This window comes from Cuculus canorus, chromosome 1 (assembly GCF_017976375.1).
Source record: "Cuculus canorus isolate bCucCan1 chromosome 1, bCucCan1.pri, whole genome shotgun sequence".
NCBI classification, from domain to species: Eukaryota; Metazoa; Chordata; class Aves; order Cuculiformes; family Cuculidae; genus Cuculus; species Cuculus canorus.
In genome coordinates, this window is record NC_071401.1 from 128,089,603 (window position 1) to 128,319,845 (window position 230,243).

General features: G+C 38.5%; 2 long non-coding RNA genes across 3 annotated transcripts; one reads left to right on the forward strand and one right to left on the reverse strand.

Annotated features, from left to right (window-relative positions):
• The first annotated feature begins 71,239 nt into the window (after positions 1-71,239).
• LOC128853907 (uncharacterized) lies at positions 71,240-198,016 on the forward strand. The gene is made up of 9 exons (XR_008452727.1): positions 71,240-71,383; positions 75,101-75,248; positions 96,109-96,198; positions 96,296-96,354; positions 116,464-116,649; positions 140,133-140,225; positions 154,728-154,832; positions 177,976-178,050; positions 195,303-198,016. It is a non-coding gene; the product is annotated as an uncharacterized LOC128853907 (long non-coding RNA).
• LOC128853909 (uncharacterized) lies at positions 78,505-93,316 on the reverse strand. Of its 2 annotated transcripts, none has more exons than XR_008452729.1 (4): positions 93,226-93,316; positions 92,773-93,133; positions 81,408-82,066; positions 78,505-80,185 (listed from the first exon to the last, which is right to left on the reverse strand). It is a non-coding gene; the product is annotated as an uncharacterized LOC128853909 (long non-coding RNA). The 2 variants fall into 2 exon arrangements; XR_008452728.1 differs by having other exon boundaries at positions 78,510-80,185; positions 81,972-82,066; positions 93,226-93,311.
• Positions 198,017-230,243: the final 32,227 nt, after the last annotated feature.

A 230,243-nucleotide genomic window follows, 5' to 3' on the forward strand; every position in this document is an offset into this window, starting at 1 on the left:
AAATCTTGTTTCTGATGTACCCCGTCTTTAAAAAAGTCAATGAGAGCTGAATGTCTTGGTGAAAATGCTTTATATGTAAGTTATTGTCCATTAGAATTCATATGTCTCAGATGAATTATATTGATTGGAATTGCATGAGAAATGGGACATAAGTACTCCTCTAACCTACCTTAACTGGGCTTGGGCACTTCACTCAGCAAAGAGTGGAAATTCTTTTTGTTGCTACATGATTCAGAGCTCTTCTGGTGATGTGAATGTCTCTTGCCATTGCATACCTCTGCCAAATTAAGCAGTGAGAGAGATGTGGATGTAGAGATTCTTCTACACAGAAATGTGTTTTGTGTTGTTGGGGTTTTTTTCTTCTTCTTGTGAGAGATCTATTCCATATCTATGCACAGATGTGAAGAAGACTAGTAACATAAACAAAGTTTGCAAAATACAGTATCTATATAGCTCACACATGTAAATATTATAGTATTTTATAGATGCAGTCTGTATTCCAAGTTTAATTTTGCAAAGGTCAAAATGAGGCATGGAATTGGAACAACTAAAGCAAGGTCATTTAGCAAGACAGCAGCATATAAGAACAGAATCAAAGTTATCCTGTCCAATGCTCTGTCTGCTAAGATTACCAACTTCTTCATCTTTAAGTTATGTTACAGGGATTTAGTCATGAAACAAATTTCCTAATGGTTCCATAACTGATACAGGTAAAGTATTTATCTTTTAGTTTTCTTCAGGATCAGAGCCTTGTCTAGCAGAAGTCTTTCCCTTCTTGTAACAAAACACCATTTCACTATGTGAATTTTACATTTCCCTCTATTTAGCATAAGAAGAGGTCTAAATATGCAGTATATGCTGCTTTTTTTTTTCTGTTCAAACTCTAACTGCATTCATGTAGTGCAGATAATAAATATTTTTCTTACAGTACGGTAATATGGAAAAAACAGAAAATATACATAGGGGAAAATCCACCACCAAGGAGAGCTTACTAAGTGTTCTAAAAATATGGGAAATGCTTATAAGTAAAAATACAGTTTCAAGCTGCAACCGTGATTATATATATTAGGTACGTGGTAATAATTAATACATTTTGACAAACAGATTTAAACATACAGATTTCTGCAGAAGTAAAAAAAAATGACAGACAGAATCTGCTAGGAAAAAAAACATGTTAATACTTTTATTTGTGTATTTGAGTTCTGGATTGCAAGGACCTTTGCATGCCTGAGTTTTCAGTTCATTTCCCAGGCAAAATTCTTGTTTGTTCAACACTGACTTTATAAGAGATTTACACATTGATAATACAGGTATATACTGATAGAGCCAGTGTCTAGATTTATGTGATGAATACATAATTCTCTGTTTTAATTAGAAATACCTGCATATTATGTTTCTTTGTTTAAAAAAGAGCTTGAAATCATAAACCAGATAAAAATAATTTTTAAAAATGCAGTAGTACATCCCCCATATCCACTGGCATCCCTGAAACAGAAATTCTAAGAGTCATAAACTTAAAGATGCATCAAAATGAAGTTTAAAACCACATGGCAAAGTGTCTTAGCCCATCTAGCCATGCTGTGAGGGACAAAGAAACCCAAAGATCTCTCTTAATTTTCCCTTTCAGGGATTGGGAAAAAGTAAGGAAAGTGGGGAATTTCTGGCCTCAGCCTTGAGGAGGTACAAGAGAGTACTTGGTTGAAGGAGGTTGAAGGAGAAAGAAAAGCTTGTGTTTCTGGTGTTCCAAGTGGATTTGTAGAGATGTGGAAATTTGTTATACCAAATACATAATGTGCTGAAGATTTGAGACTCCTTAATCATTTCTATCCTGTCTTGAATTAGGTTCCTGAAAGTGAGATTGCATGTGGCTTTGCTGTTCCAAGGTAGTGGTGCTGTGCAGTGTTTCATATGGCACTAGACTACAGAGGAGGCTTCTGTCCAAAATAAGCTTCAAGTTTTGGCATTTGGATTGTCTGAATATCTGTGTGTAAGAAGGAATTTATGAAAATTTCCTACAGGAAGAGAAAAGAAAGTAGCATCTACACATAAAGAGCTTGTTGGCCAATGCTCTTTATTGGCCAATACATTCACACAGGTATTCGGCCAGCTTGAAGTCTTTCTGAAGAACTGGACAGAATGAGAACTTTCACCTGGGTCTTTTACTTTCTACAAGTACTTTTTTTTTACAAGTGCTTAAATCATCAGAATGTGAAAATGCAGGCCAATGAACGTGTAATTAAGTATGCAAGCTGTAACATAAATAGAAAAGAACATCAGGCACAACACAGAGCATTTTGAAGCTGCGTCTCCCACAGTGCAGATGAGTGCCCTAACGACTGAGCGATTGTCTGGTGTTGGGAATTCTCTTCAGCTAGAATTTTCACCTGGTACATGAAAACCCTTCAGAGTGACCTGTATTTCCAAATGAAACAATGTCACTAGAAAATTCCCAGTCTTGCAGATTTTTTAATTACATGGATGCAAATACCCTGAGACCCTTCGTAATAGATGCATTATAAGATACTATAATCTGTTATTATATTAGGTCTAATCCTTGAAGTCCTTGTTTTTGCTGAGTTCTCTTTAAGTCACTTCAACTTTACCTTAGAAATTACAAAACTTAAGAAGAGTACAGACTTCAAGGTAAGACCCATTATATAGTTTGATTATATTTTTATGTGAAATAATTTTATTTGAAATACTGTACACCCACTAGGACTTAGTTATTTCGTTTAGTACAACTTCACATTTTCTTTGTATGTAGAAAGGGAAACAATGACAAAACAGTGGAACACTTTGAGTTCCTCAGCAAGTCTGCTGGCTTGTGCACTGAGAGAAAGAACAGGAAAAAAGTTTTATTTACTCCAATGGGTACTGTCACTTGTCTTTTGTGATCAGGAACAGGGGAAAGAGAGGCGAGGCCTTTTCTGTGTAGGAGATTCTGTCTAAAGATTCTTGAATGAGTTCAGCAATAGATTGTTGATCATTTCAAATAATGCATCATAGTAAAAAGTTTGACAGTAATTTCCATATCTGCTTGTTTTCTTGCATTCAGGAGTCATGGTTTCCTGGTTAAGAAATAGTCTCTCTCCTTCTCACTCTCCTTCCCCTTCTTTCTTTCCTCTCTCCTCCTCCATTCAAAACTTTCTGATTTTTTCATCATGTAGTTTGAAGTAACTTCTTTTACAACAGTCAGATGATTTTACATGAAAACTTTTAATGTTAGACTATAAGAATGCATGGTCTGCAAGACTGGCCCTTTGAAGGGAGGAAGCATTTAGTAAAATCACTGATGAGATCTTTGATGAAGAAAATGCACTAGCAACGAAGTGTTCAGTAAGGTCACTCATCTCTTAATCAATCCAAATTGAGTAATTGAAATCAGGGTTATGTTGTCAATGATGTGTCTTCCTGACTCTGAGTATACATGAGCCTTGAAGGACTGTTTGAAATTAAGGTGGACTGGACTTAATTCAAGATGCAAAAAAATGTATTTTTCATCTCTGCTTTCCTGGCTATTGATGTAGTGCTATACTGTGTCAATGTGTTTTCCATGAACAAAAAAGATTCTCTTATGGAAGTAATCTTTCCACATGAGGAAAAGCCAATTAAAAATACTACTTTGTATGTAATTCATGTAAAATGACATCAGTTTTTCAGAGGCAGGGAAGATAGTTGTTTAGAAGCTTGATATGATAAAGATTGGCCCACCAGCTTTAGATTTATGGAATGCTTTAGGAAGAGGTTTGAAATGAACAATGAGTCATTAGGTTAGCTTGCAGGTGAAACGACATTCAACTTTTATCTTCTTCCTTAGTTTTCTTAAAAGGAATCTAAGGTGTCAGGGACTTGCACCTGTCAGACTGAGAAAGAGCTTGATGTCACTGTACTACGTGGAAGTCACAATCACTTGTTCAGCCTCCTACGCATATAAGCATGTTTATTTTGAACTGTTACCAGAAATAATTAGAAATACACTAAAAAAGGATCAAGTAGAAGTGACCTAGCAAGTCCTTCTAATTGGATGAAATTATTTTCAACTTCATGTTCTAGATTTGTTCTTGGAAGAGTTTTGGTGTTTCTAATGTATTGGAGAGAAGGAATCCATATCTAGATAAAGACTTTCATCATCCCAGTAGAGCAAGGCAAAAGTTTTCCAAGTTATTACAGGGAAGGAATTTGCAAAGTCACCATTCTTCATTTGTCAGAGTACAAAAATTGCTTGGCATTCTTGGTGATGTGAAAATGTGAAACTTAGTCTCTATCTATTTATGGCAGCGGGTCTGCAAGGAACACTATGGATGTGAATGGAGAGATTTGTTGGATACTTTGAGTATGTAGGTTTTGTGCAAACTCACGTAACATTTTGCACAGTTTTGTGTGGAGCTAGGCTTACACTTTTCATTTAGTATGTATGAGGTCACCTAACTTCTTGGCTAACTAGACTGAGCTAGAACAGAAAGAACAATATTGACTTGAAGTCAGACTCTGAATGAATCGTTCCCATTAGTTCTGGAGTACTCTAGCTGATGAGCTGAAGTTACAAAATGCAGGGAAAGCTGAAAGAAACTGGTAGCATCTCAGTGGCAGCTCTCCACATTTTGTACTGTTTTCCATATAAAGAAATTGTATGCTTTGTGTTGTAAAACAGTTGGCTATGTACTCCAAAAATGCATATCTCCAATAGTACTTATGGGATCTCACAGAAAACAGGTAAAGTATCTCCCCATAGAAAGCTTTGTTCCTCATCAATGTTTGACATTTCAGGGCAGCAACAAAGGTAGGAGCAGTCAGGAGTTCAGACATGAATGTCAGGTCAGATTTGCTACATAATCATGGCCCTGGACTCAAATTGGAAGTGTCTCAGATACCTAGGAACAAACCAAACAAACTAATGAAATAACCCCCCCACCCCCCCGCCCCCAAAACACCAAATGCCTTCCTGATTGTAACAAATTAACTAGGGAACAAAAAGGATAAAGAATATATATATACATGTTATATCATATATGGTTGATAACAGCTACTACTAGAAGTTCAGGTTGGAGAGAATCACAAAGGCTGAGAAATGTTAGTATGTGGCTGCTATAAAAATATTCAGTTTCTTGAACTTGATTCTTCAGTCAGATATTATTCTTCTTGTATCTAACACGTTTCCTTGTATGAACACATACTGCCACTCTCAGTGTTGAAATATAAAAGACAATTTTGAAGCGGGACTTCAGTCAGACAACATTAAAATCTCTAATAAAGCTGAAGCCTGTTAGTTGAACCGTGAAATGATTAGTAAGTAATGGTAACAGGAGAGTGGAAATAAGGAAGAAGAAAGACGGTTGGTGAATGGTCATGTGTTCATGGATTCTCTTGGTAAAATAGATTCACTTTTTAAAGCAAACTTCTGCTTTTAATGGATGATATTTCTGGATTTCCAACTAGCTTTTATTTTGTAACTGTACTTTTACTATTTACAACTGTAAACTATAAGATTAAAAATGAGTCTTAGGCTGCTGGTTGATACACTGTGCCACAACTGTTTATGACAGGTTCATTTCATTAGGTGCATGTTTCCTTTTCTTCACCTTTGCATGCATCCAGAATGTTACGCTTGGGCTTTAAGTGCCAGATGCACTTCTCTGATGAAATATATCATGTGTTTTATATCTTTTCATCCCAGCAGCTGCTGATATCCCTTTAACCCTGCTTGTTGCAGCCAGAGAGAGAGTGATAGTACTTACCTAATCTTTCAGGGTATGAGCCAAAGCTGAAATATCTACCAACCAATCAACTCTCTTCTTTCTTCTTCCTGCCCAAGAAGACAAGGAAACTGAAAATGGAAAGGAAAACCAGAAAGTTGGAAATAGCCTTTAGTAGCTTGCAAGGACTGGCTTTACTCTTAGAACTGCATGTGAGTGAAGAACAGAAGCTGTACTTTTTAAATGATATTGGCGTTAGCACATGGGAATGGACAAAGAGAAGGACAAAGAATTATGAGAATGAAGGCTGGAGCAGTGCATGATAATAGTGTGTAAAATGGCTGTCCATGGAGATTGTCAGATTCATGTCTTGAAAATCCTGGTGCACTTTCCCCTGGTTTAAGTAAGAGACATTATAAATCTGAATGTGTATTGTCTGATTAAACATTCATCAAGGGTTTTAACAGAATTGATTTACTTTTGTGCTACCCCCAAGTAACAGGTAATTCCCAGTCTTTTATAATTGGAATCCTTAAAAATACTCCAAACATAATTATTTTCATTATTAAAAAAAATCTAACAAATACATACATCACTAGGGTCATTTTATGACAGCTTATCTCATGCAAAAACAAAAGCTGTTATTGCTATGAGGTCATTGTGAAAGAGAGGTTAGTGTGTTAAACTAGACATCAGCATCACATGGTATATCTAATGCTACCTGGTAGACAGAAGGCCTATTTATATGACAAGCAAAGGATGGGAGAAAATGAAGGCATTCAGTGATTCTAATGGCAAAATGCATCACCAGACCACTAAATAGCTAAAGTGCCTCACTCCTAAACAATTATAGTAATTCAGTAAGTTTATGAATTTTTGCATTTGCTCTGTAGAAAGCAGAAGTCAAGAGAGGATAAACAGATTTGTTTGTCTGACCCAAAAGGAAGAACTTGAGTATCTGCCCGAGAATTCTTTATTCATGTTCCTGAAGGTACCTTGGGGGTTTTCTTTACTGATAAGTAATAACAAAATGGTCTGCTTACAAATCTATAAATAAGTATACAAGCTTTAGAGGAGAAATAGCAATAGATCTATGTGTGCCTTAATCCAGTGCCTGTTATTTTAGATTTTTTATTTGGGTTTAAAATTCCAATTCAGTGGACTAGCCCCTTGTACTGTTACAAGGGAGTAAGGGTTAGCAGGAAGCTGAATAATATTTGAGTGGATGCCAACAGTCTGAGAAAAAAATTTCGAAGCATTTAGGCCATTAAATCATGATTTTAGCTTACTTCATGTGACAGCTTTTCAGAATTATTGATCTTGGTTTTCAAAAGTGCAGAGTGAAGTCCTGGGCCTTGATTAAATATGTATGTGTACGTACAAGGATAGTAAAAGCCACAAAACAATAAAGCATTTCTACACAGAAATGATTATTTTTTTCCCCTCATTTTGAATATTAAACTTGAGGAGTCAGATAAGCTTTGTAAACAAGTTATTGACTTACGTTCCTTTTGCACCTTGGCTTTTCTGTCGGAGGCACCACTGCAGTGAAACATATGTTTAAATATACTGGCTGGGTAGTCACATGTCTAAGTTTACTTACAGAGTAGCAGCATTTCTTTTGAAATGTAATTGTGCTCTTATACTACACTCCATTCCCTATGAAGAATTTTTCCTTCCCAGGAAACTGAAAAGATTTCAAGGTACTTTCTTACATTTCCATTCTTCTTCTTCAGCAGGAATTTGTGGGATTATCAAATCCTCTGTCCTAGAAATAATAAAGCACTGAGCTAGTGTTACCTAATAATTGTTGTGGTCTTGAATTTCAAACAGCTTCTAATTTGTTGAGTCATTATAGCTTTATAACATGGCTCTTTTGCAGTAAATGTGTTGCTGACATAATTGTATTGGTTTGGTCAAACTTCATATAGTGTTTGGTGAGCACTGCTCTTCCAATGTCAGACTAAATCCTTTTGGTTTGGTCTAAATATGGTTCTAAGGTCTTGTCCACAAAAGGGTATCTGCCAGTATTGCTATACCAGTATAATTAAACTATTTGGTTTGTATTGTCAAATAGTGCTCTGTGTGTTCATTCTTAAATTAATGAGGACTTCGCTTTAGTACAGCTTAATCCACTTACTTGATATAATCTAAACATAATAAACATAATTTTAACTAAATCAAGACTATTTGGACAGACATTTGTAGGACTTGTGCTCACATTGTTCTAATCGCACCTTAAATAATTGGTAGAAGGGGAGCATGGACAAGCCAGCTCGCTTTTAGTCCGCAAGAAGGAAAAGGCAAATCATCCACTAATTTTGATGGGACCTAGATTGGGTTTTACAATGTGTTTACTGATGGTAAGCTAGCATCCCTTTTTGGTTAAGATTCTGTCATTTATTTTTACCATTGAAGTACGTGGATTTAAAAAGTACATCATAGCTTATTGTTTCAACCTCTCTGATCTTTATGCTAATACTGATTTTCTCTGAATTTACTAAATTTGGATTGTAATGCTACAGTGAAGTATATACATTCACAAAGAAGGTTTATGTTGAGAGACACAGTCACCTAGATTTAAGAGTTAGATCTCATATCTCTGTTACATTCTATCTGGTTTGTTGTGCTTTTATTTACTGTACTTACAACCTTGAACTGCAGTGAAGGCTGTGTTTAATGTTGAAGAAATGAGTCCCTTTTTAGCAGAACCACCTGCATCTTGCATCACTTTCCTTAACAAGACACAGGAACCTCTTGGAGATCGTGAAAATTACAACAGTGCTTGCATCATATAATGTAGTTGAATAATTTTATGACAACTTATCATTGAATAGTTTCATTATAGATCAACTGATAGTCATCTCTGGTAAGCCATCAAAAAGACAAAAAAAGAGAAGTGGGTAAGGAGAGCTGTCAGCATTCTTTAAAGTGTTTAGCTAAGTGAATGGGCAAACTGGAAAAGAGAGAGTTTAATTTTTATTTTTCTGTTGGCTTGATTGTAATATTTTTGTACATTCTTTTTATTTATGCTTCTTTTTTTATCTCATGCAGTGATGCTTTTATAATTCAGTACCAATAAATGAAAGGAATTCGTTGTTTACGTAGGAGAGGAAATGGTAACAAATTGGCGTATCTGTTAGAGACACCAACTATTGGATAAAAAGGAAAGGCTGGCACAGTTTGCAGGAGCCAGTAGTATGACTACAGGTTTTCATTTTAGAAATTACTACTACTAATTTTCTGTCATGCTTTTAATAGCTTTTGGGGCAGTCAGAATGACAATTGTTTTATTTAAGTGTTTAGAGTATGGATTTTATACATCCTGTTTCTTCTGCACAAGCATCTGTATTGCAAAAATCCCCACACAAATCAGTATGACTAGATCCATTTGTTGGCAACCTAACAGCAGCTGAGCAGATATGGAGATTATATAAGCTTTATACATTATATATATAGAGAGAGACCAACTTCCAGTATTCAGCAATGATTTCCATACTTCTGGATGGGTTGAGTTGCTTCCCACAGGTCAGGTTTAATAGATTGAAAGAAAAATACATTAATAGAATGGTGGTTCTAGTATTGCTCACATTTTAAATCGTTTGAGACTAGAACTAAAGTTTCAGTTCTGCTCACTAAATACAGTACTAAATGCTTTTGGGTTTCTTTTTTTTTGTTTATTTGGCTTTTCCCTTTTTGAAAGAGAGGAAGAGAGAACTCTACTTGTTTATATCTCTTTGAAAAGGACCAAATGGGAAAAAAATTTCTCAACTATTATGGATACTTCTATTTTCGATAGAGAAAATTTCTTTATATTCAGAAGAGAGCAGTAAAAATCATGGTAAAGTCTCTCTTCACTAAGAGTCTAGTGACTCTCTAGCTGCTGAAGACTGTAGTAGCCTGGGATTGCAAGTACTGTCTATTATACCCAAAGCTGCGTGGCTCTGATCCCTAGTTTTGGCAGCTAAGTTCTACTCCCAAATAAATTGTAAAACACAGCTTTCCCCCACAGTCTAGTATTGATATTTTTGTTCGTTTGTTTTCCTGGGTAAAATTTCCAGTCACATTATTCCTCAGCTTTAGGAGTTCCCATTTTAAGTTCAATATGGATATGTATCATTTTACTTTAAACTTAAGTCTTATGGGTAACTTCTGTACCTCTTGGTAAATTTAAAAATCTGAAGTAAGTTTCAGCAATGCAGTAGTTCGGTTGGTTTTACAGTGCAGTTCCTGTAATACTTCACATTTAGTCTCAGTAATTATTTTGTGCATTTAGTAAAGCATGAGCTCAATAGTTGAGAGGTATTCCTTTTTCTGTGAGACTCTGGTGAGTTGTTGTCCTGCAGAAAGGCAGTTACTACAAGGCTATTTCTCTACCATGCATGAGAGTACTAATTTTTTCCAAAGTGTGTTAATAGTTGGAAGAATGAGTAAAAACGACATCCTGGGGATTTTGTGTTTAATTCATTCCTTTCCTTGCATCTATCTTTGTTCCTTTCTCTCAATGACTTACAGATTCACTTTCTCACAGGTCAGAGAAGAGTTCAATTTGAAAACCACTCTGTGTGCTCTCAGTGCTGCTTTAAGATTCCCGTGTTGGAATTTAGCTGACTCCTTGTTGCTAATGCACACAGCAGAATGCGATTCAAGTGCTTTCACAGTCTTACTGTTGATACTGTGGTAACTAATGAAACTTCAGGGTTTTTCTTTTTAGTTATAAAATAAGCAGCTGTGACACAGACTTAGTATCCTAAGTGCTGAATACCAGTATTTATATACTCAGTCATCGCATCTGAACAGACACAGGAAGACATTTTAGGAAAACAGATAGGAGGCTCTTTACTTCTCAGCTAACCAGGAATATCTTGGAGATGATAAAAGTCCTAAGTTCTCATCAAGCACCCATTCAATTAATCTTTGTTATATAGACAGGAGAACAGAAGTTTACAATATTAGGTGGCATTGGGCTGTCTCAGTTTTCAGGAGGTTGCAGCGGTGACTTCTCCAAAGTTCTGGTTTTGTCTCAGTAACCTGCCTTACTTACCTTCCTTTTACCTTCATTGCTCTGAAGAGAGATTATATTTGTACCGTGCAAGGTACTTCTACATCCCCTCTAAGCCCTTCACTTTCTGTACAAGAAAAACAAGCTCTGTTTTCACATGAGAAAACCCATGGGGTGCCTTGTGTATCTCAAACCATATAACTCTGGCAAAGAACAGGGTAGCAGTCATACCCAAGAAGTCATTTTCTCTTGAAACTAGGTGAACAGACATACACCATCCCTTGAATTGCCTTTGGATTCCCTAAAGAAATAATTTTCTTTTCCCTCTTTTTCTCTGAGATTTCTTGGACCCTGTGACCTGCAGCAGACCTTAGTACAAATGACTGTGTACAATTTTCTGAGGTGCCTGTTAGCATTCTGCTGCACTGCTGATACTCGACCCCCTGCTGAGACTCCAGCACCAACTTCTTCTACTGCGCTGAGGAGCCAGGCACCAACATCCAAATGCATCTTGAAAACAACAAATCTATCCTAGCAAACTAAGTGGGGCTGAAATATGGGTGATTAGACACTAGATAATCATCTCATGTTTTTAAATTGTAAGTGTGCTCCCTGGCACAGTTCTAGTTCATGCAATCTCTCTCCTAAACAGTGCTTGAGAATAGTTATCCTTCCAGATCTGTGGGCTTTAAAATCAACTGGCCTGCCTGTAGGGAGCCTACTGGAGCTCTTCTGCCGACTGTTTTACAGACTTCAGATCTTAAGAGTAACCTCATTTCCTTCATCCAACTGCCCCTGTTGGCACTGTTGAGAGTCTACTTTTCTTTTAATTATAAAGTCAGTGGAAGGTGGTGTTGGGGAAGGGCTGTTCCTCCCACCACTGGTACATCATGCCACTCTAATTGCTGTCTAATTTACAAATTGCAAAATTTACATTTAAGAAAAATTATCAATACTACTTAAGTATTTTGCATATAGTGCTATACTTATCTTTTTAGTAATAAAAGGAGAGAATTGCTGCCCACTGGCTTTTCATTCATCTCTGCTTGCCCAGTATGAATTACCAGTTTTAACTTTGTTGGTTTTGCTGTTGTTGACTTTCTTTTAAGACCTTGGAAAGAATTTGGAGTATACTAAAATTGTCAGGTAAATGCTGCATTTGCCCTGAAGACCTAGCCCCCAAGAACCAACTTTATGCCCTACTGCTATTTCTGAGTTTAGAAAATGCAGCATCTTTGGTACATGCTTGGCAAGTCTCCCAGCAGAGATAGTTCAGTCGGCAGTGACACCTAAGGAGGTCATAATGTCTAAGGAAGAGTCTGAGGAATATCTGCTACCTGAAAAAAATGAGGGAATTTGCTGCTCTCTGCCTCTTTTATTTTTAAAGTACTATAAAGTTTATAGGGAAGAAAATGAATGTTGCTTACTTTTATCCTGCTGGACTGTAGCTTTACTAAATTTGGTGGGGTTTCTCGCTGTCCCTATAAGCTAAAATATATAGGTTTGCTCAAATCACTTATGGTGCATCGGCTTAGCCCGTAAAATAAGAACGCAAATGGTAAGCTCTTGTACTTCCATTATTGTAGCTGAGATAACTCAGTGTGAATTTATTGAATTAACATTTTTTTTCACATTTCTTACAGTTTTATTATTTCAGACCATATCAGAATAGCATGGCTGCATGTATGGTTAGACGATTTGGCTAATGCTTTTACAAGAAGGTCCTAGTGAGAAAAAGTACTGTTAAGCTGTCCAGCTAAGGACTTGGATTAGTCATTGAACCTTACATTGCCTTTGGACTACATTCATACTGGCTTCTTTTGAGCCAAACTGATTCCTTAGGCATGATTTTAGTCGTAGGTCTTTGGGGAGAAGAAAAAGGTTGCAGGAGTGTTAATTATATCTCTATTTCTGAGCCATCTGTTGTGCTGTTGATGTTTGTCTCTCCTAAAATTTAGAAATTTGTTCTTTGTAGGGGGCTTGTAAGTTTTCCTGTGCATTTTCCTTTGTTTACATTTAGTCTAGGTTACTTTAGGAAAGAAAAGCACTTTCTGCATTTGTAGAAACTTCGGAAGAAATTACCATTTTTGGTGAGGCAGTGCACAGTTTTTCTACCACTGCCTTCACAACTTTGCAGTCAGACTTTAATGGTTTCTGTGACATAAGCTGTCTAATGCCAAAGCAAAAGTTATATTCTACTTTAGAAGTTAACAGCATAAATTGTGAGTCCAGAGATGCCAAACTCGCACCTACTTATAACACAAATGATGTTAAGAAAGATATAAATACTCACACAGCTGATAAGACTGTATAAGCATGTCTTAAATATATCTGCGCTAACTTATGAAAATTACCAATTGCTACTTCAGGTCTTGTTTATAAATTTTTCTTCAATTTGTTAGCAGTTTTCAATAGTACATGCAGATGTTTGAGAGAAACAAATTTGTAATGAGGAGTCCATGATAAATGCTTCTTTGGTAAAGCTAAAACTGCTTGCTCATATTTTTAAAACCTATCAAATCAGACCAAATTGTCTGTTTGAGCTCTGCTACACGTGAAGATGTCTAGAGACAGAAGACCTCCATGACTGCTTTCCCATAAAGGCTCTATAGGTGATTCCTTCTGTCTATGTTTACAAGATTTCTGAAGGTTTAAATTCTTGGCTAATGTTGGTAATGACTGCAGTGCCAATTGAGAGAGGGAAGAGTGCTGGAGAAGTGGAAAAACAATGATGCTCTGGGGTTGTAGAAAGATGAGATCATTCGTGGATATGTTGAATGCTAATATTATGTGACTGCTGATGACCACACCTTCCCAGGGGCAGAATCACTCACTCAGTTTTCAGTGGCTAAAGGGAAGAGTTTCTGGATACAACTTCTAAAGTTGCAAGAATAATTTGTCCAGGGACAGGTTCATTCTTGTTTGACAGATTTTTTTCCAGTGCTCGGCTTGAAGAGCAAGAGAGTGTAGGAGGTTCAGTATTTAGTAAAACAAATGAATAAAAGTACATAAAAATGAAAATTAAAAAAAAACAACAAAAGCATAAAACTACAAAAGAATGAAAACAAAACAGAACAAAAGAAGCTTGAGAAAAAGGTGCTCCTCTTACCCCTTCCTTTTGTTACAAGTTACTTGCCTGTGCAGCATTTCTTTTGTCTTCCTCCAAAACTGTAAGTTTATATACTGCCGTGTGACCTAGAGACTATTTGGGATTTGCTTTTCTTGAATCATTGCAGGTGATATTGTACAGAAGTGGAGACAATAGAACTTCTGTAGAACACTTCCCCAGTGATCAGTGGTAAAACATCTGAGCAAAAGGTGTCAGCTTGCATGAGCGCTCCTCAAATCTCTTTTCTGTCATTTGCACATGTGCTTTCTTCCTTGAGGATCTTCACTGTGCACAGAGAGCTACAGAATCGTTCAGTTTAAGTCTTCCTGGAGAGCATTTTCCTGTTTTGTTTCCAGTTCTGACTGTATAAATAGTAGCTAAGGACTTTGGACGGCTTAAAAGACTAACAGAATTGTTAGTCTACAGTTTTCTTTTGTGGATGACTTCTTAAGTAGTCTCTCTTTTCTCCTAGACACAATACTATTGATTTGGTTGAAATCGATGCTTAAATGCTAATAGATTATAATGGACAACTACTTCTTAGTCTGGGCAGAGATTATACAATATTCGCTTTTATTTGTTTTTAGACGTATATTGCTTTCTAGATAAACCTTAATAGTCTTGTAGTGGGGCAAATAACAATGTGTTTGTTAGAGCTGCAAGTAGAAATGCCAATAAGAAAAAATATTACATATGAATGTAGTAACAGGAACATTTGCAGAAAAAGATATACATGGTTTTGGTTTTCATTTTAGATGGATATCATAATAAAACACAAGCAAAAAAGGTAGTTTTAAGAATTAAGACTTTGATTAAAGAGATGCCCTTTATTTTACCCTATGGTGAATTTATACAGTGGCTTGAACTCAAGACCAAATGTACATTGGGCCAGAAGATTGCATAGAAGGGACTGAAATCTGAGTTGAGGGAGGGAAAGGAAAAAACCTTTTTGCTGCTGTGTTCAAAGGGACTGCAGTGTAGGAGTTTAGACACTATGTCATGGTTTCCTAAAGAGCAATTTGATAAAACACAAGCACATAATTTAGCTTGTAAAACATAAATGTAAAACTAGAAATACATTGAAAAGCCAAAAAAGAAGCTAAATTACTGACATCCATTAAATGCAGGGAGAGCATGAAGAAGAATCAAATGTGAAATGGCAGTTTGGTGGCATGACTGGGAAAGAATATTGATGCAGGTGAACTCCCCACATTGAGTTGTCCTTTACCATGTAGAAGTTACATGAGCATCCAGGATGATGAGATGGAAAGGTAACATAGAACTGAATGAAGACTGTAGGGGAAAGGTAGGGAAAGCTACAGTTTGTGAACCAGTAATATGTAGATTAACAGAAATTGAGGCAGTAGGTATGAATGCTGACGTATAGAGAAGGAAGAATAAAGCCAAAGATGTTGCTCAGTGACACCATTATCAGAAGAGAGGATGATCATTAAGGTCCCTTCCAACCCTAACTATTCTGTGATTCTATGAGAGAGTTTGGTGCAGAAATACAGGAAGAACAATCTTTTTAGGCATACAAATGAAAAAATTCTCAGATACCAAGTAAGCAGTTTTTAAGAGATAGGAACAGATTTTTATTGGCTTTACCCTATTTAAAACCAATTTGCAATAGCAGTTACATAAAACAGTGTAGGATCTATTTCATATAGATAGTAGTTCATCAAATTACCCTTACCTTTCAGGTGAAGTACAGCAACTCTGTTCCGACTAGTTTAGTTTTAAAAGTCTTTTCTGAGGCATAAGCAGTAAAGGTTTCTCCCAAATGAATACATTCCTCCTTTTAACCAGTTCTTTAATATGTATTTAAAGAGCTGTAGGCAGTACTTTTCTTGCATTAAATAGATTTTATTTACTAGCTTGAAGAAAAGTACATCTTGGTCCCATGAAAATCATTATTTCCCTGTTTCTGTCTCATTAAATACTCTGGTTCATTTCGTGGTAGCTTTTAGCTGCTGAACTTTTGATAGATAACATGAAACATAACAGGAAGCAAGAGTTTGCCTTTTCTTTCCTCTTTGACTTTTCTTTTTTTACCTCAGAAGTGGAGTTTATACTTTACTGCTCTAGTAAAGCCGTGTTTGTTTGGGGAAATTTACAGTTTAACCAACATAAAAGTCTACCCCGCTCCTTGTCCACATGCAGTCCGTGGGACTTGAATAATTACTCAGTTATATACCATATTTAAGGACAAGACAAAAATGAGCTGTAATTTTGCAATGCCTCAGCAAGTGGACTATCCTTTTGAAAATAAAATGCCTTTCTTTTATTCCATGATTTTTTTTTTCAACATATGATGGGTTTAGTTCAGGAAATTAGGAGTTAATATTACCGTTCATGTTTGTCAAAGAGTTTTAGGACTCATTCATATTCTGCGCATCTACAATCCCCAAACTATTTCCTAGTTCATTTTCATTTTCTCTAGTAAGTCTTTGCATGATAGAAATAAATGCCTACGTACGTAGAGAGGACTTAAGGTAAGGCATGGGGACAGGAACTGCCAGAAGAATTTCTTCTTGGAGAGTTTCTTCTTCTTACGGGGCAGCAATCTCATGTTTTCGTAGTAATCTCGGTATGCCCTCCTCCATGGCTCTCACATCTTTTTCTGAAGAGCAGAGTGACTTCCAACAACTTTGCTGGTATCCTGGCATCCTCTGGATTAAAGCTGCTGTACTGGTGGGTACAATGTAGCCCTGTTCAAGCTGAGGAGAGAACAGAACCTGCTTTCCCACTTTGGGTGTACATAGTGAGGTGCTAACGTATTATGTAAAGATATGTGGCACGACAGATCATGTTTATTAGTGAATAATAAGTGAGGCTGTTGTGCTTCATGCTGAACTTAATGTGGGCAAGGAACACTGCTGCATGAACTGGCTACCTCTACGTTAAACATGAGATAAGAGCTAAGATGCTCTCCTTAGCTGAAGTGGTGGTGATTCTGGGAAGAACAAAAAATCCAGAAAAATTAATAAGTAAATGAGCAGAAAAGAAGGTGCTTATTGGACTATTGATATTAAGATGTATGCACAATACCAAAATAGGTAAATAATACCAAAAAGGAACTTTACATGCTGAGTGCTCTTTCTGGGATCAATTTTAGTTATTCCTAAAGATGTGAGGAAAACATCATACTAAGGGTATGATAATAAAGGGTGAAAGAAAAAATTGTTCAATTTTACTCTATACTTGCAGTTATATCCAAGTCTGTAACACTTACATAAAATTTCTGAGACAGAAAATGGCTTCCAATATGGGATAGCATTCAAAACACTTACTGTAACTGAGGTTTTTAGATCTAATATTTACAGCTGCACTTTCTTATTGGCTGCCTGACAATGTCTGAGTAAATACAGCAATGTAATATGAAATCAGTCACCTCTGAAAAGATAACCTCTTCCTCTTTCACCTCTTCCTCTTTCAAACAATCCCTTGTGTTATTGAGCAAGTGATGCTAAGAGTAACTAAGCACACAGGTGTAGAGTTAAAGATACTGTTAATTTCAGCTGAATGCATACTTTGGTGAAATGCATCCACCCTTCCTCCTAGATCATTGCATTCTGGCAGAATACACCACCATATCTTTTGGAAGTACAAAAGTTGCTAGGTACATACTGCCAAAACTTGCTGGTGAAGAGTTTCTGCAAAGGGCAGTTAGAGTTTCTCTGTTCACTTGGGACAAATCTATGTGGTGAACATTTCTAGTTTTAAAAGATACAGAAGACAGCTGACTGTGGGAGATAAGTGTTTAAGTATCTATTTATGTGGCATACATGGCATGTTGGAAACCAGCAATGGAAATTTTAAGTTAAACTGAGAGCTATGATATATCTGACTATTCTGTACTTTAAAAAGCCGCAGCTGTAAAGATGTGTATTAGAATGTTCTGCAGTTTCATATACAGATTTATGTTGTATGTTACTAGTTGATGCAATTTTACATTGAGAGCAGGCCTGAATTCTGATCACTGAGAAATTAGTGATTAACCTGCAATCAGTCTCTCTTCTATGTATTTACACACTTTTTCTTGCAAATTAAAAAGTTTACCGTTCCAGTTTTCAAAAATACCCTATCAGTTCTTTCTGGTGGCCATTTTCAGGTTAGGGGCACTAAGTGAAGCCAATGTTAGAGCTGTCTCAGAAGGGGAGAGGATTTTTTAATAACTAGTTTATACCCATTTGAACGTTGTGGCAAGAAGTTCTGAGGCACTTTAAGATGAAGTTGCAGTATTACATGACACTGCTATGAGCGACTCACCATATCTTGTTTGAATTCCCCGTGAACAAATAGGACTTTTACTAGACCTGCACTCTTTTGACATTAACTGTAGTAAGAGTTTCTAGGTATATGCAAGCAGTTATCAGGATTTTCAAATGAATTTTCCTCCTGTTCGTAAACTGTTTAATCTTCTATGTAATTTTAATCTGAAATCTGCGTTCGCATCTTTTGTGCTGAAGCATGTATTAGCACTCAAGGGAAAATTATGACAGTCATTGTTATGCTAGAAAATAAACCATATGAATTCCCTTTAGGATGCTATATAGTTGGAAGTGTAGGAGACATGCTGTGAGGTGTTAAAATGACATTTTTATGCAACACTAGTAAACTAATAAAGATATGAAGCAAATAACTGATTGTGAAGAAACATGAAAGGATGCAGCATCTGGAATTGTGAGAATACTGCCTGCATTCAGTTGAAGTGAACATACCCTGCATGGTCCTCCTCTTACTGTAGATGACTAAGAAGAATAGGCCTTCTAATTGAGAGTGACAATTACGTTTATTTCAGATTTTATGTTTTTTTTTTACTGTTAAATGTGGTATCTAAAGGCCATGTATAAATTGTGATTTGTTAGCTGCATTAATCTCTTGTGAGACTAAAGCCAATTCTTAATCCAGAATTACAGCCAATCTGAAACCAGAATACATTTAATAGCCTCATACTCTTTTCTGGAAAAAAAAAAATAAATAATAATAAAAAAAAATGTGGTGTGGTCTGGTCAGCACAAGCAGAGGCTTCTGCAGTGTCCCAGGAGTTAAACGGTTTCTTGGCTTTCCCATTTGTGAAAGATTCCATGTAGCCATGGGTAAAAGCTTTGGAAACTCACTTAATTGTGTTTCCTTCTCAATGGTCCAGTTATGAATCTAGTCCGTAAGTAAGTAGAGTCACTGAAATGGAGTTGATGATGTCTCACAGGGAAAGGGTGTAGAGTACCTTTAAGTGAAGAATGCTATTGTGTTTCAGTAAATAGAAACAAAGATCAGTACATCAGAAGGAGAAATTATGGTCCTGAGAGACTGACAACATATTTCTTAATCTTATAGTATGTACCTGTAGTTAATTAATGGATAGAGGATTGATGCTGTTGTAGCTACCTATAGTATAGTTTCCAGTCTTTTTTCTGTTCTTCTTGCACACTGCTCTTCTGCATCAGTGCTCTTTTATTGCTAATCCTTCCTTCCACCTCTTTTTGTGCTATTGGAATGAAGTTTGTATTGTGCCCTTCATTTACCTCTTTTGCAGACTCCCCTCTTCTGACCAGACTACTTTTGACTTTAGAAAAGAGTAAAAATACTAGTTACTCGAAAAAAAGTGCTGCAAGTAGGAGGTGTGCCTACAAACAGAGGTTTATTTTTTAAGAGATGTTTGACTTCAGAAAGAATTATTTTATGTAATAAGCCCTTGTCTGTACATTGTTCTTTAAAAATTAAGAACTATGAGATATTAAACTAACTGTAGTGTAATAGATTGCTTCGGTAAATGGTCTTCTACAGTCCACTTTAGATCTTCTCCTTTATTCTCAGCAAAGGTTGGGAGGTGTTACAGCAGGTTTCTGTGAAATGTTGATCAGAAAGGCTATCCATGGAGATATTTTAGCAATTTAGGATCTCAGACACTTCCTCCAAATTGGAATGGATGGGGGGGTTGAGTGTTTACAAACCTAACAATAAATACTGGCTGTTGAAATTGTACTATTTCATGAAAACAGAAGGGTCCCTGTTAAACTGATTTTGTTCTTGTGTCATTTGAACTGTACTTTAACAAAACCCTAAACCACACCATTCTTTATTCATCATTTGCTTTTATTTCCTGTTTTCCTTTCCCATTTTGAAGTTTCTCAAACATTAAATAAATGTTTTAAAAGCTTACAAATTCAAATAATTTGTCATTTTTTAAATAAACTTTTTACTGAGGTCTGTTAACAATCAGACTTCTGAAAGGCATTCTTGTCAAACTGCAGTATAAAAGATTTTTCTTAAAGTTATAGATAAAATACTTCCTTGTGTAGTTATTTTCCAGATCTTCCTATTGCAAATTTCTGTGAAGTTGATGTAAACATACCTGCAGTACACAACAGAGGAGGGCTTCTGATAATACAGTATGTTTAAATAGTACATGATTTTCTAAATATAACTTTGTCTGAAGTTGAGTTCTGAGTGATGTAAGTGGAATTTAATAACATGTTTTTTAAAAAAACTTCTGGAAAAACTAAGCAAACAACAGTTTATTCTGCTGTATCTTGTTCAGATTCTATATTAACTGTTTCAATTACTTCATGAAGACTTTATGTTATATATCAGTAGAGGACACTGTGTGTTTAGCGAGGCCAGCTTTTCCTTGCTTTAATATTACATTTCTCATAGTACAGTCAGTTTATCACTTCTGGCAGCAGTTCTTATCCCAGTCAGATGTGGTATAGGGTCATATAGAGCTGTATGCTGCTGCCTAAGGTTTCCATTATGCTTATGCTGCTTCTAGATAGTTTACTGCACATCTAAGCATAGTTTTCAAATACCGCGTTTACGCTCTGACATACAGGTGCTGAGAATTTATTTCCATTCATGTGGACAAAGAAGTCTTGGAAAATACTTATCAGATGACCTGTATTACAAATTTATATAACACCTACCAGCAGAAACAAAAATGTAGTCTCAAGAGCATGCAGGTATGAGACTTACTAAAAAAGGTTGAATGTGTTATTTTTCATTTCAGGCAATACTCCTCTGTGGAAAAGGGCTGTAGAAATTCAATTGGATTAAATAAATATCTGCTTTTCTATTGAAACTATGCTAAAAGCATATATGCTTCATTACTATGCTTTTTATTTTTGAGAGATTTAATTGATTCTCAGTAATTCTGTGCAGAACCACCACATTTAACAGTTGGATGTTAAATGCCAGGGAATATTTTCATAAGTAGTATGTACCTGCTAGACTCAGTTATTAATTTATTTTTTTTAAGCAATAAAAAATAGTTTGTCTTTTTCTAGTTAGAATTCACAGTGTGATAGTATTTGTAAAATACCTCAGCTAGTCAGAATTGACCAGCAATCTAAAAGGCACGTGACTGAATAATGAATTTTGACAACTCTTTAAGAAGAAAACTGAGGATTAAAAATGACTGAATGGTTTATCCATATACATACATCTATAAATACATTCATATGTGTATATTAGTATATATGCATGTACGCATACACGCTCTTCTTTATGACTGAAGTTGAATGCTGTAGCAAACACTGTGCAGTGAAGCTCTATATGGTACAAAGGAAGAGGGTTTGTACAGAGTGTGTAAGGAGAGATAATATTTCTCAAAGTAACCTCTGTGCTGCTAGTTTCAGTGACAAAGCCTGTGGATTGGTATCTTCTACACATATATATTGCCTACAGATAGCACTTTGGGGCACTGCATAAATAGTAAACATAAATACATCATTCTGAGGGAGAAGGTGGTGACTGTAAACAATCAGCATGAATTTACCAAGGTTATTCTTACTGCCTTCTCTGGTAAAACAGCTGGATGAGGCTGTGGATGAGGGAGAGCAGTAGATGTCATTTATCTTAACTTCAGCAAGACTTTTTGGACAATGCCTCCAAATATTCTCATGTCCAATTTAGAATGTTGTGATCTGGATGAGTGGACAAATAAATGCATAAAAAATGGTTGGATGATCAGGCTTAAGAGGGTAGTGATTAATGGGTCGTACTCTAGCAGGAGGTCAGTGACAAAGGGAGCAACACAGGGGTTGCTTACGGGACTTGTTCTGTTTAACACTTTCAGCAATGACGTGGAGAAGGCGATGGACTGCATGATTATGAAGTTTGCAGATGACACCAAATTGTAGGGACAGTCCTGAGAGCAGAAATATCATCCAGAATGACCTAGACAGGCTGGAGGAGTTGACCAACGGGAACCCAACAAAATTCAACAGGAGCAAATGAAAAGTCCTGTATTTGGGAGGGAAGGATCCTCTTGCAGTGATACAGGTTGGGGGAGCAGCTCTACAGGAATGGTCCTGGGGGTTTTGGCAGACAGCAGGCTGAGCATGGGCCAGTCCAGAGCTCTGGCAGTGGTGATGACTAACAGCGTCCTTGGTGTGTTAAGAAGAGCACAGTCAGCAGGTTAAGAAAAGCAATTACCCTGCTTACATACTATTCTGTAGACCTCATCTAGTAAACTCCATCCAGTTTAGGGCCCTTCTGTATGAGAAAGGCATTGGTAAACTGTAGAGAGTACAGCAAAGTGTCACCACAATGATCAGGGGACTATAGCTTTTGTACTAGAAGGGGAAGCTGAGGAAACTGGATCTGTTAACCCTAAATAAGAGGTCAGTCAAATAATAGAACAGGTTTCCCAGACTGGTTGGGGAGTCCCCACATTCGCAAGATTTCACAACCCAGTTGGATGAAGCCCTGTCGTGGTTTAGCCCTGAGCCACCTAATTTCAGCAGTTAAAACCACACAGTTGAATTGCCAAATCCGTCCCCCACCTAGGGAAAGGGGAGAGGAAAATGAGAGGAAAAAGAATTGTGGGTTGGAAACTAAAACTACAGCTTTAATGAAATGATATTAATAATAAAAATAATGATGAAAATAATTAGTAATAAAATATATGCAAATATATGAGATTGCACCCTTAGCCCATCCCTTGATGACTATACGGCACCACAAATCCTGTAGAGCATACACAAAGGAATGGCTCCACAGCTAGGAGGGAGTTCAGCTCAAGAGCTGGATTCACAGATCTGGGATCAGGAGCAACAGACGAAGTCCTCACAGGATATCGGCCATCACAGAAGAGGGCCAAGACCCTCATGGTCTCTCATTTCATACCAAGTGTGACGTATATGGACTGGAGTACTCTGTTGGTCAGTTTATGGTCACCTGTCCTGTCTGCCCCTCCCTGCAGGTGTGCCCTTTTTCCACCCAAAGATGGTCTCGGTTACTATAGGGATAAGTATAAGCATTGGACTTTTTACATACCAATGCCCTGTGTTATCACTTCTAGCAAGGAACACTGCAGTTAGCTTTTAGAAAATGAAGTTACTTAGAGAGACTGAGTCAGAGACTGAAAACTTACTGTAATTTAGCTCAAACCGCAACAAGCCTCTAAGCAACCTGGTCTAACCTAATAGCTGTTCCTACACAGAGCAAGAGGTGGGACATGACACCTCCCAAGTTCTCTTCCAAACTCAATTATTCTTTGATTATGTAATAACTGGCTAAAATATGCACAGCTGCACACAGCTGGAGAGGAATTCTACTGTATCATTCTTTCTCTGTACTGGGGAGATGTTGCTTCTGAAGCCATCTGAGTTGTTGCTTAACATATGAGCTTACTAACAGTGCTTTAACAAAGAGGTTAAATACAGTAGAGAGTTAAAACCTGGAGCCTAGTTCTGCAGCAAGTTCAGTACAAATCCATGCCTTGGGCACAAGCTTCAGCACCTTTCTCATGGGGGAGAACAATTAAGTCCATCTTACCATGAGGCCAAAGAGCATCCTTCCTTCCGGTAAAGCTGCAGGGGCTGGGACCTAGTCTGTCCTCAGCTATTCCATCTGTCTTCAGGACACTGTAAAATGCCTGAAATTGTGCCAAAGAGATAGGCTTTTTGAAAAAGAGTCCCAAATTCATGTGCATGAAGTGCAGCTGATGCTGAAAGGAGCCCAGCTAAGGCTGCACTTTCATCTCTAGGTATATGCTGCAAAGTTGTGACACAGTCTTAGGGAGCTCAGTGTAAGGGCATGTCAGCTTTTAAGCAGTTTCCTGTCTCTGTTTCGATACCTGAATTGCTCTCCCAATTTGTATACTTTGACTTGTGCTTCTTTATCAAAATATGCCTCTTTCATAATTTTAAATCTTTCTAAATTTAGAAATTCATATATAGAGATTGATGGCTATAAAAGTTAAAAAAAAATGCCCTTTTGCCAGTACAGAATGGAACATGTACAGCATGTTTGGCATATGAAATTACTGTGCTAATTCTAAAATCTAGTAATGCATATAGAATTTGTTTTAGTTCAGATGTTCCTTAATTTTAGGTGTATTTTTTATTTCAGTATCTGCTTAAAATGAAAGTTACACAGATCTTCTGGGCTTCAGCTTCCATCTTTTTATTTGTTCAAGTGCGTTGTTAAGTGACTTTCTGTAGCTAAAAGTTGTCACTGTGTTATTTAGCTCACAGCTTGTCTTTTTCATACGAGAAATACCACCTTATATTTTTCTGGTTTCATATGCGACTTTGGAAGGCCTCTAGCACCTGATCCAAGGCTCACTGAAACCTTTGCAAGTTATTTTTTATCGTTAGCTTCAGTGAATGCAAGCTAAGCAATCCAGAATGAAACACCTTCAATTTTTCTTCTGTGGGAAGAAACACAAAATAATTTTTGGACATAAATCAGGATAGTCTTCACTTTTTCTACCCAAAAAATGAAAGTAGCAGAAAGCAACCTGATCAGGTTACTCAGACCAGTGTTGCCAAATTCTTGTCAGACTTATGCTAGAAGATGGGAGTGGAAATGTGTCCAGATAACTCATCACAGACATCACAAACTCTGTAGGTGGTTGTCCAAGAAAGCATCTGATGGACTCTTTGGCAACACCAAGAGACTGCTAAGCCCCACTTAGCATTCCTCCATTTGTCTGTAATGCAGTTAGAAAAAGCAGTGATCCCTCCACAGTATCTGTGTCATCTTTTCAGCTGTGCGAGTCAACCATTTAGAGGAGAATGGAAAGTTTATTAAAATTTATGGCAGTAAAAAAGGAGTTCTTTATTTTTTCCACATGTACAGGAATAGAGTACCTAAACATATGAGTACCTAAACATATGGGTATGGGGTCAGGAGAGTATATGTGATATATTTTAACTTCCTAGATAGTAGATTTGAATCTGTTAATATTATGATTTGCGTGATGGATTTTTTTTTTCATTGCTTTTACTGAATTTACAGTAAAGCTTACGTTATGGCAAGTACTTGTAGTTTGGTTTTGGTATGATTTCCTATGCTTAAGAGCTTTTGTGAACAAGTCTGAACAATAGCACATGTATGAAGTTGTAAGGAAGGGGCAATTTTCATCTTTTTATTGAACCTCCTTTTTCTGCGTTGAACAGCAACAGTGATTTTCTGTCATAGTATTACTGGTTCTGTGCAAGCTTCTAGGTGACAGTGTTTACCTAATTGAAAACATCAAATTGCATGTTCTTGCCTACGACCTGTTTAATTCTTTGATCCAAGAATATTGATTGTGAGTGTCCAACATCTTAACTAATTGTATTAAAACTTTGCCTTTAGCAGTAGAAAGAGTATCATTCTTATAATTTCTCTTAATGCCATGCCTGTGGGCCATGTCAGCAGAAATGCACCAAATCATACCTGATGACTGGAGCGTGCATTTTGAAGGAGTTACACACATTTAGATACGGCCTAACACTGGTCTTTGGGAGACTGTGATGGCTGGAGGACCTGAATTTAAAACAGTAAGAGAAAATAATTCCATTCCCAGCTTTGTCACAGACCTCTGTGTGCCTAACACTGATGAAATTACTTCTTTGTAGATCACTTTTGGAATCTGTAAAACACATATGAAGCCCTTTGTAAGACAATAAGTATTCTGGGACAGAAATAAAGCCTGTTCTGGAGTCCACCTAGGGAAAGCCCTGTGAACTGCTGTAGGCTGATCAGGAGGACTCTCCATCAATACTTTCCTAGTGTGGTTTATGCGGCCCCATGCATGTTCTGTCCTGCTCAGTGTGGGGATACATCTGCTTTCGATAGAAAGACACAGAATATTATTTGCTTCTGTAAAGAATTGCTGCAGAGGAACACTGGAGAACAGGCAAGACTTTGATGTTAACCAGCAAGGATGATTTAAGAGTAGACAGGTGTACTCCCTATGCTACTACAAGTGCCAGTCTGCTCTTTATCAGTATTTCCATAATGGTGGTTTCCATGCTGCTGAAGAAAAGTTTTAAAATGAGATTTCTAAGTCTTTGATAAATAAAAGGCTTCTTAGACAACCTGTCAAGTACTCTATCAGGCAGAAGTAATTGTTTTTGTTCTTGGACTTTGCATCTTAAACTAGGAAGTGATATCTGACTGGGCATGGTAAAGTAAAATCAGTTGTCAGAAGATATTGGTGGAGTTCTTTGATTTCAGGGCAGTACCTAGTTGTAAAAAGAAAAATATAGTCATGTTTAAAAGTGACCTTATGGTATTTTGGTTTGCAACCAGTATATGATGTATCCTTTCTACTAATTTGAGGTAGAAATTAATGTAGTGTGATTATTTAACACATTAAACATTGAAAAAAAATGCATCCAAGTTGGAATTCCTTTCAATACTTCAAGACAATGACAACAACAAACACATTCCTTTAGAAATGGATTAGGATTGTGAGGTTTCAGCAGGGAAAAGTCAAAACACCTATCTCAGCAGAGTGGTCTGGATGTTTCATGAGTGGGTGATGTGAGGTGTGAGTAAGAAGGAAGCAGAAAGGAATTCTTCATTTTTGGTAGCCATCCTCCTTCCCTTGACTCTCCCAGCAGTCCAGCTCTCTGAGTCTGCGATGGAGAAAAGCTGAGGTCTGTGGAACAATGTCCAGCTTCTGCAGGCACTCAACCAGCTTGTTACTATTTTGCTATTTCACCTGGCCCCAAGAAAGCCTGGAAGCGCAGACTTCCATGTAACAAGAGGTGGAACAGAAAACTGCATCAGTCCCTGAAAAACACTTGCTTTAAATGTAGGATCACCATATGCAGGGATTTCAAATCAGGAAGTTAGCATCCTGTATTAGTGTAAGGTAGCGAGTTGCCAAGAAAAGCTCTTAAAATGCCCTAGATGTTTTTGACTGCCTGTGTGACTTGGTTTGGGAGCATTTCTATGCAGTAGATGGAACTGAAGGACTCTAAAATGAGTGAGTCACCCTTGTGCAAGCCTTCAAGTATTTCATATGACCAATTGCACTGGAGAGATTTAAGAGGGACTGCTATAGGTTTTTTTTCTTTCCACCCTTCTGTATGGAAAAAGTTTCAGCGAAATCAGAACAAGAGAATAAAATGCCAAAAATTCTGAATTTTGGAAATAAGAATTTAGTAATTCGCTTTCTGAAGTTTTTATTAGTAAAAGCAAACAGAGATCTGATTTTCAAGATCCACAAATCAATTTTAACTTCTGCTGGCTGGGCTAGCTATATAACTTTGAAAATCAGCCCAAGAATCCTCTTCTACACAGGATGCTCTGTACTTAACCTGAAATGACAAATAATACATATGTGGTGTATGCGAAGGCTGGCTTAGGGGGTGCTGAAGAAATAGGGTATCTCAGAAGCCCGGAAAGCTCACACTGAAGTCAGCAGGGTCTCTGCATCTTTGGCCTTTTTTACTTTAACGAAAATACTTTCTTTGTAGTTCTATGAATTTAGGAATTTATGCTTTTAATCTGGTCCACTTCTACGTTATGGGCAGTTTGTGCTGTAGTTGCAAAATTAAATAGATGAAGTCACAAAGCTGAATCTTCGAAGAAGCAGAGCTTTGGAGTTTGATTCAGTTTCTTGCAAGGAAAATGTGCTTGTTGTAAGTCTTAGGCTAAGTTTAAAATGTATGTTGCAACATGGACCTTTCGCAAAAAGCTTTTTCACAGAAGGGGATTTCAAGTGTGCTTCTTCCTTTTTAATGCTTACTTTCGGAAGGATAATGGGAAGAGAATCCTATGTAAACCTTTCCATTAGACCTGCTTATTGTAAAACACAGGTTTAGCTCAAAATTTAAATTTGGATCAGATTTGTCTGTATTTTATCCATTTTAAAGCATTTGTAATGATTTATTCTGTGCTGCAATTTCCATCTGCTTTCATACGGAAAAGAAGAAACTTACTGTGGCATCTGGAGTTCCATTGGAAAAAAGAATGTCCCTACCAGTCTAACTGCTGGTGTAGTATCTGGAACTAATTCATCTTCTTGAGTCCCAACACTAGTAAAGCCTTTGTCAGCTGAAGAGTTCTCGGTTACTCAAGCAGTAGATATTGTAGATTTGGGCTCTACTGATGACAGCAGTCCCGACACCTGTCTCATACCATATTATTTCACATTAACTTTCAACTTGCTGTTATAGGACTTGCAGGGAGTTCCAGTATGGAACATTGGTGCAGGGTGAAATGGGAGCTCTGGTAAATCATCTTTTTTCTTTCAAGGTTAGTCAGCCCTTTCAGTGCTTACGTTGACACCATTTGATTATAAAAGTGTCCAACTAGAAAATTTTGTATTTTAGCCTAAAAAAGTGAATTTCATTTTAAGGGTAATTGAAGCCTGTTTATGGATTGCTAAGGAAGGGATTTAATGTATTGTTACATAAAACTATGTTCCAGTTTGTGTTTTGTCTGAGGACCATGTACCAGGTTTCTCACATTAATTAAGCTATATTACACTCTCATAAGATACATTTTTAATACAAAGAAATTAATACAATGAAGGCTATTAAATATTGTAAAAACTCCAGTATGTGCACTAATGTTATAGACAACTTATAAACATTTTATTTTTAAAGAGTCTAGCCTAATGTACTTGTGCTTTCTTGAAAAAATTTTCATCTTGCTCTCATCTGTTTTAAAAGGCCACCTTTTGTCTGTGTAGTAGTTAATAGAGTTAATGCCAATTTTTATAATGTCTGATTTCATCACTCCTAACATTAAAGATTATATCACTGAAGTTTTTTTGTTTCAGTAGTAAAATGCTTTTGATTAATAAGAACACTGTGGTCCAAAAATTTTTTTGGAAATGTGGATATATGATGTTGGTTCTCTTATGCCTCAAAATGAAACAAAAAATATCTACTAAGTACCTAGGATTTTGCCCTGTCTCAGTAGTAAACTTACTATTTCATTTTACTAACATAGCATTCTCCAACTGTTTTATTTTATGGCTGAGAATTTTCTAAAGGTTTTCAAGATTTTAAGAGGTTATTTTTACACCATCTGGCTTTCCAGAAGTCATAATTTTAGTCTTTAAACACTGGAAGCTGTGCCTGCCCCCTCCTAGTCACCTTCCCAATGCACCTTTTAATACTCTAATCTATGGTAAATTTGTTGGAGAGGAGACTAGGGGGCCTGTTTTGTGGAATTTGAAATGCTGACAAGTCTGTCGACACTACATGTGCAATTGTCCCTTGGAGCTTACATCCAAGTTTGTTGTACCGAGCAGAGAATAGAATGTGGGAGAAGTTATTCTGAGTGTGTGTGCATGTGATTGCAGTTTCCAAGGAGACCACCTTCTTTGTCTGAACATGTCCAAAATGATTGCCTAATTGATCTCATCATGTGGGACACTCTGTCTGTCCTCCTGTCTGCTGCTCTTGTGTGTTCTTTCCTCCACATTGTTAATCAGAAAGTAAAAAAATGAAGAGTTACATTCTTGAAAAGAGCCAAACAAAGCCATTAGCCTGACCAAACAACGAGTTTGGACCATCCTTTAGTCAAAACCAATTGCTAGTGTGTCAGCAGTAGGGATGTGAAAAATGTTACTAGTATTTCTTCCCAATCTGTGCTATAACTCGTGCATAGATGATACTAAGCATTTCTTTGAAAGAGAAAGCTGTTAATACTACTACTGAATTTCCACTAATTATAAAATGAAAGCACGGGCTCTCTTTTCCTTCTCCAAGCTCAGTATTCTGGTTTCACTGATTAAAAAAAACCCAACAAAATATCCCCAAAACACAAAAAGCTGGGGGAAGGAGAGGATGTTATTTAGCTACAGTGTTGAAAAGCATGCCAATGTGCTTTTTTTGTTGCTTGTGGTTTTGTTGGTACTGATGATTTGCTAATGAAAGCCAAAGCTCTTTCAAATTTAGTCCCTTGACACTGAAACTGGAAATGAAGAGCTCAAGTTTAAAAACGTTCTTGCTAAAGGAAGGAGAAAATTGCTGAAGGCAGTAAGAATAAGGTGCTGGGGCAAAACTGGAGGTCACTGAATACTGCTATTCATATCACTTGGGACACAGGGGACTTAGGCCAATTGTCATTTCCTTGCTAAGGAAATACACCTGTTTACCTCAGGAGAAATTTAACCTCAACTATGGGAAGAGACTATTACTGAGATGGAAACTGAAATAACATCACAATTCAGTATGTAAAAAAAACATATTAAAAACTTATTATTGAATGAATTAGTAACTACTGAAAGAAATACATTTTAAAAATCCTCTCTATTTTAAAAGATATTTCTTTTCCCTGCAACTGCAGCCCTAAAAAGAAAATATGAACATCAGTTGTATAGCATGGTTTTGTTTGTTTATTTGTAAGAAGTGTCTGTAATCTGTGTAAAACTGGGGAGAGGGCATAGTCTGTGTCAGTTTATCTACAATGTGTCACACTGGGGGTAAATACCAGATGGTACATGAAAAAGGTCCAGGCAAATCTAAGCCAAGGGAAGTAAGCATGGACAGCTTGAGGAGCGGAGTCTGAGAAAATGAGTGGAGTTTGCAGCAGCCACAGCTCTCAACTTTCCTGGTGGCATTTGTTGGTTAGAACATGATTAATCTGTCTCTTCAAGAAAAGATTTCAGTGATTGTTAGCAGCCAGTCCCTCCCTGTCTTTACTATAAACTAGAAAGAAGAGAATAGCATCATGGGTCTTTCATATTGCCAACTCTTACTCCTGCCTCACTTTGCTCGTATGAGCAGTCCTGGTGAGCTGCTGGGTACAATTAAACATGTAGGAGCATCATCAGAGCCTTTGCAATTATACATGACCTTAGCATATGAGGATTTCAAAGTAGTAATTTGCACAGTTTACAAGTCTTTTTGTCAGGGAATATTTTCTCTGTGTTTCATAAAGATGAATATTTAGGCCATAAGCAGCTTCAGGACAACTTAAAGCACTGAGAATTCCAGGCCAGAGCATATATCATTTTGTGGACTGAGAACATTAGGTGGGACAGAGCAGGATGCTGTAAACATGGGTGAAGCAACAGTTGAGGCTAGCTCTTAACTTAATTTAGAATGGTCTGTTCACAGTATGGTGTGTGTACACAAAGATACAGTACTGTGGCTTTGAGTCCTGAATGTCTTTCACAAGTTCTGTGCTTCTCCCTCTACAACTCTGGGGAAATTCCTAAGCTGTATTTAATTAAAGCGTGATAAATGGTACATTTGAAAAACTAAGTCTCTTTCCCCCTTTCTGCCTTCCCCTTCAAGTTCTGGTCAAATCCTGAGGCCATTTAATATCTCTTTTGTTCTGCAAGAGTGATATGGAGAAGAGCTAGGAGAACTCATGACCTTTTAATTTTAATGACTTCTGTTTTAGCAAAATGGAAATCAAATTTGTAGCCACACTGTTTTGGGATTTTTTTTTTTTTGGTTTTAAATAATTCCTATTTGAACCTACTTGGTTTCCGTGCAAACATGATACTATTGAACATAGTTCATCTTAGAAAGGCTGAGCTGTGAGGCAGCACTTTACAAAGTTTTCTAGAAAGTCCCATTTCCTGTGGGAATCTGACCCCACGCATCATAGTGATGATAAGGACAGTTCTTACAGAGGAGCAGAGGTGCTCCTCCCTCCCGAGAGTGAAGCTAAGAAGTAGCTCTCACATCCAGCGCATGCACCTGCACCTACCTGACCTGACCTCAATGAACAAGCCTCCCAAATGATGTGGGCCTATACTTTGAATACTGCATGTTTGGAATGCTGCACAAACAGAACTGCCTTTATTTGACATGAATGCTTTTAAACATTAAAAGTAGACTTTTCTGACTTGCTTGATAAAATATGTCTTTCTGAGCAAAAGGTTGAGACCTGACAATTGCCTTTTAGAGTACATTTGAATAAATCTGATTTCTCTATTTAATCTGTATGCGATTCAGCTGGTTCTGAAACATGAAGACGATGTGTCAGTGTATTGTACAGACCACTAAGTCAGAAGTCACAGCAGTGCATTGGCACAACTTCCCTGTCACTTGTCCACAAAACACCTGAGCTTTCCAAACATACCTGCTTGACTTTTGCCCTTGTTCAGTAGCTGCCAGAATAGACAGGCTTAAACTTTTCTTATCTCCTGTGCCCTCACCTCCCAATCAGTATCCTCCCTTCTCTTAGCTCCTCCTGCAGCAAACTACCAAAAGATGTTGAACAAGGTCAAGCTCTCCAAGGATGCTTCTGACACACAAAATTTGTATTTATTCAACCAGAGTACCAAATGAAAAATCTTTAGTTAATCTACCTCCTGGTGTGTCTATGCTTTCCGTCTTTTAGATTCTTTAGTACAATATTCTGTGATGAACTTAGGCAAACCCAGTCCAGCAAAGCCTTTCTTGTGTGAGTGGTTATTAAACTGAAGATATTGACAATAATAATATAAGTAAGAACTTCAGCCTAAGGAAAAATATTTTTATTGCTGTTTTTTAAGTTATAGGACTTTGGAAAACAAAATGCTTTTCAGGAACCTATTTAAACTAAAGAAAAGATTACAACAGCACCTCTTTTTTCAATTTACATGTAGCTAATAAATGTATTTTGCATTTGGCACATACCCTTTCCAGAACATGATTTCCATTGTGATGATAATCAAAAAGAGTAAACATTTTTTGTTCGGTATTAGGAAATACTTTTTAGGACAGAACAATTTACCACAATATCAGGCAAGTTAGGAAATCCAAGTATTGATATTTTACACGGTCTGATGTCTTCCATAAGAAAAGCAAGGTATGTGCATACATATAACAAACACAAAGCAAGAAGGCACCAATGGGATTTTCATTCTTCCTCATACACTGGAAGTAAGGAAGTTTTTGAAGATGGTAATGTTTTTTCAATGTTAAATTTGAATTAGGTAACTCATGCTTTTTGTATGTGTGCATTTCCACTTCTGTGTATATAGTTCTTCCTGTAACTGACTTAATAGGTCTTTTCCTTTCTTCTATAACAGCATAGGATATTCAGTTTAAATATGTGGTCTGTACGGGTATATAGAGCTGAAAGAACATAGCAAATGCTATGTTCCTTAGTCATTTTACTCAATTTGAGTATTTGTCAGCTTTTTCTCTCATTCACTGTCTTTTGTAGAACATTTTCTTACATTTGAATGTCAAAGGACTGCACTTTCTGACTCAGGCAAAATCAGAGATGCACATTCAAACCTTTTTGGCCTCTCTTAAAGCTATTTTCCACTCTCCTGAGAGTGTAAGTGCTAGGGGCAGGAGAGCAGATCAACCACACTACTCATGACACAGACAAGAATCCGTCCATTAATGTAGTTTTTTTCTCACTCTCTGTTCTTAGTATGTAAACTTTTCCAATCTCAGAATGGAGTTGAAGGGTATAACTTTTGCAAAATCAGAGTTGTGTAAACTTTTCATAACCAGAGAAGAATTTGGTTAGCCTTGCAGAGTATTAGGGGCCAGAGATGTGTTTTCTGAGACCTATTTACAGTGGTATTAGTACTGTATGATCTGTTCATCTAACAGAGAACTACTACCCCTGACGTTGTTGATGACAATTAATTTAATTACATCACCTATGGCATCACTTGTTAGATTGCCTTTGCAAATCAGGTATGAAAGTAATACTACTTTGTAGACATTTAGAAAGTTAAAACTTTTATTCTCAAACTTATTCCTTCTCTGTTTCTCTTATGTTTTTGCAATTTAAACATTTCTAAAGAAATATAGGGAAAAAAAGCATTCATAATACATAACATATATGTACAAAGAGAAAAAATGATGATCACTACTTTAAAGCTTTTACATCTTCCTTCCTTCTGGTACTTGTCTAAGTTTTGTGGTTGATATGATCATTAGGGCAAATTCACATGGTATGTCCTCATGATCATGATTTTGACTGAATCTTCCTCTTATGTATCCTCTAGCTCACACGATCCTTTGTGGAAGTAGATAGTATGGGCATAATGATGATAGCAATTAATTAAGAAATATAAGTTAGAGATGTCTATCTCCACTGCAACCAAGTCTGTTGTCAGCTGTTGCCAACAGATCTGTGCAGGTGATCTCTATAAAGGCAGATGTCCTTTGCTTTGTATTCCAGAATCTTGGTCCTATATCTTGCAAGCTTGCTACTTGTAATGACCATAATCCTGGCAGGCCCTACTTCCCTCTGATGAAAACCCTGAGCATGCAAGTGGAGAGGGAGCTGCAGAGCACATCAGTGATGTTCCTCGGACTTGGAAGATCAGGAAACTAGGACTGTCCCTCAATATGGATGGGGTGTGTGAGACTGGCCAACTACACCAAGGAATGTTGCCTATGTTTTTCAGTCTAAGCACTGCTGCTTTTTGGCATCTAAGGCTCTGGAGGATAACTTTTTCGCTGTGTAGCATCAGGCTTGCTTTATCCCAAAGTTAGGGCTTTCACTGTCAGGAGAAGGAAACACTACTTTGCTGAGCCATAGTAATGGGATAATCTATTTTTCTCAGTAGCTCTGGAATGACAGTTTATTCTCATGTGTGAGTATGCAATATTCTCATGTACATATGTACACACCTTTGGACAACATCCATAAATAAACCATTATGGGTCACAGACCTTTGACTGTGTAGCTGGTTCATCAATACATGATCTCTGGAAGAACTTTCATAATCTCTCCTAGTAACTTAAAGCTAAGTTACAAGAAATGCATGCATATGCACACATCTCTCTCTGACAGGGAGCTATTTCATTTTCCCCCTGCTTGCATATGTGGAATTTCTCCCCAAAATTATTTTGGCCCAATGCCCAGGAGTCCACAACAATCAATGGTTCAGTGGCATGTTTAAGATCTGCATGAGACAAGTCTTTATGCTGTTGGAAAGGAGAAAGTCACAGTTCTGGGGACACGTGGCACTTGTTAGTAGTACTCTCTAGGGAAACAATTTTAAAATAATGAGTTTTGCACATTAAAAAAGCTATAATTGGTTATAGTTAGTGATTTTTTTAATATGTTATTTTTATTTTTCCTTTCATCTCTGAGGGTTTTAGATACAGACATACCATACTGTAGGAAAATGGAGAGAAAAATAACAACGCTCATGATATTTTCATTGTATACTCAGAAGATGTAATGATGTCATGTGTGGTGTTACTGTTTTATCGACATTCATTTCTGCTGATCTGTATTGCTCTTGGCTTTCCAGTTTAGGAGTCTTGTGGTTAGCAGGATAATAGAGATAAAGCTGCTATACCACAGCATTTCCATGCTGTGTAACTTCTACAGAATACTTGGAGTGTGTGTATAGAATGTACTGTATAAATTACATCTCTTCCATCTTAAGCAAAAAGAGCAATGAAACAGATTTATTTATAAACTGGATTATAAATATGCACATTTTTCACGAAGGCAGCTTTTCTATCCACTTAAGTGGAAGCAAAGGGATAAAAATTAATAACTGAAATATGGATGACAATCCAATGCAGATGGTGATTGTTTTCCTAAATGCCTTAACTAAGAAGTCAATTGTATGTGGAGTTTTATACTAAAAAGGCAGGAATGAGATAACTTTTCTTGTAAGTGTCTGTGTCTTGTATCAGTTTTTCTTCCTCACTACACAGCAGGGAATTTTGGCCTATGTAACTCCTTGTAGAAATGCACTGCAAGCTATCCCTAAGTTTCAATGGCCAGAAAACAACTCTGAAGTCTCTACCTTGAAATGACAATCATAGGGCACAAGGGAACTGCCACTAGAGAAGTAACAACCTTATCATTTTGTTATATTTAGTGAACTCTGCCTGTAGTGAAATAATCCTGTATTAAACTAGGAGGACCATGAAACTAACTTTTCATTACAGATAATGTGAAACAATGGTCTCCCCCATCCTCAGATGTCTGCATTTTAAAACTGAGGAGGAAAACCCAAGAAATTTATGTAAGGTAAAGGGACACTTATGTGGTGAATGCTCCAGTCAATTATCAGAATACAAATATTGTGCTATAAATACTAAAGTGTTTGTATACATATATACTGTGCCTGATGAAGTTTAATATTTTTTTTCTGTATAGGAATTATTTTATAAGAGGCAATTTCAGAGGAATAAGTATAAGAATTTGTTTCTTTGTCATAAGAGTACATCTCATTTTTCCAAGACCTCACAAGTACTTGTATTAACTAAATTTTCTTGCACTATCTTACTGTGGCCTGAAATTCCATGTAAGTACTGAATAACCCACCATCTATCAAATATTTTTGGCATTTGATAGTGTCTTTTACAAAACATTATAAAAATCAGAAGTGTTCCAGTTGTGATCTTTCTTCTCCAAGTCAAAACAAATTTCAGTAAGATCCAATGACAGGCTGTTAAATACATTAATGAGTGTAACTTAAATGTAGTGAAGGTATTTGTTGTGGCTCCTTATGAAAACTGGAACAGAAGTCACAGATTAATACAGATCCTTGAAATCTGCTTTATGACTTATTTTTTCTCATATGACAGTAATAAATACAAAGAAATGTGTGGCTAAGAAGGCTGTTGTTATATTTAATGCAGTATTCCCCTTTGCATCACGCAATGCAGTTGTCCTTGGAGAATTTTGCAAAACTTGTAAATAATTTGTGCCACTACAAAAATAAGTTTGTGTAGCATGTAGATGTATGCTGATCTGATAGTGATGGCTATACCCTTGACAGTCTAGCTCACCAAGGGGCCAGTTCCTCATTTTTTTCCCACTGTTGTGTTTAGTCCCAGTTGATCCGTCCTCATCTACATTGCAAACTTCTGAAGTTTGATGGTATGCTAAAGCAAAAAAACTGCAGCTAATATCTGCAGTATTCAAAATCTAGAGCAGAAGCAGGATTTGCAAAGCAGATCAACACTTAGAAGTTCAGTACTTTTAAAAATTTGGCCACTCTGTTTCATGTGTGTGAGCGCTGGGTACTTCTGCAAAGCAGGCCTTGACTAAGAAGGATTTTCTCCTTGAAAAAATGTGACCCTAAAGGGCTTGGCAATATCTATTCCACTTGTAACATAGAACTCCAAATTCTTGAGTTGTCTGTTCTTGTGTTGGAAACAGCCCGTCCTACCCAAGGGAGTGTGGTCTGACAAAAAAAGCATTGAGATAATAAAAATAAAGTGCATTCCATGATCCAAAAATGAGTAGATAGAAATATTTGTAGGATAAATTAGTGCTGGGGGTTTTTTTGTTAGAAATTATGCTGTGGGAGTATATTAGATATTTACCTTGTTTGTGTGCTTTTTCTAATCTGTTTTAGACCAAAGAAAGAAGTTTATAGTTATCATGATATATATGTATATATATGGAACCTAGGGCTACTGTAATGCCTTCTGACTGAACCTGTAATTCATTAATAGAATCATATTTGTCCTGTGACACACTTACTGTAATACTGTTATGAGGTAAAGTTAACCATCCTTCTTTCTCTCAAATCAATACCATAAGCATTCCAACAATGAGGGTAGAATACTGTGGTAGTTTATCATAAACTCTTACTTTCACAGTAAACAGAAGTATTTTTTTTTTCTGTAGGCTTTCACTATTAAACTATTTTTATCAAGGTGTCTGATATGCAGTCTAGATAAATGAGACATATGGAAAACTCTTACCAGCATGCATGGACCTGACATCCATATGCAGCGATTTCAGATATATAAACAAAGAGTCTGATCCAAAGGCCATTTTGATGTTCCTGAAGCACAACTTTGAATTGTCTCATATATCCATGTGTTTTTTATATTTGTGCTAGAAATGAAAACATGACAAAGCATAAACGTAGTAGGATGAAATCAACCCACAAAAAGCAGAATGGATAGTTAAATAATCAGGCCTGAGAGAGAAGGCAATGCTGTGTTGCTATTCAGTTACATTAAAAACAAAACACAAAAAAAACAAATAAAGGAAGAATAAACTTTCCAGAACAGAATGTTGTTGAAGAGGTTATGTTTACACCAATGTACAATGATTTTTGAGACTGCTGCATTTTTTGACAGTACTGACATATTTATCCTAGAAAATCTCTGATCATTCCTGTAGTTTACAGTTTAGGTCATGCCTCTTAAAATGGTCTTAGCGTAGTATACAGGAATATTAATTTAAAAGACAGGTAGAAGAAGTCAGCAGTTAAAACCATCCAGAAGACTGTCTACAGCAAGAAAGCATGCCATTGGTTCAGTTTCCCAAATAAATGAAATATGCAGGTAGTTTCATTTTTTGAATAAATGAGGGTATGAATGTTTGCAAGTCTGCATGTAAAACAATCAAGACGATCATCTGAAGCATGGGCATATTATTGTGCTATCTTTTCCTGGTGATGGCAATAACTAAATAAATTTGTTCTTGAATGCAGCAAGGGTGTAACTCTGTTTATTTACTCTGGGATTCAATTTGAGACAATATGTGATATTTTTTTTTGTTTGCTTTTCTCCTGATTCAGTTGCTTCTAGTGTGGTTTACCACAGTCTCAGAGAAAGTAACTTAATTTTATTCTACATTATCATCTGTGAGTGAACAGCCTAAAAATGAAAATGCTTCTCTTCAATGTGAGATTAATTTACAGTATTTTGTTAATGGCCATCTCTGTCAGGGAAATGAGGCATATCAAATGCATGCTCCCTCCTCCTTCTCCCATCATGGCATCTACAGTACACTGTGACAAACTGTAAGCTCACAATGTTGTGGAACAGCCTAGGTGATTTACCGCAGCCTAAAGCAGGCGTGGGAAATGCCTTCCACTTCACAGGCATGCAACAAACTGCCTCGCTGCAGAACAATTGATGTAATTGTATTGCTTGGCTGTTCAAGACAGCATTTGGAGACTTCCTAATGATCCATTCCAAATGTTTTGGCCAGACACCTCTTTTGTAGAACGAGGTATATAACCCTGTGTTGCTTCCCATTTTGTGGTATTAGAGATAGTATTCATTATGTGTGTTTTGACTGTATTTCTAAAAATAAGAAAGAGCTGTCTTTTACCTCAATCATGGACTTACTTAAGGGAATATCAGAGAAACTATCCAAGTAGAAGAAAGCATCTTAAATTAATGGAATGAATAATCAGAAAGACTTGGCTCCCTAGTCACATATGTGTGAGTCTCATGCTAATTGTGCAACTCTCTTAACATTTATCCATAAGTTCCTAAAACTCTGATCTATAATTCATGGCAACAACCTGATTTACAGCAAAGACCAGAAATTAAGAGGATGGATCCTTCTTTCATCAGCAGCAAAAGCAGAACTTGAACTGACTTCACTGTAGTAGGACAACATGCTATTCCTCAAGATCCATCAGTACTTTCAGCATAAACCATTTTTCATATCTTTTCTTCCAACGTAATGTGATTCAAGTAGTGAACTGTAGCAGTAGTGGCATCAGTGTACTTTTAATAGTTACATGCATTTTGGTAAGTTATTGTAATAGGTCTGGGGCCTGCATAGATCCTAGGTCCAGCACACACACGTCTACACTGCATTACCATTCCCAAAATTGACCTTTGGGTTGACTAACTAAGGATGCTTAGATTGTATTTGGACCGGAAGAACATACAGTCAAGAGGAATATCCTTTATATCTTTTGTGATTTGACTGAAGTGGCATAGGATTTTTGTGCTGCTGCCCATGCCACTGTGTTGAAAATAAGAAAATGAGCTGTAAAATTGTTTTGGGGAGATGTTACAATTCATTTTTCTGACGAATTATATTGTCCCTTTTGCCTTACAAAATAAGGACAGACAGCCCAAGGGAAATCCTGTGTATAATTTTATGGAGAATAAACATATTCTTAGAAAAATATTAGCAAAAGTAACTGGGAAAAGCATTTCCTGGAAATTAATACACTCAAACTAGACATTGACCAATTTAATTTTTCTTGAAAGAAAATACTGACTGTAGCAAAAGCCATTGCATCAAATGCAAACCAAAAAGGAGTCCAAACCAGACTTTTTACTAAAACATGTTAGAGCTATTAAAGGTTTAAATTTTGATGATCTGATCAGGACTGTTAACATTAATTTTTTGCCCCTTAAGTTTTATTGTTTAAGTTCATGGGAAATTATTGCTTTTAAGTCAGCTGCATCTGACTTAAAAGTAGCCTGAGAGAGTTGGGCTTGTTTAGACAGAGAAGCAAATGCTCTGCAGAGAACTCATAGTGGCTTCCCAGTATTTAGTGGGGTGCTAGGAAAGGTGGGGAGAGGCTTTTTATCAGGGTGTGCAGTGACAGGATGAGGGCGAGCAGTTTTAAACTGAAAGAAGGGAGATTTAGATTAGATATTAGGAAGAAATTTTTTTCTGTGAGGGTGGTGAGGCACTGGAACAAGCTGTCCAGAGAAGTCACAGGTGCCCCATCCCTGGAGGTGTTCAAGGCCAGGCTGGATGAGGCTTTGAACAACCTTATCTAGTGGAAGATGTTCCTGCCCATGGCAGGGGGGTTGGAAATGGATGATCTTTAAGGTCCCTTCCAACCCAGACCATTCTATGATTCTATGAACATGTGTTTTTTTCTGTCTAGAGCTATGTGCAGAACACCTGCACATCCCAAATCTTGTAGCAAAAGCCTTCTATGGCACTCATCCTGAAAGAATGCTTCTCTCACTATCCTTCTAAAACCTTTTTTATGGGGAGGTGACCACTCTCCAGGTATTCATACAAATAGCCTACGGTTTCTAGATTGAGAAATGAAACCGAACCTTGTTATTGCTAACAACCCAATCAAAAGCATTGTCTCCAAGTCTAGGTGATTTCTGGGGCTGAGTTTATACAAAATCTTGTCTATGGTCCTGATTTGTTTATTTTGGTTTTTAAACCTTGTTTCAGCAAGCCCGTCTGCACAGATTTAGATGCAGAATTCAAATCTTCTCTGTTGTAAATTGAAATATCAGAATATTAGTTCCTCGTTTCAGAGATGTACTATTTGAATTTTTTATCCTGGAACAAAATATTATGTTGAAACCAAGATTTGCTTTTTCTGTCCTAATGTGGGGTAATGCTCTTCTGTTCAAATAATGATGAGTTAAAATAAAACTAAACAGTGCATGGTAAAATTTGCCAGCTCACTGCAACACAAGAACAGGGATATTTTCTCACATTATCTAATCAGATGTACTTGAATTGTCTAGCAGTGATAACTGTCTTTGTAAAAAAGGATACTTTCATAACCGCAGCTCAGAAAATTTTAAAAGGAAATATCAGTGCATACCTACTATGTATTATGTACCACTTTAATGGTATAAGGAATGCAAGATAGTAAAATACAAAGACATAGGTGAGGAGGTATTCTCTCCTCATTCTGATTATACTAAGGTACAAAGAAAAAAAAAACACCTTAGTGATCAGAAATTACATAATAAGGGCAAAGCTGTGTTTGGCTATTTTATGGAAAACGTAGAGAAGCTTATTACCATTTCCGTGAAATCTGCCTTGGCAGTAGAGATCACACCTTACTGATACAGAATGCTATTGCCTTAAAGAGGTTAAAGACTACCGAGCTTGGGTTGGAAGGGACCTTAAAAGATTATCTAGTCCAGCTCCCCTGCCATGGGCAGGGTCATTTTCCATGAGACCAGGTTGCTTAAAGCCCCATCCAACCTGACATTGGACACTTCCAGGGATGAGGCAACTTCTCTGGGCACTCTGTTCCACTGTCTCACCACCCTCACTGTAGAAAATGTCTTCCTTTTGTTCCATCTAAACCTACCTTCTTTTGGTTTAAAGTTATTGCCTCTTGTCCTGTCACTGCAGATCCTGGTAAAAAGTCTCTCTCTCTCTGTCTTTCTTATAAGCCCCCTTTACATATTGGCACGGAGCCATAACATCTCCTTGGAGCTCTCTCTCCTCCAGGCTGAACAACCCCAATTCTCAGCCTTTCTTCTGAGAAATGTTCCAGTCTTCTAACTGTTTTCACGTGCCTCCTTGGACTTGCTCAAGCAGATCCATATCTTTCTCATATCGCAGACCCCAGAACAGGACATATTCCTTCAGAGAAGTACAGACACATCAGGGCTGACGGCTGTGCCCGTGCTCCTCTTGCTTCAGACAATCTGAAGCTCTCCCATTTGTCAATACAGTGTGTTGGTCAATGCCTCCTGGTCCGTATTTTGCACCTCTGACAAGTGGGGGTTTAACTGGTGTATCTACTTACATGGGAACATCATTTCATCCTTAAGTATGTAACAGCAGAGCCGACTGGATCCATTTTGGGTGGTATTATGGGCTGGGGTCAATGTCAATGAACGGACTTGGAAAATGGAAGCATGGAAGTAGCAGCGTTCCCATCTTATATCTTGGGAACAGTTATCTCAGTTTTCAAGGATCATGCACTTGATCTGAAGCAAGGCTGGGAACTGAATTAAAGTCTTGGTGCCTGTTCAGTTGTCTTTAACCAAGAAATGGTAGTATTGTTGTAGCTGTGAAGCCAGGAAAAGAGCTTACACGTCAAAATGCAAGTGCTCTATTTTTGCTTTGGTCTCATCTGCAGTTTTCTTAGCTTGCTGAGGTTTTAATACCATTCAAAGCATTCTGATTAATACTTTATTATTTTATATCTAATCTCTGGTGCTGATGATTTCCCCATCTGATATGAAGCGATTTATTTAAAGAATTCTTTGGCTGAAAAGGCCATTTAGTGTAGATTCAAGGTTAGACTGACTGAAACACCTTCTCAAGTATTCTTCCTGCAGAATGGCAAATGGCATCACTAAAAAAATCTACTGTTTACAGAAGTGCTATGAAACTTTCTTCACTATCTTGAGCTTTGTGTAAGACACGATGCATGTGAAGCGTCATGTAAATTACACTCCTCTGGATGTGTGTTGTTAGCAATGACTGTGGGTGCACAAGTCTATCTTACCACCATCCACTAAAGCCTAAATGGATGTGTCGTATTTTTCTTTGCCAGCAGTAAGAGTTTTTGGTGCTTTTTAAAAAGAACAGGGACAGGAAAAATAGAATGGAGAGATTTGTGGTTTTGACAACTACCAAATTAGCAGTTTTACTGATAATTAGCTGGCTGGCTGAACCGTTGAATGTACTTTAAAACACAGCTGATCCTTTAGGTTCTTGAAATTTATCGGGAAATTTTTTTTAAAGAAAGCCCACTGTTGTTTTTCACATTGAAACCGGTCCATGAAATTTGTCTCTGCATTTTAATGTAAACTTCTTTTAATCCATAGAATCAATCTGCTGCATTATATTAAATCTAAAAAAGACCTTTTACACACCTTTATAATTCTGCATAACTATCTGCTAGTTGTTTCTAAGGAAGAATATTGATAATTTGGATTCATTCTTCATCCTTGATTTCATCACATTGAAGATATTGCTGACCTTCTGCAACACTAACACTTTTAGGAAACATTGGCCTAGAAAGCCAAAGGAAGCTAGTTGATGTCTTTCCTATTCTCATCTTTGCCTTTCTATACATTTTAGCCATGCAATGACTATGACACTGCAAATCCTGACAAATTAGAATCAATACTAATGCCACTGAAAAAGTACTTAAAAACAAAATAAAGTTACAAAATGTAAAACTTATGCAGTAGTGCAATGAATATGCGAGCTTCAGTAAGTTTTAATGAACTACCTACTTTTGTTTAACCATTTATAATTTCAGCATAACAGAATTTAATTTTGGGATGCTTTGTTCCTTTATAACAGAAGGCTAAGGTTAGAAAACATAGCCCGTACATGTTAAATATCTTGTCTCTAGAGGTCATCAAGGTTGCTCTTTAATAACTGTGGAGGTAGAGAATGCCTCCTGTCACATCAGAAGACAACAACTAGCGCTTTGCCTTGTTCTGCTGGTTCTACAGGCAGCCCAAAAAGCAAGTCACGCTTGGTACCTAACATAGGCAGCTGCAACTTATGGGATGAATTCCAGCCTGAATACCCTGTAGGCTGCCACAGGCCAAAATTTTCCAAATGTCCAAGAGAGCTGAGGGATACGTATCTCCTTTCTTAAAGAACATGGCACAGTGACAGATTTTCAGTTCATCACTGGGAATTCCTCACAGATATGTTACTTTTGCATCTGTCACTGCATATAAATCAGTTATTCTGAAGTGATTCCACATGTAGATGAACTCCATTTTAGATTTCCTAGTGTGTGTTTACAGAGCAGTTTTGTCCAGAAGGGACCTGCCCCTTCCTGTTCAAATTCAGTAGCCTCTTACAAGGATTATGCCTTACCTTTAGCTGTTAGGTGTTAGAAATGCAAACTTCTTTTGTGCTCTCTCTTAAGCTGTTCTGGGAGATGCCTCTGCATTTTTTTGTGAACACGGGAATGTTTATGAAATGGCTGTATATCATATACGCTTTAATGGAAACTTGAGACAAATATCTCAGCTTTCCTTAACACTGTGTCCTTAAAGGCCAGATGTTGAAAAGGTTTCAAAAATGGGTCTGCCATGCTCAGAATCTAAGAACTTAAACACAATCAATTTTATACACACGTATAGTTTGCTGAATGCAAAAAAACTAATGGCATCTGCTTGTAGGACTAGTGCTGTGGCCTGGATTCTTTCTGCTTTAGGAAGATTAGATTTGGGAACTAAATTAAAGTACCAGATTAGGAGTTTGCTCAGACTAGGTTTCCAGCAGAGTCAGTCGGTGATCTGAGTGCTCATCAGGAGCATTGCCCCTTTTTCTCCATTGCTTACATATGCATCTTCAGAAAATCAGATGTCTGCATACCTGAATTTAGGTGGGATAAATTAGGTACCTGAATTTATCTGATAGTTTTAAGATGAAAATTATATGGCTTACCTAATGAGTGTTCAAGCAGTGCCAGCACAGGATGAAGTCTAGGGTCAGACTTAATCACTAATGACTCTACCTAACAAACGGCAGGAGCACTGAGATAGCACCACATTTTCCCCTATGTTACTTTGCTCTTGCTCATCCCTTTCTTTCTGCACAGGGAGTGAGGCTGCTTTAATTGGCCTTTGATGGAAGCAGACCAAGGGATGGCAACTTGGGTCCATTCAGTCACAAGCCTATGCAGAGTCAAATAAAAGGATAGCAAGGGCATGCAGATACTCAAGAAAAGAGCCATCCACTTTCCTATTTTATCACCCTGACAAAAAGATATTATTTGTTTCACTGAATAAATGGGCTACATTGGTGCCTTATTTTCTTTCTGTGATGGAAAAGGATTTTGCTGAATTACTATTTGAGTTTGATCTTCCTCATCTGTAGCTATTTTGGGGGCCATATGAAAGCTGGAAAGGTCAATACCTTCAAATATCTCCCTTCCCTAAGTAAAAATGCAAGAATAATGATCGTTCAAAGAGAATGTAATGCAGGGATTTTGAGCAGACCTTTTACTTTGGATATGCTTTTTCCCAAAGTGTAATTTAGTTCAGTGCTAGTACGTAATTTGTTAGCACACAACCATTTTTCAGACTTAATTATTGACCACAGGTTTGTTTTTAAGGCATGAAATTTGATGGCTAAAGCCTGATCTGACTTCAGATGACACAGTCCCTGTTTTTTTCAGTTGCTAATTTCCAGCCTGTTTTTTTTAAACTGTGCACTCTTCATTTTACAACTTAGATAATTTTAATCCAAATTATTTTTTATTGTGCCTTTTTAGGTAAAGAAGTATGAAGAAGGATGGCTTTTTTTCTGGCGTGGTCTGCATTTTATGTCTCCGTCAAGTGCTTTTCTAAAGCTGTTTTTCCCAGACTGTGTGTTTTGCATGGGTGGGACAGTGGGTTATTGTTAGCCTGTTAGACACAACTCGGTTTGAATACCCCTCAGTAGTTTGTGAGGCAAGTCAGCTCTATTTGCATTTGTTCCAGTCACAAAGGTTTATAGGTCAGCAAAGGCTGGCTGGAAAAATTCAACATGCCAATGCACTATTCTTCTATGGTTGTCAGGAATTCAAACGTGCTGGTTTTTATATTTCTTCTTGGTCATGAATATATGATAGCACAGTCTGAAGTCGCTTTGTCTCTTTGGAGCTTGGTACCAGCTGGGACTAAGATGGAGGACGTGACTTGATGCCAGCTTTTTTCTCCCCCCCTCTTCTCTTGCCCATACTAATCAGCAGCAAATCAAATGTCAGTACATCTGGAGGCAGTGAGAGGGCAGTGCTCACCAGTGCACTGTATTGCTGCTATTTTTTTCCTCTTCTATGAAAAAGAGACCAGCTGAATAAAAGATGACATTTGTCCTTTCATAGAAAACATTGCATTAGCTTAATCTCTCTTCTGGTTTGGGTTTTGGTTTTCTTTTTTTCCCTCTTTTTATGTACATACATTTGGGTTACATCCTGAAATGTTTCCTGCTTAGCTGCATGCAAAGACTATGTGGAGATCTTCATTTATGCATGGGCTGACAAAGAATAGGCATCTTTTAGAATTCAAGACTTTGAAAGACATTCATATAGCTTTAATGGTCCCATGTAAAGATATCTAACGAAAATAATCTTGGGATATTGCTGATAACCTGGTCTTTATATATATATATATATAATATATAAAGAAGCTTAAAAAATATATATAAAAAGAACATCTTTCCCAAAGAAAACATTTCCTTAGCTTTGTTTTTCATCGTCCAGCTTTAGAAGAGGTTTGGCCTTTTGCAGTTCTTAAAATGAAATATAGATTTATCCACTGTAATTTGATTCCTTCAAACTGCATTTTGAATTTTAAATGGTGTGTCTGAATACATTGTGAGGGATACTATTGCAGGTTTGTTAGGAGCTGACATCTCATTTCTAGGCTAGCTTACTCTAGCCCCATTACTCTGAAACCAGTCAGCCCTTCTTGAATTTGATTTATTTAAAACTCAGTTACAAAAATTGTTTGCCTTTATAGTTGTACCTTGAGTTCTGAGATTTTTCTTACAGAAGCAATAAAATATGCCAGATCTCCTTTTCATATGCTTATTGAAATGCAAACTGTGACCTTTCTTGGTCTGTTTTAAAGAGACTTTCTGTAAATATGGACTGTTTTGAGAAAAAGGCGACATAGGCAAGGAAGGTTGCATCTGTAAACTTGAGAGGCAGCAGCTAAACCTCATATTGATGCCTCCATTTGAAGCAGCCAGGGAGACCCGTTTACTTTTGAATGCGTGACTCGCTGCCAAGTTGGCACCATCTTTCATGTTTATAGATTTAAATTCAGCACATGGTTTTAACTCTTCAGCTGCACTAGCTGCAAACAATTACCCCAAAACAAATGCTTAGGTATAATCAGTTCATTGTCTTACCCACGCCAAGTTGCGTCTGACCCTTTAGAAATACAGTTGAGAGCGTTATTTTAAAATGCCTTATTGGGTAAGACACATGCAAATAGGAAAAGCATCTTTCAAATGGAAATGTTTACAAATATTAAACCTTACATTGAAAAAGCAGCCCATAAAATAAACATTTTAAAAAATCATGTAATCTATTAAAGGGAAGATACAGGGTTTAGCAGATGAATCCTTGAAAAAGACATGATAGAATAATACTAATAAGCACAAAAAATGTTGTTTCTGAACGTCCTTTCTTAACCTATGCAACTACTAATCTGCTGTGAACAGCATAAAATTGTCAGTAGTTGGAAATTCATCTGGGAAGAACATTTCATATTTAGTTGGGGTATTTTTTTATTTTTAACTTAAAAAATCGGTTCTGTCACAAGATTGCATCAATAAATAAGTATTTCAGGCAGTTTTTACTATTTTAATAGGCAAAATATTTTACTGTACATAGAAATCAATTTTAAAAACACAACCATGATTGATTTGCTAAGAATGTTTTCAGCAATTATTGCTTCATGGATTTAATATTTAGTAAAGGAGCAGTAATAAGCTATCTGCAAATGTAGTCATGCTCTGAAGTAAAACTTAAATCTTAGCTTCAAAATGGACAAATACACATTTATTACAGTCATATGAGTGACTGCCATCCACACAATGAAAGTGTAGGCTGAATCCCATCAACTCCAGTCACTGCTAAGTTTTGTGTATGGGTCCTTTCCAACCTGGTGATTCTGTGATTCTGTGAAAAGGAACAAGCAAATGCAATTCTGAACTTTTTATCTGCAGCCATTTTATCCTGATCAAACAATTTTTCTAACTTGCATGTAGGCTTCATACTTAAAAGCATCTCAGTTATGGCTCTATCGGATACATAGATAATATGTTTGCTAGTAGCTGTATTAAATCACATTGTAATTACAACAGTATGGTTTTTTTGTTACTACCCTTACCTATTTTTTCCCAAAAATTTGCAAGGCATAAAGCACTTTGCATGTGACAAAACAGTTCTTTCATTCACTAATTATTTCATTTAGGATTAACGTCTGGATGCATGCAAGTAGTGACCTATCTGTAAAGCATTCAGTGTAATCAAAAGTTAATTTGATAAGTCAGAAAGCATGTCTGCACAGTCATATATCCTTTCTGTGGTTTTACGTATTTTCATAATCAGGGATGCAATTGAGCACTGAGAAGTTCCTTGTAGCCAGTTCTGAAAACAGAGACAAACATATAAATATATTCTGGTTTTAGATGAAGAAAAGATCCTCATATTTTTTCTCAAATCCTGTTGAGTGTACTGGAACAGTATACAATTTCAGAGTAGATTTCTTTTTCTCGGCAGTTATTTTGCTCTTAAAACTCAGTAATTCTTTCCTAGTGTGTCAGATTTACCAAATTATTAATTTCTTTGCATTATTCTTTGAATTCACACATGCGTGTGTATACATACATATATGCTCTTTCATTGTTTCTGGAATTTTAGGGAGGTGGGAAGCACACAGACTGAATAGCTTTATATTCTGTAATGGTTCACTCACTGTGAAATAGAGATTTATTTTATAAAAATACACGCTGCTTTCTGGCCTAGTGTGAAAAGCATGTTCTTTCTACAAACACTAATGTAGGAAAAGCAGCTGTTACGCTAGTTCCTGCTTTTATTCAGGTGTATTCCTTCACTTCCTAAACCCCTTGGATTACTAGTAAATGAAAGCAAAAGTTGCAGGCACAGTTTGGATGTTGTTTGGCATCCTGGACCACAGCGGACTCTGCGAGGGTTGCAGCCCTGACCAGTAGAGGGATTTGGTTGGTTTGTTGGTTGGTTGGTTTATGGAACTGGTTATGAATAAAGGGGGAAGGAGACAGAAATTGCTTATTGACATTTCTGTGCCACAGAAAATGGGCAAGAAGCCTACTGACGTATCCCAGTAATTTTGGATGAAGACAAATCCTTTAATTAGGTGTGTGCAGTGTGAGGACATTTGGAGAGATCCCATAGATAAGGTTCTTGTGAGCTTTCTGTTTTCCAGAGAGAAAAACATTAAAATCTTACTAAATCAACTTTTGAGAGTTGCTTTATTTTATGATGGGAAAAGAAGAGGAGATGGGATTTTCTTATCTGTTTCTTTGGTTTTCCTCTACTTGTTCTCTCTTTTTTTTTTTTTTTGGTCACTGGTTTTGTCTCTAAGAATCTTTCAGCTTGTGTTTCTTCTCTCCTGTTAGCTCTGCAAAGGGACTGATGGCTGTGTTCTGACTCCACAAATCTGCATACCCTTGCTTTGAAGAGGTAGGATGCTTTTGATATTTTACCATTAGAATAAATGGCTATTTTCCTCATTATGTCATTATTCAATCTATAGACATTAAGAAAAGCCTGTGAACATGACGAGTATTTACATGCCCTGATACTGCCAAGAGCCTACTGAGCTTCAGTTTCTTCAGGCATGTTACCCCTGTCTCAGGAGAGGCTTTTATCCCCACCACAGCTTGTCCTTCTTCCGCAGCTGTGTACGCGACCCCTCCCCAGATCCCCTGTAGAGAGCTCTGACCGCCCGTCATTGTCTGCCTCTCTGGATATTACGGTGGCAATTTGCTCACATGGATGCTAACTGATCCCAAGATCTCTTTTTTCACTCTGTTTCCTTTGCATCCATCCTAGACTCAAGTCCAAACCCAAACAGTACAGATCATGACCAGGCACTACAATATGCAAGGGCTGGTCATTGCTAGAATTTTTCTGTGGTGGGTTGTAGAGGAGCTAATGACAGATTTTAGTTGTCAGTTCTTAGACAGAAGAAATGTCAGGAAATCTCATCTTCTCCATTCACCTCTTGCTATCACTAAGGCACAATGGGAAACTTAAAGGACAAATTCAGCTGAAAACCAGAACTTGGATCCCTGCAAAGGAAACATATTCTCTTGTCAAATCTTTGAAAGATCAGAAAAACCTCTTGGTTTTGATTAACTTTAGTGTACCCTCTTACATACCCTGATTCGGGACAGACTCAATGTAATCCTCTTCACTCAGACTGGGAAATAGGTCGAATAAGCGAGTAACATGCCTGAAGTTAGTGAAGATTCTAGATTTAATGGTGACCACTTCCCATTATGAAAAGTTTTTGTGATGCTTTCTATGCACATGAGCCTCAGCACAAAAATGTACTGTACAGCTAAGCACAGTTTTACTCCTGATCTTACCTCCACACTATTATTTTATCTCAGTATTTTTTCATTAATCTATTAGAATAGGAAATACTCATGAACACTTGCTCTCATGGAATTCAGATACTGAAGAAAGCGGATACTGATTTTAGGTTTTTTGCAATTAAAGTTTTTAAGAACATAATCAATTAAACTAGAAATTAAATTATTTTTAGAAAGCGTTAATCTCAAATTTTTGCACTCTAAAACCTAAACTGTTCTATAATTTTTCATAGTACATTAAGAAAAGCCTGTGAACATGACAAGTATTTACATGCCCTGATACTGCCAAGAGCCTATTGAGCTGATGAGGTACACTGAAAAGGAGTACACTGATGAGGGAAAGGCTGTAGATGTCGTTTTCTTGGACTTCAGTAAAGCCTTTGACACAGTTTCTCACAGCATTCTGCTTCAGAAACTGTCAGCCTCTGGCCTGGACAGGCGCACACTCTCCTGGGTTGAAAACTGGTTGGATGGCCGGGCCCAGAGAGTGGTGGTAAATGGAGTTAACTCCAGCTGGAGGCCAGTTACAAGTGGGGTTCCTCAGGGCTCAGTACTGGGTCCAGCCCTGTTCAATGTCTTTATCAATGATCTGGATGAAGGCATTGAGTGCACCCTTAGCAAGTTTGCAGATGACACTAAGCTGGGTGGAAGCGTGGATCTGATGGAGGGTAGGGAGGCTCTTCAAAGGGATCTGAACAGACTGGACTGCTGGGCCGAGACCAATGGCAAGAGGTTTAACAAGGCCAAATGTCGAGTCCTGCACTTGGGGCACAACAACCTTATGCAGTGCTACAGACTAGGGGAAGTCTGGCTAGAAAGCTGTCTAGAGGAGAAGGACCTGGGGGTGTTGGTTGAAAACTGACTGAACATGAGCCAGCACTGTATCAGAAATGGTGTGACCAGCAGATCCAGGGAGGTTATTGTCCGCCTGTACTCGGCACTGGTGAGACCGCACCTCGAATACTGTGTTCAGTTCTGGGCCCCTCACCACAAGAAGGACTCTGGAGCGTGTCCAGAGAAAAGCAACGAAGCTGGTGAGGGGGCTGCAGAACAAGTCTTAGGAGGAGCGGCTGAGAGAGCTGGGGTTGTTTAGCCTGGAGAAGAGGAGGCTGAGGGGAGACCTTATTTCTCTCTACAACTACCTGAAAGGAGGTTGTGGAGAGGAGGGAGCTGGCCTCTTCTCCCAACTGACAGGGGACAGGACAAGGGGGAATGGCCTCCAGCTCCGCCAGGGGAGGTTCAGGCTTGACATCAGGAAAACAATCTTCATGGAAAGGGTCATTAGGCACTGGAATAGGCTGCCCAGGGAGGTGGTTGAGTCACCTTCCCTGGAGGTGTTTAAGGAACAGGTGGATGAGGTGCTGAGGGACACAGTTTAGGGAGTGTTAGAAATGGTTGGACTCAATGACCCATTGGGTCCCTTCCAACCTAGTCATTCTGTGATTCTATGATAGTACTTTACCCTTTGATGCATGTCTATGTGGCACACTTGCATTAAATGCAACATCTAAGTAGACGGGTACTCTACAAAACTGAACACTACTGTAAATATATTTAATTATATTAAAGTAATAATTGTGGTACAGTTTGATTATACATTTTTATTTCTGCTATGTACAGTAGACGTTTAAGAGTATTTCTTGTGCAGACACAAATAATTAAACGCAAGGGTTCTTTGAGGAATTGGTGGGGAGAACAGACTCCTTTTGGTTGCCCATATGTGAGACCTCCATTTGTTTGTCCATTTTGATGACTTTCATGTCTAAAGTGTATACAGTAACAGTGAAGTCTGACAAAGGACATCTTGAATTACCTGGCCATGACAGAGGTAATGAAAAGGAGCGCAGGAGCCGTGACCCTGTCCCATATAAGAAATTCCTCCCTTGCTAATATTGTGAAATATGCTGTGCAGTATTTCACACTGAATTTCCTTCGGTAATAAGGAAACATATACACTTAACAACAATAAAAAATTAAGTATAATGCATTTTAATTGTGAAGATAGTCCTTCTGTCCCAGAAAACTATTTTGTGATACTTAGAACTGAATGGGGGCAGGATTGTGTGCAAGAGCTGGAAGCCACTGGGGAGTGGATAGGATGGCTCACTGGAGGCTTAGTCAATGGTAAGGCCAGGAGGAGAACTCAGGGTAGAAAACTAGTGAGACAGAGGATGAAAAATGTTGCTTTCCTTCTATCAAGGTCTGTGTTAGCCAGATCCCTTGTTTTCCTTCCCGCTGCCACCACATTAATACCAGCTTCACTACTTTTAACTAGCCTGTTTGAAGGTGCAAACACAGACTGAGAATGAATAAATAAAAATGTGGTGTGGAGGTAGCTGAAAGTCAGTGATGGCATCACGAGCCATATAAATTTCATTTCTTTTTTCTTACAAAAAGAGGGATTTGCACTTGTTGCATTTAGCAAATTTGTATTTGCCAGACATGAAACTGAGTTAGGTATTGTATATAGTACCTCTGGGATTTTGTTTAACATAACCAAAGGATTTTCACTTTACAGGGAATGTTGGCCTGGAATGTGGCCAGTTCTGACTGCTTTGTGTAAATTCTGGGTGTCCGTGAAAGGGAAGATGCAATACTTGGTTGGGGCTCCTTCTGGCATGCCTCGCAAGGAGTGCTTTTCTTCCCTCCGTGGGGTTTGAGTGCTGTTGCTGGAGGGAAAGCTCTAGCTATCTGATTCTTATAATTTGGAGGGGCTATTAGAAGAATAATTACCATTAAATATTAAAACCGCAATTTAATTACTTTAATAATGGTGCGTCTAATTCTGCAGCCATTTTCTTTCATTGTGAGTATGCATGCATTGCTATAAAATTTTAAATTGCACGAGAGATAGAGGTGAACTAAACATTTTACTCTCAAAGGCATTTTATAATGCTTCACTTAAAAAAGTGTACTTCTAAACAAAGTGAAAATGAACAAAAGAAACCCCACCAGAACCAATTTAGTTAGCTCTTTTCTGCTGAACATGATTTTTTTTTATGTGTAAATGATATAACCTTCCAGGTATACATATAGGTGTTATATGCATGCCATGGATTTATTGTGTACCGCCCTGTCTAGCAGTATGGTGATACCAACCGGATAAAGTGCTTTTTGTGCATTTTTATCATTAATCCAGCTCTTTCATGCCTTTCTCTAACATCAAAAATTTTCTGTTACCCCAGAAAGGCAGAAATCTAACAGAAAAATCACCATCTACCACAAATATGATTTATTACCTAAATAAAGAATTACAGTAGTTGCAATATTTAAGCTCAGGTCAGTGGCACAGTTTTAGAGTCTGGTAATTAGGTGGAATAGAAATATTGGGTTTTATTCCTCAAATGGCACTCACTTTAGAGCAAATTACAACTTGAGATATCAGACTTTGGAAAATCATAGCATTCCATTGCATAAGAAGCATCTAAAATATTTTTAGGGAGTTTAACGCTTGCTAGCACTCTGATCTTAGCATAGCAAAACTTTTGGTAACTGGTTATAAAATGCAGAGATTAAAGTATTGCCCAGGAAAAATGCAGAATGCCCTAATGGATTCTTAAAACAGGTTTCTTTTTCCACATTAGGAAGATATGGCTTTATGTTAGTTTGTATCAGCGTTTCTGTCAGCATTGTATGACTCACTTAAGGAGACTCATATCCATAAATCTGGTAGTGCCACAAATGTCTTGTTAAATATACTCTGGTTTTAAGTATCTGAAAGATTATTTCACAGGTCTAACTCCCACTGTTAGTGAGGGCTAGTTGCCTGGTGCCTCTGAGTTACACACCTGAAATTCCTCTGTTTAATATGCATACCTGGTGTTGGTAGAGAAAAACTGTAAGGACTCTGTGATTCTGTTTCTGCAAGGAAGTTCTTTACCTGCCTCTATAACACAGCATTTTAACCTGATGCAGTTCCTGATTGCGGGGAAATGCTGTATAATTTTACAGCATTGGCTGATGGTAGATGTTATCACACTTCACTGTAGCATGTCAGATGTCCAAACATTTGTCTGAGTAAAATTGTTAAAGATTCTATTGCTACCGTAGTTTATTCATTTCTTGAAAGTGTTTTAAAACCAAAAAATTAATTCACTTACTAACTGCTAACACATTCTCTGAGCACTTCTGAATAGCTGCTGGCTACTGTCTTTGCATGGTTTCCATCGAGCACCAACTTCACCTTTGGGAAGAGGCAGAAATCACAGGGAGCCAAGGTCTGATGAATATAGGTGGGTGCTCAAGCACAACTGAATCACAGACAAAGTGTTGCGGGCTGGCGGACACCGACATTTTCTATATGAGAGTAAGAAAATGTCTATATTTGAACACATGTCCACTTGTACTGAGTGAAGCAATCAAGTTGAGCTTTGTCTCACTGTGACAGGTTAGAACATGTTCTATAACCATCTCTTTGCCTCTCCCCTCCCACTCTCGTTTCCCGAGCTATAGGGTTAGTCTTGGGGGGGGAGGTTGTGTCAGACCTCATATAATAATTTTGTATCAGAAATTTTGTATCAGAAATATAATCAGAAAATAATTTTGTATCAGAAATGGGGTCACCAGCAGGTCCAGGGAGGTTAGTCTCCCTCTGTACTCGGCACTGGTGAGACCGCACCTCGAATACTGTGTTCAGTTCTGGACCCCTCACCACAAGAAGGATGTTGAGACTCTGGAGCGTGTCCAGAGAAGAGTAACTAAGCTGGTGAGGGGGCTGGAGAACAAGTCTTATGAGGAGTGGCTGAGAGAGCTGGGGTTGTTTAGCCTGGAGAAGAGGAGGCTGAGGGGAGACCTTATTACTCTCTACAACTACCTGAAAGGAGGTTGTGGAGAGGCGGGAGCTGGCCTCTTCTCCCAACTGACAGGGGACAGGACAAGAGGGAATGGCCTGAAGCTCTGCCAGGGGAGGTTCAGGTTGGATATCAGAAAAAAATTCTTCACAGAAAGAGTCATTAGGCACTGGAACAGGCTGCCCAGGGAGGTGGTTGAGTCACCTTCCCTGGAGGTGTTTAAGGAACAGGTGGATGAAGTGCTTGGGGACATGGTTTAGGGAGTGTTAGGAATGGTTGGACTTGATGATCCAGTGGGTCCTTTCCAACCTGGTGATTCTGTGAGTCTGTAATAATATATTGGAGTTCAGGGAAAATCACCAATGACTGTATTGGAAATGATTGTACTATAAATTTTAATGGATTTATACAGGTAATCTTTATATAAGTAGGCTGGACTCTGTTGATGGTGTGTCCTGGGCTTTGCAGCCTTCTAAAGGCAGAAGATGCTCTAGTATGTCATTTTATAGATGACGTACACAATAAAGCATCCTTTGGGACTTCAAAATTGGTAAGCAGACCCCCTGGATGAAAAGTTATAAATACAACTGTATGCTTTTAGCCCTCTGATGTGCCTTAAAACTTCTACATCTTAGCTAATTTCTACCTTCCAACTAGTAGTTGGCAGGAAGGACACAGGGCCTCTAAACCTTTTCAGCGAAAAGGCTTGATGGGTATTTCACTACTAGGCTGCTCTGCAAAAGCTCCGCATGAGTTGGGCATGCAGGATGCCATTTTTCAGCATGTTTGAATTCTGCTTAGAAAAGGACAGGTGGAAAATGAGGAGAAAATGACTCAAATATAAAGGCATCACCCCTGGTTCATCCTCTAAATAAGTTAAAGAAACCTGAGACATGCAGGTCTCTGCTTTGTGGAGTTTAGGGCCATCTCAGGAGAGACACTTCTGCTGTAAAGTTATGCAAGTAGACACTGTAAATAAGTTGTAAACTAGACAAGAATTAACACATGTTAAGGTAATGAGTAACAGTATTTGAACACAAGGGCCAGCATAGAAATTTATGTCAGTTCCATGGTTTGGAGGGGCTGCAGAGAGCAAAGAGAGTGTATCTCAATTGACCAAAAAGTGAGATGGGAGGAAAGCTTAATTAGTACCCAAGTGGTCTAGGAGAAAAGCAGACCTTTCCAGAGCAGACATCATACAACATTATTATCTGGGTAAAGCATTTTATACTGACAGTCGAGTTCTTCTGGTTGAAGATACTCTTAGCAAGGCCTTCTGAGCTATAACGGTCCTGAGGAGGTGAGGAAAGCTGGTGATTAAGGATAGGGCTTCTATATAGCATATTTACAGGCAGAAGACTGAGGTGTTTGCAGGTTTAACATCAAAACTTCCCCATGTTAAATAGTGTTATTTATTTACATTTGATGGCATAATGCCTTTTTTCAGACACATTCTGTAACTTGGAAAATAATGTAGTATTTTTTGAAAGCTATTTTTGACCATTTATAAATGGTTGTATTTAGCCCTTAAAGAGAAGGAAATAGTCTCATATATGAAAGAAAATACTGTACTGCATTTTCCTTTCTAAATAATAGATGAACATTTATAGATCAGTGGCCCTCCCATTAGTTAAATAATAAATAAAGAGATGCATGAGTTTTCTTTCAAATGAATCCTTCTTAGTTGCTCCTGATAATCCCAAGCAAATTCAGTTGTTGTGGTGATGGTTGCAAATCTCAACATTGATATCACTTGACCTCACAATCAACACACAAGGGTGTTATTTGCCCAGCTGTGCTGAAAGTGCCATATGTCATGGTCTCATGACTAGTTTTGACTTACATTTTAGAATGAAAAGGCTCCATATATTGGGGGAGCACTCTTTGATTAGCTGCATAATTTTTAACTCCTCTGTCCCCCTCCCCCATTTTTATTTGTATTTACCAATACTGGGATACCTTAAGCTTGAAATAACAACAGATGACACTAAATCATAACATACAGCTCTGGAATTAAAGGGAGCCCTGCTGCTACTTGATTTCCATATTATGTTGCTGGATTACTGATCTTATTCTAAAGACAGCATTTTCATTTGTTTACCTCTTTGTCTTTCTTTCTTCCCCATTTCGCTCATGCAAAATCACTGAATCTGTACGATCACACAGCCCTTAGTCACATCCTTAATTCAATCTTGTCATCATTAATCAGGCTGTTGTCCCTGGTGTTTACTAGTGTGAGCATGGCAAAATGTAAAATAATTGCAATAACACAGACAAATAAATTCCATCTGTGTATAAACACAAGCCCACCTGAACAGGGATTTCTCCATCAGAGCAATGTCTAACCCTCTGCCCTATTATGTACATCGGGACTAAATATGTTCAGAGAAAACAAGAGGGAAGATGACTAGCTGCCTGCAAAGTTGTGTGTACTGCAAAGCCAAGTATGCAGGTAGGTAGCACTGGATGACCATGTTCTTGATCTCACAGACATAATTACTGATAAAATATGAGCAAGTTGATTTGCCCTAGGCCTATGCACTTAAATCCTGGACCTAGAACTAAAGGTCTCTCACCTTCTCATCAGCTCCTACACGGAGGAGATAAAACCACAGCAAATTAGGACTGTGCTTTTTAGTGTCTATGTGAACAGCTTTTAAATGAGTTCTACCTTGTGGATGAATGGATTATTTTCTTTTACCTGATCCACAACGATAATCCAGTTTTTCTTTTCACTCCTGCCCCTCTGTGCTCCCTAGGGACACGGTTCTAGTCCCATGTGCAGCAGTTAGCACATCCTGGAACTCAGCATGAACTGCAACACATCCCCAAAACACTGTTCTTGCTCCCAGCGTTTCCCTGTGTTGTATTCCTCCGCATTAGTATCTGTATTCCTGTAAGTTTTCCAAAGCACACTCTACCATGTCAATGCCCTAAAATTAAGAATGGCACTGAAGTACTTGTGTAGAGCTAGTTAGTATCAATACTACAGAAGGTGACAAATAATTAGTGCCAACAAAACCCATTTATTTCAAAGGTCACCAGAAGTCGAAAAAACGCTGTAAAGTACTGCACTTTGCAGTCCTGTCTGCCATAGCACTTTTTTTTGCCCTTTTTTTTTTTTTTAATAAATAGTGTGAAAATGTTTAACCCACAATTGATACACATAGTCATTTTTTCATTGAACAGTTCCCTTCCTTTTCCACAAACTCTGTGTAAGTGTTCAAAGATTCAGTCATGGAGCCTGAATCTAGGCATTAGCCAGAGATGACTTAGAAACAAGTATGAGCTTGCATTCCTGAACCACATGCTGTGCTCCTCTACACCAGAGCAATGAGCTGAATAACATCTTGAGCTCAGACGCTTCCTCCATCGTCATAACCAAAGTGCATCAAACCTGCCCTCACAGTGATATTTTACTGCAGCCTAGTCCATGCACAGCCCAGGTCGTAGGCTGGTGTGAGGCCACCTTACTCTAGTTGAGTTACAGGTGTTCACACCAGCAAAGCAAGTGATCCCCTCTGAAGTCTGGAGAGAGAGGAGTAAGGAAGCTCCTTTCTATAGTTTGCTTCACACAGACACAGTTTCTGCTTTGTCAGTTTAGTAGCCTTTCCCTTTGCAATTGAACAAGTGTTTCATTGTGCGAAATCCCGACTCCTTTCAAGTCCTAAGGAGTTAGACCATTGAACAGAGTGGAGAATGGGACCTGTAGTCCTGTGGCAGTTACATACTGGCAAACATTTGCTTTGCATCCTGCTTGCAACCTTCAATGTTCTTCTGAGCCTCAGCAGCTAAATGGTCTGTGCATTGTCCTCTAAGGCTAGCTGCTTCTGGCTGAGTGTTTGGGCTGTTTTGGCAGGAGGCCTCCTCACGGAGAGCTCGGAGAGCTCGGTGCCAGCAGCTCTCTCTCCTCTCTGCTAGGAAGCCTGAGCTTTCACACCCCCGCTCCCTGGCGCTGGAGTGGTGTGGCGAAGGGAAAGAAGTGATTTCTCAAGTGCTGCTTAAGCCATTTAGCTCGCTTCAGGTGAAAGAAAACATCTTTAACAACATCCATACACCACGCGGTAGCTAGTACCAGTGAGAGAAAATCCCAGTGAGGCTTACGGTAGAAGAGGAATCTGTATGAAACTCCCATGTGAGTCATGCACACACCATTTACATGAGTTTTTTTAATGCATTTTACTGGGGGAGAGCGGAAAATGTTTTAGACTCCTTTTTAATTTTAGATTTCTCTATGCCTGTTTTTTTCACCATGTGTAACTTTCCACCTTTTTGTAATAAAGCATACATGAAGAGCAGATCAGATGAAAAAGTGATTACACCGTGCTGTAATGTTGAAAATATGCTTATTCAGCTAAATATGTTTTGAAATACTGGCAAAAAAAGGAGCCTGCTAAGTTCAGGCTGGAAGCAGTTTACATAGTTTCTGAGACTATTTCCTCTGCTGTTCAATGTATCAAGAACTCATAGTGCTGCAGCAACTAATATTTTTCTGCCTTTAAAATATATCTGAAGAACAAAAGTTGTTTCAAAGTAATATGAACTACATTATTTTTTGTAAACAAACCTCACACGTGGAATTTTTTTAATCTTAAGTTTTTGTATTTAAAAAATGCTGAACTAAGTACGGTGAGAGTGCGAGTACAAAATAAAAGCACCAACTAAAGTATCTTGTTCTTTTATTTTTTTGCAGTTACCACGGTACGATATCATACTTCTAGGTAATTTTATCCTTTAAACACTTTTATTGCAAAAAAGGCATATGAGGTTTTCCATTAAAAAATAATCATGCACTAACTCAGAATTTGAGAAGGAGGGGGATTTCAGAATAACGTATTTTGTATTTTGAAAAAAGAAAATGTTTAGTTTAGTCAATAAAGTGCTGAAGTTCAGAGTGGATTTTTAATTAATACTTCATTGTTTGTAGCTGCTGTTAACATCTCTGAACTGGAGAGGAATACCCTTAAAATGTAACTTCTTCAAATAAATAGTGAGATGGTAGATTACAAATATGTAAGATCGCTTTTTTATTTATTTTGTAAGATGGCCCATTGCCCTAAAGGCTTAAGAATCAAAGCCTTTGTCTTTGCTCAGCACTCAACACAGTCAGGCCCATAGTCACTGTCCTTGTATGCTACTGCAATAGAAATATTCAGTAATTCTGGTAACTTCAAACTCCAGTTTCCTTTAAACGACATAAGAAAAATTTTCTTTTGAGTTTTAAATGGTGAGTGGTGTTGTATCTTAAGTGAACAGAAAGTACTAGATATAAAAGCTTCAACTTACTTTTTAAAATAATTGCCCTGATCTTTTCCAAATAATTGCAATTTTCCGTTCATTTTCTGCTAATTGCATGTGCAGACAGATTCAGGCAAAACATCTGTGGTGGCTCTACATAGGATACTTTCCTACATAGCAGTCAAGTTCCAGATGAGTTTTGTCCTGTTTTAAGCTCTGAGATTTTAATCCCTGTTAGCTTCTTTCTACAGAAACTGCATACCATTTAATAGGTTCTTCCCATAATGCAAATAATACATGAATATATGAAAGCTGTACAACTTTCTGCTATGAAGTACAAGCAGAACAAAAATCAACTTATCTTCCATTATTTTTGCTCAGTGAAGAAAAAAATCCCTCAGATTTTGTAGCTTTAAATCTTGATATTAAAAAAATTAAAGGTGGGCAAGCCATTTCTGGGCTATGCCGTGCTTTAGTTTGTATGTTCCCTCAGACTGCACTGGGAAAGATCCATAATTCTCACTAATCTTCACTCAATGAGATTTCATCATAGAACATTCTAAGTAGGTTTAGGTAGGATGGCAGTTTTTGGATTAAAGATAATACATCTTAAAATAGTGAGGTGGAAATATAAAAGCAAATCTAGAAAAGCCAATAAGGCATGAATCATTCAATAAAATAAGATCTAAAGGTAGAATTGTATTATGGTAGAGTTGAAGTAATCTCTGATGTAATTTTTTTTCATTGCCTGTTAAGTTTTGTATATAAATTTGATAAGTTACAGCTCCTGGAAACAGATTTTGATTTGCTAGATTTATATATGCATGTGAGAGCTTTAGTCACAAGTATATTTAGATTGGGAGCAGAGCACTACAGATTTATTTTACAACACATACAATACCAGGAGTCCCATACAAGCTTGTGCATGAATTTCTGACAGATGTATCTATATAAAAGCAAGCAGGCAGAATGTGCTTGGCCACTTTTTCGAATGTCAGAATCACCTTCAAAACACAGTTAACACTAAGTTAACTCCACCCTATTTTTAATCATCTATTTTATTTTAAAATAATTCAATAATTAATCTATTTAGACTAAAAAAAATGTGGAAGGTATCTTTTAGTGTCAGGACGCATGGTTATGTGGAAGAAACTAATGAGGTGACAAAACGCATAAACATTGTTTATAAAGCAGTCCTATGCTACACGTTAATTCATGAACAAAAAAAACCATGTTTCAATAACAATGAATGTTGTGGGAAAAAAAAGAAACAAAAGCTAGGAAAGAATTTAACACTTAACTAGATCAGTCTAAATTTCTGGTTGGTTGATTTTGACTTTTTTTTAATTCATTCAACAGTGGACTGTTCGGGGCGTGGTGGTGGTGTTCCAGTTCTTCCACTGTTTTTCTATTTAGGCATCAGCCTTACTTCGCAGGAGCGTATGTCTTGAACCAGAATGAATACTGCTCTTAGATGGTTTAGATAAGAATATTATGACTTTTATCCAGCGTATAAACCACATCTGAGTGGCTGGGAACCACATTAAGAAGCAAGCTCCAGTATTTTCTCATCTCATACACACTTTTTTTTTCACTTGCCTTTTCACCCTTCAGAATTAACAGTGTGGATTCTAAACACAGCAACTTTAACTCTTAGTTTTCCTACTTTTCCTTTATTAGATGGCTTACCAAAATATTTTTCCCTAATTATGGAGTGCAGAGAGGTGAGTCTTTACCAAAGAAACAGATTTTTTAAAACCAAAAAGTTTTATCAGAAGTAAATTAATATCCTGTGAGAAAATGAAAGAGTTGCTTTCACATTGAGGTTGTTTGGGTTTTTTCATTGAAAATGTTCACATGCTAGTCAACAATTCAGGTTGTTTTGGGACATTTCTTCCATGTAAGTCATGTATTCTTCAGACCTATGACTGCTAGGACTCTAGAAAGTGAACTTAACTTAGTTTTTTATCAGTGCATTTCTTGAAAACTTTTATAGGAGTCCTGAGATGAGGAAAGAATGAGAAAAGTATTTTGTAGGGAAGAACTTGAATTTTCATTTCTCCAGATCAGAAGAGTGCCCTCAAAATTATACCTGAATCCTTTACAAATTATGTTTGGACTATCTGGACTGCTTTTCTCCTGGAATAATTTTTTCAGCCTTGGTCAAGCTTGCTCTGAGCAAGGTGGTTTCAGATTTTAACACTGTATGAAGAGCATTTCACCCCAAACAGTCATCACTATTCCACTGAGAAGATGCTGGTCCTTGTATTGGGAACCACGTTATCAACATTTTGCCAATTATTATCATAGTTTGAGAGTAATTTGCATCTAGTGTATCTTCAGGCAACTGTTTGGTGCTTCACTAAAGCATACTGCATCTGCTGTTGGAAACTGCCATCTGACCATGCTTTAGTTCAAGATCTTTGCTGTTTGCATCATTACGCTATGATGTAGAAGCTTATTCTTCCATCAGTGGCATCCTGCCTTTTGGTTTGCTTACCTCAAGGTTTGCTGTTGCAATGAAAAAGGTTCTTACAGTTACATCTCTTTGCAGTGAGTTCTTACAAAATTATTCATATTGAAAAACAATTTTCTTTTCAAATACCCTCACATTTAACTTCACAAATCATATTTGCCGCGATTTTTGGATTTATCCCACTTAAGAGTTTTGCTTCCGTAGCTAGGCGAAAGCAGTACTGCAGTTGGAGTGTCTCAAAGATGCCTGTAAAAATAATGTTAACATTCATGTTAATACAGGTTTCTTTGAGTAATGATTTTCAGCTCTAGGCGCTCTTCAAAACTCTTAAAATATTTAAGAAACAAGGATGAAAGTTCAGAAGATGCAGAACAAATTGCTACTAGAATTGCTACTAGAACAGTCATCTGAAATAACAAGAAATCATGGTATCTATAGACTTTTCCAGGAAGACCACTATGGCCTCCCCCCTGCTGCCCTGACGTGTATCCTCCCACCTCTGGCAGTGTAAAAGAAACGTGCATTCTCTATGGTCTTTCAGTGTTCCTTTGGGAAAAAATTACTAAGGAAGCTGATGATGCTTTGGCCTGGAAAGTGTTTATGATGGTCATTTGGTAGGGTGAGCGCTTGCCCTCAGTTCAGAACACTTGAGTGGGTCCTTGTGGACCACTGAGCAGTCATCAGTTACAGCAGCTGTGAATAATAACCCATGTGTACTGTATTCCAGTTGAAGACAAAAAAAAGGGAAGGCTCAGAAGCCCGTTACACCTCTCCCTAAGGCATTACTGCTATTGCCAGCTCCACAGTTCAAAACTTATGAGTCAAACCTCTCCCAAATCTTAAGATTTGCTTAAAAAAATATATTAAAGAATAGAAAATAGTTTTTTAAGCTGAGTTTATTTTGTGCCATGTTCTGACACTACAATGCCATAAAACCAAGATTTATTAAACCGGGATAATGGGGATCGTTACATAACCCCCTAGTGCATGGCATTACTTACTTTAAAACTCTGCCTTGTAAAGAAAGAGGTGTGTGTATTTAGCTGGAATACATTAGGTCAGCTATTTTACTTTTATTAACACACTCAGATTATAAATCTGTTAATTCTGATTCCTCATATTCCCGTTTGGTTGTGATGGCATCTGCCACTGCCAGTGAAATCTAGGGGAAAGGTGCTTTCAATGTACGTTGCCAATATATGCAGCACTGTAAAGCTGAGTAACTGGAAAAGCCAGGTTCTTCATCTCTCAGTTTGGGCACCCAGTATGGATGGGATATTTGTGCCAAATTCTTAAGTCTTTAAAACGTGGGTAGTATCACTCCTTCAGCTCACAGTATTTCTGTGAAGATAAATTAGTGGCTGTCTGAGAAGCATTCAAGGACCACAATGGTAAGAAGTGCCACGGGAAAATCTTGTAATTCAGGCTCTAGTGGGCAGTTTGAAAAGCATCCATTAAATAAGACATGGAGCTGCATCTTGCTCAGCGAGGAGACTACAAAATAGAGTAACTGCTAATAATGGCATTGTTTTGCTCTATCCATTTAATGAAGGTGGGACCCTGCAGAAAAGATGGAAAACAGGCCTTTGAGTGCAAATTGTATCATACAAGTGCTGTATCTAAGAAATGCTGCTGCACAGTAGATTTTATTCTTATTTTTTCTGTTTGATTCTATACCCTTTAATCATGTTTGAACAAGATTAACCCTTGTTTTAACACAGCTTTAACACGTGTATGTGTGTGTGTGTGTGTGTGTGTGTGTGTGTGAATGCATGTACTTGTGCACATCATTTTTGGAAGTTGGGAGGGAAGTTAAAAGCAAATTGCATAAACAGAGATTTGATCTTGCAGCAGCCTACTAACATCCAAGTGAGTCATCAGAAGGAGTGGAATATTCTGAGCCATCCCACAGTGTCCTGCTACTTAAGCCAACTGATGGCAATAAGAAGATAATTATTTAAAACACCTCCATAGAGAAACAGTGTAGAGTTGCTGGTGATTCCCTCCTTCCCCTTGCCAATGTCCTGGCTTCTCATCACTGTCTCTTTTCTACCTGCTACTGTTAGCTCCCCTAGACAGGAAGTCCAGTTTCTTTTTGCAAATACTCTACACATTTTTTGAACACCTCCAGGGATGGTGACTCCACCACTTCCCTGGACAGCTTGTTCCAATGCTTGACCACTCTTTCAGTAAAGAATTTTTTTCTAATTTCCAATCTAAACCTCCACTGGTGCAACTTGAGGCCATTTCCTCTCATCCTATCACTTGTTACTTGGGAGAAGAGACCAATACCGATGTCCCTACAACCCCTTTTCAGGTAGTTGTAGAGAGCAGTAAGATCTCCTTTCAGCCTTCTCCAGGCTAAACAATCCTGGTTCTCTCAACCAAATTTTTCCTATTAAACTTCAGCAAGTCCCTAGCAAGCGTACATGAACTGAAGTTTTCAAACGCTTACATCCTGGCTAGAATGAAGTTGCAAAGCCCACTTCCCAAAGAAGCTACCTCCCGTTCTAGTTCCTGCTCCAAATGTGGAGGTGCAGGAGCTTCTCAGAGAAAAAGTTTCTGCAATCTGGCAGCATGCACCAAACAACTGATGCTTTGATAGGCTCGTACTCGGAAAGGTCTAAGCCATTTGGCTGCAGATTTTCAAATAAGTTATCCCTGAGGCACACACCTGGTGACAGAAATTTTCAGCCAAACAGTTTAAGTTTGGCAAAGTTTTTAAGCAACTGAAAATGCAGTCTTATAATAGGAGATATCTGGCATCTATAACTGTTGGCAGTTGTGCTAGCCCCACCTATAATATTTTTGGATCATTTAATAATGTAGTGAAGATTGTGAAGGGAGTATTTTTTCCATCAGAATTCAGTAAGGTACAACTGTGTAGCTTTTTCACACTCCTTCGAGCTACAAAGCACTGAGAGATCATTTGAAGTAGTCGAGTTTGGAAACAATAGCCAGTTCCCATAAACTTCCTGTTACTGGGAGGCCTTAATTGTAAGAAATGAGAAAAAATATACTAAATTGCTACTGACTTTTCCAGGTTTAACACCCTTAAATATTTTAAAAACATATTTTCACATGTTGCAGAAATTAATTAAAGTCTTATTGATATGTTTCATCCATGTGTATCTGACTGGTCAGTCTTAGCTCCAAAAATGTCAGGCTACTAACAAGAGAAAAACGGCAAATATACAAGAATGCTGCTGATGAACATTTTGACATATGCAAATTTCACTCGTTTTAACAAAATATTTGGTATTTGTTCTTGTGACTACACTTAGCAAACTTTATAAGAGAGAAAAGCAAGCTTTTCATTCATTGTAAACCAAGTATTTATTAACATTTTTATAGCTAAAAAAATATTTCCTCTGAAGAATTCTTTAGACTCTAAAACCAAATACAATGTCTAAATAGTTCATGCCCACCTTTGTAACTCTTCACGGGCTAGGATTTGCTCAGTTTTCATTTGTTTGCTTTTGGATGCCAACTCAAATGCAAATCACTTGGCTATAACAACTTGCTCCTCATACTGCATGGCAGAATATACTTTATGCTGATCTGTCAAGGAGATGAAGATTTTCTTGGTGATGGTAATTGTCGAATGATTTTGGTAAACTGCCCAGGGTGACTTCACCTATTACAAGGCTAACCAGATTACACCCAGTAAAAACTATTATAGAATGTTGATAGCAGTAAGAAAAACACAAGAATTTGTAACCTCTGATCAGACAACTGGTGTTTCATCTCTCTCTGGAATCTGTCACTAGAGCAGTTACCAAATGCTTAGGAGGAAACTGAGGGACTCCATTGGAAAAGGCTGCCCAGGGAAGTGGTGAAGTCACCACCCTTGCAGGTGTTCAAAAAGCATGTAGACATGGCACTGTGGGACATGGCTTAGCAGGCACGGTGATGTTGGGCTGATGGTTGGATTTGATGATCCTAAATGATTCTCTGTTTGTAGGCATATATTAATGCATAGGAGGGGGAAATGGTTTTCTAATACCAAGCATCTAGTAGATGGCATTAGGGTCCTAAAATGGGGGTCTTGTACATGTATTTGTTTCATTTTGCAGACTTTCCTTTTTGTCCTTGCTCAGAACATTAACATGCTGAATAATACCAATGTGATTACAGCTCGTCAGGGGAAACTTAGTACCAGGATGCAAATTGACCATACTAAGGAGATAAAGCATTACCAGCCTAATTCATACCTGAATAAACTCAAGCTTGTTGGAGCTGCATGGCAAGTAATATCCAAAATTCATATTCTGCAAAAAAAGGCTTTTTGTAAGTCAATTACAAATGTCCTTGGCTTAACAAGAAAAAAAGATAGCTTTAGTTATCCATCTATCCATTTTGCATATCTCCCAGACAAATAAAGCGCTCATCTGCAGAAAAAAAAAATTGCCAGTGTTTGCTTCTGCTGTGTAATACCACATAATAACCAAGAGGGTTGGAACTGGGTGATCTTCAAGGTCCCTTCCAACCCAAACCATTCTATGATTCTATGAAACTGAAGATGAAAAGAGGATAAAAAAAACCCCAAACAGATACAGCTCTCATCAGACCCCACCTGGAGTATTGTGTCCAGTTCTGGAATCCCCAATATAAGAATGATATGGAGCTGTTGGAATGGGTCCAGAGAAGGGCTACAAAGATGATCAGAGGGCTGGAGCACCTTCCATACAAGGACAGGCTGAGAGAGTTGGGGTTGTTCAGCCTGGAGAAGAGAAGGCTCCAGGGAGACCTTATAGCAACCTTCCAGTACCTGAAGGGGCTACAGGAAAGCTGGGGAGGGACTTTTACAAGGGCCATGGAGTGATAGGATGAGGGCGGGTGGCTTTAAATTGGAGAGGGGCAGATTTAGATTGGACATTAGGAAGAAATCCTTCACGATGAGGACGGTGAGGCACTGGCACAGGTTGCCCAGGGAAGCTCCATCCCTGGAGGTGTTCAAGGCCAGGTTGGACGGCGCTTGGAGCAGCTTAGTCTGGTGGGACGTGCCCTTGTGCACAGGGGGGTTGGAACTGGATGGGCTTTAATGTTCCTTCAACCCAAACTATTCTGTGACGCTATGATTCTATGAAATTCTGGAATAACTGGACGCAAAAATAAGGGAAGGACGGCAAAACTGAAAGGGTTAAACCGGGAGCCGGGGGCAGGGCAGGACCATCTCCCGAGCAGAGGCGACGAGACCCAGCGACGCTCGGAGACTGCTGAATCACGCCGGTCACGTGACCGCGCGCCGGACCCGTCCGTGCCCGCGCCTGCGCGCCCCCGCCCCCCCCCCGCTGCCAGGCGGGGCCGAGGGGCGCGTGCACGAGTGACCCCTTCGCGCTCATGGGAGCGCGTAACCCGCGGCGGTCACGTGACCTCGCGGCCGGGTATAGGGATGGGGGTTTGGGGTACTCAGACGGTGCATCCTACAGGGCATTCCAGAGGCTGGGAGGCAGTCAGAAATCCAGCCTCTTTCCCTTTGAGACACAGAGTAAAAGCCGGCATCTGTTAACAGTTCGGCCTGCAAACTCAGTACTCGGGGCGGGGGGGGGGGGGGTGGGTGTAGAGGGAACAACAATAATCTGAAGTTTAGGATCTCTGATAAATTATTGTTAAATATTTTGATTGCTGTATACAGTGCGTTTATTACTCGTCTTCATTTATGTCTGAAGATCCGAGACGCCGTGTGCGAGTTAATCACAGCGTGGCAACGCGAAATATTTTCATAGTTTGGAGCACTCGGATGAGTTAAAATTACACATTTTACTGGATTTTAATTGCAATATTTATTTATATAAATAACTTTGTAAATATTCTTTTAACCTCGCTGCATGAAAATACATTAATTTACAATCACGCTAAAATTTATAAGCAATTTTTTTTTTCCAAATGAAAAGCTAATGATGAGTGGATTGCAGCGAATTCTCTTCATTACTTTGTGGCTATTCAGAGCCTTGCAAAGGGGCTCACGTGGTTGCCAAACTACACAGAAATAGTAGAATTAATATTCACTCCAAGTTCCCAGGCATCAGCCGGGGTGGGGAGGCACTCCCGGCATGGAACATGGCACCCTGCAAAGCCCGAGGGGAAGGGGACCCTGCAAGCCTGGGGAGAGCATCCTGTGAGCCCCAGGAGAAGCACCCTGAGACACCAGGGAAGGGCATCCGGCAACCCCAAGGATGGGCACCCTGTGAGCCCCAGGGGAAAAGGACATTGCAACCCCTGGGAAAGGCATACTGCGACCCTAAGGAAGGGCACCCTGTGACCTCCAGGGGGAGAGCATGCTGCAAACCCAGGGAAGGGCACCCTGAGACCCCCGGGAAGGGCATCCCACAGGGGAAGGCATCTTGTGATCCCAGGGAAGGGCAAGCCCCAGGGGAAGAACATGCTGTGACCCCAGGGAAAGGCACCCTGCAACCCCAGGAAAGGGCATCCTGCCACCCCAGGGAAGGGCACCCTGTGAGCGCCCCGGGGAAGCATCCTGCCACCCCAGGGAAGGGCACCCTGTGACCCGAGGGCAGGGCACCATGCGAGCCCCATTCCTGGCGGGTGGGAAAGGAGGAGTTAAAGCAAACAGCCCTTCTGGCGCAGTCAGCTTGGGCAGCCAGGGAAGGCCTTTTCCTCTTTCGCCTCTTTCTTCTTAATTAATCATACGCTGCTTCGCAATTTAAATATGGAAATGGTGAGCCGTTCGCAATTATTAATGAGCCTCCAGGCTGTCCTGTGGCGCTTCAAGACAAGCGGTGTCAGCCCGCGGGAAGCAGCATGGCATCTCCTTGCTTGATGTGTGTGAAATTTATGTGCACAAAGGCTCCTCCTTTATCTATGCACAAGCTAAATAAATAAATAAAGGCTTTTGTTTGCCAGGCTACTTGCACATGACTGTTTTGACTAAACCACTCCGCGTTATTTGTACTGTACAGTGCCTAGAGAGGGAAAAAAAAGGGTGGATGAGGGAGGAAGGAGGAGGCGGCGGGGGGTGAAGTCCCTGGGGCTGCGCTACCTGCTGCACCACGATGCTGATGGGGATGAGGAAGAATAGGGAAGAATGGGGATCAGTGGGAAAGGATTGGGAAGGATGGGGATGGGGGCCGAAGTCCCCAGGGCTGTGCTACCTGCTGGACCAAAATCCTCGTGGGGATGGGGATGGATGGGGAATGATGGGGATGGATGTCTAAGTCCCTGGGCCTGTGCTACCTGCTGGACCGTGGTGCTTATGGGGATGGGGAAGGATGTGGAACGATGGGGAAGGATGGAGATGGATGGGGATAGCAGGCAAAGTCCTTGGGGCTGTGCTACCTGCTGGACTGTGATGCTCATGGGGATAGGGAAGGATAGGGGTGGATGGGGATGTATGAGGAAGGATGGGGATGGATGGAGAAGGGTGGGGATAGGGGGCAAAGTCCCCGGGGCTGTGCTACCTGCTGCACCGTGATGCTCATGGGGATGGATAGGGATGGATTGGGGGGGGGGGGGGGGCGTCTCTTTAACAAAAATAAAACCACACGCACACGCAGATCTCGCCCCTAGGAGATACAAATATAACATCGCCGAACAATAAACTTTGCCCTCGCCTGACCCCCAAAGCCTTGCGGCAGGCGGCGCGGCAGGCTGCCAGCGCCTTCCCCCGATAAAACGGGGCGGCGAGGACAACATGGCCGGTGTGCTTTAAGTCTCAGCGCCCCCGGCCCGTGGCGGGACAGAGCAGCTCGGCTCGGCTCTCCCGCACCCCCTAACTTCCCCAGACCGGCACACAAGCCCCGGGGGTGGGTGGCTCGGAGGCTGGGCCAGGAGTATTCGGCGGCGGTATCCCTCTCTATTTGTGTATTTTTAAATACACACATCCTCCCCCCCCTCCCCCCCCCCAATAATCTCCTTTTTCTGCCGGTGTGTCAGCAATCCATTCAATGCAGTGCACGACTAGGTAACAAGCAGTAACCGGCAACTAGTTTAATTAGTCTGGGTCGCGTTGGTTTTTTTCCTGTAGAGCCTTTACAAATGAGGAGCAGTCCAAGGTGGGAGGAGGAAGCGAGGAGCGGAAGGGACAGGGACAGGGAATGAATGAATGAATGGTGGGGGGATAACAAAGAGTCAGGTGCAGTGCTGCATGTGCCTTGCTGACAGATGGGTTCGGGTTTTTTGTTGGTTTTTTTTTTGTTGGTTTTTTTTTTTTTTTTTTTTTAAACGCTCCTGTAGCCATTACATAAGCAAATGGAAAAGCTGTGGAAGCAAAAGGCAGGTTTCTAGCGGCAGCTGTGGAAGAGGCGTGTGCGTTGCATCGGGAAGAGCCCGTGCCTGTAGTGATGGAGAAGGTGGTACCAGGCAGTTCTGCGGGGCAGCAGATACCTCCTCTGACTTTGCTTTTTTTCCCCGCTGCAAAACAGCCTGCTGCTTCCCTGGGTGAAGGTAACATCCCTCTTAACGCGTTTTTGGTTGCTTGGTTTTTTTCTTTGGTTTGTTTTTTTTTTTTTTTTTTTTGCTAGTTTGCCATGTTAGATAAGACCGTGACTTTGATGTCTTCTTGGTGCAGTTGCAAAGCGAAACAAACCAGGGCAAAGACAGGGATTTCATCTACAGCCGGGATGATGGGGGGGGGGGGGGAAGATCAGGATATGATCAACACCACTGAAAAATGGCAGGAGAATAATGTTTACTTTTGAATATATGGCCTGCTGCCAGGTTGGCGCTGGTTTTTAGGTTAGCAGAGGTTGGAGGAAGGGCCAGACTGAGGCGTGGCTAGCTGCTGTCAAGGAAAAAAAAAAAGAAAAAAGGGCTGCAAATTGCTGTTCTCAGCTATTTTTTCCTCTCCTCTCTTCCCCCCCTCCTCCCACCCTCCCCCGGAAAAAAAAAAAGGCAGTGCTGTCTCTTAAGGCTATTAAAAATGATGCAGAATTTTAACCATCTGCTGTACCGGGTACTCTTTGCTGGTGCTGCAAAGCTCTGTTTTCATAAAAGGAAGAAATTGCAAAGCTTTCCCAATTAAAAAAACCTGCTTTTTAAGCATGTCAATATTTAAAAAAATCGTGTCTTTAAAGAAAGATTCTTTTAGATTGCAAATCGACAAATGTGTATTGCCAGAACCGAAATATTTTTAGCCCGTAGTGAAGGGGTTTTTCACCCAAAGGGACTCAGGTGTGCGGCTACAGCACCTACCGCTGCTTGGGAGATGTGTGAGCAATGCAAGAATCAGGACGGGGACAGTGATATAAGCAGATGTATTTATAGACTTGTGATATTTTTGTTTTCAAGGCTTGCTGTGGAAGCGTGTGAGGTGTAGCCGAATGCAGCAAAGTCATGGCTTGCACTTGATCGGCTGCATATACACAGACAGGAATGAAATTATTTAATGAGTAGCACAGAGACCGGCAAAGGAATCGTACCACTGATACGGCCTCCTGAATTATATGTCCAGTGCACAAAGGAAGAGAAGTTTTAAATAGTAATAGATGGGGAAAAATGCTTTTGAAGTGATGAAGCTTAAAGAAGAAAATGGCAGGAATCTTTAATGTGGTATTCTTAATGTCTCATAAATTAGATTAACTATTTAAGTGCCACGAACAGCAAATTAAATATTTCAAATAATCATAAATCGGAATATAATGTTTGTCTGGAGGAAGAGCTGAGAAAATTGGAGGTTATTGCCTCAGAATTAATCTATGAATTTAAGATCAGTTAGCAAGTTATTGGAAAAAGAGATTGTAGCGAAATATTTGAGACATGCATTTCCCTTGAAAATGTAGTTTGCGTTTTCTCTTTTAAGATCTGTCAATACTAGATTGTTATCTAAAGCCACTGATTATTTGTAACTGGGAGGTCTGTATATTCTTTAAACAAAACATCTGCAATCTCTAAATGCATGTTAAGAAAGGCATTTACTTTCTGAAGCCAATATAGAGGCCCAGTTAAACCTCTTCATTCAATTTTAATTGAAAAAAATAATAATAAGACTATGTTATTTTTAAGGCTGAAGGTCAGGGGCTGAATTTTGTCACCTGTTGCCTACCACAGAAAGAAAAAGGGGAGGGGGGAACAGTTACTGATCATACGAGTTGCTGTTTGTCATTTCATTACTGCTCAGCAGATAAAAGAGCCTCTTTTTTCTCCTCCACTTGTAGGTGCCACATAAAATTGTACACACTGTGTTTGCTTCAAATAGTGCCAGAGAAGCATTATGAGGTGTTTAGTCACAGTTTGGATGTGGTATTGGGAGAAAACAGTGCGGGAACCGTGGGCTAGATTTTCAGCGTAATAGACCTTGTAATCCAAGGCTGCCTAAATCCCAAACTGGTATCCAGGCAATGCTGAGACACTAAATTCTCTGTTCACTTTTTGTTCCAGTGTTATCTACTGAACATTTTCCTTTCTTGCAAGGTCTTCAGTATGCCTGGGGATTTTGGTGTTGTGGTTTGTTGTTTTGGTGTTTCTTCCGTTAACTCTTGTATTTCTGTTTGCTCCTCTTCGTGCAGAGCACAAATGCAAACAGTCTGGCATAAATGTGCTTTTCTGACATGGAATATGTGGATGGGAGGGCTTTGCAGGGGATTGTTGTAGACCAGTAAAATAATAATGTGCTAAGATTTTCTTCTACTATGTATTTGGATTTAAAAGTCAGTGTTGTGTATCAGAGCACTTCAGTATGGTCAAAGGTACACATATCACCCAGTATTCTGCAATTAAGGAAAAAAAAAGATTTCTGAATTCAAATGAACATGTCTACAAATACTATGCTATTGTCATTATTCCGCAAGTGAATTGTATTTTGCTGTATGTGCAAAATACAGCACGTTTACTTTATCTAACCCTGCATTATACAGGCTTTGGGATTTCAAAATTGTATATTGGAAATCTATTTGGATATAAGATTAGAGGAAACTGTGAACACCCCTACTAATAATGAACGTGGATCACATGTTTATAAGAGCAATTTTCTGTGGGTGTGGAATCAGACATGAATAAATATGTAGTAGTTGCTGGGATACCGTTATTTTGTATATGGCATTATTTAATACAATACCTGTAATATACATTGTCATCCCCTAATACCCATCTCAATATAACCTTAACATTTTTATTTTAATATCAGTTTGCTCATTCAGCAAACATAGTAGCATGAAGCTGTGGATTCAGGTTACATATTTAGTTCCAAATTTAAATAAACAAGCAGCGTATTTCAATATTAATTCCACACTGCTAATGATAGCTGAACAATAATACCTTTGTGCACTTGTTTGCAAAAAATTGAGCTTAAGTTGCTGAACTCTAAATACTGTGGTTTTACTTTGTTGTTGAATGATAGAGCTGATTATTTGAAAAGAAGCGAGTATTTTTTTAGATACTGGGAAAAGTTGATATTATCACTCTGTTCAGATTCAATATTCTCTGGTGAAATGGAATATGAAATGTATTGTAATTACAGTGTCATTTAAATAACGAATTAAAGCCAGCAGATGCTATGATATGCAAAACAGTTTATAGGAATAATCAATTTCCATATAGTTTCATGTACTGCCCAATTATTGATAAAATAAAATTTATGAAATATAAGAATAAGGACGTGGGATAATATTCATTATACAGTATCATTAACTTTGCTGAAGATACTGTGATCCAAATAATTTGATAGTCTGGGTGAGGTTATGAGGGATACATAAGCCAAGAAAGTTTTACTCGAGGGATTTTTTTTTAATTTTTTTTTTTAAAAAGTAAGGTCAGAGTTAACCAGAACTGCCTGAGTTTCAAATCCACTGAAGAGAGAACGTTTTTCTAAACTTGTCTTACGTTGTAATACTATTAGAAAAATACATAGGCTTGTCCAAAGGTGCTCTGAAAAGCCTCCAGTTTGTGAATTTTTTTCAATACCGGTGCAAAATGTGTTGTTAAATTTTAGAAGGAGATAGAGGGCTTGATTCTGCTGTCAATATACAACACTTCTAATGATGTTTCCTGTGATTTGAATAGAGAGCCAAATCAGGCCTACCAAATCTGCTTGACATGTAACAGAAAATACAGATATATGTGTGCAAATATATTTATTTGTTTCTAATCTGCCTAATTAAATCGGCAATGCAGTATCTGGTGTCCTTTAAAAATGTAGTGTGTTTGTTGCTTTTTTTTTTTTCCCAGGATCTGGCATAGAAAGGATTTTGTGGTCAGTGGAAAAAAATGAGGAAGAGGAGGGTGTGGCTGCCACTCACAGGACCTGGCCCTGCTGAGGGGCACTGGCTTGTGGAGATGCGGTCCTTCATCGTGACAAAATGAAGACTTCTTTTAGGTAAAACAAAAATACTTTATTTTTTTTTTTTAATAAGAAATCAAGTAAGCATGTAACCCTCTTATTTCTTAATGCATATTTCTGAAGGATGGTCAGTTGTCCTCACTTGAGTTCAGTGGCTTTATTTGCATCTTGTTTTGCCGTAGATTTCTCAGCAATTTCACTAATCATGACAAAACCCACAAAAGCTATTTCCGACTTTACAGAGTAATAAGTTAAGTGGTTTGATGTTTTGTTTATTCTGAAAATCCAACAAGGGACTGGTCCTGTAGGCTCTAGAATGTAGCTGTACGCACTTCTGAATTTTTATTTCCGTGCAGTATGCTGCAGCATGAGCCCCTGTACTGGCACATATATATATGCCCAGAGAGATTTTCATCTGTCATTCTTTATATTATGACAACAATTATAGGATCACAAAAGGCTGGAATGAGGCTTTGAGAATATTTTTACATAACAGTTCTTGAGGGATAAGATTTTGACTATTTCCAGTAAAACTATATGCAATTTTTTAAGATGTAGTCCACACTTGTTGTAAGAGCTTTTTGTTAATCGTGCTTATTTACAATCTTGACTCTGTATAGTTTATGTTAAAGCTGTTTTTTTTTTTCTTCTGCTGCTGCCACAAATATATTTGGAAAAAGTGTGACTTATACTGTGAGTGAAGATGGAGCTGACGAAACTTCTTCAGCTGTATAACCACTTAGAGGTGTGGTTACAGAATCTGCTCCTTCATCTCCTGTCTTATATTTGAGCTCATCATCTCTTAATTAAGTCTCCTTGTTTTCCTTTGAAGAGCAGCGGTGTGTGGGTTGTGGTGAGGTATTATCACAGTTTGGTTGAATTGTTAGCCGCAAGACTGAAGGCCAAGTGTAGCAAACCACCGTGCGAGTGGCAATAGCCCAGCATCTGACACACATCTTGGAGTCTCTTATTATTAAACGGGTTTTGTGAACAATGATGTATGGATGGGGGGAAAAAAGATAATAAATTAAACAAGGAAAGGGGGAAAAAGTAAAATAAACGAGGAAACATATTTGTATCACAAAACAATATTTTATAAAATAGGTTTTTGCTAATTATTTGTGGGGAGAGGAAGAGCAGGTGGCAAAGTAAACATACACTTTTATTTTTGTAAAAATTGAGTGAAGCATTGATAGTATTGTATCAAACACAGGGGCTAGCTTAGAGGAGGAACCATTTCACTTTCATTAAAGTGAGCTTTTCTATTTCTTATTTGTTGCTTTTGACCAACAGGAAACATTTAAAAGTAGAAATTACTGCATTGTATCAAATCCACCATCTAATTAATGCTAAGTCTACCCTGACAGTTCTTACAAAGGGTTTATTGGTAAGAGGATGGAGGGAGAAGATGACCAACATTTGATACTTCTGAAATACCCTGTCCTCATCAGAAAGTGGGCCAGCTAGATCCCTTGGCCATTCCTTTATCATGGCTTTGTGCAAAGGTCTTTACAATCTTTCCAGCAAACAGTATTTTTGTAGGCTATGAATAGAACTGTATTCTTTCAGAATCTCACTGATGTCCCTTAATGTTGGATGTGGCACTGATTTTCACATGCTCAGGCTGCACTTTGTAAATTAACATATTCCCATACTTTGAATTTACCTTATTTAATTTAACTGAATAATCTCCCATTCAAGAATGGAAGTAGGTGAGAAAGTCAAACTGATTCCTGACTTTCAAAGTACGTATCTCTGTTGTGTTCCCTGTTGCTCGTGTGCTTGCTAGCATAAATAGTTAAATCACTTTATGTCTTCGTATATCGCAGGTTTTTTGTAAGCCAAATCATTTGGGTCACCTGCCCTAGCACTCCAGTTACTTCTGTAGTTATAATGAGGTAAGGTAAAAAGAACGGTAGATAGCATATACCTGCCAGGGAAATACCTTCATGGAGAATATTACAAGGGTAATGTTTTTAATACAGTATTCCGTGGGGTTTTTTTGCATGCATCGTAAAACTTGGCTTATTCAGCATTGCTGCATATACATGAAAGCTTGTTATGACGGCGCCCAGGTCTTTTCCCTTTGCAGAGAATGTTGCAATATGATTTCCTTAGCAATTACCAAAAAAATTATTTATCATGTTTCACATTCACTAAATTTTGTTAAACTCTTCAGTAACACAAATACATTCCCCTCACTTGTCAGTTTTGTCACTCTGTTTTACAGCTGATCTTCCCAGACCATTAACTAAAATTCAAAGCTGATAACAGCATAATATCTGCATGCAACAACTATTGACCTTTTTCTTCTTAAAATGTCTTCTTAGTCCTACATTTTGCTTTTGGCTGCTTAGCTCATTTCTAATCACGTCTCCAACTTTCAGTTACTCTTACTCTGTTTTCTTTATGGTCTTTATGAGTCACAGTATCAAAGCCCTTTTGAAAGGCCAAATAAATAATAATTTCTTCTGTGGATGCACTCGAAATTAAAAAAGACATATTTTTCACTGTGTTAGCAGTGTTATTTTTTCTCTCCATCATGTAATCTCTGCTTAGGCATTAAAGTAATAATCTTTTAAAGTAGCCTTTCAGATGGTTTACTGAATGCAAGATTTCATTGGCATGTAATGCCAATAGCATGTGCCTGTTTTTAAGGAGTCCTACCCTTTCATTCCTTATAGGAGAGTGTGTATTTTTGTTGGAAAACCCTGCATCCAACCTTGAGCTGCTGCAGAAATCCTGCCTGTGTATGTAGTCCTCACAATGGCGAGCCTTTTTAATTTATTCAGCACTTTCTGGTTTTGTATCTGCTGTTCTTTTGCTATACTTGCAAAAGAATTGATTAATGGGATTTGCTGTCTAGATGGACTAGGCAATTTGATCGCCCCAGTATCATAGATTTTTCTACCTGTGTTAAGCCAGATAATTTTTTTTTAAGCTAAAATGTACCTTTGGGGCTATTTGGATTTGTGAGCATTAGAAAAGAATAAGGTGTTATCTAAGGGACAATATTGCTCCACCCCAAGAACCACACAGACTATGCAAGAATTTTGTGTCACAAGGTCATGTTTCCTCTGTGTTAGTGTTCGAGAGAAGGGACACGTTATTCCATAACTTATTCCATAACTCTTAGGAGTGTGTTTTTTACTTCCCGTCTTGGGGGGAGAGTACTGTTGTCTGGTATGAAGGTGAAAGAGAACTGGTAAATGAAAGACTAGGAGGTATAATCTCGAATTTCTGTGAGAAGAAGTAGTGGGTATACAGCTTTATTTTTCCTTTCATACACCAGATCAGGAACGCAGCTAACATGAAACACTAATATGGTTATACAGGGTGAGAAAGGGTGAGTTTACTCTTTTGCATGACTAAATATCTTAAGGTCCTAATCAGCAGTTATCTTTTCTGCAGTGTTTTTCCTCTTCTTTATTCAATCCCTTTGTTTCCCAGTACTATTTCAGACTTGTCAGACAATTGCTGTTCAGTCTTCCTGCTTCTAACGTATGTCAATAAATTGTCCTTATGGCTTTGGTTCAGCCCTTATGCTCCCAATCTCCACTTTAAGTATTAATTTGTAAGTATATTCTTTTTTCTAGTTGCTTGAGTTCAGAGCTTTTGTTTGTACCTTCTTGCCTCAACCTATTACAAAGCTTTTATCAGTACTCAGACTGCCCTTGTCCACCTACTTCTGTGTTTAGAGATTTTGTTACTTTTTTTTTTCCTGATGGATGCGCTATGCCTGCGTAATCTTCCATGCACAAAAGCGGAGTGTTCCCTTTGAAGTCAGTGGGAGGATTCGATAAACATACAACATGACAGTATGGTACTCTGTTTCCAGGTAGCTTATTTTAAATACCTGCTGTACATCTTTTGGTTTTCCCGGAGTGATTGTATTGCTCTGGACACAGGCTTTTCTAAACTTGTCTGTGAAGGTTTTCTGACTCCACTGTTCTTTATTTGACCCTTGGTATATAATAAAAAGCCTACTATTTCTATGTTAGATTTTGAGGAACAGCAGACACTAGAAAGTCTTGTTAGATTCGGTGGTTTCAGGCACAAAAGTGGACAGGTAAGAAAATGTATACGGCCATTATACTGAGTGCCAGCTTTTCACCCACCTGCAGTGGGAGCACCACCCATCATGGTGCAAACACATGGTTTGGAACTTTCTTCATGCTTGGCCCTGTTGGAATCTGTTGTGAGCCATCTGGGCTAAACCCCGTGCTCCCCAGTGGGACATGTATGCTAAGAAGGCTTTCTCCTTTTGGTTTTCCCGATGACAGTAAGTTTCCCTCTCTTTCTACTGGAGTGAGGAAACATCAGAAACCGTAGGAGTAAGGAACAGTCATGGTGGGTGAAGAAGGAAGTTATTCTGTTATTTTTATTGAATTTTTTATTTCATTTATGCGTTCACATCTTTTTAAAAACATTTGAAATGCATGTGTTCCTGCTATGAAGAAGCCTACAAACAGGGAAAGTGACTTCTTGAATGTCCTGAACAGGAGTGCAAAGAATCTTCCTTCCTTTTCCTCTCTGATGCTGGAGGATGCAGGGCTAGCAGAAGAGATGGAAAGGGCATACCAGCGTGTGTGCAGGCTGGCTATAAAGAGACCCCAGCTTGCCACATTTTATGCATTAATTATATGTTGCTAGAGACTAGAAAGCTAAGATACTTAGCAAGAATTGATACTTGGCTCCTTTCACACACCCAACCACCCCCCCCAACAAACTCCTGTGCTTCTCTAGGACTTTGTTTTATGGAGTCTGGCACTTCTGGTCCTCCTTTCAAAGTTGCTGGCATGATGGGTGAGCTGGTGCTAATTTCAACGCGTTTAGCCCCTGTGGGGTTTGTTTGTGGTGCCGAGTGCCCTGTGCCAAAACTTTGATCAGCTTGGAACCCCTGCTTGGCCTTATTCCTGTTATTTTCTTCTGGAACCTTTAGCAATGTTCAGCTTCATCAGAAGTGCTTCTGCCTGAGGGTAGAGAAGAGAAAATGTTTTAGTCTAGACCACTCCCTCCCACGTGCTCTTTTTCTCCCATCCTGGTTGAATAACTGATGGTAACATCTGCATCCCAGTGAGCCATGTCATCACAGATGAGGAAACCAAGGCACAAAGCAAAAACTGGGATCAACCAGCAGGCCAGTGGCTTAGAGGCAAGAATGGCAGGGAGACAATCCAGTATACTGTCTCATTGGCCACGCTGCCTCGTGTATGTTACCAATGCAGCTTTAGATGTTTCAAGAAATGCTTCTGTTAATATATTTCACATTAATAATGATGTTGTATTATAAAAGAGCTGGTAACAGAAAGCTTAAACACAAAAAGAAGTGCTTATTTAGCGTGATTAAGCCTAGCTATTAGCATACATGAATTCTCGTAGGTACCATATTTTTAGTTAGTTTTTCCTTGGTTTCTTCTTTGCAAGTGAACCATTCTGGAGGTAGCAATTGTCTGCAGCGATAGGCAAGTTCTCTGCTTATCCACATACTACAGGATACTTTAAGATTCACATTTATAATCACTACAAAGGATTTTACTTTATAATAACCATTTCAATACTCAAACAATTTTATAGATCAACTCAGAACTTTTCAAAAGGAGATAAAAAAGAAAAAAATTATAGTGAGGTGATAGTTTTCGCTTAAAATGTTTGTATAACTTTAAAAACAACTCCAAAACATCTGGCTAGCTGTGCAGAAATTATCCTGGTATCAGAAGGAAGGCCACGTGAAGCTCACACATACTTTTGCTCAGGAATTAATGTGCCATTGAACCTTGGCAGCTTAAGGTGTCTCTGTTTTGAAGAGGGGGTAGGGAGGGAAGTCAAATGATTTAGTGACTGAAGAGAGTTGCCACTTGCGTGAGCTCCATCCCTAGGGATATGACCTTTTTAATCCTCTTTAGTTAATGTATTGGTGATCTTTACTTAGGCAGAGTAAACAGTGCTGTTCTGAACAAAGGGGAGGTCATGCTTCCTGCATTACACTCTGACCCAGGGGTCGCGGCCTTTGTTCACTTCTCAATGGGAATTGCTCTCAGAGGGCCACCACAAAATGGAGAACTAATTTAGGCACGTGCTGGCAGAGAATGGCAGAGTATCAGGTTTGCCTGCCCCAACCTCCAAGCAAGCAGCAGTCACGGCGAGAGTAAAAGTCAAACTGCTTCAAAGAGGATGTGTTAGCTCTTTACTTACCCATGGCTGTAGCACTTAATCCCTTGTTGGACTAAATATATTGCTCGGGTCTTCCCCCTGTGCTGCCTGTAATCCATTTTCTCTGTTTGCAGCCTTGAAACATTGGGTTTTTTTTTTCCCCTCGCTGTACTCTACCAAATGAAGAAGCTTAGACTAGTGAAAATCAGAGAATTTTTCTCTTCAAAGAAAAAGAGAAACCTCCTGAAAATTGCAGCATTAAGCTTGGGCCTCTGAGGTCTCAAAATAAGCATTGTTTCTCAGCCTGTAAGGAAACATGATGCTGTGTCCCAGCAGATTGTATTCATCGCGTTTTTCATAACATTTTCTTTGTATTGCACCAAGTAAATATACACACATGCACACAGAGTCCTGTGAAGCCGAGCATGGTAAGCGTGGGATACTAATCCAAAGTGAACTAGGATGTCCTCATATCACTAATTTTATGCAAAAATGCTGGGGTTTTTTTTGGCTTAAGAAGTAACTGGTGGTAGAATGTGATGCATCTCATTTTTTAGTTGTTGTGACCAAAGAACGTATATAAACATGGTAACCGAGATAAATTACCTGGAAAGCTCGTGTATAGAAAATCGTCACCTTTCACTGAAAGGTGTTTATTGTGGTTTTTCATCTATGTGCTGTTCTTTGCTCGGCTGTAAAATCTGTGAAATACAAGAACAGATCATAAAATAAACTGTAAACACCTCTTCAGTCAAAATACTGCTTCTCCACATTTCTTCCTTCTATCAAAAAAAAAAAAAAGCCCTTAATTGCTGATGACAGCCAAGTTGTGTAAAACAGCAGGGTTAAAACAGCACAAGGGATGTGTGTGTATTGGGGGGAACTTAAAGTGTTGGCATCACAAACAAAAAGTAATGCTATGATAGTAATCTTTGAGGCTTCTGTGGCTGTCGACATGAGTAGGATCAAAGTAAAAAAATGTGTATGACAGTAAATTTCAGCTCTCAGACTTGGGTATTTCTGGGCTTACTGGTTCCTTTTTTCATGTTTTATACCACTATTACTGCCTGGAAGACTCTACCATATTGGCATAATGGAGCATAGAGTAGGTTCCCTTCATGTTACTGCTGATTCAGGGAACAATCCTGCAAATGCTAGTTTCTGTGCTGTTTGCAGTTGTGTTTCTCTTAACTCCTTTTAGACTGCTCCTGTAAGCCATCTGATAGATGCTTCTCAGCCTGTCTCCTCCGTACAACTGTGGGCACCTCTTGTGTCCAGTCCACCTGTGTAGGGTGGGAGGCTTAACTAATGTTGGAAGTGGCTCAGTTGTGCCTGGGGATCGGGAGGATTGTGTGGGCAGGAGATCCCCACCGCCTCCACCTTGCTGGGAGCATCCTTCTCTGGAGGCTTTGCCAAGGCACAGGGCAGGGCTGGACGGAGAGCCTGAGGTGGTGCTCCTGCATTTGCTATGTAGATTTGCCTTCTGTATCAGTCTTTTCTCTCTGAAGAAGACAGCATGCTACTTTCTTGAACTTGTTGCAGGCTTCCAAGCGCTTTTTTTTTTTTCTTTTTCTGCTTTCGGATTATGTGCTGCAATATGGATTTGCCTCATCTAGAATAGTGTCGCTGTCTTTTGTGTAAGACAGAAAATGTTCTTTTTTTTTTCTTTCTTTCTCTTTCGTCAATTTAATTTGTTTTCTTTGCATTCAAGTCATTTAAAGTAAAATGTTACACCTTTGCCTTATTTTCCTTGGAGTTGTATTATTTAAACAAACACTTCCAATCACCTACTCCTAAAATGCATTCTGTAATACTGAAAAAAAAAGCTGTTTGAACAAAAGAAGTGGCCACGCAACTCAAATATCATTCCAGTTTAATGAGAACTTGCATTCCAAGCTGAGCTCAGTGTGAGCAGCAAGTGACACTGACTACAGCAGTACTGAAATCAACCCTTCTGTGTCCTTTATTTGTTACTCAAAATTCCCAAAGTCCACCAACTTTAGATTTTAATGGAAGCCAGAAGGGAAAGGTATACTTGCTATACTCGTTATCCAATAAAAATAATATTGTTAGGTTGGCGTATGTATAATTCTTACTTGTGTTAATTAGTTATAATGAATATGTTTACTAATGAAAATACAAAGTCTATCCCCTTTTACCATGTGTTCTTCAGTAATACTTTTTCGTTTCTGTTATCTGTAGGATTTTAAAGACTGAGGGGAGCATCAAGGCAATGCCAATTGTGTTCATTTTTGGTTTTTTGTTTTCCTTAAAGCATTGGTACGTTGTGCTTTGAAGGTGACGAGCTGCAAGAGAATTTTAAAATGTGGACAGCTGCTTAGAGAAAGAAAAAAAAAAAAAGTAAAAAAAAAAAGTGAATACTCAGCCAATATTAAAATTCTAAAGGATTGCTTTTTCCTCAAAAAGATATTGGAACCTTGCAATAAATATTATAAGTGACTACTTGAAAGGAAACCTAATTTTTCCTGAGTGCAAGTCAACTATTTCAGCATACAATATGATAATATAAGATGTGGTTAGGAGAAATGCCTCTTTTGAAAGCTTCTTAGTAAGTGGGGCCTTTCGGAGATTTTTTTATTTTGGGTGTTCCTGACTCAAAACTTTCAGGATTTGGTTGGTTTTTTTTTTTTTTTTGCTTTACTGTTAAGAAAGAGCTTCATCTCTGGCAAAGTTTGGATTAATAGAAGAGACAGAGAATAGTCTCAGCATTACTATTTCTGGCAGTGTTTTCTCCAGCTACTGTACCTGGTAAAGCTTGATGGTGGTTAAGACTTTCCTCATTTTCTAGACCAAGTTGTTACTGAAATTAGAAATATGAATTACTGTATTATTTTTCTAAATTAAAAACTGTTTCCAAATGTGACCCCTGCTGTGAAAACTAAGAACCATTCATAATTAACAACCTCTTCTGTTAATCAACTGTTGTACACCTGTCTGTTCTGCTTTTAGTATTAAGCCATTTCTGTTAGCCCATTTGTTTCCTTGATGCTTTGGATAATGATTTACAATATATCAGTTTATCTAAGGAGAGAAAAACATGAAAAATTAAAAAATAGTCTTATGGAACATGGGTTTAGTCAGGCTTCAGATGTACTGTGGAAATTACTGAGTCTATTCTTTACTTTTTGAAGATAAATATTTTTTTCCTAAGCACCAGAATGCTGGGTATATATTTAGGCCCGGTGTAACTCAGCAAAATTCATTTGAAGCAAATGTTTATTTTTCCGATTTTTCCTCTGGTAAAATCTCTTCCACCTCTTTCCATTGAATACTTGAATAAAAAGAAATATGGGATAGTTTCAAAATGCTGCATGGATACAGATAACTGCATACCATACATTTATGTGTGTGTGATTTTTACACTAATATTAGGATGAGTAGACAATACAAGACAGACTTCAGTGGCACCTGTAAAAATAAAAATGCTGCTTCTCTGTGAAAGAGCATTGCTATATTTTTCTGCAGTACAACACCACCATCCCTGTGTTTTCCACTGGCATTATCCGCTTTGAAAAAAAAAAATGCAGGACAGCCTCAAAATGGCGTTCTCTGTTAGGAAAAGGCAAAGACGAAAGCTGGAATAACACAGTAGTTCCAGCACAGATTGGCCTTTTCCAGTAAATTTCCAATAAATTTCTTAGACTGATTAAGGTTTTGGCCATTAGCTGACCAGTAAAAGCCGAGCAATAATACTTTAAATCTGCTATTCCTGTAAAAATCTTCCCTTGTATGTACAGGATGCACACATGATTGTATAGCAAAAGGATAAGTGCAGAATTAAAGCGAAATTGTGTTTTGCGTGTCCCCACAATGATTCTTAAGTATCTCTTTTGCTTTCTCCCCTGCGCTGAAAACCCAGAGTGCTGCCAGCTCAGTGCTGGAACAACATTTTGGTGTACGTGGGCAGTACTGTATTAGCCAAAATCCCCAATCTTTCTGTCAGTCTCCCTCATTGTTTCAGGTCTCATACAGGAATGAGGTCTGATATTGAGGTAGCCCAAGAGCAGTTAGTTGTACGTGTTCTCTGAATGTGGAGATGAGTTGTTACGATAAAGTTGAAGACCTAAAATTACTGCTGACGTAGTGCTGTTACGATCAACTTCTTTTAATAGTTCTTGCTCTATATTTTAGAAATATTAAGATGTTCTAAATGACACATTTATTTGTATAACTAAAAAAAAAAATCCTGAACCATGCCTTCTATGATTTTTCCTGTTACAGTTCAAATGTAACCCTTTGTTAGTTATCTTTAGTCTGCATTATTAAAATATTGTGATTTCTATGGAGCCATATTATGTAAACGTAATATTAATTTGAAGTCTTACTGTAATAGTATTCAGACTTACTGGGTAGTCATAACCTGAGACCATAAATGCATACACACACATACATGTCTGTCTCATGTACAGGTCTAACCCTCTTGCACACGGCACACATGTATGCGTGCGAGCATGCATGTGCAGAAGAGATGAAGTCTGCAATCGTGTTAAAACGGTTGTTGGGGGAAGGAGGACTTGTTTAATTTTCTAACAAATAAATGGTGGTATTAATGCGGGCTTTAGATGACAACTTTGATTTTGGTATTTGGCTTCAAAAGGTTTTGAAAAGCAGATGTATTTCTAATTGAGTCGGGGAGAGTTCTTTATTTTGAACCAAGTCTCACTGTCCTGTTGCCAAGAGGCAAAAGTGTCTTTGTCTTCTCCGCTGCACAATTTTCTTATTAAGTTACTTGCTTGTCCTAGAAAAAAACACTCCAAAGTTTTCTTGAAATTTTTGGTGGACCGAGAAAAATTCATTGCATTACATTTCTGTTGATAACATTTTCTAGGAATATAAATTTAAGACCTGCCCTTTTAACATTTCAGTGCTTTTATCATCCATCTAAAATCTCCAGTAGAATGCATTTATGCCCTGGAAAAAATAGTTATATTTGAAACTTGAAATTTCCACAGATTAGTCACTGATACCCCTTGGGAATTTTCAGCATTCTGAAAAGGAAGTGTTTTTAAACAACTGAGAAACATAGTTCACTGAAATAGTCTGGAAGCAGCTTTCCACAATTCAACCACCCCCTCCCACTTTTTTTAAAGGTGATGCCAGTGTTATCATTCATGTTGCACGTTACCAGTGTACACAGCATAGTAACGACTCTATTAAATAGCTTCCTTATAAGAGTGTTTGCATTGGTTCTGTCAGGTTTTAACCATCTTCATTTAAATAAGCTGTATTAAACTATGGCATACACTTAATCTTCATCAAGCAAAATGAGAAATTATGCAGATTTTTTTGCAATTTATTTCCATGTTGCTGGCAACATCAGACTCTCTCTTTAAAGACCATTTCACATTCCGTGTAACGTAAAGGTACTCTAATGTAAAAGTCTGTTCTTTCTGTACGAAGAGAAACAGTTCCTTTCAGAGTGCAGCGCTGAGTTGAGGCCTTGCTGCTGCTGCTGTATCTGCCTGGAGTCACAGAGCCGTCCCTCCACTGCTGCAGCTGCGGATGGTGCAGCGAGTTTGAACTTCTGAGGCACACATCCTAATGCCATGCCTCAGTCCCAGTCTGTGTTTGGGAGCAGGGTAGTTGTCCCTTCAGATTTGCTAACATCCTTTCCGTAGATACTGTTGGTTTTGTCAAATGTGGAATGTGTGTGTATAGATCGTGGAATGCCTAAATGGATCTCTTTGTGGTAATGCATCTTTCTGGACAGAGGAAATACAGGATCACATGTGTGTGTGACATTTTGTTTACTGAAACTGAAAAGTAGCAGAATACTGCTAAAGCTGAATATGTAAATTTAGACATCCATTCAAAATGTAAGAAATTTAATAATGCAAGTGTGACAACTTTAGCAAGTATAACATGACAGACAGGAAGAAAAAACCCAAATGATTCCCAGGAAGACTCTCCATGGAACACAAATTCTGTGAAGTACTGAATTGATGTTCTTTATTTCACAAATATAATTTATACCTGCAACTAATATAAGAATGTAGAAGCCTATATTAACTGTCCAAACACAACTTCTCTCAATAAGATTATTTTTCTCTCAACATGATATTTTATTGTAATGACAATATTTGGACGATATTGTTCACGTGAGGGTTATTTTATTTTTTTTTTAAAGAAGAGGGCTTTTAAATTTACTGGTGTAAATACACACTGTTACAGTCTGAGATTACAGTGGTATTTTAGTTAACTGGGTTAGACAGATGAATCTAAGATCATCTTATGTACCATATATTTTAGTTTTAATAGGCTAAAGAAAAATATTTAATTGAACCATAAAGCTGAAATTGGCTATATAAAATAGATATGATACTCAGCTCATAAGCAGATCATATCCCTATGAATTCTGTACCTACAACCATTTTGGATTAGGTAGCTCTGTGTACTAAATAACTGCAACTATGCTATGAAAGTGTTGCCATAATGGGCATCCCCTTTTATTTTCTTACAATTTAGGTATTTTTTTTGTCCTTACTAACATCTCACTACCAAAAATCCCACTAAGGAATTTCTGTTGTCTGTCAGTCGTGTTCTCTTTACAATTCATTTTGTTCAGAGTTGGAGCACTCTATTGTAATTAAAAAAAAAAAAAAAAAAAAAAGGAAACTCTTAATATCCCAGAACTTGATCACTGGACAATTCCAGACTAGTTTAAAAGCCTTTAAGTAATTTATCATATAAAGGTATTTTAATCCCTTTCTTAGACCTAAAAATTTTTCAGTTTTCATTACAGATTTCATCATGTAGATTTGCTTACTTTTGCAACTCAGCATTTTCTAAAAATTAACATTTTTTTAATAATGTGTTATTTACCTTTCTTTTCCTTCTTTTAATTTTGTTTTTACTTTCAAATCCTCTCAACTCCCCCCCCCCCCCACCCCGCCTTCCCCCAGCAGCTATTTCTGCAGGGTTAAGCAAAGATGTCCATTTAAATAAACGGAGGGCAGCGTTCTACAATCCACTACTTTGTGGATACCAGGAGATAAATATTGCCAGGACAGAGCAGTTGCAGCAGAACTAGAAATGCCAGTCACTGCTGAAGGTAGAGCGGTATCGGATGCTCCAAGCCTCGCAGCGTTCCAGGCTGCGGGCTTGGCTCCGGGAGCCCGGCGTTTACCCTGAGCAGAGGAGGGGAGGCTGCACCTTCTGCTGGGGACTATGGGGAAGGTGCTGGATGGGGTGCTGGGCAGGGGGAGAGGCGTGGGACAGCCGGGAAGAGCCAGGGAGAGTGATCCGGAGCGTGGAGCTGCATCCTCTGCCCTGTAAGTTACATCTCTCAGAGCCAGGCTGGCTGCACGGTCAAGTTCAGTTCCAATAAAGCTAAAGTGTGGTGCATGACAGCTCGCTTCTCAACTGGGCACAAAACTCTGCCACTGCTTAGTTTGCAGCTTGCACCTCCTTCGCAAACACGTATTTGCAGCTGGGTTTGCCTCCAGGAACTTTGTGGTGTGCTCACGGTAAAGGAGCAGAAGCCAGTAAATAAAATCTTGTCCTAGGCTTTGATTTGTTGCTGCTGCCGATGTGAGTTTTCATTAGTAAGCATGTCATATAAGCAAAATATTAATACCATCAGTTTCAAGTGTACATCTGTACAGTAAAAAAAAAAAAAAAAGAGGAAAAAAGTAGCTGCAAGTTAAAATTGTGTTGGTAACACCCTTTAAAAAACTGCTAATGCCATGCACAGTTTAATGCCTCCTTTCTCTAAAAGAAAAAAATAAATAAAAACCAAAACACTTGTCCTACTGCCAGACTTTCATTTGTGTTGATACCAGTTTAATGCCAAGTTTGCTATAAAACATTACTGTTAAAATACAGTGTATTGAAGGAAGCATTTTTGCTAAATGCTTCATTATGTTTCAAAGAGAAGAATGTGGAAATATATCCTTGTTTAGCTTGGAATCACTTATTTCAGGACTGTCTTTGTTTGGAATTTAAATGTTCTCCCCCCATAATTTAATACACTACTGATCCATTGCAATTAACATGAATTATTCAACAGTAGAATAGAACTTTCCCAAGTAACCTGTGCAATGTGTAGTTATTGTCCTTTCTATTAAGGGTACACCAGCTATAAACCCAAAGATCACATTTGGTCCGTCTAGAGGAAGATGGACAAGACTGTTTTGCTACTACTATTATTATTATTATTATTATTATTATTATTATTATTATTTTCAATCCCTGGAAAGTGTCTTTAAAAGAAAAAGCTGTCTAAATATTAAGTGAAGCTACTCTTGCTGTGTTTTTTTATAACATGTACTAGAATAATTTTAATGATGTGAATTAAAAAAAAAAAACCTAAACGTGAATTTATACTTTTCTGGATAGCTTAATCCTAAAAAAAATTGATATGTTTGGTTGCATTGTTTTTAATCATGTACCTGATCATTTTTTTTTTTAACATTTCTGGAGGTTGTCAGATTGGAAACAACCCTTCATTGAAAATGAGTTGTAATATTGAGAAAGAAAAAAATCATAGATCTGCTTAGAGCTGACTTTAGTTTTGATGCCCGTATCACATAAAACTGAGATGAAAGAATAAGACATATCACTCTGAGTTAAAATATAAGCAAATTAATTTGTGTATAGCAGGAGTATCTGTAATGAGTTTTGAACAGACAGAACTTGTGATAAGGGGAGAGAGGTTATGAAATCATGTAACAGTATAAATTGTAGTGTGAAAATATTGGCTTATAACTATTTACATAATTTGAACTTACACAGGCATGATGAATCTTAAAAAAATGCTTCCACTTCCCTTTTTTGAATTCCATTTTTATTAGGTGAAGCTTACGAGTTGTACTTAACTTCATTGTTTTCCTCTTTCCTTATTTTTTAGTACTGCGGTAACCTAAAGTTAGATGACTTTCAATCTTATTTTACAACTGTGGTGACAGATATAATGCATTATATATCTCCTTGAAGAACGATAACTTTCAGTGAATGAATCTGAGCCATAATTGTGTAAAGGCTATGCACTTTTAACCCTCCAAATACTCAAGAATTATCCTAGTTATGAGACCAGCAAAATCAGAGGTGAAACTCGGCTGTTTTCACATTCATACGAAAAGTGAGAAAGGAAAGGATAGATAAGGAGAGTAAAGAACAAGAAGTGTATTTTCACATAGAAAGTACAAAAATAAATAAGGAGCTAAAAATAGTGTCTGAGAAAAAAAGAGGGAAAGTCATTCAGAAAACCTATTAAATGCCAATAAAATGCTACCAAATAAGCTATTAATATACTTGAGTCTGATCCTTCCCTAAAACACAGGTCTGTCTTTTGTATTACATTGGCTTTAAAAGTTGTTGAATGCAGTACTGCATATGTTCTCTTTTTTTCTGAGCAGGGTTAACATTCTCATTTGTGCATGTTCCATTAATATAAATACGAAAAATTAATGTCATGCCATTATTTTTGGACAAAATGATAAGAGTTTTAGCTGGACATTATGGCTGACTGCTGCAAAGTCTGTTATCCATAAATTTTGCTTGCTTTTGCTTTTTAAGCATCCAGAATTTATGCATACACATCCTCTGCATCCACAGTCTATATGCAATAGATACCGAAGTTATTAGAAGAGGTCAGAATTACTAGATGTTATTTTACTCAAATGAAAATTTGTGGGAAAGTTACTGTTTAAATGTCTTGTCAGCTGTGTCCTGATAATACCTAGTATGCTTTTACTATAAATCCCTAAAAATAAATATTAAAAACATTTTGTGGTTTCACACCATTACAAAAAAAAAAAAAGTTGGTAGGGGTAAACCATAAAACATATATTTGGCTTGCAAAAGAAATGTTTACTCTCCTCAGAAAGCCACTTTCCTGAGATCTGAGGCTGGATAAAAACGTGTAGCAGAGGTTCCTTAAATATGCTACTGCTGTAGTTGTTCAAGAAGTGGCACAGCCACCCTGTTCGGAGAAACCCACATGTGCCACCCTGTGCTTTTCTAAATGTGGCTAATAGTGGGAATTTTAACTGAGCAAATAGGATTAAAGTCAGGCCTGAAAACAATGAGATGGGTTTTCATATACTCGATGATGTATAGGTATAAAGTATTTTCTATCAAAGACAGTATATATTCTTAGTAGAGCTTGGTTTTGGCAGCCTTACCATTTAGGCAGCGTATGTACAGCTCTTGCAATTGCTTGTAATACTACAAGCTATAATATATTATAAATAATTTTAAGTCTTTGCCACTGTCTGTACCACAGCTGATCACTTAAATACTGCATTTTTTAAAATGACCTGTTTGTTTAAGGAGGAAATAAATGCATGGTGGAAAAAAAAATCTATGACTCTACAGACCTCTGCTCCGTTTTGCGGGACAGTGCGTTTTTAAGCAGAAGGTTGGAGAGCAGGCTCTTTGGGTGGGATCTGAAAGTGGCAAGAGACAGAAACTCACATCTACTAGTTTACATTTTCCATTGCATATTTTTACTTTTACCTCATGATCAATATTTAGAGGAAAAAAAAAATCAATAAATGTCCTTTTTGCTGAAGAATATTTTACAAAGTCTTAGAAACACATGGTATTGACTTTCCCAGTTAGTTGAAACTGCCTAGTTGGCTTGAAAGTACATCAGGAAAGCAATGATAGCATAAGCAAAACAAATATTAAATGAGAGGGACAACTATGACTTTCCTTAAGTAACCATGTAATCCCTGTTTTCTTATGGTAACATATTTTCCACAAAGAAGACTCTTCAAGGTTGAATCCTGTACAGTCTCCTCCCCCCTCCTTCGCCCCCCCATGTAGAGCAAATCAAATGCCTGACAACGTTTTTTTTGTTAGGAAAGCAAGTAAAAAAAAAAATTTGAATATACCAATAACAGAAAAAGTATATATATTTTTATTGCAAGAAGGAGATTTCATTGGTTGAGTGAAATGGCGAGATGTGACGCAAAAGGACACTTGGACGGGTAGAAATGCTGATGTATGCCAAAGCAGGCGTACCAAGAAATGCTGTTGCTATGAGAGAAACAGAAGGAGAGAGAGGGAGATCGTGAGAGAGCAAGTTGTTGGAGGCCTTATTTTTTTCCTTTTTGGCTTAGAGCAGAGAGGCTGCAACACCTCCCGCTTCTAGGAGGGAGGGTTTAAAAGCTTTTGGTGGGTATTTTCATGAGACTGAGCTTTAGAGGAGGGGAGGAAAGGCGAGAGAGACGCAGGTCACCTTAGAGTACAAAAGCAATTGGAAAGTAGGAGGCTGTATGTACTAAGCCAATGATCTGTGCTATGATAGATATACAAATTAGTATGACAGATGAAGCAGCTTAGCTCATTATCCACCTGATAGCATTAAGACTTACAATTCAAAATTACAAAATTAAAATGCACGCAGACACAGACAGACATATATTTATAATGACCCCACCTTTTCAGCTTATGAATTATCCAGCTGGGATAGCGACGTCTCTCATGTAACATTCCTAAAGAGCTGCAATAAATTCACCTTGTGAGTCCATTAGCCAGAAAAGGGGGGGAATAATTTGCAGGATTTTTTTTTGTAATTTTTGTGTGTGTGTGTGTGTGTGTGTGTCTCTCTTCTTCGGCAAGAGGGAAAAAAGTTTGTGCTATGAACTTAGCCTAGCAGCTTCTGGAACGTGAGCCAAAAGGGGCAGGAAGTTGTTTTACAATAGCGTTACAGTGATCCGCCACAAATGGAAAAAGCCAAATGTTGGACTCGGCAAAGAGAAAAAATATCCTTCTTCCCCTTCGTTTCCCTCCTTTTGCCCCTGAAGAGAGAAAAAGAGAAAGGCATGTCGAGTTAGAAGGTCTTATTTTTTTTTTTAATTACTTCTTGTAAGTAATGGAAAAATTATCTGACTTGCATATTCCATGGCAAGCACGAGGGAAAGAAGTATCAAAGGGACGTTTAAAAAAATGCACTTGGTAACCAGCAACGGGACTTTTGGCACAATTCCTTGAGTTTGCTTGAGGTTATGGAGGGGGGATGGGAAGAAAAGCAAGTCGACGCAGTACGTTTTCTTTAAAAAAAAAAAATGGGAGGGGGAATGGCCGAGAAACTATATAAAACTTTTTTTTTTTTTTTAAAGGAAATGCGTGTTGATCCTCTGAAGCCGAATCCTCAGGCATTCGTGGCCCGTCTTTGCAGCCCCGATATGTTTTTTTGTGAGTGTGTGTAAGCGCTCTCAATCAAACAGCAATCATGGCAGCTGTTTTTCTTCCAGCACAGCAGTTGAGCTGTCTCGCCCAAATGCTTATCAGCTTTTGACTCGGTGCCAAGAGAGTTATAAGGGCCAAGCAGCCTGAGCTGGGCTGTGCAGCTGGTTTAGAAGTAAGGGCATGAGAAAAACACAATCACCGATGCTTTTTTTTTTTTTTTTTTTTTGTCACATACTGTATTTTACTCTTTTTCGGGGGAGGGGGGAGAATTTTTTTGTGTGTGTGCTGTTTCGTGGTCCTTGCGGACTGCTGAGCTACAGAGAGACACCGAGGTGCGTGTGACTAGAAAGAGGAGCCCTTTTTTCTCCCGTTTTAACCTCGGGAGATGTTTCTGTAGGACCTGCCCCCCCTCTCTGCCTCTCCCCAATGAAAAGCTCCCTTAGCCGCACAGCCAAGCATTATTACGATTCTCATTCTCAGCTCCTTCCCCCCCAATTGCTCTTTTTCTCTTAACCCCACAACTGCTCTTTTTCTCCTACCCCCCTTTGCTTCTTCTGCTTCCCCTCACTGCTCTTCTCCTAACTTCACCAACTGCTCTTCTTCTAACCCCCCAAATGCTCTTCTTCTCCTACCCCTCCAAATGCGCTTTTTCTCCTAACCCCCCATTGCTCTTCCTCTCCTAACTCCCCCATTGCTCCTTTTCTCCCAAGCCCCCCCAAATGCTTTTTCTCCTACACTCCCCCAATTGCTCTTTCCCCTAAACGCCCCCAATCGCCCTCTTCCCCCCAAACACCTCCAATCACCCTTTTCCCCCTAACTCCCCCATTGCTTTTTCTCCTAACCCCCCCCAGCTGCTCTCTTTTCTCTTAAACCCTCCAATTGCCCTTTTTCCCCTACACCCCTGCAATTGCCCTTTTTCTCCTACACCCCCCAACTGCCCTTTTCCCCATAACCCCCACAATGGCTCTTTTTCTCCTAAACCCCCAGAATTTCTTTTTCTCCTAACCCCATATTCTCTCTTCTTCTCCCACCCCCCCCCCCCCCAATTGCCCTTTTTCCTCATCCCCCCCTAACTGCCTTTTTCCCCCAGCCCCCCCGCAGCAGGGCTGTCCCCACGGCGACCCCCGGGCTGCCCGCGGCGCAGGGAGCGGGGGGGATGCTGGTGCTCCGCTCGGTGCCTGCGTGCGATGGGAACGAGCCCGCTCACGCAGGGGCCGTGCCTCTCTTTCATCATCAGCTCTAACCCTGTGCGTTTCGCTAGCTCACGTCCTCCTCCTCCTCTTCCTTAGCCAGATTGCTCCAGTCGCTCACAAGGGGGAGGCTGGACTCTGGGAAAAGGAGGAGGGGGGGGGAAAGAGAGAGAGAAGGTTGCTGCCGCTCGCATTCCTGCTGCAAGGGCCTCCCCTTCAGACGGCCTTTGCCAGAGCAGAACTTTTAAAAATGCTGCAAATAGGATCTTCTTTTCCCTCTGCTTTATTTAACCCTCCTCTCCCAGCTCCGTCTCTCCTGCGCTGAGCTCGGCTCTACTGTAACATCGCAATGGGGAGGTTAAAGCTCCAAGTATTTTCCCCTCCACTGAGCCTTTTCTCTCTCTCTCTCTTTTTTTTTCTCCGTTAAAGAAATTGATTTCTTTGACTGAGCAATGAATCGGGGTTTGCTAGTTTGTATGCTGGGAGTATGAAGGCTTTTATTTGTGGGTTTTTTTTTTTCCTCCCTCGTGTATCACTGCCCACTGCTGCTTATGGAACAAGCCTCTCTCGCTGGCTTTCTCTTTCGTAGGAATATATCTTTTAATGGCTTGTTTTTAATGGCTTTAGGTATCTGCGCCATGTGAAATGGGGCTGGTGAGATCCCCCCAAACCCCCAGTAGTTTGACCATGGCTGAAATGGAATTATTGGGTGGTGGTGAAGGAGCTGGGGGGCTGCAGGGGCTGCACAGGCGGTTTCGTCCTTGCAAACCTCTTCCCCCCCCTTCTTTTTCTGCGAGGAGGGAAAAGGGGATGTGCAGTAAAATGCCGTCTCTGGGACAGGTGCCAGCTCCTAGACAAAAGAAGTAAAATAGGCGGTAAAAGGGGGGGCGGGAGGGGGGGGAAAGGAAATTAATAGCCAACAAAAATAGAAATCGAAAAATCTCCGAGAGGCAGCGCTGGCGAAAGTGATGGTGCCTAACTGGCCCCCTTTTTTTCCCCCCCGAATATTTTCTTAGCCATGGGTGGAAAGCAGAAAGTTGCGGCATACTTTTTATTCTCTTCTCTGCAGACGTTTGGAAGCGTGAAGGGAGGGATCCTTTTTTTTTTTTTTTTTTTTTTTCCCCTCCCTTCTTTTCCCTCCTTTCTACTGAATTATTCATAGTGTCAGTGGTGAAGCCAGGACTATTAGCATGCATCAGACATGCTGTTTGTCTGTTTGCTAACATTCTTCATTCAAGACTTGTTAACTACCAGACAAGCTTAACGCTTCTCTTTTTTTCTTTTTTTTTTTTTCTCTCCTCCCCTCCTCTCTCTCCCTCCGTCTCTCTCCTCTCTTCTCCCCTCCCTCCCTCCCCTCCTTTCCCCATCCCTCCCTTTCATGCCACCCCTCGCAGCCGCCCATTGTTGCTGCCGGGCGCTGGCAGCCGGGGGGCACTTTGTGGCAAGGGGAGCGGGCGGAGGAGCAGCCGCAGCCGGTTGCTAAGGTAAGGACCGCCTTCCCTCCTCTCTCCCAAGGCCTCGCATGCACTTGGCGAGGGCGAGAAATGCCACGGCGGATCGCTCAGTGCCTTCTTCTTCCAGGAGACTGCAGAGATGCAAGGTGAACACCAGCCACCACCACCCCACGGGCGGCTGATGGGGTAAGATGCTTTCCCACCCGCTTCCCCGCCTTTCGGGTTTGTCTGCCGGGCTGGGAATTGCCATGGAGGAAAATTAAGTTTTGGAAACTACGTGGGTATCGGCAAATTGGCTCGCTTCTGCCTATTAATTTATTATTAACCGATACCACGTTACCAGCCCGGCAAGGTTTAGGCTCGTCCAGGATGCTCGCTTGGTGGCTATTAGGGATGCGATACACTAATATTTGCTATTGTTGCTATTATTTGCTATTGCTGCTATTATTTTTTTAGGTTTTCTTCTCCCTCTCTATCAAGTCTGCCCCTCCCTTCGCTCGTCTGTTTAAAACCAGCAAGCTTCATTCTCTTAGCAGACAAAGGTCGATCACAGCTTTTATTTCTGAATGCAAATGTTCTAGGACTTGTGCCAGTCTTGCCTTCATTGATTACAATATAGCTTCGTTCTTGAATGGCGTTCCCCACCTTCCCTGTTTAAAAAGAAGAAAAAAAAATAAAATTGAAGGAAGCTCAAGAAAAGAACCAAACAAAGTTGGGTGGTGCGAGTTTTTATATTTATTTAATATTTTTGTCTATTGGGAACGTTATTAAACATCCATGTGCCCAACAGTTCTAACGCAGCAGCTAACAAGTACGTAAGGTTTTATGCCGTTTCTGTGTGCGTGCGTGATGGTACGTGTTTGCCTTTCTCCACTAATATTTTTTAAGGTAACTGTGAGGATCTTCAGGAATTGTGTCTCATTAGAATTACGTTTCCTAATTGTCTCAGCAACGTGAATTTGGACATAAATATTTTCAGGGTTCGTATTCAAATTTTCTAGTACCCTGAATTGTTCAGGATTAGTTTCCAGTTACTATTTTTATCATATATTTTTAAAATGCTGTTTTTCGTGGCCTTCAAAGGTCCATAAGTACCATAAGAGTATTTTCTTCTTTATCTTTTACGTGCGCTCACAGGCACATTCTCACACACACACTCTCGTTCTCTTTCTCTTGCTGTTTGGTTTCTTAATGAACAAAATTATTTAAAGTATAATTCTTAAATATCAGCATAATGCCATTTATAGATCAAAGTAGCATGTGGATATAGAGGTACTGAGTTAGGCACAGTTTGGCAGACGGTTATACCCTTAAGATTTATTACTCCTATGAAATTGCCAGGTCTATTATAATACTTACTCTGTATTCTTTATATAGACAAGTGCATGTGCAGTTTGAAGTATCTGCAAATAAATATATTTTAAAGACACTTTATGAGGAAACTAGTCCTCTCGTATATATTTGTGAACCAAAATGCTTTCCTCTGCACTGAAAAAAAAGGGGTACTTATCTGAAATTTTTTAATATTTTCTCTTTAATTTTATTTATATTTAGGAATTAAAGTAAATTAAAAAAACAAAATAAATTTGGGGTTTTTTTCTTTACAAAAAAAGATACAAAATAATTAGAATATACCTTATACAAAAATAGTTTTAAATTCAGGCCACTGACAGCATTTTATCACAACCATCTCTGTATTGGCATTGCGTTTCAACTGTTTTATGGCAACATAAACTGAAAAACAACTCATAACTTTTAAGTAGTAAAGCAGTATTTATTGGCTGATCAAGCTCAAAGTAGAGAATGTTTTAGTGAACTGTGTAGATTAAGTAAGGAATTTAGGAACGTATGGCCTGGCGATAGCTTAAATTAATTTCTTCGAAGTATTTTTAGAGGCCTGTAGTGGCTGCACAGTACAATGCAAATAAAATATTAGTTGAGGGTTTTAACTTGTAGTCATTGTTATAAAATCGTGAAGTGCCAAAACACTCCTTACTGAGAAATTTCAGAGCGCTCAATGATATTGCTCCTAATGATGCTGTTTAGATAAAGAGGAATTTTTATTTCCTTAGGTTCTAATAATTGTTGGGGTTGTTTTGTTGCTGAGGTTGAGCACTTAGGAATATAAAATTGCTTCTGGTTTATTAGTTTATTATTTTGTGGTGGCTTGCTGGAAGTGATTGCTGTGAAAGTAAAAGAAGCAGGATTGTCTTATTACTGGTTTATTTCACAGTGAAGATTTCTGTAAGCATGCTGAAAATGAACATAGCATTGCATAACGATCATATGTATGTTAATTGAAGAAGGATTAAAATCTCGTTGCTAGATTGGTGAATTCTGGGTTTCAAATCTGAAATTATTTTTTGTCTGTAACTTGAAATATAGCCATTGATAGAGATACTCAGCTCCTCAGATGTGTGCCTGCAGGAATTATGCACATGAGCTAGGGCATTTATGTTTTGAGTGTTTTGTGGCTGCCAAGATTCTCGTACAAAATGTTTGGTGTGTGGAATGAAAAAAAAAAATTAAAAGCATAGACAATAGTTTGCTTAATTAGAAGGAATTTTTTTTTTTAACAGCTGGTTAGGATGAAGTTTTATGTATTTTCAGATAATAATTGAGCGAAACACAGTGAAAATAATCTGAGGTACACTGGTTTTGCTCCAGACTCGGTCTTTCTCTCCCACTCCCATTCTCCAAATGGATTTTTATCCTCCAAAAGGATATGTAAGGTGTTGCTGATAAGTGAACAGTGAATTCTTAAACTGCCACCTATCTTGACTAAAATTATGGCTTTTACTAGATGATACTAACGCCAAGAAAGCAGGGAACACGAGGGAAAGGTACATATGTTCTAGGCCTGTGAGTAATGCGAAGTGCTCAACAGGGAGCACTGTTACGTGCAAGGCAGAGAGCAGCCTGCGATGAAACAAGAGGAGCGTGGTGCTCAGCATTTAATACACATAGGTGGGTTACAATGTGACGGTTACTTTCACAGATAATAAATGGGAGCTGTGGCATCCTTATTCAGGCTAAACTTTTTGAAATTAATTGGAATTTTGCCTGGATGAACACTGCCAGGTTTGGATCAGGTTGAGTGAGATTTTGTGGGCAAAGGGGAGGGAAAAAGGAGGAGGTAGAGAGAAGAAAGGGAATAGAGCAAGAGTTACCACTTTCAGATGCGGGTGCAGTCCAGAGTTCTCATCTTGTTGACTATAGAAGATAATGCAAGACTCCAAGACTGGATTATATTTTGTATGGCTATATTGGTACAGCACTGCCTTGTAGTACATGCCAAGTATTCATAAACATTTAGTAGCAGCTAAGGAGAAATAAAAGAAGAAGTGGAAGGAATGTTGTGTTTCATCCAGTTTTCTTTTGAAAATTAATTTTTTTTGAGGGGGGAGGAGATAGGTGGGGGCAGGGAGGAGGTAATTCAGATCCACTCCATGTTTCAGCAGCTCCCTTTGCAGGTGGAACCATTTCACTGTAATCGGCCTTCATCCAGGTGCCACATATCGTGTGGTGTGATAAACCTCGGCCCAGCCTTCTACCTTGCAGGGCAGCGTTCCAGCTGTCCTGTACTCATGGGTGCTCAGGGCACAGGCAGGCCTATGATCGTCACACCTTCCCTCGAGAAAATGGAAATGTGCCCTGATTAGGCATTTTCTCTTCGAGCTGCATCAGTCTCAGCTTGAAACAGGTGCAGGTAATCAGCTCTCCCTCCTCCTCCTCCCTCTGCAACCGTGGTGGTTGGGGAGGTCTGATGTATACAACAAAGCAATACTGCCATACGGTTTTAATTTTGATTTATGGTGTCTGTACCTGTCTGAGAAGGATAGAAAAAGAGCCTAGAGAGGTGGCTGCATGTCTTTGTTTCTCAAATAAGACATAGAACGTATTTCTTCATAGCTACATACATGTTCATACAGCATACGTGCTTGTACAATGTGTTTGATTTTTTTCAGTGTGCATGCAGCTAGCTAGGCTTAGGGTCACAGCCACAAGACAAAAAGTTGAAATCCCTGCAGCCAGCACAATAGATGTTCATAAGTAGAGTGATCCCAGCAGATATAAAATGGCGGTGGAGGTGTTTTCAAGTGCACACGCGAGTCCTGAGTTTATCCTACTGTAAGCTGTACTAACTGTGCAACTCTGTACTTGTCTATGCACTTGATTCCATGCCTTATCCACGGCAGGATGAATTCTGTTGAGCTTGATGAGATTTGGAGCAATCCCCCCTCTACCCAGATATTCACTAACATAGTAGGTATGCATGTTAATAAATCTGGCCTATGACTTCTCACTAGCGAGGAAACCAACTTGTGATTTTCATAGGAATGATGCAGGAATTTGTCCACAGATATTCCTACACTCACATGTAATATTTTCAGTTTCCTAGTGACCCTAGTACTAGTAGGATTTCATTAAAATTTGACTCATGAGCTCCAAAATGGAACATAATTCTGTTTAAGATGCCTTAATTCATAGGTGGATATGCAGGAATAAAATGCCCAGAACCAGGCCCTTTGCAGCCTGTCGTTTAAAAATATATACCGGTAAATATAATATCTCATCATTTTGAATTGCCCTTTGTGAAAATGGTCTTCTTTTCAACAGAAGATTAGTGTTATTAGTTGTTTAGTAGTTATACACTCTTCCCTCTTGCGTACGCTTGAAATTTATTATGCCGTACCTCTGGAAACAAAAGATCTGATCCAAAGGCCTCTGAAGGCCACCGGGGTTTTCCCATTGACTTCAAATGGGATTTGGATTAAGTCTACATACATAATAGTTTGCAATGTGACCTGACTGGTATGGTGGTTTTCAGGGTCTTCCACAAAACTTTTAAAAATCTCATACAAATTGTCTAGGCATGAGACTCCAAAATATATGTCTAAGCGTCGATCGTGTTGTGTTGTTTTGATTTAAAAAAAGAGGGGAGCCTCCTAGGAGCTTTGACTCACTGGTGCTCCAAATAAGAGTTTCATGAATAAAGAAGAGCAAACGTTGGTTCCATATATGATACGTAGTAGATGCATTACCTTATGCATTCTTTATTTAAATCAAGGGAGTCTTTTTGGAAGGAGTCTACAGATTTGAGATGGCAGTGTAGTACTTATATATTTTTGTATGCACGTAAGTTTAAATTAACCTCAACCCTTGTATTCTTTTATCTGCCAAGGAAAACATTTAGCTCCTGTCCAATCTCTCTGGTGTTGCAAAGTGATTCGCTCTTTTCAAACTTGTTAAAACACAAATAGAAAATAAATTACTTTGGCTGCCAATTGAAGATTTTGCAAAGGGGAAGGAAGATGAGCTAAGGAAAAATGAATTTATTATAATAATAACCAATATGCCTTTATTAAATATTAATTAAGTCATCATTTTCTTTACCCTTTGATTGATGGTGTTTAAATTGCTGACTGATGTTTTGCAGCACTTTAAATCTGAGGTACGCTTAGCATGTTGCCCGTATATTCAGATACCTGCATACAGATATGTTTGCCGTGGCATTCATTCAGCTAGTGAAATTCTTTTGTCAGTGTAAGCCGACATTTCCAGGAGAAAGCAGCTTCAATTTTAATAATGACATAGTTCACGTGCTTTTATAACTACCGACACAAATATTTTTAAAATGCCAGATCAGAAAAAAATAACGTTATTTGAAACTAGTCTTCTTTTCTTTATTTTTCTCTATTTTTTTTTTTTTTTAATTGTTTTAGGTCATTTCAGAAATAGAAAAGTATACTGGAAACAGTTGATCTCAGGAATTGGAAAACAAGCAGCAGCACCATCAGCTCTTATTTATTTTAATGCTGGAGTTGGGGGCAGCCAGTGGCACTGCGTAGCTTAGAGAAATACGTGTTAGCGATTTTGTTTTACAACCCTGGTAGGCCAAGATACTTCACACTGAAGTTAATTCATCAGAGAGAGGTCAGTTAGGGGTTTCTGGGAAGGTGATACACTTAATACTGATTTTTCAACACAGGTTATATTATTCTTTCTAATACATTGCTCACAGTAACTGGTCTTAGAGAGTCACAGTACGATTGGTGCTTGAAAAGACTTTGTTCTGGCCAGAAGATAAAGCTGTAGAAAAATTCATTTACATTTTCATCTGCAAGATGTAAAAAAAAGTTACGAATATTTACAGTGTTTTAGATGGACAGTTACTTTTCTCAGTTCAGGAGGTACCGACTTGGTGAACACAAAGCTTTGACACGGACTTTTAAGTGCATTGTGAATCTTTTCAGAATTAGCCTTGATTTTTATGGGAATGCAGTGTGCAGAAGGGTAGGAAAGCTATTTGATTGCATCCAAGAGATTTTGATCACTGTATTTGTTTTGCTACCCATACACAAAGAGTTTTGGTATATTTACTTCTACTTTTGTATATACAGCAAGTATTATTTCAAAAGATTTTACTCTTTGATAAGTCATTCTTTTTTTCTCTTTTTTTGATATTTATTTTTGTCTTTGGTTGCAGATTTTTTTAGGTTTTTTTTTTTTGAAAGAAAGAGTTCTCATGGTATTTTTGTTACTTTTGGCAGATGAGATGTATTGTCTTATTTGTCTATAGGAAACAAAATAGTATATCCAGTCCTGAGTTAGTGGAAAGTCTCCCACAGATATCAGGGAGTTTTGGATTGTACTCTCAAACCAAAGTAACAGTAATTTAAAAACCTGATACAGGAAGCCTTAAATTTTTCTTAAGTGCATTTAAAGAATGCTTCATTCTGCATGATGTTATGGACTTAAGCAGTTGACTTTTTTTACTCTCTTATGTTATCTAATTTAAACCAAGGAATCTTACTTTCTTGTTTTAAGCGACAAAGCAGTGATATTCTTCCTACTCCAGTATGCATTTATGAATTGCAGAGTGTATGGGAAGGAGTTGATCTTGTTATCCTGAAATGGATGGAAACTGTAATAGACCCAAAGGAGGTGCACATATAAATTTTGCTGCAGGGGTTCATTATGGGGTTTGATTTTGTTTTTAATGCTGTGTGAATGGTAGAGGAGTTTTGTTGCTTAGTTATTATGTGAATAAATCATTTACATCTATTTTTATTAGTAACCATTTTTTTAAATAGTTTTAAACTCAGTCTGTTATAAAGATAGTTACCGTTTTTTAATGGGAGGTTATACGTTTCTCATTCTATAATTATTATAGAAGGAGGAATTAACATGATCACATGGAAATTTTGTTTCCTAAATGGAGATTTACATTGATGGATTGAAGGTTTAAGGTGCAGATTTACATTTAAATTACATATTACATGACATTTACATTTTAAATTATACTAAAACAATTATTTCTACTGTCTCCTTGGTGCCTCTGAATGTCTCTATAAAATTATTTCATTTAAAGTATAACCTGTTCTACAATATATATGTTTCACATATGAGATCAGAGTATTTTTTCGTATGGATGCATTCCTGTTTGGTATAAAAACTGAAGTTGAAGATGTCATATTCACGTGTACACATTTACGAGGCTATTTAACACTTTATTTAGGGTGGCAATTACTTTATGCTCTAGAACAGAAAATGCTCTTAGGGAGTTGTGTTTAACAGTGTAAACGTGGTATCCATCAGATGCTTGTATTTTTTCCCCCAAATGCTTTCAGGATTCAAAACGTAGCGTCACTTAAGGCAACCAGCAAGGAGTAGCAATTAGCTGCAGATACAGCCAGCAGAGAGCAAGGTGGTCTAGAGTCTCTAGAAAAACAGAACTGATTTGGGTAAGAAGTGCAAACTGAAAGGTGGTTGTGCCTGTTGTAAAGAGCAGGCCTTTCTTTACTGTTGTGAAGTGGGAATTGACAACACAGTATTATGAAGGCAATTCCATGCTTACAGAAGGTACTGTACGTGCATATGTATGTATTTGCTGGTGAATATTTCTTCAGTCTGTGACACTACAGTGCACATCTTGCTATCACTTTTTAGCAAGTTGAAGGAACTTAAAAGTATGAACATAATTCTCTCCCCAAAATAGATTTCTTTACACTGTCGGTTGGATATGGTAGACTTGCAGCCAAATAAGGTTCTGGGTTGGGCACAGAAGAACTAAAATTCCATCGTTGTCAAAGTAATTGCTGCAAGTCTTTTAACTTCCGATGCCTGCAGAGCTGAATACTGAAGGAATACACACCCACCCAGTGGTGGATTAGAACTTCTGGTAGAAAAGAGCGATGAGTGAGCCAGTATCAAATCCCTGCACTTTGTAACTTCTTGTCATCCCTGTGTTTCTTGTGATATACAATCTAACCCAAGATACAGATTAATTGAAGGTTCAGCAGGAAGAGCTAACCAGATTTTCAGTCTGTGAAAAAACAGGCCCGTGCCTTAACTTTGTACATTAGTTTTAAAGATGCAAGTAGTGGGAGAACAAATAGGAAAGTGTTACAATTCAATTAACATTGAGAGATCAAGCTGGAAAAGTACTTTGCCAGTGCACTTGGAGGCCTTGTTACAGCTCTGTATGAGTGTTTTTGAAAAATGCTTATAATGAAATGGTTTATCCAGGTGATCAATGGCTGAGTTTCACATCGCTGTCTAGTGGGTATTGCTTCTAATGGCAATTAAAAGAAAAATAAAACCATTTTTCACAGAGTGAATTTCACCTCTTTGCAGATGACTTGTTCAAGGCTTGCATAGAGTTTAAGTTCCACTCAAACCACTTCGGATAACACCCAGCTTTTTTACGTCCTTTATGTAGTGAATTACTGCTGTAGAAGCCACTGGGAGAAATACTGCACACAACGAACAATTTTTATTGCGCTGTTGAGGTTAATGGTGTTAACTCTTTCTGATCAATATAGTCCTCAGTCCAAAGAGTTTGTCTAGGTACTCATCTATCCTTTAATATAATATCCTTTAATTTGTAAATTATGTGTCTTAGACATACTATTATCCAGAAATTAAACCTTGATGTATTCATATGTGGGAGTTGTGGTGCCCTCATCTGGAAAAATGAGTAAGAAGTTGGGAGATTCTTTTACACTAAGCCTGGGGTGTAACAGTAAGAGCCTCTTCAGGTTTCCTTCTCCTTCTGTGCCTATATAAGTTGGAGATAACTCTGATGTTGCCCGAAGTATTTCTTCTATGAGGAACAGTTGATATCTGAATAAACCACTTCCGACAGAGGTGTGGAGAGCACTGAGCCTAGAATTGTGAATATTTTGAAACACAGTGTCTGCAGAGTTCGAGGGGTTAAATGCTGCTTTGCACAAGGCAGCATCTCATAGTTCAGATCTGTGTTGCAGCTGCTGTTCTAGTCCTTGACTTCCTTTGAATGGAGACTTTTACTCATAGCTTTAGGAGGCGACTCCTCTGCCTCCCAAAATTTAGTGGTGGTCTCTACCAAAGTGTAAGGTTCTGTACTCTCATGTGGTTACTTGCCATGAGGTTCCTTTCATCACCACCATCTTGTAAATTGGTTGCTCCTTTTTATGCATTCATAAGTAATAGGACATATTGCAACATGCACAGCATCTGCATGGATGTAACCCGAATCAAAGTCTAAGTCTGCCCGGAACAGCTCACTAGAAAGGTGCTGTGAAATTGCCTTGTCTGTTGCCCTTCCAGTTTAGGGTGCTGCTGTACAAGTAATTAAAATCCAGTATGTTGATAGCATCTTAAAAATGTATGGGGAAATTAATTAGATTGTTGACTGAAAAAGTTAAATAAATCAACCACCCCCACAGAATACTAAACAATGACCATGGAAACTACAACTTAGAAATCGTAATATTTTATGTGCTGTTTGTAGAACAGAGAACTGGGAGGGAACTTTTTAAAATAAAGACACTGGCATATTTTAAATTTTTTGTTTTCTGGCTTTTTTTCCCCCTGATAATTGTATTATTGTTATCCAACTGCTTGCCTGAATGTAGTTAAGTTTATCATTTGTTTCTCTTTACAGCAACCTGTCCTCTGTTTGTATTAAAAGTTTAGTTTCTAGAAGACAGGCAAGTGTGCCTAGTTCATGCAGGATTGGCATTGTGTAGCAAATTACAGTCAGCTCAAGCGAGCAGGCTTTCTCAGTCACCCTGTCTACAGTTTTCATTCTCATCAAGGGCACAGCTACACCGGAGAGTGCCCCAGACACACACGTGATGCACAGAGTTGGGAAGCAGACAAGGATTTGACTGAGCGTAGAGAGCCACACTGGTTCCACCATGTGGACAGCTTCAAGCCAGCTAAAGCTGTACTGTTTTGGTTACTGCAGAAAGCTGATGGTGTTTGAATGAATATTGTAAAAACATAGCATTCTGCTTAGGAAACTGTCTGCCTCATCTGGACAGGCACACGCTCTCCTGGGTGAAAAGCTGGCTGAATGTCCGGGCCTAAAGAGTGGTAGTAAATGGTAAACTCTAGCTGGAGGCCGGTCACAAGTGGTGTCCCTCAGGGCTCAGTGCTGGGTCCAGCCCTGTTCAATGTCTCTATCAATGACTTGGATGGGGGAATCGAATGCACCCTAAGTATGTTTGCAGATGACGCTAAGCTGGGTGGAAGTGTTGATCTGCTGGAGGGTAGGGAGGCTCTTCAAAAGGATCTGAACAGACTGGACTGCTGGGCTGAGACCAGTGGCATGCGGTTTAACAAGGCCAAGTGTCGGGTTCTGCACTTGGGGCACAACCCTATGCAGTGCTACAGACTGGGGGAAGAATGGCTAGAAAGCTGCATGGAGGAGAAAGACTTGGGGGTGTTGGTTGGCAGCCGACTGAACATGAGCCAGCAGTGTGCCCAGGTGGCCAAGAAGGCCAATGGCATCTTGGCTTGTATCAGAAATGGTGTGACCAGCAGGTCCAGAGAGGTTATTGTCCCTCTGTACTCGGCACTGGTGAGACTGCACCTTGAATACTGTGTTCGGTTCTGGGCCCCTCACCACAAGAAGATGTTGAGGCTCTGGAGTGTGTTCAGAGAAGAGCAACGAAGCTGGTGAGGGGGCTGGAGAACAAGTCTTATGAGGAGAGGCTGAGAGAGCTGTGGTTGTTTAGCCTTGAGAAGATGAGGCTGAGGGGAGACCTTATTGCTCTCTACAACTACCTGAAAGGGGGTTATGGAGAGGAGGGAGCTGGCCTTTTCTCCCAAGTGACAAGGGACAGGACAAGTGGGAATGGCCTGAAGCTCTGCCAGGAGAGGTTCGAGCTGGACATCAGAAAAAAATTTTTCACAGGAGGGGTCATTGGGCCCTGGAAAAGGCTGCCCAGGGAGGTAGTTGAGTCACAATCCCTGAAGGTATTTAAAAGATGGGTGGATGAGATACTCAGGGGCATGGTTAAGTGGTTGATAGGAATGGTTGGGCTCGATGATCCAAGAAGTCTTTTCCAACCTAGGGATTCTGTGAACTGAGGCTCCCCCCCCCACACTCCTTTTCGAAAAAGTGTGTCTGACAATCAAATCCTGCAGATGCTGATGCATAGAACTTACTTTTATACCCACTAGTAGTCTCGGACTGTGTTGTTTCCATGTTCTCTCCCCCTTCTACCACTGCTTCTCTTCTCCTCTCACCCGCAGGTGGTAAGGGCTGCATGAAAAACAGTGCTTTGAACCAAAAGTGAAAATATGGAAGACTTACCGCCTGAGTTTTCTGCAATGTTTCATAGTGATGCTCTGCCCAATTTGAAAGCTTTATAGCCTGATTATTAATGGTGCTGAAAATCTTTGGGTGAGTGCTGCCAGGCCCTGAGTATGTTCTAGCTGTTGCATTTGGGTGTCTCCAGCTGGCTCGTGAGTGCTTCTGGTAACCTGTCTTCTTGCATTCTCATTGTCTGTGGTGTGAGAACACTTCCAATCCAAGCTGTGTGTAGGCATCCTGAGCACCGAGGAGGGTAAGCTAGTCAAGGCAGGCACTGCCCCTCTTCAGCTCACAGTATTGTTTGAGGTCAAATATGAGAAGTTACTGTGATAAAACTGAGGTGAAAAAGAAGAGGGAAACAATTTCCAGTTTGATCTGTTAAGTTGGGCGGGGTTTTTAATTGCTGAAATGGAGTAAGTGCTCTATTTTTTTCATGCTGTTTGCAGAAGACTTCAACACTTCTGTGTTTGATTTTTGGGTTTTCACCACTGTTTCTTCCTTTATTCTTTAGGTCAATTCACATCCAGTCTTTCAAAAATTACTGGTAGGCAGTGTGGTGGTTGCAGGAATTGTTTTGGCTTGTGCATCTCCTCTGTAGTCAGTACCTGCCTTTGCCCTATTCTCAGATCAGGGAGGAAACAAGATGAGAAGTTCCCCTTCCCGTTAGCTCAGTAAATTGTATACTGAAAATGATGACCAAGACTGAGCAAACTGAGGCAAAGATCTGTGAACACTCATTGTGTCACAGACATGCTTTTTGTGCACTTTTTGAGCAACTGAGGTGTTCATTGATCCAGGAGCTAATTGTTAGAGATCTGCAAGTACATTGGGAATCGTCATTAGGAAGAAGATGAACAGTAAAACAGTGTTTCAGTCTGTAGTCTCCCTATGTAATTTCCTTTCTTAAAATCTAATTCTTCTCAGAGGTGGAAAATTCTGCTAGTGTTTTGTTGAAACACAGTACTTGAATAGTAAATCAAATGTTGGGAAGATTGTTTTATTTTTGTAAGAAGCCCTTCCAATAACTCCCCAAACTCTTCACAGCTATTTTCTTTGTGTCTGATTTTAAAAGAAATGGGAATTTTTACAAGATACATTTTAATTTTATCTCGCAATCAGTAAAACGTTCCTCTTTAGCATGGGGCATACATGTTACAGACTGTTTAACTGGAAGCCAACTTTTATTTTGAGTATGTATTTTATGGTAAATTACTGCTATTGATTAATCTTACTGTGGATGTACCACTGCAAATAATGCAGTAACTTGTATCTCTGTAGGGGTTTTGTAAAGAGTAACACCATTTCTAAAAATATCTAGGCACTGAAAAAGGGTAATGACAAAACAATATTTTTGCACAGCAGAGGGGAAAAAAAATCAAGACCGCTGGATGAAACATATCTTTCTGTTGATTTAAGATCTTATACTTTGTCTACCAATCAAGGTGCATTTTTTTTTTCTTTTTAGGAAATAAAAATTGATCATTTTGAGTTCCAATTTGGAAAAAACAGAAGCCCTAGTTTAACATATTCCACATGGTTTCATTTTTCACTAGTATTTCAATTTTGCACTTGTATGTCATGTTTTAAATTTAATTTTGATTTTGAAATCAGTTGCTCTTGTGAATTATCCTTTAAAAAGGAGAAAAAGGTACATTTCAGTTCAGATACAAAAAGAAAATTACATGACTGTGGCTGCTTCTGGTGAAAGAAACAGCACGATACCTTCTGTAACTGTAGCATCAGACCCTGAGTAGTTGTGTGTCTGGTAACACCACACTAGTCAAACACTGCCAGTGCTGTACTTTTTAGCAGGCTTCTGTTGTGTCAAAAGGTGAGAGAGACTGCTATAAATAACCATGATTGATTGTATTGTAGCTAGTGAATTTTTTTTTTTTTTTAGTTACTACAGAAGTTGGTATGCTTTGGGTTTTTTTTTTCCTTCCATCTTAAAAAGCATGCAATGCTATACCATTTAGTATACCTTTATTTAATTTGTCTCATCTGTGACACAGTCTCTTCTAAAGAGCTCAAGCTTTAGATTAAAATATAGTTCTCGGGCAGAAAGAAACTGCAGTAAAAGTAGTTGTACTACTAGTTCATCCTATGATTAATAGCAAGACTTTCTTAGAAGTTAGTCTTTGATTTCCTCTGTTTAATTGTATCCCTAAGTGAAATAGGCTTTTGATTTATAGAAAATGCAAAATTGGGTACAGAAAGTTTTAAATTACAGTAACAGTAAAAAATTTCCCACAATAATCATCCCATATTGTTTCAATTCAGAAGAGCTAAGGCTTGATTTGTGTGGGAAAGAGTCCATAGCAGCCAAGTTCCACATTTGAAACTGGGGAGAGGGGAGGATCACTTACCCTCTTTTAGGGGTAGAGAGGTGTGCCTGAACTTCCTTGTGTAATACTTTTGTCATATAGTCTCTCTCTGGAAGAATGGGTACTAATTAGTTAATTTAGAATAGCCATTTTGTCTACCTGGATATGATGTGAAAATAAGTAGAAAAATTGTGCTAGTATATACAAGAATGTGGGCAAAAAAAGTAGAAGCTTTAGGAAAAGCAGTGGCTTATAGTCATGATTGAAAACAAATTTCTTTTTTTGTTAATATTTGCATTATACAGAATGGTTCTGTATACTGTTAAAGCTTTAACAACTGCAGTTTAACAGCAGTACCTTTATTAACAATAGTTTAATTCCTTAACTACTGTTTGGGAAGTTTTGCATGGCTGATGCAGTTTTTGCTTCACCATGGTTATGATGACTTTTTGTTTCATTAGACCACAATCACTATGTATATTTACATTACTAATCCTAGATGTTGAAATTCTAGAGAGTTCAAATATATTCAGTATCATTAAAGCTATTCTAGGCGAAAGAAATTCACTTTAACGGAGTGAGACCAAATTCTGTTCTGTTTATGGTGGTAAATGCTGAAAAATATTGTTCTGACCCACTGAGATTTACATCTGTGTTCCTGAGAATATGAGTTTTCATCTTTTGTGCTTGCTTTTTTGTGTACCAAAAACCAGTTAAAAATAATTTTGAAAATAATAATGCATTTATTCTCTTGGCCAACTTTTTGATTTTCAAAATCCTGTTTCACAGTTTCTCCTCACTTCGAGTTTTTATTTGGAACATACTGAGTTTATAGTTTGAATATAAAGTGCTGCTTCTATTTCATTTGATCTGGCATGACCAACATTTAAAATCTGAACATAAAGCATAGTATTGATCCATTTATAAGCATTTTCAAATCATACTGCACTTCTTGGATAATTTATTGTAGTAGCATTTTACAGTCAGGTAAGCTCTGCTTTTGTGCTGGAGTCTTAACAGTTTAATCAAGATACAAATTTAGAAACAAATCAGAGCTGTCTTTTATATAGTGCCTCTAAATCCATGGTAATTGGTACCAGACCTTGGTAAAAGGCAAGGATTGCCGTTTCATGCTACCAGTACCAGTGGGTGTTGCTCCACAGCTGCATCATATAAGAGGAGAAGATGCAAGAAAAAATAAAGGATCCCCACATGCATTTTTCTGTAATATACCTTTCCAGAGTACGGGGTTGGTGGAAAATTCCCTTGAATTTAGTATGTTGGTCTGCTGTAAGTAGTGCCACATGTTCTGCGTGCTCCAAGTCTTACCTTCTGATTGCACTGGACATTTTTAAGTCAGCTGTCTTTACCTGGTAGTTTCGAAACTTTTTTTAAAAAAACTAAAAAGCATGTGCATAATAAAACTGGAATGTGGAAGGTAGAATAAAAGTGCTGATAGTGCATTTGGTTTATATAGAGGTAACCTAGCCTCTCAACATAGGCCTTTTTTGGGTAGTTTTGTCAGATCAGAGCATACCTTGCAATACGAGCTGCAGTGCAGGTTATGTTCCTGCTCTCTCCGCGTTGCGAGGATTCATGCTCAGCTAGAGCATATATGAGCTATAGACTGAAGCTGTACGCTCTGGCAGCACAGATGGAGTATTCTGTCATTAGGACTGTTTGTTGCCTGTTGGAACACACAGCATATTTCTACCGTGGCATCAACAGTTTCTAAGAACTGAGGTCAAAATAAACAGGTTGCAGTTGGATACAGGAACAGTCTGGGGAAACAACTTAAAATTCCCCACTCAGGCATAAGCATATTCCTAGATACGTGGATTAAAAGCCATTTTTATAGCAAGGGCTTGTCTTAATTTATGCTAACGTATGCAGATCAGCATAGATTTGTAGGGATACAGTTAGTAAGTTTTTGTGGATATTGGCATATGCAAAGTTTACCTTATTTTAAATAAATAAGCAAATTTAAGCATAGTAATCTTGCACTATTTCTCCTAGTATTTGTAGTACTTTAGCAAACTGAAAGTGATGTCATTGTGCATGTTTAAAGAAATACATTTTTTAATTAGGCTTCGGTCTTCTCTGCAGTTGTGAACATCACTAATTGCGCTGGTTCCCGCATTCCCTTTGAAGTCAATAGGATTCTTTACAGGAGTACAGCTTGAGCGCTGACAGACAAGTGCTGGCAAACCTTCTTGAAGTGGTTTAAGTTGCTACTGCCCCAAACTCCCTGCTCTACATTTTTACCAGGGATTAGTGCTTCCTCAGCAGAATTTGCGGAAGAGAGAATGTATGCCGGCACCTTCCCACAGGTTCGGCTCAAACCCTTCGAAGTGCATGAGACTCTGCTAAGGGGCTGGAGCATGTCTCAGGTCTGCATTTGTCGGTTCAGCAGGGAGAGCTGTAGTCTCCAGCTGCTAGGTGGAGCAGGCCTCTGGGAAAAGTGACTTTGATGTGTGATGTCAGTGCCTATTCCATCATGGGGAGGTATTTACAGAATCAGCCCATATATAGCCTCAAATTCCAGGTGAAATTCAGGCCTCAGTGAAATGAGTGGAGTTTTGGCCAGAGATATTAGTGAAACTTAGTGCTTTAAAAGTCACCAAATTTCTGCATAAGAGTACAAATATGTGTAATGATTTTGGCTTGAACAGAGATGTAAACAGATTTGCTTCCTGACAGACCAGCAACAGTCACTTTGAAAGGTTTACTCATATTTCCCCAGTCCCAGTTCACTTACAGTTAATGTAACTCTGTGTTTGTCGAATGGCAAATACATAAACGCATAGTGAGCTGCCAGAAGTTAGAAGATGTTCTCATGGGGCTTTTTTTTCAGTGAGATGGTTAAATGTAACTCAGGTTTCAGTGGTTAAAATTAAAAAAAAAGGTTATTCTTTTTCAGTTTCAGAAATGAAATGTTATTCTGCTGTATGGTATTCATAATAGTAAATAGCTAATACGGATATGAGTAGTGGCAATAGTGAGAAGAGGTGTTGAGAGAATTAAGAGTATTTATGACACTAATCCGGAAAGATGTGTTTAATTCTTTAAAAGAAAGAGTTAAAAAGGAAGCCTCCCCTAATTCTTCATTGCTACCAGTTTACTGCCATTGCAATTCTTTCTTCCCATGTCATGAGGAGTTCAGTGGTCCTTATTGCAATGAGACTAACATTGTCATCCCTTCTTACCCTCTGCATGTTCCTTCCACCACTGTGACAGGAAGAGAGCTCTTCTAGAAAACTTCTTTTTATGGGCTGATCTTTTTATTTTCACCGTGTTTTCTTTGTTCTTGTTGCTCTTCTCCACACAATGTACATAATAATGGGCTTCTTATGTCCTTTGCAATCTAATCCTAATCCACCGTCTCTTTCCTACTCTGAACAACTTCCGAGTCCCAAGTTCTTTGCTGACTGTGAATGCAGCAGGGAACATTGCCCTCCCTCCCCACTTCTTTTAAGTTGGCTCTCGAAGACCACCACAAATGGTCAGTACCTCAAACAAAATAAGGATCTTTTTTTTTCTTGTGAGGTGAGTTTCTGTGGATGTAAGAAGCAGACACTCTGGCAAGCTTAGAACCGTGGTTTTATATATTTTTTTTTTCCCTAAGTGAGCCTTGAGGGACTTGTAACTCTAAGGAGTTAACAGAGCAAATAAAATCCTCTGAGAAAAGACTAGCTCCAGAAAACATGCCAGTTAGGCAGTACTGATCAGCAACACAGAACGGTCATAGGATCATCTTTCAAGTTGAAAGAATGCCAGGAGGTGTCTCATCAAACCTTCCTGCTCAAAGCAGGGCCAGCTGTGAGGTTAGACCAAGCTGCTCAAGGTTTCATCCAGTTGGGGTGTGGAAGTCTCCAAGCATGAAGACTGCACGACCACTTCCATTGTTTGACTGACCTCATGGTGGAAAAGATCTTCCTCATTTCCAGCCTGAACCTTTCATATTTCAATTTGTCTGTTGTCTCGTGTTCTCCCACCACACCCCGCTGTGAACAACCTGGCTCTGACTTCTCAGTAACGCATTCTCCCCCAGGTATGGAAAGTCTGTCTCCAAAGCTGCTGCTTCTCCAGACTGAGCGAGCTCAGTTCCCTTAGCCTCTTCTCACAGGGCTAATGCTCTAGCTCTCTGACTATCTTGGGGACCTTCCTCCTGTATCTGTGTTGCAGTAACGCTCAGCAAGCTGATGCGTGACACGGAACATTGCTGAGGTTATCATATGCAGGTTCACGTGGTGGTTGTAGGCGGGATAGGGCTGGTGGCTGCGTGTAAGCCATACTGCTCTTGGCAAGCACATCTAAGGCATATGGGTATTTTTGCTGACCATCAGCTAGAAGCAGTGCCAGGAGTTGATGCAGTTGGCTGGCCTGGCCTTGGCCTTCACAGCGGATTCCTGGGATAACGGTGTGGTGTTACTAATTTCAGGTATTAATTTAGAAAAATATTAGCCTGTATTGAAAAATTCTGACGTAGTTTAAATGCTGTAAGATGTTAAATGCTGTGGAGTTTCTTTTACTTTGCTGGGTATTTTTTGAGCTGCTGAGATACGCAATTTAAACATAAAACATGAGGGTTAGAGATACACTTAGTCTTAAAATTGTTAAGTGTCATGTAATTGCATAACTACAGGAGCCAGGACTTTTAGAACAATACTGGCTATCATGGAATTTGTGATTTGGTTTTAAAATTAAGCAACATTGATAGCATCAAGAGTCTGTTGCTTTTGTAAAGCAAATGTTCCTCTTAACAAGGGTTGTTTCAAATAGTAAACCGTGTCTGTGAAGTTCTAAAATGATAGCCGCTAGTATGTGCTCATCTGTTTGGCACAGTAATTAAAGTATACATTAATGCTCCAAGACATGCATTTAGAAGTATGCATTGAAATTAATCATCCTGCCACTACATAAATTGCCTGCCAAATACAATGGCATATATGTTTCCAGAGAAAGTTGTATGTTTGTGTATCTTATGTCAGTTCAGTTAAATTTAATGCTTCTTATATTTATTTTTATTAAATAGGCTTTAGGAATAAAAATAAATGTAATTTTATTAACTGTATATCTGGCTGTATTTACGTATTTAACCTGTCTGGGACAAGCCTTTCTAAAAGTAAATCTTGCACCGGTAATAACAACTAAAGTTGAATTGTCAAGGTATTCAAACATTGCTCAAGGAACCTTTGAGTTCTCCTCAAGCATCTGTGTGAGCAGGGCAGCAGAAATTCTTGTCTCTGCAAGATCTGAATCCTCTGAGATGACCGTTTTCCACGTTCATGCTGCAGATGGAGTTGAGTCTCTTGCAGCACACCGGGACTGGCCCCTCTCTCGCAAACTGCAGAATGGATTTTTACTGAGATGAGCTTTTTGGAGGAGACCCTTCTCTAGTTAAAAAGCAAGATAATTCTTCAGCCATTAAATGGTTTTATCTTAGGTTTAAGCATGTGATGTTGATTCCATCTCTGGCTTCCTGAACACTACGTACTGTGCTTAGGAAATCTCCAGTGAGAATTTACAGGCTGCTCAGTTAGGAAGCGAGGTTCTGCCACTGTCGGTAGCACAATTGCTTTTCGTGCTTGAAATCCTTTGTAATAAATAATCCGCAAAATATTTGAGGAACTGTTTCGTTACTCCTATAGTGGACAATTCATCAGATCAGGTTTACTCTGTTATTTTACAGACTACGTGACTTGTAAGTAAAAAAGCAGGTGTCTGTCCTTTTCATATCACCGAAATGCACGCAGCGTACAGTTCAAAACAATACCGCTGCCCTGCTTTACAATGCAGATAACTTCTTTTCTTTTACAGTTTGTTTCAATGTATAGAGAGCAGTTGGAAGTATACATGCACACTGCTCGATCTGTTGCTTTTTCTTCGTGATACGGTGCAGTCTCCTGACAAAGACTGTTGTTCTGTGCAGTGCAGTCGTGAAGCGAATGGATTAAGATAGAGCAGTGTCTAGCAGCTTGATGATAAAAAGGACATGAAAAAAATAAAATCGTTGTATGGAGAATTGTTTGATAATTGCTGTCCTTGCAAAGTTAAAGGGTGTGCTCTAAAAAATGTCTTGTTTTTCCCTGCCTACACTCTGATATAGCACCAAATTTTGAAAAATGGATGTTTCTGTAAAACTTTGATTTTTAGACTTGTGCTCGTCTACATACCTCTTCGTGTGTTTGAGATCTAGATGCAGCGTTTGGGCATCCTTTCTTTTACAGCTGATACTGATGATTCTGCCCAAGAGTTACTTAAGCAGGAAAAAAACAGAAAAAAGAAAACCCTTACAGATGTTTGCTGCTTCAGTTGATGCATATTTACATGTTAGTGCATGGTGAAAGATTTCCTTTTTCTTTTTAATTATTTTTTCAGTGTACCGACCTGGATGTCGTCTTCCTGTAAGGCGTGTGAAATTTACAGTGGAAGAATTACAGTTCTACATTGAAAAACCTCTTTCTCGTCTGAACTGTCATTCAAAATGCATGATGAAAGTAGCTGAAGAGAAGTTTTCTATCACGTCGTCTGCAGGACTCCTAGAAGGTTCTTCTGAAACCTGGGGTAAGATTTAAAAAACCCTAAGTAACTTAGTTGTAAAGTAGAAACTGATGTGAAGTCTGAAGATATAATCCTGGGGCAGAGTAGAAAATACTGTTTGTGGATTGACCTCTGTGCTGAAATGTCTACATAAGCAATTTCATGTAAGAAATTTTTAATGCAGTATTTGTTCAAATGATGAAAACAGAAACGATAATAAGACCAAGTTTATTACTAGGATTAAATATAGATATGTGGATAATTATTTGCTATTAAAAAATGAAAATGTGTAGTATGTATTAAAATTTTTTTGGTAATATATGCCAAACTACAGAAATATTTAGTTATGAAAAATAAGTTTTAGTGCAAGTATGGAGAGCAAGAATTTCTAATAAATACAATATATTTTAGATTGCTTAGCTCCTGAGAAAAACATGAAATGTTTGCACTGTCTACAATTAATGTTGTGCATTGTTCTTAGTGTTTTTATTTTGTATTCAGTAGTGGTATCCATTATCTTACATTTGGTCAATGAAATCCTTCCAGTTTATTTATTTATTTATTTATCTGTTTGTTTGTTTGTTTATTGCTATGTTAATTAAGTATAGTTAGTAGGGGTGTTATCAGGGTACCTTCTTGGTGACTGTAGTTGTATTTTATATACAGAGCATATTCCAAGGGATATCAGTACTTTCTTGTATACATGAATATTTCTCTATTGCTTCTGTTTCAGGTCATATATACTAACTAAAGATCTTTTTGTCTAAGTGTGTATTAGGTACAGTTCTTAGTATTGCAGGTGTTTACATTCATGGTAATATAAAATGCTTCTCATGGCAAATAATGGCATGCTCACTTTATAGCCTGAGGAATTTTGCCAGGGAATACGAACAATTCATTTTCGTTTGTTTATATTCAGACAAGTTTATAATTAAGACAGTAACGGGCATAAGCAGCAGCTTTTGCATCTCATCTTTCTTGTTAACATCAAAGAGAAAATTTGTGGTAGAAAACATAGCAGCTGGTAGTAAGTGTGGGAGAATCAGTAGCGTGTGGATTTTTATTTTTTCAAATCTAGTTACCCCATTTCCTCCTATCATTTGAATATCTACAATAAAAGAAAAGCATGCATACTTTTTTCTTATCATTCCAAACGCTGTAGATAAAAAGGATAGCTATACACTGATACCATGTTCTGTGCACACCCCAGATCACTAGAGATATTAATGAAAACTTGCAAAGACTTATATAACCATGACATCAGTGTCTTATTTCTAGAAATGTCTCGTGTAAATTCCCCTTTGCTGATGAATCCACTGCACTGATCTGTAGCCTGCGTGGTCCAACTATGGATTAAATGAAGAACGTGATAAAGCTGAACAGTAATCCTGGCATAGGATATTACATTGTTTTGCATAGGAAATGTATATGTGGGCAAATATATCTCTGTTCATGCATACATGCATATAAATATATAAACTGTTTCGGATTTATTGTGTCTGAGGACCGAGCCAGATATGTGATGGACCTTTTAACTTAAGGGGTTGTGCATCTTTTGTGTGTGTTCTGAGACAGTTGAGATCAGCTGAAGTATCAGTCCTGGAAGTCAATGGTGTGTAAGAAAGTGAGTTGCGAGCAGCAGTTTCTCTAAGGGCCCTATAAGTCTATGATTTGATTCCTCTCAGCTTGGACCAAAATAGCGTGTATTTGTTGGCCGTAAAGCCCATTTATCTCTGCAACAGCTAGGGATGGGTTTTGGGGACCATGCATATCTACTGAAAAGTTACTGGGAGGGGGGGTGAGTTTTTAGGCCTTTAAAATAATTATGTAAAGTAATGACTTTGTGATGAAATGTTTCCACTTTGCTGATTTTTGTTTAGGTTTGTCTTGAATTATGTACCAGTGGTGTTAAAAAGCTGAGATTTGGATGTACATGTATTTTTACACTGAATTTAAAACATAAATAGCTCATCGTAAGAATCCTCTTATAAAAAATAGAGAGAGGGAAAAATCAGTCTGGTTAAGAGGTTATTGTTCTCGCTGAGAAAATAGTGAGTTATTATTGCTACGTCTGATGTGCATAACTCTAGGAATACAAATATCTCTTTAGGACTAGACTTCAGAATAAATTGTAGGATCAGAGACTAAATTAAGATCTTCTAAAACTTCATCCTCATGTATTTTTAAGGAAGTCATCTATTCCTCTAATGTATGATGTCTTATTAAAGTTAAAGTCTCTACAGGTTGAAGCTAATTTTTTTTTTAAGGAAGAAACACAGCTAACAATAAAATCGGGTAATGCCTAATGATATTGTTACAAATAATTAATCGGAATAAAATTGTAGTCAGAACATCTTCAATATGTACAATAAACACTAGCCTGCTATGTTGCTTCACAATTTTCTCACTAGTAATATAATTTGTTTTGGGAAAACTAACCTTTGTGTCTTGGGTTAACTGGCATTCAATACTCTTCTTTCTGTTTCTTCATTCTGTTGGTTTTCAATTATGTATTCATAGGAGGATTTTTTTTGAACATACCTTAAAGGTGTTTTAATGCCCAATAAGCCTTCTTCCAAATATGCCAGCTTTGGATACTCTCACAGGGAGTAGAAACTATTCTCCCATGCTTCCCGTGTCCTGGATATATGCAGTTGACTTTGTCAGCTGATGCTGCATTGCTCCATGTATAAATAGAAAGAGAAATAAGTAAACCTGGCCTCAACTTACCTGTCACAAAATGAGAAGTGAAGCATTTTGAAAACAGATGCAAACACAGATTCAAAGTAAGTTTGCTTATTCCGATTTCTCAGTTTCTGGCCTAGGGAACGTGATGTTCTTCAACAGAGAGGAAAGGCTGACCGGTGTTTGTTACATTTCTTGGAAGTTAATTTTTGTGTGTTCAGATGAAGAAAGGTTTTTGGTTGTGTGTTAGAGTTTTTTATTGTTTTTTTCTCTGCTGCAGTTTTCTTTGTAATTCCACAAGAAATTTGAATAATTAGGACTTTTCCTACCAAAAGCGTCAGATCCACCTGTGAAAAGCAGATTCCTTTGTACGTAAGAGATCTTAACTCAACTGGTGAGAAATGAACACAGAAAATGGACAGTGCAGTTGCTCCCATATTAAATGGCTCTTGCAAGCTTTTCAAGACTGGATTTCTTTCCAGTCCACAGGAAATGGCTGGTAATCCTGGTTGTTTGGGTTTTTTTTTTTTCCAGAGAAGGCATGTGCTGGAATAGAAATACAGTATGTAATGTAAAGATTAAGACATAGCCTCAAGTTAGTTAATTCGTTGGAAAGATATTGACTTTCTCCATCCAACTAAAATTAGAATAGTAAAGCAGGGAATGTTAATTGTTGGAGAAGCTGGTTGCTTCATACTTGCACGATTATCAGTTCCTCAGAATACTGTGAAACTTAAAAATTTGGGATCAACTTGCAGTGCTGAGCATATTGTTCACGTTTACTGTGATAGGGCACTTTCAGTCAAAAGTTGGCTTTTTCTGACAAGATAGCAGTGTTACCTTTCACTTTTTCTGAATTTTGTGGACTTTATGCTTTAACTGCAGCCTTTTCTATTCAGTCCTCTAAATAGAAATCTTTGTTCGTATACTCAGTTGGCTGATTGAATCTCCAGCTGAAGAGTGATTGTGAGATGAGTGTATGTTCCTTGTAATTCGAACCTTTTTCTGCTGGGTTCTAAAAAATGTCTACAGGCTTAATAAATATGGCAGTAATCTTCCGTATGTAGCTCTTTTTTCTCTCCACATAATTCCTGTGCAAGAGGTCCTGTTAGAAAAAGTGGCTCAGCTCTAGCTAACATTGAAAAAATAAATTTTATTTTGAAGATATAAGGAACAAAAGGAGCTTGCAAGGAATGGTATAAGAAGGTAATTAAATTCGCTGGGTAACTAGGAGAAAGGCAGTAATGTTATTTTATAGAGTTACTTTATTTTGGGTAAGTCATGATCTTTCTGTTATTTCAGCATAAGTTGTATTCTTTATTTTCCATAAATATTATCTTTTTACCGATTACCAAAAATGTTACTGAATATTTCCATAGTCTCATAATATTACTTGCATAATTCCAGTATCTTGGTTATTTTATTGATCAATGAAACTAAATTTTTAAACAAACAGTGATTAGCATATATGAATTCTTATCACTGGAAGCTAAATTCCCAGCTAAAGCAAGATCTGAGACAGACAGACATCAAATGAGTTGATAGTTCTTCTGTTTAGTGCTAGAAGCATTATTTCTCTGTGAGTGATCAAATGCGGTGGGTGATTTTTTCCCCCCTACTTTAAAAACCTGCTCTGTATGGGAACATTTCTGTAAGAGCCTCTATCCTCTTCATCAGGTATGGTGAGTGCCTGCTCCTGGGCACTCGTTCTCCAGCAGGTTGAAATCACAGGAGATTGATCCATATTGCTTGGGACTGGAACCAGTGCCTGTTAAATTGACTGGGAAAAGGTGTACTGCTTTTAACAGGAGAATTCGTGACACTTCTGTCACATGCGTAAGTCTCTTCTGTGCTCTTGCTTTGGAAAATGCATGAGGAATTATTCTTTGTAATATAAAAATAAGTTTCTTCATTTCACTGTCAGAAGTGAGAATGGCATAGTTATTAAAAACTATTAAATATATACAAGCAGAAAAATCAAAATTAAACCTTATCATTGAGGTTTTACTAAAAACGTTGACGTTGAAAGAAATAAAATAAAGTCATTATATGCTCCAGATACATTACTCAATGCTGAATTTTGCAAAGGCTTGATGATGGAACTTTGTATTTTTATTTACACCAGCAGCCTAGTCACTACAGATCAGAAGAGCGTTAGCAACGTGTGGCTCTTCCTGACAGATGCCACACTGGAGATTGAATTACTTGGGTGATGGCCTATAATGTTTTGTGTGTGTATATGCAATTGATGGCAGAGCATCCTCAATCAATGCTAGTGGAAGCAGAGCTGTATAAATCCGAAGCATAGAGTCAATCTTGTGTTTTGGGACCTAAAGCTCTTTCACCATGGGCATATATATAATTTCTAAATTAGACACATTTCACATTTTTCCTGTTGGAAAAGGTCTCAAAATAGCAGGATGGCAGATTGATTCCTGTTGCAAATTTTTCTATTTTTTAAATTGTCTCTGCTATAAAATCTGATTAAAAACTGGAACTAAGTTGTCTCTTTTGAGGAAGTTGCAGACTTTGTTACCATCATCATTTTTCATGCATATGTGTTTGCGTGTTTATTTCTTTACAGAGAGTGGTCAAAATCGAGGTAGAAAGTGAATGTAAAAAAGATGCCAGTATGCACATTTGAAATGTTAGGATGTCATTGCAGTTCATTAGGGACAGACAAATCTGTTAATACAATTCTGTCTTTTTGTCGTATCAGACATTGTTACTCAGTCTTTGGGCTTCTGTGTGGTTTTGGTGTTTTCATGGAAATGAACTTCAGAAGCATTGCATTTTTAGTAAATTAAGTGCACCTCAGGGAATCAATAAATGGATCTTAAAGGCACCTGCTGTCTTCTTCCCTAAGAAGTAGCCACAATTTGAAATACAGTCATTCTGAAATTTGCTTTGTGGTGAGAAATTCCTGTGTTAGGTATTTGGCATGCCGTGGGGTATGCTGTCTTGTAGCTCAAAGTGACATTACATTGCCTCAGTGTACCTGAGATGTAGTATTGTATTAGCACTAAACTGGCCTTGGGTACATGCAGTCAAATGTACTGCACAACTTTCATTAATAGATCAATCTCTCATCTAGTGATTCTTATGCTCCCAATGTTTTCTCAGCCCACACCCCAGTAGACATTGCTCTGTGGTAAGGCAAGTGTTCTTCTCTGTGAACATGTAACAGGTATGAAAACAGATCCCAACATTCATATTACTGCTGCAGAACACAGATCAAGTAAACTATTAAAGCTGATTTAAAACTCAATATTAAATCTCACTGCTTTCTAGAGGTCTAAAATAGTGCTCTCAGATAGTACCCTCAGCGCTCAGAGCAGCCCACAGGCTGTTTGGAGTGTGGCTGTAGCATCCATGTAGTGCAGCCATGGAGACATTTGATTAATAACCTTATCTTTGCTCTCATTTACCAGTCAGTGCCTAATGCTGACACTTCCTTGAGGCAGTCTGGCCCATAAGAAATAATTAGTGGCCAGTCTTTATTTTTTCTTTTACATTGGACCTTGAATGAAGAAAAATATCTCTCTTCAGGTGGCCTGAGAGGCGAGATATTTTGGGTATGCTTTTAAGAAATTAGGTTTAGATATTGGGTAAAACCCTACCGGTTTTGAGGTCTTTATCTCTTGTCTCATGCTTTGAAGACTTGAGACAGTTCAGCCTGTTGTGCCTATCAGAAGACTGTACTGATTCTTGAGATTAGTAGAGAATAGGAGAAGGTGGTTTGTGAAGATATTGGAGGCCTTTTACAGATATATCTGGTATTCTTCTTCTAAATCTAAGCATGTGATATTCAGGGTATGATTCTTATATTTTTTTGGTGTTACTTCGAAGTTAGTGTTTTATGGGAGAGAACTGCTCCTGCTATTTGAAGACTCCAGAGCACACGCTGTTGTTCAAAAGTAAATTTAAGGGCATGTTATTTCGAATGTAAATATGGAACTGCTGTGGTAAGGGGCACACAGACTGCTCTAAATTCATAGGTTCACGCAGCACTACTGCTCTGACTACAAATACCAATTATAGGATAATACTATAAAGAAACAGCAGTGTGTTCTTTTCCCTTTTTTAGGTACGGTTTAGCAGCTAGACATGAAATTAATCAATGCCATTTCACAGCTCGGCTCTCTGTGGAAGAGCTCCACAAATCACAAGCAAATCTAGGGCTACTAAGGTGGTTTATGTAATCAGAAGGTACATGTATAAAACTGGTTTTATGCAACCTGGATTCAGGCAATTATCTGGTCTCTCTTTTCTTTTTTTTATTTCAGTTTTCTTGAGGATTATTGGACAACAAAATTGTGTGTCCACAAAATTCAGATTTAGTAAATTTGCCACAAAAGACATTTATTAAAAAAAGGCATGAAAGAAGAAATAATTTCAAGTGTATATTAGATTTATTTGTAACAGCTGTGCGGTATATTATTCTCAGACTCTGGAATGAGGCGCTGGGACTGACATAAGTTGCTCTGAGTCTTCCCTGGATTAAAAATTCATGCTGTTTGGATTCTGTTATGAAATGGTTGGCATCCCAACAATCATGACAAGTGTATATATTGGCAAGGAATTAAAACTGGTGCCTCTGAAGTTTTGCAGGAGGTTTACTGCCTAGGGACGGTAGGCAGTTGTAGCAGTTACAACTACCTGTTGTATGTGTTGCAGCTAATTTCTAAAACAAAGCAAGGTTGGCCGCTTGTTCCATTTGGTAATAGAAACTGCTACGTTTGGTTTTCTTTGAGTGTTTTCTGACAGTGGAGTTTTCATGTGCCCACTTCTTTTCTTGCTGTTGTTTTGATAATAAATTAAATCTGACTACAAGATCTCTCTGCCTTTAAACCACAGTAAGGGCTGGTTGAAAATGCGTGACCCTCTTAAAATTTTTACCCTCAAGAGGAAATATCTGATTTTTCATTTGTCTTTGATCAGGTTTCATCAATGCAATTTTACTTCTTCAAACAATTGAGCCTGCAGTTCATTATAGTGCAAGACCAGAACCCTTCTATTACCTTATTTTTAGCAACAATTACATTGAGCCTTAAAATCGCATTGGAAAAAAGAAAGGCTTGCACCAATCTCAGATCTTTGCCATTAAAATTTCCTGTCTTTTATGCTTCCAAGAGGGGCACTGAAGATTGAATTCAAGGACCTTTTTTTTTTTACTTCTGAGAGAAGATGAGTTGGATGTGTGGTGTTACTTGGTGGGGTGGCTTGATGCTGTTTCTCTGTGGCCAAGTCAAATTAAGCATATGGTAGCCCTGCAAAACTATTTCAGTTCTCACCTCTTTGTTTGCAGTATTTTCACTTACTCTCCTAAAGTACATTAAACAATAAGTTCACTTCTTTGAAGTGTAGAATTGTTTGGCTGGTGTACTTGACCTAAGGATGCTGTGTTAGTTTTACTGTGTCAGTCCCGCCGAGGATGGTTGTGTGTGACCCATTTTGAAGTGTTGGCTGTCATGTGGATGTTAATGGACACCTCCACCTATGAGCTGAGTGTGTGTGGTTGGAGAACAATTTGAGGCTGTGCCTCAGGTGGGAGCACCCCGAGATAGCAAGGCACTCTGCACCTGCAAAGCAACTCAGCCCCGCAGGAGGAACTAAAAGGAAGCTCTATTCCTATGGGTTTTAGCATCTTCCCGGAGCAGAGCCTCTGACTATTTTTCAGAGCTTATGTATTTGATTAAAACATAGTTTCACATCAGCTTATGGAGCTCAGCAGCTCTTTGAGGCGTGAATTAATGGGGAGGTAGGTTGTGGCTGCTACAGAGCAGAGGAGCTGTGCTGCAGAAGAGAAAAATCATTCTGCTAGGTGATTTATTAGGTTCAAGCAATGCTTCCAGAAATTTTCAAGCAAGAATGTTTATCCGCAACTGGGACAGACTGATACTGTCGCTTTTTCTTAAGAAACTCTCCATTACAGAATGTTGTAGTTTTCTTAAATATGGCCATTAGAAATCCAGGAAAAGAAATGTAATGCTTTACTTAGGCATGAGGGAGGTGAGAGAGAATACTTAAGAAGATTTGAAGGTGTCTGCCAAGCTTGTCAGAACAGCCTTGTGTCAATATGGCTGTGGCAATTCAACTGAACTTGGAAAGAGAAGTATAGTTTGCCAGTTTGAAAAACTGAATATTTTATTCTTCTTTATTCTTATTGCACCTGACTGAAATATCCACATATCGAACGTAATAGAGTTCTCCAAATACCCATATTAAAGTTGGCTACAAAAGATATGGAGCCCTCATGTCATTTACCTAGCATTCTGTGCATGGAAACATGGTTAGTATCAGGCAGGCTGAGAAAGACCCCCAGAGAGAAAAAAATCTGATTAACAGCACCTAGAAATGGGCAAGTTAATCCCCTGCAAGGAATCAACCCACTAGGAATGCAGAAATACCAGGCCCAGAAGATTTCACGCGTATGTGGAAGAATTGTGTCTATATACGAACCTGACAAAGGAAATAAAAATGAAGGTACAGCTTTTGTAGTTTTTCACAGGGCAAAATAAAAGAACAAAATTATCAGGAATGAATACACAAACCCTGGAACGGCCGAGGAAAATACTTGAGGATAATGCGCACGAAGTAGCAGGGGGATACTTTCGCTAAGTCCAAAAACCAAGAAGCAGAGAAAGAGGATAGATGCTTGCATCGTGTTGCTGAGAATTCTGGCATGCATATGTACTTTAGAGACATAAAAGATCTGCTAATTAGAGACAGGATCATTTGTGGGACATGTGATTTCAGTTTATAGGAGGAATTGCTGAGAAAAAGACATCTAACTGTAAAGGAATGAATCAAAGAACAAGAGCAGCTAGACTGTCCAGGGAAAGGAACAAAATGATGACTGCTTTTGCAATACACAGGCTACGCTTAAAATAAATCCAGGAAACGAGGCAGAGCCAGGCTCATGAAGGATGATGCTATGATAGGGTGGTGGTACGCTCCTCTGAACACATGCTGGAAGAGATGTGGAAGTCATTGTTACTGGAGTCTCTGTGCTGCATACAGCCTCTTTTGTGTGTGTGTGTGGGGGGGGGGGGGGGGCAGCTGTATTTAAAGTTGCAGAGAGATTTCCACGATACAGGAAGAAATTTACAGCAAGAATTAAGCAAATTCGACATCTTGTAGCACTTGCCCATTGCAGAAAGTGGTCACCACATATGTTTTCAACTACTGATTGCAACAACTGTATTTGCACTACACTTATGGATCAGCAGTAACTCAGATGGAGGTGGGGACATGGAGCCAGGCATTAGCACTGCTGTGGCACTACTGGGAAGCTGAGAGCAGGATGAGTGCAACTGGGTTGTGGAGAGGCAGCTGTCTGGGAGCAGTGGTGAAATGAAGTCTGTGAGCAATGCACAAAAGCAAAGTAATGTTTGGGGCTGGTAGGGATGGAGTCACAAGGGTGTAACTCAGTAGTGAGCAGTGGGACCATGCAGTTTGTGCCTGGCTGATGCCTCCTGGGCTCTCCCATTCTCTGCCAGAGATTGAAGAGGCAAAAGGAAACCAGTAGGCAGGGTGACTGGACATCTGCAAGGTTGAAAAAATTTTCTAGTTCAGCAGAACAGGAAACGTTGCTATTGTGGAGCTCAACATTTGTGAAGTAGTATGAAGTCAAACTGGTCCAAGTGGGCTGGTGGTGAAGGCAAGCATTTAGGTGTCTTTGGGTTAGCAGACTCTAGTTAGTCTCCAAATGTTTGCATGAAAAGCACAACAGCTGTCAAAAGGAAAGTTGTGGTGACCCATGTGTAGTTCAGAGAGAGGAGAAGTAGGAAGATAATGTTTGAAAGAGACACCAGGAAGTTAATCTACCTGAGTATGACCTGAATGTTACCCCCATTTTTTGTGTTTCTGTACACCATTCTCTAAAGAAAAGCCAATTATATTTTAGAAAAATAGAGGCCTCTCATGTTGTTATTCGTCATGTGGTACATGAAACACTAACACTAACTTAGGAATTGTAAGTTAACCTTGTCCTTTCATCACGTATGATTGTCTCATCACTAGACTGGTGACTGCTCAAAGCTGCCTGAAAACATTCGGGCCTCAGACAACTAAACTTTTATACATTAGTACAAAAGCAGCAAAGGAGATGAGAAGGAAAACTGATTGTCTCAAGGGACACAGCATAGTGGTTTGGGTAGTTCTGCTTAGAAAGTCACTTGTGGCTTTTATAATGAGGAACTTAAGGTTTGAATTTGCAGACTTATTAGCTGTACATTTGTTTGTTTTTTATTAACTTAATATACTATGTGCCACATTTTCTTTGGGGTATTGAGTCAAGTGACGGATTAATCCAGTTTAGCTCTAAATGCAAGGTCTTTCTTTTTCATTCATGGTCTTTTTTTTTCATAAAACTTTGAAGAGATTTGAGTCTCAAATTTCCTGAATTTTATATTATGCCTGTATATTTTTGGGGACAGCAGCTAATGTTTTCTATGCTGTTCCCTTTCTGAGTATATGTACTTCTGGCTAGTGTAGAAAGGTAATGTATTTTTCGTTCTCATTCTTGACTCGTGAGAGAGTTAGAGTTGTCCTCTTACTTGAGCAGACAGTTAAACCACTTCGGTCTACAAAAGAATCTCTGGAAGTTGCCACCCCATAGTTCTCTGCTCCAGTAGAAAAGAAAACCAGGTTTTTAAAGGTCTGAGAAAGTCATGGCTATTAAGCTAATACAGTGTACTTTGTCTAGATGCTAAAAGTCTTGACTGTTAACAGTAATTAAATAAAATTTCATCAGTAAAGATACTGTTAAAAAATCTAAACTACTTTCATCAGAAGCTGTCTTTAGAAAACTGATTCCTGAGTTAAGAAGTTATGTGTAACATTGCTGTTTTATTTTGTGCAGTGCTTTGAAAGTTGAAATCTGCAATATGTAGAAAGAATAAACAAACCGTAGCAGAACAATTACACAGTTCTGAAATATTCTGCTAGGTTTCATTATGTATCTGCAGTATTTGTGGCTTATTCCAAAAGAAAATTGGACATAAAACTGAAAAGGTAATAGAAAGATATTCCACCATCTTAAAGATCTGAACAAATTATGAAGATACTTGCAAGAAAAAAGCAAATTAATAAACCACCAGCTATGTGGCAGAGAAATTTTTCATTACATGGAATGGAAGGACTCCTAGTAATTTCAGTTAAAGCTATTAAATTAAATTATTTTTCCTACTTTTAAATTTGGAAGGGAAATCTGTTCATTATTTTAAAAGCTGAAAAATGAAGTTGCTAAATATTTTCTCTTATTTTTATATATTTTAAATCTGAACTGTGTCATGTCCTTAACACTAGGATGTCTTTATAGAGGTTTTAAAATTTTTCCAAGTTATGTGAGCTAAGAAGTTCTTCTTAGACAGGAAGATGATAAGAAATTGAGCACTTTTGGTATAATGCAGAATATCACGTGCTGTTCTGTATCCTTGGAGCTGAGCTGGGTGTTTGCAGATTTGGCTTTTTTCTGTAGAGTATGACAAATGGTGTAAACTGAAAGAGGACTGTAAAACATTCTTCTGAAATACTGAAAACTAAGAAACAATCTAATTCTTGCTTAGCTTTGTCACTGCCAGTGTTAAATATTACTGCAAATATTTATTGCAAGAGTTCTCAGACAAAAGTTTAAGCAGGGAATTGTATTGATAATGTTTCCACTGGGAAACACAGTAAAAAAGTTTTTAGCTGTTACCTTAAAAGAAGTTTAAGCACGGTTTAAGTCTAGACCTTGAGGTGGCCTGTGGTAAGGTTGTGAACTAAACTTAATGCTGATGTGTCTTCACGTATGGGTACTTCCTGCTTTTTAGTTATTAAAGATACTAAAACCATAAAAATGAGTTGCTATTTAGAGCATTTAATGAAATATCCAAATAATGTAAGTGTGTAGATGCAAGATAGATATGCACTATACAAAACAAAGATGGTGTGGATGATGAAAAACAAGTCCCTTGTGAATTTATTATTCCTATTCTGCTTAACTGTTTGCCTTTTATTCTGAGAACCCCAATGTGGAAGAATATTTTTATAATCTGTGTTTGGCATTTTTGGCCCTCATGCAATTTTGAGTCACGAGCTGAAATCCTGTTTCCATGGAAATCAGCTGAATTGTTGATCAGCTTTGAATTTCTCCCACAAATTAAGGCAACTGGAGGACATCATCTAGGCTGATTCTGTCAATAATGTTGGCCATAGTATTTTCCCTATTATCCCATGTGAATGAGAGCTGTATTCTGATAATGATTTAAGTCAAGATTCCCAAATGTAACTGTAACAAACTCTCTTGTATCAAGAGAAATGCAAACATACCAAAATACAAAAAAATAATATGACGTGTACATGCGTGCTTTACACCCTCATAATACACAGACATTAAAAAAAAAAAAAAACCACAACAGGCACAGCTGCAGCCACCGTTAAGTTTTACAAACAATCCATCTCATTTCTAGTGAGGTTGGGTTGCAGCTCTAAAGCATTCATAGCCTGCTTCTCTTCCAGTTATTGCTAGGGTATTTGACAGATGTGTTTGAGTAGAAAGGTACTGACTGTCATCCACAGAAATGCCCACTGGATGTAAACCTCCCTCGCTAACTTCTGGACATATTGGGCTGGAGGAAAAGCAACATGTGACCAAAACTTGTCAAAGAGAATAATGTGTTTTTTCCAGATTTCTAGAAGATAAAAAACAAGTCAGCAACTCTCAGATTTGTAGTGGACGGAACAGTGTCTGCAGTGTCTCCTCGTGACCAGTGTTAAAAGCTCATAGATGTGCTGATGTGCTACGATCACATACTGTGTGACCATCAGAAGTTCTCAGGAGGATACTGGGGTAATAATAACGGAGCGCTGTGATCTTGCTATATCTGTTGTTTCATCAGCTTGGGCAAGTAGGGATACTCTGTTCAGATGGTTCAACCCGACGGCATTCTCAGTAATTTTGACCAGAAGTGGAAGTTCAGTCTGTGGGTGGTTATCGTCCAGTTGTCAGCATCAAGTGACTTCTTGTGTGACAGCTGTCAACAACTTCCTCAGCAGGAGCCAGCAGATCTGCCTCTTCTCCCTGCTGTCATTGCAGGTGTAGTTTTTCTCTGATGACTTTCAGAACTGCTGAAATAAAAATAAATGCTTTATCTTTTAAAGAGGGAAAAAAAAACCCTGTTTGGTACATAGCTTGGGAAAAGGAGTTTAAGCTAAACTTATTTTAATTAGAATAGTAAAGGAGAAGTGAAACTCAAAATTCCAGCTCAATTGTTTCTTTAGCTCTAATTGGAAGAAATGGATGTGGCAGGAATTGGCTGCTGCAGGGAGTGTGGAACATGTATATGATTGATTGCTGCTTTGAAAGTGTTTGTTTGTCAGACATGCGGGTGGGAGGGTGGCAGTGAAAACAGACCCTTCCCCGCACTGGAAATGCCAAGTGCTGTACTTAAGCAATACTCAGATTCTGAGTGTATTTCTGGCTTTCCTAATCTTTGATCCTGCCATTGAATCCGCGGGGGTGCAAAAAAATCCACCCACACAGATCCGATTTTGAAATCCTGGCTTTACTTATTTATGGTTTGGTTTGGACAAATTGCTGTTCTCTGTGCAACAGCCACAGTTATTACCAGATATATAGAACTATCTAAAACATACATATATACATTATGTATGTATGTACGTTTCTTTTAAGATGTTTCATTTATTAATGTGTTTCGAGGCTTAACTGGAATTCTCATTACTCAGTCTTGCCCTGTGCTGCTTTTCACCTGACCACACTGACCTGGATCCGTAGCAATTCATTTTCAGAAAAAAAACCACCTCATAATATTTATAACCTGAAAGCAGTCTTAGGGCTGAAAGAAGAACATCTAGCTTTATACACCTTGCAACAAGATCCTAGTGTTTTGTTAAACTGCAAATGGGCCATACTAACACAAACCAGGCCTTGCTATTTTTTTTAATATCTCTGGGTCCTGTTCGGAAGGCTAATCCATCTCAGGTGAGGTCATTTTTATCTGCATATAAATAAACAGTGAATCCCTTATGAAAAAAACACTTTTAACCAAGGGCAGTAAATTTCAAAAAAAACCAAAAATAAAGCTGGAGTTTTACAGCAAAATCGGACGTGCCAGTGCCATTACAGAGCCTGGAAATGCCAGCTGGGGCCATTCTTTAATTAGAGTAAGACAAGCTTTGTGGCTTTTATGTGTTCCCCAAAGTAATTTTTTTCCTGCTTTTCACCTTTCTTTTCCCTGAATTTTAAATCATAAATTACTGCTGGTGTATTTGCTGTCATAATGTTTACAAATGTGTTCCCACCACTAGACTGTTGTTTTAAATTTGAATTCTTGTCTTAATTTTTGTCTGGTAATAGACCTGGGGTCGAAGAAATACACTGTCTTCAAATGTTCATAGGTAGGCTATGGCAAGCACAGTAATTTCAGTTATCACATGTTCTCAGTTGGAAGTCAACTGAAAATTAACAGAAGTTTTCAGGTAATTCCTGTGCCTGCTTAGAATGGTGTAAAAATGAGTTTTACTTGAAGTTAGAAACCCCAGCTTTCAATGAGGTGCTATCCAGGTACTCTAAAACATGTTCCTAAATCTCAACAGGCTTATTTTAGGTTGTTTTAGATTTTGAGATTGGCAATCGAACCTGATAACAGCTGGATGTATTTTTCTCAAATAGTTGTCTTCCTAAAAGATGAGGTAGAAGACCTCTCTGACACACAACCTACCTGTTTTTCCAGCCAGAGAAACTGACCTCGTGCTTAAAGCAGAGGTTTGGGCTGGGGCAGTGAGGGCTGTGCTCTCAGCTGTGCCACAGTCTTCCTGCATGGCTGCTGTAGGTCACTTAGCTCTCCATAGGTTCCTTTCATCATCACATAATACACTGCTAATTTGTGAAAGGTCTCTTTGTTAATGTTTGTTGTGGACACAGATGTTTCAGGTGGAAGGTGATGGAAATATAAAATACTGTTTCCAAATGTTCTTTGCTGCCTGCAGTGCATTGGGAAATTGTGTGCAAGAAGGCCATTTGCATTTTGTCTAATGAGACATTAGCACTAGCTTTGATTTTCATCAAGTTAATGTATGCTTTAGGATCCGAGATTTTAGTCCAGTGAGTTATGGATGTGGATTGCAACCCTGGTCTCAATGTCCAAAACAGTTCCTAGAGTCACAAGCAATATTCATTTTCCACTTGTTATTATTGAGGAAAACTAAAAGGCAATAAAAGTATTCTAGAATGAAAAAAACCCTTCTAGTAAAGATCGTGTTTATACAAGCGACCTATATGGAAATTATAGAACCTCACAAAGACACTGCATACTTGTCTCCTAGGAAATAATATACCTGCCTTTCAATCAATAGAATCTATAATTTTTAAAAATAAATCAGAGCATTAGCGTTTTGCCAGGTTATTAAATAATGCAGAAGACTTTTTTTGGGTTTAGTACAGCTAGTTTATGTTTCTAAGTCATGGTTGTGTTTAGCGCTTATTAAAAAAGAAAAAAACCTCTCTCAAGCTTTCAGAATTACCTTTTCCAGAGCTTTGGTCCTCTGTTGCAGCCTGTGTTGGCACTAACAGTTTTCTTAGCCTGAAATAAACCTCTTGAAGGGATCTTCGGTCTTCTCCTGATGGAAAGTAATAATAAGCTAAAGCAAAGGATCTGTTTAAGGCCTTTAAAGCTAGTTATACAGTAGGGAAGAATTTTTCCCTTAATACTTCTGTACGATATTTTTTTCTCCACAGAATTACCAAATTCTGTCATGGATTGTATGAATATTTTAAGACCTTTTTTTAAAGACTGTGAGTCAAGGTTTAAAAAGCAGTAGTAACTCTGGAAACGTCAGTGTTGGAGACCAAACTGGAGACCTTGCTGATACCCTTTCCAAAGGTTTCACAGCATTCAGCTCTGCGCAGGTGATCCACCTATGAGGTGTCTCAGGTTGGGATACAGAAGTCCAAACTTGTTACATTTAAACCTTTGGCCTACTTTTTTTTTTTATTAAAAAATGCTATAAATATATACTTGCCCATTAATACAAAGTGATTCTATATTAAATAGTTCCCCACAGTAAAAAAGTGCCTGCACATATTTCTAATGGGAAACGAGGGGAATGTTATAAAAACAAGAAATGTGTTTCATCTTTCAAGCCACAAGCAGATTGTGGCTTTCAAAATCTGCAGATTTTCTCTGTAAATTAATCTTCCGGTATCTGTTGTTGGTGTCTTTCAAATTCTGTCAGTTTCTAGATAGAAAGCTAATGTTAACGCATCAAAATTGCACCCTTTTAAAAGAACAAAAGGGTACACATCTGTAATAATAGTGTAATGACACTAATCAGTTACACGTATGGTGTAGTATTATTTACCTAAATGCTCATTCATTGGCACGTAGACAATTTCTTCAATACTTTATCTTCGTGTTACGTTTTGCAACATCAGTCTGGCATCATTAGACATCCACCCGCAAGCATTTTAAAGATTTTTCCACACAGCCATAAAATTGCACCTTCCCTGTTGAATATAAAATCAAGTACACCTGTAATAACAAAGCAGTGGAATAGTATGCATCTCTTCCTGGATGTTTAACTGCATTGCAGTAGAGCTGTGGTGGTTTGCCTTCACAGACTCAGTGAAATTAAAGGTCGTGTCCTACTGTTATGTCTTCCTGTTTAAAATTAATAGCTTGTAAATGTTTATCTCAACTAGAAGTGAAAACGTGGTCTACGTTTGTGCTCTCCAGTTCCCATTTTGAAAAACCATGGAGCAAAACAGCTGCGTATCCTTTCATGTCCTTCTTTTGCTGTTAAACATTTACATCTTTGATTTCGGTTTTCTGCTAGGTTTCCCCCCTCCTTGCATTTGGATTTCAGGCTTGCAGCAGTGCCATCTAGATTTATAGTGGGTTACATTGTTTTCTACAGAACAGAGCAAAAGAAAGAAAGAAATCCAGCGCAGAAGTACTGAGAATTCATGTATGGCATCATACAGTATATAGTTTCTTTGTGTTCTGCCAATATGTATTTCTGTTTGAAATGTCTTGAGGCTGGTTGGGACTATTTCTATAGAGAGAGGACCAAAATATACAGTATATTGGCTTCCATTTTGCTGATTTTGGACAGTCAAGGCTGCTTTCCATTTCCTACAATGTTCCAATGTAACTAAATCGCATATACTCTGTAATGGAGGCTTCTGAGGCTTGGGGCTTCTGTAAAGTGTAAAAGAGCAAAGTAGTATTTATACAGTATAATATTTTGATTCGCTAATGAGCTGTGAGGTGGATATTATCATGAACTACTGTGCAGCAAGAAAGGTTCCTAAAACATGCATCAACTTACTCGATCTACAAATCATTGCAGATAGCGCAGTGTTTAGTTTCTAATTAGACTTGTTTTGTACTAATTCTCGGGAGTAGTGTAAGTGATTGACATTCTGCATTTTGGTGGCAAGTACCAGAGCAGCTGACTCCAGCTCCAAGATGAAGCCAGCGTACAGCTGCTGAGAAAAGCAGTGCTGTTCAGAGAAACTGATTTGCAAGATTAACACACACTGATTGGTATGGCTGTGTTCTGAGGGAGAAGGAGGAAATAAGCGCATAGTCTTGAATTAGACTAATGATATTCCAGTCCTAAAAGGATTAGGAAAGAAATATTTTACTGAAAAAAAATTCTATGCATTAACAAATTAATTATTTACTTTGGATAGGCTTTTGCACTATTTCTTACGAGAGGATGAACAGTATACCTCCATGCCTCAGTTCTCTGTACTTATACAGACAATTTGTCTTAAGTCCTGTTTTCTGTATGTATGGGTAATAGGTGTAACCTTCACAGCAAAATCTTGTGAAATGTTTCTTGATGGAACATGCCGAAGCAGCATAGGCATTTTATGTGGCTAAAATTATTTCTGAGTAATTTTTGCTGCAAGTTTTCTTTGTGGCCATTATTTTTGGTAGTGCGGTTCCACTGTGGAAATAAAAATAACAATATGAATTTGATATAGACTGTCTCATTGAACTAGATTATGTTATTGTAAGGTACCTCTGCTAACTTGTACTCTCCAGTCAGATTCTAAATGTTAAATTTGACTTTTTCAAATCATCATCGGATAATTGCATTCGGCACTAGTAAAGACTATGCCTGTGGGTCTTGGATGTTATTCGTGTAGCATCTGAGTTTTTCACAATCTTTAAAGCCTTACTCATTTCAACCATTGAAAGTATCCTGTGAGGTAGAGCACGACTCTCATTGTGTTTTATGGACTGGAGACAAATGGCTACGGTGAGGTCTCTTGTATGTGTTGTGTTACAGGCACGAGGCTGGCTGAGGAGTGGAATTTCCTCAGGATGATCAAGCTGTGGCTCGCTGCAAATCCCATCTGCCCTCTCTGCATGCAGTGTTAGAGGCCCTTCCTGGAGCAAGCTCCTTGGGTGATTTATCTGCATGAGGTTGCCTGTACAGGATCATTGGAAAGGCAGATGGGACGCATGATGGCAGATTTGGACTACCTACGTTTGGCAGAGAACAGATCTATGGAGTATTACAGTCAGTTATGGGTCAGAATTTCTATTTAAATGCTATTCCTTGTGGGTTTCATCACCTGATCTAGCGTAAATATTAGTGGTGCCGTGCACCTGGTGGATTTTCGGAATTGCTAGGTGTGCACTGGAGGCTGCAAAAGGTGCGCTTGTACAAATTATGAAATAAATGAAGGTATTCACTTTTGTCTGTGTGCCCCTACTACTTTCTTGCAGGCTATGTAAGTAAAATTCTGATTTTGCTTTGTCAGGTGATGTTGGGATGATTTAAGTTAGACTTGAAAACCTCAACAATATGCCAGGTAACAAAACGTAATCATGAAGTAAGAGTTATAAAATTTGTCATCTGCTTGAGAAAGGAAGAGGTAGGGTAACCCAAACCTGCCATTTACTTCCCCTCTGCCATTGTTTCTTTTTTGTCTCAGAAAATGCAAAAAGAAAGCTCTGAACCCTGTGAGAGCATTAGGAAACCTGAAAAAAAAATCCAATGGCATAACCACTCACTTGACCCAACTATGGCCAACATGTTCTAACTGTCTGAAATTGCAAACTGCTCACACTGTATTATACTGAGTAAAGATTTGTTTGCTGCTTTCTTTGAGGATAAAACTTGTCTTAGACTTCACTGGCAGTCACATCAGGCTTGCTATGGATCTGTGTTGTAGATAGGTTCATTTGTTTATATTGCAGTTACAGTGCTTTTTTCCAGTTCCTCTCCCACTGCTGTTCTGTTAAGGTAGTGCAGATGGCTGGAGGTCTGCATTGAAAGGGCTGGGGCATTAAAAATAGAAGCTTTGGGTCCTTTTTCATAGTCAAACAAATTTTTCCATCCCCAGTGGAGTATTTTGTGTTGCCCAAGGAAAAGGATATTGTTTGCTGCACTTTCAAATAACTAAAAAGCTATTCCAGCGCTCCTTGAAGCCAGTGGCAAAATTCAGGCTTGCTTTCAGTGGAAGTTTGCAAAAGACCCAGCATGTTATTTCTGTCGGAGTAGAAGCAAGCTGTAAGTCCGTAGTACCATGCAAATGTAAAACACGTACATTCCCTTTTGGTTTTAGTATAACTAATTCTTTGATTATTTTCTGCAGAGAATATGGAAGTGGTTGGTCACAGCAAATAGCTGTAACAAAGACTGCTGGAACAATTCCTCCAGACAGATGAAGGGATGGCCCATAAAACAGGGATTTGCTGTCTGTAGAAAACTAGCCTTGTGGCTGCATAGGACATTGCAGTCAGGACTCGCTGTTAAAGCATTTGCCCTACCTGTTCAGCAAAACATGGATGCCAAAAGTGAGCATCTGTGAACAGTACGAAGAAACAATCACGTCTGTTCTAGTTGCCACCATGTCTTAAAATAGAAGGATGATGAAACCTAGATTTTACAGATACATGTTCCCTATCAACTTGGTGCCGTTATCATTTGCATGTTTTGGAGAGAAACTGCTCTGGTTTTGGAGGAAAAGTCCAGTAAACCTGTTTCTCAGGCATTTTTGTGTCATCTAGAGAAAGAACTAGAGTTCGTACCTGCTAGTATTTTGTTTGAATTTGTATTAGAGTATAGGGAAGGAAGGACCACCTTCTTTTCCTGGATGTTTTCTTTGGTTTGGAAGGTCAGCTACAGTTCGAATGTGTAATAATCACCAGTAAGTCTCTAAATCTAAATATTTGCATTAATGAATGAAAGTAACCTGAATAAGTCTTGTGCAAAGTAGAGGTTGAACTGTAAGCACTTCAAGGAAGATGTCTCTCTCTTTGAAGTGAGTTTTCCCTTGGGCTTCTCCACCACAAGACAGCAGAAGCTTGGCCACACCAGAGGCTGTTCTTTGTGCGCCTACTGCTCTCTCTGCCTAAGCAGCCGTGTAAAGGGGAACCCAACAGTGAACCTTCAGCATTGCTGTGGCTTGTTTGAAGGGAAAAGTGTGTAAATAAATGTACCTTCCAGATACCCACATCAGCAGCATGGCAGGAAAAAGAAATTTCTCATGTTCACTCCACATGAGACCGCCCTTAAAATTCTCCCGAACAATGAAGCTACTCAGCAGCTGTGAAGAGCCCTAGGACCTTGTCAGGCATTCTTGCACTTCTCAGCTTATTCTGTTTCACCTTGATAGAGATAAGATTAATTATTAGATCCTCAGCTTTAGACTCCCTGCAGTTACTCAGTGCACAGAGTCATCTTTATCTATCCTTTTCCACTCTAGCCTTACAGTTTACTTTAGTGAGATTATTCATTTGCTGCTAATGGCAGAATTTGGCTACCAGGAAAGGACATAGTTTTGAACTCTGTGGGATATTATTGATGGTGTAAATCTTCCGATCTCTTTCAAGTAGTGGCCACTCCATCACTTTTCACAATATACCTTCCCTTAAGATTTAAAAAGAATTAGTGATTTTGGGTGGTCAGCTTCAGGAATCTTCAAAGGGACCCAAAACCTTCAGAAATTTCTGTTAGGGAAGATTGCATCTTATAAAATCATATTGCCCCAAGTTTTGAAAATTTCAGGCTTGCATCAATATTCATGAGAGATTCAACCTTAGTGATATTTAATGAAAGAATACCTTTATAGAAAGTACTTTATATGCACAGTAGATGCATTTTAGAAACCATTTGAAATGTACGTGTAGGTTCTGATTTTACCAGGAAGGTAAAACTAATAAAACAGAAGCATTTGAAATTGGGGGCTAACATTTCAGTCTTCTGCTGCTGGAACTGGATTTAAATTAGACCCGTATGCTGCTGTGTGACCCTAGATCACATAACACATCAGTTTGCCTTATGTTGTAGTCAGTATCTAATCATAAGGAGGAGTAGAGACCGGAAGAAGCAGAGAGTAGTGGAGACTTGTACTTGTGCCTTTTACAGGCATCTGATGGATGGGGCTGCTTCCTTTTGATGAGCACTGACTTTCATCCAGTTGTTTTTTGAAGGTAGAACTAGTATCATACGCAAGTGCTAATTGTAATTTCAAATCGGGGTTTTTAAACATGCAGTCACTTACAGTAGGTATGAAAGTAAGGAGTGTTAGAACTCAAATTTTAAGATAAATGGGAACCTTATATTGTGACAGCATGTTAGCGATAACTGCTGATGTAGATAGATTGGCACAAGCAGATGAGAAGCGGCTATGGTACACGTATGGTGACTGGAGTAGCCAAGTGACCTTCAGTGACAGAGTGTTTCAGTCCCACACTAGATGTGTCTACTCCGTACTGCAGGCTAGCAGGATTTGGAAGAAGCAGTGAGGAGGAAAATGCGTTTTATTTGATGTTCAGAATTTTGTTTTGAGGAGGCCATATCCAAGTTGCTTCAGCAAGGGAAAGGCTCGCTTTGCCCTGAGGTCTGAGGATGTCGGCGGGAAGACAGGTTTTGGTTTGGATTTTTGAAAGATGAGGGGCATCGAGGATAATACAGAAGAAGAAGAAGAGCTGAGCTATGCTTTGAACATTCTCATGAGCATTTGAACATTTTCATGCTCACCCAGATTTATGTGTAGTTGTAATATTTGTGTGTGTTGATTTGTCTTTATGTTAGTGTCAGTGAGCTGACTGGCAAAAATAGAACAAATATTTTGTTACTGGCCTGGAGAGAAAATTGTTCTCTAGTGTTTATTCTAATGAATTTAAAGATACTTCACAGAGGTTTTGACACAGGCAGCAACCAAATTCCCTGCTTGTATGAACTGGCACAGCACCACTCTACTCATTGCAAGCTTATACCAGTTTATGTGGCAGATAATTTGGCCTCAGTGTACAACAAATGGTTTGTTTCTTGTTCTCCCAATTCCTGAGTAACCAACAGAGGGAAAGTTTTCATTAGTGTTTGAGTGTAGTTTTGCTGTAATGTGTATACTCTGAGTAAGTCCCAAGCCAATGAGGTGTCTGTATATCATAATGGAGATGAGGTACCCAAGCTAATATGCTTTTCTAGTTCAACTGAAGAAGGGGAAAAAGGAGAAAGGTTGGCAAAGAAGCCAGTAAATCCAGCAAAGTGTTGAGCACTCCCAATAGTCACGAGTGCGGCTCAGTTCAGAAAGTTAAAAAACACTGCTGAAAGGAACAATGGAAATATTTTCTATCTTTTTTTTTTTTTTTTTGTGAATTTGCCTGTTTTGTTTACTGTTTTTTGTTTATCTGTTCTGCATGATACGTCACACACATCAGTAAAACAAACTGTAGGGGGTAACAGTACTTAAATGTTTATTTTATGATGGTTTGATGTTTGCTGTGTTTATTCTGCATTTTCTGACTAAATTCATGCTCAGATAGCTTTTTCTTCTGTTGTTACAGCACATCTGTCTCGGGCTGCCCCTAGTAGTCTGGAAAAATGAACTCAAGGCACACAAGGAGAAGACATATGAGACTAATCTGCAGCGTGTTCAGGTATTCGTTACTTTGTTATGTGTACCTGTACTTGGTGCATGATTTGGGGTACTCTGTAGTTTATGCACTTCAAGGAAAATTTTCTTGTCAGCTCTCTCAAGATGGTGATAAAATTACATTAGATAAGTTAAAAAGTCACTAGATGGATTCAAACTGTTCAGTCAGAATGCCTGCATGCAATTTAAAGATGAAGGTAAGGTTTAAAAGGTAGTGTGTCAGAGTTGCAGCTCAAAGATCAATACGCACTGATGCTTCTGAATGTTCCATCCCATCTGCTAGCTAAGTCAGATTTTACCATCTATTACTACCCAGAGCATTGATGACCATCTGAGGAACAGTGGAGAAAGATGATGCTTTTCTGATGTTCACTGAAGCAAAGTGAATGGGCTGTCCTCTGCTGATGGGCTAAGTTATAAAACTCCCAGTGACTTCAGGAATTAGATCCTGGGAACTGTGCAAGCACTGGATCTTGCCAGTGAAGGGGTTTTGTCATATTTAAATAGTCTATATGTCCTGTATACGTTTGAAAGGTCATAAGGCATTTGCAGTTCTTCCCATCATAGAAACGGAACTTCCTAGTTGAATAGCAAGGACAATACTGAGAAAGGTGGTTAATTTCTAGATCGTAGGTAAGTAGATATTTGTTCTACAAGTACCTAAAGGGAAAGTACAGGTCTGGTTAGTCTATGTTATGCATCTGTGACGCAAGAACAATTGTGTGATTACTTTTCAAAGCTCCTTGTGAGCAGGTGATGACAGACGTGCTATAGATGTACCTACTGATAACTTCATAGCAACAAGTAGTTACTTATGTTTTTTGTATTATGATAATAGTGTAGTGATATTGACTGTATTCAGCTTGGTCCCTTTATGCCTTATTAATTCAGTGAAGCAAATGGGATGGCTAATAGGTGTAAAGGTAAGAGTTGTGTTTGAAGAATGCGTCAATACAAAGTGCATTTAGATAAAATGTTTTTCTTGTATAGTCATTACAATCTTACATTGTCTTGTTACGATCATTAAGCTGTTATAATTAACATTACAAACTATTGTTCACAATTAAAAATTTTAAACAAAGCCAGAAAAGCAGAGTGACTTCCTGAGGGTGTATATGTGTAATAGTTATGTCATTAATATGCCAAATTATTAAATGTTATACCATATGTGACTGTCTGAAAAGTAAATATGAGTAAACAGCAAAGTCACTCAGTATTTTTTAATTCCTGAACTGTATCAGCTTCCAGATATTTATTCAAGTTCATATTTCATTTTGTGTGCATTCCCGTGGTTTTGGCAGTGTATTTGTGGACAGCACGGGTGTGCTTTTGGGGATTTTTCTACCAAACTGCTTCTTTGACTTCCTGCAGGTTGCTTCACCTGAGTGAGCCTCAGGTAACTCGTATGTAAAATTGATATTAAATCGCAGAGCACCGGGTTTTTCATAATACAGATATAAAACATGGGACCAGTGAAAGACGGTGCAGCATTAGTAGTACTTCTCATTTCACTATTTTGTCTTCACTGGCTGCTTTTTCTAACATTGATCCTCCCACACAAGTAGTTGCTACCAATAGCATGGCAAGATTAATGCCAGTGGTGAAAACTCTTGAAGAAAGAGTCAGATCGTTGGTCTTCAGAAATATCCTCAGTCTCTCTTTGGAACTACAGTTTTCTCTGTAAGAGCAGGGAACTGCTGTCAGAATCTCATAATGTAGATTTAGGAAAGGTTTCTCTTCAACTTTGAAGAGTGATACTATTTTTCTGTAAGAAGATTAATTGTATTTAAATCATTTTAACTTTTAAGCCTTTTTGAAAGTAAGTACACTTGAGACTAAAAAGTGTTTAACTACTCTGTTATGCAGTTCCTTCTGAAGAGTTAACACTCTAAGACAGGAGAAATGAGCCTTAGACAAATTTTATTGACAATAGCGAGGAAGAATAGTGCCTGAGAACATTCCATAACCTGAAATTAAACACTAGTCTGTACCTAAAGATGGAGGTCACATCAAACATCAAGTATTTTAGATATGCATTACTGATCTTACTTAAATGTTCCAAAGCTCTCATTTATGGGGAGAATAGGCTTAACTTTGAATGTGATCATTCCAGTACTTCTAATTCCCTCAAAATAAGGAAAATCTAAAAGTCAGATTTTCTTTTTAGAAATTTCAAGCTATATATGATTTGAATAACTATGAGTAACAACTGCTTTAGAGAGGCAGATCTTTTTCCTTCTTTGGGGAAAAAAATTGTACTTACTACTCATTGCAGACCTTTCATGTTTCTAACATGCTATTTTCTAAATAAATGGTAATTACAATATAACAAAGCTACTTACAAGCCTTTTTTGTATTTGAGATTTTAATTAATTTTGATTTTCACAGGAGTACTTCTGTTACACAGATTTTCTCTAATTTTGGGACTTGAAAACCTTCAAATCAGTATATTATCACAGTAGGTATTTCCAGAAGATGATAGCATTTTAAAAGGAACGTTTCCTGATTAGAAAACTTTGCAAAACTCTAAACCCTAGTCCTTCTTATTCTGAAATACTCTGCATTAACTGTTGGAAGAATTAGTTTAAAAATATTAATAAAGACTTTGATATAGGATTATTCCAGTTAATTGTTTTAACTAATTCTTTCATTCCTATTTGCTGCATCTTGTAATCAAGACAGTGGTTTCTGAAAGTGCAGGAGTATCAGTTACTGGTTTTGAACATTTATTCTGTGTTGAGTGGTGACAGATATGTCTGGTGCTGTTAAGTTGATAGTGATGTTTGGATGCCTTTGTTTCAGAATGACAGCTTTGCACCTATTGTGCAGCCTAGGCATGAGCAGCTCCTGCTGCAAAACAAAGACAAGACAGCAGTGGTTAGTTGAATGTCAGCTGTAAAATCTAAATGCAATGAAAACACTGGGGAGAAAGAAAATAAAAAGATAAAGATGTAACAATGATTTAGTTGACAGCTTTCATGTTGTAAGTTCATGAACTTGTGGTCTAGAAGTTTGGTTTCCTTGATAATGCTCAAAAATGTGAATTGTTGGGGTTTTTTTCTTTTTTTTTTTGTGGAGGCAGGGCATTCGTTGGACCTAAGTAGCACATATTTAACAAAAACGTGAAGAGGGAAGAAGGTTTCACATGTGAATTAAGCCTGAGTTATAATGACTCATAACTGACAACAAAACACTCAAGAAGAGGCATGAGACAGGATGAGATGAAATGAGACAAGCCATGAAAGAAGGGGGAGATTCATGAGTTGTCGGCCTACAGATGGAATGTGAAGATATATGAGTGCAGAATGAGATCACCACAGAGAAGTATGCTAGGGGAAAAGGAGGTTCACAGGACAGATCCCAGTAGCCTCTCATGGGTAGTGGGAGGATTGATTTAAGCCACAGGAAAATTAGTATTAAGAAGTATATAAAGATGGCTTAGATCCTAAACCTCACAGGGGCTTGATTTTTCTCTCACTACACTTCAAAACTCAAAGAAAAAACAATTAGGATGATTCTGCACCTCCAGTAGTTTGTGCTGTGCGCCTTGATGGTAATGTCACCTAGCTGAAATCACAGAAAAATGCTTTCAATTTTGGTAATGCGAGGCAGTATTCAGCATTTTAAGGAAACTGCTGCATTGCTTAGAATAAAGACGGGAGGAAGAATTCTCACCTTCAGTCTAAACAGTGCAGTAGTTTCCTTAAAACGATGAAATTTGCCTTTCATTACTGAAACTGAAAGCAAGTTTCCAAGTAACTATGTTCTTCGTGCTACAGTGCAGCCAAAGCATTTCTTATGGATTATAAGTGGTGGAATTGATTGCCAAGTCTACTTGAATGAAATTTCAGTTGGCACAATTATAATCCATTTCAAGTTTCAGCATCTTAAAATTTCCACCTAAAAGATGAAAATAAATACTTGGTTGCTCACAAAGTATGGAATGGCGCATACAGATCTGTGAAGTTTCTGCCTTACTTTAGTCATGTCCCCCATCTCTTTTCTAATTTTGTTCTCTTATCCTGTAAAGAGTGATTAGGCGGATCTGTTCAGGGAAGTGCATGGAAGTGCATAGGAACTGGGAAGAGACAGAAGAGTGTTTCTCACAGATTCAATCACTTTGCTCTGTGCCTTAGCTAAGAATATTAGGGGATATCTGTGCTGCTGGTCAGATTGAACCAGACTCAGTAACTTGGGGTAATCAATAAAGCAGTCTAGATTTTGTTGAATGGCATTAACCGTTTGAAATTTAATTTTGAATGTAGAAGTGAACCACATTAAAAATCCATTAAATGTCTTTTATTCTAGAAGTGTATCTGCAGCTATTTAGCTTTGGGTGGAACTGAAAAAAATATTTTTTTTCCTTAAAACAGGAAAATTAAAAAATGCTGAAACATTTATGCTCGATTTGAACCAGTAGGCTGAAACAGGAATTGGTTAAGCCTCAATCTGCAAGGTGTTATATTTTGTTTAGCTATTGCTGATCGTGCACTCAACAGCAGTGTGCGAGGAGTAGGAGTTCCCGTTAGGAAAGACTGGAACATCTAAGTGTAATAATGAGCATGTAAGCTTAGTCCCGGGTCTCGTCCAGCAGCGAGTGGATTGTCCAGCCTCTCAGATTGTCACCTGTCCTCAGCACTGGCCAAAACCAAATGCCTAAGGAAGTGTGTAAGAACAAGGAAATTGTATATCATATTTCGAATAAGTAATCCCTTGGTGTTCAGCCATCCCAGAGATGTGCGCAGTCAGGCATAGTTTCTTTCTGTTTGGTAACTGCAGTGGATTTCTTGTCTGTAAATATGCGTGGTCTTCCTGTGAGCTCTGCAAACTCCAAGCTTCCACATTGTTCGGTAGCAAGGTGTCCCTCACAGCTTAACATGCATGTTACAAAGAGCTGCTTCCTTTTTGTTTGTTTTGAAACCACCTCCTGCTAGTTTGAGATGGAAGGATGTTTTATGGAATCTGACAGCAAAGCTGGTAAAGGATTATTGAGACTGTATTTTTTAAATGTGATTTTGTTTTTAGAAGTTAGATTACTGTGGTAGATAGAACACAGTTAAGTAATCCATGATAGGGTAGCCTTCTCAGTTAAATAACTACTAATCTAAAAGGTCTGTACTTCAAGAGAAATCATGTCTTAGCAACCATGTCAATTATAAGCATGGCCATATTTGGTAACAGCAGAAAAACTCGTTACAGGTTCTAGTTAAAGGAAGCATTTAACCGTGTGTTTTAAGTTGACTGCTATGCTTCAGACTAAGTAGATGCTAGGGTACTTTACTGAGTCTGTGTGTTATTCTCAAGGTACCTCTCTACTTCTAAAACTAATGTTTCTGGAAGATTTTTTTTTTTGGTTTTTAACTATTTGCTGATCAATACCTTATGCTTTTGACTTCGCTATTATTTGATGTGTTTCTGATATCCTTTATTTTGTGTGGAGCACTGATTGGGGTCTCGTTGATATCAGCTTGTTCAGTGATTTTCAGCTTTCCGGTGATAATGGTAAAGAGAAGTAGGAAGAGAAGAGGGAAGATGCATAAGATGCATGAGGAACCGTGCCATTTAAAGAAGATAGGAAGAACATAAATTGTCAGTCTGTTACATATTGACACACAAGATCTCCTTAGAATGGGCTACTAAATACTTAAACAGACAAAGGAGATTGGAAAGACCTTAAGGCTTAAATTATCAAATTTTCTGCCTTCTAAGAGTTTGATGGTACCTTTTGTTTCCTGGTAGAACCAGTGTTTTATAAAAACACCCATGGTTAATGAGTTAGGATGTTACCAGAAGTCACAAAGTCTACTTAAGGTTAGACTGTTTTTAAACTCTTTGAGGAGTAACAGTAAAACACATATAGTGTAGTACAGGTCCCGTGTAGCCTCTACCTGTCATCAAACCCTCAGGCTATGGGATGAAAAGAATGAACAGATTTATCTGTGCTCCAGAGTGGGCATAGCACAGACTTGGAAATGAGGAAGTTGTAACTGCTTGAGCTGCCTTTTGTCCTCGGACACAGTTGCCCTTTTGTAGCATGTTCTGTTAAATAAAAAGAGCTCTTTGCTGTGTTTATAAAACACATTAAGAGCTTCAAATAGAATGCAGTGGAAAAAGGGAAGTATTAAAATTATTGTTTACTCACCAAGTTTTACCAACTGCTAAGGTTACTCCTGCAAAACCAAATGACCAGCCAAACAGAGATGCAAAATCATTACACTGTGAGACTGGTTTTAACTAAATCACCATGAAGTCTTGCTGCCTATGCGAGTTTTTCCTTACTAGATTTCGTTTTGAGAAGATTTCTTAATGGAAACGGGCTCAGCATGTTTTAGTTCACTGAAACGGAATCATATAGAAACACAGAATCGTTTGATTGGAAAAGACCTTTGAGATCATGGAGTTGAGCTGTCTTTAGTGTCAAATCTTCTGTTTGGCAAATTATTATGGTAAATACAATGTATGAGCTTACATTTCATAACAGTGGTATTCTTAATTGAGTCTTAGTAGAGTTCCAGGTTAAAATTCAAGCTCTGTATAGTATAGTAGATATTTGATCATGTGTATCCTAAATTCCCTTTATGCAAAGATAAAGCTTGGGAGAAGACAAATATATATATATATATATACACGCACGCATATATATGTGGACATACTGAGACACTGAAAGATTAGGGCCAGAATGTCATGTGAAGTTCTATTCAGACAGCAGAACTAAAGGCTGGACTTGAAAAACGCTGACCTCTGTTGGTCCTGAGCTATTCCAAATATCTGATTTTTAGAACTGAAGCAGGAACTAGTTGATGCTGAGCTCGCTTGAAAATCTGATATCAGTGGTGGGCTTTTAACCACTGGAAAACAGAGAAGCTGTTTTGAAGATATGTTTCAGTGCAGGAGATAAACCTGGAAGTTCAAGGCTAATTCAGTGTTTCAAACAAAACAAGTCTCTGGGTTTTGATAAGTTATTTTAAGAGGCAGACAATAAAGGGATAGGAAACAGAAAGAATAGAAAGCCACTATAATGATATAGAGAAATAAAAACAACAGGAGAAGGTGTAAGAAAATGCCACAGACAGTACATTGTTGGCAGTGATGGAACCCATCAAAAGAAATGTCAAAAGTAGTTTAAGATGCCAGAAGAGGTAAAAAATGGGAAATATCATTCCCACAATGTGTCCCTGTTGAGCAGAAATCAGAATGTAATTATGAGGACCAATACTTTCAGAAAACAGTACTGCTCATGAAGACATCGTAAAAGGACCCCATGAAACCCCAGTTATGAGATTGATGTGGGCTGGCAATGACCAGCTTTGTTGTATTAGGAAGATTAGCTGTATTTTTTTTGTATGAGGTAGGAAATCAGTTTATGTCTAAATTGGCTGAATACTATTTATAATCAAAATAAATGCAGCCTAAGCAAAAAATTTCAAATATAAACTTCTACAGTCAGTGATTTTATGCATTTTCCAGAAGGTGTATGTGTCTTGTGTATACTCAAAGTTTATGCTTATGCAATAGAAGTATCTTAGTGTAGACTACTAAAGTAATTCTACCTGTTCATTTTCTTTCTTGAAAGAAAATTTCTCTTGTTTGCTGCATTTCAGACGGGTTAAAATTGAGTGTTTTTCTGACTCTTGGGACTAACATTCAACTTTCCTATTATGTCTTATTAAAGGTTCTGTCAAGTTTTAAAATCAATAATGTTAAAATAAAAACAGTGTCTAGAGAGAGACACAATATGCTTTAGTTTTCCAGACTGTTAGGAAGTGAGAAGTGGGAGGGAAGGCAGAGTTCACCACAGGACTGAAGACTACTCTTTAGTCCCCTTTTTTAACTGAAAAGGGGGAAAAGATGTTTGTTTTTTAGAGAACAACCTGTATTTATTTACTCAAAATACTGATTGATTTACTGATATTATTGACAGGCACGGCATGCATTTCAAATCCTTGAACAACAATTTGCAGTAATTCTGTTTTCCTTTGTGGAGATAATTAAGCCACACAACAGCTGGCTGGCAAACATTAGCACTCTACTACCTGGTCCCAGGAGAGCAGAGGCAAAGCAGGAGTGATTTGACCAAGCGACTGCAGTTACTAGATGGCAAAACTGGGGTGAGAATAAAACTTACAAACCCCTTTATGGTAAGGTGATGCATGTTATGACTGAGGAGGATGGATTCATACTGCTCATACTTAAAACAGCTTCTACAGCGTGCTATGCAGATGCAGAAGAGAAAGTAATTTATTCATAGGAATAAAGATACAGCTGTCCTAAACACTCTACAAACACAGAATAAGAGGAATCCTCATCTTAGCACTGCTCAGTCTGTCTAAAATTAGAGACCAAAGGCTCCTTTAGATGTCATTTCAAATGATAAAACAAGGTAAACTGTCCCAACTGAGCAAGATTTAAGCACATCTTGATTTTCTTTTTGAATCAAGACCATATAATAGTTAAAGAGGACATCATTCAATTATAGGTGTAATTTAATGTCATTTCTCAAAGTGTGATGTACATTGCACTATTTCACAGAATCACAGAGTCATTTTGGTTAGAAGTATAAGCTCTCTAAAAGCCCATATGGTTCGTACAGTGTTCTCCTCCTCTATAAATAAGTGATATATGACCTTTGTACTCTAGAAGCCTAGTAAAGACCCTGGCAGGACATCACACAACCTCTTAATATAACTGCCCAGCTATTTGTGGAACTCTGCCTCCGTGTCACTGAGAAACAGAGTTGGAGGTGACAGTTCAGACTTTGCATCCTCCTTCCGGAGGCCATTTCAGTCGTATGGCCAGTTATGTATCTTAATGTGCACTTATAGCTTAAGGAATCATTTGCAGTTGAAAATAGTCCTGGACACAGTGAAGATGGACATAGAGTGCAGGCAAAGGTACAGATCTGTTATTGCTTTAAGGTGCTGAAATTAAATGTAAGTTTACTAGATTTCTCTTTCAAGAAAATGATAAAAATAATAGATGTGATTATGTACAGTTCAGTAAAGATGCAATTTACAATGTTAAAATATTTATGTGAGCTCTCAAATACCGTCCTAAGTAGGTGTTGTATTAAAAATGCATGTTAAAACAAAATACGCATTTCCCTTCCCTACTTAATGTCAGTTACTTCATTTTAATTACTGAAAATATTTTTCAGTTTACTTTCTTTTCTCTGCTTAGATAAATAAACTTAGAAGTTTAATGAATTTAGACTTAAAACATTTGGTTCTTAGACTGATTTCTGCTTTGATAATTAAAACGAAAAATAAAAATGTGTAAAATGCAGGCATACCATTTGCACGTAGCCATACTGTTTTGGGATGTTCATCCATTTTTCACTGTTCCGGAATAATATATTAATATTAGGAGATAATTTGCATCCAGCTCTAGGAGGGCGTTAGTCTTTAAGTCTTTAGTTACAGGGCTCCAGTAAGGTGTTTAATATGGGAATATTAAATGAGGAAACCTGAGCATCCTATTGCACATACCAGTCGGTTAGCTTTTGTGTAAAGCAGTGAGTTTCAGACTTTATAGGTTTGTGACTGCTAAACAAATCCCAGAAGAAGAGTGGTTCCTTAGAACCTCTTAGATCTTTAGAATTCGTTCCTGTGTCCTCCTTGGGCCTTGAGCCTTTGAGAGAAACGGAGGCAAAGGGGATGTGGTTTTCTAGGCTCTTACAAGTAGACCAGCATATGGGTCACCACAGCTAGCTTTTCTGGGTGATGGAAATGGAAACTGGATTTGTGCAACAGATATACTTATTGCAAGGGTATTTTTCTCTTAACTGTGCTGCGGTGGTTTTTGGTGACTGGTCAGCACCGGCTTCTCCAAGGCACGGAGAACCATTCACATGCATAATTTTAGTCATATGCCAAATCTTCTCAGGTAATTTCTGTATTGTGTTACTGATGAAAAGTGCAAAGAGTATTTATTTTGGCAGATGCATTCTGCCTTTTCAGGGCAGGAGTACAATTTAGAAGCAGAGATGAGACTACAAGTTCTGGTTGCATTGCACTACTCCAGCGACACTTGCTGAAAGGTTATCAGTTCCTGTGCATGTGGTAAAGCAGCCACTTAATTCAATATAGAGTTTTGAAAAATGCAGTAATATTTCAGGTGAAAGCAGTGTATACCACTGGCTAATAAAAAGCAAAGGTTGTTATCTATTAGTAAACTGCTTTTTTTCCTGGATTTCAGACAAAATTTGTGTTTAAGTTTATGCCTGCATTACGGGTATGTATTAGTTGGTGCATCCTTTAGTTTATTTATGTCATTTACATCCTTGGAGCAAGAAACGAGTCTGTTAGTTTCTAGTGTCTGCTTTGAGGGTATTTTCATCAACAATCAGACAAAGAATACTGAAATTAAAGACTTCCTCTTAAACTTCGTGGTCCTTCCATTATTTTGCTGTTGAATTAATGAGTACTCAGTGCAATGGTCCAAATGAAAAATTCATTGCTGTTGAAAGGGAAGCCTAAATGTGTTTTATCAATACTTTGTTTTCTTGCTTCCTTGTGATTACACAAACACTGTATTTTGAGGAGAGTGAGAAAAAATTCTAAGAACTGGTTTCCAAACCTCCAAACCAGGACAGAGACCTGGTTTAGTCACCAGGCTTCACACAAATTCACTTCCCTTTACTTTTGTCCTTCCCTGCTGCTGGAGCTAGAAATGGTTTTGCAGCTTTTTAGAGTTCCAGACCTTATGACCTCAGTTATGTGGGTATATTCTGTGAGAATTAATAGCACTGGTGGACTTTGGAATTGATAAATGCTGCTGTTATTTTAGAATTGTATATTGAATGTTACCTGTATGACCCTCTCAGGACAACAGACTGCACTTCCAGGGAAGAAACACATAACATGACATGAAGAAAATGAGAGTGCGTTTAAATAGAATGTTTCCAGGATAGTCTAGGGAGAGATTAAACTGGAATTCAGATGAAGTCTTTTCTAGGTATGTGCACTAGTGAAGAATTAACAAAATGGGATTGAAAAAGGGATGTGCTTAGCTTGCTTTTTATCCCCCTAGCTGGTAGAATTTGTTGTATAATTTCTAGTACAGTATTGTTTGAATCTTGTGCCCTGTTTCGGTTTCCTTTTGGTTTCATTAAAAAAATTATTCCATGGCATCTTTTCTTTTCCCGCGTTGTTGGACAGGGTTTCTTTCAGCAATGCCTAACTGGTTGACTTACGATAGGAGAAGGTGCTGTGAAATACAGCGTATAAATAAACAAAACGAGAAAGGCTTTTCATGTGTTTGTTCCCTGCTAACTTCTTTCTATGATCATCATCTCGGTGATCATTTATAACTGTATGAAAACAGTGTCTATCTGCCTGAATACTGAGCAGATATGCCTGATTTAGTTGTGCATATGAAGAAAGGGAACTATGTAAAATATTTTTCATTCCTCTTGTTAATGCTTGATTGAAATCCATTGAGCATTGTTATTCTTTTGCTAGGAATGCACAGACAAAAGAGCAGACTGTCACCAAAGACAGTTCCTTAATTCATATTTCAGAGGATAAAAGTGAAGAACATATTACCTTTTTTCATGGATATGGATATGTGTAGATAAATGTACATCGGTTATAATGGATAGTGATGCTCTGGATAGAGTGAGGCAGAAAAATCCCCAGTGATGTTGCAATACACAGATTGTGGTTACAGTTAGAGAAAAACTGTTTAATCTGTGAAATTAGCACTTGCTGTTTGTAGGCATACAAAATATAGTAAGAGCGCTGGCACTGCCATTTCTCAAGGAGGCAGGAAGTTCTGGTAGTTAATGCGCTGTAGGGCTTACATAGAGGAGATAAACAGAAAATAGATGGCTTTGAGAGTTTGGAGCAAAGGCAACACATTTTATGTGCAAAGGATCAGGCTTGTATTGGATTCTCAGTACTAGCAGCATAAAACTTTAATTTCCCTATAGAAGCAGAGCAGTTTGAAGTGATAGGTTTGATGGTGAAAGCTGAGTATTGGTTTTCTTTTTGATTTATTATTTATAATTTAGGTACTTGGTATTTATTTTATTTTATTCTACATTATATTTTTTAAATATTATTTATTACTTTAAATAATAGGGCCGCTTTTGCAGTATAGATTTACACAAATACATACATATCCATTGTAAAAAAAAAAATCTGTGAAGAAAAGAAAATAGATTAGATTTTGATCTATTCAATTTGACATTGTATGTGTAAGAAAACATTCTATTCTTGGAAACCTAATTTGTACTGATGATCATAAAAATAATTTTGGGGAGGGAAAGAATGTATTTAAAGCAGTTTCTGGAAAATGTCATTAGCAAGACTAAATAATACTCCTCCCTTAAAAATAAAATCACAGTAAAGCACCCTGCAGAGAGTTTTGCTCTTTGTAGCCAAACCGTAGCTGTTTATAGGTAACTGTCAGAGTCCAGGAGAGGAATATACTAATCTGTCTCTGCATGGGGGCAAGCCTGGTTAGGCACATGCAAAACTTGGAATGATTTTTTAATCCATATGTGCATTTTCTGTGCAGCACTTTGAGGGATAACAAATGTTCAGTACCTGTGGTAGCAAGTGCTTAATGGAAACTGTATCATGAATTATACCTTAGAAGGCAGCTTTTGGTTTCCTTCCTTTGGCTAGAAGGACATAACCAGGCTGATTGTGAATGGGTTTAATATATTTTAAGATGTATCAGAACATTTTTTTCCTGGTGTTTTGGTAAAAAATTAGCAGCTATTAAGAGTATTTCAGTAATACTAAGTTATGTCTTTGGAAATGCAGAAATATGAGAGAAGTTGTATTTTGTTGCTCTAGTGTTATTTAAACCTTTTTCTTCAAGATAGCAAGCCCCATCAAAACTTCTTTTTGATGACCTATACCTTGGTGAAGGTAAAAGAATCTGTGAACAATACAGCAACTACTGCTGGCTGACAGTACATTAAAAAGCTGGTGCTTCCTTGCCAAAATGGTAGGCACATCACTACTTAGAATTAGTAAGTTGTGAACTTCTAAAAGCAGTAAAACATAAATCGGGTTCTTTCATGGCTGTGCTTGCCTTCTTAATTAAAAGATATTTTGGCAATGACATTTACAGGCATTTTCACTGTTGGATACACTGCTGCTCGTGCCAGCAGTAGATCTTTGCACAGCTCTCACAGAGGAAGAATGAGGAAATGTATTTCTGCATAAAGTTCTGAAGAGGTATAAAGTGAGAGTTTAGCCATTGAAAAATGAAGGTATCATGCTCTGAATATAACTTAATCTGTACACAAGATGGTTAGAATTTTTCAGTGTAGATTTTGGCATCAGTTGTTCCTTAAAGCAAAATTTGTGGAGGTTTTTTTCCTAACAAGTTTACAAACCTGATGATGACAGAAAAGATCATAATTATAATGTGTCCTCCTTAACAAGAGTGGTCCCAGTTTCCTGAAGCTAAATCTGTGTTATCAACATTGTTCTAACATGAGAAGATGGAGCATTTTTGCTTTTGATACTGGGATACTTGGAGGAATTACGTAGTAAACACTATTCTCTCCATGACGGGATTTTGAAGTTCAGTGATGTAGTGTTAAATGCACTGAACGGCTCTGGTACGACCTTTAACAGTCCTGAAGGACAGCTCGGGATTGTTTGTATATAACAAAGTGTAGTGTAAAAGATAGATGAATATTTTTCCATGAGTTAGTTTTTTGCAATCAGTGGTTCTTTGGTTCACTGACTCTTGTTGGATCTTATGGCAACTGAGAAAACAGTCAATGTTGAAAAATAGAAGTTATAAGATAAATAATTGTTGCAGAGATCATCAGAATACCATATTCTTTCAATCTGTATCTACAGTCTGATGTTGCCGTGCAGTGATGGAGATTCATTTTTTTTTCCATTCGCAACTCTCATGGACTCTTTCTTAATTTCGATAATAATGGAGATCAGATTATTAATGCATAAAATCAAGGCCATGAACCATAATTAGATTGATTCTTGGTGTTACTGTGTTGCTTGCTTGTGAGATTCAGCTACAAAAAGCTAAAGGTTTTTGCTTTTATTTAAGTATTCCAATCAGTATGAAAGTGCATGAGCCATGCTGTTCATGAATACAGAAGTGGCATTCTTTTGCAAGGGAGGGTTTTTTAAATGGTTGCAGTGAAAATCTGAAACTCAGAAATAGAAAATTTTCCAGTTTGTTTAAGCAGTGGTCATGTTTCGAACAGCATGCCACTGAGAACAGGCCTAGCAAGAAGAAATTAAGTGAGCTTCAGACTTACTCTTGGACATCAGCTGAGCTGTAAGTGTTATGGGTAAGAAGCTTTTGTAGATGAGACCTTATTTTAAAATTGCCTTCACTTAGATCCGCCTTGTATGGAATCATTTGGTATTGGTGTCTGCTGTGTTAGGGTATTGTCTCTGAGACCTCAGTGGGATTTTCAGATATGTCAGTAATGAAGTTTGGCAGTGCTTGTGTTCCTTGAGGCATGGAGAATAAAAGTAATTCTGAAACAAAATTCTTTTCTTTATTTCAGGTTCACTAATAACATACAAACCAGAGTCTGCTTACCATTGTCTATTCCGAATATAATGTCAATGCAAACAAGGAAGACTTAGTAGTAGGACTTCAACTATTTGAAGTAAGTCACCTTTTGGTAAGTCACCTAACGTGCCTTAAGAAGTTGATAAAGTCATCTTTCACTTGAACAGAGATTTTTTTTTTCTGCTTCATTGTAGTTAAAATATGTTTTTTAAAACATTGCTAAAAACACTGTAGGCTGTCCACATTTTGGAAAGCGTTTATTCTTTCAAATCAAAAGCAGCACATTCCTGCAAAGTATACTTAGTTAGAACATTGTGCCACAGCCTAAACTTCTGGAAAGCTTTGCAGCCCCTCAGTATTTCATTCCAGTCTCGGTGAAGTACAACACAGTTCTCTTCCTATCTGTGCAGCTTCCACATTCTTTCAGAGTTAATTATTCACATTTCAGTTTTGACATCTTTCTTGGTAAGCCTGCATTCCCTCAGCATGTCAGAAAGAATACTCTCATATCGAAACACTATTAAATAACATCTGCTTGTGGAGTTTCTCATTGCCTTCCTAAATATGTATAGATTACAGAAGAATTTAACTAAGTCCCAAAACACACACCTAATCCTTGTGTATTCAGTATCTAAATATATTATACAGGCTTTTAATCTCTTTCCTGAACTCTTGAAAGTTTGGGGTTTTTTTGAATGTGGTAACCATATGGCTTTAAAACTATTAGTTCTTAAATTTACTGATTTAAGAAATAAGACTTAATCTTATTCTAGTATGTACAATTCACTTATACTTCAAGGACTGCTTATCTGTGCTAATATAACTAACAATATTGCTTGACTTTATTAAAACCTAATAGTGTGTTTAAATGGTGTTGAGAGGTCACACAGTTTCCCTTCACATTGGTAGCAGTCAGTTCTGATCTGTACTTTTATATACTTACATTAAAGTACATTACAGCATATACAACTGATATTGCAGGTAATTAAAAGAAAAATCGATGTAGCTCTGTTGTTTCACTGGAAAGTGTAGTACAGGTGTATACCTTACTCGGGTCAGGCTGCATCTGAGCACATAGATATCACCTAAAGGTAAATTGCGTATACAGCTCCAAGACAATTTCTGAAGAGAAGATAATCTTATATTGTCATGGATTCCTGTCCCATTTTAATTAATGTCCCAAATTTGAGAATCCTAAATGAAATAAGAGATAGTTTCTCACTACAATGTCTAGGCATGAGACAGAGCGCACCCTTTCTGAAGCAAAATAACACTATGTAAGAATAATTTGGATAAATTCTTCCTCATTTTTCCACTCTGTAGAACTCTTCTATCTACACCACCCCCACCCCTTTTTTTAGGGTTTCTTATAATCTGCTGTTTTGGTAACCGCTGCGCTTTCTTGGTGTTGTTTATCACAGTTGGGCACAAATAGTGAGTAGGGACTGGAGACTTAATCATTATCTCTTACTGTTGACATCTTTGTAAGTAAGGAACGGATTATGTCTAGTCCTTTGGACTGGTGTGTGCATATGCTGTTCCCTGCCTGTACGTGCTTTATCTGTTTAATTAGAACCATAGAAGACACCTTGTGCACAAATAATGCTTCTTGGCACTAGGGTTGGGGAAACATACCTGACATCTGCCATAATCTGGGATATAGCAAGAAGAACAGAGGCTAGCTAAGAGGGAGGGATTCCCAAAATCTTGGTACATTTCTCATGGTTTGCACATGAGAAAAAAACATCTGAAGAATGCATCCAAACATATTTCTCTTCTGCAAATGCAGAGTCTGGGACAGAATTGGAAACAGCTGTAACCCCTGCCTTAGTGAGGTACAATGCAGCTCTATTTATACAAGGATCTGTCCCAGCAAAAAAAAAAAATTGAGCGACTCCTCATTTAAAGTATTATTATTTTATTATCATGCTATTCTTCTGACACCCGCACATGAACATTACGTTACCAGCACATCAAAAAAAGGCCATGGTTGCTTAAATAAATAACATTGGTATTTTGCAGATGAGCAATTAAGTTATGAAAGAAGCCTCTTTTCATATAGCTGCTGGCTTTGATCCTTCTTTGCATTATTTAACACCTGAGACTTCGAAGTGAATTCCTGTTGTCAGATATGGAATGTAGCTTTACTGTGGTAAGATCTTGTGTGACCTCCTTGAGCAAGGACAGACAGACTGCGGGTTGATTGGTGTAGGTGCTGCACTTCCCTATGGTCAAATCGCCTTGGTGGTCTTCATAGCCTCTCTGTTCACTCTCTCCTTTCCTGTCCTGCACCATTTCTTCACTGGATTCCTCTGGTTCATGGCGCAGAAGTCTGTGGTTTCAGCTGAGTATGTGCCCTATGCAGTAGCCGATTTCTGTCTCAGTTTGCTTTCCCAAGACTCTCAGGGCATTTGCTGCCTTCCCCGCACCTCCTCAGTCTTATCTCCAAGTCAGAACAGCACAAAATATTTGGCTTGACATAGGTCCCATTACATAAATGACCACAGACAGGAGAGTGGGAAGCCTCTAAGGTTGTCAGAGCCAATCAACAAATGATAACGTCCCTTTATATTGCAGCTCATCAGAAGACGTTCCAGGAGGGAAAAAGTTACAAAAGAATTCCTTTGAAATTCAGAATTACATTCATTTTTAAAAACAACAGTTCATGTTTATTGTAAAGTTCTGACTACAGACTTAACAAGGAAGGAAGCAGAACACTTGAGTTCTGTATGTAAGGCAGCTACTTTCTCTGTGCCTTTTTCCCCCTCTGTTTAGTTCTCAGTACCCTAGAGAAACAGGTTTCTCCCTTAGCAGGGACTGTGACCTTCAAAATAGCCAGCTCCAAAATAAACACAGAAAAAAACCACTTTGGTTGTTTCAAGTATGTGGTAAATAACAAAACTGCATCCATGCTAAAGATGAAATTCAAAATCTTTGGAGCTGCAAATGAGGCTTTTGTTTCTCTGAGAGTTAGCATTCATTTTTTTGTGTTCACGCTACATGTCTGCCTCTCTCTCCAAAATGTTTTATTAAAACTTAGGATGGCATTTGTAAGTAATCCATCACTGCTTCCACCACTCTTGCAAAACTTTTAGAGAGGACCCTTTCACTTTGGATGAGGGCCAGAAAGGGCACCAAACACCTCAGGAAGTGGTGATCGCAGGCTGTTTTCATGGCATTCTTCTGATGGGCTCTTTTAGTGCTGGTAAACATCACAGCTGCCTGGGGCCAGCTGGAAGAGTTGACTATTTATTGAACAGAAAGCTTTTTCTGTCACTTTTGCTTCTAGTTTTAAGACTCCGTTCTCTGATTCAGCTGCATGAAGGAAGAGGCGGTCCAGCCTGAACTTGCCCTTTGTGTTGAGGCCACAGTATGACCCCATCCATCAGCTGTCTCATTGCCACCACTGCCACTGCTGCCTTCATGTCCATCTGCAACTGGACCAGAGTTCGTAGTTTTTACAAAAGCTTTTTCCAGGAAAGCTCGTGTCCGTATGTTAAAGCAGTTATTAACGGCAGCAGTCTACATTTTATTGAGGAGTCCTTGGTCATATATAACCAGTAAGGACAGAAGGACAGGATAAAAGGATATTCAAGTCCACAAATTAAATCACCTCTGACAAGCAAGTATTGCAGAGGAATGTTTTCAGAGTCTGGCCGGTGCCCTTGTGCGGAAAAGTTAGACTGGTCTTGCAGATACCTCTCACTGGGCAGAAGCGTCTTCTGAACTTGCTTAGGAAGATTTAAAACTTGTACCGATACGAGAGTTAAAGTCCATTGGGTCTTCAAACACATTTCAAACCCTTCTCCCACAAACAGTAGTGCCTGCACAGACCACAGAGGTATTCCTTCTGTTTTTCAGGGGCTGAGTTCATACTGAAAGGGGGAATTTTCTACCTCTTCCCAAATGAGTATGCCAGCTATATCCATGTCACATAGCAAGTATGTAGGCACTTGAGTATCTTCCTCTGAATGTAGTCTAAAATCCTTCACTTATTTAGGAAAATATAAGTTATAGTTTTTTGAAGTCTTAGAATAGGAATATGAAAGGGGAAGCAGGTACAGCTAGAAAACAAGTAGAGGGAAATAACAAAAGGATATTTTGTGTACTTTTCCATCTACGATATAGCAGGGTTTGGGAAGGTTTTTTTTTTTTTTAATCCATCAATTAGCCTAATCCACAGGCAGCGTTTTGAAATTAAGTATACCAATGCATTTCTGATTTACAAGGAGGGAAAAAAATAAAAGCCTTAAAAAATATCTTGCGTTTGATCTATTTGTTACTGTGAAAATATTGACAAAAGGCGAAAGAATGGTCTTCATTTAGCTTATTATTGTTGGCTTGCTTTAGTGCTTTCTTATTAAGGGTAAATTCACATTAAGATGCAAGATTAACTCTTTCACAGTGGCAAAGGAATAAAAAATGGAAACTTTGAATGTAAAACTCATGTAAACAACTACTCTAAACTAGGTAATCTGTATGTGATTCCTACTCAGAAATACGTAAAGTGGCAGAGAGAAGCTTTTAAAGGTAAAAAACATACATGGAATAGTTTCTGCAGGGCTTATGCTTCAAAATACCCTTAAAACACATCCTCCTATGTAAAATCAGGAGCATGGTATTAATTACATAGTTTTCAAAGTATTTCAGAAAGTAAATACTTTCGGGGGAGGGGGGGGAAGATAAAAATCTTATTGTAAAATAAGGGTCTGTCTTCACTGAAGTGTTAACTACAGATCAAACTCGAAGTGTTACTGGAACCTTAGCTTCATTCACCCTACAGAAACCTCTAGTTTTGTGGAGTGGTGCTTTTCACTTGAGTAAGCTAGTCCTTTGGGAGCCTGCTTTGAAGAACAAGTGCTACCGACGTTTAAATTGGTAATGCAATATAGCAGTGGCGAGAGACTTCAAACTTGAGTTAACGCAGTGCATCAGCTGCTAATCCAGTCATGCTGTGCCGCTAATCAAATCATCTTGGTAGTCCAAACGCTGGTTTTTGGTGTTGTAGTCACTGTCACACAAGTAAGAATTAGCTTGAAGCACATGCTGGAACTGCCTCTTAGCAGAACGTACCCAAACCAGCTCTTGTCTGGCTGGTCTGGGTCCCAGGCACTGTCTGGATATGGCTGTACAAGAGATAGGCTTCGCGCTGCAGTGGCTGCACTGCTGCTAATGCTACCTGTGCTCATTAGTTTGAAGCCTGCTTAGGTAGCTGAAAACTCATTAAAGTTGGCAGGAGAAGGATTACCTAGCTCTGGGTTAGTAATGTGATGCCTAGTGTTGCAAAGGAAGCAGACCTGAAGTTTAAGCTGTCTGTTGTTGCTTTATAGAGAGATAAATGTTACGCTTGCCAGCCCAGAATTCCTAAAAGAAGTCACTAATTTGAACTATTTGTTCCACTAAATTCCCATTGAATTAGCATTAATAATGAAACTAATTGTATTGTTATCACTGCAATATCTGAGGAAGCCTTGTTGGCCTGAATGTCGTATGAACAGGAATGTCTGTTGGGATATTTAATTTCGTCTCCCTTGACAATGTGTGATTGTTCTCTTTTTTACACTTTCTGTTAACTATTAGTGGTCTGGATAATTTTGTGCAATAGGTTGAAGTCACTACAGGGCTGCAAAGAGCACATCGAAGTCTCTTTCTGAGGACTGGGCAGCATGCAGGGAGAATTTAGAGAGTTAGCATTTCACTCCAGTGAACTAAGATGGTCACATTTTCCTTCCAAGAATTTCGCCACCAGGCTTTGATTATTTGTACTGACCAATACACTTCCATGTCTCTGTAATTAAGAGTAAACTTTAGGATTGCTACTTGCACTTCAAGGACCTGGTCCTGCAAAGACATATGTCCTTTGGGCCATCTGTGTAGTCTTGTTTGAAGACCGTTTGCTCAGATGTACAAGATCTACTCTCCCTTGGCACTTCATGAGCCTTTCATCACTACCTCATGTCAGATTATAACTGATGCCTTGGTCTCAGTAGGTACAGAGTTCTTAGCATTTAAGGCTGTATCCTCGCAATACTTGTATTGTGCGTTATGCTTATTTTATTGGAGTCCAATTAAGAGACACAGGTTTTGATCAGTTTGTCATGGGGATACAGAAGGAAGATACGAATGCAGGAGATATTGGTAATAAAACTTATAAAATAAGCTGTAAGCTTGTACTTGGAGTTGTGGACCAGAAATACTACTTCTGTGCAAAATTCATTTAGTGTGCAGGGTTCTCCTTTTATTTGACTGGGCTTGTTTTTGTGTTGTATTATCTTGTATATTTGGAGTTGTGGGGTGGATTTCTTTGTCTCAGGAACCTGCAGGATTTAAAATATAGGGGGACATTGCTTTATTAAAACAATTATTTTAGTTGTCACGGCAACTGGTCTTGCGTAAATCATGAAGAGAGGAGGAATGCATATGAAAAGATACATTGTGTCATAATGGTAAATCCAGTATTTTTTAAATTAATACGAAGCACTCTGGGGTTTGTTGTTGCTGCAGTTCATTTTATTCCAGATGATTTTCAGAACTTTAGTATTATCGAGGTTCACAATCAAAACCCACAGTACTTCTGTGCCCACAGCTGTATCAATTTGATGCTTTCTTGTCTATATAACTATTAAGCTCCTCCACTTGGAAATAGATTTGTCAAAAACGGATGTAGAACTATATGATTAAAAAGCCAGATGTGGTACTTCAGGACTCTGCAAAATATATTTCTGCTCTTCATTTGCAAAACTGCTCATCAGATGGGCAGAAACTACAGCATTAGGGAGAATGCTGCAGAGCCCATGAGGTGATCTGATTAACCATTTAATACAAATGGTTAATTTTCTTGCAGCTTTGCTCCTTAAAGGATAATTGGAGACTGGAGGGATGGGGCAAAGGATATTATTCTAGGATCAGCATATATAATTTCCAGCATTTAAAAGTGGTTAAGGAATAGTTCACCAAAGAAGTGGCACCCCAAAGACCGAAATTGTGCTGACAAAATTTAGGGTTTTTTTCTTCTTTCGCTAATGATTTTACAGTAGAATCAAAATTAAATGGTACTACTATGTGTTTACTGCTAAAAGTTTGCTACACTTAAGAAAAAAATGTGTCAAAGAAATGAGCCATAGTTAACATGCTTAGTCTTCTTATCCACATTACCTGATTTTCAGTATGATTTCTCCCAATTTTGCCAGTCTTTATATTCTCATCTGTCTGTAATCATCTCACTTTTCCTTTCCTATTTTACTTTTCTTTTTTATTCCGCTTACAGTCCTTTTCTTTTCTTTTCTTTTCTTTTCTTTTCTTTTCTTTTCTTTTCTTTTCTTTTCTTTTCTTTTCTTTTCTTTTCTTTTCTTTTCTTTTCTCTTCTCTTCTCTTCTCTTCTCTTCTCTTCTCTTCTCTTCTCTTCTCTTCTCTTCTCTTCTCTTCTTTTCTCTTCTTTTCTCTTCTTTCCTGCATGCCTAAATTAACTTTCATTTTTTCCCTTAACAGCTGTATGTGCTGCATGTAGGTTCTCCTGTTGTTGGTGCTTTTAATAAAAGCACTTTCAAAATATAAATTCCCTGCACAATACGATTATACAGCAAACCAAAGCTAATAAATTGTACGGCTGTTTACGATTGGTGCCCATGCGAATGGTATTTTTCCACACTGGTTTCCCTCTCTTGCTTAGAAGCTGCTCTTTATTGTGGCCAGAAGACTGGAGCTGCTCAAAGTATTCTGCATCAACTAGCTAACAGATGCCAAATAGCACAGATTCACACTGTCCTGAACTAATATAATACCCCTCATGGAAGTGACTCCAAGCCATTTGTTTCATCAGCCTTGAAAGCTTACAGTTGTAGAGGAGATGGCTAAAAAGTGCTACTTGAAGAAAATTACTGCTTCAGGCCGTAAATCCATGTGATTGTTTTTGTCTTTGATTCTAGTTCTCCAAATTCAAGGGCTAGAACCAACTTCTCTTTCATTCCCTCCTGACTGTTGAAAGTAAGCCCTGGTAGCTTTGGTTGTTCTAGAAAAGGGGCTGAGATATCGCCTGTGGTGATGGCACTGCATAACTTCTAGAAATCAATGTGAGTAGTTGCAAGAATAGTAGTGGGCAGCAGTATTAACAGGGACCCTGCAGTCCACCTACAGGTACCTCACTTAGGTAAGTCAAAAGCGTAATGCAACTGTGCCTCTACCATACCTCCCAAATGTTTTTATTTAACCTGAAGTTGAACATCGGGCTATGTAGACTTTTGCTTTCTCAAATGTCAGCAGGTGAAACCCCGTATATTCTTCCCAGGAGCGCAGGCAAACTTTTTTTTTTTTTTTTGCCTTAATCTTTGTCTTGCTGTGTTTAAGTTTGCAGCTGCTGGATTCTGCTTTGAGTTTCAAGTTCAAAGGCACCCAGACATTCTTTGTGAAATATCAGAGAAACCACTGAATTTCACCTGGCTTTGCAAGGAAACCTTGTCAAACCACAAGTTTCACACACTTCCAGTTTGAAACTCTGTTAACTCAGAGCGTTTTTCTCCCGGCTCAGACTGGAGCTAGCTTAACTCTGAAAGGTCATGACCCTTAGGGGACTTCTTCATGAACTTTGGCCTGTTTCAAAGTTTGTGACAAAACTCAGAATTCTTTCCACAATTTTGGGGATTTCTAACAAAAGCAAAGGACAACTGTAATCAGCCCCATGACTGTAACTAGCTGATCTTTAAGATCCCTTCCAAACCAAACCATTCTGTGATTCTATGAAGGCTGCTTTTAAATTAGTGGGTATAGAGATGGATTGTAACCTTTGAACACAGCATCTGTGTAGTAAGCTTGGCAGGCATCTGGATTTTGGCAGGTTTTTTTGAGTTTTGAAAGAGCTGTCCCACCTGTTGTCACAGCAGTGTAGCAGATTGCTAGCCTCACCGCAAAGATACGGGACACTGCAAAATATGTCTCAGAGAAATAACATCTCCCATACAACACAGAGGGCTATATTGTGTTGTAAGAGACAGCCTTCATGCGAGCGCTGGAGGGGGGCGTTTAGCAGCTGGACTCTTCAGACACGTCTCTCTCAGTGCTTGCTGCAGTACAGTCTGGAGTGAGACCTCCACCATATGTTAATAGCATCGCACGTGTGCCTGTCCTGGGCAGCTCTGGCTTCGCTGAGGGCGCAGGCTGCGCTAATAATTCTGCTCCTGTCCTTTTATTTCTATACTACAGGTCTAGGTGGCACAAACAAATCACCTTACACTTGACTGTATCTCTTACTTGCTTGTAAAAGAAGAGTCTGTGTGCAACTTGGAGATTTCTCACATGTAAAACCACAGAGAGATACAGTACTACTGACAAATGTGTCACCCTCTTACATAAATTACAGGCTAAATTCTTCCCTTTTCTGAGAGCATTTTACCCTGCTCTCTCTGAGGGCTCACAAGTAGTTTTCTTTCAGCACAGTCAGGCACACCGTCTTTCTTCCGTTTAGCACCAAGAGATAAAGTTTCAAAATAAGCTTCTCCAGGCTTTTTTTTCCAAGTAGCTGGATCACTCTGCCACCTGCACTGTGGGAAGGGTTACTTATCTTTGGATTTTGAGTGCCAGCCATTTCTCCCTATTCAGCTGCCTGTTTCATGACCTGGTTTGTTGAATATTGAGTAGCAGCATCACATTGGAGTGCAAGTCTTCATTAGAAAAGAGGAGCAGGAACAGAGATGCATTGCTTTAGCCTAATCTCTTCCAACCTCAGTGTATCTGTGTAGTGCCTGTGTTTTCAGCATGCCGAAGTAATTATTCCTTACCTGGTTTGTTGGTTTAAGTTCTATATTACAAGTCCCTTAAAAACAGAAATGCATTAAAATTAACAAGGATTAATTTTTTTCAATATAGAATTGCAGAGTGTTTGTGGGTTTTTTAAAACTTATATTCCCCTTTTCAAAAATAACATCAGCCCAGCCTCTTAGGTCATTTTGAATCATTGAAAACTGTAAGCAAAATTCCCTCAGCCATTTTTTGTTTATAAGAAAGCAACAAAAGTGTAGGTTTTCTGTGTTAAAAAGCTGTGGTATGCTTGGGGATTGTTTTTTTTATTTTGTTTTTGTTTGGTTTGTTTTGTTTTTCCTCAGGGAACAGCGTAAAAATGTTCGAATCTTTAAACCTGAAATTTGGCAGGTACCTAAATCTTTAATGAGTAATATATGCTTTGCAGTTTTTTATCTGAAAATTTGCATATTTGCTTCTTAAGATGTACTGGTTGCTAATACTTCTAGGAGCAATCTGGGCACACAATTAAAAAAAAAAAAAAGGGATGTGCTTATTAATTCTTGGGGTTTTTTTTGCTTTTATCATCTATGGTGTTACTTTGTTCTACTTCTGCCGTCTCTAGCTTATATCACATTAGGTAGTTAAATTTAAGTAAAAAAGTTATCTGCAGAGGTGGAGGTAGGCTTCGTTCTTTAAATGTTCGTTTGCTAATTGTGTTCAAGTGCTTTAAAAGCTGTGCTGAAGACTGTAAAGTTCCTGGAGCTGTAATAGAAAACATTAGTGTCTGGACTTTCAAGGGGAGAATGTGGTTAAGATTATAGCGACTGAGTCACTGTCAATGGGTGGTCTTGAGTCCATATGGCATGCAGTAGACAGGGGCACAGAAGAGCCTTTGCTCAGATAGGTGATGAACTGCACTCGCCAAGGTGAAAGTGTTTGAAAAGGTCTGTGCCACACTATATTTTTCCTGCATGGGGGTAAAATGCGGTCAGGTTGCTTCTCAATGCGGCTTTGTTTTAACTTTTGCTACAAAAATAAGATAAAAGATTTGCTTTTAAGGCTCAGCCATCGCAATGCTACACGCTCCTTTTGGCTCTTCGGATTGCTTCTTTTCATTTGGTGCGTTTTCATTGTTCTCTTAGGCTTTTAATGAGACAGTTACAAAATGTCTGCCTCTCCCTGACCGCCATTTTGTAGCCTCATTGTTGGATAATGAAGACTGTGAGAAACAGAAAATAAACAGCGTGGCGTGGAAGGGATTTCAAAAGGACTACAAAATCTGCATGTTTTATTTAGATGCTTAATTGTTGCCGACTGGCTGCATTTAAACAAGCGACTTTACAGTGTCTGGAAGAAAACCAGCTCCCGAATTTGAGGAGCTGACCTTGGGTAGATGCCATCAACTGTTCTTTTCTATTGGCACAAACGTGCTGCTGGCAGGGTCTCCCTGTAGCTGCAGTGGCTCACCCAGCTCTGAATCAGAAGCTGCTTACACTGTGCTGGGCCACCAAATTATACCACTCATGGCGAATATTATTTGCGACCCCTTGCAAGAACCAAGATTTGATCTAGAATATCTAGGATATTTAAATAAAAAGGACCTTCAAAATAGCCTGATTAAGCTTCTCACATAGAGCAACGCATGATGTTTTTCAGAAAAAAAAGGAGGGGGAGGGACTACAAGTTCGCTGAAAGCAGAATAAAAATGCACAATGGGAATTGAAAGGACACTATGGAGTTGTTGGTGTGGCCCTCTGGATACAGTCCTCACTGCGTGAGGAGCAAAGCTAGTGGCATTTACTTGCTTCCTTTATGAGAAACTCTGTTTTGTGTGTATAATATGGGTAAGGGGGGATGGGGAAGGACGCTTTGCATTCACAGTAGGGTGCAGCTTCAAAGCTGTTTAAAATCCTGCCATATCTTAATGATAATAGTTAATCCCGGTATCAGAACAGTACTTCTATTTTTAAAATGCAATCAATCAATCATTTTAATACTTTGCACCCTTAGTGCCAAACACCTCAGAAAACAGTGTGTATGGCAGTAAAAATAAAGCATCTGAAACTCCTTCTGTAGAGTCATTCTTCCTTTCTTTCTCACCCATACACATACAGTGAAATCTCAAAGCTGCAAGAAAAATCTGGGATTACATAACAGGGAGTAAGCCTTCCAAAAAAGACCAGGTGGGGATTGCTGCTATGGACTGAAGGAGGACAGGTGGAGGAACTTCAACAGCAGACTAAAAGTTTTCTCTAGGAATGCAGCATGTGCTCTTTTGCTCTTGGGTTTTGGTTTTAGCTTTTGAGGCAGGAGTTGCATACAGATGCTAGGTTTTCTTTTAAGAAGGTTACACTTAAAACTGCTTCTTACTCTCTTCTTCTCAGGACAACTTCTTGTGTCTACTATGCTCTTTCAGAAATCTGTTCATATAGATGTAATAGAGGTCATAGGGAACTGAAGTTCAGTTTCTTGCCTCTGCCACTGTGATTCACACGAGTGCACTGAATTGTCTTGTACAGTTCTTCTTCACCTGCAAAATAAGGATTAATGCTTCCTTATCGTTATTGCTGGTAAATTACTTTGAAGTTCCTCCAGCATGCTGCAAATGTACCTATCAGTGTTGTTAGTGATAAAAATGTGTCAGTCATGTTAACGATGTATTAACTCAGGGGATTTTTAACACAACTCAATTGTAAAAGTATCAGCACCACATTCCACCAAATAACCAGCTACAGTGAAGCACATACCTCTACAAACATATTACCTATATTTTCTATTCGATGTGGATTTTATCAGGAGTGAACTTCTTGGGTCAGTCACTTTCTGAGTCTGATCCTCATCCATTGTATTGACAGAAGGCTTCACTTTTTTTAAAAGATCAGCAAGAAATAGTGATGTTTTCAGTCACCAAACTGGTAGAACTGTGGCATTGAACCAAAAATGACATAAATCCTCTCACATGAATTATGAATTGATTTCAAACATTCTTGTTGCCCTAATAATAAATAAAATTGTGAAGTTCTGAAAAATACGTGTTTGGTTTCAGTCAAACAGCAGCCTCCACAAATAGATATTTATGTAACAAAAAATAACTCAATGGAAAGCAAGTTTAGATGAGGTGAAAATGGAGGTAAGAGCACAAATGATCCGAACGCAGATCATAGGTTACAGGCATAAGACATCTGGATTTCCAGTCAATTCTCTGAAGGTGTAACTAGGAGTTAATAAGGTTTACTTTCCTCTTGCAGAAGAGCACTTTTTGCTCAGTGTCTGAAATCTAGGTTCCCTAGGGGATTAATAAGTGTTTTTCCAGTAATTCAAAATAACCAGCTTGAAACTGCAAGGCAGCTTATGGCAGTACTTCCTAGCCTTATGCATTCGTAACCGTAATAGCGTATTTTTATTATTTTTACGTATAAATACATCCTTCCTAGGGACAGCTGCCTCAGCAAGCAGAATACAAACATTCATGCCAAAAGTTCTTTAAAATGTTTACCACTTTGATAAGCTATGTCTTAGGCAGTATACTAATTTTTTTTTTAAAGTAGCAATAACAAGGGCTTATATTTTGTGTTTTTCTGGTCTGCTACGTCCCTTCCTGTTACATGTTTCATTTTAACAGGCAGCAACTACTTTCCGCTGCTTCCTTGAGATGTGTCTGCATTGCTGACATCTGGAAAGCAGCCATATGGGGTTCCACACATAGTTTTTGGAAACACCATTTGCTGGTGGAACGATACAGGGCAGATATCTCTTTTGGCAGAACATTATTGCCATCTATTTTCAGTTGACCTCTTGTCCATCAGATTACTGTGGGTGAGCCACAAGAGTGTGGCTTGTAGACAGATGCTCCAAGAAGAAAGGAAGACTTCTTTGTGTGGTAGTTAAAGTGCTTGGGATACAGTTACCTGCACATACCTTCCATGACCTGCCTCTCTCTCATTAGTATAATTTCAAAAACTGTATTCAGAATTGCCAAGGAAACTGAAAAGGAAGTGGGACCTGCACTGTCCTTTATGTTATCCTTGTGGCACATGGCAGCGTATAGTGAACTTCAGAGGACAATGCTGGCCAGAATACTCCAATCTAGAATAGCAGACATGATTTATTCCACCAGCAGAGCACTCATATGAACAGTGCATCCTACAACTGAATAGATTAATAACTCTGTCTTGGGATCTCTCAGCTGAGGTCTGCAGCTTTCCAGTAATTCTATGAAGGGGTTCTACATAAAGCCGGGGAAAGGCTTAGAGTTTCCCTAAATGCTAGGGCAGGGAATAGCAGGAAAAACTGTAGATTCTCTCCAAAATTTTGCAGTCTCTGTTTCTATATCAAACTGCCTTTCTCAGAGGTTTGCGGAAGCAGCTTAATTTTAGTGATATTGATACTCATGCTTTTGTGACTCGTTGCACGTTTATAAGTCAAGGTAAATGTATAAGTGTATATGTTTTTAGTTCATGATGCCTAAATACCTTTGGCACAAAGTAAGACTTAAAAAACTTCTTAGTAGGGTATGTTGTTAGTGTATATTTTGGAATTCATCCTGCAATTCCATGCATTGCCTTTTTGAATAGTAGAGGATAGAATGTCATGGTGGAGTATATCAAGCAAGTGTATCTTTTCTGAGCCTTTTCTGAAAAGGGGATGTTGGATGTAGGGAGGGCATGCCACCAAAAACTAAAGTTGTGTTTGCATATTTGAAGTGCCATATCTGCAAAATATAACATATATTTACCACACAGTTGTTTTAAACTCCAAAACACATGAAGAGCCTTCATGAAAAATCTCATTTTCTTTCACAAAGATATTTGGATTTATTTTGCGATAAGACGTTTCTCCTCTGAACTTCGATTGCAGGTACTTTGCAAGCAATTAGTTTGCACAGTGTTTGGACACTCCAAAGGACTTTAAAGGTCAGCAGTGGCTAGGAATGTAAGCCAGTGCCAGGTGAATTCACAGCTTTCATTCCTTTCCCATACTTAATGTCAAAGGGTCAGAAATGATCAGATCATTTTTTTAAACAAAATCGTAAAAGTCACAATGCCCATGTTTCCAGAAGCAAAAAGGCTTGCTGACATCCAGTATCAGCTGTGTTAGGTTTCTCGTGGTGGTGGTTTTTTGCTTGGGTAGTTCTTGTCTGATTATTGCTTCTTGACATTACTTCACCACAGTCATTCATTTAAAAGATCTGAGAGAGAAGACCAGTATTTGAAGGTCATTACCATTGTCTAATATCCCTTTGATATTAGACACCTGTTCTCATGTAGCAAGAAGCTTTCTTTGCTTCTACTTTATCAGGTCTTAGTTATGTGTAGCTTGAGTAGATAATGCTTAAGATTTAGTCTGGTATCCAGAGAGAGCTGTAAAATCTTTAAACATGACATTGCATGATATACAAGTTTTCCTGTCTAGATTGATCATTTTCAGATAACAGACCATTCTGAGAGCACTTGTGTTGTTAGACAAGATATAAATTAATTATTTGTGTATTCTGCTACACCTGATGGCATATTGCTTTAAAGCTATCCTACATATTATATTCCCGTTTTACTCTAGGTATTGCAAAATGCTTAGTTTACATACTCTATCACTGATCATGCAGCATAGATAGTCGAAGTCAAGACAATCCTATTTATCCTTTCTGCTGTAATTCTTGGTAGTAGGTTATGTTTATATTAGAAAGATCATAGTTTTTCTTACATGAATTAGCAAGTAGGTGAGTGTTACAATTGTTATTCAGGGCTTAGCGTTATTGATAGAAAATGGTGTTTCTTCTCAAATGAGTAGGCTGTTTATTTGGAACGTTCAGTGTTGCAGTTGATTTGGGATTTGGTTTCTTTTTTAGCAACTAAGAATCATTCTAGCAAAAAGTATTGGTAATCCACCACCAAACCTTGCAGTTTCCTGGTTTTCTACCAGCCCAGCCTTTTGTATAGACAGTATCAGCTAGCTTTGGAGGAGGCAGATTAGCATGCTGCCAAAGGCAAAAGGCTGAAATGTCATTAAACAATTCAGCAAATCTCAGAGAGTTTTCTGCTGTATCTCTGCATTTGCAAGTTCTCATTAACATGAAAATTTTGTGTGAAAGTTTGTTTACAATTGTAATTAAAGTATTGTACATTCAAAATGTCTCCTACTGGACAGGCTTACTCTGCCTTCGCTGAGATAAATCAGCCACACAGTCCAGCTGACAACAGTGTGCTTTCAGTGTCCAGCAACTAGATCAGCATTCTGGGATTATAGTACCCCAGTGCATTGATGCTAATGTTCTTAGGAAAAAAGATTACTCTACTGCAGACTTGTTTTGTCCCAGTCTGTCATCCCCATTTTATTTAAGAATGTGTGGCCTTTTTGTTTGTTTTTGCAAAGGTGCTTTTTGTGCACTGTTGATGCTGCAAGACATGGAAATTGGGAAACTTGTATATTAACATTTCCACAGCACCATAAAAGATAGTGGAAAATCTGTATTTGCCAACTTGACTAGTATCCAAAAAAGATGCACAGTGTATGGACAAGGAAATATTTACATGTTATTAGGGAAAGTTAAGCTTTTAGATTTCTTAGTTGTTGTGCGTTTAAATATTTGACTTTTACATTGTATAAATTTTGGATTTTTTTGTTGGCGGTTTTTTTTTTTCTTCTTCTTGCTTGCTTATGTATTTTACAGGCTCTGATTTTCTGGCCACAATAGAGCAGACAGAATTACTTGATGTTGAGAACCTTGTTAATTTTATGGCCCATTTTCACATGGAGATCAGCTTTTATTTCCCCTCTCACTCTTTATTCTTGATTCAATTGTTAGTCAGGTTTACTGAGCAAAAACACTGGATGTATTATGGGAAGAAATCTAATCAATGCAGCACCAAGGGACAGTCCTTCAGAGTCCTCCCTGGTGGCAGTGAGCCAGACTAGAGGTTACTACGAGGTTACTCTGTCTGACTTTAACCAAAATACCCATCTACTTCTGAAAAGGCTGCTGGCAGCCTTGTGCATGTGTAACAGAAGCCTCATTAATATAAGCTCCCAGTATATATACACCTGTTATACTAGCCCCAAGCACAGAGCCTGTGTTTCCTATTTTAAACACTTTGCATGTCTGTCTACATTCCCTTCTGTCTGCAGTTGCTCTAGTGTGGTACTGCTGAGCAACTCATATGCAGTACCTCCAGGGAATGTAGAAGGCTAAATAAAGTTGTGGCAGATGTCAGCGGACTTTGCCAAATGCTGTTTTTCAAGTTAGATAGTTTGAAAGATTCATTTGCTAATCCAGACTCTGTGATACAGAAGTAACCTCATTAGTAGCCTCTTTAAGTGTGCATATCTTTAATGCCTTCTTTTTCAGGTATTGGTGCAGAGAATTGCGCTGATATATATGTAGGAAATCTATTTAACTGGAAAATACCCTCTGCACCTCACCTTCCTCACAAACACCAACCCTCCTGCTTGTGTATAGCGTTTAATTCTTCTTAGAGTTAAATTATTTGAAAGACATAGCACCTCCTTAGGGCTTTTACCTGTTTTAGCTCTGAGTTGTCGTAAATCATTTGACAGCAAAATGACTCTTAATGTAAACTTTCCCCTGTTATGAAATATTTGTTCAGCACATTCCAGAGTATGAGTTTATCTCAGAAGTTATGTATCTTCTTTGTTAAAGACAAAAAAGGATCAAAAGCAGTAGCAGATACAAGTGCTGATTCAGCACAGGAACAAATCCTTAGCCTACCCACTAAGCTGTGTTCTTTCTGGCTACCGACCTTGATTTTCCTGACCAATGCACTGGGAGTCATGAGTGTCTGTACTTCTTCTGGGCCCTTGCCTTATTTTACAGTAAATTTGCGTCACATAGCTCTCAAGAAAAGTATGCTGTACTCCTAAGCAGGTCCAAAGATGCTGCAAAACAATAATGTTCTGAGGCTTTTGCCCAGCAGCCAGCGATGCGCTCTAAGCTGCACACAGGTCGGTCCCGGGGGACGCCCTTCTGGTAGTTGTGTGGCTCCTGTTACATTGCTCATGGAGCGAATTTTCTGTAGGCAGGCACATCTGCTATTGCATTCACAGTTTTCATAATTGTTTTCACAATGCATCATTGACAATCGTCTGTGCTTTATTTTTCTTTCCAAAGCTTTTTCCTTGGAAATTTTCAGTAAGGTATGAATTCCGGCACTAGATATTGATGGCTAGCAGTAGCCAGCAGTCCTAGTAAAATGTACTGCAGTGAATCAGAGAGACACTGGAGGAACTGAATTAGTAGTACTTCAGTTTCAGCAGTTCTCCATCTGCAGTCATGTTTCTCCTGCTCACACTATGTTGCAGTATTCAGTTGTGAATTATTATAGCCTGAAAAGTATGTGACAATTTCAGTTTCTGTGCATATTAAAAAAAAAGTTTGAGAAATACAGTCTACTTGGTAAAAGTTCTTAAACATTTAAGAATTAACATTGTGGATCGCACCAAGGATCTATCTGACTTACTGTCTTGTTTCCAGCAGTGATCAGTAGACTGTAGTTATAAAATATTAATATACAGGTGGTGTGTGTATGAAATAAATAGGCAGGAGTGCTATGGTTATCCAAGTTAGTTACACTGCATGTAGAAAATCACCCTGGGCTATGGTTGCCATAAGCCAGAGCATTCTTATGCTAAAACCTGCAATGTGTATGACTGAATTCACAATAACATATTTTAGTATACAGGCCTGCACAGTGCATCTTTTGAAGTACCAGACAAGTCTGGGGTTAAGTCCATGTATTCCAACCATTTGCAAATATCTAATTGTATTAGCGTTCATCTTCAATGGCAGTAAATACAAGACTGTTCAAATATGATCAGTAACTAACTTACTCTTAATTAATTTAGTAACCTACTTCTTTATATAATGTGTTTGATTTGCCTTGATTCTTCCCATATTACTTAAGCACAAGCGCCATTCTTTTAGTCTTTGCAGGTATTTTGAGGACTTTGACTGTAGAAGCAATTTTCTCTTGTTGGTTGAAGTGGTATCATGTCACAAAAAATTACTAAAAGTAAAGTTGTGGTCAGGCTATGGAATTATGGGCATAGGAAACAGCTGTAGTTACCAGACCTCAGATGTCTTCTGACAAATATGAATAATTCTAAAACAGATTCATAACCAACACTTTTCTGAAATGGGAATAGCGGTGCCACTTCATGGAGATGCTACTTCAGCCTTATCCGTGGTGTTTTAGTAGGGTGTTGGTAACGTAACTGGATTTGACCACAAATGCTATTTTACAGTTTTCATGTGTTCTTGTACTTTCACCAAGGTTATTTTGAACAAGTGAAGCAGAAATGAGTTACAGTGTTCCAAGATGTATTTAGGAGATACGCACTTTTTTTCTCGAGAGTTAAAGTTTCATAAAATTACAAATATCAGACTGAGCAAGCTAACACTGAGGAGTCTAGATTGTTTGAGGACCATTTAGAGCTTAAATCAGTTTCTGTTCAATCAGATTCCTACTTTGCAGATATTAGTTAACCATTTTAGAGGAATAAAACTCTGGTCACGGTGGTAAAGTGATATCTCTGTAATGGGCAACATAGACCTGTACTTCCAGTCGTGATTAGGTTACTGTGATTAGTATGTCTCAGTGAACCGATGCTTTAGTTCATCACGTGAAACAGAAATGAGCACTTGATTTTTTAATATACGTGCTATTAGTTGGGTAAGTTCAGGATTTTCTTTTAATATTCTTAGTAGTAATTAGTTGTAACAACACTTTTTCCATGGGAAGACAGTTAACAAGGAAGTGACCCTTTGAAAGTTTCATTTAATGTATTATTGAAACCTAGTTGCTGTAAGTTATGCTAGTATTGTGAGTATGTTTCTGAAAGGAAACATTTCCCTAAAGAGAACAACTCAGAGCAATTGCTTCTAGTTCTTTTTAGGAATTTGCTCCTAGTTTCGGATCTCACATTTTCCATTTAAGAAAAGCAAAAACTTTCAGTCCATGAATCAGGTGGCGTACGCAGGAATCGTTGAGGAGTGGAAAAAATGTTAAAGCTCCTTCAGAAAGATTAGTCAGCAGTCTTACTGCTACAGCGTGGAAGAGGAGGGAAGGAAATCCTCTAAAAATTGTGAAAATTAGCACAATAGTCTAGTTGAGGCTCACTGTAAATTACAGCTGGCTAATGTTTTGCTGCATGGAGGAAATAATCCATGTAGAAGTGGGGCGATGGAGTCCTTTCTGGAAATCCACTAAGAGGTACTGTAGATTCAAACCTTTTGCTCTTGGTGGCAAGTCCTGAAAAAAAGACTTGAATGCTATTGTTCAAGTGGTCAAAATAGCCCTAGCAATGAGGTTTCAGTCAGTCCTGTTATTTTGGAGGGGTGTAATTGATTCTAATCAATTAGAAGGTTTATTTCTCCTTTCTTTCCCTATAAGCATATTGCATGGCTATACAGCGAACTGCAGCTTTTCCATTTTAGTGGACCTTATGTGTCAGTCATACAGTATTTGGCATTTTGTATTGCAGTGCTGTCATTACACATAAGAATTACATTTTTAAAGCATGCATTAGAACAGTGATACTGTTGTATTAAAACCTTCCCTGGTAAAAGGGTGGCTTATCCCATTGGCCTTCCGAAATATACACTCAGGTTAAGCTAAAACAGAAACAGTGATTTCCACTGTCACGTACTAATCCTTGAAGTTATCTTTAGCACCTTTTTTTCGTGTGTTGGGTTAGTGAGGAGCCACCAGCTCTGGCTTTGGCTGAAAGTAGATGTAGACTCACTTAGCTATCTCAGTGTGTAGATACTAAGTGTGAAAGACAATTTTACTTTCTGTTCTAGAGATGCGTCATCGTTAGCTCACTGGCTCTCGGGCTGTATCACTTCGCTGTCTCAAATGCTGTGGTTGACACACTCCTGCTGTTAGCCTTCTCTTTTTGCTTTTATTCACAATGTTAAAATAACGGTTCTTGCTAAAGAAGGTCATGTTTGTTGCTTGAGGGACAATATATCTGATGTTCAGTAGCGTCCCAGTTCAGAACAATACATAAAGACACCTTTAATTTGAATTCCATATTTAAGTAAGTCCTCAAAGCATGGTCATAGTGCATTTCAGAAAACAGACACAAGTTTAATATGCGTTTCTTCTTGTACTTTCTCATCTTTTAACAGGAATATATCTGCCATTCTATGATAAATCTAAGAGTGAGGGTTTTCTTATTACCTCTCTGGAGAAGAGATTTGAGACCCAATCATGAATGCATGGCTGAATAAAGTTCTTCATGGTTAAACATCTGCAAGATTCTAGCTCACTGTAATAATAGAATAGTCTGAATACCATGTCTATAAAATCTCAATATTGCACTGTATCAACACATATTCTTTATACAGCAGTCAAGTTTGAAGAGTTTCTTTATCTGTAGCATTTCTTTCACATCCTCTATCTGGTCTCTTTTCTGCCTGTGGGTTCCCATTGGCCACATGTCTGACTGAGGCTAAAGATTATTTTTGTGTGCATTTTTGTGCAGTACCTATATTCTATTCTGAGGAAAAATGTACGCATGCATTTTTCTTCTTTATTAATAAACTGAGTGACAATTTAAAATAAATTCTTTCAGCTGTTCAGAATGGTACACAGATGTACTGGCACATTTCAAAGTAAGTTAAATAGAGAGCAAAGTGTTGTGTCACCAGAGGAGCAGGAGAAGAGGAGCTGGTCTCTGACCACTAAAAGCAAAATAAAGCAGTGCTAAGATGATGGCTTTGAGGGAAAAAAAAGCCAGACTTCTCTAGTATTTAGGTGAACTATGGAAGCAGTAACAAAAAGAGAAAAACGTTACCATAGGAAGAATGTGAGAAAACTGTAAAGGTATACAGTGGAGTGAAAGAGCAATACTGAAACAGGTCGGGAAAAAGTAGAAAATCTGTTTGGAACATAAAGCAAAAAAAGCAAAAAGAAAGAAGCTAATACAAGCTGTAACATTAACATGATTGATGACTTCACAGAAAGAGGAGATTGGAATGAAGAGTGAATAGGTGTCAATATGGAAACCTATTCAATATCTAAGCACAGGAGTACCAGTCTGAAGTCTTTAGCTCTCCTTGTAGATTGCAGGGAGAACTCTGGTGCCTTACCATATTTCATTCCAAGGCCAAGTATCTCACAGTGGGTAACCCAGACCTAATTTTTAGGATTCTTAAGTCTTTATAGGACTTTGCTCTTAGACTTCGCAATGAAGGGAATATTCACATGCATTTGAATTTAATTTAGGTGCATGTATAGGTAATTATTATTCTTAAACTGTTGCTATGGAGAGAGAAAAAGATAAAGGATTGGATCGGGGTAACTGTGTTAGGTGTGTGCTACAGATTTTTCTCTGAAGGACCCTGTATCTACTGAGACTTTATATGATTGTGTCATCTTAATTTAGACAGTTAATGTGAACTATATTCTCTCTCGGTCTCTTTATCTTCCTATTCTGTAAACGAAAACAATAATTTTTCTACTGTGAGGTTAAACAGCATTCAACAGAAGTTGTGAAGTGCTTGCATAATATGGTGGTCACAGACTGAGAAATGCCAAAATGGAAGGTGTCTTTTGCTGCAGCATTCCAAGGAGATTTGATGGGCTATTGCATGTATACAAATTTTAGGGACATCATGGAGAAAAGTAACTTTTCTTCAAAAAACAGCAGCAGATTTAGCTGAAGAAAACAAGAAGCAATAAGAAGTGAAAAGATTCAGCATGCGGTCTGATAATAGGCAGAGAACAGTCATAGCATCACTTCTTTCGGATGATCCAAAATAATTTGTTTCAAATAATAGAGTTGTTTCATGTTCCGCATAGTTCTATCACTATCAAAATGCAAGAAAATAAAAATTGTTTTTTTATCATACTGTATATATTTTTATATGTTTATTTTCTGTATTTGACTGTGATTAACAGCATATGCAAAAGTATTACTGACACAAGTGCGTTATCAAGAAACCTCTGTATCACTGGCTACTGAGACTAAACTGCTGAATACTAAATTTTATTATTAATTTCTGCTTGATGTATTGATGTCCATGCTTCATTCATTAATCTGAGTACAGTTAATCTTTCTACTACCAATCAGTATAGCAGTTAAAGGACTGAAAGCAAAGCTGATATTCAGGAGTAAAAGTTGAAATCTTTTTATCTGGTAACTTTTCTTTAAAATTACTTGGCTATAAAAATAGAGGAGACTGGTTTACTTGAAGCTTTCAAGGTTTCTGGCAGTTAAAATGAGTAGTCTTAGAAATCTTAAGTCGTATTACTTCCCCGAGAGTAATATCATCCCTGTACAAAGTGCCATTCATGCCCCACTTACTCTCAGTTAAGGCTTTCAAAATAAGTTTGAAGCGGGACATTGGCCTTATACTGAAATTCATTCCTCCCCTGCAGAAAATACTTTGGAAGGGCTACATTTAATATCTGTATGTCTTTTTCTCATTTTTTCACTCATAATGTTAACATATAAATTCTATTATTTTTCTTCTTTCTTTTTTGAAACAGAAAGAATGACATTCTGGGGAGCCAAGATAGATGAAAGAAGTGAAGACTGGTCATCTGTGCAGAGCAAATAACAAGGTATGCATAGCAGTCACACTGGAGATTAATTTCTTGCTGGTACTTAGGTTTGCATGGTAGATTACTTCTGGCAATAAAGTTTAAAAATAGACCTCAGAAACCTTGGAAAAGAAGTTTTGAAAAGAACTTTTTTCTTGTGTTTGATTGCTGGAGTAGGCAAAGTAAGTATTTTTATCTTCATAAATATCTTTAAATACACCTTTAAACTCCTTACTATGCTGAACTGTAGCTGTATTTCTACAGGTTAATGGCAATCGCAGTCATTAATTGTTTTTTTGGCAGAGACCAGTAAAAACAACCATTCTCCCCACACCAAACTGAAATCTCACCAGACGCTGTCAGTAGTCATTCCTGAGGCTTTAAAATCATCCTTTCATTGATTCATTTAAATTACTGTACACACAGTGCAGGAGTTGTATGATTTTCTCCTTTCTTTGTCATTTATAACCATTACAAGATGTGCTAGTACCTGTTATACACTGCGTTTAAAGAATTTGTTCTTTTACGTTCGTCGTCCTGTAGATTTGCAATGTGAGGAATGCAAAATCAGCACTACTAACAACTCATGTCTCTCAAATATTTTCAGTAATGTGAGTGTATAGTATTTATGCAATGACTGCTAAGAGACTGGCACAAGACTATAGGCCTCTTAAGTTCTGAGGTTAAATGTTACTTCAGTGATGCGTAAAATTTGTATTGACCATCTGCCCAGTGTTGAATTGAACCCATTAATGAATAAGCCTCACAGTATCACTGTTAGATAGGGAATTGTGATCTCCATTTAACAAGTGGTAAAACTGAGCCCCAAAGGGCTCACATAATCATTTTAAGTCATACAGGAAGCATATAATAGAGCCAGCAATGAAAGCTGGCTCACCTGACTTGCTATCTTTCATGTCTGGACTTCCCTGAGTTTTATATCCTTTTTACTATGTTGTCGTATGTGCAATGTGTACATCAACAGCTATGCATCCTTTATGCACGGTTTTAACCATCAAAAAGTAACTTAAAGCACACAGTTTAATAGAAATGCGAATCATGCTCATCTGTAAAGAAAAACATGAGACACAATGCAAAAAGGCCAGCATAAACAGCACCAGATGGCCTTGCTAAATTGAGCAAGTTAGCAAAAAATGCCAAAAGGGAGATCTGTTATTGTGACCTCTCTATTTTTTTGCATAATGTTAAGTGGAAGACTTTGCAGATCTTTCTGTAGTGCAGAGAAGAATTGAATTGTTGGTATAGGACGATTAATGCTTTTCCTTTTGTAATCTTGCTGAACATCTCTTCAATTTCCTTTAGTAAGTGTCAGGTCACATGTTGGCTGCTTGAATTCTAAAACTGAAGTACAAATCATCTCCTCGAGTGACAGAAACTGTCATTTTTCCTTGCAAAATATTTTTCTAACTATATCTTATATAACTGTTACAGTTGTTGACATTCTTCTCAGAAGCCCCGTTCATTTGACACTCAAGATTCAGTGTAAAGCTATAGACTGGAATAGATAGTTCTTTTGCATTTGCTTGTATCTCTTCTCTTTACCATGAGTTGAAGGAAGGAGTATTATGCATTTCTGACTCCGGCGGTAGAAAGGTGTTTTATTTTTAATATCATTAGAATGTTTAAAGAAGGAGAAAGATAAACCATAGGTGAAATCAAGAGTTAATACGCTTCAATTATAGAAAGTGGCTATTAAATTTTGATGGGATGTTATCACTGATACTTCAAATGAAATGTTGATGTGGTGATATAGGGAGTGTGGATAATGAGTTGAATGCGAGAGAAAGGCTGTTGATTTTTATGGAAAATATACATAAAAAATACATGATCCTCAATCAGAGATGATCATGTGGGTATATCCATAGGAACAAATCAAACAACTTAGGTCTGTCTTGGGTTGTGCGGCCTTATATAGCTGTGTCTTGGCATAGATGAAGACTGAAAATACTTGCCCACGCTTTATGGTTTATTGTGCCCGATTCCTGCCCAGCTTAAGGGTGATACTCTAGCATTAATAGTCTACTTTCCCTCTACTCTTACATGTCTGCATAAAATTATTGATACATATTCTTGATGGGTCTTTTAATCAAACTTTTCAAATGTAACAGTGGCTTGGAAAAAGTGGCTACAGAATGGGGAGTGGGTATGAAATTCCTGTTGGCAAGGCTTTTAACTTGCAGCTTCTGCTGGACTGGCTGAGGGATGAAAGAGAGAACTTTTGCAGGTATTTCGGGTCATTACCTGTGCGAATCTCACTCTAATGAGCAGTGAATTAAAGTGCTTCCAAATTGTTCTAGGAAAAAAAGTTCAAGAAACACTGTGTTGCTTCTGACAGAATGTGACAAAGGTGATAAGGAATGCCAGGAGTTTGGTCTTGAGAGTGAGTCTTAATCCTAGTGCATCCAAGTCCAAATGTTTTAGTTAAATTTTAATGAAACTAGAGACCTTTACAGTAGATAACAGGATATTTTAAGACAACCTTAGAAATTTGAAAGTAGATTAAGATGGCCATATTGACATAATCTTAATCCCTCAAAACCAGGATCTGAATTGTTTGGTTAAGTATCCTGTTGTTGTTAAAGAACATTGCTGAGTTTAGGAAGGGAAGTCAGATCTTGATGTAAATATCCCTGGTTTATAATGAGATACTGTATAATAATAACTTACACAGCCAGCAACTGAACTTAACACAAACACATGTTAGAGGGGACACTTGTCACAGTGACAGGAAGGACTGAAAGGTGCCCTCCCCATTCTTGTGACTGGCCAGTCTCCCTACAACATTTAAAGCAACATGCTCTGGCATCTATGGTGTCTCATGACAATGAGTTCTGAGTGGGTTTGTAGAACCACAGTTCCGTTCTTGTCAAAGCTATAAGTAGGAAATGGGTCCCTAGGAGATAGATTCCTTGTATCAGTCTACATACTTAAATGATCTTATCACTGAAGACTCTTAAAGCTGGTTTGTGGACATTACAGATTTGTTCTCCTCAGCTCATAGTGGTAGGAACATAATATTTTACAGGTGTGGAAGTGAAGCACAGATGTGGTGCTTTAAGATGTATATCCTCAACAGTTGTGGCCAGATATTTAAGAGCATTCAGCGTGGGTCAGCTCATCTTGTAACATTTTCAGGGAGACCCACAGCTGGGTTGTGGTTTGCCTTTGTAAGTCTGGCTAGTTATTTTAGCATCTAAAGAAGCCAGGAGAACTGAACTTATTTTTCTGAAAATTTTTTGCCCCAGATCACAAAGGAAATACATGGTACAGTTGTGAAATGAATCCAGCTCTCTCAAATTTCTGCATATCTAAAGGACCTTCCTCCCTCCCACCTTACTCTCTTCTCTGTTCCAAAGACTTCTTTTGCTGAGTTTTTGGAAGACAACGCAGCTTTTCTGTGGACTGTTCTCATTAAACCTTTCTTTCTTGTGCTGCAAGCTGTAATAGAATGGGACTCCCAACAGTACTCTCAGAAAGTCCCATAGTGTGCATTAGACTATACCAGGCCCCAAACACTGAAGTCTCCAAAGGCTTACTGGATGATCTCTTTTTAAGACCTCTGTTAACAGATACCAGTTATCTCAAATTACAAACTATTGCAGGTCTCAGAAATCTTCAAGAGTAGGTCTCCCCAGTTGTTGCATATCCCAGGATACCGGCAAAGAAAAGGAGGGTGATTAAAGTTTATGGTTTGAGCAAGAAGTCAGAGGGAATATTTCCCAGTGTTCTTAGTATTATTTTTTTTAAAGGAAAAATATTTGTCACTGACAAGCCTTTCTAATGATTGAATACACTCTGAGTTCTGTGTTTGCCAGAAGGCCTAGAGAAACATCCTTTTATTTTCTGCTGGAAGACTGCAGTCTTTAGCACTCTCAATATTAAGATCACTGAAGCCAGGGTTCCCTGCTGATGTTACTAAAATGAACTTTAATCAATCTTGAAAAAAGACTTTAATAACCTGAATTATGTCCCCCAGTGCTAGATCTTTGATAGGAAAGTGAGCCTAGCAGTATTGATTTTCTCATGCTCAGCAGTTCTTGTGATATTTTTTGCCACTTGTTAGCAATGTATATTTTAATAAAACCTCTGTTTATGAAGCGCCTTTTCCTAGCAATCTTTCTGTGTTTAAGTGGAACATTTTTCCATCACTCCCATATATTTTTACTCATTTTGAAGCAAATGCATTTTTTGAGGAAGATTCTGGATTCCAGAACTGATATAAAAATGCAAACTTCCTTCCGTCTCTCAGTTATGACACAGGTCTTGTCAATCCCACTAGATGGGCAAGATAAGCTAGAAAGTAGCATGAATAGTCAACCAATTTTATTCTTTCTTTTTCACTTTTCTGTGATGAGACAAAATTTTTTTTTACTCCATAATGGCATTTTAAGTGCTGCCCTGTGTGTTTAGAGGAACATAGAGCTGGTTTTAATAAAACAGCTTGGATAGGTTTAGAGAATTCGGAGCCTTTCTGAAAGAACTGCAAATATATGAAAGGGGCTGCCTTTGTTTTTGGCCAGGAAATCTGATGGGGAGTTCATAGGAACAGTTTACTGTTCATATGTGAATAAAGATGTTGGAGGGGGAAGCTGAAACTAATTATGTTGTTAATATTTCTCTAGGATTCTGTTCTAACAGTGTAAATTACAGCAAAGTCCAATGTTGGCATATTATATGTGGCCTGCAGCCTTCTGACCTCCTTCTGAAAGGTGACCTTGTGGTTCGATAGGTTGCCTCTCCATGAGTAAGTTGTTATTGAGTGGACCACTAATGCTTCTCTGCAGCACTATTGCTGTACCTTTATGGGACTGCTAAATGATGTGGTATGTACCACAGAGACCACTGTCCAGAGCAAAGCACTGTCAAAGAGTGAGAGGGGGTTAACCACGAAATATTTAACGTTTTAGTCTGCACTTAAAAAAAAACTGAACTGAAAACAGGATTTTCCTTTAGTGCTCTTTGTGTGTTGTGGTTTTACACTGGCTACAGAAAAGGTTCCGTAGAGTGTTGATTCTCCAAAGCAGATGGCAAACAATGATTAACCAGTTCCTTCCAACTGCTCATTAACGAACAGAAACGAAGTTGAACCAGTTATTCATATTGAATTAAGCTTAAAAAAAAATGTTGTATTTATGAGCATAAATATTCTCATCTAAATCTAAACTTTCTCAGAATAGTGCGGTTGGGGCTGGACGTCTCTCTTCAAGCTTATTTTGGTGGTAGGGGATGTGAAAAAGAAATGATAGAATATTACTCTAGTTCTTAATGTAATTTCAAATTATTCCATTGTAAGTGAAATACTGATGCACAAGGGCAGGACCTCTGAACTGCATGCATTTACAAGCCCGTCCTACGCAAAAGTGTCTTGAATGCTGCTGTTGAGAATTACTATCTTTTCTAAAGCTTCTTTAAGGTTTGAGCGGAAGCACTGCTTTAGCAGTAGTATGAAGGATTTTAGATTTATGGCATTAAGAGCTAATGGGAAGCACATTTGCTCTACATTCACGTTCTTAAGCTGTTTTACTCATGGCACTTCAAGGCCAAGTGAGGCCTAGGATAGATGGGCTTTCAAATTAAAAAAAAAAAAAAAAGTTTTTAATATTGATAATTTGAGAAAAGGTGTGTGTAAAACCACCCATCAGTAAGAGGATAATGAAACAGGCTAGGGGCCAACTGTGTAGGAAGTAGCTCTGTAGAAAAGGATCTGGGGATCCTGGTTCACTAAATGACATCAGCCAGTCATGTGCCCTTTGGGCAAAGAACCAACTGCATCCAGGGCTGCATTAGCAAAACGATAGCCAGCAGCTCTAGAGAAGTTTATAGCACTTTATAGCACTTGAGAGATTGCGTTCAGAGTATTGTGTCCAGGTTTGGGCACCCTAGTACAAGAAGGATACAGCCATACTGGCATGAGCCTGGTGAAGGGCCACCAGTCTAGCCAGGGCTGGAGCACATGTAAGCAAGGAGAAGCTGAAAGAACTGGGGTCTGTTCAGGAAAAAGGAGAAAGAGGAGTCCTTATTGCTGTCTGCAACTACCTGATCACAGGGTAAGGAGAAAATGGAGCCAAACTCTTCTCAGATGTGCACAGCAATAAAATGAGGACTAATGGCCCCAGGTTGGAACATGAGAAGTTCCAGTCAGATACTAGGAAAATCATTTTACCACAGGGTGATCAAACATTGGGACAGGTGTCCAAAGAGGTTGTGAGTTCTCCGTCCTTGGTGCTGTACAAGATTCAATGGGATACATGCCTGAGCAACCTGATCTAATTAGGTCCTGCTCCTTTGAGCAGGAGGTTGGACTAGATGCATGTAGAGGTCCCTTCCAAACAGAATTATTCTGTGGTTCTACAGTCCTTTCATAACAAGGACTAAAACAAGAACAATATTGCAGACTTGGACCACTGGAAGATCAAAAAGGAACAACTTAGTGAAAATCAGAGTGGAATGAATAATATTATACATCTGGTCACTTCACCTTCTGACATCAAAACAGTCAGGGGTTTATTTAATGAATCATTACCTCAGCATTTCTTCTGTATGGTTATGCCTAAAGTGAAATCACAGCTTTATTGAAGTCAGACAATGAAATTCTCATTGGCTTCATGAGGATCTGAATTCTGTCAGGTTAAATGGAGACCATAGGAGTTTTTTTGAAGTCAAATAATAACAGTTTTAATATAGGGAAAACTTTAGACAGTATTTTTCAGTTTTTCTGAAACTACATTTCACAACCACCAGATTCCTTTGTCCTTACGGATAATGTTACACTGCTGTTCGAAGCAAAAACAGGGTATTTCTCACTCTGAGCTTTGTATCTGTGTTCCTGTAAGCAGAAGTATTTAATTGAGTTGCTCTAAAAAAAGGAGGGAAAATTGGATGGAAGAAAAGCATCCTTCCCATAGCCCCCAGGTTAGACAGTATTTCAAAGCTTTGAAAACTACTGGTCAGCTGTGACATTTACAAAGTACATCTTATAAAGAAAGACTGTGTAAAAAGTCCAAACCCTATCATGCAAGCTTAATTACACCCTGACAATGCTTGCTTTATTGCAGCCAACTGTGATAGTACACATGCAACACAGCCTTAACGTGTAATGCAGTATTAGGACATATGTTCATTCATTACATTTCTGAAGGGGTAAGAGATTTTAACATTGCTAAGTCTGGCTTTATGAAATGACACTTTTCAGCAGAGTGTATATAGCGCTGTTACTGCTATGTTTATATGATAAAAAATGTCAAGAGTGTGTTTCCTTCTCTTATCTAACCAACCTGTTCTACATTATATTGTTGTATATACTGTTGATTACAATATCTTTAATTGTGTGGATTATGAGTGAGTATAGACAATGATAAATTCACACTGGAGTCTACTTGACCCATAAAAATTACTTGCAGCTCTGAGGAACAGTTACTGTTATTAAGGAACCATTTTGGAAACCAAAGTACCTGTTTCAGCAGCCCAGCCTTGATCCTTTAATGCAAGTCAGTGTTTTCGGTTTTGCAGTTGTACATGTAATATTAATTTAAAATGGTCCAGGCATATTTAAGAACAACAGTACCTCCAATGTAGAGGTTAATTTATTGTGAATAATGGCTACAGAACAATTTAGTAATTTTCTGCCCTAGCGTTCATAATATATACACTTCCATAAGAACAGTCTGGATCTAAGGAACATCTGTCATTCTGTTATTACTAATGCCAATGTTAGGCATTTGTTGTGATTTTATAGTAATATTAATAACATATTTTTATTTCTTTTCCTCATACATTTTATCCTACAGAACTTGTTTTCTTTGCAGTGTTTCCCTGTAGTCATGAGGGATTTTTACATACTTGTAGAGAATTAACATAATACATTAGTCCAGTACCTGGAGCATTAAAAGCAAGAACATTAAGACTTGCAGTTCTGAGAACTGGTAATACTGCATCTATGATTTAGGAACACTTTTTTAAATGGAATATTTATGTGCTTGCATATGAATCCATTACATGTCATACATCGTGCTTAGCAATAGCTTTTGTGTATCATAGCTCAGGTTCCCATACACTCCTGAAAGTATGTATATTCATGAGATTCATGACATTTTCCTGCATCTGCTCTTATAACAGATTTCATTTCAAAGCAGCACTTCATTGATGTAGTACACTGACGCATTTTATGTGTGATTGCTTTTCATCTGGTTGTATGATTATTTTGTGACACCTAGTGGATAAATTGATAGTAGTACCAATTTGAGTTTCCTTTGGTTTTTTTTGATTCTCTTGATAGACATTCGTGCCTGGAAACTTAAGGTACATCACAAACACGTAGACTCTCTTACTTTCTCTCTTTTTCTTTTTTTTTTGTCTCTTTAACTTTGCTCGTAGAATATCTTGCTCATAGCGAAGTGAACAAATATTCAACACCACTCTTGTGGAAATTCCAAGAGTCCCAAAATAATAGAAGGTAGTAAACATTTGAAAATTTCATGATATTGTTTAGTCGGGATGCCTACATGTAGAGTGTGTGATCTTCACATATCAACTTTTTCTACTGTACCAACTTTTCTGTAGTGTCCCTCAAACAGGCAATTCCCTTAGGCATTATACACCACATAAAGTTATAAAAGGTTGCAAAGAAATACTTGTACTTACTAAGCTGTGAGGATTCTCAGAAATACCCATTCCCTTACTGTTCTTAGAGAATGTAATCTGATAAATAATTAAAATATTACTCTATACACACAAGAATGTTTTCAGAATATTTACATCAAGAAACAGAGTCAAGAAATGCCTTAAATGCATGACCTACTTTCATAACTAAGATATATCTTGTGAAGTATATCTTAATTTACATGTCATGGATTCTGTGCCTGAAGCTTATTTCAAAGTCATTTCTCCTACAGGAAAGTGTTGAAATACTGTCCAGTATGTTTGCTATAAATGCTGTGAGATAGAAAAGTAGGTATTTTGATATGACACTATTTTATTATGTTGATAAGGGAAGGGGAATTAATTAATTCAGTTGCCCCAAGTCTGCTTGGTGTATTGCTGGGTGGATACTATTAGTCTGCATGGTTCTGTCTTCAGAGAAGGTATAAAATGCTCCTTGCTCAACAGATTTTAAATTCTGAAATCTTCTGGCATCCCAGAACAATAGCTTACATGATAGCTAAGATTAGATTTTAGTATTTTTTAAATAGGAGCCCAAAGGATCTTGAAGGCACATGAATTTAGAGATATGAGGCTATGTATTTTTCATATGTGGGGAGTTGGAATGGAGTTATGCAGTGTACATGGAGAAATTGATTTTAAAGCCCGTCTTTGAGATTTTAAGTTTTAGCTTGTCACTCTTCAGAGAAAACATGTTTCATATTTCCACTCCCAAGAGGCTTCAGAATCAGAAAATGTCATACTAAACTGTGTCTTTAATACCGACTTATGAAGCGTTCTTTTCCTGTGCTCTTACTAGTTGCTTATCCTAACAGTTCTCTTGTGACTTTCATTTATGCAAAATTAGGGCCTGTAGCAACAGCATCATGAATAATGGACACACAGAGTCTTAACACACCGTCGAGCTCTGGCAAAGATATGCTCACTGTCTACCACCTGAAGCCCTGCTGAAAGTCCATTAATGAATGTTTAACCAGTAAAAGCCTTAGTCTTGGGTAAAAAGACACAAGAGTAAATCCATGGAGAGCACCGGTCACCTGAGAAAACACAAGGTGTTATAGAGGGAGCCAAAACAGGCAGCGCTGTGTGTCTGGCCACCTGAGCTCCTCACCTGTACTTCCTGAGGAGTACCATATCGGTGCCAGCAAGTGCCGTATAGGTGTCACTGCTGCAGTCACTCCCAGCATTCCAAAAGCCTTTCCCCCCTCGGTGCAGATGGTCACTTTGGGCTGTCACAGTGGAAACAGCAGTTTTCAGTAGTTGTTCCCCTCACTTTTTTAAGACTTGTGGGTCTTGGACTGGGCTTTGCATGGGATGGCTAATGAGGCTGGTAATCTTATTAGTTCGTGCAGTAAGTGTATGTATAAGCCTTCTTTTCAGTGTCTTTGTTGCGCCTGCAGCGTGGAGTATTCTGAATGGAAAATTACTGATCAGAGCAGAGGCAAAGTGATCGTGACAAAAGCACATGTGTATATTTTCTTAATCATAACACAACTTGAGACAATATCAAAGGGTGGTAACGAAGCTGTTACTATGCACAGAGATCATCTGCCTGTAGCCAAAGAAAAACAACAGCCAAAAGGAAAAAGGGATCTTAGTATAATTAGCAGTGGTGTTAGTGGCAAATTTGTGAAGGTCCCTGGAAGGTGCAAGCATGCAAGAGACAGGGCTCAGCTCAGGCTCCAGAAGAACAGCACAGGAAAGGGATGCAAGGCAGGATACGGACCAGGGAGGCATTTCACTTCAAGTGGCAGAGACACCACCCCAGCTGCATTCAGCAGAGGCCTTTGCTGCAGCATGCCTCTTGGCTGGCGGAGCCCTCTCACTCTCAGCTGGTGTCCCATAGCCACGAAAAGCTGTGTGCTAACACGGACATGAAAATGTCTAGCAGGGTCAATGGAAATAGTTGCTGTTGCAAAACAGCTTTTTTGAACAGGTCTATAGCCTCCCCTGGGGAAAAAAAAAAAAAAAGCTAACCAGAAATAAACAAATAAACAACTTGTTGCAGTTTTGGTTTGCAAGGTCTGTACAAGTATTTTGCTTGTATTTATGTATGTGAAATTTCAGGCTTCTGCTTCTTTACTGTCATGTTGAACCAAGCCCAATGGCCTGAGCCAAAATACAGTCCAGACCTCAGAACATTGTTCTAGAATGGAAATGAATTTTAAGCTTTTAACAATATTTTAAAACAAACATCCTACATAGATTGGTGATTTTATGCCAGCTTTTCAAATAATACTATGAATGATCATGAATGCTATGGGTCTAAAAGGATAATGACAAATGTAAGTTTGTAAAGGATGGATTTTGCTTGTCTGCTGTAGTGTAAAGCTTATTCTTTGTTAGCACTCCAGTAACTTGATCCTTTTTGTGGTGATGGCAAATGTAAATGTGTATTGATGTAATACAGCATTTTAGGCTAAATCCATGTAATGCTGGGTTATTCAGACCCTTGGTCTAATCCTGAGTCCCAGACTACTAATTTCCTCACTCCCTCTTGTCAGCTGCTTGGTCTCACTAAAGGCTAAAATTTAAAATGAAAGCCTTATGGGGCAAAGAGCAAAAGACATTTTTCTACCATCTGTAATTATTGGCAGAGCTGCATTTCTGCAAAATGAATTTTAGTTTCATGTTGAGGCTTAGACCATACCCTGACAGACATTCCTTCTTGGTGCTTAATTAAATCAGCACATACTGATTTAGTGTATATCTTTTTAAAAGGAAAACATTTTCCAAGATTTAAATCCATTTCAGAATGAAAATTCAGTTTTCAAAAAAAGGATTTTGTGGGTTGAGATTGAAGATAGCATTTTTTTTAAGAAGATGTCAGATGAATATTGTTTTCACAGTCTTGTGACTCTGGTTAATGTTATTTTCCTACATAAGGATCTGAAGTAAATGACACTAAGGTTCCTGTCAGTGGTAGTACATAGGTTAGGTGTGATATCCCATGAATTGCAGATACTAAAATGCCAAATCTGGTTGACTGGAAGGTCAAATGACTTACTGAAGACTGTCTGTGTAGTAGGGGGCAGTTCTATCAAAAAATGCTTAAAAACATTGCTCAAATAATTGCTTGTGAGATTGCTGAGTATTTAACTAGAGAGACTGGAAGGCTGTGATTCTGACTGTTCTTTGCATCAGTGGGTGTGCTGAGCTGCAATTTTTATTTTCATAGGAATTCAGGGGACGCGGAAAGTGGTAGTTTTGAAGAGTTGGATATCACATATCTAATGAAGGATAAGGGTTCTGAATTTTAGTAAGCAATCTTCTGTTCAGAAATGTTAAGCAGATCCAGGTAATGTCAGCTGAGTGATGTGAGTTCAACTTTTCCAGAAATAAGGTCCAATGTCCAGCGTCCTAAAATAAGTGAATATTTGGAGGGCGCGACATTAATATTTCATTTTTGTGTCATCTGCATTAGAGAGTGGAGATAAACAATGGATGTTTAGGAAATGCTTACTGTAAGAAAGGTGTTGTGTAACCCCTTTCATTTTTAGCTATTTCTGATAGGAGAAAATAAAACTGACACATTTTCTTAGCTCTTTTCTGAACAAGAAACAATCCCTAATCTGTCGCAGCTTCATCTCCTCTTGCTGCAGACATTCGTCTCCTAGATAATCGAGCCCTTGCTTTTGTGTTTATAGGCTTGGTAAGATACCAAAAGTACCTGTAACATTTCTTTTTCATAAGACACACCTCACTTACCTGCGGTGGATTTGTCATCTCCACACAGGTTTCACCTCCCCTGGGCGCTGGCTTCACCCTGATTTCTGGGCATGAGGATCTGGTAATCGTCATTTCTGCCATGGAGAGCTCAGAAATGCAGCCCAGCATGAGTTCCTGCTGCTGCTCTTGCAGCCGTCCGTGTCGTGCCTGGCAACCATCTTAGCCTGGGCAGAAAGCCCATCGGGGTGAACACAACAACTCGGCTGGGAAGTTAGTAGACGGAAAGATTATGCTAGGAAAACACGGAAGATGAATATTTTAAGCCCTACAAAACAAATAGCTCATAGTGTACTGAACAGTTCTTCATTCCTTTTGGAATTTATTTTAAAAAAATCTATCTCCTTAAATATTTATTTGCTGAAGAATACAAGTGTAACATACAGAGCATCTAGTGATTAGCCCTCGTTTATTTTATCTTTTTTATTTTTTTGTGGAAGCTGAGAAATTCTGTGTTTTCATCATTCTCTTGAACAGTAACCTTTGTGTTTTTCTCACGTTCAGATATTACCTAAGCAAAACTCAGAACTAAATGCGATAGAAAAATAAAAATTTTGTCACTGTGGGCACTGCAGTGTGCATAAAAACATGATCCCACATCCAAGAAAGATGAGACCATGTTCTGATGGAAAACTACCTTTTTCCTAATACATTCTATTTTGAAGCAACTAGTTAACATTCAAGGCATTTTAGAGCATTAAGGCCATGAAATGCATAACGTATATGGACAGGACATATCTGTGAAGGTGCAGAATGCCTTTGATGCATACCCAGCCCCAGCTCCTTGTCTTTACTGTTAGTCAGTTCTCTATACACCCATTCAGTAGGTTAAAACAGCTATCATGAAGCACATCGCGTTCTTTGATGCCACTGTAAACCTTTTCTGAAATATGCTACGTGGATGGACATATCTATGGAGGAATTTCCTTGAGTTTTTCATGGATCTGCATGAGAGTGAGGAAGCTCCTGTACAGGTCTGGACTGGTATTCAGGCTACAGTATGTGAGGTGCAATTATACAGGCTAATGTAGTTGCATGTTTTTATATTTGTTGCCTTTTTTTTCCTCATACATAAAATGTTCAAGATTTTAGGAACACACATAAACTGCTACAGAGCTCGGAGACATTTAGCCAGAGTTCTGACTCATTTCACAGCTGCTCTCTTCCCCCAAATATTTGCAAACAGATTGATAAAGACAATATTTTCAGTGAATATGTGAAATTACTTATTAAATAGAACCATGTTACAGTATTTATAATGAAATAAAACAGTAGACAAATGAGGACAAAAATTTTATAACAGATTTTAATAGAATTACTGCTCAGTGCAGTGAGTCGTTGGCTCCCAAATCCTTTTCTGATGTGCAAGATTTCTAAGGATCCAGAAGTGTTGACTTTAACTTCTGGGCCCCATAATTTGTGCTGTACTGGATCATCAGGACTTTCTTCAAAGCCACTGAGGCCAAGTGAAGGTATACCATTGATTTCAATAGCGTGTGAATTGCTCCCCTTCTTAAAAGATGTATCCTGATGATTGAAGAAAATTTTCCTGTGCTGAACTGTGAATAGGGTTTGTAGAAACTAGGACAGCACACTTGAATGTGTGCAATAGCACCAGGTAGCCTCATTGATGAGCAAATATCACAACCAAAGATGACCATCCGTTTGGATGTTATCACAAAGATAGAGAATGATAAATTTCATCTAGTTACAATGTGGCTATACTAATGCCTGATTAAACATATTGCAAAGTTAATGCATGCAGGCTAATGTTCTTCTGTAGCCAGCTGAGAAAGACAAACACTTGTACAGAGAACTGTCTAGAGCAGGAGCCTGACTAAATTCAATTTTAGAAAAACCTGTGCCTGTCCACTAAATGTAGGAAGAGGCTGTGGAGGGTTGGTCCTGTGAGTATTTCACAGCAGAATCTGTCATGTATTATTAAACTGCAGGAAAATTTCACAACTGGGAATAGAGCTGTCATTTACCATTTTAGAAGCAGCTGTGTTTCAGTAGTGGGTAAGATCACAGTATACATGATACTTCACAAGAGTCACGGAATCTGTGTTTGTAGAATACTTTTTACTTCTTGAAGGATACAAGCTGTATCAAGGCAGTGTGTCATTTTTGTTATAGTTATTTAAAAATATATTTGAAAATATTGTGTGTCAAGTTTGCCATGTGTAGGTCACAGGAAACTGTATCCTCCCCTCCGCTGAATAATTTCTGTCTGGTAACTCCAGAAAACTTACCTGCCATGGTGCTGCTCTGTCACAACCCTGTCCTGGAAGGATGTTGTAGGAGTTCAAATTCCTACCCAGACTCTGATATAGGGCCTCTTGAAAACAGTCAGAAAGCCTCCGTTGACCTCAGCATCCACTGTAGCATAACGTCAGCCATTTACCCTACAACTGCTCTTGCCAGCAAATATTTGTGACATTTTAGTAGTGAATAGTCTGTAAGAGCAGAGCAATGACTGTGCATCAGTTTGGAAGCTAGAAGATAGTGAATATATGGAGACATGTTGGAAGCCGCTGATCTGGCTGCATCCAGATCCTCAGCTTTCCTGAGGAATATCCTTACCTTGTCACTAGCCTCTGAGCCACCTCTTTCCCTGCTGTAGTCATGGTGCACCATGTCCCACACCCAGGGTATTTACCTTCCTCCTTGGGATCCTAGTGAGGTTTGTAACTCATTCTGAGTTTTGGGGTAGAAGCACTTGGTCTGTGTTGTCCCAGAACCTGTTAATTAGTAAGGCTTTTAATTGTACAACAACCCTACTTTAACATGATGCTCTTTCCTATTACATCATAGAAATAGCAGGCTTGGCCCTGTGCCTTTTTAAAAGTGACTGCTGAGGTATTTATTACGATCAGTTCCAAGACATATTTCAGTAAGCAGTGAGAGTTGGAATATGGAAATGTCATATTTTTCCTAGTATTAAACAGTTGTTAAACTAGAAACATCACTCTTGCCAGATAGTTATTTTGTATGCATGTCTTATTCGTAGAAGGAAAATGAACATGCATTTTCCTTTAATTAAGTATTTTAAAGTTCATGCTTGTTTGGTGATCTAGTCAATTAAAATAAGTTTATGAGCAGCTTGTGAGAGCAGAAGACTAATTAATTTTAGGTGTTGGATAAGGCACATTCTTTTCTATTTTTGTCTGCTAATGAATACTACTAATACTGATAGTAACGGATCGTATATATAATAGTATTACACAAGGTTTATGGTACTGTACAAATAATTATCTCAATATGTTTGTGAATTAACAAACTACTGGTTTTGTGGGAAAATACACATAAAACATTATATCGCAACTGCACATAGAGAAAAGAGTCTTTAATATTTTATGATAATCAAAAATAAGAGAACATTTTGAAATAATTAATAAAAGCTCACCATTTTTTCAACATGGGTGAACATTTTCCAATTTCTTACATAGCATTGCATCTAAAAGTGAAAGTAAACTTTCTTCATCACTGGTATCAGCCATAAGTGCATGATCTCAATCTGAAATTTCCAGTGAAGGGAGGCATTTGTGTCTATGGGGTATTTTGGGCTTCTCACTACTGTGGACACATCATTTCAATGCTAAATTGATCCTTCTAACTGTTTTCACTGGACCATCCAGCATGAAGAACCACGACAATGAGCGTCTACATTGTTTTTATTCATTCACTCTAAAGCAAATGCTTACACAGAAGTCTCACTTTGAAGTAAATCAGACAATACACAGTTTTTCTCCAATTATGTTGTGTCACTGTTATATTTATATAAGGATAGGGTTTGTTTTATACTGAAAGCATTTTCTGTGACTGCAGAATTCACAGGTACGCACCCAGCAGTGCTAAAATTCATTGCCTTCTGCACAGATTTTTAGCCAAAGCCCCAGTACAAATTTTTGGCTCTTAAGAAAAATGCTGAGATCTCTGACCACACATATGAAGACGATGTTTGTTTTTAAATATTTTATCTAAAAAACATAGGTTTTTTTCCAGATAATTATTCAGAGAGTAGTTGACTTTGCCAAAAAGCTGGCCCTCAAAAAACACATACATTTAAAACTCTTAAGAACATAGAAAAAACTGTCATTCATTCTGCAGCAGAACTTTCCAAATGTGCTTCTTTGACAGTGGTTAGAGAGCAATTTCTGCTGCTGATTTTTACTATTTACATTAATGAGATATTGAAATCTTCCATGCTACTCTTTGTGTATAATATACAGAGACTGTTTTATATCCTTGTTGACCTGCAAGGGCATTGATGTTACAAGACGTGGTATCTAGGGTTGTATAGTATTCCCTCCAGTACAGTGGTCTCAGAATGGATGGAATTTTACCATTCCTGTTTTGTGCAATGAAGATGAACCATATATGGCTCACCACAACCAGTAGCCTCTTTCTACATGTGGTCTGAGTCCACTACAGTTAAATGATCTTTGAAACTGACAGAATATAACAACATTGCCTGTTATGCATTAACACATTGTTATCTAATTTGGTTAGATATCTGCATTCTCCTTCCTTTTCTTCTTCATTTAGTAGTGCACTTGTTCCTTGAAGGTGAAGTAGCTGATACCCCTCTTTGCCAGTCTCTGCAATGCTCTTAACATTTAAGTCAGTCCAAAAAAAAAAACCTTTTTTTTTTTTTTTCCTAACTATACTTTGTTTCTTGGCTGTAGTTTAATCATGGTAGTTAAAACTGAGTGAGAAAGCTGGTGCTGTGCGTGGTCTCCTTGAGAAATTGTAGAAAGAAGCTGATCTTTGCTTTTGCACATGGTCTCACTGACCTTATAATTGTTTCAATGTGCAGTGAAATTAATTTGATATTTATGTGTTTTCTCTTGCTCTTCTCTTTTTAGTTCCCCATTATGCTGAAAGCAGAAGCAGATCACTTCAGTTACCCTGAAATGTGACCTACTGCCTTTGGGGTGAGGTCTACTTTATAATGAAACATGACTTTAGTTTATCAATGTGGCTGGTGTATGTATCATTTATTGTTTTCTTTAGTTACCTGTTAACAAAAATTAAGTTAGTTGGTTAAGTTAGGGGTTTTGCTTAAAAAGTTTGCTTGTTAATTAAAGCGGTATTTATATTACACTATGGACTGGTATCTCAGTTATTTCCCCTTCTTTAGATCTTGAATAAAAAGTGTTGTGGTCCTTCAAACCAGGTGGCGGGGCACAACTACCCCTTCAAACTCTAGCAAGTGTGAGGTTAGAGTAGATTATACTGTAGAGGTAATTTTGCTAGTCATAGCAATCAAAGTCTGTGTAGTACGGTAGGATATATCTGGTTTGGCCATTGATTCAGAGCTGGATTACTGTTCATTGAGAAATAGCATATTGTTTAAGTAGGCCATAACATTTCCTCATAGTCTTGATAAATTCTTTGTTCAGTCTTATGGATTTACCCATGCAGAACTTGGGAAGTGCAGTTAGAGAAACTCAGCTCTTCCTCATTAGGATAATAGAGGAATATGTAAAAGCATGTTAAATAATCTCTCTTAAGTCAGTATCCACTCTCTTAAGTCATAGTGATGCCTTTCTTGAAGTGACAAAACTGGTTTGATAAGATGCAGTCATGTCAGAGCTGGAAGTACAAAAGCGCATTTATTAAAAATGAATGCTGTATCCTCTTTCCCCTCGTGTATCTTGTCACTGACATGACTTCACAAGTTGCAAATCTATTAAATGTTTCAAACATGAAACTAGAGCTCATTAAGCAAAATGTCGACTGGTACATAGCAAACTGTTTCAGACTCAAGACTGTTAATATTTGTCCCCAGAGTTTTTTGTCTTCTAGGTTGTCACCAAGTAATCCAGCTGTCTGGGAATACAGCTTGTGTTTCATCTGACCAGAGTCTGACTGTCCTTTGGGGTGAGGTAGTAGGTTGTATAGTTTTAGGGTTATGCCCTGCCTGTCAGATAACTATACAATCTACTGTCTTTCCTGAAGTGGCTGTGATATCATCGCTGGATAAGTCTACAAAAGACAAAGCAAATATTTTTCAACGGTAACATTCTCTGGCTCTGCCTACATGTTGGATTTGGTTCTTATAGCAGGGTTGTGAAAAAACACAGATCTCCTTATTGTGTTTAGATTCCCGTATTTCTCACTCAGGTTCAAAAACAATATCCTTTTTGTCGTTTTGTCAGAGAAGGTGGGGTGCAAATTACAGGGCACAGAGGTACAACCCACTCTGCAATGGACTTGCTCATGCTGTTTTCTCAGACTGCCATGAGAGTGACTATTTAGAAACAGCTGACCCATTTCCCCATTACTTGTGGCACCTGTGTTTATAGTCAATGGAAAATGGCACTTTTGATTTAGCAGCTGTTGAAATCCATTTTGCATAGGCTGTTTGAGAAACTATGAAGTGATGAGTTGGACAAAAAACAAAGATGATGTCTTCCAGTTGCTCTTTGTTCTGCCCTGGAACTGTTAAATGTTTGAGCCATAGGTAAAGAGGTTTCTTAAATCAGTTTATAAAAATGGATTAAACTTGTCTTTTTATTACATAATGCTAATCTGGGAGAGACAGTGCTTGCCCCTGTGGTTCTTATGTCTTTGGAGTCACCCCCCCAATTCTGACTGACTTCCAGGAAGAACTGTGAAGGAGGGCCAACAGGACATAATTATAGTCATTCTGGGCCTTTTAAGGCCAAAAAAGTCTGTGGATAGGAAGTTTTAAGAGGCTCTTACTTGTAGATGGTGAAGTGTTAGTTTTCTTCAGAAGATTTACTTGATGCTCTAACAGGATGAGGTAGTAGGTTGTGTGGTTTCAGGGTAGTGATTTTGCCCCAATCAGGAGATAACTATACAACCTACTGCCTTCCCTGATAAGCAGCATAACAACATCAGTGAGTTAATTCAGAGAAAAACAAGGGTTAGAATATACTTCTGTGACCAGCAAAGTAAGTCTACATACTGTTGATGTAACCCTGTCCCTAATAGCTCTAAATTTAGTGTCTTGCGTTATTTTTAATAACATCCTACAAAATAGTTGTCTTTTGAAATTCTTTATCTTGAAAAATTGAATTAAAGAAGTTTTGGTTATTTCAGAGTTTGTCTGCTTTTGATCTATTTCGTTTCTGGTTCATTTCAGTGGAATTAAGTTATCATGGGAAATTATTCCAAAAATGCTGTGAACTTGCATTTGACATCTAAGTTTGAGTGCCACAAATTTTACTAGCAATGTGCTGGGTTTTGTTCAACCTTACCTCTCCCTCAGGAATCTTCCAGTGTTTTACAGATAATACTAGATCATGTCACACAATATTCAGGTCAACTTTATATTACAAATAAAAAGCTGTAGCAATGAAAATCCAGACCTAGATTTTTTTAAAAAACAAAACACAAACCCTGACATTGATTTTGTAACCCCCAGTTTCTCATAAACAGGCCCATTTCATGACATTTAAATGCCCCCAAAAGAGAATTCTCTGCAATCTAAAATGCACAAATTGCATCTGGAAAACCATAGGCAGAAAATGCTAAGTATATTGAAGACATTTTGAGAATACAGTCTTACACCAAAAAACTGGGGGGTAAGGGGAATATGACAACAAGGTATTGGTTTTGGTTGTGTAGATAGAAATCATTCTCCCACAAATAGGAGTCATGCAAAACTTAAGGTTATTTTTAAGACCAGCAGTTTTGAACTGGCTATGTATAATCATTTGATTTCACAGCATCTCATTGCTCTAGATTGGAGTGAAAGTTTTAGTCAGACTCCTCTATCCCTGTCTCACATGCTACACAAAAGAGAGCCTTGCTCACGTAAAAAAAACATTGCCCGCCTATCAGTAGCCTGGCATGCTGAGACATCCATAGTGAGAGCAAATGAAAAAACTGATGTTACATTTGACAGCACAACTGGGTATGTTATTGCTTCTCTGGTCTAAAAATATCTCACATATCTGGATTCGGATGGTATTTCAGGTCATTCAACACCTAAAACCGGGGCCTTTTGTTAATACCTTTAATGAAATGTTAGAAACGTTATTTGATTCATGTTCATAGAGAGGGATCATGGCCGTTGGTAGAAGAGGAAAAATTGCTGCGTGTCTGAAAAACATAGGAGAACAGGCAGTACTGTGGCTGGTTTTAATCTTCTGTTTTCTTCTTGCTGTTTAAAGAAGATCTCTTAATTTAAAACTGCTGTAAGGATACTTACCATTCTGGCCATGTTCAAGGGCTTCGAGACATGCATTGCGGATTGTAAACCCTCTTCTGCTGAAAATGCAGACTCACAGCTGCAGTTTAAATATCTTAGATGAGTGTGAGTAGTGATTGCATTGTGTGTAGCTTAAAACAGCCTTCTACTCTCCAGGGTACAAAATTGGCTGGAAATGTCTAGCTTAGTCTTACATTCAGTAAATACATAGCAAATGTTCTGTATGGGAGAAAGGGGTGATAAGAGGAAAAATGCTCTCCTCATTCTACAACAGCCTTTTCGACCTTGTCTCTGAAGTTGTTTTAAAATCTTTTGGCTCTGGCTGGTTCAGCATTTTGTTCTTGGTAATGAGCTGTGAGTTTTCAGATTCTAGTCATTCTGGCAATCCTATTAAAACAAAGGGCCAAAAAAATCCGTAGTATTCTCGTCGCTAGGATCTACAGTAAATGCAAAAACATGTGCCTATATTTAGCAGCGTGCAAGCCTGCAGTTAATCAGGTCTGTCTTTAGCAGTAGGTGTCATTACAGCTAATAGGAACTCCAATAGAAACTTTAAAACGCAACTCTGTGGTACCAAATACTTTCCAGAACCGTATACTGATAAAGTTTGTCTTGAAATGTAAGTAAGTAGCTTGGGCTGCTGGAATCATGGTGAAAAACAAACTGTTTTTTAAAACTGTAGTCAGCATTACTTCTTGAGGTCACGCGCTGTTGTGTGGTACACATTAGGTGTAAGGAAAAAGCATAATCTTGAGTATGCGTAATTTAGTATATGATAACTGGATAGCATAAGATATACTTTATTATAAACTGTGTCTGCTTAAACACCTTTTTTAATTTTCGTTAGTGTAACAGCATTAACCAATGAGCAGAAGCTTAATACAAAGCTGGAACAAAGTCTGTACATTTGCTTATAACAGACCAGGTGAAAAGCAGGGGGAAGGGGAGGTGCTTCTGTGAGCTCTAGATTTCAGTTCTTAGTTTCCCTTTTGTGCCCTGGAGAAAGTACATGGTGTTTTGACACAAGGTATGAAGAAGACTTCAGGCAGATCCCTAACATTAAAGCCACTGTTGCTCAGTTTTAGATCTTTGCTGCATGGATTTGTGGGGCATTCTACCTCGTCTTCCATGAGCCTATTGAAGGCTGTTATGTTTTTGATGGTTTTTTTTAGTGTGAGCAAACCTCCATATCTCTAAAGCCAGATGCCCAGCATGAAAATTTTTACTTAATTCAACACTAAAGCAAAGGTAAATGTTTTTAGCCAATCAAAAGGCTGTGCTACCAGTCACACTTGTGAAAAATCTGTTTTTTCAACTGTGCTTAGGTACAGTGAAGTGCCAGCTGCTGGGGCTGTTCCTCCATGGCTGCTCTTGAGAGGGCAAAGGCGTTAAACACAGAAGTGGTTCTTGGGCACTCTGCTGAAAGGGCAAATTACAAAGGGGGATTTATACTGGGAGAGAATCCAAAAATGCGGTCAGATGGTAGCTGGCATGCCAATCGCTGCTGGTACAGATTCAACATGACACACTGCATATTGCTAAATAAGAGTCACACTTGTGGTTGCAGAGAAGTTGCTGGTGTGCATCAGGAAAGAAAAAATGCCTGCCTTTCCTTGTGCTCAGAGAGGTTCCCAGGACTGTGCTCATGATGGGAGACAAATATTAAATGAAAACAAAATAAAACAGTAGCAGAAGTCATCTGTGGTAAGAATCTGAAGTCTGAGCATATTGCTGACTGTCATGAATGTGATTGTGCACAGTAGTTATCTAGAGGTGGCGTAGCTAAAATCTGGTCGGGCTTGGAGGGGATCTTGTAACTAACGCTATGCAGTTCTCACAATATGAATGCATATCAGTTGTGGCAGGAATGGTTATCAGGATTACTGATGAAAGAAAGTAATTTCTGTCATGAAATACATCAGCAAATTGATTGTGGGAAGGGAGGGGACAGAATTGGATTAAAACTCAAAAAGGGACTGGTAAATGGTGATTATACAAACTGGAAATTGACTAATGCTCCATGGTTAAGCTACATATGCTTGGGGGGAAAAAAGCAACCAGGAATGCCAACAAATGACAATCCAAGCAGGAAGATGCCTTCTCTTATGCTCTTTCCACCAGGAAAACAGGCGGAAGAAATCCGGCTGTGTGGCGTGGCAGGAGCATGGGAAGCGGCTCTCCACACATGCTGCGTCACTGCACGCGGCATGGAGCAACATAAAAAGCACTGAAGGAGTTACCAACACCAAGAAGTGTTTCTATCTTCAAGTCTCTCTCTGCGTGAGATGTGTTTATTGGGCTTTCCCCCTATAGCTCTCTGCGTTGATCTGAATTACTTTGTGAATTAATGCACTTAATGGAACTGCAAGAGCTGAAGCCCAGCTAGGTGCATACGAGGGTCAGTCGATAACAGGCCAAACAGGCTTTTGATGCAATTGCACTGACCTCAAGATGGTACTGCCTCTTCTTGGCAAAGGCATTTTCCCTTAGGGACTACCCAGGAAATGTTGTAGGGCCTTCAAGCACAGCTTCTAGCCCCAATTAAATACTTCCTTAGCTGTCTTCCATGGTACTTGAATGCAATATTGTGTACAGCTTTGGGCTATAGCACAGCTCAGCTCCTTTATTCTGGGCTCATAGATACTCCTTGCAGCAATGCTGAAGCCTGCAGTCATGTCTGACTGGCTTATTCTCCTAGTGTCTTGCTGGAGTTTCACTGAGCCAACGTCAAGGAAGCAAATCTGGCCTCCTGCTGAAAGGTCTCCAGCATCATGGGCTTTGCAGAACTGGGAGAGCTGTGAGCCACTGAGCTGCTGACATCTTTGTTGCTGCAATGCAAATGCAAGAAGTAGAATTGGTAAAAAGAACTGAAACTTAGCCCAGTCCCAAGAGCAGCACACCAAGAATGACATGAGTATAACAGAACGTTTTAAAGCTGTGTTGGCATAGATCTGACCCATGTGCTTCAAAACCTTCAATGAAGGCTTCCAGGTATTAACTTCCATTACAAAAACTACAGGAGATGAGTGCCTTTGAGGATGTCTTATGAGGATCTGGGATTCAGTGGCTTGAATGCCGAGATCTCACCAAAAATCACAGTGCCAGCACTGCGTACCAGAGGATGACAAAGACATCAAAAAAACAAGGCCAAAATACCCACTGATTTTGAAATAAATCTGTGTTCCTAAGTCACTTTGGCACTAATTGTTTCACAATTAACAGTAATGATTACCAGTCATGCTAAGCATTTGATGGTACAAAGGCTTTTGTCTGGTTGTGGAATACAGTTCTTGCTGAGTCTCCAACACAAATCGAAACCATATGAGTAACCAGGTTAAGACACAACGAAGTTCCCTGATGTGGCTTATGTTTGTATTCCAGCCAGGGCCTGAGGCTCTTACTCAAGATTTTCCCTGTCCAGCCTGCATATGCAAATGTAAACAATAATATTTCCATTCTTAAGGAGCCCAAGTGAGCTTCTATAATGCAGACAAAGGCATTAGTGTGTTAAAAAGGTCTCTCAATCAGCTGAAGGAGTGCAGCAGTTTACATATTAGTATATGGTTTTAATTAACACTTGGAAGAGAGCAAGAAACACTTGATGCACTTAAAACTAACACAAATAGAGGTACCTTTCTTACATGTTTCTCAATATAAACATCTAAACTGAAAGTAAAATAACTCCTGATAAGGTAAATAGGCATTTACTGTTTGTGAAAAAATGCAGCTTAAACCTTCTCCCATTACACAGCAAGATGGCTTTTTCGAACATCTCACTTTTGGTGACAAAAACATCTCCCTTTTTGTGGAACCCTTAAGAATAAAACACCGCTTGCAGCACTCAAAGGTTTAGGAGGTTTCAACCTAATCTCAGTCCTTACAGTCCTTCCTGTGTAGGTTATTCCCACGTGGGTGCATACAACACTCTTCTCTCTGGATTTCAGTGACCTCCACTGAGGTTAGGCATTGTTACAAAATATAAACTTAATTCTCCACACCCCCCCCCAAAATTTAAACATGTCCAAAACTTTCATTGTATTTTATTTTTCTCTCCCTTGTTTGCTATTTACTGTGGGTGAAATAAAATGTTTGATGGCCTAGGATTTAATATTTTACCATTTATCTCCCCATCCAAGTTCCTTTGGAGGTTCAAATGGACAAGTTAGTTTCCATTTCATTCTCCTTTGCAATTCAGCAGCTTTTTCCAGTGCTTAAGAAGTCGCAACAGTAGCAAAAAAACCTTTACAAAATACATTGCATTTGAGACAGTCCTCATATTGTACTAGTTGACAGAAAAAAGAAAAAGTGAACATTCCCAAATTTTATTAAAATTTAAGCAAAACGAGAATTAGGAAAATCTCCCTTAGAAAGTTTCCACGCTTAAAAGATTTTTCACACTGGTGTAAAGAAAAAGAGATTGTATTATCCAGTGTATGGTAGTGTATCCATAGCTTAAGCTCCTTCCAAATTTCTAATGGAGGAGCTACATCTACATTGGTTTGGGTAAGTGAACACAAAATAAGAAACAGTTGTTGCTCACATAAAGCTAAAACAGCTACAAAAGGAAACCTCCCTCAGCCAATGATGGCATATTCCGGCTACCTGAATCACACTCAGCATCTGCAGCTGGAAGCCAAGACGTAGTTTGACCATATGCGAGCAAAAACATGTGGTGACTTTGTTTTTACAGAGAATACAGAGTTGACGTAAACACACACAGTGCAACTGGCATCTGAGTTTGCTTCAACCTGTTGATACGCAGCTGTATGCGGCATTCAGCAGGTTATTTTTCCCACAGGTAGTAACGTGTGCTTTTTCCCAAAAAAAATGTTTAAAGCGTTTTTATCACTATCCAAGCCTGGAGAACAAAAGGAACATTTTATTGTGCTCCGGGTTGATTGCGGACCATGCTTTTAATCATCAGAAATACAGCGGATGTGTTACTCATTAGATACTTACAATTTCTGCCTTAATTTAGGTAGTCCGATGGCTGAGGGAGAAGACTGGGAGTGCAGAAGGGGCTGGGGCAGCCCACGGGGGTAGCTACTGGCAATGGACACGGAGTTTTGGGCACAGGTCTCTACAAATGGGGAAGGGGGCAGGGGGAAGCCTCTCCACTGCAGCACGGGAGGAGACAGGCTGTTTCCCCCACTCTGGAAAGGAAATGCCACGGCAGGTAGGCTTACCTCAGCCTGAAGGAGGCTGGGGTCGGTGGCTGGCAGGGACCAGGCTGCTGTCGACTTCCCAGCCTCAGCCCCTGCTTCTCCTAGCTAAAATTTTGCCACACTGATTTACGACTCCATCCAAGTGCCTGGGATGAAGTTATAGCCCCTTGTATTACACGGTGCCTTCTCTGTTATTCTTGCTGCACGCCACAGATTTATGATGGCTTTTAAGCCAGGCAGCACGTGAAGAAATATGATCTTAACAAAATATAGAAGGGACCAAAGGGGGTCAAAGTGTGGGAACTGAACACTATACAGTGATCCAGGATTTCCTTTTATTTACTGCTCACACCTTTTCAATCTCAAGTGGATTTCAGCTGTCTTGGGTGACCCTAACCAACAGCTGGGGTGGAGTCTGTAATCCATGGAGCTGAGATGCTCTTCCATCAGCGGATGTCTTTTATTATGATTCAGCGTACACAGGAAATCCCAAAATACCATTGGTGAATTAAATGAATTTTAGACACGGAGTGCCAGAAAGACGCATAGTATCAGGGTAGGTAGAAGTCCCACATTCATCCAAAAAGGATTTCTATCTCATGCCATCTCTTACTGTTGCACTGACCTATGCTTGTCCAGGTTAATGACGTCCTGCAGAGCTCCTCTGCTTTTGAGGCTGAAGCAGAATAAATTATTGTAATCTTTCACAGAGAAGTGAAGCAAAAGCTATGCCCAATTTCATCAATATGATGGTGTGACAAGGAAAATAATGCTGTAAGTAATTCTATTTTATAGCATTATTTACACATGTTCATCAATTATTGAAAATGGTAGCACGTAGGAAAAAAAGTGAGACCTTGCAGCACGCACAGGATGACACAAGCACAAGGGCAGAGCAGAGCTGCACAGAGCCACCTGAGGGACTGTGGCTTGCATTAAACACTGTTTGTCAAGATGCAAAGTGAAACAGCTGGCAAGAGGGAGGAAAGCTGTAATTATAGCCAATAAATTACTCCTGAGGCAACACCTACTGCTGATGCCCGGGTCTTGAAACAGAAGCCAGAAATAGGAGCTTTTCTGCTCCTAGGTGAGTGCCACAATCCCCTCCAGCTACAGTGTCATTCCCCTCATTAATAAGACAAGCACTGATCTGCTCCTTTTCACTCAGATTTATTATCGTTATTTCTCTATCTGAGGAAAGAAATTTGTCTCCCTTTTGGTTACAGCCTAGGGCCATAGCAAGGCTCCCATGGCACGTAGGGTTTTTTTTTGTGGGTTTTTTGTTTGTTTGTTTGTTTTTGAAAGGCACCCAACCATCCAATAAATACTCCACTTGCTCTTCTAAGCTTCCAGATAAACATACTCTCCAGTTCTCTGGGTGCTTAATGCTGGTAAAGCTGTAAGCCCTTTCTAAAGCAAGGAAAGTTAAAACAGGTTGTGCCTTGGATTACTCTTCGGTAATTTCACTAGCCACTAGTCCACATCTGAGGCACATTTTCTTTGGAAGTTTGGATTCTTATGAGCTGTAAGATAGACATCAGAACTTACGGTCAACACAAAACCACCACCCTGGGGTCTTCAGCTGACGTTGGTTTACCTGAGGCCAGAAGTGATTCGAGTTTATGAAGTTAGCAGCATCTCTTTAGTTTTCCATACAGAATATTTTTAAAGATAATTAAAAAGTTATTGGAAATAATAAGTTTGTTACACTGTGTGAGGTTTGTTACACTGCTCCGTTTTCTGCTACTGCTGCCATTCCTTCCCCAGGTGTAGCACCTCGAAGCCTGGATCTTTGCCCTAGAAGTTAGCAGCTGTGGATCTTCTCCTGAGATACATGGTCTCCTCCAAAATGGCATCCAAAGAAGGGGGAGGGATGCAGATTTGCCAGAATGGGACATCTGTGTCTTCTTACTAAGCTTGGGATCCTCATGTTCCATAGCTCTCTATTTTCCAAGTGATTACTGAATTTCTCATGCTTGTTTGCTCGCAGTATGTGCTGTTTTTGATGACATCAAAACCAATCTCTTTTTGAAACATTAACACTACAGTGCATATGCAAGTATAATATCTAAATCAGTCTTTATGCATTTTGGATGAGGTGTATCACAGATACATGGCAAGATTGGTACAATATGAACATGCTACTTCCTTTATTTTTTCAATGTTTTGATGGCCTACCTCATCAGAAGTTCCTGTGTATTTGCTAAATGGTTTTCCTCAGCTTTGTCTTTGACTATTGATGATGTGGAGAAAGTGAGCAGGGAACAACTGCATCCTGCCTCATGCAGAAAGATACCTAGGGAATGGCAGATTTAAATGGATAAAAAAGAGGTGGTTTTCCCCAGCTGTTATGGTTCAACAGTGGAGTTCTTTTCTGTTGAGTATATCGCAGTGCCCTTGGCAGCTCACAGAGCAGTGAGAGGTGTATGTGGATGACCACAGCAGATGTAGCACTCCTGTCTCAGCTAAGGATGGATCCTTGGAAGGACAGAATCTAAATTTTATGAAGGGACTTTTTCACCTAAGTTTCAAAGTTGCGAAAGGCTTTTCTTATGCTGGGAGCACTGGCTCAAAAGAGTTTCAGCAAGAAGTTGCCACAGTATTACACTTGCTTTTGCGCAGACGGCTTTCTCTTTGATACATTTGCCTTGCGGTAGTGACTTGGCTTGAAAAGAACATTGCAGAGATAAACATGGTGAAGAAAAATAACAAAGCCATTGTATTTGTGTGGGATTTCCTGCTTTGGCCAGGAGTAGACTTCCAGCTGAACACAGTCTTGAGTTGACAGCAGATTTTGCTAGGAGTGAAAGTTAGTAGGTTTTGCATTATGTTTTATTACCTTTATAACATAAGGTGCCTGGCCTGTGTAAGTGTCACAAAGATGTCCCTCAGATTCTGTGCTTACTGTCAGAAGCCTCTTGCCCTTGCCCTTGATTTGCATGCTCAATTATAACCTTTTCGGTGGGACACATAACTCGGATTTTGTGACAAAATGAAAGTATAAAGTCATAGCTTAAGCTCTAGCGCATGTCTTACTGGGCTGTTATGCATATCTCAGCAAAAGAAAATGAAAGTACTGTACCACCATAAAAAGGGGTACATGATGTCTTTATCTGTAGAACAGGGATAATACTGTATCCTTATACACCAAGACTTACTCTAAGTTTAAGGGCACAAGGCCTGAAGTTTTTATTTAGCCTGGCTAGGATATGTTGCAACAACTGTCAGATGCTGGTTAACTGTCAAACAGGAGCTGAGGGGACTGAACCTTTCACACTCGCTCTTGCTTTACGCTTAACAGTTTCAGATGAACACAGATTCTTGTTTCTTATGCAACCGAAAACTCAAATATAGACCCTACAGCTGATAAAGTAATTACAGAAATTACCGATCAGTTCTAAACTTTGAAAACGTTCCTTTTTCTTTTGGTGGCAAATCTAGATCCAGCTTCTGTATGTGGAAGAAACAAAAAGTCCTAGGTACTGCTTTAGTTTTCTACTTCATAGCTGCAAGCAGAAAATACCCATGAATCAATAATGAAGGCCTGTAAACACTCTCTTGGCTCTATAGCGTATTTAATCTCAGCCAGGGGCTGTAGTATACCTCAATTCCCTAGCTCCAATAAACGCTGCAGACTCTATAGCCAAGCAAAAAGTTTAATTAAAAGCAAAATGATATATATAAATCTGCTGACACAATCTCTCACTCTTGTATCTGAAATATATATAGGCCTCTTCCTGGAGACACTGGATGATGTAGACCTCAATTTCCCTTAAGAAGCCTCTCAACTAATACTGTCCAGCAAGTGTCTGTGCACACACTACAAGACGACTACCTGTTAACTAAATGCATTGATCTCCTATTGCTTTACATGCCTGGCATATCAGCTGATGAGTTATTTGCCTAATTTAAGAGATGGGGAAGCATTTTCTTGTGCTCTCAATAGCCAGGCATCACTGAACTTTTAGGAGGAAGTACATTTGACAGTTCGTGGATATGACAGCACTGGTGCAATAAATTATATTTTGGTTTTAAGTAAGCTTTGAAACTTTGAGGAAATGTCTCACTTACACTTTAGCACCAGACAAGTTCTGCTCATGTTAGCAACGTTTGACAAGCTGTTCTATAAACATTTAATGAAATCCATTTTGTGGTTGATTTGTGTCCTAAGTCTATCCTAGCACTACACACTTGAGCCTGAACTCTTCTCCCTTTGTACCCCCATGCACTGTAGTTGTTTGCTGGACATGGTGCTGTAAGCCCTGTAGTTGAATCACAGGAAAGTTTGCAGTTAGATGGTACCTCTGGAGATCACGTTGTCCAAACTGCTGTTGAAAGCAGCACCTTTAATTTGAATATCCAGGACATTGTCAAGCACAGTATTTAGTATTTCCATCAAGAAAGGTGTCACTACTTTTCTGTGAAGCCTCTTGCAGTGTTCAATTGTTCTTTGGCTGAAGAATGATTTTTTTCTTATATTCGGAAGGAAATTCTCCTAAAGCAACTTGTGTCTGTGGCCTCTTGTCCTGCCACCAGGAATCCTTTTGAAGAAAGGGTATCTCCATCTTCTCTTCAGCTACCTCTTAGGGGGTTAGAGACACTGACTAGATCCATCCTAGCCTTTTCTTCTCTAGGCTGAACAAATCCTCTTCCTTTAGCCTTTCTTTATATGCCAGGTTCTCCAAACCTCTAATCATCTTGGTGGTCCTCTAGCGGACCCTCTCCAGTCTTTCAATGTCTTGAGCTGGGGAGTGAAAGTAGACAGTAAATTCCAGGTGTAGCCTAACAAGTCCTGAGTAGAGTTACAGTGGCTGGCCCAATTAGTCTGTCCAGGCAGTTTGTGTGACTTTGGACAAACAATATTTTGATGCTGATTTTTCTAAATCTGGAAAAGGAGTAGGACAACTGTTACGGGACTTGGGAATAATACAGTCTTTGTTGGTTTTGCTTTCTCAGAAAATAAAAATATGTAAAAATTATACAAGATGCTAATGAGTTCTGGCATAAAATATATTAAAGCAATGTTTGAGAGGCAAAACAGCTTCTGGCACAACATGAAATGATCAGTTCTAACTAGCTCTCAAAAGTTAGAGGTCAGGTACATAGGAGACCAAATCACAATGCCTTATATCTTTGAGCAAAATTTAATCTATTCATCTCATTTAGTGGTCTTTGTTGATCAACATCCACGTGGTGCTTGGGTTGTTATGCACTATATTGATGCATCACTAAATGAGAGTGAAATGTGGAGTCTTTGTAGCCAAATATTTTCCTGCGTTCTTGAGGAAACACAGTAATGTATCTGTAACCAGTGTGTACACAGCTAGATTGATAAAGAAAAATCTTGCATTCAAAGATGTATTAGAAGACCTTCAGAAGATCATTGAATAAGGGTTATCCTAATCAGATATTGTTAAACCAAAGGAGACAACTGTGTTTCGTATTAGGGGGAGGGTTTTAAAACAAAACCAAAAAACCCACCACAAAACAAAACCACTAGGATATCTGTTCATTGACTGAAGCTCCATTTACTGAAGTAGTGATCACACAAATCAAAGCAACCAAGGATTACATCCTACAGTTAAAAGATTTATTTTTACATGGACTTAAAGTTTGTTTTCATATGGAATAGTAAAATCCCAAAAGTGTGGCATAAAAGAACAAAGGATTAAATCTTGAAACATCGAAAACCTGGCTTAAAAATACAGAATTCATTTCTTTCTGTACCAAACCAAGTTCAGAACCATAGATTAACTCCCACCAGCTGCAAGATATTAATAAAAAAAATGAGACCTCAGGAAAAAAAAAAACCCACACAAAAACAAAACAGAAGAAACCCTGAATAACAGTTATTTCGTCAAAACATAGGCCTTAAAGCAAATTTTGCTTTATTCATCTTACTTATTTTGCCTGTTTCATCTATTCATGGCAGTTGTCCTTACACAAGCAGAGTGACATGGAGAGTGAAGCAGGAGGAAATGACTTCAATTCATATAATATGAAATCCCAGCATTCAAAGCTGTAATATGCTGTAAAATAAAAAACTTAATGGAAATCTTTAGGAGAAAATTCTACCTGTCTCTTCTTACATGCCTTCTGATTCAACAATGAAGTTAATATACTGAAGTCTTTTATTTACTCATTTATTTTTAAATTTGCATAATCTAATGTAGACTGCCTACAGAACAGGAGTTTCTGAAAAGCAGAATAAAGTTTGGATATGCACTATTGGATTGACATTTGTAATTAATGCCTTGATGCCAAATCAAATGCTTAATGGCCTAAAAGTGCTGAAAGCCAAGATAAGATTGAAAGCCAGTGTGATGATACTTGCCCATTTTCTCCTGAAGGAGGAAGGAATCCTGAAAATGGAAAATTAGAAGAAGGAGAAGGGGAGGACATAGGGAATGACTCAACAGGTGACAAAAGCACACATGAGATTGCATGTATGCAACATGATCAGGTTGGAAAAATAATTGAGCTGGAAAAACAGCAAAATGAACCTGTAGTGGAAGAAGTTGGCTTAGTCAGGAGATAGAAAGCTGATGCTGGAGAGACTCTGAAGCAGAGCCTGACCAGTCTGATTTGAGCTTTTCAAAATGAAAATTCCTCCTGCTCAACAGGACATCATCTAGTGAAAAGAGTATACATTAGATTAAAATAAAACCATTTGAATTGGTCTTTAAACTGAGAGTTTGTCTCGAACAATATCTGAGCTCTTGCGTGTGTGAGATTCTGCAAGCCAAGAGAGAGACAGAGGATCTCCTGCAACTCAATATTCAGCAGCTGTTGAAGCTTTTAAGTTCCTAATGTGCGAGAGGGAGTCATGGAAAAAAAGAGTCAGGGGAAAAGAGATTTTAGAATCCCTGGTTTTGACTTGCAGGTATAAACGTCCACTGAAGACTGGAGTGGAGGAGAACTGGCAGAGAGGAATTGGAGAGAAACGTGAAAGCTGCTGAGAACAATAATGTTTCAACGCTGCAAAAAATGTCAGTATGTGTATTAAAGATGGGAAGGATGAAAGATTAAATACTGGATTAATATAACACATCAAGTCAAAATAAAAAGGATCTGAAGAGAAGCTGGAGAAAGATCAGACTGGGGCATCAGTATTCGCAAGTGGGGATGTGGAAGTATTATACCTAGACGTCCATCAGCTGTACAAAATGAGGACTTCAGCTTCCAAACATTGGGAATTTGGGTACAGCTTCAGCTGCTGCACTCCTCTGGGATTCTGGAAGATCCACATGAAGCTCTCTTAAATAGGAAATTTTATTTAGGAAAATCCGTAAAGGAGCAGTAGAAATAATAAAGAAAAGCATTGAGACTTCAGTTATGACTTACAAACCCCCAAAATGAAACTGTCTTAACATCTTCCTTCCTCACTTCGTATTTATTTAATGTGTCTTCTACTTACAATAGTGCCTTTATACAAAGTTTCAACCCTTTTGCAGCAAGTGTTACTGACTTAATATAAAGCTGCTCTTTGAAAGAAGAGTTACTTTCCCTTTTGGCACTTCTAAATATTTCTGTTTCAACTTTGTGCTCCTTTCCCCACAAGATCTGAGTTGCAGAGCTGCTTCCTTCAGTCCCCGGTGGAGGCCCATTTGTATTGGCTTTGATGTGAGCAGTGAGCTGCTTGGTTTAATTTTAACTTTTCAGGGGAAGAGTTTATTCACAAACGAATTACACAGCGTGAAATCTTAAAAGCTGCAGTTAGATGCTCGTGATAAAAATGTATAACAGGTTTGGCTGGGGAAAAATGTTACAGAACTGACATTTTCCTCATCTAAAAAGACAATGTGCTTTCATGAAAAGAGAAAGGGCAAGATGGAGAAGACAGGCTTCAATGCTGACAAGGAAGGGGCTGCAGGGTGACATTTGATGTGCCTGATGGGTGAACTACATGTGCAGGCTGGAGTGAAAAATGCTGCACAGGGAGAACAAAAATTCCTGCTTTCTAAATAACACATACAGAACCTGTTAAGCTGAACTGGCCACATTGCTTTGGGGAGACTTAGCAATGCTCTGGATGGTAGCATGATACTGAATGCCTTGTAAGAATTGCAGTTAATTTTTGTCCTATCTTTTAACTTTCTGTGGGCATTTGTTTAGTGCCAACAGTGTGCATCATATTTTAAAGTGGTAATAAATTGTTATGCTTGAGGCTGGGTAGCTCCCACAAGTAGCGTCTTGGATCCTTAGAAAGCCGCAAACCTTACTGAAACTTGTAGACATTACAGCTGCTTTCATCCATTTTTTTCTATTGAAAGCTGAAGTAGAAGATGCTACCATGACAGTTGCAAATCATGGCAATACTGGGGTAGATTGTGAGTTGAAGACTCAAAAATAGACCTCCTGACTCTGAAAGCAGATGTGGGAGCCAATGGAAATAACATGCAAGATTTTCGAAACTGATGAACAGCCCAGAGTAAAGACAGTGTCACAAAAATAAAGAAGACCAAAATAATCTTAAATAAGAGCTGAATGTCTTCTAAAAGTATTTGAAGTAACATCAAGTAGCTTCCCAAGATGAGCTTACGAGTGACATAGAATTGAGGAGATAAAACCTTTGGGGCAGCTACAGAGTGTCTGAGAAATTAGGAAGCCCAGCTGCAGAGCTGCCAGTTCAGAAAACCAAGATGGATGGATGGGTGGATAGATAGATAGATAGATAGATAGATAGATAGATAGATAGATAGATAGAGCGAGCCACCAAGCACCTGTCTGCCACTGATCAGAAAATGTCTTGTGACATATGACAGAACAGAAAAGCTTGGCTGCTTTAGCTCATATCAGCAGAGAGAAACTGGAGCTGCAAGAAACTTGCAAAAGGGAATCAAAAGATTGTCAAGAAATTAAGAGCTGTCAGGATTCCCTTACATGGAGTCATGAGTCCTTCCAGTATTACAAATTTTCTTTTACTTTGGATAGAGATGCTAGTGTTTGTACACCCAAAACTGAGTGCCATAAGTGAGTGCCATTTCCTAGGGATACAGCATCACTTAAGACTCTGTAGAACAATTCTGCCGCTCTTGATTTGGGAACAGTGAACTTGAATAGTTCACCTAAAATATAAAGAGTTGGGGTGGGGATAGGAAGGATGGAAGTGACTGCTTTTCCTTAAAATAACTAGAAAAAGCAAATATTGGCTGTGGAGGAAGATGTTTTATTTCAGCACATAGGTAAAAACCTTCCCTGAAGTTATAATCCCTGCCTCTCTGTCAGCCTGATCTTCTCCATAAAGGAAAACTCACCAGTAGTTCAAGTACTGCAGGTGTATGAAAAATGTCACCAATTATGTATTGGGTGATTGTTTCAAAATTGTTCCATAAAGTCACTGTAATTAAGCTCATCAATGCTCTGCATACCTGGGATGATTAGGAGTACCAATGTCAGATAAAATCCAAGAAGAAGGATGAAGACATTGCTTTTCTGTGCTTGCAAAACCCATCCCCAACCCAGCAGATGGTGGCAGGAGAAGCTTCTGTGGCTGGTCACCAGGTACAATTTTTTCACTCTCTTATAGGCCGTAGAGCAACAGGTGATCATGTATTAGGTTTCCTTAGAGGCATATATGGCGAGAAATTACATTGGACCTTTATCTAACTGTGAAAATTTGCATAATGTCTACATGGGTCACAAGAAAACATGGAAGAAAATAAAATTGATAGGGGCAGCAATAATGAGTCAGCTTTTTCTGGGAAGGCTGCAAAGGCACATAAAATACAGCAATGCAAATAAAGACATTATAATTAATTTGCTTCATAGACACCAGAAAGCAACACAGGATAAGCAAACCAGATGTGGTGCAAGGAGGGAGATTTGACAGCATGTGAAGTAAGAATGAATCTCTCAAATTGTGGTGGTTTATCTTTGTGAAAATCATAGAATCACTGGGTTGGAAAAGACCTTTGAGATCATCAAGTCCAACCATACCGGTCCACTAATAAATCATATTCATATACCTATCTTTTAAATACCTCCTGGGATGGGGACTCAACCACCTCCCTGGACAGCCTCTGCCAGTGCCTGAGAACCCTTTCGGTGAAGAAATTTTTCCTGATGTCCAGTCTAAGCCTCCTCTGGCGCAACTTGAGGGCATTCCCTCTCATCCAATCACTTGGGAAAAGAGACCAACACCCACCTCTCTACAACCTCCTTTCAGGTAGTTGTAGGCAGTGATAAGGTCTCCCCTCAGCCTCCTCTTCTCCGGGCTAAACAATCCCATTTCCCACCGCCGCTCCTTGTAAGACTTCTTCTCCAGCCCCTTCACCAGCTTTGTTCCTCTTCTCTGGACACACTCCAGAACCTCAATGTCTTTCTTTGTGGTGAGGGGCCCAAAACTGAACACAGTATTCGAGGTGCAGCCTCACCAATGCTGAGTACAGGGGGACAATCACTTCTCTGGTCAAGCTATGCTTGAAGGAGGTTCTTAGAAGTGACTAAATCAAAGCATTAGGAAATAAGTCCATTAAAAAAAATTGATTTATGAATATAGAACAGGGTTGGTAATCTGTTGCAGTGAGGTAGAGGATACAAAGGAAGGCATGTGCCCAGGAAGCAGCCTTCAGAAGAGTGCGTGGGCTGCGAGGAGGGGCACATTTCTGCTGGAGGCGCCATAGCTGTGCTCTGGCTGAGGCATGAGGGCATGGCTCTTCTGCCAGACTGCACAAGGGGAGACCTGTGTTGTGGGCAGCTGACAGAAGGGCTGCTTACCTATTGGTCCCATTTAAGATTTTGAGATCTTTGGTGAGACATACATATGACGCCAACCACAGGCTGGCCAAGCACACAGGAATCCACTTAATGCACCATGCAGATATTTAGTCTGCCAGTGACACAAGAGGTCAAAACCCTCTGGACTCCCAGACCTCAGCTGATGCCGTCACCTCTGCCTGCTGTGTCGCCTCTCTTTCCACATCCCCTAAAAAAAAAAAAAAAAAAAAAGAACAAAATATGCCTGCAGCTGCAAGGATTTCTCAACATTACCCTGCCGGTAACACAGAAGAGGCATCCTCATCCAGCATAAATCACGCTCAATCTAATATAAATATTTGTTAATCTAGGGCCCTTTTAAAGCTGTGTTACAGCTTTACCTGTAATTTTCATTAGGCAACACTGAAGCTTGTACCTGCAGTAACATCTAAACCAATTGTTTTTCTGGAACATCTGTGTTCAGCTGGAGGAGGAGGGAGGCATACACTCTTATTGGTATAAACAATGCAGCTAAAACATGTTTCTGACTCTGAAAGTTAGAGAAATGACAGCCCTCTGCCAGCCATGACCTCTGAATTGGTGTGTATGGACTTTATCATGTGGGAAAGTTAGCTACAAATGAATATATTAAAAAATATTTTTTGTCTTCTGAACCACGTTACCCACAGAATTGCACCATTATTTCTTTCTTAAATGCCTTTTCTGGTTCAGTTCCAGTTCAGCTCTGCGTTGGCATAATCCCAGCCAGGCTGCATATGAATTTCAGCTGAACCAAAATCTCTGTTGGTTCAATGCCCCTTTGTTTTTGTGATACACACACTATCTAGAAACCAGAATTCAATGAAGATTGATGAGTAAGATTGTTTTCTGACCTTTTTTGTGACTCTCATAGTTTTATCTGTTCCAACCTCTACGTCTTCATGGCTGTTGGATCAAGAATGAGGGAAGATCAGAATGAGTTCTACACAAGCAAGACAGGACATCAGAAAGACATTAAACAATCCCTGAAAGCACCGCTTACAAATATGGGAGTGTATATTACCAGTATCAGAGGCTTATATAGAGATAAAAAAAGAGTAGACTATCGATTTCGGATGTTTTGAAGTCCAAATGCTCCAATCTGGACTGCAACTCTGTGACTTGAGTCTCCCTCTACTGAGGTCAGGATGCATTTTGAAATTCCAAGATGAGATGAACCCCAATTTCAGTTTACAAAAAATAAATTTATTTTTTCAGTCATCATCCTGTCATGTCAACAAAACTGGGAACAAATTATCAATTATTAAAACACATAAAGGAGTGTCTTTTTAACTGGAAGAGACCAACTTGTTCTTGCTGAAGGATCTTTTTACAAATTTGCAGTACTAGACTATATATGATTTGAAGACCACATTTCTAAATAGTTTCAAAGTGCTTGCTTTTCATATGCATGTTTTGCTTCAAGCTAAAATTAACTGTAATGTTGATTTCCTCTCAGCTGTCTCAATTTCCAATATATGTATACATGTATGTACATACATACATAATGGAGCATAAATTCCTTGTGCATTAATGAAATGCTTTACTTGTAACAAACTATGTGTGTACATTTGACCACTGAGACAACAGCAGAGAATCTTTTCCCCATATCAGTACTTGGCATTTAACACTGCTTGCAAAGCTAGTGAATAATGTCTCCCAAAATACTGTGCTGAAAAGGTAGGTATTATTACTACTGTTATTAATATGCTCTCACTTATACAATGAAGCAAGACAGAAAGAATTCAGTCCAATTGACCTATATTACAGGTGTTACAGCATAGAGAGAGCAGACCTAAATGTCTCCCTTTCTCCCCCATCCTTTGGACCTTGAAACCTTTCAGCCCACAGCAATATTTAGCAAAGACTATGATTTTGTACTATCGTCTGACTTCTGGGGCACCAATACTATTGACACAGTAAGCATCTTGGTGGGCTGAGAAAATAGCCAACGGTGTCACAATATTTTTACTGTAATCATTACGTGTAGCATCGCTGTTACTTTGGGAGGACTACAGAGTATTTTGGACTTAGGCAAATTACAACCATGAACTTTTTGTGTGCCAACTGAAACAGCATAAAAATATATTCCCTCGGTGCCCAGACATTGCAAGGCTTTCGCAAGAGAAAATGTAGCGATCTAACTATAAATAACAACTTAACTAAAATTAGATAGAACTGGCAGGCTCTCGCCTATGAATGGGAGCACTGTTAATATGCTCATCAGGTTCTGGAAGAGCTCCAAATCTGACAAGGCAGGCTACAGCACAAACTTTCTGTGCCTGGAAAAATGAGCAGAAATGGCTGAATGAATAAGACTGGGGGTGTTTTCATAACTGGATAATAATGTCAGAGACTGCCTGACGATGCTGATTAAATTTAAAGGGAGTACTGCAGCAGGGATATTTCTCCATATTCCTTATTGCATTGCTTTGTTTATGCTAACAAAAAATGTCATTAAATCTAGTGAATAAGGAAATGTGGGAAATCATTTAGGGGAAAATTAATACCGAGATAGTTAAAGGGCTTAAACCAAGCCAGGTAACGGTGTAAATTTAAAGTATGTAGCTGCTTTTGGATGGTTTAATTCAGAAATGGTTAAGGCTTCCTTACATTCCTACATGGTGAAGTTATTGAACAGTGAATAATTCATGGTACACCAGGTACTCGGTACTAATCTGCTGCCTTTTCCTCTGCCATGGAAACACCAAAAGTGGCATTTGACTTTCACCAGTTCAGAATAGACCTGATAGCATAGAAAGTGCCATTACATTCACAAAATGGTAGAGAAACTTGTACTGCACAGACGATCACTCTGACCTTCTTTCTGCACGTAGCACCATTGAAATACAATCACTTCTGCACCTGCTGTCAATCATCCTACACTTCCATATATAGCTTTTTTCCCCCCCTAAAAAAATTAAGCTACCTCATACAAAGGCACCTTGAGGGCATGCTGTATTTCCACAAGGGGAGTCAGAGCAAAGTAGCTGATGAATTGTGAATTTACACCAAGCTTATTGTACAGTGTCTCTCCCATGTTGATAAACCATTAGTTTACTTCAGTGTAATTCACTTTGAGTGTGAATTAAGTCAAGGTAATTATAGCCAGCCGCCTTCTAAATGAATGTCCATAGAGAAATTATATGTGCTCAAGTTACATTCACTTTAAATTCACATCTTTTTTTGTTAATTCACTTTGATATCTTGTGTAGGACAAGCCATTAAGTACCTTGGGCTGATGCCAAAGCACCTTGAAGATAAGGAAGGAGATTTTGAACTCGTCTCAATAGACAGAAGAAAAATCTGGTTCCGGGTGAAAAACATTGCAGAAATGTTTCCATTAATAGAAAATATATAAATGGCTCTGACACAAAAAGATGTTTGGATATAACTATGATAATTAAATTTTTTTTAATAAGAAACATTAAAATAAAAAGAAATAGCACTTACTCTACGCCCTTCTTTAATCAGTGCTCTTCAACCAAAAGGAAAGCACAAGTTTACCCCTATTATGTCCCAATTAATGTGATCATTTAAATGGACTAAAATATTTGCTATCACAACTGTTTTTACAGAAATGTCTTCGTACTGACTTGTTTTTAATGTACAAACTTATTTGAGTCATATGCAATTTAGTTTTCATTCTGGCTTTCGGAAATAAATGTAAGTTATTGTAACTCTAACCCTTTGAAACTGATATTGCTGCAAGCCTCCTGCAGATTTGTCACCATCACGTTAAAAAGGCTGTCTCAGTGGTCTGAAGGCTTCACAAAGTGGTAATGAAAAGTAGGTTTAACCTTAGCTTGCAGATAATGTTTTTGGCTTAGGAGAAAGTTTGTGTAAATCAGCACTTTGAAATTTAATCCTACAGGATTTAAAAATAAGACTGTTGTTTCTCATGGAGGGGATTTAATATTTAGATTAACCACTTGATTACAAAGTTTATGACCTCTGTTTATGGAATACCTTCCATATTTTTAGCCCAATAGGACTGAAAGCTTTGATGTACAGCGTACTGATAGTGAAGTATGTATTTTCACTGGGGAAACGTTATGTGCCTGTTGAGGAGAAGGAATGAAGCCTAATGAGGATCCCAATGTTCTCATTGAACAACCATGTTTGCGTGGAGGGGAACCAAATAAATCTACAAACTCCTGATATGATGATATAAAACCTGTTAGAATATTGCTGTATTTCTTTTGAAAAAATGACTTTATGGAAGAGCACGCACAAGTTTTGTAAACAAGAATAAAAGTTTCAGAAGCAAAAATATCCTGGATTCTGAACTGGGGTCTCGATAGAACAGATAATTAAAAAACCCTAACAAAGTAACTAATGAAATTTCTGACTTCCCTTCACAATTCCAGCTTACTCTATAAACACTTTTTTCCTCTTTTCCAACTCCCTCACTTCTTCCACATAAAGTACGCTTTCCAGTTATTTGTGAGATAGCTGCCACTAGAGGTCAGATGTTTATCATTCTCTTTAGTGTCATTAATAACCATTAGTGCTGTACAGTTTGAAAACAGCATCACTGCAACCTGCCTAAAATTATTCTTTCTTGTTCATTTATATGTAGATATAAATACAAATTAGAAATCAGAGCAAAGATGAATTATGAATTTACACTGAGCTTATGTGTTCTTTAGAAACTGGAACACTTAAAATTTAGTTTGAATTTCGTGTAAGATGCGTAGGTTTTTTTAGTGTGCTACGTACAGAGATTAAATTTCCCAATACACAAAAAATATTAATCGATTTGAGTTATTGTTGTACCAAAAATAATAGAAAAGCTATAGTTTGCACATTAGTAATGGTGATGAAAATAATTGTTAGATGCATTACTTGTAATTTTTTCATTTTGTACAGCGCTTTTACAGTACTTTGTATCATCCCAAAGTAGATGAACATGCTTCTCATTTGGTAACAGATACTCTTGTCCCTTGCATTTAGTCTGGGTTCTGGTAGGTGAACAGTGAGATGACGCAGACCTAGCAACGAAAGCCCCACAGTCTGATTTAAGCCAAAGTTGCCAGAGGAATATTAGATTCAAAGAAATCAGGTCGTCACAAATTACATACAAACTGGCAACTGAATAGTCAAAAGCAACACAGGTTAGTGTTTACCACTGCAAAAGTGAGTAGCCAGCTGGGCAGGCAACACAAGCGTAGGAAGAAAACAGCTACTTTGCCACAAAATGAGGGATACTGGAGAAGTACCGTTCAGTGTAGGACTGAATACAGAAGACATACAGTTAACCGAAGTAGAGAAGAGGTGCCTAACTGATGTTTCCATCACAGAAAATGCATGAGAAATCAGGCTTTGTTCGTTTTCCAGCACACATACGATGTCTGTATGTATAGAAATAATTCTACTAGAGTAAGTCCTCAATCTTTCCAGCTTGGTCTTGAGCACTTTATTAGACAATTGGTAATACTACCTTGTATAAAAATACCAAGAATGTAAAAAGTTTATTGCATTTGGCCTTTCCCAATGAATCTAGTTAATATTTGTACAGACTAACACAAACAGAACAATCATTCCAGGTGCAAATCTATAATCTTTTCACAGATCATATTTTCATACAGTATCGTAACATAATGATTCGCTGAGCAAGGCTCAGAAGTGCCTAAAAAAAATAAATTAATTTGTTAAATTAAGATCTTACTTAAATCAATTAATTAAAACAGCACAAGCAGGTGACCTCACGGCAATTGTATCTAACTGCAGAACTCCACCTATGTTATTGCACTCCCAACACCACATCTCCATAGGAATACTCATTAAATGCTCATATAGTGATGTCATCTATAAGCCAGTGGCACGCAATAGCCTGTGCAACAGGTATTTACTAAGCAGATTCACAGTCACTTTAAAACACATGCAGACTATATCCAACTGATTAATGGTGTTTCTTAAAGGACCATAACAACTCAGCAAAAGGAAAGAAACTCCCAACCTAGCCTTCTGTTTCATGAAACTATTCTTGTGGCACGCCCCTGTTCCACAGATCTAAGCAAGACCAGGTCTTTTTGTTTTTTATAGAAGAGATAAAAAAAATAATCTTTGCTAACCTTCCTTTGTTAAACAAAACAGTTGGGTTCAATATTTAGTAAGAAAGCATTCAGTAGCAAAACCAGAGCTCTAGGCTATCTGAATGCAGCCCTTTAGATGCTTGTAATCCGCCCCAAGCAATGCTACCATTCCAGCACTTTAAACTTCTCGGTTTGCTAGCTTTTCACTGGAGGCACTCTTCCCCAAGAAAATACGGAGAGAATCCAGCTTCTCTTTAAAAGGTATTCCACTGGATATGCAGAACATCTTATGTAAACTGCTCAGAAACAATCTTCAAAGCTTACTCTTCCCTTCACTACCTTTTTCAGAATGCAGTAAATTCTCTTACAAAGATCTCCGTGACAGAAACAGCAACCATTAGAAATGTCCCAGAGCACAGCCTTTTATTTACTGTCATCACTGTGTTTTTAAAACATTTTCCATGTGTGTTTGAAATACATAATTTGAATTTGTGATTCAACCTTGTACCTCCACGCAAAATTACCAGGGACCTTTGGCGCAGTGTTTTAGAACCCTGACAGTTTAAGGGTTGTTGTAAATGTCAGCGCTGAAAAACTCAAAGCATACTGATTCCAAATTGTTGAGAGATTCAACTTTATTATCAATTAGATAAACACAATAATGGATTAAACTTTTAAAGGGCCTTACGCTCTTGTCAAGGCAGTTACACTCTTCTCTTTCTCCTGACTGCTGTTCATTTTGATCAGTGGAGAATCAAACTGAAGAACAATGAAAGACAAATCAAAATTACTGTGGAAAGCCACATTCCAGAAATTAAACAAACCTTCTGTGATTTTCAAGACATAGTTTCAAAAATTGCACTTTTCTTCTCAGACATGCCGGCTACTTCATAATATATTTGTAAACCCATGACACAAGGGAACATACAGAAGCAGAAGTCCATTTCCTTTGATGCCTCTTCTAAGTTACCTGGTTATATTTTAAAACTTGCTTTTCACTCCGTAAAAAGATTCTTGTAACTTCACTAATGTTTTACAGCAAGGAAAAAAGTGTTCTAAGGACATGGCTTTGCAAAATGATAAGGTCCACTGTGGTTATTTGATTCAGTACTCCATCTATGAGAAAATCTGGGTTTTCTTTTAGAAATTTACATGGGACTTAAAGAACACAGTGAATATTTAGAGAACCTTTATGTTCACCAATGAAAGAGCTATAAGATCACCCATGTTCGCAGGTGTCAGTTTTGTTAGACAGTCGAAGACTTTTTCATTTAAAAAATAAATTAAAATGATAAAAGCCACCTGAAGATGGTCATTTCCTGGAATACAATCCCAGAAATGTCTGTAAGAGTGATTTTTAAATTGTAGAAACCTAAACAAGACATAAAACTCGTATGACTCCAACTTCAGGTTCTAGACATGAGAGGACTGTATTCTACAGTTTTTTGTGCTGGAGCATGTTAGTCTCCTCTGTCTTCAACTAAAAGATATGCTCAATTTTTCTTCTAAGGATTATGATTCAAGAAAATGTATCATAGATTCAGATATCTTTCAGAATCTGATTCAATAAAAAAAAACAAACCTGCAAACAATATCAGAGATCGATTGTTGCTTTTTTCTGCTATGAAAGTCTCTCAGGTGATTTCAGAAGAAAGAATAAAAATTGCAAAGCTTGGAGTACCAGTCAGATGGATTAGGAATAAAGAAGAACGGTGTTGGATTGTGGGGAAGGAAGGGTGGTAGCAGAGGTAAGTCTTTTTGCCTTTATTCGATGGAAAAATGGATTTTCTTATAAGGAGCAGAACAGAAAAAGGCTGGAAGTCATTTTACATTCAGTTTTTTTCGAGTGCCTCCATCTTGTTTTTAACGTGGCTTGATGAAATGTAACCACTGGTACCAAAGTCCACATTACTCAATGTCCGTTTACTTCATGCAAATATTTTTGTGATGATAAAACCATTATTTTAGAAGATGGCACAATCGTCCTGTTACTATTTTAAACCAGCTCCTGGTAATACGAAACTATTCACAGTGTACTGTAGAATACTACTTTATGGTTAGCTAAAACTGTATTTAGGGTTTGCTTTAGTGGTTTTGATGACTAAGTTGCTCAGATTCTGCTGTCTGTGCTATAAATCTTTATCTGCTTCTGAGAATGCCTTCAGAAGAGAGACTGCAAAGTTTGTTGCAACCCGAGAGTAATTTAAACAGAAAATATTTCATTTTTAGGTTTAAATAATTTCCAGGGAGGAATCCTTTGTAGTTTGCAGAGGAAAATTTTTATTGGGACTTAAAAAAACCCCAACTAGTTTATGGGAAATCACCTATTTGTGCTCTTGTAATGCTATAAGACAAATGCAAGGAGAAGTATTTTTGAAAGAGGGAAAACGAGTTTTGTTAAATCTAAAAATCATGGTGTGCTTTCCAGCAAATCTGAATCTAATTTTGGTAGACAAGCATGCACCTTCATTTTGTGCAAGTGGTGCTTGTGGAAAAGCCACGTAAACATGTTGAATGTTAAAAGGTCATTCTAAAATATCATCTGTTCTATCAAGCTCCAACTAATTTCTCATCAGGCCTGACATCTTTATAATATATACTGTGCATGGGTTTTACTGATTTCATTAAATAAAAAATCTTCCTGTCTTCAAAAGCACCTTGATATATCCTGAACTGTTACAGCAAGAAATGTTTATCTGCATGGACAATTTTTCCATTTGTTTCTTTATAGTACCAACATCGTTTCTGTAAGCAAGCAGAAAGGCAGTAAGGGAGAGAAAGTCACTTTTCTTTCTGTACTATGAACTTAGCAAATAGTGACAATACAGAAATGAATATGAAAGAATCGCTGTTGTTACAACACAGTTAAATCCAGTCCATGAAACAGCATTATAGCTGTCTAGATAGATAGACAGCACAACAAATTCAGCTGGAAAGAGGCAAAGCTGTGTTTCCGAAAACAGCAAAAGGTATAAATCCTAATGAATATTGGTTAAAGAGAAGTTATATATCCTAGTTAATTCAGCATTCATAGCTCCTGCTTTGTGCAGCTGCCAGATGCTATGGAGTGTACAATGATGTGCTTACAGCAGTACATGATGATACCATTTCTTTTGGTGCGGTATGGGTGTAATTTCCATCCATGCTGTAGGGCTGAAAAAGATGTGCTTACAGAGCCATTCGTGCTTCAGCGTGTACCATCTCATGTGGGGTCTGAAGATGTGTTTTGCCTGAAGTAAACACAAACTTTGTTTGCATTTGTTTTTCAGGCTTTTTATCTTCTAACTGCATGCAGTCTTTGTAAAACCTGCAGTAGCTAAATTCACTTTGACTAATATTTAGAGGAATGGCTTGAAGAACTCATGAGTATGACCCGTCAGCTTTCTCAGCAAGCTCTGATGTTTTCTGCAACACTGAGTTCTTAAAAGTGATTTTATGATGATGACTACACAGCTGATACACTTATGAGTGCAAGCAGTGCAACGTTTCAGTACATACTGGCAAACAGCAAGAATGAATTTGTTAACACCAGATGATTGCACTTTGTATAGGTAAGCCACAGCCAGTAGTTATTATTCTTTTGTGTGTCTGAAAACAATGCTTTTTAAATCTATTTAATGCTAGCAAGGTTAGTATAAAGCAACATGCTCTCTGCTTCTGACTTCATCTCTCTATAAGTTCTGGCAAAGTTTTCTGGAGGCGAATATCTACAAGAAATATATGCATCCATACACATTACCCCTGAGAGAGGAATTATGCCTTTGTCTTTGTTACGCAGTCTGCATGAGAACAACCTCCCATCAGCTGTCTTATAGGCTGTAATTTTGCTGTGTTGGCCACTGATACTTTTTTGGTAATGATATGAGAGGAAGGAAAGAATGTAATTTTGCCATTTGTTGGGTATTTCTAAATAACTTTCTGGTTTTGTCTCTCTTCCGCACTGGTGAATCTGGCAGGGCAAAAATAATCACCACACTTTTATCTCATAGAACCCCTGAAGAAAGAGATAAACCTAGCCTTTTGTTCAAGTGCTTACAGGGTATAGGATGGACGGGTTGTGTGGCACTAACAGACTAAAAGGCAGAAGTGTTGATAGCTGTCCTGCCTGTAGGCTTCACTGAATGTTCTTCACTGCTAAGGAAGTACAGTCTGAAGGTCTTCATTTCTTTCCTCCACGATGCCTCTGCATTTGGTACATCTCAACAGTGGCATTAACAAAAAATATAAATGCCACATCGAGCTTTCATCAGAACATTTATTGTGACCGCTGTGATCCCCCACTCTTCCTGGGTGCTATCTCCTGCTGCAGCATAAGCTCCTCTGGAAAGAAGCTATCCCTTTATTTGCTGTAAAGAACTCTGCTCTCCCGTGATGAATAAAAAATAACAACAGTGGGTTACAGTATGCACGGCATGAAGGTTGTGGCTGCCAAGAATGAAGGCTTGATCCTCGCGTTCCACAAAAAGAACAGCTCAGTGTATTTAGCACATTGCTCCAAGTGATTAACCCAGCAAATAAAGATGGTGGTTTTTTTCTAAGGCACATGAATATTTTTTAAAAGTAAGTTTTAATTCTGCTGGAGCACCAAAGCCTTAGAATTTAATTACCTTAGAATTTAATTACTAGCCCTTACTATGATGATTTGTGATCAGAAATGGAAAAGTAATATAAAAATAATAGATTACTGTAGCAAGCATATTTGCTCAATAAACTTTTTTTGTATCCAGGAGCTTATCAGGAACCTCGTATCAGGTACGGGCTGCTCTGGGTACAGCCTGTTGTTTTTTCGCTGGAGAAGTATCCAGTCCAGCTCTTCAAATTCAGAAAGCTGCAAACAGGTGTCTATTGCAAGAATCATTCAGCATAGATTTTCATATGTTTGTATTCTCAAACTTCTCTTTTAATGTAGGGTTTGTCTGTTCACCATGGAGTAACTCTACCTGGAGGTTATCTAGTGAACAGCCTTGCTGGGCTCAGGCCCACTGGACACTGTTTAATGTTGTTTATGGAAGAGAAAACCAGGGTGTCAGATTAGCAACCAGATCTGAAACTGATTTCAAAGTACATGCTCCCGTAGTGCAATACATAACTCTTAAGTTTATGGACATGAGTGGGTATTAGAGAAAAACATGAAATCAGCCATAATATTTCCAAAGACAGCTGGACTTTCATGCACCACAGGGACAAATAAAATGTAAATACGTTCCGGAAGGAAACTCTGTAGCTAGGTCTCAAAGGTATCTAAAATCTGACTAGATTAATTTAACATCTGTAGGTATATTTCTAAATCAGAGCATCATTACTGTAATACATATACCAGCTGTAAAGTTTCTGTATCTGGAGTGGAAAGAAACCAATGTAAAGAGCTGGAAACAGGAAAAAAAAAGGGTTAGTTATTAGTTGTTGGGCCTTTCTAAGAATTACAGAGTTTTTAAAATATCATTATTGTATTAATAATTTAATTTTAATCAGAGATTAATTGGGTTTGGGTTACATATATTTCGATACCAATATTATACTCTCATTTCCTTTAATGTTTATTACACCCTTATTTACTTAATAATACGTATTTTCTTATATTTAGTTCATGGTATTGATTGTGGGATAATGACTGATTTGAGTGTTTGCCTTTACAAGCAAATGAAAGTTGTTAAACTGTCTTAGGCTTTTTAGGTATGCATAGGCAAAGAGCACTCTACAAAATAAAAGGTAATGACAAGACTTTGCCCCAAAGAACAGAACACTCAGGTAGCAGGAGCAAGAATTCTAGTATAATTACATTGATTGCCATTAATTAAAAAAAAAATGAAAAAGAAATAAGGCTTTAAGGACTGGCATAAATATGACAGGGAAGGACAAAGGGTGCTTGTTAAGAGGGACATTGCCCCAGTTAAGGGGTTTAAAATGGGGGGAAGAAAAGAGGAATAAAATTAACATTGGTGCTATGGGAAACCAAATGTCCCAATACTGATTTCAACCACCCCTTGATCTACTTTCAAACAGCCAAAGCAAGTGGCCTTTACCACCTTCCTCCAAGGCGTGGTTTAACAAAAAAACTGAACTGATGTAATACCTTACTTCTGCAAGGGAGAATATCTCACTTCCTTCTGCCCTCTTCCGAAGTTCTCTCCTTGCCCTTGTGCCTGCTCCAGTGTTTGGTGGCTCCTGGCCGAGTCAACTCAGCTCACCTCACTAACCTGCAGAACACTATCCAGTCTTTTGGGCAGGTTAGTGAGTCACTAAGGGGTTTGAAAAATACCAAACCCAAGAGCAGGTAAATAATGGAGCCCATGACTACAGGAACGGGTAGGAAGAGGGAGTGGGATTTTCTGTTTTCAGGAATGCTGAACAGCTACAGAGATATTATCTCAAAAGATTACTGTCCTGCCAGAACACCATAAAATATAGTTCCGTAGCCTGAGACACTTGGGTTTGTGGATTTCTCCCTGATTCGGTTTCCAGTCCTAAAATTAGCCAATGGCATTACCCTTAGTAAGAAAAAAGACATACTTTGACTTTGTGTTGTAATTAGAGCTTTAATATGTCAGAAAAAAAGGCTTGGGTTTGTTTTTACTTACACCGAAGCACTCGTCCTAGGGCACAGTAATATGTAATAGTTAATCTAACTGTAAAATCTGAAGTGGAGAGACAGCACTTGTAATTCTACCACCAAGTAATTAGGTGATGTCAGCACACTCACACCCTTGGTTAATCTAGCCTCGTTTACCCTATAATAACATAACAGTGCCTTGCCTTCACCCCATTTTTTTCAGTGGAACAGGTAGCTTGCTTTATGCATATTGCATTAAAGGCTTTAAGTGTGTGTGTGTGTGTGTCTCTGTGTGCATGATGACAAACCTGCTGACATGCAGGAGAGTGACAGGGCACTTAATCTTTTACAGAACTTCAACAGGTAAACTCCCAGAATGTAAACATTTCAAGATGCAACATATAGGATAGATATACAGATAAGTTTTTTTTTTGTCTCCAGGTTAACTAGAAATAAAGTGGAGGTGCACTAAGCTATCGGATCCATTTGAAAATTGCAGTCTGGACATTAAACAAACATTTGTAATGCTGAACCCCAGGATAAACAGCAAACATTTTGTGTTCTTTAGCAAATATTTGCAGAGTTACACACAGATGAATTAGGTAATCAAAGAAACTGGAATCAGGCAGCATGACTCAAAATGGATACAAAACTCTAAGACACAGCTCTAACTAAACACTTTTGTATGATGCCTCTTGTACTTAGCTTCTTCTGGAATGGCATTGGTGATCCCCTTGGTGCAGTCTCCTGTCCTATCAACGGCATTTCCTAGTGGCTTGGAAACCTTTGGGGTCTCCAGCTATGCCTGTTGAAACAGGGAACCCAGACAACAAGTGTATGTGAACCCTGAGAGATAGGCAGCTGGCAGGAGACAAGCTCTTGAGTATTTGCTGCTTTATTTTTCCAACATAATGAATTTTGTCTGCCAATTTCTAGAGCCAAACATACCTCAAGCCATAAATGGGAGGTAAAAAGAAGGAAAGGAAGAGAATTATATTAATACATGCAAAAGTTAGTTAAAAAAATGGGGGAAGCCCTTTAAATAACTCAGTTAAAAACTAAACATCTGCTAGCATTAGTATGCAGAAAAGCAGACCTCAAAGCCTGCTGCTTATAGAAGTCCTTGTTGTTGCCTTTTTTAAACCATATATCCAGAATCTTATTCTGGCTCTCACTGCATTTGGAGTGAATGAAATGGTCTGAGAAAAGGTTTCTTTGTGTGTGAACTTTTTTTAACTGGCAAGGTATTAGCTCAGAGATTATTATGAGAAAAAAAAAAACAAAACTGTTTGAAAAATACACGGAATATTGCAAATATTATAGGAAAGCTTTGGAAAGCATGCTGGGTTTGCACCTAGCTCTGAATGCAACAATATTTATTTCTTGCAGGTTCAGAATCAAATTCTTTCCATGAGGCTTCCCGAAGTGAATGGAACATTTCAGGCACAGTTTCACTAGAGAGAGCTAGGTCCAGCTGCACAAGGATCTGTCATGTGTTACTTTTGTTTACTTCTGCCTGTTTGCTAACCTCCAACTTCAGTGAGTCACGCTATTTTTACTACTGTGCTATCCATTCCATAGGCTTTAACACACTCCTCCGCTTAATTATTAACAAAGTCCAAAGGTATACACACCTCTCCTACACAGATCTTACAGCTAAACACAGCTCTGAAAACTCTTCTTATTTGAAATTGTTCTTTATGGTTAGGCTAAATACAGTGTTAGTAGTTGATGCTTTTGTGTCACTGAAATGACGTGCTTCCCTAGTTCTCCAAGCTCGGAAGTCTTTCAATGTTAAGGCTCCTGCCGTTGCTAACATTCCTTTTGTCCAAACAACCAGGACTTGCCTGCGCTCCAGTCCTACAGACATATTCTGGCTTGGCTCCACATGATCCAGTTAAAAACCACCTTCTTTTCCAGGATTTCTCATAGCCACCTTCTAGCCTTTTCCTTATAATTCAGATCACTTACTACTGTCATCTTCTCTGTTTCTATGGCCAGGCTCGACTGTGGTTTGATACCAGGCTGATTTCAGAGGTCAGGCAGATAGAAGGAATTCAGCCAGCACTCTTTCATGGTGACATACCACCTCTCCAGGACGCGAGAGGTGTGCCGGGAATTAGATCAGGAAATCATTTTTATTTCCTGCTGCTCTTTTTCATGGTGTTTCAGCAGAACAGGTCCCCTGATCTGGTTCACAGTATGGCCCTGCAAAGAGCTGATGGTGGGAAAACTGAGGAGTGGTGCAGTAAAGCACCAGGATATAAAAGGTGGAATTGAACATTGGGAAGTTTCTGAGGCCAAGGGATCAGAATACTGTGGCTTTTGTGCCTGAGATAAGCCTTACCTCAATTTGTAGCAAACTTGTTAATATGTCTTACAGCCGAGTAAATCTGCATGTTTTCAAATCTCATGTGCCCACCTCTCCTGTTTATTTTCTGTGTTATTTAATGTCCTGTTTGCAAATTATTTTATTAAATATGTTGGTGAGGCACTGGCACAGGTTGCCCAGGGAAGCTGTGGCTGCCCCATCCCTGGAGGTGTTCAAGGCCAGGTTGGATGGGGCCTTGGGCAGCCTGGTCTGGTAGGAGGTGACCCTGCCCATGGCAGAGGTTTGGAACTGGATGATCTTTAAGGTCCCATCCAACCCAAACCATTCTATGATTCTAAATAATTCTAGAAGTTTTTTGCTTTAAAAAAATCTAGCTAGGACTTGGTTATGAGCAGTTCATATTCACATAACAAAGCTGAGCAGTGTAAAGACTGGGGAGAAATATTTGAATGTGAATATGAATGGGCAAAGCATGAAGGAAAAACTGGTACCTGAAAAGCACCAGCCCAACCATCTGTGTGCTGCTTCTTTTGTAAATATGACTTTTAAAAAGGCAGTGGTTGAGCAAAGAGCCCAGAAATGAAATATATGATCATTCTTAATAAAAGTCAGTTCAAGCCTCAATGTATCAGTTGTGAATGCTGGAAAAGACTGGGTGTAGCACAGTGAGTGTTAGTCATGGCCTGGAAACAGGAGAGGAAAACAATTTAAGCTGTATAGATACTCAGCTAGTTGCTTTGAGTGTCAGATTCACACACTCTAGAAGCTAAACGCAAATTTTTTACCTGATAGTATGAGCCAA